Consider the following 250,109-nt stretch of genomic DNA (forward strand, 5'->3'; position numbering starts at 1 on the left):
TTCTCTCTGGATGCTGAGCCTCCTGGCTGGCGGATCCCTCTGCCTCAGACACTTCCGCACTCACTGTGTTCCCTCCATCCCTGCTCAGACTTCACTGTCAGCTCGGAAGTCCAAAGTCGCCAGATGCCTGGTCTGACCCCACCCTTCCAAGTCGCTGCGGCCACAACACTGAGTACTTTCCCCACCACACCATTTACCAACGCCCCTTCAGCCACCAAATGTAAGCCTTACTAGAGCAAGGTTTGTGCGTTCTGGCCCCACGGCGCCCTGCTCACAGCGGGGAGTTAATAGACGTTTGAGTGGGAGAGAGGGCAAGCGACTTTTCCAAAGCCACAAAGTCTAAGAGAGTGACAAATCCAGAATTGGAATCTGCACCAAGTTATCCGACCCCACCCCAAGTTGGAAACAATTAGCTACTCCTCTCCGTATTACCCTCTTATCCCGCCCATTATTTAATCCTTAAAGTCACGGGCCACAGAAGTGACATTTTATAAAGCAACATCTTCCATTTGAAAGATGGGCACGCATAGCAGTTGGGGAGGACATCCCTCCGTCCCCCGCCGTCCCTGTCCCCAAGGACAAGGGAAATTCCGCCTGGCCTCCTCCCCCGGGGGCATCTGGATCTGGTGAGTCTTTCTCCGGGTCCCTACCCGACTCAGACCAGTATCCGGGCCTCGGCCAGCCTAGGCAAAGCTTCCCGCCCAGACCTCGCCGGCGTCCCCAGCAAAGCCCAGCCCCCACAGGGCCACACGCGCTGCGCGCGCAGGCCCGCACTGCACCCCGCTCTCCTCCGGGGACGCCACCTCGGTCGCGTACCTCCTACCCCCGTCCGGGCGCGCCCCGCCTCCCTGGCTCCGTCCGCCTCGCTTCCCTCCCCTCCTCCCCGCCTGCGTCGGCCCCGCCCCCGGGTCCCGCCCCTCCCGCTCGCGCCCCCAGGGCTGAGCGCTCTCCCGCCGGCCCGCCACGCCCCGCCCCGCGCCGGGTGTCCGCCGTCGCCACCGCCGGGGCAGGGGAGCGCTTCCCCAACTTGGAAAGCGGGGCCGCAGCGCCCGCCGCCGGCGGGGCAGCCATGGAGGCAGCGGCGCGGAGGCGGCAGCATCCGGGAGCGGCGGGCGGCGCGGGCGCGCAGCCGGGCGCGTCCTTCCTGCAGGCCAGGTGGGCGCGTGCTGGCGCGGGGAGCCGGGACCCGGGGGCGGGGTCCCCGCTGGAGGAGCCCGGGGCGGCCCGGGGGCTGCCCTCGCTGCGCCCTGGCGCCTGGGCCCCGTCTCCACTTCCCTTTCTCTTCCTGGGGGTGCCCCGGGCCCGGGCCGGCTGGAGGACAGTCGCTGCTCTGGGGAGACCTCTCCAGGGGTCCAAGAGACTCGAGGTGGGGGGCGGCGGGCAACAAGACACCTCCGCTCACCTTGCCCCCAGCTCAGCTGCCCGCCCCGGGCTCCATTTCCAAGTTCTCGGGGTCCCTAGAAGCTGAATAGGACTTGGATCCTGGTATTAATCGGGAAGCTCACTCCTTATCCCAAGACTGTGAGAATGGAAATGCCAGGGACAGGGAAGTGTGGAAGCTTTCCTCCATGAGGGAGGGCTTTTCTCACTCTTGTGCTGCTCCCTTCTCTCTCCAAAGGGAAGAAGTTCTTGGTTTATGTAGTTGAGACCAGGAGTGGCCGAGGAAGAGGCACGGAAACCACCATTTAGTCTTTCCCTCCATTCTGCCTTCACCCTGTCGTATAGGCCAGAAACATTCCTTGCGGTGAGCAGGCCTTTATTAAGCGCCTCTGCTGTGCCCAGTGCTGTGGCAGGCACTGGAGGGGTGGGTAGGGTGAAGCCGGGAGGGGCTCACAGTGCGGAAGGGACTGAGAGGTCATCGCGGAGAGCAGCGTGGAGGAAGTGGCACGGGAAAGCTTGAGGAAAGTCAGGTGGGCAGGGGTGCTGGAGCTTTCTGGTGTAGAGTGGCAAGAGATGTGGACTGATTGGGAAGGGCCTTTCCTGGCAGCTGGGCTGGGGTGAAAGCCTAGACTTACCAATTTAAGGAAATTTAAGGCGATGTTCACTCTGTGGCAACTCTGTGCCTACTTAAATGTTGGGCCTGTGTGCCTCACTTGCCTCACCCTAGTTCCTGCCCTAAATGGCAGGTTAAGAATGCAGCCTTTATTCTGTAAGCACAGGGGAGCCATGGAAAGTTTTTGAGCACTAGTATGCTCAGAGTCAATTTTAGGAAGTTTATGGTATGATTAGGGATGAGGGAAGAAATCTGAGGGACTTGGCTGAGGGCAGCCCTTTCTCCTGCTACTGAGGGACATCTCTGTTCTGGATCTCCTTCCATGTTGGGGGTCTTTGACTGCCCTGAACTGTGGAAGTCCAATCAGAACAATGTGTGGGTATCAGATATGATCACCACTTTATCTTATGTGCGGGGCTTCCATATGCAGTATCTTTCTCAGTGGCAAGACCCAGGGTCTACACCTAAGGCTTCTGCTCCTACTATTCCACTTTGGCTGCTGAGGGGTAATGTTCCTCTTCATTCCTGATGAGCTCACTACCAGCAGGGTGTTCCCTGAGGATGGCATGAGGGCTGACTCACTTCCAGGGTATCTCTGCCACCATCTTTGGGTACCTCTAGGACCATTTTCAGTATCATTGTTGTTTAAGACAGTAGGTACCACCATCCTGTCCAATTCCTAAGATGCTTGGATTTCCTCTGCTGCATCCATGCTTTGCTTGCATACCTCTAATGACACGGTGCTCACTACCTTTCAAGGTAGCCCATTCCAGCTTCCACCTGTTCTGTTGACAATTTTTGTATTGCAATCAACATAATAATGCCTATCATTAAATAGCACTGGAGGACTTAGAGTAAAAAATCAATGGTTCTGTGTTCCACCTTTCCTTTGCACCAGAGACAACCTTCTTTTAGCTCTTTGTACTAGAGTTAAATTCATATTTTTAAATGATATTAACAAATACTATGTAACACTTTCCACAGACCAGGTCCTGCTCTAAAGTTTTGCACATAATAATTCCACCACAACTCTCAAGATAGGATCTACTATTTTTTACAGGTGAGAACATTGAGGCCCAAGAGAGATTAAGTAACTTGCTCAAAATCTGTTTAATGGCAAAGCTGGGATATGAACCTAGGTGTTCTCTAAAGTCTATATTCTTTTTTTGTTTAATGTTCTATTTATTTTTGAGAGAGAGAGAGAGTGTGTGTGTGTGTGTGTGTAAGTGGGTGGGGGGAGGGGTGGTGCAGAGAGAGAAGACAAGCACTGAATTCCGAAGCAGGCTCCAGGCTCTGCATTGTCAGCACAGAGACCGATGCAGGGCTCCAACTCATGAACTGTGAGATCATTATCTGAGCCGAAGTCGGATGCTTAACCGACTGAGCCACCCAGTCTAAAGTCTATATTCTTTTTTTTTTTTTAATTTTTTTTTTTTAACGTTTATTTCTTTTTGAGACAGAGAGAGACAGAGCATGAACAGGGGAGGGGCAGAGAGAGAGGGAGGGAGACACAGAATCAGAAGCAGGCTCCAGGCTCTGAGCCATCAGCCCAGAGCCCGACGCAGGGCTTGAACTCACGGACCGTGAGATCGTGACCTGAGCTGAAGTCGGACACTTAACCGACTGAGCCACCCAGGCGCCCCTAAAGTCTATATTCTTAAAAGCTATGCTCAACTGCCATTTCTTGGTTTATCAATTGTAGCTTCTAAGATAATGTTTCCCGATTTCCTGTTATGATTTGGCTCACTTACACCTCCCCCATATTCACAACATGGTTCTTTTTATCTATTCTTAGTTTTTAAACTATTTTTAGTTTTTCTCTTTGTTACCCTTGTTAGCCTCAGGGAACATGCATACATGTTCAAGAATTAGCTTTTCTTACCCTTTCCCCAGCTCCTTTCCTCTATAGATTTACTTTCATGTTCTTGAGGTTAATGGTATTTACCTGCTGTTTTTCAGCCATAATTGTGTTCATGTTTTGTGTGTGGATGGATTCTAAATTCTGAAAAAATCAGTATACGATATTTTTATTAGTTAAGCCATGTGAACATTATTCCCTACAAAGCCAAGGAATATTTAACAGTACCATATGCTTTCTTATATTGCTTTGTTTTTCCTGGGGTTTCTAATTGCCTTTCTTTTTTCCCCTCTTATACTTGCCTTCATTTTCTCATTTTTCATTTGAACTTTCCATCATGTCAGGTACTTTACCATTCTTTATGGTAAAGCAGTCCCTCTATAGTTCCCATTTATGGGTCCCTGGCTGAGTCCTTCCTTTTCTGCCAGGGAGTCCTACAGATGCTGACTGCTTTTAATATTTCAGCTGTATGTGATGTGTTTCCCAACTGTCATGGTATCAGTTCCCCCATATGGTAGACTTACAAAGCTGTGGAGGAGAGAAAAGGCCATCCTCGTCTTGGGTTACCTGCCATTGTGCTTTTACTAGTGTTCTCAGCAGCAGCTTCTGATGACTGAGATGTAGAGCTGGCACAGGCCAGGGGCTCAGTTTGTGAAGTCTGTGGAGTCGAGAACTTGGGACAGGCCTGAGGTTGCTCATCCCCAGGACAAGGACTGGGGAAGAGGATGGCCTTCATTCTCCATGATCTTCCTCCTGTGGTCAGAGTCCCAACAGAAAAAAACCATCAGATGCTGACCAATCTTGATTCCCAAGTTGAGTGCCCTATGTCTGCTCTTTTTTTTCCTGCCCCACTAAGCCAGCTGGACTAATGACAGGGATTCCCATTAACTGAGGTGCCCCCTTAGGTAGAGGAGGAAATAATTACTGAGCCCCTAGTATCTGTTAGGTATCCACAGCTTACAGAGACCCATACCCAAGTGCTTCCCCAGGCTTTCAAAATACCTTTCTTCTCTGTACCAAACATCTTACTCTGCCCAGTTTGGAAGTTTCCAGAATAAAACACTGAGGGCTGTTATCCTCTTTCTTCCAGCAAGTTCTTCAGACCTGGAGTTTCCCATCATCTGCTTTTTCAGGCCTTGACTGATAGTCACTAAGGGGAAGGGCAGGTGGGGACCTCTAAGCCAGTCTCTCATCTCAGACCCATCTCAGATGAATCCTCACAGTTTCTGAGTATCTGCTCAGTCTAAAGCCCCTCCAGTCCCTCCCTTCTCTTCCTCTTCACCAATAAGCCAGGCATTCAACTCCATGCAGTGCCTTTCTCACTTCCACCTCCAGGCCTTTGATCTCGCCCTCCTATTGCTTTTCTGCCTACTTAAATCCACCCATCCATGCTTCCTGGCTCTCTTCCTTCATGCCAGCTTTGCATACTGCTCCAGGCCTTACTGAGCCTTCTCTGTCTTGACCTCCTCATATGTCACATAGTTTATTATAATAGAAACAGGATAGCAAACTATTTAGAGCACAGATCTTGAATTCATATAGACACAGATTTGAATTTATGCTGTTCAGGACTCATGGGTTACAAGTGACATAAAGCCAGGGTGAATGGCAGCACCCTTAGCAAAAAGGAATGTATTGGCTCATGTGGCCAAACCTTTAGCTTGGGGTTGCCTAGAACTCTCAGGGCTTTTCCTCTTCTTTTTCCCCTGGTCCTCTCTGCAGGGTTGCTTCATTCTCACCTGGCTGTTCTTTAAGGCTCGCCCCTTAGTCACACATAGCCCTGGATTTGCATCCTTAGCATCCCAGTGCCAGAAAGGGAGGGACTCTTTCCACCAGCTCTAATTAGAAACATCCCACCGGGCTGGCTTAGGTCACTGGCCCTCCCCGTGACTAAGGAAACCTCATGTCTTACTAGAAGCAGCTTGGAGTGGGAAATAGGCCAACAAAAGGAATAGTTGCTGTAGCTCCATACCACACGGGTGATCTTCGGTAAGCACTTAAGCCCTGTAACACACGAGGGGAACAACTTCCTGGTATTGCTGTGAGGATTCAGTGAGATGGTGTAGGTGAAGCTCCTAACACAGCACACACTCAGCACTCAATAAGTGGTGGGGCACTCAGTAGAAGAGAGGGGAAGGCTTAGTTGACCCAAGAAAGGCCCACCCCACCTCTTACCTGCCACCAGAGGATGATGAGATCTCCCAGAGCTTGGCCCTCTGCCTCTGGGTTACTCTACCAGCCCACTGTGGACCATTGTTAGAATTGCCCGAAAGGGATCTCAGAAAGTTATGGACGCCATAGTAGCACTGAGAAGAGGAAAAAACCTTCACGATGCCTCTAAGCTAATGTTTGCCAGTAAAAACAATGAGTAACTGGTAATCAAGATTGTTTAAAATCAACCAGTGATCACTAAGCATCAACCAGGAACTGAGCCAAGAACGCTGGGTAACATGGACCATTCACACAGCTTCTGTTCTCAGCACAAATAGAGCAATAAAACTCACACTTCACTCATCGAAGAAGCAGGCTGTTTGTCACTGGAGGTGTGCAAGTAGTCTCAGGGAGGATTTGGACGCTGATAGGGTGGTGGGTGAGTTGAAGAGAATCTTAAAAGCCATCCATCTTCTTAAGGGTGTACATAAGAACAAAGCTCCAGACCCATGAGGTCATGGCTAGACAGGGAGTTAGTGATGAAGCACTCCCTGTACTGGAGTTGGTGGGGCTTTGGGAAAAGACTTATTAAGGAAGCCTTCCTGGAGGAAGTGGCATAGGCACTGGCCCTTGAACTTCAGCTCATCTGTGAAAAACAGATGGCTAACGACTTGGCAGGAGGGACGGGCATCGAAAGATATGTTGTCAGATGGTGTTCCACTTCTTGCCATGTCTCTTGCATCAGCTTGTCTCCACTGGCTGCTCTTGCTGTGGATTAGTGAGACGGGGTACACCAGCAGCCCTAGCCTCACCTCCTCCAGGTTCAGGTAGGAGGGAAAGAGACTGTTGATCTGAATCTATGGTCTAGGAGGCTGATCTCCCTGAAGGGCAGTGATTGGTCCAGCTCAGGTCACATGCCCATCTGGTGGCCCAATCATTGTGAACATGATGATGGCATAGAGGTTAAAAATACAAGCTCTGGAGCCTAGTCATTTAGGCTCCAATATTTGGCTGTGTAACTTTGGGCAAGTTACTTAACATCTTACACCTCAGTTTTTCCACTTGTAAAATGGGGATAATATTCCAACCTCAAAGGGTTTCTGTGAGGAGTAAAAGCGTTGAATGAGATAATGCATGCAAACAGCCATGATGTGCCTGGAATATAGTAAGTGTTCAGTAAAGGTTCGCTATTGTCATCCATCATCATGATTCACATTTTCCAGCTACATTTGCATCTTTGCCCCATTAGATGTCCCCATCATGCTATAGGTGAGAATGCCCAATGGTTATTATACCTGTTTGGCAGTTTCCTTACTGAATCACAGAGAAGCTAAGCTTCCAGGACAGCTGGAATCCATTCCCAGGACATGTCCCCCTTGGCCTCGGAGCCAGTATTTCCAGCAAAACTCATTTTCTAGAAATTAATCCTCTTGCCCTCAAATCCCCATACCTTTCTGTGGCTCATCTCAGGGGGAAGATTCCCATGGGAGGAGAGAAGAGCTGACCCCTCTTGTCTGGTTCCTTCCCAGGCACAGCTCCGTCAAGGCTGATGAAGCTGCCGGCACAGCTCCCTTCCACTTTGACCTCTGGTTCTACTTCACCCTGCAGAACTGGGTTCTGGATTTTGGCCGCCCCATTGCCATGGTGAGTGCGAACTATGGACAGAGCCCCTACCAGCAGCGAGAACACAGTGTGACATGAATTAGCTGAGTGACCTTAGACAAGGCACTTCCCCTACCAGTAAACTGCAAGAATACGCCTGGATGCTTTCATGTGCTTTAGCTCATGACTGTGCCAACAAGTGGGGATCTGGGGCCTGAATAGTCATATTGTCCCCTGACTCTCATAGGGGAACTGGTGGCCCTAAACAGTGATACCGTGCCCCTCTTCCATCCCACCATCCTATACCCAGGTTTAACCAAATCACCAAGCCATACAACAGGGTATGGGAAAGAAAACAGAGCATCCCCACAGCCTTGGTATATTATTTTTCTGGAGGTAAAGAGTATAGGTTGATTTTGCATGGCTCTGAGCCTCAGGTAATTTTTAGTGCTATCTTGTGAAACCATCCCCTTCCCTCCAAGGCTAGTTCATGCATCAGTGTACAAGGGTGGTCTGTACAGAGATCAATACTGGAAGAGTATTGAAACTCCTGGCTTGTCATAAGTAGGTAGGTAGATAGATAGATAACAGAATGTGAAAAATTGAGTGATGTACCACCTTGCATCAAATTGTTCATTTTTGCGTGTGGGTGGTAACAATAACAACATCCGATGCTGAAACTGACACCTTGCACATGCTAGTGATAATGCAAATTAGCAAAGCCCTTTTGAGTTTTTATTTATTTATTTTTTTAGTAATATCTACACCTACCATGGGGCTCAAACCCACAACCGGGGGATCAAGAGTCACACACTCCTCCAACTGAGTCAGCCAGGCGCCCCATAGCAAAGCCCTTTTGGAAAGCAGTTTGTCAAGATGATAACTAGGCACCTAAAGAATAGTGCCTAGTTGGGGCGCCTGGGTGGCTCAGTCGGTTAAGCGTCCGCCTTCGGCTCAGGTCACGATCTCACGGTCCGTGAGTTCGAGCCCCGCGTCGGGCTCTGTGCTGACAGCTCAGAGCCTGGAGCCTGCTTCGGATTCTGTGTCTCCCTTTCTCTCTCTGTTCCTCCCCTGTTCATGCTCTGTCTCTCTCTGTCTCAAAAACAAATATACATTTTAAGGAAGGAAGGGAGGGAGGGAGGGAGGGAGGGAGGGAGGAAGGAAGGAAGGAAGGAAGGAAGGAAGGAAGGAAGGAAGGAAGGAAGAAAGCGTGCCTAGCATATGCACTTTTATTGAATTAATAATAATAACAACATTAAGGTAGAAATAATGGTTAACATACATTGAGTGCTTACTCTGTTCTAAACCTGTTAAGTGTTTAAACTCATTTGATCCTCACCTCAACACTCTTATTAATCTTGATTTCATAGATGGGAAGACTCAAGGGTAGAGAGGGCCACCCACGTAGCAAGTAGAAGAGCCAGCATCTGCGTGCCGGCACTCTGGCCCCAGAGCCTACCCCCTTCCTGTCTTGTGTATATCCAGGACCCTAATGTGTCCTTCCCTCCTGACCCAGTAAGACCCCTTCCAAGAATCTGCCCTGAAGACATAATCAGCAGGAAGACAAGAGCCTCTATACCCAATGGTGTTCCCTGTGGTGTTGCTTACCTTGAACGTGACTTCAGTGTCCAGCATAGGGACTGGGTAAATCAACTTTTTGTATCCAGTACAGAGAACATTATCTGGCCTTTAAACAGGAATCATAGATACTATAGAGCAACCTGGGACGTTGAAGGAACATAAAGGTATAGAAGTGATAGGCATCCTGCCTGACTGCAAGTCAGTGACAGTCTTAACATCTTGTACACATGGGATCAGAGGCTTGAAGGGGATTAAGAAAAGCTGTTCTGGCAGCACTGTTGGAGCGGATTTATGGTGGATGCTGTTTCTCCTTTGGGCAGACTCTCCATAGGGTGTACGTGTTGTTTTGAAGTGTGGGAGAAAGAAAAGAGACTGAGTCGGGGTTCGCGATCAGGTTTGTAGGTGACCTTAGGCAAGTCATTGTCTACTGGGCTTTGGTTCTCTCATTCATAAGAATGCTGGTTGGCCTGGCTGCTCTGATCCCCCTTCTGGAAAGAAGGCCCCATATATTGGGGACCAAAGGAACTGCCATGGGGGAGGGGGAAATGAGGCCAGGAGCAGGCTCGTGGCTCCCTCACTCATTAGGACTCAGCCACAACAGGCCGTGGGGGTCTCCTGCAGGGCAAATCACTTCCCCAGCCTGCCCAGCAACCTAAGTGGGCTTGTTAGGAGAGTAGACATTTGAAAAGCTCGTATATACACTGGAGCTTCTGAAATGTAGGCATAGCAGTCCCAAATTTGTAATCGCAAAAAACAAAGTCTTAACAAGTTATAAAAGTAGTACGTAACAAGTCAACTAATACCCAGGCATATGAAGAAGTGTTGGAGTCTCCCTTTCTAGTCCCACCCCTGGAGGTTTGAGACACAGCAACCCCACTCCTTTCTCTGCTCATGCAAACGTATATACACTCTTTTCCCCTTTCTAACCCAAATGGGATTTTCCTTTACACCTTATTCTACAGCTTGCTTGCTTTACTTTAGAACATATCATGGCTGTCTTTCCATGTCAGTATGTATAAGGTATCATTTCTGATAGTGGCTCCTTCACCATGGTATATATCTTTTCTTAAGAAACCAAAGTATAGGGGTGCCTGAGTAACCCAGTTGGTTAAGCGTCTGACTTCTGCTCAGGTCAGGTCATGATCTCGCGGTTCACGAGTTCAAGCCCCACATTGGGCTCTTCGCTCTTAGCGCAGAGCCGGCTTCGAGTCCTCTGTCTCCTCTCTCTCTCTCTGCCCCTCCCCCCTTCTCTCTCTCAAATATAAAATATTAAAAAAAAAGAAACTGAAGTACAGTTGACATACAAGTTTATGTTAGTGTCAAGTGCATGACATAGTGATTCGACAATTCTATATGTTATGCCGTGCTCACCACACTGAGTGTAGTCACCATACCACATTATTACAATATCAGTGACTATATTCCTTTGGCTGTACTTTTCATCCCCATGACTTATTCATTTTATAACTGGAAGTTTGTGCCTCCTAATCCCCTCCACCTATTTTGCTCATCCCCCGACATCCTCCCCTCTGACAGTCACCCATTTGTTCTCTGTATTTATGATCCGTTTTCTGTTTGTTGGTTGGTTGGTTTTTTAGATTCCACATATAAGTGAAAGCACATGGCATTTATCTTTCTCTGACTTATTTCACTTAGCATAGTACCCTCTAGGTCCATCCATGTTGCAAATGGGAAGATTCTTTTTATGGCTGAGTAATGTGTTGGTGGTGAAAACCTAACCCTCCTACAGTGTTGGTGGGAATGCAAATTGGTGCAGCCACTGTGGAAAACAGTATGGAAGTCCCTCAGAAAATTAAAAATAGAAATACCAAATGGCCCAGTAATCCCATTACTGGGTATTTACCCAAAGAAAACGAAAACACCAGTTCAAAAAGATACATGCACCCCTGTGTGCATGGCAGCATTATTTCCAATAGCCAAATTATGGAAGCAGCCCAAGTGTCCATCAGTAAATGAATAAAGAAATAAGTGGATAAGGAAGATGGGGTACATATATCCAACATCTATATCTTGATATAGATTAAGATCTAGAGATACACACTGAATAAGAGAGAAAGAGAGGAAAAGAGAGACCTGTATCCTGGGGGTTTTTTATATGTGCAGGTTAGTTTTCACCAACATGGCATTTCTGAATTAAAAGAGATAAACGTTTAAATTTTTGACTGAAATGTGTGGTCATTGCCTGTATTCTCAATCAACAGACACTGGAAGTACAGTTTGGGGGGTCGTCACATGTTTTGACCTCGCCCAGGGATTTTCACATGGACCCTGACAAGGCCAGTAGGACAGAGGGCATGGCAGGCCGAGAAACTGGTCCTGGCCTGCCTCCTGTCTCAGGAAACAGAGGGAAGAAAGAACTGAAGTTTCTTTTTCGTGGTAGAACTCACATATTTTCTCCTTTGTTTCCTAATTATACTTCTGACCCAATCTGGAAGCAGTGTCTGCAGTCCATCTGCTCAGGGCCCAGAACATGGGGCCTAGTGGTCAGGAGATCTTTTCGTCAGCATAGCACCTAGAGTGCCAGACCCCTAAGGGCCCAAGTGGACCACCTGGGTCACATCTCTCGTGTTGCAGGTGGGGAAACCAAGGCCCAGAGAGCAGAAGGACTTGCCTGGGGTCACCCAGAAAGTGTGTGGCACCACTTAAGTCCCAAGGTAGCCTCCAACTCCCAGACCAGCCCCCAGGGACATTTATTTAGTACCCACCGGGAGAGGGGCCCAGAGTCAGGCCCTGGATTTGCATCTGCTTGTGCATCCAGGAACAAATCCATTTACCTTCTCTGGGAGTCAGTTTCTCTGTCTGGGTCCCCCAGGGCTGCCAAGAGGATCCCCAGAGATCACAGAAAGAGTTGGATGTGTGTGGAGGAGGTGAGGGTTGACTCCCTGAGGGCTCATGGGACTCTGCCTGGGTGAACACCATCCCTCCCCTTGCTCCCCAGCTGGTGTTCCCTCTCGAATGGTTTCCGCTCAACAAGCCCAGCGTGGGGGACTACTTCCACATGGCCTACAACATCATCACGCCCTTCCTTCTGCTCAAGGTACAGTCCTCGGTTCCCTGCCCTCCCTTCCCACCCTCATTTCTTCCTCCCCTAGCAGGAAGCTGGTACCACGCCCTAGGAGTCATGGAAGCGGGAGGAAGCAGGCCTACCCTGCCTGAGTCGGGGGGATGAAGGCTGGGATGGAGGGATGGAGAAGGCCTCCCCGGGGAGGGGTGTTGGATTTGGGCTTCCGTCTTGTGCGTCAGGGGATGACGTGGGAGCAGTGGTCAGGCAAAAGGACCTGAAGACAGGGCCATGCTTGGGAAACCAAATACATTTGGGGAGACTGAGGCAGGAGTGACTGAGGTGGTTGCCTGGGGAGAAGTCAAGGACAGTTGAGCAGGCAGGTAGGGTCCAGGTGGCAGGAACGGCCGCAGTGAAGGTGACCTATACTCTAGCCTGGAGATCCCTGACTTTGAGAAGTCACTGGGAGCACAGAGCTAGCTTTGCACATCCAAATAAGGGGTCTTAAAACAATTATTGCTGTCTACTGTGCCCATCATTGTGTTTCTAGAAAGACATTTCTAATCTCCAAAAGTATGAAGGGTATAATCTCAGAATTCAGAGGAGTCTAAAAGGTAAATAATTTAGTTTCAAAGTATCCCCCCCCCCCCAAAAAAAAAACCCCTGATATTTTCTTTGTGTTTACTATGGACCAGTGGCTCAGAAATCAGAGAGTCATGCCATTGAACCAGCCCAGCCACCCAGGGGCACACCTGGGACCTGGCAGAGGGCCAGGTCTGGGGCCTGGATGCCTGTGTTGAAGGCCTAGCTGTTGCCTCTAGCACACGGTTGCTGTGTGACCTTGGGCACTGAGCTAGCCCCTCTGAGTCTGTTTCCTCTCTGGGAGAAGGGGGTGTTGTTTCCCAGGTCATGCTGGGTCCACAGGGATCATATGAGACTCTGGAGGCCTGGTTGGCCTGCTAAAGTCAATTTCTGAGTGACTCTTCAACCGGCGGCATCTATCCCGCCCCAGGCGTGAGGGAGGGACTAGAGGGGCGTTTCCTATTGTGATAGAGGCTGAATCAGGCCTCCGTCTGACTTCAGCTCATTGAGCGGTCCCCCCGCACCCTGCCACGCTCCATGATCTACGTCAGCATCATCACCTTCGTCATGGGTGCCAGCATCCACCTGGTGGGCGACTCCGTGAACCACCGCTTGCTCTTCAGTGGCTACCAGCACCACCTGTCTGTCCGTGAGAATCCCATCATCAAGAACCTCAAGCCGGAGACACTGGTGAGGCCGCCTCCCCCAGTACTCGTAAAGCCCTGTGGGCACAGTCTGTCCTGGAGGCCAAAGAGATCGCCCCACCCATCACTGTGCCTGGCCTGCTAAAGGCATTCTGCTGGGTGAGGGCGCTGGACCCACCAAGCTAGGATGCTGGTGACACTTCAGGAAGTGGCACATTGACTGGCTCCCACCTGGGCCCCCTGGAGTAGAGGGCTGCTGGGGGGAGGCCTGAGGAAGGGTGGGCTGCATGGGCCCAGCACCTTTCCTGAAGCACCTGCCGTGCCCTGCCGCCCTCAGATCGACTCCTTTGAGCTGCTCTACTACTACGACGAGTACCTGGGCCACTCCATGTGGTAAGTGATGGGGCTGTCTCAGCCAGGAGGACAGCAACAGCCCCACTGTCTCCCCAGGGACCCTGGGCCCAGCCCCCTCTCCCCCCCCCCCCCCCCCCCCCCGCCCTGCTCTGCCGGGGGCCTCGGGGACACTGGACGAGCCTCTGGATGTGAGGCGGAGCCACTGGAAAGGCCTACCCTTCCCGCGCTGGCGCGGGGCTCTGGGCCCTGCCCGCCCCAGTGCGGCAGTGCCCGCGGCGGCCACTAGAGGGCAGCGAGCGGCTGTCCCTCCAGGGCCCTGCCGGGGCCCGGGGGGAGGGGCGCGGCGCGGACCGAGTCTCGCCCCCTCGTCACGCTTGGGTGCGGGGGGGGGGGGGGGGGGCACCGAGGGGGACCCCTACCGTGTCAGGACGTGATCTTTGGGAATGGAGGTCGCAACGAAGCCGAGGAGGGCCGGCTGGACCTGATGGGGGACGGGCTGCCAGTACCCTGCTCCTCGAACTCCCGGGAGGGCCCCCTTCACCCCAAAGGCGGCGGAAACCTCCCATATGTGCGCGGCTTCGGGAGAGTCAGGTTCCCCCACCCCCCGTCCCCCCCTCGGAGTCAGCCGTCAGTTCTCCCTTGCCTTACATGAGGAGCCGGGCCAGGGGAGGGGTTCGATGGGGAGTTGGGGGTGGGGGGCGGCCAGCAAGCCTGGGACCCGGTGGCCTCCCTCCTGAGTGCGGTGGCTGGCTCCTGTCACACCGGGCCTACACTCGTGTTTCCAGGGCCCGTTTAGAACAGGCTGGACTCAACAGCCAAGAGAACCAAGTTGTCCTCTTCTAAAACGGGCACCCGCCTCCCTGTTGCAGGTACATCCCTTTTTTCCTCATCCTCTTCATATACTTCAGTGGTTGTTTCACTCCCACCAAAGCCGAGAGTTCAGCGCCAGGGGTGGCCCTGCTCCTGGTGATGCCCAGTGGCCTGTACTATTGGTGAGTGGACCTGGGGAAGGGGCGGGGGCGCTCAGTGAGCCAAGTAGTAAAAATGTGCTCTTGACCACGGTCCTGCTCCGTGACTTCCTTGGGTTCCTGCTTCCTCCCCTGTGTAGTGGGGACTGTGACTGTGCTTTGTGGTCCCCTCTCTGTTACCAGGAAGCCAGGCCCAAGTGTGGTCTCTCTGGCCTCATGCCCCTCTGCCCTACCTCCCAGAACTCCAGTGCCACCGTGGTCCCAATACACTCCACCTCGAACACCAAGCCCATAGAGCCCTGTGGGCCTCAGTTTCCTCCTCTATGAAATGGGGACAATACCTGCCTGTCTCCCTCTCACAGGATGGTGAGGATCTAGAAGGGGGGAAAGGGACTTCACAAACTATAAAGCACTATAAAGGGGACAAGGACAGATAAAGGGGGGAAGTCCATGGCCTCCGGAGCTTCTTGTCTGGTTTCTTTGTACCTTCCAGCGCTCTCATCCCATTTCAGAGAGTAGACTCAGGCCTCAGCCAGGCTCTTCCCCCTCCTGTCAATTCTGCCCCGAGGATAGGCTCCACCCGAGGATCATGGGTGTCTTAGGAAGGACTGGACCCTTCTCTGATGGGAAGCTTGCCTCAGAATGAAAAAAGCCGCTTTTCCCTAGGGCCAGCTCCAAGCCACTTGCAGGGTCTGTCCCCGCCTCACCGAGAGGGTGCCCCCTAAGGACAGGCTTAAAAAGAAATGGGTGGCAACCACAGCAAGAGGGAGAGCGGTTCGGCTCGGGGAGGATTTCCTGCCCAGTCCTGACCCACTGCTGTGTTAGTGCAGAGACGGCCGCATAGGAGCAGCAGCATGCTTTCTCAAGTAAGAGGTGTGCACAGCTCTTGTCAGGTCTCTTACCTCTCAGGAGACGGGGCCATTTATGTCCCCGTTCCAGGTAAGAAAACAGAAGCCCCAGGATATCATGTAAATCCCCCCAAGGCCACACAGCCACAAAGTTGCAGAGCTGTGTAATTCCTTGAGCCGAATGGGTCAGCATTGTGGTTCTTTCTCGAGGCAGGGGAGCAGAGGCGACAGCCTCTCAGATGCCCCGGCCGTGTGCTAGGCACTGCCTTAGGAGCTGCAGAGAACCCCGGGAGGTCTGAGACTGTCCCAGCCCCCGAGGAGACAGTGAGGACAACGCCTGTAAATTACAACTGCATTCCCAAACTCAAATGCCTCTAGGAACCAAGCTGGTGACAGAAATGCATCAAGCAGGCATCAAGTGAGGCAATAGTGAGTGGCAAACTGTGGCAAACTGCAGAACCGTGCACTCTCCAAAGGGCACAGCTGCTTTATCCTCTGATTGGTTGTTGTCATGCGGGAATATAGGCCCAATGTGACCAAAGAAACCAGAAACCCGCATTTGCAGCTAATCTGTTATTTAAACGTTGGTAACGAACTCAACATTTAAAACAAATATGCTGCCCGTGGGCTGGGCTCAGGGTAGCGTGGTTCCCTGGGCCTCTCGTGAGATGAGCCACCCTGACTGAGCGGGAGGGCAGCCTGGTATGAGGGTCCAGGGAGGGCTGCCAGGCAGGACAGAGCTGTCATGCCGCCTGCCTCCCCTCGGCCCCTTCAGGTACCTGGTCACCGAGGGCCAGATCTTCATCCTCTTCATCTTCACCTTCTTCGCCATGCTGGCCCTTGTCCTGCACCAGAAGCGGAAGCGCCTCTTCCTGGACAGCAACGGCCTCTTCCTCTTCTACTCCTTTGCGCTCACCCTCCTGCTTGTGGCACTGTGGGTCGCCTGGCTGTGGAATGACCCTGTACTCAGGAAGAAGTACCCGGGTGTCATCTACGTCCCTGAGCCCTGGGCCTTCTACACCCTCCATGTCAGCAGCCGACACTGAGTCCCTGGCACCAGCCGCTGGTGCTCTGCCTGGCGGGAGACGGGCCACAGAGAGTGTCTGAGTGTGGTGGGCGGGTGCTTGCGTGCGTGCACACACGTGTGTGTCCATCCGTGTGTGCAATCGTGACAACGCTGGTGGGGGTAGGCGTCTTGCACACGGGCGGGTGTGTGTGTGTGTGTGTGTGTGCGCGTGCACAGTGCATCATCGTAATACTCGACCGTTTGGATCAGGTTTCTCTGTGGCTTCGATCTTTTCAGGATGGGATGTCGTCTTAGGCAGTGTGTCCAGGCCAAGGTCTGGGCCCTGCCTTCTTGTGCACCTGACTGGACTCTTCCTGGGATGTCTTCTGGTCGCCATCCCGGAGACGCCTGGTGGGTGGGGCAGCAGCAAGGAGGGGACTGGGCACGTCACCCACCACCTGGCTCACCCCTCAGACCTGCCCTGACCCCGAAGGCCAGATCACAAAGGTTCCGATAACTTTCCGGGTGTTGTTGAGGAAGCACATCCATTCTCTAGGCGTTGCGTGCGCTAGCTGGGAGCATGGGCCCAAAGTGTGTCAGTGGGCCGGCTGCAGGCCCCTCTTGGGGCAGCCTTGGGATGGTTGAGTCGTCCCCTTCTGTTGCTGCCCTAGGAAGGGTACGCGTGCGACAGACCTCACCCAACCTCAGGTCACAGGGAGTGTTGAGCGCCCTGCCCCCTGCCCCTGGAGAGCCAGAGGCCAGCCCTCTCCCCTAACCACAGCCTGATCTTGGGGTCTCTCCAGCCATTTCCCTCTGCCGGAAGCTGTATCCCTGCCCCCTAGCAGAACTATAGCACCCTTCCCGTCCGCCTGACCCGGGCATTTGAACTGCAGCTGAAGGCTGAGTTCTTAAACACTTGCAGTATTCCCTGAGCCCCATTATAGGGGCAGGGGCCTTTGGGAGATGTTGGGGGGAGCTGGAGACTCTCTCCTGGAGGCTTTGTCTGAGCCTGAATCTCTTGCCTTCTGCTGGCGGGCCTGCTCCCAGAAAAGGGAGGCTTCGTTCCCAGCAGGATCCCCCTGGGCCCACCTTCCCCCAGGCATCGGGGCCAGGTCTGCCCACACAGCTGCTGGCCCCCCAGCCCCATTTTCCAGCCAGCGCTGGCTCTGTGAGCTTGTGAGTCTCTCCCTGGACCCTGCCTCCATTCCGGTGTTCTCAGGGAGCCCCGTGCCTCCGATTTTCCTTTCATGTTGGGGTCCCTCTGCAGCCCCCTTAGAGGTCCCCCGGTCCCTGGTCAGATGGGTGGAGAGAGGTATCAATAAAGACCAGTGTGGAGCCAAGCCTGGCTGTGGCTGCTTCTTGCTGAATTGGGGAGGCAGGAGGGAGTCCCCTGGAGCAGGGGAGGCAGTGACTGGTCTGAGGCCTGTGTGGCTCAGGGCGGGTGCTGCCTCTGCCCATTGGCCTTCCATGCCACTCAGTGGGACCCAGTCAGTCCTAGCTCTCTTCACAGGAGTTTGGGGGCTGTGGGGGGGTGGGGAGCCAGGGTAGGGCATCTCTAGGCCTGCCTCTCAGAGATGGCACATTGAGCCTCCCAGCCATACTGCCAGCCCGTCCCAGAGGCTGAAACAGAGAGGGTGCCCTCTGAGGGGTGGGGAAGCTGGTGTGTTGGAGGTTGGCACTGAGCCTTGGGCAAGTCACTTACTCCCTCCGGGTCTCACACCACACAGCCACCAGGGACTGGCTGGGGCTACTGTTACCAGAGAACACAGGAAGGGCCACGCCGGACAGGAGATGCTTGCACCATCACAGGCCCTGCCTCCACTTACCCAGCAACCACATTTGATTCCTTCCTCGCCTCGAGGACACCGCTCCTTCCAGCCCTGCCTCTGGCCTGTTCTCCACGGCACAGCTTTGCTGGAGGTCTCGTGAGCAGGCACGGGCCTGGTTGTGTGGGGGCTGAAGCTTATACAACTTGGGGAGCCCTTGATTAAAAACAAAAAGCAAGAATAAGTGAATAAAAAATTAGGTACAAAAGTGAATGTTTAGAATGGAAAAGAAATCACAGCAAATTATTAGAGTCTTGGAAATTTGGTGTCTCTCTTGACAGAGATCTCTTTGGGTAGTTTCCTGGAAATGTTTCCCTAGAAATACTTCTTTTTTCTTTTAAGTTTTTATTTATTTATTTTGAGAGAGAGAGAGAGCAGGAGAGGGGCAGAGGGAGAGGGAGAGAGAGAATCCCAAGCAGGCTCTGCACTGTCAGCGCAGCCCTATGCAGGGCTCGATCTCATGAATTGTGAGGTCACAACCTGAGCTGATATCAAGAGTCAGATGCTTAACCAGCTGAACCACCCAGACGCCCCAGAAATACTTCTTAATTACAACCTGGCTTCACTCCCTCTAGCTACCTGTAGGCCAGTGGTTCTCGAAGTGTGGCCCTGACGGGCACACGAGCATGGCAGAGGAAAATACAAACTGGCCCCTTCTGTCTGCTGAATCAGAACCTCTGGTGATGGGGCCCTTCTGGTGAACAAAGTCTCAGCCCTCAGTTGGTATTGGACGGGGTTTCTGTTTTTCATGGTGAGTATACAGCTTCATGGATGGAAAATGTCTTGTCTCCCGCATGAGCGCCTTCCCAAACACAGGGTGATTCCGAGCGAGTGCTTTGGCCTCGCCCCTGCAGGCCTCCCCACCAGCCTCAGCTCTGTGCCCCCACCCCTGGCCTCCAAGGCCCCACCTGACTTTGCCCCACCTCTTCTCCCCACAAGGCTATTAGCAGGAGCCCTCTCCTCTCCTGCCTCCTGCCTGCCTTTCCTCTTCTCAGCCCCAACAGAGAGTAGTCAAATCCTCCAGCCGAAATTCTCTGGGCCTAGAAACAGGTGTGAAGAAGTGATTCCATCTGGGGGAAGCGAACCTTCCAGGTGGAGGTGGTCAGGCGAGGAGGGAAGGAGGCCGGACCAAGGGCAGGTCCCCTGTCCACGTGCCTTGTATACATTAGCAAGAGCTCCCCTGCCTTCCTCCAGGCACGTGCAGCCCCTCACCAGGCCCCACTCATCCCCTGAGCTGGGGGCCCTTGTGCAGAGCACAGCCTGTGGGGCCACCCATGCCAAACCTAACAAAGCGGGCCCCACAGACAGGGAGCCAGCAGCTGCGGAGGACCCTGGGGAAACACTCCCCTTCTGGGGGTGGGGGGAGTGCAGCACAAACCAGTGAGAGGACGCAGGAATGTCAGCAGCTTCTGCCAGAGGGGTGGGAGTTCTAGGTGGCAGAGGAGGGAAATGAAGAGCAGCCTTCCTGACTGGGGAAAGTCACCTAAGAGGCCTCCCCCTGAACCCCCTGGGTAGCTCGCTGTGGGCTCTGAGACCCCAGTGCAGGCATCACCCCACCCCTGTTCTCAGGGTCCCCAGAAGGAGGGAAGGGAACCAACCGATTGTGCACTAGTCATTTATTCTCTGAACAGTCCTGTGATGATGCCCGGTGCAGAAACTGAGGCACAGAGCAGTGAGATGATGCTCCGGGGTCACTCAGCAAATGAACCCAAGGGAAGGATTTGAATCCAACCCAAGCGCAGGAAGCCCGTGTCCCTTCCTCACTCTGTACCACGAGGCCTGGGCAGCGGGGAGCCCACTGCCTGGCTGCACCACCATGGTAGGGCTCCCTGCTGCCTCCAGGATGGTGTGTGATGGGCCTTAAGTAAGACGGGGTGCAAAGTGCCAGGCACCAAGGAGGAATTGTCAGCCCCCAGCTTAGTCCCAGGGGAGGGAAAAGACCACCCCCCACTCCCTCCCCAGGCAGGGACCCCCTTCTGTGTACTCACCGACACTTTCCCGGTGTCCACGGAGGGCTCCCAGGAAGGAACCAGGGCGCGTGTCCATTTGCTACAGAGCATCAGCGTCCTGATGCAGGACGAGTCCTGGGGGAGCCCTTTCCGCAGCCTCATTTTCTTGAAGTGAAACCTGTCGCCCTGGCCGGGCGGTGGCGGGGCATCAGCTGTGCTCGGGGAAGCTGGAATCTGACCCGGGCACTGGGCCTGGTCTCCATGGCAGCCGCGGATTTATTACTGGGGCCTCCACCCAGCTTGGCGGACTTTCGACTTGGAGCCGGGAGGAGAGGGACAGAACAGGCGGTTGTGGGAGCCGGGAGCCCACAGGCGACAGCCTGAGGCCCCGCGATGGTGAGTTGGGGGCTGTGTCTTCCAGCTAGGCTGCCCCCCCCCCCCCCCGCACTGGGGGGCGGGAGGCGCTTTCCTGGAGTCCCCTCCCTGACTGTTCTCCTCTCTCTGCTACAGGCCAAGTTTCTTTCCCAGGACCAAATTAATGGTAGGTTGGCTTTGCTCTTTAATTAGCAACTCACAGCAAAATATGGGTCTCATTAGGCAATTTGCTCTGCCCGTTTTTTTTTTGTTTTGTTTTGTTTTGTTTTGTTTTGTTTATCGGTGGGGAGGAAAGCGGCTGGTGGGAGAGCCGGGCCCACCCACAGGCAAGGGGCCGCCTGCTGCCGGGGACACCACAGCCGAGAAGGTGGGGGTAGGGCTCAGAGGTGGAAGTGTTGCTATGACATTTGTCGGTGTGACTTACAAGTTAGGGAGATAGGAGTGGGCGCCCTGGAGGTTTTTGTCCGGGGATCTGATAGCTAGATTTGGGACGAGGGATAGGAGGTGGAGAGTGCGGTCATTAACTGCTTATGGCTGAGAGTCAAACAAAAGGAGCTGAGAGGCAAAAGAGCCCTGGTCTGCACTCTTGGGCAGGCACTTCTGCTCTCTGGGCCTCAGTCTCCCCATCTGTGAAACGGGGATCGGCTAAGGTGGCCTCTGAGGTCACCTGTGCCCTGACAGCCAGCCTAGTTTTGGAGCATTTACTCCCCAAGTCCCCTAGCCCGCCTGCCACCCAGCCGGCCTCAGTGTTGGCACAGCACAGCACAGCGTGGTGTGTCCACAAGGCCAGGAGGGGAGATCTGGCTTACATAGAACTCAGGGGCCCGGACCTGAGCCAGGGGGTGGGCAGCAGAGCCCAGCTAGCAACTGCAGGAGCCGGAGGTGTGCTTAGGGTTCCTTGGGCAGGGATTCCAGAGTTCTAGGTCCCCAGAGCTTGGTCTAGAGTGCATGGGTGGGTTGCAGGCTCCAGGAGTGCACCTGGTCTTAGATCGCTCGACATGCTCACCCCAAGAGGAGGGCCAGAGCAGGGACCTCTCTTGCCCAAGTCTGAAGGGCAGACTGAATGTTGATTCAAGGCTGGAGTCCAGCTGTCAGTCTCGTGAACCCCCCTCCACCAACCCACGCCTGGTTCCGAGGCTCAGTGACCTGTGGAGCTCCCAGAAGGGAAGAAGGAAATCCTCCCTTTGCATCCCAGTACCCGACACCGAGAAAGTGGCCACTAATGCTTAATAAATGAGAGATTGGGCAGATGTGGCCCGCTGGAGTGGAAAGGCCAGGGGTTTTGGAGGCAGTGACCTGGGGTCCAGTCACTCCTGAGCCTCAGTGTTCTCATCTGTGAGGTAGGGAGAATGACGCTGACTCACCAGGCTGCTGTGAGCAAGGGACAGAGAGGAGGCCGTCATACACACGACCCTGGGCCTGCCTCGGGCCGGTGTCACCCAGACTTGCTCTAACTAGCATGAGCCAGGTGGTATAATTTTAGGAGTACTCTGAGCTGGTTGTTGAAATGAGCCATTACTGAGTAATGTAGCATCAAACAGTGTTCCAATCTCTGCATCTATACAGCAAATGTTTTAAAATAGCCCTATTGCAATCAGTAGTGCTGAAGATTTGAAAGAGGGTTCAGTTTCATGAATGTAATCTGTCCAAGGGTGAGAAATAGTGTAACAGTAGCTCACTTATCAGATTTAGCGACATTACATTTATTGGGAAATAAATGTAACAGTCTTGCTGTTTTGTTCCAGCACGGGAGATCCAGTTCAGATCTGGCCTTCCAGATCTTTCGATGGTATATTTGTCAAGGTGGGAAGAAAGAACGTATTTTATGAAACAGTCTATTAGGCGATGGGACTCCGTTTGCCCCTAGCCCTGCTGATGTCAGGGGCACTGTCCCAGTTACTGATCCAAGTGGGAGAGAAAGTTTGCCCATCTGTAGAATCTGTCTGATTCCAGGCCCCATGACCTGTGATGACTGCCTTGCAGCACTGGTCTGAAAAGCTGTCATAGGATGAGGTCTCAGAGGGCAAACTGACAGAAGACAAGGTGGGGTGGCCGTGAGAGGTCCCCAGGAAGGGCACTGTGGTAGTTTTAAGGCCTACATGCAGGGCAGCCCCCGCTCTATCCCTCCATATAAGGTGATGGCACTGGGCCCTCTTGGAGGGAGTTAGGTTTTGCAGGAACCAAAGGCGGGATCTTAGGCCAGGCTCTGGTGCTGCTTCCCTGGGACACTTCAGTTTCTGCTCCCTGGTCACATATGTGTTCTGGCCCTCTCCGAGCCCAGGCTCTGGAAAGTTCTGAAAGGGCTAGGCCTTCCCCTTCAACCTCTCCGCAGGCACAAAGGCAACTAATTGTCTCTAAACCCCAGCGGGGAGGCTGCCTTTTATTAGCAGCTCTGCTGAAATCCTAGGCTGCAAGGAGAGGCCTTAATCGGGGAACTGAAGGGGCTGAACTGGGGACCTTCCGTCCCTCTCCCATCATCCCCTTCTGCCCTCTGGTGGCCTCTGCCTGGGAATCTGGGATCCAGAGTGGCCTCGAGGGTGGAGCTGAACTTCAGGAGCCAGGCCCTCAGCCGCCCAGCCTTCAGTGGCCCCCTCTACACAATGGGAAGGGTAGAGGTACCACGTGGTGCATCACAGGGTCATTGCAGGATGAACCGGGCCCAGGTGAAGTGCTCAGTACTGTAAGCCGCCATTTTTTTTGCTATTATTATTACAAGTAGGGAGCCTAGGGCCCAGCCTCTGAGGCACCAGCCAGGTGGTATGAGGAACAGAGGAGCTGGATGCTGAGAGGCCCCGATGGGGGTGCACCACCCTGTGGGCCTCAGGGATTGGAGAGCCCCCCCGGGCAGCTTTTGACCAATTCTGATGGCAGCCCCACCCAGCCTGAATGGGAATCTCACTGGTGGGGCCCAGGATCTTCCCCAGCTCCCTGCTGGCCTCACTGTGCCCTCAGGGCTGAGAGCTGGGCTCCCCTGGGCCTTGAGACTGGGTCTAGAGAAGCCTCAGCTCTGGCAGCCATTGTGTCTCCCCCAGGGAGGAAGGGTTGAGGACAGCAGCAAGCCAGATTTAGTCAGAGCCTGGGACAACGTCCCGGCAGCACCCCTTGAAGTCTTTGAGAACAGGACCAGGGCTTGTGTCAGAGGACAGCTTGAGGGTTCGGCAGCCTGGAGGCGGCGGGCTGGAGAGTGGACACAGCAGTGCCCACAGTTGTGACAATAACTGTCGCCACATAGGAGAGCCATTCTCTGCCAGGCCTTCCCAGAAGGGATTTCTGCTCCTCTCAGTAACCCGGAGGCATTATTTCCCTGGTTTCCCACATAAGCTGTCTTTGCCAAGGTGCCCTGGAGCCTGGACGCCCTGCTGTAGATTCCTGGTCTCCATGGGCTGGCCCTGGAGGGTAGGATTGCTTTCCTCTGGTTTTATTCAGTTAGGAAGGGGGGAGAAAAGAGAAGAGAAAAGAGAAGGAAGGGAAGAGGGAGAGGCAGGAAGGGAGAGCGAGGGAGGAGACAGAAGGGAAGTCAGGAGAAGGAGGGTGATAGGGTTGCCAGATAAAATACCGGACACCCAGTTAAATCTGGATTTCAGATAAACAGCAAAAACCTTTTAGTATAAGTATATCCCATGCAAAATGCGGGACATACTTATACTAAAAACGTATTCACTGTTTATCTGAAGTTCAGTTTAACTTGGCAGCCCTGTAATTTTTTTTCCTTAAAAAATTCTTATTACTCTATTTTTGAATAGGCAGGATACACAGTTAAAAAATAAGTAAAAAATATATCCAGTGTAAAGTTTCTCTCCCATTCCTATTCCTCAGTCTTCCATTTTCCTTCAGGCAATTTTTCCAATTATTTATATCATTAAGTGGTATTTCTCTCCCTTTCCCCCGTTATTTATTTTAACACAAATGGCAGCATATTAGATGGACTATTATGTCCTTTGCCTTAGTCCTACTTAGCTCTGTTCTTGGAGATTGTTTTGATTTGTGTATATGATTCTGCTTCATTTTTTTTAAACAGCTGCAAAACAGTCCATGCTATGACTATAATGTAATATATTTAGCCAATCTTCCATTGATATATAGTTAGGTTGTTTCCAATCTTCTACTATAACAAGCAATGCTACGACAAATATTGTCACAGAATAGCACAGACAACACATGACGCACTGAAAGCAGAAAGCCCCTGGTGCATGTCTAGCAGGATGTACATGGTCACCCTAGATTCTTTGCAACACGTGGTGTGTTGGATAGATGTTAGTGCGGCCCTCAGGATCCCCATCTCCTAGTAATCATGTTCCAGTATGATCCCCTACCCCTGAGTGTCGGTGGAAACCGTAACTTGCTTCTAGTCAATAGGATATGGCAGCCCTGTATTTTCATTTGCTGTATCTGGCAACTCTAAGAAGGGAGGAGGAGAGGGAGTCAGCAAAAGGAAGGGGGAGGGAAGGGAAAGGGAGGACAGAGAGGGCATGGGGGTGGAGAGCAAGTATGTGCGGCTGACTCTCTCTTCTGGGCTGTGCACAGAGTACAAGGAATGCTTCTCCCTGTATGACAAGCAGCAGCGGGGGAAGATAAAAGCCACTGACCTCATGGTGGTGATGAGGTGCCTGGGGGCCAGCCCGACACCTGGAGAGGTGCAGCGGCACCTGCAGACTCATGGGATCGGTGAGTGGGCGCTTGCCAGAGGGGAATACACTATCTGGGCTGGTGGGTGGGCCCTGAGCCTGGCAGCTCTGGTCCTGGGGAGGGGCCCAGCAGGGGGTGCCCAGCGGGTGGGGGTGTGAACAGCTCAGCCGGTGGAGGGGCAGGTGGGAGTCAGAACTCACCAGCGCTAGCTGTGGAGACATCTGGCCAGGGGTACAGTGTATCCCTCAGGCTTCCTTGAATCCTCATAGCAACCAGTGACCCCCCCCACCCCCACCCCATCTCGCACAGGGGACCACGGGATCTAGACGTTCCAACTAGGTCATCACAAACCTGCCGTACAGATAGGGCTAACAGCGATCCCCCGTGTCTCCCTTCACTGAGTACTTGTGACGTGCTTAGCTCGAACAACTGTGAAGTAGGCATCATCCTGTTTCGTAGGTAAAAACCAAGGGTCAGAACCATTAGGTAACTTGCCCAAGTTCTTAAGCCAATGGTGGAATCAGGGTTGGGACCTGATTTCTTCTTCCAAAGACTGACCTCCTAAAAACGATGCAACACTCTGAGAAAAAGGGTAGAAGGAAACCCACCCAAGATGCTACCAAATTGTTCTCTCTGGAGATGGGATTAGGGATGATTTGTATACCCTTTATTGTTGTTTCTTGTTTGTTTGACAGTGGGAACATATAGGACTTTGATAACTAGAAACAAGTTTTGTTGTTTTTTTTTTAATTTATTTTTGGGGGGAAGGGCACCTGGATGGCTCAGTCAGTTGAGCATCTGACTCTCGATTTTGTCTTGGGTCATGATCCCAGGGTCGTGGGACTGAGCCTGCCATCAGGCTCTTCACTGAGTGTGGAGTCTGCTTAAGATTCTCTCTTTCTCCCTCTGCCCCTCTCCCCCACTTGCGCATGCTCTCTCTAATTAAATTTAAAAAATAATTTAAAAAATTTATTTTTTAGGGGTGCCTGGGTGGCTCAGTCAGTTAAGCGTCCGACTTCAGCTCAGGTCCTGATCTCACAGTTCATGAGTTCAAGCCTCATGTTGGGCTCTGTGCTGACAGCTCAGAGCCTGGATCCTGCTTCGGATTCTGTATCTCCCTCTCTCTTTGCCTCTGTCCCACGCATGCTCTATCTCTCTCTCTCAAAAATAAACAAAAAAATTTTTTTTAATTTGTTTTTTAAAGAAACAAAAATAAGAAAACCCAAAAAGAGAGGTGTCAGAGGCCAGGATGGATGTTGCACTGGTAGCTGGACACACAGGAAGGAAAGACTGGCCCAGAGGAAGGAGGTAGACCGGAAAGAGCACTTGACCTGGAGCCCAAAGGCCTCGGTGTCTGCATCTCGTTGCTCGTCTTGCAGATGGGTTCGCACCACCTGCTAGGGTTACCCTGGGGTCCCAGCAGAGCATACCTGTGGCAGCGCTAGGAGCCCATCCTGGAGGCAGGCCTCTGAAGATCTGGAGCCTGGTGATGGGGTGCTTCGTGACTGAGATCCCCTGTTTCCAGCTCTGAAGGGGTGGTGGTTTCCTTTGGCTTCTGTCTCCTCCAAACAGGAACTTGTGGTGAGGGGAAGTTCTGACTTCCTGCACTTGTAGCCGGCCAGGGCCTGGGCTGAGGGGCCCAGGCGCGCCTGGAGGAGGGGCCTGGGCTGGGGAGCCTAGGCCAGAGGCTGCAGTGAGGAGAAAGGCAGGTGAGCGGGTGGGACTGGGGCCTGAGGTTCCAGGTGGGTCACCTGTGCGTCCTTGTGGATGTACTGCAGTGGCTGCAAGCATAGACGCGTGGGGTACCTCCCTCCAGTTCAGGGCAGGAGGGAAGCACCCGGAAGAGGGGCAGAGGAAGTGTGCTCCATCCTGGTCCTGCCACTGCTCTGTGAGATGACCCCACGCTCTGGGTGGGCAAAATGGGCAATGGTAGCCATGGTCACTGAGGATTACTGGGAGGATTGAACGAGGCAGATCCATGGTGGGATCTCAGCCGCATCCTCACTATAACGCCAGCACCATCACGGCACTCCCTGAAGTAGGTGGCCCTTGAACTGGCCATAAAGACTTGGGCAGGGGGCCAGTTAGCTCTTCCCTCCCTGCTCAGTCTGCTGTGTTTGTGGGTTTCCCAGACAGAAACGGAGAGCTGGATTTCTCCACGTTCCTGACCATTATGCACACGCAAATAAAACAAGAGGACCCAAAGAAAGAAATCCTCTTGGCCATGTTGATGACAGACAAGGAGAAGAAAGGCTACATCATGGCGTCCGAGCTGCGGTCAAAACTCATGACACTGGGGGAGAAGCTCACCCACAAGGAAGGTAAAGGCCTGGGTCCCTCCTTCCTAACAGCAGGGGAGGATTAGGGAGTTGGGGGAAGGACACCATGCCGGCAGGACTGTGCACACACCGCATTTGATGCATGCCCCAGACGGCTGCTCAGTGAACTCTGGAGCCCAGGGGAAGAACGAGGGGGCCCAAGAGTGACAGAGGAAGTCTGCCAGGGTGAAGGGAAGACCCGGGGAAACCCAGCCCAGATCTACTTGGGCCTTACTATGGGCCTTCATTTAGCGCTCACGACAGTCCTGGGGGCATTAGTGGCCCCCTTACACTGCTAAATGGTGACACGAGTAACTGGCGGGTAACAGCTAGTTGTTGAATGCAGGTCAGTTGGACACACGCACGTCCCCCGAGCCTCTTTCCCCTTGCCAGGGCTGTCTTCTGAAGTTGTCACTAATGCCAAGAGCTTCCAAACTGAGATGCTACTCTGCTCCCTCTTCTCACGACTCAGCCAGCTTTAAGAGCTCATCCATAAGGAGCGTCCGTGGTGGCCTTCGCCTGGCACCTTCTAGCAGCTCAGTGTGCCTTCCTACCTCAGAGCAGGACAAGGGGCCATGGTCTTCTGGGAAAGCCCTTTGGACGCTCTATGGGATGACCCCAATGTTGGGCCATCCGCTGGCAATCTTCCAGCCTAGCCCCTGGGCCCTGCCACACCAGCCATCCCAGGCTGACCACCAGAGGCTGGCATTTCCAGTTAGGCCGCTGGGCCTGCCTGTGGTGGGGCCGGGAGGGCTGGGCTAGGACACAAGCAGGCCGGAGGAAAAGGCTTCAGTAACCGTGGACCTTTTAGCCTTTGGTTAAATCATAAGGGACCAGCGGAGGGGTTGCAAGGTTGTGGTTTGAATTAGATTGGACTCCTGGTCCCCCCCCCCCCCCCCCCCCCGCCTCATTTGCGGGACCTCAGATGAGTTTCTTAACCTCTCTCACTCTCCTCGGTTTTCCCTTTGGGAAACAATGTTACAATAGACAGTCCCTCAGATCCTCCCAAGAGCTAACATTCTGTAAAGCAGTCTACTTAAGATTTTATCCGCAGTCACTAAGGCACAGCACATTTAAAAATAGCGCTACAGACGGCAGATTCAGCTTTCCCCCGCTTTTTCAGGCTGCCAGCTATCACGATCCCATCTCTCACTGTAGCTGTGTTAATGTGAACCGGGGAAAAACATGGGCTCGCCTTCGCTCTCAGGCCCTGAGGACACCGCTCGGCCTTTTATGTTCCAGGCGGCGTGTTGGCAGAGGGGGCCGGCTGGGACCTTAATTCTTATGGTTAATGATCTCAGTCTAAAGCAACACCATGGCCCCCAAACTCACACGCATCTTGTTTGTTTAACCAGTGAAGTGACATTTCAAACAAACTGGTAATGTGTTCCAGACAAGCGGGAAGCCCGATTTCCCTTCCTCTCGTTGTGGGAGAGAGGAAAGATGATACTAGAAGTAGGAATCTTTTACCCTGGATGACTGAAAGAAAACCTTCAATTTTATTAAGAAGCATCCTCCAAACAGCTGGAGAAGGCTGCCAGGGAGGCCTCCATTCAAAGGCCTGGGACAGGCTTAGAATTTCAGCACCCTGGTTCTTTATGGGGTCAGAGGGACCCACCGCTCTACCCAGAAGGCATCATCAGCACTTGGCCGTGAAGTGCGGCCCCTTCTCTGGACAGGAGAAGGCTGCAGTGCTTGATGTCGCAGGCTGGTGTTGGGCCTGTCCACTGGGAAGGTCTGAACCAAATGGATGATGGGTAGAAGCTTCTTCAGGAAACAAGATAAATTACAGTCTCCGCAACATTCTAAACATACTCAGAATTACCATCAGCTTAGGCACACAGCAGAGTAATTATATTTTAGGGGAGGATGGACGGTTGAGCAGAGAATCACGGGCTATTTCCCAACTGCCCAGAATTATGTGTCGGGGACATCTAGTGCCAGGGAAGTTGACACAGGGCAGTGAAACGGTTTTTGCAAGAGGATGAGGATGGCCCAAAGAGCCAAAGGTAGGCTGGCCCCATGAGGCCAGTGTGGAGAAACGTAAGCCAAAATGGCCTTTCTTGCCAACATCTGGGACAAGCTAGTATTTTGTCTGAGGAATCCAGAACCAGAAGAAACAAGTAAATGATTTTTTTTTAGCAATGTCAGAGAACAATGGCAGTTTTGTATACTATGAGCTTTAGACACAGTTGAATTTATTTTCTCTCATACTACCCCCATCCCTAAACACACACGTCTTAAAAGAGAGGTGATGGTGGCCGACACCACTTGTCACCAAGTCCCTTCTTAGGGTGGGGCATGCCAATTTGGAAGGGAGAGCTGGCAGGCCAAAGCCAGGGACAGGGTGGCCCAGGATGGGGCTGCTGAGGCTGTCTGTTCTGCTGGGAGGCTGAGAGGGTGGGCTATAGGAGGTAAAATCCACATCAAACGTTTCTGGAAATACAGGCACAGGGGTCAGATATTTTTCTTAAAAAAAGATGAAGAGAAAAACAACAAGCACAAAGTGGCCTCAGTGGCTTAATCCTCACTTAGTACACCTCCTTACCCTCTATCCTGGCCCCTGCAGAAAGCCTGATTAGCTCAAAAGTGAATCAGTGGCCTTCAGGGACAGGGGATGGGTTGTCCTGTTCTGTTCACTAGTTTATTACTTAGTCTACAGGAACGGTCCATTGGACACAAGGGAAGACCCCTGGGGAGTCTCAGCCCCCCAGTAATTGACTCGATGTCCTATCATGTAACACTATGGCCAACCTGAAAAATTAATGTGATTTTTTGCAGTGGACGATCTTTTCAGGGAAGCAGAGATTGAACCAAATGGCAAAGTGAAGTATGATGAATTTATCGACAAGATCACCATCCCTGTGCAGGACTACTGAGCGAAGAGGATGTGAGGGAGCCTCCCCCTGGCCCTGGAGATGCAGAGATGAGGAGCTTCTGAAAAGAAAAGTGTTCCGTTCCCTCTGGGGAAATGGTGAACACGGCAGCGGGGTGACATGACCCGACAGTACCAGAGGGTAGCTTGGCTCTGAGACTAAAGGATCTCAGCCGTGGCATCAGCAGGCCTTTAATAAAAAGATTTATACTGATTTTAATAACTACCATTAGTCCAGCCCTTTATAGCATCGAAAGAGCCCAAGGTTTGGAGTTGGGCCTGGGTTCCAGTTCTGACTCTGCCATTTGCCAAGCTATGTGACTCTGGACTCTGGGTAAGTCATTTCACCCCCTCAAAGCCTCAGCTGGATTCCTAAAGTTAGATTCCTACTTCTTACCTCACAGAGCCCCCTGAGGATGGTCTGAAATAGTGGCTTGAAACCGCCATTGCCAATCGCAGAGCACTGTGCGGTCCTGAGTTACCATGCGGGTGGGTCCCCTAAAAAGGACAGTCTACCAAAAGACACTATTCTGTATTTGGGTGCTGGAACCATCTTCCACGTTTCCAAGGCAAAGCCAGTGCTAGCTGAGAACCAGCATCAAGCAAAGAGCTAAAACAAATGAACGAAAGATCATGGTTAACATTTCTTGTGGCACCACGGGGCCGCTTACAAATTCTTATTCCCAGCTCAGCACATAGTGACACAGTTCGGGATATTCATTCATAAACACAGACCATAGAGTGAAAACCGTCGTGTTAAAACGGGGCGGCATCGGCTAAACAGCAGGAAGAGTGATCCGGCTTTACAGCCCACACCACAGGACGTCAGATGTGACACGTTGCATTCATCAGGACCCCGCAGAGCTTGAGAGGAGCTCCCGTCTGAATTTCGAGCTCTACTGTTATCGGAGAGGGTCACGGCACTAGGAGGGGTCGGCTCAAGTGGGCCAAATTGATCATGGCTTCAAGCCATTTCCCCCCAAGACTAATGGCAAGTAATGAGGGGAGCAACCGGCCATGGCTGGGACACAGCGAGAGCCCTGCTGGGACCTCTTCCAGCTGGAGATTTTTAAGTGACTCATGTACCCAGGAGGTGCCAGGCTGGTGCTGCCCGTGTGCTCAACAAATTTGTGGATCCACTGGCAGTGTCAGCACAGCCCTAAAAAGGGCTGGAGTCACACACTAGCACGTTTAAGCCGGGGCAGGGCAGAGCTCTAAGCACAGGGATTTTCATCCTTCTATGTATCAAAATTGGGCTCTGTGGGCTTGTGGCTTTTTAATGGCACCTTAGTGGCCAAAGCAAAAGAAAACTAAATTCAGAGGGAGGTGTGTCTTTTGGGAGGTTACACAAAACACAAATCTAAGGGCTAGGCACAAGGGAAACTGCAAGGGACAGATCGGTCCCCGTGCTACTGCAACCATCTCCCGATGCTGTGGCTTCAGACCTCACCAAGGTCATTTTCCGAGCACTCTTGGGGGCAGGCAGTAAATGGCCCCGACACCAAGTAGGTGAACTTGTGACTAGATACCTGGCTGGGGAGCCCAGGTTCACATGGTGCAGGGGCACATCCAGGATTTGTGGGGCCTGAGGCTTATACAATTCGATGGCCTTCTTTTAAGAATACATGAAGAGAGGGGCGCCTGGGTGGCTCTGGTGGCGATCTCGCGGTTCACCAGTTCCAGCCCCGCATCAGGCTGTGCTGACAGCTCAGAGCCTGGAGCCTGTTTTGGATTCTGTGTCTCCCCCCACCTCTCTCTGCCCCTCCCCGACACACACTCTGTCTTTCTCTCTCTCAAAAGTAAATAAACATTAAAAAAAAAAAAAAACAGAAATAAATATACAGAATTGCTAGGGCTGTTCCCAGGGCCCTTTTAGAGGCCAAAGCAAGTTGGGGGGGGGGGGGTTGTGTGTATGCTGGTGCTTAGATTTCGTTACCTGAAGGCTTCTCTGCGGCACCCCATGACCGCTACATTTCACTCTCAGCCAAGGCTTAGGGGTCCTGGCCCCACATCTCTTTTTGACTCGCACGGACATGAGGAAGCAAGTCCTGCACAGCCAATCTGGAATGCCACGGATGATACAGCAGATACCTAGGAGTTAGATAGGACAGGAAAGGAAGTTCTGGGCTAAAATAATAAACAAGGGTACTTCCCCTCCAAGCTTTTTAAATGTTTGTCACTGAATGGTCCCAGGATGGTTTTAAAGCAAAGTTTTAACAATCTCATCTTCCTACCAGGAAGTATCGCTTGCCCAAAGCACCTGAGTGGCTTGGTCGTTAGAGCCTGGGCTCATCTGCACCGACTCCGTGTTCCTAACTCCGGGTGTTCAGTGGCTAGGACTCCAAGACCCTGTGACTCGTTCTCACTGAAACCTCTACCCCAGGAAAGGCCTTCTCTTACTACCCCAAGGCCGTTTCTTGTTCATTCCTGAAATCCCAGTTGGTTTACCTAGCACCTAGCGTTGTTTACAAAAACAGGCCACACCTCTCTTAGCACTCAAACTGCAGATTATCAAATAGATTTAAAACTAAACAGATGCTGTGGTTTCAGCACAAAGCTTGCCATATTTCAGTAAGAAAGGGGGCATGATGGTTGTATATGCATTACTTACCTCAAAGCATGTTGCAAGGGAATTAACTGCCATGCTTTGAAATCTCTGGATGAATGGTGCTCTGAAACACCAAGCATTATCAGTTTTCTTACGGGGATGGTCCCTTGCATACCCACAGTATATTTTACAGAAGACAAATTAACTGAAGGCTTTTCTTTTATTACATCTAAAGAGCTCTACATAAACAGGTAACATTCAATAGGTAAACAATTTTTTTCCAATGCATGTAATAAATATTTTCACTTGGTACTTTTATACAAACTGACATTGGTCTACTATACATTTTTAAAAGCCATTTTACTGGTTTGGCATGCGGTATGGAAATTCTAAGAGAGAAAGTTTTAAGGCAATGAATCACAGATTTAAGTTCATGGAATTTATGGTAACTTTTATATCTGCTTATATACATTTCCCCTTTGTTAATTAAACAATTAACAGCAGCACACTCTGGGACCACCAGCTCTTCTCCCTCCCTCTTTCTGAAATCTAAGCTTTGTGTTTTTGTTTTTTTTTTTTTAACTAAAAAACAGAATTCAACATGTATTGATAAAACAAAATTCTTACTAAAATAATTTTAAATGTGCTTTAAAGTTCTGAAGATCTTGAAGTGTCTTACGGATTTAAACTTGGAATTGTTTAAAAATGTTCTTTCCACAATTAGCTAGTTTAAAATTGGGATATATGTTCATTGTTTCAGACATGTGACTCAAAGGAAAATCTGCCAAGAAATCACATTTAACAGAAGCTTAAGTGCAATCTTTCCTAAGTCAGTAACGATACAGAATTGTGGTAATGTCTAAATTAACAGAAGAAAAACTTTAATGCTCAAAATAAATTAGTCAACCAAGTGTGGCACGATTAAGGTCAGATTGTTTTTAAAAAGACGTGTCCAATAATGCCCACAAGATAATTAAAAGCCACTTCAACCCTGCTAAGTCAAATAGCTATTTTATCAAAAAACACAGAGTACTGTACAGAAACAGAAACATATGTGCACCTACTGGGAAAGCCCACGGCAAGGGGATGGTGGCAGCTTGCCTAAAGATTCTGGGAATCGCTCTTCGTCCACAGACAGCATGTCAGTGTTGGCGTGGGGTGAGGGTGGGTTAAGGAAAAAACCGATGAAATGCCTGTGCACTTTTTTTTTTTTTTTTTTTTTTTAACTTAGAAGATAACGGTGCAGGGCATGACTCTACCAATAACGACTACCGATCAAAACAGTCTGATGGACCAGTGTTGACCAAGAGACCGACAGAGGGATAGCTACTGCTACTGCGACACTCTGGCAAGCCAACAACTGAAAGAAACAAACTCCTTAGAGTGGAATGAACTAAAATCGAAAGACAATCGAATGGTTCGTTTCTCCTGTGGAGACATGACCAAAGCCACTAGACAGACATTTCTTTCTCCCTATTTATTACCTGTTCTTCCTTTAGTCTGGTATAATGCAGGACACTGAGGGAAACTCACCATCCCCAAATCTCAGCTGAAGGAAGGACAGGGATGGGTTTTCAACTGGATCATTCAGAGTTTGGGATTCAGCACTACACACAAAGTTATTGATCAGAATTTTGAGACCACTAACAACAATGACAGAAAAACAAAGAAAAGAGGATACAGAAAACTATTCATTTTAGGTAGCTGAATTAATAGAAATGATGTTTCCTATTACAGTGTGAAATAAGAAGCAACACCCCACAACTTGAGTGATTTCTATCTCAGTCTGAATTTAGACACAAATTATGGTACTCTTAAATCTTAGCCTAAGTTAATATGGCAACGAGCGTTCTTAAAGAGTTTACTCACCATAAGAGCAGATTTATTAAAACACTAATGCCTGTTTTCACCGACAATGAATCTTTTGTTTTTATTGCAAATTGTTTAGTGACTATAACTCAGCCATGTGTGTGTGGATACACATGCGTAGGGGAAGACTATTAACTCACGTGTCACTCACACACACTTGTCTATAAATACATATATACACACACACATATACATATCAACACCAACTTGTTTTTCAAAATTCAAGTCAACAATTTAGTGGCAGAGAGATGCTGTAAAAACAGGTATTATTTTTAGATGCCACACAGTCATGTGAACCGTTTTTATCATACAACTGAAGATACAGCCATCTTGAATTCTACCCGGATAAAGCAGGTCATTTTGTTACCACTGCAAGGTTGAAGCGACACTTTTATACACAAAGGTGGTCCTTCACCAACTCTGAGAACATAAACAGTCGTGATATAAAAATCCAGGCTGGGAAACTGGTAAGCGTTATGCTCCTTCCTCCATCTTTTCTGTTAAACTGGCTAAACCCCTCCACACCTTCAGGTGCTCCCCTTAGGACAAGATACCTTCTCTGATGAGGATTCTGGAACACAAGTAGAACCACCTTCCTTCCCTCCAACCCACACTCATCTCCTGAAAAACAGTTCTCACTATATTTACATGTTCCATTATTAATAAGATTAGATTGATCCATGAATTCTAAAAAAAAGAGAGAGAAAGAAAAAAGAAAAAAGGAAACAATATTGACTTTCCTATGTCATGCGTGTCTTTAAAAGGTGAAGAAAAAATAAAACAAACAAGACAGCAAGGCTAAGAAAAGAAGTTCACTCAGAACCAGGGAGTAAATTGACTAAGACTCAAGCCTATTTTGCATTTTAACTGTTTATCAGATAGTGGATTTCTAGACGGACGTGTGTGGTGCACTGTATTTTCCAAAGAGAATTTACTTTTAGGGTAATCGACTGTCTTGCTTTCTTTTTCGAAGCGATGTAACCTTACCTCTGTCAGCTGCACAAGACACCCAACAGGGCTTTTGAAGCTATTTTTACTTCCTACTTTGGCATGAAGATCTTCGTGAAAACTTGTTACCCCGTGGCCAAAAAGGCAGGTGTTCACAGACTTGGTTTAAATACATAATACTGGCAATCCAAATTTAGAAGAAAGAACTAGACTAAAGTGTATTATTCACAGGTCTGCCAAGCCTCCTCCTTTATCCAGACAGCTTTACTCCAAATCTCTAGAACATATTCTCAGGGGGTATCTAGCAAATAAGAGAGAATATGTGATGGGGAACATGCAACTGGGACAGCAATAAAGATGCTCATACGGGAGTTCAAGACCTTCAAAGCACTTTGAGAGAAGCAGGCAACTGATTTATCAACTGAATGCAGAAAACTCGGGAGGAGAAGGAACAGTAACGACAGAAAAATATACACAGACACACACACTGAACACACACACCCACGAGCTATGTCCTGAAAATACACAGGGAATGCAGTGGGACAGATGAGATTTATAATTTAAGGCTGAATAAAATATGCACACGCACAAACAGAATCCAAGTCTGTCCGTTTTAGAAAATGGAAATTAAAACGATCTCCCCCCAGCCCCCTCCCCACAACAAAGAAAAGCCCACAATTTAAAACTTCATACATGCAATTCCTTTTCTGTTATTGCAAATAAAATAATGCCATTGAAGTAAAATGAAACCAAAACCATAGGACAAGTGATGAAAAAAAAAATCTTCAGAATCCAGAAAAAAATGAACTGAAGGTGGTTTGTGGGTACTTTTTTTTTCTTTTTTTCTTTTCTTTCCTTTTTTTTTGTTTTTTACAAGTGTTTTATCAGACAGGCAGTCTTAGATTTATATACAAAAGTAAAACTGAAAATATAGTTTTGTTCTCTGTACATTTCTTTTAATTTTTTCCCTAAAAAAAGGAAAAAAAAAAACACGCTTGTGTACTTTTCTAAACAGAATAAGGTAAAACATAGCACAAAGTTCTCTTCTTTCTGCCAAGTTCATTTAATCTGGGGTAGGGGTGGGAGCAGCAGGGGCGAGGGAATCAGTCCAACGAGATGATGTCTGGGATGATGCCGAAGATGGACGCCGTGTCCGCGCTGCTCCTGTTGGCAACGGTGTGGCTGTGGCTCTCCCGCAGGCTGTTGGAGGACACGAGGCTGCTGTTACTGCCACTACTGCTTCCATTGGTGGTTGGCAGAGAAGTACTGCCTCCTGCACTTAACTGATCGAGAAACATCTGTGAGGAGGTATACGGAAAAAACCGAGACGAGTGTAAGAGGTCTTGATCATCGGAAACCGCTGCTGCGGCGGCAGCAAGGAGGGAGGTGTTATAATGCTGGGGAGGGAAGACAGAAGACAAAACACCCATCAATTCTAAATTCATAGACCTTCTCAGCAGAACAAAGTCCTCAACTTAATACATACTGCATATCTGGTATGCCTGAAATATCTACTGCAACATTTCACAGTCAAATGGCCGTATGTAATGATCACGTTCTTGATCTTGAGAACATTTTTATATTTGAAACCGGGGGTGGGGGGGGAGGAGAACCAAAGTAAAACTTGTGCTGTGTTTTGCTTTAATTTGTAATGCGAACAATTCTCAAAACTCTATTTCCAAAGAGGCATATGCTCATTAGCAGCAGGAAAGAAGACAGTCCACCCTCTTTCTCTAATGGAGATATCTGGCCAAGGATTTATCAACTGACTTACTGCCCTGTTTCTTTTTTATATAAGAGTACTGGAAACCAACAAATAGATACTATTCTGACTATACACTCAGGCACAGCTGAAACAAGGGGATTTTTATTTAAATGCTTAAAACCTTAACAATAATGAGGACTACTCTGAATTTTCTAAGAAATTTATCTTCTCTCACAGCTACATAATATACTCACAAATACTTTAATGTTCAATTAAGACAACAGCAATATGTTTCATATAACATACCTGATTGTCTCCTGATAAGAAAGGAAAGAAATCTAATCCTGTGAGAAAAAAAATTATTTTAGTTTTGAAAAATAAAACAAAACAAAAAACCCTCCCTAATGCCCCAATACTCTAGAAACCAATACAAATCTTAAATGCTAATTCTAAATTCATTTAGAATTTAAAAAGAAGAGCGGAAGCCCACTGTTGGTCTCTCCCCTCTCTAGATTACCAAGGCTGAAGTTCAAGCTTTAGCCATATTTGCCCTCCTTGCAACTCCATTTGTGGGATTTGGGTCACTGCCACCCTGCTGGATCGAACATGATCCCTTACACGGACAGAGTACTTTTCACCAATTTTTCTTGACTTCTCTTACCTAACATTTCAAACTACTCTAATGAACTCCTCACAAGCACCTGTGAGGTATGTCGTTATGTCTGGCCTCATTTTGTGGGTGAGAACGTTTTACGTAGGAGGAAGTTAAGCAAGCTGTAGCACAGATTTTCTTTTTCTTTCTCAAATTTGTTCACTCGCCACTATCTGTACCAGATTCCAACTCAGAGATCCTCCAGTGGCATGAGGGCGGGGAGAGATGGGAGGGGTGTGACTGCTGGGGTGCTGTGTCACAGAAGGACTGTCTGGTCCTTGGCTGCCATGGAGTCCATGCAAGCTGCTCCTTCTAATTCCCACTCTCGTCCGCATCGCTCAATGTATGATATGGAGAACAAGAAACCCATGTGAATAAAAGGCCTCATTCTGATATCTAAGCTTGGGGGAACGGATAACAAGCAGATGTAGATAAAAATATGACGACACAAATCCTCTGAGGATCCATCCACTGTCTACACTGGAACAGGTTACAACACGAGGATCTGCAAAATGTACAGTCCCTGTGGTTCCTGATGTGGACATCTGGCAGTAGCCTCAGTGAGAAATAGGGCTGCCTTGTCTCAGAGTAGCCACTAACCACATGATGTGGGTACCCAAATTCACGAAGATTAAGTCAAATGAAGAACTGAGTTCTTCAGTCACAACCGCCATGTTTCAAACGCTCCATAACCAGATGTGGCTAGTGGCCACTGTAAATTACATTTCCCTCCTCGCAGAAAGTTCTACTGGACAGAGCTCAAACAGGGTTTTCATAACAATCATTAAGAATCTACTCAACTATTTCAGCTTCCAAGAATCTTTGCCAGTGGCCCCGGATTTTTCCGTAGGGGAGGGGATGGAGGGAATCTTTCACTTTATATTTTTGTATTAAATTCTCTACAGTACGCACACACAGCTTTTTGGGATAAAAAAGAAAAATGTTCTTACATGTACAAATTCTTAAATTACAAAGACACAGAACTAATAATTTTTTGATAACGTAAGTGATTATTATCAACCCCAAATACATTGTGCAGCGAGTATACTGACATTTCAAACTACTTTTAAAAAGAAGAATCAGGTTTGCTGGAACAAAAATTAAAACTTCCCAATGTCTTAATTCAGCATTATTTAAAACATAATACAACACAGTTACCCACAATGCCAGTTGCATTATTAACTGGATTCAGGAAAAAAAAAATAGTTTTCATAAATATCAAATTGCAAAGCAACATATTGAAAGTCATCCAAAAACAACTTGTACATCACTGAAGGTCACAAAACCTTGAGATCCTTGTACTAGTCTCACCGCTGGTAGTAAAACATTGGCTACTAATGAAGGTACAAACAAGGAACTGGGTCTGTATTTATTTACGACCACCGTGTTAATTTCTCTCAGTTCACCAGGCCCAAGCCCCTGTTTTTTCAATCTTTCCATTCTTCCCTAGACTCACCCGGAGGAAGTCTATGTAGATCAAAGGCATTCATAATGCTATGTGACAATAGAGAAGAACCAGTGACTCACCTTGTAGGTCATAAGGCATGGGTGTCATGTGGAAAGGATGCCTGTAGTCCTGGATGAGGGATGTATTAATGTAGCTTGTGTCTACAGCAGGGAGGCTTGGGGTGCGGGACACTGGAGATGCTTGATGTGGAAGACTTAATATGCTAGAAGGAAAGGTTCGCATAATTTTCATGAGTCAGTTGAACTTTTAATTCTAACAAGGGGACCGCATCTTGCAAAATGAGTCCTAGCTTTTGTGCTGAAAATAAAAAGACAAGCAAAGCAATACATAATTTAAACTATCATAATTATTCGGAAATAATCTGTATATAGAGTAGCACTTTGCAGGGGCTATAGGGAGAAATGGATGGGTAAATGATATATCCAACATTCATAAGCCACATGCTGTCTCATCTACACTTTTGGAATGCAGGGGGAAGGCATGGCTGAGCCACTTCAGCGAGATATGAGTGAAAGATATCTATAGCAGCCAAAATTTGGAAACCTTTTAAAAATAAGCACTGGAATGCTGTCTAATCAAAAGTATAGGTATGTCCCCACAAAGAAAACACACAGACAAGCCTGAGAAATGGCAGCAATCTGAGCAGTGGCGCTAACAGCTGGCCCCCACACTTGTAATCTTTACGAGAACAGAAACACGGTACTGTTTATCCTGGTATTCCCAATGCCCCGCACACTTGTCGGCACACTGTTTGCATACAAAGCCTGCTGAACGAACGGAGGCAGCAAGACAAGAAGATGTGCTCCAAAGTGAACAGGTGGTGGATAGGTTTTAAAGAGAGAATAGTATAATGGCGGGGGGGGGGGGGGGGGGAAGAACGGGACAAAAAAAAAGGGATTCTGGAAGAAAAAAGTGAAATGTTTAAGTAGCTGAGAAATTAAATCTTTTTTTCCTTACAAAAAATTAATTAAAAAAGCAAAATGGAGGGGAAAAGATGAAAAAGACAAGAAAGAACTGAAATGATCTTAAAAAGAAAAAGAATTCTAATAGTTCTGAGTGCAAACATGAAGCTCATGTGCTATCCCAATCATCCAAGAGGCTAACAGGCATATGAGTCATAGAAAATAAAGAACAAAGAAGGTATAAAGAGGCTATTTTTTTGCTTTTAAAACTTCATATAAAGTACTTGGGTGTGGAGATTCAATTTCGATGGTGCAATGCAAGTTCAGAGTATTTCAAAAGATGCCAAGGTTGGATTTCCAGGAATAGAGTTCTAGTTATGACCCTCCGCCACATTTTCATGAATGGGATATGAAACATAAAATATACTCTCTTCTGCCTCATAAAAAATGTTTTGTCTAATGGAAACTTAATTAAACCTCTTACATCTATAAAAAGTACCATTTTCCATTAGCTGTCTCCTCTGACAATGCCTAAGGGATTATAAGACAGAAGAAAGCAGTTGAAATGCTAGCCTTTGAAAATATCTTGGTATACCAAACAGCAAAGGAAATTTCTGGATGAATACTAAACACTCACTGGCTGAAGACAGCAAAATGTTTTACATTTACTGATGTTTGCCTCTAATTCCTGGCTGGCTCCTTTTCTTTCAATTTTGTGATATTATTCTGAAGATGCATTTCCACCTTTACACTGCACAATAACAAATACAATATGCCTAGGGTTGAGGTTTTTATTTATTGGCTAGTCATTATCGTAAAATGGCCACGAATGCTGAATATGGCATTATTCTTCTAAAAATGCCATAAACTTGCAGGTTGCTTGTTTTTATCCGTAAACAGAGAAAGGTCTGGCATTGGTAAATACTTTATCTGGGTTTAATTGGTCACTGGTAAGCTCAGGAAGCAGTTAATGCACCTAATGTAATTTTCCAAACATAATAAACACAACTAGTTTTGGAAAAACAGCAAAGCAAATGTCCAAAGAATTGAAATACCAGATTTCTAAACACTCCAAAAAGTTTCCTTTAAGGAAAAATGTACAGTCAGAGAGCAAAATTATTGCACAGTTTACGTATATATGTGACTACTATAAATATTCTACAGAGTAGAAGCAACTTACATATATAATGGTGCATTTAATCCATTAGGTATACACCCAGAGATTTATGAAATACCTTTTAACGTTACAATTATGGTATTTAAAGAAATAATATGGTAATATGTACTTGGTCATAGTAAAATTTGATATTAAATATAAAATATCTTGGGATCAAGATTCTACAGATATTTGTTCTAACTATACCGGCTTCTGGCAATTTGACATTTTTTCCCCTCCCACTCAGATTTATAAAATAAGTTGGTGTAAAAACAAGGTCAGGTTTGTTGGGTAACAGGCATCCGGGTAGGCTTTCATCAGACGTAAATCTTCATAAGGTAGGATTTAAAGTAGAATTAATGTTTAGATATTCATGTTTTATTTTTTACATAGAATAATGATACTGCTATTAATGTCTTTATTTCTGTCTGACGTGTGCTGATAAGCTACTCTGGAGTGAAAATACTAACCTGTGTAACAGGTTTGATTGTATTATGAAGATTCCTGAAATAGTCAGTTTCTAACAGGCAAGTTACCTTTATCATAATTATGTTCTTTTTACTGCTGCAACTTCTACCTTTCAAGTAACTACAACTATTACCAAATAGAAGATCTTTTATCTCATCAAACAGTATCAAACCTGACAGTGATTGGACTCCATGCATGGGAATGCCTGCCCTTGGTCTGGTGTTAACTTTCCCTCTGGAACCCTGAAATTTTGCAACAATGCCTTCTCTCACTTAACATTCTTTCTTCAGGCACTACTGTTCGCTGGAAGGAGATTATTTGACTAGCTCCTACTCAGTTACAACAGGCCACATCATTCTCCCGATATATACCTAAAAGGGGGCACGCCTATTTCTAGACTTCTCTTTGGGGTGCTACAACTGTGCCTCAGCAAAACATGAAGTCTTCTTGTTGAGAATCTCCGACGTGTCTCATGAGGCAGTCCATTTAAAGAGCACAGCTCCTTGTCTTACCATCCTCTACAAAATGTGAAACTCTTTAAAGTTAGGACTGTGCTTACCCATTTTATTATCACCCAGGTTAGGCACAGGGTGTTTTACATAAAGCAGATAACAGTATTTGCTAAAGAGAACTGAAGCATAACCAAGGTACTGATAGGGGACTAATGGGAACTATGGGAAATGAGTCTGCAAAACAGAAAGCATTGGCACTGCAACTTTAGTCTCTGGCTTCCTTCACTGCCCGCCTTACACACTCTGAGGCAGCTTTAATGCATTCCTCTGGTCCTCCTCTGCTTTCTACTTGAAATACTCAACCTAGGATTAATCTTAAAGCACACGTTGCGTAAATGTTCTAAATCCTACGAGCAGCATTAAGATCACCTAAGAACAGATGAGAGATGTGAGTTTTCTCAGTCCCAACTCCTGAATCAGATGTGTGGGAATAGGGGAGCAATGTGTGTTTTAATGAGCGCTCTGGGTGATTCTGCCAGACACCAAAGTTTAAGAACCAATGTTCGAGAATCATCTTCTGGTATGATAAATACTGCATCCAAGGGACTCCTTTAACGCATTGTCCCAGCCCCTCAAATATATCACACACCTGGGGAAACTCCAACCTATTCTTTGATTACTAAGTTTCACAATCATGCATAATCATTTCATTTGGCTGATCTTTTATTTCATTATTATTTTTTAATGTTTATTTTGGAGAGAGAGAAAGAGAGTGAGCGAGTGTGAGCGGGGAGGGACAGAGAGAGAGGGGAACAGAAGATCTGAAGCAGGCTCTGAGCTGACAGCAGCAAACCTGATGTGAGGCTCGAACCCACAAACCGTGAGATCGTGACCTGAGCCGAAGTCGGACACTCGACCAACTAAGCCACCCAGGAGCCCCTACTGGCAGAATTTTTTTTAACTGTATTTGCAAAATTAACTTTCCCAATGACTTGTTAAGGTCTCAGTTACTTACCCTTTATTATTTAGTGGTGATGTGGGAGACAGGGAAGGACAGGTCCTCTTGGCAGAAGGCTCTTCCTCCTCTTCATCAGATGAACTGTCTATGGTTAAATCAATCACCTCCACTTTCTTATTTTTATTTGAGGACGGGTGGTGAGAAGCCACCTGATGCTCCAATGTGGAGCTCAAGCATCCTGTGTAGGAATGAGTAAAACACAAGGTAAAAAAGACCCATGACGACACGTCTCTTTTTTCTTCAGTATGTCTATGGGTTAGTTTATCAGTTACAGTTTAGACTTACAATGTTGTTAGGGGCAGAGAGTAGAAAACCAACAGTGGCTCTGTTCCCCTAAGCTTAAAACTACTATTGATTATTGGTTGTTAGAAGTTTTTTGTTTTTAATTTTTTTTATTATTTTTTGAGAGAGAGAGAGAGAGACACACACACACACACACACACACACACACACACACACACACACACACAGAGTACAGGAGGGGGAGGGGCAGAGAGAAAGGCAGACACAGAACTCGAAGCAGGCTCTAGGCTCCGAGCTGTCAGCACAGAGCTGGGTGCAGGGCCCGAACCCACAAACCATGAGATCATGACCTGAAGATCATGACCTGATCTTGAGCTGAAGTCCATGCTCAACCAACTGAGCCACCCAGGTGCCCACCCACCTTTTTTTAAAAGCAAAAAAAACAAAACAACAATTCTGAATTAGGGCAAACAATCAAAATGTATGTCTACTTCAACATAAAAGCAGTTTGAGGGTAAAGACCATATATTACATATGTACCTAGGATACTTAGGAAATGTATGGTAACACTTTTTAAATGTCATAGCATCCTTCCAGCAAAAACATACTAAAAACAAGAAAAATAACATAAATGGAAAAGAAACATTCACTAATCTTTACCAAACCTCTTAAAAATTTTAAATGATACCATTTCAAAAGTATGACCTTACAAATGACTTATTTGTTTGTTACTTTGAAATCTTACACCAGAAAAACTTTAAAGCTAGCAAAGTGAATTTAAAAGGAGTTTTACTACTTCTGAACATTTAATCAATAATTTAATAGAGTTATTGAGCTACCCATAAACTGCTGAGTTTTTCGGAAATGTGTACTTTTTTTAAAAAACTTATTTTTTTCCAGTAATCCCTACATCCAACACAAGGTTCAAGCTCACAACCCCAAAATCAAGAGTCGCATGCTCTACCCACTGAGCCAGCCAGGCACCCCCAGAAATATATGCATTTTAATAGTAAAAATCAAGGCTACACAATAACAGGGAGACTGCCCCACCCTTCTGGAAAACCAGCACTCACCATCAACTCCATTGTAAGAGGCAGAAACTTCCTGTACTTCCTTTTTGGATCTCATAGGTGCCCAAGAGCCATCCTCCTTAAACTGTATTTCATCACAGTCTGTACAGTACTTTAGGATTTCCATAAACAAGCTATAAAAAGCAATTGGTCCTTTGAATATCACATTTTAAATGAAAACAGACTAGAAGTATTGCTGTTCAAAAAACATTCAGACCTCCTATATTTTGTACAAGTATAAATGAGAAAGAAGAAAGCAGAACAGATAAGTTGTATTTGTTCTCAAATTCTAGGGCTAAATAGGAATATAGTTACTTAAATTATGGTACCTTATATGAGCAAATATTCTGTAACTATGAAAAATGAAGTTTTCAAACATTTTTAATAATAGGGGAAAATACACACAGAAAGTGGGAAGAGGCCAAGAAAATAAAATTCTTCATTTTAAAAATAAAATTCTGTGTGTGAGTGGTATATAAACAGCAGTTATTTCTGACTGGTGACATTATGACTAGTTCTATTTCTCCTTTATATTCTTGTGCATAGTCCAAAGTATCTACAATAAGCATATCTTATTTGATAAACTGAAGCAATACATACAAAAAATATGTACTGAATGTTAAGTCTCCTTGAAAAATAACATGCAGATATTAAGAAATGGGATTTGCAAGACAGTGGATAAAATTGTCAAATTCTGAAATGAAACCAAAGGCTAAAAAATATTAATACTGTACAATCACAATTATGTGAAAACAAAAATTAGAAAATACACCACAAAACCCTTTCATTTTCCTATGTTTTTCAGTTTTTCTTAAATGTGTGTATAGATATGTGCACATGAGTATATGGTTTTTAAAATAAAGAAAAATCCCAATTGATGGGGGGAGGGGATCTAGAGCTATATAATATACAGAGTTGGTAAAATATCATTCAATTTAGATTTATCAGTGATCACTGTCATTTCTAAAAAACATAAAACATTTAAGTTACATGTTTACTCTTTTCCCACGTTTGGCCTGACATCTTTCAAACTCTAGGTTACACTGTATTGCTAAATGTATTCCGCTCCTTATGTTACATCTTCAGGCTCCTATGTTTTCTCAAATGCTGTAGATAAGCTGCCTTAAGTGTTTTGCTAGAGTACAGGAAATATCAAGAAGATCCTTCTTTTCACAATTTATCCTTGTTCAGCGGCAAAAAGGACAAGAAAGGAGTCTAGAAAATAGGGGTGCATTTAGAGAAACACTCCAAGATGTCTGGAAGGACAGAGAAAACACAGGAGTGTTAAAAAAAAAAAAAAAAAAAGATAACTGACTATCGTGATGCCGTAGGCGGACAAGAAAGACAAAGACAAGTACTTCAGAGGAAACAGAAACAAAGAAAGCTGCTATTCGGCATGTTGATCAGTTATGAAGCCCTTACCGCCCTTACAGTGGGCAACAGGTATGATGAACCAGGACTGAAGGAGAAAAATCTGCAAAAATAGGTTAGCTTCTACTAAAAAAGCCTAATGGGGGTGTGCTGAAATTAGCCAGAGTGTCACAGTCCTGCCATTCATTCTTTCTCTAATATGGCCTACATGGCTGGGACAGATGGGACTCATGTTAGGAAAAGGTGTAAGCATACCCTGCTTACAGCCAGTGCTACTTTAAATGGTAAAAGTCGGGAGAGACAGACGGTAAAGCATACACTTCCCAAACAGAGGCCATCAAGTTAAAAGGGAAAAATGCTCACAATATTAATTACTTACTTTGAAAAGTATTAATTTCTAGAATCATGAAAATTCTAAAAATGTACTACTTAGAAAACACTACCTGCAGAATTTTCATCCTAAACCTGATAGATCACAAATTCAGATAATAGACGGTCATTCCAAGGTATAAGGAAACACTTTAAATCAACATACCCATCAATAATAAGGTGTTCATACGGAGCCTTCTTATCACAGACAGGACAAACCCAGGTTGGTTTTTTCTCATTCATCTGAATGTAAAGAGTTGCATCAAAACACTGTAGGTGAGAACATGTTAGGGCCCGACATGGAATTGTCAGCCGCATTTTACCAAGCTTGAAAAGAGAGAGACAAAAGCAAATATTAGACAATGGTCATTCAATTTAAGTTTTGATAAAAATCTCCTGAAACGCAATGTGTATGTATTCTGACTTAAAGCGTATTGTATTTACTTTTCATCAATATGAAAGAACATTAAATACATTTCCTATGGACCCTACATATTAAAAAATTATAGCATTTCTTTAGATATTAAACACAGTGACTCTGGAAAGTCTACAGGGGCACCTGGGTGGCTCAGCTGGTTAAGTGTCCGACTTTGGCTCAAGTTGAGGTCTCACGGTTCATGGGTTTGAGCCCCGTGTCAGGCTCTATGCTGACAGTTCAGAGCCTGGAGCCTGCTTCAGATTCTGTGTCTCCCTCTCTCTCTGCCCCTCCACAACTCACAGTCTGTGTCTCTCTCTCTCTCTCTCTCTCAAAAATAAATAAACATTAAAAAAATAAAATAAAATAAAATAAAATAAAATAAAATAAAATAAAATAAAATAAAATAAAATAAAATAAAATAAGAAAGTCTACATCAAGGGTTATTCCACCTCACATCCATAGCTCACAGATTAGCTTTTGGGGGAAAGAACCATGAAGCCCTTAAAATTATATGCCAAATTCTGTAAGGGTGTACATTTTTCCAAAAAGAGCGCTGTCACCAAATTCCCAGAGTAGTCCCTCATCTAAAAAAGTTATAAACCACTTTACAAAGGATTTGAGGAAATGAAAAAAGAATGTCACATTAAATACTGCAAGATAACAGATATGAAGACGTTCAACCTGATCTCTGAATGAGATCCCTAGGATGTCTGGCATAGTTGCCAAATGGCAGCTCTGAGAAGGAGGTCGAGTGTGTGCACTCTGTACTTCTCCCCTCCCTGGGCATTATCACACACTATTCGGCAAACATCCCTAGACCTAGCTCTCCACCATGTTATGAGACTTCCTCTTCTCGCCTTAAGCTGAGGCTCAATAGTCTGCCCTATGAAAAATGAAACCTACTTCATCCGGTCCCTGAGATGGTAGCTTGCGCCCCGGGCACGGAAGCCACACTGCAAGCTGCTGTATCACAACTCCTTTCCTGGGGGCCACCTCACACGGTGCAGCTGGGTTGCCACCGTTCCCTGCCCCCCTGCCCAAAGGCTACAATGGCTATACAGTATGAAAGTTATCTACTTTCAATAACCACACTGTTTGCGAACCAGGAAAAGATTCTGGACATAATCTGCAAGCTTGAAAAATATAAAGGCTTGAAAAGGGTAGGAGTTAAATGCGGAAAAAAAGAGGAAAAGAGTTTTGGCTCAGAAGAATTTCAGGAAAATGTGCAATTTCCTAGTCTACCAAGGAAATTAGCTGTCATTTGTGGTCCTAAATTATTGTTCTGGTACCAATGATTTACTGTGCCTCTAGGAAAGGCACTTAACCTTTCTGGGCCTCTTTTTCTATCTCCAAAGTAACACTGCTTCCTCCTCACTTCAACAGGATGTAGTGATCGAGAACAAAACAGGACCCAGAATGTGCCATAAACTGGTGAGAAGGGAGTAGCGCCAGCTCCGTGTCAGAAGCATGGACAGGGGAGACACAGAGAAAACGGACAGCTCCTTTCTCTGGGTGCCCACCCCACCCTGTGCGTGATAATGTACTATCTGTTTATGTATCTGTCGCCTTCTACCAGAAACACACCCGACTCAGTTCCTCATCCCTGGCACCTGGAAACGTATGTGCTATATACAGCAGGAAGACGGTCCTGTGTGTGGACACTTAAGGCTTTGTGCTCGCTGAGCAGCTCTGGGAGGGAGCACTCATGGAGAGTGTGAGGCCCTACACAGCACTTTATGAGCCTGTCCCGAGTACGAATTCTGGAGTTAGACTGCCTAGGTTTGAATCCTGGCCACGCCTAGGTAGTGTGTGAATCCTGAATGTCATTTAGTCTCCCTGAGCCTCAGCTTTGTAAAATGGGGATAAAAATACCATCTACATCTTAAGACTGTGGGATTTAAACTGTATTTACTGTATGCTGCCGGACACATGGTAAGTGCTCAGTATATGTTCCCCCATTCCAATAAAACTACAGAGCCACTATTTGCTTCCAATTACTTTGTCAGCTAGCGGGAGACACACCCCCATTTCAGCTCAGTACTTCTTCCATTCTGTGCTCACATAAGATTAGGCAACTCATTACTCCTTTCTACTCTTCTATTCAATTTTTATGATTTGATTTACACAAGCACCTGATAAAATGGCCAAAAAGGACAAACTAGTTCTTATAACAGAAGAATACCTATTTGCTGTTAGCTAAGACATGCTGCATTAGTCTAGAAACATTTTCCAAAGAACAATCTGGATGGTGATGCTAAATTAATTTTTTATATCTTAAAGCACACCTTAACTTACCTGTGAAATAAAATTCCTACCGCTTAAATACTAAGTAGAGAAATCACAGACTTGAAAATCCTAGACAAATAAAGTAATTGTGGATAAAGTCCATGTAGTACAGAACTAGTGAGCCACTTCTGATAGTTTATGAAGACAATGGATCCGAAGGAAGAAGACTATTTTCAGAATGCAAGCCACACAGCCACAGAACTTATACTCTGAAAAGCAGTTAACTCTCTAAACCATCGTCTCACATGCCTCCCTCCCCCCTCATAATCCTCACTTGGTCAGCTCACCTTTTTGGTGAGAGAGTAACTCTCAAGCCCTTATGATCAGCCACACTGACAAATCTGTTTACAGAATTTTTAAGGAACACTGCTAAGTGAATGCTGCAGGAAACACATTTATAAATGGGGACAGAAAAAGAAAAGTTCCCTTGCAAATGCACTGTTGATTAGCTGTCACAAAACGCTTTGCTTCAAAGAATCACGAAGTAACTGTTATGTGGTAATACTCCCCATACTTCTGATTTTAAAAACAATCTCTAAATCCTAAATATTTATCTACAAATGGACACTGACTTCTCTAACATGGTATTAGGAGAAGAGCAGGGCTTTAAACATCTTCATCTCATAATTACAAATTCCCCTTTTTCCTTCATAGGACATTGGATATTTGCATCATTTGCAAATAAACACTCTGTACGCAACCCCCAAACAAGTTTTCCAATGCCACTAGCCCTACTATAATATATAATTGTACTACTTAGTAACTGATGGCGCTGTAAGAGAAAATACCCTATACCCTAGAGATGTTCAAGCTAGCTTATGTCCAAAGGACCTTAGAGAGCCAATAATATGTATTTTTAAATCTGGTAAAAAGAAAGGAATAGTGATATCAAGAATAATTTCACTTTTTCTTCATCGTCATCATTTCATAAATAAATTCCCAAGGAGTTTATTTTTTTCTTTTATCAACTCCAAGTCATTTGTATTGAAGTTCATAGGTCTGGGGAATATCTTACAAAGTAGGTTCTCAAACATTCTTCCAGCTGTATTTTTAATAAATCAGAACTAAAATATTCCCAAAGAACAAAAACATTTCTAATTATTTTCATTGCCTTTAGCTAAATGTTCACAAACAACAGAAACTCATTTATTTTGAGCTGTGTATATCACAACAAGGGCAATTCAAATGCACAGTCAGACATCATATTTACATATTTCAAAGGGAACAAATCTTTTTTATTATTCTATAAATTTGATATATAGATGAGTTGTCATTACTAAGTTTTACTTTTTAGAATAAAAACATACCTAAAATATACTGCCTTAATGTTCCAGAATAATTGTAAAGGGATTTTCCCTTTAGCCAAATAGAAATCCATAAAAGTATTATAATTATGGATTATATATACATAGTTTTTTTCTATATCCTGAATTTTAAAAGCAGATGTCAATTTAAAATGAACTGCTAAAACTGTTGAAACTAAAAAGGGAAGAAACAGTGGTGATATGGAAAGAAAAATTAAAAGCTGGTGCACTAAATTAAGAGGTGCAAGTGGCAAAACGTGATTAACATTTTCTAATAATATAGAGATCACCTGAACTATAAAATTTAGAACTAGTTCTATAAGTAAAAACATCAAGATTTATATTACAGTGCTCATTTATGTGAATAAATGCTTCATCTAATGATATAAACATCATATATATTAGAACAACTGTAAACGCTGTTAAAAGGAGACTGCAGAAAAACAAGACTTCTTCCAGTGATTTAAATGGGAAATGAAGCTTCTGCACTTTTCTAAATTTCTCATAGTCTCTAACCTGGTATTCTGTAATGAAATGGGATGACAAGAAAACACATGGAAGGGGAAAATAGATAAATTGGGGCTTGGGGGAAGGAGGGGAGGATAAGCAGGTATCTTTTTTTGTTTGTTTTTAATCTTTGTCTTCTTCCTACCTTCCACTCACTTGGTTTGTGAGCCATTTTCCTAAATGTTAAAAAATGCCAGCTTCCTTTACACCATAGTCTATTATAACATTTACCTAGTTATTTAAGAATCCACCCCATGACTCTGCGGCCTATATTTTTTTACTGTGGTAAAGCATGTAACATGAAATTTAACACTATAACCGTTTCTAAGCATGCAATTCAGTAGTGTTAAGTATATTCCCATTGTTGTGCAAGAGATGTCTAGAACTTTTTCATCTTGCAACACTGAAATTCTATAACCACTGATTCCTCCTCCCCTCAGCCCTTGGCAATCACCTATTTCCTGTTTCTATGATTTTGACTGCTTTAGATACTTCATATGAGTGGAATCATAGAGTATTCCTTTTTTTGTGACTGGCTTATTTGCTTATCAGAATGATTTAGAGTTTCATCCACGTTGTAGCATATGACATGGTTTTCTTCTTTTTAAATGCCACATAATATTCCGTTGTATGTATATACCATATTTTCTTTGTCCATTCATCTCTCAATATACATTTGGATTATAATAACCTCTTGGCTATTACGAATCATGTTGTAATGAACATGGGTGTGCAAATTACCTCTTCGAGATCCTGCTTTAAGTTCTTTTGGATATATACCCAGAAAAGGAATTGCTGGACCATGGGGTAATCTTATTTTTAATTTTTCCTGAGAAACTTCCATACTGTTTTCCATAAGGGCTGCAGCATTTTACATTCCCACCAACAGTGCGCATGAGTTCCAGTGCCTCTGCATCCTCACCAACACCTGCTATCTTCTTTTAATAGTGGCCATCCTGATGGGTATGAAGAGATAACTCATGCAGTTTTGATTTGCAATTCCTTAGTGATTAGCAACGTAGAACATCTTTCTATGTGTTTATTGGCCATTTGTAAATCTTCTTTAGAGAACTCTCTATTCAAGTCCTTTGACCATTTTTAAATCAGGTTGTTTTGTTATTGTTCTTGTTGAGGTATATAAGTGTCTTATATATTCCAGATGTTAACCCCTTATCAGATATATGATTTGCAATGATCTTCCATTCCACAGGTTGTCTTTTCACTCAGTTGTTTTGTTTGTTTTGTTGACATGCAGAAGTTTCTAAAGTTTGGGACAGTCCGTTTGTCTATTTTTGCTTTTGTTGCCTGTGCTTTTGGTGTTATATCCAAGAAATCATTGTGAAATTCAATGAAGCTTTTCCCTACATTTTCTTCTAGGAGTTTAAAAGTTCAAGGTCTTAGGTTTTAGGTCTTTAATTCATTTTGAGTTATCTTTTGCATATGGTGTAAAGTAAGGGTCCAATTCCTTATTTTTCATATGAATACCCAGTTTTCTCAACACCATTTGTTAAAGAGACTGTCATTTCCTGGCACTCTTGTTGAAAAGGAACTTGGCCCATAAATACAAGAGTTTGTTTCTGAGTTCTCTATTCTGTCCCATTAGTCTACATTATCTATCTTATGTCCAAGCCACACCATCTTAATTACTGTTGCTTTGTAGTATGTTTTGAGATCAGGGAATGTGAGGGTTCAAACTCTGTTTTCATTAAGATATTGCTTTGGCTCCCTGGGGTCCTTTGAGATTCCACAGGAATTTTAAGATTTTCTTTCCATTTTCTGCAAAAAATGCCATTGAGATTTTTTTTTTTTTTAATGTTTATTTTTGAGAGAGAGAGAGAGCGTGAGTACGAGCAGGGGAGGGTTACAGAGACAGAGGGAGACAGAATCCTGATACAGGGCTTGCACTCATGAACCATGAGATCACAACCTGAGTCGAAATCAAGAGTCAGACGCTCAACCTAGACACCGCTCTATTGGGATTTTGATAGGATTGCACTGAATCTGTAAATCACTTCGGGTAGAATATTTTAACAATATTCAGCCTCTAATCCATGGACCTGGGATGTCGAAATTTCCATTTACTTATGTCTTCTTTAGTTTCTTTCAGCAATGTTTCATAGTTCTCAGTGTACAAGTCTTTTGTTTCCATGGTTAAGGTTCTTCCTGAGAATATTATTCTTTTTGATGTAATCATAAATGGGACTGTTTTCTTAATTTCCATTTTGGATTGCTGACTGCTAGTATTTAGAAACACAACTAAGATTTTGTATCCTGCTGAATTTGCTTATTAGTTCTAACAGTTTTTTGTGGAATCTTTAGGGTTTTCTATACAATAGATCATGTCATCTATGAACAGAGATGATTTTACTTCCTTTCCAATTTATATGTTTTATTTCTTTTTCTTGTGTAATTGCTCTGGCTAGAATTTCCAGTACTGTGTTGAACAGCAGCGATGAGGGTGAGCATTCTTGTTCCTGATCTTAGGGGAAGAACTTTCAGTCATTCTGTGCTGAGTACCATGTTCACTGTGGGCTTTTCAGGTACAGCTTTTATTATGTTGCAAAGGCTTCCTCCTATTCCTGGGTGGCTGAGTGGTTTTAGGACAAAAGGGTACTGAAATGCTTTTCTGCATTAAGATAATCATGTGGTTTTTGTCCTTCATTTTGGTAATGTGGTATATCACATTGATTCATTTTTGTATGCTGACCCATCTTTACATTCCAGCTACAGATCCTACTTGGTCATGGTGTGTGATTTTTTTTAATGTGTCTGGTTTTGGGATGAGGGTAATGTTGACTTCAGAGAATGAGTTTGGGAGTATTCTCTCCTCTTCGATTCTTTGGAAAAGTTTAAAAAGGATTGGTGTTATCTCTAAACGTTTGGTAGGATTCTCTGGTGAGGGCACTGGGGTGCTGGACTTTTTTCTCTGTTGGGAGATTTTTGATTGGTGCTTCAATTGCTTCACTAGGTATAGGTTCAGGTTTCTTATGTCTTCATGATTCAGTCTTGGTAGGTTGTATGTTTCTAGGATTTATCTATTTAAGTTATCCAGTCTGTTGGAATATAACTGTTCATAGTAGTTTGTTACAATCCTTTTTATTTCTGTCATATTAGATCATCAGTTGTAGTATCTTCTCTTTCATTTCTCATTTTAGCTACTGGAGTCTCCCCTCTTTTTGCTTGGTCTAACTAAGGGTTTGACAATTTTGTTGATTGTTTTGAAAAACCAACTCTCAGTCTCATTGGTTTTTTGGGGTTTTTTTTTCCTATTGTTTTTCTATTCTCTGTTTCATTTATCTCTCTGCAAATCTTGGTTATTTCCTTCCTTCTGCTGACTTTGGGTTTAGTTGCTTTTTTTTTTTTTTTTTTTTTCTTTTTCTAGTATCTTGAGGCATAATGTTAGGCTGTTGTTTGAGATCTTTCCTTTTTTAACGTAAGTATTAACTACTATAAACTTCCCTCTTCCTGCTGCGTTTGCTGCATCCCATAAGTTTTGGTATATTTTGCTTTCATTCTCATCTGTCTCCTGATTATTTGTGACTTCTTCTTTGACACGTTGGTTGTTTAAGAGTGTGTTGTTTAATTTCCATCTGTTTGTGGATTTTCATGTTTTCCTTCTGCTACTGATTTCTAGTTTCATCCCATTGTTGTCAGAGAAGATACTTTGTATGACTTAAACTTGTTAAGGCTTGTTTTGTGCCCTAACACGTGATCTACCTTGAAGAATGTTCCAACTGCACTTAAGAAGATTATGTAATCTACTGTTGTTGGACCTACTTTGTAAGGTCCAATTGGTCTATAATGTTTAAGTCCTCTGCCTCCTTAGTGACTTTCTGGCTGGTTATTTTACTTATAACTGAAAGTGGGGTATCAAGTTTTCTGCTATTATTGTGTTGCTTTCTAGTTCTCCCTTTAGCTCTGTCAGCAATTACATCATGTATTTGGGAAATCATTTTAATAATAATATAAAAAGGCTGGAGTCAAAACAATTTGCCTATGAAAGACTAGATATAATAAGGAATAAAAAGGTAGAAGGATATATGCCAAATGATAGGATTTGGTGGGTTTTATTAACTCCACTGTATTTCTGTAATTTTACAAAAGCTTAATAATGAAGACGGGTTCCCTTAGCAATAATTACAAGGCAAAAAAGTTTTTTAAGAGCTACATCAAATATAGTATTTTAAATGAATTCAAGAGCTAATGACTTTTTCATATTGTGTTTGAGATTTTATAAATTATAAAAGACTAAGATGTAGGACAAATAACATTTAATTTGTTTCAATTCTTTGTTTATTTAAGAATACAATAACTTCATCTTTGTCTTAGATTAGTCGGATTTCAATATTCAAAGCTTTCAATACCAAGTCTGCCTGAACAATCCAGGCAAATCAGGAAACAGCTGTGTCCTCTTAGTCTTCACACTTTCTCCCTAATTTAGGTATGATTAATTTGATTAATTATAAAAAGGTAATTAAAATGTCAAAGTAATTCACTCCTAGTTTTTCACATATTTTTGTATGAAAACCACATTCAATTACCACTCCTACAACTGGTGGGCCTAACATCAAACTAGTTAAGCAATAAAGCTTTTTGAAAAAATGTTCGCTTATTTATTTTGAGAAAGAGAGTGCACAAGTGGAGGAAGATCAGAGAGAGAGAGGGAGGGAGGGAGGAAGGGAGAGAGAGAGTAAGAGAAAGAGAGAATCCCAGGCAGGCTCCATGCTATCAGTGCAGAGCCCAACATGGGTCTCAATCTCATCAATCATGAGATCATGACCTGAGCCGAAATCAAGAGTTGGACATTTAACCGACTGAACCACCCAGGTGCCCCCAAGAAATAAATCTTATCACATCTTTGGGGGAAACTTTTTCACTACAAGTTTAATCATCCTGGTATGCTTTGGGCCTTATTTATATTCATTTTGTACAAATGATTTTGACCTCATTTTCTGGTTTAAAAATATTTCTGTTTTTTCATGCATAATCAATTCAGTTATTCAGGCTAAATAGAACGGTTTTTAATCGGTGGATTCTTACAACGTAGACACTGTTGGCAAAATGGTTAAACTTAATGTGTGAGTAAGTCATGGTTAGATTTCTATTCGAAAGGATATTATTTTTAAAAATGTAATTTTAGGAATGCCTGGATGGTTCAGTCAGTTAAGCATCTGACTCGATTTCGGCTCTGGTCATGATCTCACTGTGAGTTCGGAGCCCCACGTCAGGCTCCTTGCTAACAGTGCAGTCTGCTTGGGATTCTCTCTCTCCCTCTCTCTCTGCTTCTTATCTGCTTGTTCACTCACTCTCTCAAAATAAATTAAAACAAACATTAAAAAATGCAATTTTAATAAATACACCAAGATAATACATATTCCTTATTTGAACACTTTACACTTGAGTCTGAGAGACAATCATGAGTCACAAGCAATATTTAAATATATCTTACTAAGAGTAGAAAATTTTTATGGACTTAATAATTTGGTTAGATTCCAAACCCTATGACTAAATAATAATGTCTTTCTACTTTTCAGAAACTGTGACAAAGGTGGGCACATTTCAAAAGTAAAACATAATACTGCAAATACCAGGAATACTTCATGAAAGGAGAAAAATGTATGTTGACTCTTCTGAAAGGCAAATATTAGTTAACACTTACTGGACACAGTAGAGAAACCCTTAGGCTGGTTGTAGCTATTTCACTGTCTGGATCCGCAGTCAATTTCTCTTTAACTGACATTCATTGAAGAGAAGACAAACAAACAGAACATGTTGATTAAAGATACATCAGTGATGCAACATTAGAAAAAGAATAAGGAACTTAAAATGAGGAAGCTTAAAAAAAATGAACTCAAAAATAGTCCGTTCAATTATTTCCAATTAATTGAATGGAAAGATAAAAACAATTACATGGTTTATAACTTCTTCTCATCCATTGAACAAAAACTGCATTGCATTAACATAAAGGAAATCTGTATAGTAAACTGACATATTCACCTGACGGCAGAATCCTTTCCTTTTATAATTCTAAGAAACCGGATAAAGTTGTTCTTTCTTTTGAATTATGACCAATATTATAAGAAATTAATCAACAGTGTAGATAATAGAATTATCAGCATTTATAAATTTTTCCAAAGCTCAGATTACAAAATAATTAATACATCTTATACACTATATTAATTATTCTATTTTTCATTATTAAATTTTTCTATTTTTCTATTAATTCTACTTTCAAATTATAAAAAAGCTCAATTTCTTTTCTCCCACATAATTATTTCAGTGTTATACTTATTTATCCATAAACTAATTATGCTAATATTTTAGTCAAGTCAATTCTCCTCTCCTTATTTGCTTCTAGCAAATAAGAACTCACACACTAGATAATCTCTGGGTCTCTTCAGTTCAAACTTCCTGAGGTTCTTAAGAGATAGGGTACTAGTAATAATGGCTATTCTGCTACTTTCTGTCAGTCTTAAAGGAGTGTAAAGGACCTTTATATTTCTCGCCTGGAATCCTGAGACACATATTTACTTCTGAAAACTTCAATTTGGAACTTTAATTAAATTTCAACACTGAGTTGAGACTGGAAATGCCTAAATGGTAGTACTCCAATAATTTTAGACATTGTTCCACAATGACTCTGAAGTCTGTATGTGTAAGGGGAGGCCCAAGTGGGAGTGGTTGTGTACATAGTCAATTCCAGAAGTTCAGAGCTGTGGCACAACTAAGTGTGACTAGAAAGTTAATATATAGTAGAATTAAGAAAATGGGGAGCAGAAAAGTACTCAGATAAGGAAGAATGATTTCAGAGTAGATGTCTATTGTGCTGATAACCATTTATGAGAATGAAGAGTCCCGCCTTTATTAAACATGGTGATCTTTACAATCTGGATTTTTTTTTTTTTGAGATGGTCTACATTTTAGATAGTCTATCTATCTCCATAAATTAGTGAATCTCAACTATGATGCACATTAGAACTACCTATAGAGTTCTGTAACTTATAATTGCTCACTGAGTCAGAATGGGGAAGAGGGACACCAACTGGTTGTTTTTTAAAAGCTCCAGATGTGATTCTGATGCCCAGCTTAAAGGTCATTTCATTTAGTCTGGAAATTCCAAGTGTCTGAAATATATATAACTCATAGTCTGCATCCCACACCTGAAAAGGCATAAAATCCCCGGGTTTTAGTTTGGGAAATATAGTTATCATATCACTTATGCTATATATCATATGTCAATTATGGAAACTATACCTGTACCGTTATAGACCCAATCTTAGTCAATCCTTTCTTATAAAGATACATTTAACAAACAGTATCTTTTTAAAAGTAACATAAACATGTAAATAGAATTGTAATGTGATTACTGACCATTCCGCATACCTGCAGCACCCTATCACCACCCTACAAACAGCAATGAGAACAATATGGACTTGATCTATTTAAACTTTCACTGAAATGAAGCAGTAACACAGACCATAATATCAACCTTATGCAAAACAGAGTTCAGTGTTTAGTACTTCCCAAAGAAATTGAAACAGGCGAGGCAACCTGAAGTAGTGGTTAAGAATACAGGATCTTAAAAAAAAAAGAAAAGAAAAGAAAAGAAAAGAAAGAATACAGCCTAACTTAGAATTCAGACTTTAGTCCGGTCATTTAACATTTCTGTGCCTCAGTTGCATCAACTTGTAAATGGTAACAACAGCACTTTATAGCAATGTTCCAAGCATTAAATGAGTTAATACACACAAAATGCTTTAAAATAACCTAATATCAATCACCCTCAATAAATATTAGCTACTGCTACTCTTTTTAAAAATGTCATTTGTATTTTCACTTTCTCTAGGAGATGGCAGGGTTTTATGAAATTATTTTAGAATCAGCTTGTCAACTTCTATTTAAAAAAAAGCTTTGCTTTTGCCTTTGCCCTTATAGACTCAATCTTAGTCAATCCTTTCATGTAAAGATACTTTTCAAGATTCTACTAGGATCTTAATTGGACTGAATTTAATGTACAGGTCATTTTGAAGAGAACTGACATCTTTACAATAACAATACTGAATGTTCTGATCCATTAACATGTCATATCTCCCCATTATTCAGGTCTTATTTTAATTTTTCTCAGCATTGTTTCGAAGTTTTCAGAATACAAATATTTTGTGTGACATATTCCTAAGTATTTCATACTTCTGGATGTTACAGTAAACTCTTTGTTTTTTTAATTTCACTTTTCAGTTGTTCAGTGCTAACAGAAATACAACTGATTTACAAATTGTGTATTCTGCAACCTTGCTTAAATTAATATTAGCTCTAGTTGCTTTTTAATAGATTCTTTAAGTTGTTTTCTACACACACAATGAAGTCATCTTCAAATAAAGACAGTAATTATTTATTCATTTCTAATCTGTTGCTTTATTGTGCTTTTTTTTCTTGCTTTACTGTGCTAGCTAGGATCGCAAAGGCAATGCTGAACAAAAATATTAAGAGCTGATACTCTTCCCTTTTTCCCAATCATGGGGGTAAAGCATTCTAATTTCTCACCATTAACTATAATATTAGCTAAAGGCTTTTTGTAAATATCATTTGTTACACTGAGACAGCTCCCTTCTCTTCTATTTTGCTGAGAATTTTATCATGAATAGATACTGAATTTTGACCAATGTTTCTCTTGCATCAATGGAGATGATCATGTAATTTTTTCTTTTTGTTAAGTTTGCTGAGAAGGTGAATTATACTGATTGATTTTCACATATATTGTATGAACCTAATATTCCTGGAATAAACTCTATTTGGTTAATATAGACTGTCTTTTTAATTTTAGTTGAAGTGTAGTTGACATACTGTATCATAATCTTTTTACATATCGACTTACAATTGACTTAGCCAACAATTCTGAAAACAAAGTTGGAAGACTATTTGACTTCAAGACTCACTAATCATGACTGTTGAATTGGCATAGGAACAGACATATAGGTCAAGGAAAAATAACAGAGTCCAGAAACAGATTCTACATCTATGGTCAAATTGGGTTTTTGAAAGGTGATTAAATGCAGAAAAAGACAGCTTTTTTCAAAAATGTTGTTGGAACTGGGTATCTATATGGGGAAAATGAAGCTCTAACCTTACCTTGCATCATATACAAAAATTAATTTAAAAAAAGAATATTTGTGAGCTTAGGTTAGGCAAAGACTTCACAGTATGCAAAAAGCACAACTATTATATAAAAAGAAATGGGGAAAAGATCTGAACAGACATTGCATCAAAGAAGCTATCAGGACAGCAAATAAGCAGAAGGCATCATTAATCATTAGGAAAATGCAAATTACAATCACAATGAGATACAACTACACACTGACCAAAACAGCTGAAACGCAAAGCAACCTGACAATACCAAGTGGTAGTGAAGATGCAGAAAAACTTGAAATCGCATACACTGTTGGTGGGAATGCAAAAATGGCATATGCATTTTATAAGAAACTGCCAGTCATATCATGTGACAGCAAACCGAGTCCTAATTACCCAAGAGAAATAAAAACATATGTCCACAAAAGTGGGATATCCATATGGAAAACGTAAACATTTTAGCAGCTTTATTTATGACAGCGCAAAACTAGAAACAACCTAAACGTCCGTCAACTGATAAGTGGATACACAAATGATGATTCAGGTAAATGGAATACTAAGTAATAAAGAGAAAAAAAACCCTACATGGATGAACCTCAGAAGCCATTATACTAAGTTAAAGAAATCAGACATAAAAAGGTCCATGCTGCAGGCCTTGAGATACCTGACATTTTAGAAAAGACAAAATTACAGAGACAGAAATCACATCAATGGTTATAGGAACTAGGAATAAGGGGCTGAGATGAACTGCAAGGGGCCACAGGGGAACTTTCTGGGATGAAGGACGTTCTATATTTTGATTGTGGCAGTGGTTCATGATTGCGTACACCTATAAAATTCATCAAACTGTACAATTCAAAAGGTGAATTTTTACTTTTGTAAATTATACCTCAATAAAAAAAAAACAAAAGAAAAAAGAGAGACAGGAAAGAAAATCATGTTAAATTTAGTCACAGCAAGTAAGGAAAAATAAAATAAGCAAAGTCCTTATAATGTGAGGGCAAGGAAGTAAAAAATAAATACAGGTTACAATATTTTACCCTGCAACATCAAACAACATGGGGCAAGTCTTCTAGGAATTAAAGTTTTCCTGTGTCACTGTGAGTGCAGTGGTAACAGTATCTTATTATATGACCTATAATGAAGTTATAGCTAGCCACATTAAAATTAATCTTTTTAAAAATCTCTGTTGCCATGACCTATGAGAGTTAGCAACTAGTCGTCACACATGGCTATATTTGAGTTTAAATTAAATATAATTTAAAATTCAGTTCCTGAGTTGCACTGGTCACATTTCAGAACTCAACAGGCACATGTTGCTGGCAGCTAACCCATGGGGCAGGGCAGATGTACATTTCCATCATCACAGATTTTTCTATTTCTGTTGCTCTAGCTTTTTTTTTTTTTTAATAAGTTCTATCATTCCTTAATATCAGACTATTTTATAGTAATCCTTTTAGAACTTTAAGGTTGTAAACAACTGAATATATTAAATTCAATACTTTATTTAGGCAAGGAAACAGGCACAGAGACCAAATTTTTATTCTGGATTTCTTTAAATCAGTTTACCTCAACAAAAATCTGAGTATCTACTATGTGCTAGGAACTGTGCATGAGGAATTCGAAGATAAATAAGATTAAATTCCTGCCCAGAGAAACTCAGAGTCTAGTTGAGAGCTGAGCTGCTCAGTGGGACCATCTCTAATGTGCTCTAAAAGAAATGTGTTCAGGAAGCTAGCTGAAAGTGAACTCATCTACTCCAGAGGTTCTGAGATGCCTCCTGGAAAAAGTGAAACACGAAGTATAACTGAAGTGAGGCAAAGAACAGGGAAGTTCGGAGGCACAGAGAACAATGCTGGCAAAAGTCGTGCAGAAAAGATAAGAATCCAGTATTTTTGGAACATAAAGTATAAGAAGAGCGAATACAGAGGACACTGGGAAGGGTAAGGGTGAATAGAGAGGACACTGGGAAGCGGTAAGTGTAAATAGAGATGAAACTAGGAAGGGTAAGGGTGAACACAGAGAACAGTGGAAAGCGGTAAGCAGGTGCCACGACATGGAAAGTTGCACTTGTCATGCTAACAAAGTTAGAGTTTTTACTCTACCGATGTTACAAAGCCATGGATTGCAAGGGAATGTAAGATTAGGTCTGTACTAATCACTTAGGTCGCTATCAGGAGAGAGATAGGAAGAGGGACCAAGAAAGAAGAGGGATAGATTACTTAAGAATAGATTTTTTTAAATAAAGGCAGAATATGAGAGCTTAAATGATGGCAGTGACAGTAGGGAGAGAGAGAAGACAGATTTGGAAAGTATTTAGGCTGGAAGTTTGATAGGATTCAGGGAGTTCAGTTTTAAATACTTGAATTTGGGGGGGCGCCTGGGTGGCTTAGGTGGTGAAGCATCTGACTTCGGCTCAGGTCATGATCTCGCGGTCCCTGAGTTTAGAGTCTGGAGCCTGCTTCAGATTCTGTGTCTCCCCCTCTCTCTGCCCCTCCCCTGCTCACGCGCTGTCTCTCTCTCTCTCTCTCAAAAATAAACATTAAAAAAATTTTAAATACTTGAATTTGAGGACCCAAAAGAATGTTTCTGTGAAGGTGGTTAGCTAACTATGCATATCTATATATGAAACTCAGGGGAAGGTCCCAGATGAGATATGTGCTAATTTAAACCACAAGATCAGATGTGATTATATCCAGATAAAGTATGCAGAAAAGTGGGCCAAGGATGACACCCCAGGGAAATGCTTCTCTTAAGCAGGATGCTTCTCTTAAGAGAATCTACTGAAGGTAAGTGATTGAGAAGAAACAGAAGAGAATTTCAAGGATAAAGTGGTTGGTATGAAATGTAGCAAAAATATCTAAGATGAAAGCTGAAAAAATAAACTTTAAATGTGGCAATCAGACTGTCACTTGTGACATCTGCAAGAGAAGTTTCAATGGAATGATAGGAGGTTATAGGGCACACTGGGTTGCAGTGAGGAGGGAGACAGATCAAGTGTAGGCTATTCTTTGAAAAAAGTAGGAGGACACAACAGGAAGAAGACAGAACTCTATCTAGATAGAGAATAGCTTGTTTTTTATATTTTTTAAACGATGAAAAAGACCTGACAAAGAAGGTTGACAGGAAGAGCTAATAGAGAGGGGTGAACCAAAGTACAGGACAGAGAACAGATAAATGAGGGAACGAGGTCTCATAATACTGCTTCTGGGCATCTGCACCCAGATGTCTCGCAGACATCTCAAATACCAGTGTAAGCACGCACTCTGATCCCTCCAGTCTTCTCCACATTGTTTCCCATTTCAGTAAAGGGCACTACCATGTAATCAGTTTAAGAAGCCTAGAATTCCTCCTTGACTTCTTTTTATTCCCTCCCCACATGTAATCCGTCACCATTGCTACCCTTCAACACTTCTCAAACCATCAATTTCTTTTTTTTGTTAATTTTTTTAATGCTTATTATTTGAGAAAGAGAGAGAGACAGAGAGACAGACAGACAGCAATCAGGGGAAGGGCAGAGAGAGAGAGAGAGAGAGGGAGACACAGAATTGGAAGCAGGCTGCAGGCTCTGAACTGCCAGCAAAGAGCCTGACGCGGGGCTTGAACCCACAGACCACAAGATCATGACCTGAGCTGAAGTCGGCCGCTTAACCGACTGAACCACCCAGGCGCCCCTCAAACTGTCAATTTCTATGCCCATCGTCAATACCTATGCTCAAGACACCATCACCTCTTACCTGGACAACAGGTTCCTAACTGGCCTCACCACATCAGTCCAGCCCCTCCTCAGCTCAGTCTTCAGAACAATCTTTTTTTTTTTTTTTTTTAAATGTTTAGTTATTTTTGAGAGAGAGAGCGAGAGAGAGAGAATGTGTGTGTGTATGTGTATGTGTATGTGAGAGACAGAGAGAATGGGGGGGACAGGTGGGGACAGAGGATCCAAAGCATGCTCTGCACTGACAGCAGCGAGCCTGATACGGGGCTCGAACTCACGAACCGTGAGGATCATGACCTGAGCCAAAGTCAGACGCTCAAAACCAACTGAGCCACTCAGGTGCCCCCAAGAGCAATCTTTTTATTGCCCAAATCTGATCATGTCACTCTGCTTAAAAATCTTTTAAGGGTTTTCTATCCTCGACACCTTTATGTCATCTGTATGAACTCACCCCATGGCTATCTCTCTGGCCACTGTCCTCCTTGGTTCTCTCTTCTCCAGCTCCACTGGCCTTGTCTCTTAGCATATTCCCCTCTCTTCTTGGGCTTAACTCTGCCTCATCCTTATAATCTTGTCTTTAAACATCACAGCACCAGAGAGGGCTATGTTCTGTTGTTACCTCCAGAGCTCCCTGTCTTTCTTCTTTAAGGCACATGTCACAACTGTAATTCATTAATGACTTGTTCAATCATTTAATTCTGTCTTTCCCACCAGACTACAAACTTCTAAGGGATGCAGAGACAGTGTGTGTCTTGTTTAATGCTATATTCTCCTGTGCCTGGAACACTGTAGACTCTTAATATAATTTCTTGAATGAGAAGAATAAATGAATGTAAGATTACCTTTGAGCAGAAAAAGGGACATTTACTCCTGAGACTGAAGAGAATAAGTAAGGGTAGTTACAAATGTAGATAAGCTGAAGAGCAGTTATGGTGGCACTAGATTAAGGGGACAACTTAATTGTGATTGAGGGGACAACTCTACACAAAGGTGGAAACCACAAGGCAAAAATCTACTAAATCTAATGAACCAGAGTAGATTTCTCCGTGAAAAGTCTCAATATTGTGGAGTTTATTCTTTCAAGAACATAATAGTGCCTGATTTGATGAATACAACTTTGCCAGCAGAATTTACTGATAAGATTAAGAATGACTTACAGTGAATATATTTTTAGGTAATTTGATTCTTCAAAAATATCTGAGAAATCTGTCAACATTTTCTTCTGTCAAATTGTTTTATACAATCTTTTAATTACACAATTAATTTGTTGGGAAAGTTACTTCTTTATAGATAGCGTAAAGGCAAACAATCTGTTCCTTAGACAATTACAACGAATGCCTTACTGGTAGGATCCAAATTAATGTTTTATTGGTTCTCCAGGCCAGTAAGTAAGATAAGAAAAAACTGCCACAAAAACCCTACCCCATCTGCAACTACTCTCCACTCCTGGCATTGTATCAGAGATGGAATAAATAGCCTCTGACATAGGAAGTTCTGATTATTTAACAGTGGCTAATAGTGGTTCCTTCCAGAAAATAAAGTAATTCTAGGCTCACCTTCCCACTCCCCCCGCAGACGGTGCTACAAATACAAGTGGAGAAGAGCTAACAGCCGGAACAAAAAACAGCTTGCCTTACTGCTGCTATGACCACCACCACCACCACCACTATTATTCAATAGAACAGCCTCATCTGCCTTATTTGTTGGTATTACTTTTTCCACACAAGCTCACATAATTCCACAGCACTGACTACATGAGATTCTAGCACTATGCGGCAGACACGGAGAGTCTCAGTAGAATGACCAGAAATGGACTTCAACAAATGTGAAAAAGAGAAGTTCTTCTCCTGCAAAGCAGATGTCTGTCCCTTTTTTCTCTGTCTCTGCCAACCGGTGCTTCCTCTCCCGTAGACCCCGAACCACTGCTGTCATTCTAGCTCTCTACTGTCTTTTGAGGCATGTCTACAGAGGCGTTAGCCAAAATCATGCTCCTCTTGACTCAGGATTACACTTGCATTTAAAAAAAAGGATCCTTTTAATGCAGAAAAATCCTTCAATGAACTATTATTGAGGGTATAATGCTATTCAGAGGTAGTGGGATCTTTTACTCTGGCACAGAAACAGGTTAGAAATAAAGATAAAAGCTATGCCACAAAGGAAAGTGAGGGGAAAGCCAGCCTTACTACCTTATTAGTTCTTTCCACCAGCGTGTGTGTGCCTAACTACAAATCTGAGAGTGGGTTTCATTAACCAACTCACATCAAGAATCCTTCAAGAATAGCTATCTAACCCCTGCCTATAAAGTTTTGTTCCCTAAGTGTCCAGCCCCATCCCTGAATCCATCCATGAAGAATCTTTCTCTCACAAAGAAAAGCATAAAAGAACTAAGCTCACCTCTTGGGAAAGGCTGCCAACCTCTGGCCTTAACCCTCAAAAACCGAGGCCAGAACAGTCAATCTGCAGACCTTACGACATCTCAAATTCAACACGACAAAATGAACCATCTAGTTATTTGTAACTATAAACCCAGACTTTGAAGGAGCTTTAGAAATCATGTGGCAACAACCTCTTGTTACAGATGAGGAACATGAGACTCAGACTAGAGTGACTTGTCCAAGGTCACATAATTGACTAATGGAACCTATTTCATTATTGTTTTTACCATCCCACAGACTCTCTTTTTACTTTATTAATGCAAGGGTACAGTCCTCACATATCCCTGCACATTTTTCCTGGATAAGCCTTAAATATAAAATAATTCTCATGAAATACACACCAAAATTTCCTTCCCGTCTCCTAGAATCCCTTAAACATTTATTTATTTTATGCAATTTTAGTAAAATAATCTTCCGTATTCATTTACTGGCTTTCCAAAGTTCATTTTAAGATCAGTAAAATGCAGATTATAAAATATAGGTCATAATAAAGATATTAAAAGATATTACAGATAAAATATAGGTCATAATAAAGATATTAAAACTATTTTTAAGTCTTGATTTACTTTGCTCAGAAAACAAGTTTTCAGTGTTTTGAATCTTCTATGACAATCTCTAGTGAAAAAGAAATTTCTTTTGTTGAAAATTTATTGAGTAGAAAGCACACTACTCTAACCTTTACCAAAATAGTTCAGCTACATAAATGAAATAAGTTTATTATACGTACTTAAAGCTCTAGAATGATCCGGATTCCTTATTCCCTTTGCTCGTAACCTCTGAAGAAGAACTGTTGAGGACAACTGTTTTACAAGATATACTGCCATGGAATAGTTCTGGAAAAAAAAAAAAAAAAAGATGTAGAAAACAAACAACATATGTAAGTAAATAGTACATCTATTTTAATCTCACAACGATAGGGAAAGAAAACTAACACTTCTTAAAACACCTACTGTGTGGCCAGACACTATCTTAGGTGTTTTTATGAACAGTAATTAATTTAGTCCTAACCAAAAAGCCGCTGAGGTGGTCATAAACCTATTTATATGGACGAGGAAGTGAAGTGTAGAAAAGTAAAAGAATTTTGCAACTTTCAAGCAACAAAGCCAAGTCTGTCATGCTTCCATATTACCTGACTACCTATGCTTGAAGCTAATCGATTTGTGGCACCTATATTAAAAACAAAAAACAAAAAACACTATTAAAATTAAATCTAAACCAAGGCCAATAAGATGTCAAAGTCACTATAAACCACATTTGGTAGGTAACAGATATATTTAAATAATAGTACCTATTAAAAAATTACAAATTAGCTTGGCTTCCTAATCTATACCACTGCATCTCTCTTTATGTCTCTAACTAGTTGTGAAAAGACCCTATGTGAGCCATTATCACAAACAGAGGGAATATTAAAGATTCTCAAAGAGAAGCTGCTGGTTGGGCAGATGAATAGATGAATATCCATTACCAGCAGAGGACCGGTAGAGGAGATGGTAGCAGGAGAAGGTAACCAAGAAAATAGTTCATCATAAGCCAAGGCAGAGTGACGGTACATGACTGGATAAGAGGAAGAAAAGAGAGCTGAGGCTTATTAAGGGTAGGAGAGAGATCTAAATGAGAAGGCCCACTTTCCATTTTGTGTCGGGATCAAGAGGAAGATCAAGAGGTTTGGAGAGAAGCAAAAGGAAAAATACTTACTGCCGCCTTCTAGCTTACAGCTACATACAGTTTCTGAAGCACTCTTAATATATACTATCTACTTCATTTAAACCTCACAGAAGGCCTATATAAAAGACAAGAATAAGTATTTTTCTAAGTAAAGGATTCATGGAATGGAGGCACAAAAAGATTATGTCATCTGCTCATGATCATGCATCTGTTTGGTGACAGAGCTGGCACTAGAAACCAGGAAGAAAGAGTTGGGATATCAGGACAATGGACTTAATGGCCAAGGCCAGTGTAGTTCTCTACCATTCCTGCTTTTGGGCACCTTGTTTCCTTTGACTCTCCTAACCTAGCCCAACGTATATTCCAACTTTCAGACTTTTATAAATGCATTCCTCTCTTTTAACAAGAGAAAATATCCCATGTATCCTCTGGCAGGCCAAATTTTCATTTGGCGTTCAGAAACCTATCACATGTTACATATTTTCTGGGGGGGGGGGGGGTGAAGGGTCGAAGAAGCTAATTTACAAGTAATCTTAAAACCTGCCTAATTTTTAGAGCATACGTATCAATCTAATGTAAAACTGAAAGGCTTCTTCTGGAGGGAAAAAACCCTTATTCACCTTTATCATTTATTTGATTAATATGACAGAAACTAGAGAAATGCTAATTAACGTTGTGAAATTATGTACTGACAGCTTGAGTCTTCAGTACTAGAAATTACCCTCAGGCTTTATATAATTTTTTAAGGGGAGATCAAGTAGAAACCACAACTACAAGTTTAGTGAAAAGGTATGTTCATTCTAGCTGAAACATGTAACAAATTAAAAAAAGGAGAAGGAAAAAGAATGTGAGGCATTTATTAACAAATGCCACTTGTACTGATAATACAGAATTTAATTCTATAGCACTTGAAAGAGATTCAGCAGCAAAAAATCCCCCAAACTTTACAGTGGTATAATATCTCCTTCAGGTAAATGATAATACATTGTTTCTGCTAACCCTTCAATTACTACTTACCTCCCAACTACTCATATATATTGCATTACACTGATGTTTTTGTCAAGTGTCTTCTCAAAAGTCTTCGAAATTGTGTATCAAGTTCACAGGACATTTTCTCCATAATTAAGATATAATCTACTCATTAAGTGCCCTTTATACCAGTATCTAAGTGACTTTTCTCTAAACAAAGAGAGTTTAATTAATGCTAAATACAGTGATTACCCTGACAGGATAAAAAGTTATAATACAGTTCACTTATTTCCTTCCAGCACTGTGCTAGCTCTTCTGTTTCAAAAAATACTGTCTTTTTAAAATTGAGATATAGGGGTGCCTGGGTGGCTCAGTCAGTTAAGTGTCCAACTCTTGATTTTGGCTCAGGTCACGATCTCACAGTTTCTGAGTTCGAGCCCCGCATCAGGCTCTATGCTGACAGTGTGGAGCCTGCTTGGGATTCTCTCTCTCCCTCTCTCTCTGCCCCTCCCCTGCTCTCTCAAAAAATAAAATAAAATAAAATTTAAAAATTAAAAAAATTTTTTAATAAAATTGAGATATAACTGACATAAAACACTATGTGAGTTTAAGGTACACAACAGGTTGATTTGATACACTTCTATAAAGAGATCCTACACTAATCAGAGCATCTTTACAAGTTGAATTAAAACTAGTGATGGAAATACAATCTAATAAGTTATCTTCTGGGCTTTGGTAAAGTATAATTTTCTTTCAAAAAAAAAAAAAGAACAACTGTCTTTCAATGTTTTACTTCAAAAAGGTCTCCAACTTGTAGACTGGGGTCTACATGAAGATCTTGCCTCCTAGGTAAGACTAGACAACCATCAAATCACTGAAGATACTGTCTTCTCTCTGAGGTTGGAAAGGCTTTCCTCTCTCCTCTATCCCATACATATCAGCACATCTCCCTGTGCTCCCACAGTCACAGTTCACTGCAAACACCCCCAACAGGCTATGCTTTTCACACACGGGCAAAAACAAACAAACAAACAAACACAAAACAAAACAAAACAAAAAGCATTTTCAATGCCCTCTTCAAAAAGGGAGACCAAAAGGGGAACCCCAAGGTATACTAGAAGTAAAACATTTAAAAGGATTTCAAAAACCTAATGGTGACATATTAATTAGGCAAAGGAAAAAATATAATCTGGATAGTTGTCAAAAGGGATGCTGATAAAATTCACAATCCACATCTCACAAAGATATCCAGTAAAAGAGCAATATAGGAGCACACTGTTGATGTAAGCAAGCTCTATCAAAAATTAATGAATACTTGGGTCACTAGTAGTATCCTCATTATCGTAAGGAACAAGTCGAGCGTGCCACTGGCACTCTCATTATTTCACATTGTTCTGAAGGTTCTAGTCAGCACACTAGAACAAAAACCAGAAATTATGACATAAGTACTAGGATTATCATTATCTGCATAATGATACATCTCAAACTCCAAACTGCCTACCTGGAAACATCAAGAAACCAATTAAAAAGCTGTTGGAACCAGTATATGAAAATTCAGGTATTAAGTAAATATTCAACAATAACCAGCTTTTAAATAAACCAACAACAAATACATTCTTTAGAAAACATAATAGAAAAAAGATCTACTTACAATAGAAATAATAACAATAAACAACACAGAATTAATTTTAAAAAATGGAAGATTTATAAGAAACCTATTAAATTACCAAGGAACATAAAAGAGGATTTGAATAAATGGAGAAACATACAGTTCTTGGAATGGAAATATTAAATAGTATAAATTAATCCTAACTTAATATACTAATTTAAAGCAATCTCATTCACATTCCCAGAAAGATCTGGGGGGGTGAAGAAGGAAAACATGGCTCCCTCCCCATAATTACTTTTCCAACACCTCCACTCTCCCCAGAGCCTCCCTCACTTTCAGGCTAATACACGCCCTCCTCCACTAACACTTCAGCAACAGCGTGCTCCTAAGAGTGACCTCTCTGCACGATTCTGGATGCCATTCAAACCGTTTACCACTCTGAAGAGTGACCTTCTGTACACAGAAATATTTACTCCTGTAAAATTTTCATTTAAAAAGAGAATAACCTTGGGCGCCTGGGTGGCTCAGACGGTTAAGTGTCCAACTTCGGCTCAGGTCATGATCTCACAGTTCCTGAGGCTGAGTCCTGCTTTGGGCTCCGTGCTGGCGGAGCCTGGAGCCTGGAGCCTGCTTTGGATTCTGTGTCTCCCTATCTCTCTGCCCCTCCCCCACTTGCAGTTCATGTCTGTCTCTCTCTCTCTCTCTCTCTCTCTCTCTCTCTCTTTCTCTCTCAAAAGTAAATAAACATTAGAAAAAAGGGAAAGGAAAGGAAAGGAAAGGAAAGGAAAGGAAAGGAAAGGAAAGGAAAGGAAAGGAAAGGAAAGGAAAGGAAAGGAAAGGAAAGGAAAGGAAAGGAAAGGAAAGAAAAAAGAAAAATCTAAAAAAGCGAATATCCTTAACATTAACAGTACCTCAAAGGCCCTTCATGGCCTGGCCCTTCCTTACCTCTGTAGCCTCATCTTGTACATGGCTCTTCTCCACTCTCTGCAATCTAGCCCCAGAGGCTCCCTCTCAGTCTCCTGGAAAGAACCAGGCTGTCCCCTGCCACTGGCTGTTGTGCAGGTTGTTTCCTCTGAACCTTTCACCCAAATTGCTTCCTGCTACTCTTCTCTTGGCTCAGTCACTGCTTCCTCAGGGAAGCCCCGCCCAACCTCTCTCTAGTTCAAAGTGCCCTTTAATATATTCTAAAATCAATGCATACCTCTCCTTCATAGTCCTTCTAAAAACTGTTCACCTTTATGTGTGTGACCACCTGGCCCCAGATATCAGGCTCTAAAAGAACAAGGATTTTCTTTCCTTGCTATGGTACCCCCAGTTTTCAGTACAGTGCATGGCATACAGGAAGCATTCAATAAATTTCAAATGAATTAATGAATAGATATGCGCTCACATGATAAAACTGAAATAATCAATGACATTCTGAAATTGTCCTGGAAAAAGAATGCAAGACGAAGAAACAATACAGAAAAAGTTCAGGATCACACATAGGATAAATAAAAATCAGATACATAGTGATGTTGGCTTCTGCACCAGCATTTGTTTAGTTAATGGTGTTAGACCAAATGGCTATTTAAAAATGAAAGTACATTTTTATTTCACACCACACATAACTTGCGATGGATTAAATATTTAAAGGTAAAACAAGAAAACTCAAAAATCTGGAAGAAAATAGAAACAAATATTTATGTAAGCTTGGGAAGGGCAGACAGACTTAAGTGTGACGGGACTAAGGGGGAAAAGACTATTAAAAAAAACTAGTTAAAAACTGTCTCTATGATAATTTAAATCTTCTAAACATTAAATAATTACATGAATGAAAATAAAAGGGAAACAAACTAAAAACAAATATTTCCAATATGTGAAAGAGTTTAACTCTTAATATATAAAGAATTCATAAATACTAAGGAAAATAGCAACAGAGAAAAAATACAGATATAATTTTAAAATGTAAATCACACAGACAAATATGTTCAATCTCAGTAATAATAAAAGGAGCACTAATCAAAGCAGCTTGGTGCCATTATTTACCTACTAACATTGGTAGATTTTAAAGAAGACTTTTTTTTTTTTAAAGAAGTATTGATAGGGTATGGGTCAACAGGCACACAAATAAACACTGAAAGTCAGAGAAGAAATTTGCATGTCTTCTGGTAAGGCAATCTGTCAATGTACACAACATTTCTTAAAATTCTGCAGGCTCTTTGACTCAGGAATTCCACTTCTGGGAATTTAAGGAAATTATCATGGATGGAAGCAAAGCTGTAGCGACTAGGATGGTCGTTGAAATAGCAATGAATCAATCAATCAATCAATAAATCAACTAACTGCTCAAGAACAGGGAATAGACTGAATTGTGGCATACTCATATTGGAATACGATCTAGCCATTTAAAATCATGCAGACGAACATGTAATGACATAAAAAACATTCATGATAAATTGCTGAGTGAAACAGGATCAGGTTATAAAACACTGAATAGCGTATGATCCCATGTTTCAAATGGGAACATGTTGAAAATTCACTGTGAGACAAAAATAAATCCTTTTGCAACTCACTTTACAATATAATTTACATATAAGCTCAGGTAGCCAAGGAGATTAACCCTTCCTCATAATACTAAGATCTAGTAGAAATAAAAATTTACTTACTCTTCCAATTTCTGCAGTCCAAGAAACAACAATGGTGTTTGGTACTGTTGTGGACAATCGGACAAGTGAGGTGATATTAATTGGTCGGCTAGGTCGCTTTGGTTCCACACCATTTTTTGTAGGTGGAAGATAACCCTAAGAATAAAATGTAATTTATTTCTACTTATTTCCACAATCATTTCCACTTCTATTCCTAAAACAAGCGAAAAAACCCCACAAACTACATATTAGAAAATATGAATATTTTCATTAAAGAGTAGAGAAGCAAACATTTACAAGAGTTTACATTAACCCTGTCATCTCATTCTATAGTAAGCCAGAGAAAAATACTAGCGATAGAACTTAAAAATGTCTAAAACTTAAGAATCAGGATGAATTCATTAAGAGCTCAGATAAGGGTATAAAGAACGTCTTAAAGGTAACCGAAAACATCCCCCCCACAGCATTCTTCCTCTGTTCTACTGTAGGCTTCCAGATTCACATGAGTGCCGCTGAGGTTTTGTTGCAACAATTTCTTGTCCCCTCAAATCCAGAATAACACTAAAGTTACCACACCCAACTCCACCTCCTCAACTTGGTCTCCACAGCTAATGTCACAGCTGTTAATTGTACACAGTTGGTACAAGTGTTTCACTCAGTCACATGAATATATATCCAAACTAAGGATGTTTTCTTAATGAAAAACTATGATTTAACAACAGCTGTCATGACTTACGCATGCTATGCTGGCAATGCATTTAAAAAATAACTTTTAGGACTTACTGGAAGGCTGCAAGGTTTTGTATTCACTTTCACACAAAGATTGGGTGGGAAGTGATCTTCTTGTGGACAACTGGTTTCTGATAAACAAAACCTAAACAATAAAGGACAAGTTTAACTTCCATTCTTAAAGGATGACCTCAATATTTCTGTTCAATAGCTAATCTAAAAGGCTGTCAAACTTAACAACAATAAAAACTACTTAACGCCAGACATTTCACATATTTAAACAAATTGAAAGTAAATAATTCTGTCAATGTAGAGTTTCAGTGATCACGACTATCAACCTGTAGTTGTCTTCCTAATATGTCCAATCATTTGCTTAAGCATGTTCTAAAGAGGAAAAAAAAAAAAGAAAAAGCTCAGTAGTGGAATAAATTTAAGATATTCTGAATCAAAAAATTAAATTAAGTTTCCTTAATATAGACTTCTCAGAGCTAGGGTAACGTGCACTGTAACTTTCTAGGAGGGAGATACAATACACAGTATTCCCAAATTTATCTGCTTATAAAACTTTTTGTTTTGGTTCTTAGCAGAGCATACTGAAAAGGCTGTAAGTCCATCCCAGGACCAAATTCTATCCACTAAGCCAAGGTACTCCATTATTCCCTGAAAACTAAAGATGTTGAAAAATAGCATTATCATTTAAAATACTATTTTAGATACTCATGAAAACATTTATTTCTAAATTAAATGCATAATCTTTTGGCAAAACTAAAGAGGGCTACATAATTTGTAAATTCTCATTCTGTTCACGTTTATACAGATAAAGAAATAAATTGTTAATCTGCTATTTCAGACATCTTAATAACTTCCTTATTCCCAATATACAACTGAGCCTCATCCCACCTTTACAGAACGTTCACAGCATCTGTGAGTTATATGTCAAGAAGAACCCTATCTGAATTCTGTGACATATTCATCCTGCACAAACATCTTCCCTCAACATCTGTGGTGTAGGGTCTTGACCTGCCGGCTGTAGAATCTGTGTGTAGGAAGATCCACAAATTGGGACAATTTTCTGTGTACATATATATGTTCATCTTTATGAATAAACAATCTGGAGCTTCCATCAGATTCTCAAAGGGATAAGGGATCCATGAAAGGGTTAAATATTACTGATCTACAAAGATTTTCTTGAAATATACATAGCTACAAAGATGAAAATACAGAGATGTCAAAGCTCACATGATCATCTCCAACCCCAAGAAAACCTAAAGAAGGTTCTTTATATTGCAACAGTAAGAGTATGCCACAAAGTTTTTAATAAATTATTCCAATGCAGTGATAAATTTAAAACATGGACCTTGGCTGCCTGAAGCTATAGGAGAAGAAAGATTTATGACAAGTTGACTCCTACTATTCATTTAAGTAAAAGGTGAAAATCTAAGCCACCCTAACAAGCCAAAGGGAAAAGAAGAAAAAAGGGGGAATAGCAGAAAATTTCTGTGAAGTTCATGGGGGTGGGGAGGCAAAACAGACATAAATGAAAACAGACTAGGAATCTAATAGAGAAAACACTGACCCTAAATTATTTTCATGCTTTAGATAAAAATTTATAATTAGGATGGCAGATAGGTATATACTCCCAACTTAAATAATACACTGGGATGGATTATAGATGTAGTAATGGGGGTATGGGACTAAGGATGAAAAATAACCATTTTATCAAAACACAAAGAACCACCTAACAATTACCAAATATAATACAAAATGGTTCCTTTCTTTTTTTCCAAGTTCTGGAGATATATTTGAATTGAAAGTGGCTAAACCATTTTTTTAACCCTCAAGATTCCCTTTGAATCTCTGAAATAGAGTTGATCTATCTTAGAAAGAAAAACCTTCCTTTGGAATGTGAACCACAGCTGCTGCTGCATTAAAGAATGCATGTATACTAATATAAAATACTGAGGACAGGAACTAGATCTCTTGTTCTAGAGCTATGGTTTTCAAACTTTATTTTAGTCTTGGGACTCTTTCTCCAAGTGAAAAACCAACCCACACATCAAACATGCAAAATAGATCAAAGCTCAAAGCAGCACTACTTGGGCTCAGAGTATGTGTGGGGTGGGGGCAGTCACAATATAGACCCCTCAGGGTAGCTCCAAGCTTGTTTAAAGACCACTGTTTTCAACGATAATGTCACATTATCAGTATGAACAAAACAGAAAACTGTTGATGCAGGAAGTAAGCAAGATAAGAGCAATATAGAATTATGATGGTATCATATTTTAGTCCTTTAATTTATTCAGTCATTACCACGTTCTGCTCCTGAGAGAGGATAAAGTACCTTTTACACAGGAACATCTTTGTCAGTGCCTTCTAAAATCAAGACTTCAACCTCCCTTCTGCTTTCTCACTTGTTTTCAGCACCCTATTTTTAAGTCACGATCAGAGGTTTTCATATTGTTCTGTGAAGCACTGAGCAGGTGCTTTAGCCTCTTTTCTGACCTCCTAATGTAGCTATAATTTGTACATACAATTTAGGATCCAGTTATTGAGATGAGGCTATCTGTTTGACTTATCCTTCCCACTTTAGGGAAAACAGCTTATTGAGGAAAACAACTGTCTTGTTATTTCCTCTTTATTCCTATTGCAACAAGAACAGTTTGGGGCAGTTAGTTTCCCACATGGATAGTCATGGAGTAAAAAGAGTACCAGGAGATGGTTTATATAAGACAGAGAGACATTAACATAGAAGAATTCTTAGATAGCCTTAGAAGAAATGAGCTAAGAAAAGAAGCTGAATAAGGGGAAACTGTGAAGCCATGTTGGAAAATTTTCCATTCCTCTTTGCAAAACTATCAAGAGATGTCTAGAATAGACTGCTTTTAAATTAATGATTTAAAATACAGGATGAAGCAAATTAGACTGTTTTGGTTTTTGTTAGTCCATAACTATACACTTAACCTAAGTACTAGTTTTTTTTTTTTTAATTTAATGTTTTCTTTTACTTTTGAGAGAGAGAGAGAGAGAGAGAGAGAGAGAGGCAGAGAGAGAGACACAGAATCTGAAGCAGGGTCCAGGCTCCAAGCTGTCAGCACAGAGCCTGATGCGGGGCTCGAACTCACAAACCATGAGATCATGACCTGAGCCAAAGTTGGATGCTTAACCACCTGAGCCGCCCAGGCACCCCATTACTAGTTCTCTATTTAGAGTAGTTTGTCATCCATATAGGTAAGGCCTTTGTACTTTCATAAAAGTGTAGTTCTAAAGAGCTGACCCTATCGTCATTTAAAGGTATCATTAGCTGGAGCTTCTCAACCAACTGAAGGCACACAAAATGGAGAAATGTGATTAGAGGTATGGCACATGACTTGCTATATTAAAATTTAAACTGGATAAAAATTAGGATATTTCATAACAGGAGAAGGTCTTACCTCATCCAAACATTTAAACCCAATACTTTCAATATACTTATTGAAAATGACACAATATTTTAAACAACCTTTAAGGAATATTAACTTTTAATACTATACTATAGTCAATACTGTACCTTAACTGGACCTGCACTGTGAAGTCACATTTGGTCCCAGAAATATCCCTATAAAAGACAGGGTAAGAACTACAATTATTTTTAAAATATGCACATGAAAGCTGATTCAAAGATACTGTGTTACTCCAGAAGTTTTTCAAATTATCAGAGCTCTAAGTGTTCTTAGGATAACTAACACTATTATAGTATTTTCAATACTAATATTTGCATGACACTAATTCTCACCCAATACACTGTTTTTAAAAATCACTTATTATAGCCATTACTGGTTGCAAAGGCCAAACTGCAAGTTATACTTGAAGAGAACTTACATGGAACTACTGATTTGCTGCACTTGTTGTGGTGTCAATGCAAATGCAAAACAGGTTTCTCGAAAGCGCTGACTGTTGTCTGATGCTAAAGAAGAAAAGAATCATACTTTTAATCATCTTCAAATTCTTCAAAAGAGAGCACAACAGCCAGAAAAAAACAGAAACAACCTCAATCACTCATATGACTTTAATTAATTGGAATGTATTCTAGAGTCTGGATAACGACGCAATTAAACCACTGAAAAATCAGAAATATGCCAGTTGTAACATAACAGAAATGAGCCCCAAAATGGCTAATTCCAAAAGCCATATCAGGATTCAAATTCAGAAAATACATAATCAAAGAAACGCTAAGAGAAAAGTACCTAATCATATAAATGTTTCCATCTAAAAAGCACACTTGTGTAAAAACACATCGGTATTAGTTTTATTTAAAATAGAAAAGTATAAAGCCATTTAAAGATACATGGTTTCTAAGCTAAGTAATAAATATACATACCTGTACAGGTGAGGTGACATTTGGTCTTTAAGGCAAAATCAGAATTTTATCATCTCCTGTCTAATTATACCATGCAAGTGTTATACAGTAAATACCACAAGTAGTTTCTCCTAAGCTTAGATGCTCTAACTTCAAAATTTGGCTGTGGTCACTATCTCAAAGAAGGAAAGAGCTACAAAAAGAGGGGAAGGAAGGGAAGGAAGAGAAGGGAGGGAGGGGAAGGGAAGTAGGGAGAGAAAAGAGCAGGAGAGCAAGCAAGCAAGGACAGTCTGTGTGAGAGCAGGGACTCCTACAGTACCTGCTGTGAGCAGCAAGGGTCCTCCTGGCTTAGACCAGTTTTAGATAGATTTTAAAAATCAGCACTAATGTCTCCTCAGTGCTTGGCACAAAGAAGCAACCACTGACTGCCGAATGAATAAAAGAATATGAAAATTTTTAAATGTCAGATTAAACTATTTAAACTATACTTTGAAGGGTAATCTTCTAGGACAAAAGGCTCACTTAAAGCTATTACCAAGGAAATCCTGGCCTGTGGGCCACTTAAACCCATGCAGAAAAAGGAGCTGAACTGGCCATCTCTTGTTTAAACTGGGTTTGATTCAACTTGCAAGCAACACTTCTTCTACAATTGCCACCAAACTGCAGTGTGTCATGCTGAAAAATCTGTACAAATGCATCACGATGAGAAAAAAATGGAAAAGATCACTGCTGATCTACAATTTCATCTCAATATAGAACTATCTTTTAAAGGCCAGATTTGCATTTCTGCTTTCTGTGATCTGGGAAGGTTTTTTCTTAAATCATCTATCCCCAAGAAAGAGTTATTAACCAGAAAGTTCTCTTGATTGTGAGGCACCAACCTGGCAAATGGCTGATAACCAAGGACGAGAATGCAGAAAAGCACAGTTTCCTCTGTCAAACAATGCAAGTAACTCCTTTGCTTCTTAAAGAATGTATCTCTATGCAGATTTTAGTCCAGTGGGCTTAGCCTAATATAGATTTCTGGCTCCATTCTAAAATAGCCCTAAAATAATTTCCCAAGTACAAAAATTCGTATTTCTCTTTAGGCAAAATTTCAGATTCATTTTAGAATAAATGAGTACAGTAAGTTTTGGACACACACATGCAGATTTAGATAGAGAAGACATGACTGAAATAAAGAGGCAGTTTCCTGTGCCTCACATGGAAATGAGATTTATTGCTTAGTGATAACTCCCATTTACAAACTCTTTTTAGACTGTAATATTCATGAGGCTATTAGTATTTATCTGGAAAAGCATCATTCATCTATGTAGTTTTCAGGCTTAATTTCTATAAAGAATGCCAGTGAAGAATTTATAGTTTTGGTCTCAGGTAACAGATTACCTCAAAAACTTTTCTGAAAGTCAATTAAGCTTTATTATCACCTTTATAAAAGCTCAGGCTACACAGAATCACAGAACCTTCATCCTGGAAAAGGAGTCTAACATATCTTCCAAAGCAATGACTGCCAATGTTGGGGATACACATCTCAAAAGGTACACAAGACAATCCACAAGGATACAAGAAAAGTATCTACCTAACTATAAAACGTAAGTTTTAAAAAGTTGAGATTTTACAAGAAATCTCAAATCTAATTTACACAATACCTAAAATTGTATGTAAAATCTTACCTTTTTTTACTTCTATTTTTGTTTTATAACAAATACAATATTAATATGATAGTTTAAAAGATGTAACATATGTATATACTAAATTATTCTACTGGGGGGGGGATGCATATGATCACATAAGTTTGCAGACTACCCATCTAGAGTTCAACCTTCCTTTCAACCCTTCCTCACACTCTGAATCATTTTAGAGGGGGAGGAAGAGTGTCCATTACCTTGTCAGGCAGAAGATAGCCGGTATTAATAGTTTAACTGTAAGAAAGTGTGCAGCCCTATAGAGAGTAGCAAAACTTAGTGGAAAAAGAGGAGATCACACAGATTTGGATTCCAAACTGGTTTTGCCACTTACTTGCCATATAACCTTCGGTTCTTTTTTTTTTTTTAATTTTTTTTTTTCAACGTTTATTTATTTTTGGGACAGAGAGAGACAGAGCATGAACAGGCAAGGGGCAGAGAAAGAGGGAGACACAGAATCGGAAACAGGCTCCAGGCTCTGAGCCATCAGCCCAGGGCCTGACGCGGGGCTCGAACTCACGGACTGCGAGATCGTGACCTGGCTGAAGTCGGACGCTTAACCGACTGCGCCACCCAGGCGCCCCTAACCTTCCGTTCTTATCCGATACTCTCCGATATTTAAACATAAACATGCACATACACACAGAACCTCATAGGGTTATTATGAAGAATATAAATGAGGTAAGGTATTTAAAACAATCAACAATGTTCTTTTCTATCCGCTTTCCTCCTTATGCCCTGATACAGAGTCAAAATACATAATGTTTTAATTTCTACTCATCGCTGTCATACACCATATTCAGGGACGGCCAATCTTCAAATATTTTAGATGGCATTAATAAGCCCCTCTTTCTCCACTCTCCCCACTGTATTTCAGGGGAGATTACAAAATTAGTCACCATCCTGATCCTCTGGCCATACTCCAGGTTGTCACACCCTTAAAGCAACAGCAAGAACTGGACATACTCTGTCATAATATATACTATTTATTCAAAATATCTTCTGTTACTCTGTACTGGCCCATCCCATGGGAGGATTATTCCAGCACCACTGACATTAGCCTTGGCCAATGAAATGTGAGTGGAAGTGTACCACTTCTGGGCAGACTTTTATAGGTTATCCTTTGGTTTCATCATCTTTCCTTCCAGGTCACCCTGACTGTAGAGTGAGAAGAACATAAAGGAGAGCCACAGCCAATCTGCAGCTAATAAGTAACATAGGCAGATATGAACCTTACTCATTTGCCACTGAGATTTATGGTTGTTTGTAAGCTGAATGATACATTATTCCAAATGTGATGTGACTAGAAGAGCATTTTTATCAACAACTACCATCTACTATTATTAATCTACACAATAATCATGAAGAAAAGGTATCCACTCCTTTGTCAGATTTAGAAAGTGAGGTTCAAAGTAGTTATGTCAAGGCCTCATACCAGGTAAGAAGCAGCAGGATTGGAACTCAAATCTAAACATCTCCAAAGCCTTCTCATAATACAGGTCCATTAGCTCCCCTGATCTGGGTGGTATAATTCTCTTAATGCAACCTAGCGTTATATGGGTCACAGAAAATAGGAAAAGAATGACCCACTATCCCTTCATCATAACTGCTTATCATTTTTACATATTTCCTTCTAGTCATTTTTATATTGAATTGTATACACAATTTGAAAGCTCACTTTTAAAAAATTACCCTTATCACATTTTTCAATTATAATCTCTATTGCCATATTTTAATTATTGCATTGTATTCTATGGGGTATAATGAAAATTTTAATTACTCCCTTGATTAGCTATTTACGTTGTTTCTAATCTTTCACTGTTTGAAACAACTCTGTGAACATCTTTGGGCTCATACCTTTGTTGTTTGAAAGGTGGGGTAGCTATTTCTTTGGATCAATTCCTAGATGTGGCATTTCTGGGTCAAAAAGTATAAAGATGTTTATAAATCTTGACATACTGTGAAAGTGGTTTTCAAATGGTTATAACATTATATATAAGACCACCAGCAATTTATGCATCTACTAATCACACTCTACCCTGGCCTGCACGGGAGTTGTGCTAACTCAATTGGGGGGGGGGGGGGTACCATAGTAACTCCTTAGTAGTTTAATGTGCATTAAAGAGTTTTTCCCTCTTTGTTTTTGCTTATTTTCCGATTTAGTTTATTGTCCAATCTTGTCCTTCACCCATTTTTATATCTGCATAGGGGTTTCATACATAGGAACATTAATCTTTGGAAATTTGCTGCAAAAATTTTCCCCAGTCTGCTATATTTTTTTCATTTGGCTACATTTTTGGAGGATATAAAAGTTGAACTTTTATGTAGTCTAATCTGTCAACCATATCCTTTGCAAATTCTAATTATTCCCCTTCTAAGTTTCAATCAACATACAATTCAATTCTTTGGCTTTTTGTTTCTACGTAATTATTAATCCATCTGGAACTTATTTTAGTATGTGGTATTTTTAAAAATCTAAATTTCTGTTACTCCAACAGTTATACTAACACCATGTGTTAAATAATCCTTCCCTTCCCTGTGGATATGTGTGCTTCCTTTCTCATATATTAAATCCTTATATCCAATATGTTCCATTTCTGGGCTATTTTCCCATTGGTCTTTTTTATCCTGGTGCTATTTTTTAAGTATTATAGATTCATTGGGTTTTGGTATCTTACAGTTAGATTTCTCTAACTGTAGGAAACAGTTCTACATAGATTGTTTCAAAATCAAACATTTAAAAAGGAATACAAGCTCTAAAAAATTCTCCCCACCAAAAAAAAAATTAAAAAGAAGGGAGTACATCTCAAATCATTCTATGAGGTCAGTATTACTACAGTACCAAAACAAGCCAAAAATACTATAAGATAATTACCAATACCTCACATAAGCATAAACACAAACATTCTCAGCATAACTTTAGCATATCAAATCCAACTATATGTTAAAAAAGGATAGTACACTGCAACCAAGTAAGATTTCTCCTAGGAATGCAGGAACCAATGTTCAACATTCAAGTCACTACATTAACTAAGAAATACCATATTGTCATTTTAATAGACATAGGAAATATATTTGACAAAAATTCAACATCCATTCTGGATTCAAAAAACAAACTCTGGGCAAACCAGGCATAGAAGTGAACTTCCTCAACCCGATAAAGGATTCTTATGAAAAACTTATAGCTAACATTATACCTAAAGGTGAAAAACTAAATACTATCCCTAAAAAATTAGAAACAAGGTAATGATAACCACTCATCACTTCTATTCAACAATGTACTAGAGGTTCTTGCTAGGGCAACAGGGCAAGAAAAAGAAATTTTAAAAAATCAAGATTGGAAAGTAAGTAAAACGATCTATCACAGACAATACATGATGACCTATGTACATAGGTCTATAAAAAGCTATTAGAAAAGTGAATTTAGTGGGTAAAGATGATACACCAAAAAATCTGTTGTATTCTATGTACTAGGAATTGAAATCTTAAAAACATATTTATAATAGCATCCCTTCAAAATGAAATACTTAAGGACAAATATCACAAAGAGGTACAAGGCCTTTAAAAATGCCTAACACTGCTCAGAGAAATTAAGTACCCAAATAAATGAAGAGATATAGTGTTTGTGGATCAGAAGATTCAGTGCTATTAAGCTATCAGTTGTTACCAAACTGATCAGTAGATTCAATATAATGCAATTAAAATCCTAGCTAGATTGGGGGCGGAGAGGGGACAGTAACTGACAAGGTGCTTGCTTCTAAAACTCACTTGGAAATGCAAAGGACCTAGAAGAACCAAACCACTTTGAAGAAGGAGGCTGAAAGGCTAACAACAGTTGATTTCAAAACATTATAAAGCTACAGCAATTAAGACAATATGATGTTGGTGTCCAGCCAGTATGAAAATAGATCTATGGAACAGAACAGAGTCTCAAAGTACACCCACATACATAGAGAGAATTAATTTTTGACAAAGGTACAAAGGTAATTTAGTTGAAAAAGAAGTCTTATCGATGAATGATGCTGGAACAACTGGACACCATGTATGCAGGAGAAAAGGGGGCTTCAAATAATATAGTACACCATATATAAAAATTAATTCAAAATAGGTCTTAAGTGACATCATGGAGGAACATCCAGGGGTTAGTCCCTCCTCTAATATAACCATTAAGCTGGGGGAAAAAAAATCTATCAGAACCAATGATTTCAGAAATCTGGAACCTGATGAGACACTTACAGCAACCACGGGAGCGTTTGATAAAACAAGATTGCTGAAATTTGCTAAGAGAGCGGTGTGAGTGATCTAGCAACTATCTCCCCACCATCTCTGGGACTCACTGGGCTGTGGGAACCATGGCCTGAGTTCTTGGAGAGGCTGGCTGGGCTCATACGAACGGTAAGACCCTAGCCCTCCAAAAATGTGGGGTTGTGCATCTTGTGTGGTCTGGTGGTTCTCTGAGGGACCAGAGTAGATATTTCTCTTTGTTTCAAGACCTGCTCTAGGTTCAGCAGCTTCCCCACCAGCATCTAACAGAAGATTTAAAGAGATGTACACACTTTGGTTTTTTTTAGATCCAGACATCTGGAGAAATCTCTGTCAGATCACAAGCTGACTAAAGACACAATGGAACAGAAAATTCACCAACCATACACAACAAGGAATAGAGACTTTACAGAAATAGTGTAGAAAAGTCACTGTACGAAACAGACAGCTGCACCCCCCCGTCAACAAGTAACAAAAGTAATCACTGAAGAGAGGGAGAATCTGATTTCTAGTTAGCATATTAAAATACTCAAAACAGCTAGTTCTCCACAAAAAATTGTAAGGATTGACATAGAGAATAACTGAATACAATTGAGAGCCCAGAAACAAACCCTCACATCTATGGCCAACTGATTGAATGGGGAAAGAAGAGTCTCTTCAAAAATGATAGGAAAACTGGTTATACACAAGAAGAATGATGTTAGACCCCTACCTTACATCATATACAAAATTTAACTCAGATTGGATCAAAGACAAATATATTTATTAGGTAACAAGTACATATTTTGTTTGTTCTATATTAATATAGAATAATTATATTTAATTAATCATATTTACTGTGTAAATATGTTTAACAAATATTTATTATCTATTATATTTAAAGAGCTAAAATATAAAAATTTTAGAAGGAAACAATCTTCATGACGTTGGATTTTGCAATGGTTTCTTTCAACACGACAACAAAAGTACAGGCAAAAGAATAAATAAACTGAACACCATTAAAATGAAAAATGCGCATCAAAAGACATAAAAAGAGTTAAAAGACGACACACAGAATGGAAGAAAATATGAGCAATCATATATCTGATAAAGGTTTAATATCTAGAATATATGAAGAATTGCTAAACAACAAAAATAACCCAACTTAAAAAATGGGCAAAGAATTTGAATAGATACCTCTCTAAAGAATATACACAAAAGGCCAAAGGCACATGAAAAGATGCTCAACATCTTTAGTCTAGGAAGTGCAAATTGAAACCACAATGAGATATACACCTAGTGGAATGTCTAAAATTTTTAAAATGACAACACAAAGTGTTGACAAAGATATAGAGCGAATGGAAAGCTCATACCCTGCCGGCGGGAATGTAAAATGGCCCAACACTTTCAAAAACAGCTTAGGAGCTGCTTAAAAAGTTAAACCTGCATCTACCATATGACCAATTTATTCCATTCTTAAACAATTTATCCAAGAAAAATATAAGCACATACCCATACAAAAGTTTGAGCCTCAATTGTCATAGCAGCTTTGTTTTCAACAACCAAAAACTGGAGAAACAACCCAAATGCCTATTAATGGGTGAATAAAATGGCTCTTCCATATAATGAAATACTACTCAACAATAAAAAGGAATAAACTACTGACACACACAACAACACAGATAAGTCTTAGAATATAATCGTGAGTAAAAGAAGACCAACTTCTCCCCACCAAGTATATAATCCATGATTCCATGACATAAAATTTTAGGAAATGCAAACTGATCTATAGATGTGACATTCATAATATGACAGAAAGCACATCCAATCTAGGGGCAGGGTGAGAACTGAAGGGGTACCAGGGAAGAATTACTAATGGGATGAGATAAACGTATTAAACTGTACATTTTAAATATGTACAGCTTATGATATGACAAGGATATTTCAATAAAGTTGTTTAAAAAAGTGACTAAAGCAAAATGGGGAGGGGGGAGGCAGAGGGGGATGGAGATGAACAAAAGAACCCTGAAGAACTACCAACATTAAAGCCTCAAGTCAAGGAAGAAGTAGCCAAGAATTCAGAAAGAAAAGCTGGGGGGAATGGTGTCCCTGATACTAAGGAAGGAATTTCAAAGGAAGAGTGGATAGTGTTAAATACTCAGAGGTCAGGTAAGATGAGAGTTCAGAAATGGACTTAACAACTATCAAGTCATAAGTGATCTTGGCTGGATGTGTTTCAGGGGAATGGGAGGAGCAAAAGTCAAGAGTGCAATGGGTTCAGGTGTGAATGGTTTGTTAAATCACTGATTTTAACACTTAAATATGAGATCTTCAATTGTTTTCCTATCTGCAATAGGAAATTATATTAATGTCTCAGGGTTTTGCATTAACTACTATACTATTTTGAGTCACAGTAATTAATCTTGAAGGTCTCCAAAGTTCTAGAATGTACAGTAATTTGAAATTTTTGAAATTTTGCTAAGACTGGAATTTGAATGTTGGCGATACAGGATTAGTGTTTGAGGGAGCACCTCAGCCTCTCAATGTGACATGAATTATAGTATACTTGTAGTCATTGAAGGTAAAAGAGAAGTCATTCGGATTTTCACTTACTCTATGCTCCAATTTAGAAAAAAGATGAAATGTTCTAGTGGTGCTCATAATTAAGAATACTTACAAAGGTTATGGGGGAATATCTCTTATGAATATTAAGAGCTTAAGGTATTCATGGGAGATTTTCAACAACCTTCCCCCTGTATTAATTACCAAATTTTCATCTGTAAGAAAGAAAAGCATTGCCCACAATAACCAGGATGTAATTATAATTCAAAATACACAAAATGTGCAGGAAGTTAGGCTTTAAAATTTCATCTTTTTTTTTTTTACATATTGTTCCACAGAGAGATGAACTATACTAAAAAGAGAAAGAAGAATCATGTTGCAATTTACATAAACTGAAAACACTGGAAGGTAAAACCTAGATACATAAAATAAACAAGGTTATTGAGATTCTGATGATAGAAACACTGAGCTAGTCTAAGTGGCTGTACTTTCAACTGCTCTAAAAATATTCACTATTCCACCTCACCAGCAGAAAGAAAAGCTAAAAATAGTCATCTTTCTGTTATAGAATATTTCTTGCTGTCTTGGGGAAAGTGAAACTAAAGTACCTATCTACAAATGTCAGCCTTAAAATCTTTAATAAGATCTCTAGTTTATGCAAACAAACAAACAAAAACCTGGACCACTATGTAATTTTTGTTTGTTTTTTTTTAAATTTTTTTTTTCAACGTTTATTTATTTTTGGGACAGAGAGAGACAGAGCATGAACGGATGAACGGGGGGGGGGGGGGGGGGGGGGCGGGGCAGAGAGAGAGGGAGACACAGAATCGGAAACAGGCTCCAGGCTCCGAGCCATCAGCCCAGAGCCTGACGCGGGGCTCGAACTCACGGACCGCGAGATCGTGACCTGGCTGAAGTCGGATGCTCAACTGACTGCGCCACCCAGGCGCCCCCCAGTATGTAATTTTTGAAAATGGAGCTGAAATGATGTATTTTCAGCATTAGGCTGCTAAGTCAGAAGGTTGCAGAAAATTTATTTCCTCCAATAAAGGCAGATACACTTAATCATCAACAAACACTGCTTTGACTAACTACTTTATCTTTAAAATGGGAGGTTTTTTAAGTAAACAATATTTAATGACATGACAACATAGTCATAAAATATTAAGAGAAAAGACATGTAAAAGAAATATATAGCATAAGCAATATATATATATATATATTTATATACACACACACACATAATTTTTTAAATGTTTACTTATTCATTGCAGCGGGGGGGGGGGGGGGGCAGGGAGAGGAGGAGAGAAAGAACTCCAAGCAGGCTCCACACTATCAGCGCAGAGCCTGACCCAGGGCTCGAACTCATGAACCCATGAACCGCAAGATCATGACCCGAGGGGAAACCAAGAGTCAGATGCTTAATCGACTGAGCCACCTAGGTGCCCCAATATATTCACTATTGAAAGACCAAATGAGGCACCAAGAGTTGATTTCTTTGTAACTTTACCTTTAGAATTCTTCAGACTACACTATGTATTGCTCTTGTAATAATTTGTTTTACATATTTTGTACAAAAACCAATGTAATATCACACATACATTAAATCTACTGCTAGATTTTAAGAATCTTCATGATGACAAATATTTCACGATAAACTCTGGCTTAAAGTTCTTTGGGGTACAACAAATGTTATACATGAATTTGTCCACCCATACGAACAAAAATTACCAATACTAAGAAACAGGAAAAAATTGTAACATGCAATACTATTAGACTTCAGCTCTATAAAACCCTTTAATTTCATTTTATCATACCCTAACTGGAGGTTCCTAATAAACTCATTTTCAGTATACTTGCCTATGCTTTTCATGATCTTTCTCCTCGGGAGTTCAACTCCTATTTAGTCTTTCTATTATTTTTTGATAGCTTACTGAGAGTTAGTAGCTGGTTTCCTGATAGACTTAATCAAAAGAGCCTATAGACTCCTGGGCAACTTTAAAGCTAAAAGTATGGTAAATATTTTATCTGGCCCATCTATTCTCTCACAGCTGGCAGGCCATCAGGCTATTTTAAAGTCCAGTGGGTTAAGAAACAGGACTAGGTCAAATCAAGCCAGCCAGCTATGAATGATGTCTGATGATCAATGTTTAAATGCAAAAATAGAAAAGGGAAAGACTATAATTAAGAAGTTAGTTTTCTCTTTTTTCACAAAAATTTCATTTTCTTTCTTTTTTTTGCTATTGGTAATACAACCAACGATTCCAAGTTAGGAAAAAGATCCAAAAGTCTGCTACTTGATGATAGCAGATAAAAAATATTTTCGGGGGTGCCGGGGTGGCTCAGTCAGTTAAGCATCCGACTTCGGCTCAGGTCACGATCTTGTGGTTCACAAGTTCGAGCCCAAAAAGCCTGGAGCCTGCTTCAGTTTCTGTGTCCTCCCTCTCTCTCTGCCCCTCCCCTGCTCTCTCTCAAAAATAAATAAAAACATTTTTAAAAATTAAAAAAAAAACATTTTCGTATATACTCTTCCAGGCATCTTCCCATATATATACACATACGTACATTTGTACACCAATGAGTGTAAGATGCAGTTTCCCATAGAAATTGCAATGAATACATTTCTCACTTAAAAACATTCAACAAAAATCTTTCCATGTTAATAAACATATCTTTGGCATCATTTTAAATGGCTACATGGTATTCTATTATACAGATGTGCCATAATTTAACCAATCTCTTACTGCTGGACATTTATATAGTTTTTAATTTTTTCCTTCCACAATCAATGCCTTTCCTTCCTCCCTGGGTGTACGTCCATGTGTGTATCTGTATGATCTTTATTTCCTTAGGACATCCTCTTAGAAAAGGAATGGGTGGGTCAAAAGACAGACACATTTTTAAAGCTTTTGTACAAGGTGCAAATTTGCTTCCAAAAATGTTCACTTGCATAAGTGGTATGTGAAAGTGCTAGATTCACTTGCCAACACTGGACAGTAGGTGAAAAACATCTTATTGTCTTAAATTTGCCTTTCTTTGGCTACTCTGTAAGTTGATTGCTTTTCATATCCTTCATTGGCTTTCTTTGTATTGTGAATGACACTATTCTGCTGTGTTAGTCATCTTTTAATTTTTTTCTCTTGATGCTTCAAAACTGAGAAATGACCACTGCTTTTAAGTGACATTATAGTCACTGATGACCTTGATAACAACAGTTTCTTTGGCATGGGGTAGATAAAAACCTACTTGGAAACGGTTCATGAAACAAAGGGAAAAAAGAAATAGGAGACAGTAAATTGAGACCCCTGGCAAGGAATTCTGTGATGAAGGAAAAGAAAATGGGGGTATAGCCGCAGGGAAATCAGAAGAAAAGTAGTTTGTTTTAAGATGGGAAAGTTAGCATAAAGTTGTATATTAACGGGAATGATCTAGTAAAGAGGCAAAAAATTGATGATGCACAAAGTATTAAGGATTGGCCTTAGCCCAAAGACTTCATCCAAGGTCACAGAAAAAACATATATATGTAAAGAACAAATAGGCAGAGAGACAGGTAGGTACATCTAAGCTACTTATGATAGTTATAAAAGTTAACTTCTGATTGTCCTATCAACTCAGTGAAGGAGAAATAAAAATGAAAGGCATCAGCAAACAGTGGAAGAACAGTTGTTTGTGAAAGAATAAGAACAGAACAGTCATCTAGCAAAGTGGGAGAGCACATGGACTACAGTAATGCTGTCGTGATGGCTGAGTATGATTAAGCACTACTATCCACACACAAACTATTTCCAATAGCCTTTCACATATTCAAGATACAGGATATGGTCAGATATTGTCAATAGTTTCCCTTGGTGTGTGCCATTTAATGTGATAAAGTGTTTTTGGAGTTTGAGTCTTCACTAGGAAATCTTGTTTTCTTTCTTTAGGGAAAATTCTTTCCTTACTCCCATGTTATGTAAGTATTATTTATGTACTTTAATGCATTTATTTGTTTTTTAAATGTTTTTTTATTTATTTTGGAGAGAGAAAGAGAGCACAAGTAGGGGTGGGGGGGGAGAGAGACGGGGACAGAAGATCTGAAGCGGGCTCTGTTCTGACAGCAGTGAGCCCACTGCGAGGCTAGAACTCATGAACTGTGAGATCATGACCTGAGCCAAAGTCGGATGCTCAGCCAACTAAGCCATCCAGGCACCCCTAATGCATTTATTTAAATGCAACCTATATTTCCCTCTGACATTGTTTTAGTTTCATTTCTAAGCATTTCAATCTTTAAACTATCTTGACATTACTCTGGTAAGTTGCAAGGTAGGAGTCTTACTTTTTAATGGTTAATTAAGAACTCCTGAACAATTTAATATCTAATTCATGCAACTAATTAGAAATTTCACTTTCATGTTATTTTTAAATTGTATTCCTACTTCATTAACTGCTTATTCAAGCACCAGCTCCACACACAGTTTCAATTACTATATACCTTTGCCACATATAAGGATAGTGTATTTTATATGTGGCATGGCACACACCCCTTTGTCAGAATCCTTCGTCTATTCTTATTTTTTCTTCTCAATTATACTGGACATTTTAGTCATGGTACCCATACCACATCCAACTTCCCCTTCTAGCTGAATCTTCCCAGCTCACGTCTCCTACCAGGGAAACAGCTCTCGGCTGTTTTCTATATTGAACATCAATAGGACCAGGGAGCATAATTTTCCCAGGGGTGGGCTATCCACTGACTTCTGGGCAACCCACAAAATGACTAGGCTTGAAGGAATCCATCCATTATCAACATATTAACTAAAATCAATTCAAACTAGCTTTGCCCAGGATTTGGAGGGTGGAACATGCAGGGTCTCCGAGACTCTTTGTAGTCAGTGAAAGACAAAATAGATGCTTAAAGAGATACAGAGATGCCACAGAGGAAAAGAAGGCATGTAACCATACAGAGAAAGTACATAATCATAACTTTCTGATTCTGGTTTTAATTCATATATATCCTTACATTAAACTTTTTTTAGGTGACCTGAGGTATTACCTTCCTTGTAATCAAAAAAGCCTACAACAAAGGAAGTTTAGAGTCATTTGATAAAGCTATCTTCCTCTTCTCTTCACCCCCTCCCTATTAAGCTGGATTTTTAATTACAACTACACTAAATTACTGAGAATAAACATCTTTCAAAAAACTGTCTTTCTATATATTAACGTCTTTAGGGGTCTGTAAACATTTTTTTGTCTTCAAATAAGTCCTGAATATTTGAGGAGTATTCTTTTGTATTTTAATTGTCACATGAGCGTTTTCTTCAATTTTGTAACTAGTTCTTAGCAAGTATATCAAAATTTCTCATAGTATGGTCCACAAGAATATGCCTTGAGATTTTCTAAAAGGGCACTGAAAAGGAAAAGATGTTCTATAAAGGGAAAGGGTTACATGTTCAAAGAATTTTGGGAAGTTGTTGCATAAAATATCTCCCACTTAGAGATTCCTACAGCACATGATCATATTTAAAGCCCTGAGAAATTCTGTTGTAACGAAATGTATTTAAATTTAAATTTCCAAACTTAATGGGACATGGTCAAAGAATGGCTAATGGCATCCCATGGAACCAGTATCCAAGGATCACATTTTGTGAAACAGTGGCATTCCTTGTATACTTATTTAGCAGCTTCTGTTTCCCCAACAGACATTTTTGTTTGTGGCTTTACTTCCCGTCTCAGAATGGAGCATATGACCAAAGTCTAGGCCAAAAAGTACATTACATTCCCCTGCCAGGGTTGATTGATCAAGGGCTAGACGAGGCATTTAAAATAGTTCAATCATAATGAACCTCAGGACTTCCCTTGGGAATGTTGAGACAAAGACTTTTCCTCTCTTCAGGTAGATGTGAATCTGAAAGGAACTCCTGGGAACCACATAAATGCCTCAAAAATTGGGAGGAACCTCAAGGAAGCAGAACCACGAAATGAAGAACATGAATCTGATTGTTACACAAACATTCATTCAAAAAATATTTACTGACCACCTAATATGTTTTAAGATACCATTCTAGGTGCTTGATATAATCAACGAACAAGAGATCAAAACCTCTGCTCTTATGACATTTACATTCTAATGGGCAAAGAAAGATAAAATAAATAATATCATAATAAAGTGTATTAGAAGGTGATAAACATTATACAAAAAGTTGGGCAAAGAATTGGGGATTGGAAGGAATGAGGTGCAATTTTAAAACAGGGAGTCTGGGTAAGTCTCATTAAATATAGTGATACCTTGGGGCACCTGGGTGGCTCAGTCAGCTAAGCATCCGACTCTTGATATCAGCTCAGGTCATGAGATCAAGTTCCGCATCATCACCAGGCTCTGTGCTAAGTGTGAAGCCTGCTTGGGGATTCTCTCTCTCCCTCTCTTTCTGCCCCTCCCCTGCTCACACTCGTGCTTTCTCTCTCAAAATAAATACATAAACATTAAAAAAATATATAGTAATACCTTGACTTGAAAGAGGTGAAAGAGAGAGCCATGTGAATATCTGTGGGAACAGCATTCCAGGTAAAGAAAACACCCATGCCAAGGCTCTAAGACAAGAACACACAGTATATTTGAGCAACGGCAAGAAAGCCAGCATAGTTAGAGCCAAGTTAACAAAGAGAATAAATACTAGCAGATGATGGTATCAGATGAATAACAAAGAGAAGGCTAGATCATAAGGATTCTGGATTTTACTGAGTCACATGGGAGGCCAAAGAAGAGTTTTAAACAGAGAAGTAACATGATTAGCTTACATTTAGAAGTATGACTCTGGCTGCTAAGTTGAGAACACTGATGCAGGGATTAATGTAATCATCCAGGTAAGAGATCATGGTGGCTCACATCAGGGTAGTAGCAGCCAAGGTTATGAGAAATGGTAGAAAATCTGGATATGTTTTAAAGGTGGAGCCAGCAGGACTTCCCAACTAATTAGACTGGAACACAATAGAAGACAAAACTCCAGGAGGACTCTACACATTTCAGCCTGAGCAACCAGAAGGATGAAGATTCCCTTAACCAAGATGGAGAAGACTCTGGGTACCATCCGTTTGAGACAAAAGAACAAAAAATTACTTCTGGACATAATAAGTTTTGAGACAGACATCTGAATTGTGATTTTCTTTAATTTTTTTTTAATGTTTATTTATTTTTGAGACAGAGAGAGATAGAGCATGAACGGGGGAGGGTCAGAGAGAGAGGGAGACACAGAATCTGAAACAGGCTCCAGGCTCTGAGCTGTCCGCACAGAGCCCGACGCGGGGCTCGAACCCACGAACTGTGAGATCGTGACCTGAGCTGAAGTCGGATGCTTAGCCGACTGAGCCACCCAGGCGCCCCTGAATTGTGATTTTCTATATAGACAGTAGATGATGAGACTCTATAACCCATGAAATAGGTCTTGGCTAAAGATACAAATTTAGGGTCACCCATGTTTAATTACTATTTAAAGGCTTGAGACTAGATTAAATCACCAAGGAAGTGTAAACAGAAAAGAGACTGGGAGAAGGAAAGAAACAAGCAAGGAAGTATAAAAAGAAATGACCAGTGAGATAAAAGGAAAATCGAGAGAGAGGGCAGGATCCTGGAAGCCAAGTGGCAAAGTGCTGCAAGCAGCAGAACCTGATTAACTGTGTCGAATGCTGCTGAGTCTGATCAAATAAGGGGAGTCTGAGAAGGGACCCTGGGCTTTGACATCACAGATTTTCTTGACAAGGGAGCTTTCAGTGGAGTGACTAGAGCAACAGCTTGACTGGAATGGACTTACAGGTGAATGGAAGGTGAGGAACTGGAGACATACTAGAGAGGACTTGTTCATGGAACTGTGCCATAGTGAGGAGCAAAGCTGGCAGAGGAAGCGGAAGGTCAAGAAAAGGATCTTGGTGTTCGCTGAACTCAGCATCAAGCCCCTTATTCTTTGGTTCTATGAACTAATAGATTAGCTTTTATGTTAATGCCAGATTTAGGTAGATTTTCTATCATTTGCGATAAAAAGAATACTGATTTTTTTTCACATTAACTTTTAATTAGCTCTCATGCTGAACTTTTAATTAGTTCTAACACATTCTTACTGTTGATTTTCTAGTAGTTTTCTTGTACATGAGTTCTTGTATAAAAGTATCTAGAAGTTTCTGGCGACACTGTAACTCTTAAAATTATTTTAAGTAATGTTTCACTATCTACATGGTATAAACTGAAACTAAATGGCTGTGCTTAAGTTTTTTTCTTAGATGTGTATTGTCTTTAGCTAAGCATGAGCATTAAGTATTTACTGTCAAATTTTTTCCTGTTTATAAATGTTGGTCATTTTGGGCTCCTGGTTGACTCAGTCGGCTAAGCATCCAGCTCTTGATTTCAGCTCAGGTCAAGATCTCACAGTTCAAGAAATCGAGTCCAGCATCACACTTTACGCTGACAGTATGGAGCCTGCCTGGGATTCTCTCTCTCTTTCTCTGTCCCTTCCCCACACATACTTTCTCTCTCCCAAAATAAATAAACATTTTAAATAAATAAATAAATAGATAGATAGATAAATAAATAAATAAATGATGTTGGCCACTTTATTTTTCATCATACATTACTATTCATTGTATAATGGCATTTACATACAGTTTAATAGTCATTTTCAAATCCATTCTACCCTATCCTTTCTTTCTTAAAAAACAATAAGGGTAAAATATTAAAATGTGAGTAGTGGCCTAAATTCATGAACCCAGAAAAGGTTCCAAAGACTAGAATTATCTAGTGTAAACATAAGGCATTTAATAACATTTACCCATAACTAATTTTATATTTACAAAAGACAAGCTAGAAATTCTAGGCATTTGGGTAAATACTGATTTATGCCCCTAAAATACATTCCTTAAGAGAACCCAATCTTACAAACTACTATGTTTACTTTCCTCTACGAAGAAATGACTTTCCTTCTGATAAGGATTAAGAGAACTCATGACATGATGGTGGTGGCGGTGAACCCAAACTGAAGCATACTTGCTATGAACAGTGATCAGAGGAAAAATAGCTCGAAGTTAGTGGAGGATCCCTGATAAACACCTAAGTTACTTAATGGAAGATTCCTGACAAACACCTAAATTACAAATAAGCAAACATTTACAAATAGCTACTACTGTCCTGGACTCCCATCCCTGAGTAGAGAGTCTATAGGTTCAAAAGTAGAAATATTATGAATAGCAAGATTATCTTAATGAAGCTGAGCCAGAAGAATGCTCAAGCAAGTGTAGGTTTCTTAGATTTACCTCCTTGCTCAAAACCATCTTTCCCCTATGGTCCCAAATAATCATAAATAATGCCAGACATTCTGTTTAACCACAGTTTCCCAGTGAGCAGAAAAGTGTAGTTACCTCAGTCAGTCCGTTTCTCTATACCTTCTTCCTAAGGAGAGTATATCATGATGCTGAATACGTTAGTCTTTTAAAGATCCAGTAATGATTTTCACACAATGTGTCCCTAAACATAAGCCAACTTCATCTGTGTTCAACTAAAGAAACAGCAATCGGACCCAATGCTGGATGAAAGCTTACAGTATTTAGATATAACACACTACTGCAACTGATGAACAACAGCAGGAATTTTCAGCAGTCCGGCTCTAACACTGACTGTCAGAATAACTCGCTTCACTCTATACATCAGATCGATTTCTTATACTTTACAGATAATATTACAAGCAAAATGGAAGGATTCTGTGGGGTTTAAAAAGAGGTACATATGCAGGCCTTGGAAAAATGCCACAGGGAGGAACTAGAGACACCAGACACCTAAGAAGGGGGCAGAAAGAGGTGGGGGGAGCACAAAGCAACAAATACGAAGATGTCAAAGACAACTTTCCATTGAAATTTGGCCTGAGCCAGTTTTGTAACAGATAAGAGAATACTTTCTTCTCGCTCCTAGAGTTCACCTCCCTGTACCACAAATCCTCCACCACTTGTAATACAGAAAGGTCCAAAAGCAAAAGTTACTTTCCTCGTGGGCACAGAGATAGATGTTTAACCATCACTTTTAGCTCTGATGGTAGAGGAAAGGGAGTACAAAGAGTTTAATATCTCCAATATGCACATTCTCGTTTGTTTTCCTTTCCCTAACTCTAGGTGCGAAGGAATGCACTCTGTCTCTTAAACACAGCCATTGCAATGCATTGCAAATGCATGTATTGACAGACCAGAGTTACAAAAAATCAACTGGAAAAAGAAATTACCACCTTTAATTGAATCGGTATCTGAACTGCAGTTCGCCATACAGCAAAAGTAGGCCATGCAATGACCCTCAGCTAAAGAACTGAATTAGACTGGTGATGATCATTTTCTCAAAATAGTAAAACGTTTAACTTATGTGAGGTGATTCCTTAGGTATCAAAAAAAAAAAAAATTAGTGTCTATCCTTTAAGAAAATCTATCTATGTAAAGCAATGAGGGCGACAACAAGTCACTATCATTAAAAACTGTAATTTCATTTTAGATGGAAGTTAAAACACATTCCAGAGGTTAAGTTAAAAGCACAACAGGGGTAAAACTAGAGGTGATATATTAGGTCAGGGAGCAAAGTAAAAGGAATCTGCGGATTTAGAAAGGCTAACATAGACTATTCATGAGGTAGCAAAAGCTCCAGTATTTTAATTCTAGTCACACTAAGTAAAGTATTGTTCTTCTCCAAATATTCTGATTTAGCAAATCTACATCTTATGGCAGGAAGGTGAGAATTAATATGAAAAACCACCACATACATAAATATAATCTTGTCTTGAAATTGACTTCAAAAGTACTCCCTGATCTATACAAGCGTAAGCAAATGACACACAAAAACACAAATGATAAATACAGACATATGGCCTGACTGACTTTACCTAAAAGTAAGCATGAGATGAATTTTGGAGAAGCTTCAACCTAAGATAAAAATACAGGAAACAGTATCAATGCTGTCTGTTAAGCAATAATGTATTATTTATACTAAATAGAGAGTTAACGATTCACATCCTGAGTGAATGTGAAAATCTGAATTTCCTAATCTGCTAGATGGATACAGTTGCAATTTGACATGTTAAATATTATCAGAGCTCCACTCTCTTGGTTGAACTTTAACTCAATCTCTCAATGTATCCATCGGACTTTCTTATCCCCTCCCCACCTACCCTGAGTTGAATGACTACTTCATAGCTTTGGACTCTGCAGAGTCCTCTAAAAATAATCTGAAGGAAAGCACTAAAGATGAATGTATATTTTTCCATTTGGCAGCAATTCTTTCATGACCATAATTATTCAGTCTATTTAAAGATTTAGATCCTTTTGCAATGAAGGAAAATGCTTTTTCTGTCAATACCTCCTAATGTAAGCTTTAATTGTTAATAGAAAACCTGAGGAATAAGCCACTAACACATTTCTAGTAAAACAAACCAATGAGTAAATTAATGAAGGGGGAAAGAGAAACAAGACACACCGATGACACTGAAATTTTACTGATGTACGTAGGAAAATTTAAGTTTAAACTCTGGTATTGACTTGGTGTTTGGTAAATTTCAAACGGTAACTACTTGTAAAACAGAAATAGCATGGAGAATTGATAAAACACTAGAAAATGGAAGGGAAGCAAAGAGAGCATACATAATTCATCTCACAGAGGTCAAGAAAGAAAAATAAATGACCAAAGAAAACAAAGACGGCAGAACAAAGAACAAATGTACACAGTGATAGCATAAAAATGAGAATAAGTTACATTTTTAGATTGAGTTGTTAAAAAGCCAGCCATAGGCTTGCTATGCATAAGAGAGAAACTGGCCACAATCAGATACCGCTTCATACCCACTAGATTGGCTATAATAACAGACATACAATAACAAGTTTTGACAAGGATGTGGAGAACCAGGAACCCTCACACATTATTGGTGAGAATGTAGAATGTTGCCACTTTGGAAACATCTGGCAGTACATCAAATGTTAAATACAGAGTTACCATATGACCCAGTAATTCCACTCCTAGGTATATAATGAAGAGAATTAAAAATGTACATCCATACAAAAATCTTGTACATGAAATATTCATGGCAGCAATATTCATAATTTCTAAAAAGCAGAAACAATCCAAATGTCCATCAACTGATGAATGGATTAAAATGTGGTATATCCATACAATGTTATTTTGCCATAAAAAAGGAATAAAGTACTGACACGAGCTACAACATGAATGAACCTTGAAAACATGTTAAGAGAAGCCAGTCACAAAAGGTCACATACTATATGATACCACTTATATAACCTGTCCAGAACAAGCAAATCCATAGAGACAGAAATGACATCAGTAGTTCCAGGGGGGCAGGGGGAGGTGAGAATGAGGAGTGACTGATAATGGGTCTCTTTTTGGGGTGATGAAAATATTCTAAAATTGATAGTGGTGATGGGTGCACAACTCTATGACTATGCTAAAACCAATGAATTGTGTACCCTTTAAAAAGGTGAATTTTATAATATGTGAATTATATCTTAAGGAAACTGTTATTTAAAAACATAAAGCACCCTAAAACAAAATGCCACAAAAGGGTGAAAAAACAAAGAATAAAATTTCTATTAGGCAGATGTTAAAAAACTTAAGCAAGAATAATGACAAAAAACAAGGCAGACTTCAAGGGACAAAGTCCAAAAATAGAAGAAAAACAAAACAATTTATCTTGAGGCTTTCCCCCTAAGATTGAACACTAAGAAAGGATTTTCAGTCTCATCAGTATTAATCCTGTATTGGAATCCCAAACAGTACCATAAGGCAAACTAAGCGAATAATAGGTATATAGATGGCAAAAGAAGAAAAGTCCCTGTTTTTGTAGATGACACAGTAGTCTATCTAGAAAATCCCCAAAATTTTACAAAACACTTCCTAAAACTAAGAGTGACCTTATAGCAAGGTCACAAGATAGAAAATCAACAACAGCAACAAAAATCAACTATACATCTATATACTAGCAATGAACACATGAAAACAACAAAAAAAAAATTTAATACAATAACATCTATAATCACTCCAAAAAGTAGAACTCTAAGGTACACCTCTAACAAACAAGTGCAGGACTTCTATACTGAAAACTACAAACTGCTGATCAACAAAATCAAAGATCTAAATAAATGAAGAGACATACCCTGTTCACATATTAGAAGAATCAACACAGAAAAACAATTAACTCTCACTAAATTGACATTCAGGCTTAATGCAATTCTTATCGAACTCCCAGTAAGATTTTTTTTATAGAGATACAGAACTCAAAAACCTGTAGGTAAAGGCCAAAAAACCAGAATAGCTAAAAGAATTTTTCTTACAAAACAGAGCTAATTTTTTTTTAATGTTTATTTTTGAGAGAGAGCGCACAAGTGCACACATAAGCGTGTCCAAGCAGGGGAGGAACAAAAGGCGGGAGAGAGAAGATCGGAAGCGGGCTCTGTGCTGACAGCAGAGAGCCCAACATGGGGCTCGAGCTTACAAACCGTGAGAATCATGACCCGAGCCAAAGTCGGAGCTGAACTGACTTAGCCACCCAGGCGCCCCACTAAAAGAATTTATAAACAAAATGAAGTTAGAGAAATCACTCTACCTGATTTTTATGACTTCTTAGATAGCTACAGTAATCAAGAACATGTGGTATAGATGGGAAACAGACAGAGACATCAGTGGAACAAAACAAAGGACCCAGAAACAGACTCATACAAGTGCAGACAACTATTTTCTGAAAAGGTACGTATGTTACAGAAAGGATATCATTTTCAGCAAATGGTACTGGAGCAATGAGCCAGCCACAAAAGAACCCCAACCTAAACCTCACTTTATATAAAATGTAACAACCTATGAGTCACAAATTCAACTGTAAAACATATAAATATAAAGCTTTTAGGAAAAAGCATAAGAGAAAATCTTTCAGATCTAGGGTTAGGCAAAGAGTACGTGGACTTGACATCAAAAGCACAATCTACGAAAGAAAAAGATTTTTTTACCTTTGTTTTGCACAAGACCTTATTAAGAAGATTAAAAAACAAGTAGAAGAAAATAACTGCAAACCACATACTCAACAAAGGAATAGTATCTAGAATATATTAAGAATTCTGAAAACTCATTAGTTAAAAAAAAAAAACCCAAAGACTCCAATTATAAAATGGACAAAAGATGAAGAAAAATTTCACTGAAGAGTATATTCACATGGCAAATAAGCAAATAAAAAGATGTTTAACATCATTAGCCATTAAGGTAATGAAAATTAAACCCCAATGAGGTATCACTATACACATCTATCAGAATGGCTAAAATAGCAAATAATGATAGCACCAAATGCTGGCAAGGATGCAGAGAAACTGGATCACTTAGACCTGGCTGGTACTAACGTAAAATGGTATAGTGACTGTGGACAATAATTTTGCAGTTCCTTTTATTTTTTAAAGTTTACTTATTTTGAGAGAGTGTGCATGAGTATGAGGAGGAGAGGAGCAGAGAGAGGGAGAAACAGAATCTCAAGCAGGCTCCCGCGCCGTCAGTGCAGAGCTCAATGCGGGGCTCAATCTCACAAACTTGAGATCATGACTTGAGCTGAAATCAAAGAGACGCTTAAACCAACTGAGCCCCTAGGTGCCCCTACAGTGCCTTTTAAAACTAAAAATGAACTTACCATATGGCCCAGCAAATGAACTACCGGGCATTTATCACAGAGAATTGAAAACCTATCTCCACACAGAAACTTGTATGTAAATGGTCATAGCAACTTTATTCATGATAGCCAAATACTGAAAACTATTTAAAAGTCCTTCAGTGGGTAAGATGGTGAAGCAAATGGTAGTATACCACATGATGAGGTAATTCCTAGCAATAAAAAACAACTGCTGATGGACACCGCAACTTGGACGAACCTGAAGGAAATTATGCTGAATGAAAAAAGCCAATCTTCAAAGAATACATAAGGATTCCTTTTATAAAACATTGGTGGAACAACATAACTTACAGACAGAGAACAGATGAGTGGCTGCCAGGGACTAAGGATGGGGGAAGGGGGTGAGTGAGGCTATAAAACAAGAAGGCAGCAAGAAGGAGTCTTACGGTGTCTCGATTGTGGTGGTAGTTACGTGAAACTATACATGTGATAAAACTGCACAGACTTACACACACACACAAATGAGTGCATGAATATCTAGTAAAATTTGTATAAGCTCTGTGAATGTCAATTTCCTGGTTTTGAGACTACTCTATAGTTAGGAAAAGTGCTAACAATAGGGGAGGCTGAGTGAAGGGTACAGAGGACATTCCTTCTTGTACACTTCTTCACAACTTCCTATAAACCTATAATTATTCAAAATCAAAAGTTCAGAAAAAAGAAACACAAGTTACAGACTGGAAAAAAGTATTTGCAAACCACATACCTAAGAACTAGAATCTAGAATACATAAAGCAACTTCGACTACCTACCTACATTTAATCACCTAAAATTAAAAAGTGACAAAAACAAATATGCTGGCAAGGATGCAGAAAAACTAGATCTCAGACATTGCCACTGAAGTGTAAAACGGTACCAACTCTGGAAAATGGTTTGGTGTTTTACTTAAAAAACTAAACATACACTTACACATATGACCCAGCAATCTCACTCCTGAGCATTTGGCCAAAAGAGGCAAAACATATGTCCATACAAAAACCTGTTCATGAATACTTGTAATACCATTATTTGTGACAGACAAAAATCGGAAACCAAAATGCAAAACGGTGAACAGGTAGAGAAACAGTGATATATCCATACCATGAAATACTACTTAAACAACTAAAAGGAATGGGTGGCAAATTTCCAACACCAATCATAAATAAAGGCAAAAGGTATCACACTAGAGCAAAAAATGGTTGCAATTTATCAAAGTGCTAAATTCCTTAATTCTATAAGTCAGAGAAGAATGTCCAACAAGCCAATTTTTAAATGGGAAAAGTTCATGAACAATTCAAACAAAAAGCAATATAATATACATATATTAAAAAACTCTTCACTCTCACTCTAAAGAGAAATGAAAGTTAAAACTATATATAATGAGTTAAGAGGTGCCTGGGTGGCTCAGTCAGTTGAGCATCCGACTTCAGCTCAGGTTATGATCTCACAGTTCATGGGTTCAAGCCCTCATGTTGGGCTCTGTGCTGACAGCTCAGAGCCTGGAGCCTGCCTCAGATTCTGTGTCTCCCTCTCGCTTTCTCTACCCCTTCCCTGCTCTCTCTCTCTCTCAAAAATAAACTTAAAAAAAAAAAAAACTATAAATAATGAGTTACAAATATTCACCTATTATTTTAAAATGATCAAAAAGTTTAAAAACACATGGTGTTATTAAAGGCACAGGAGAAAAAACTCTCTGCACAGCCTAGGAGGATTAGGAAATAGCACAAACCTTCTACAGAGGGAAATTTGGCAATAACTATCAAAATTCTAAATACACATTCTACTTCTAGGAATTGATCTTAAAAAACTATTTTATACATTTAGACATGTGCACAGTGATATATGTTACAAAACATTCTCTGTAGTGCTATTTTTTAAAAGCAGGAAACTACCTAAATGTTAATCAGTAGGAGAATATTTAATAAAGCATAGTCCAATCAATCACACAGTAAGTAGATATTAAAAAAAGAATGTGGCAAATGTTTGCATATGCAGAGAACTCTCTGGAAAGACAAAAAAGGAACTGAAAGCAACACCTGTGGTTGAGATAAAGGTAGGAGAGGAACTTCTTTTTCATTATAAAGCCTTTTATAACTTTTGGTTTTTATATCCAGTGAATATATTACCAATTTGAAAGTTTTGAAACAATCAAAAATATTAAACACAGTAATTCCATGTTGGTGGAGAAATATACAAACAAATCAGTAGAACAGAAAAAAGTCCAAAAAAATATTCATTCAAAAGAAGTCTTGGGAGAAAATAAGAGCTTTACTCTCAATAAGTAAAAAAATCTCTAGAGTTCATCTAAAAAAAAACAAATATTTCACTGTCAGAAATGGCAAATGCAAGGCACTTTTAATTTACTTATCTTAGAGATAGGATGGGTCTTCAGAAATCAGACAAAATCCAAAAGCCACTGTTTAACATATGAAAAGTAATCATAGACCATATTAATAGACTAAAAGACATGGACCACAGGATCACCCCTAATAAATGGATAAAAGGCATGTAAACAAATTCCAACACATTTTCATGATTAAAAAACAAATTCAACAAAAAAGGCATTTATGAAAAAAATTCACAGCTAACATACTCACTGGTGAAAGACTAGATACTTTCCCTCTAAAGAGAAAGATGAGAATGTCCACTCTTCAAATTCAACAGCATATGAAAAGAATTATACACCAAAAGCAAGTGGGGTTTATTCATGGAATGAAAGGATGGTTCAAAATATGAAAATTAATCAATGTGATATACCACATTAACAGAATGAAAGAAAAAAACACATGATCATTCCAACTAACGGAAAGCATCTGACAAAATTCAACACCTTTCATGATAAAAAAAACACTGAACAAACTAGGAGTATAAGGAGACTATTTCAACATCATAAAGGCCGTATGTGAAAAATCCACACCTAACATCATACTCAATGGTAAAAGACTAAAAGCTTTTCTTCTAAGTTCAAGAACAAGGCCAACTCTCTTTTCAACATCATACCAGAAGTCCATTATGTAAATAAGCAAAGAAATAAAAGACATCCTAATTTGAAAGGTAGTAAAATCATCTCTGTTCATACACGATATGACTTACATGTAGAAAACCCTAAAGAGTCCACAAAACAACTATTAGAATAAACAAATTCATGAAGCTGTAGGATACAAAAATCAACACTCAAAAATCAGTTGTGTTTCTACACTAACAATGATCAATCTGAAAAGGAAATTAAAAAAACAATCCCATTTTCTATAGCATCAAAATGGATGAAATCCTTAGGAATAAACCTAACCAAAGAGGTGAAAGACTTGTATGGAGAAAATCACAAAGTAGGGTAGATGGAAATGCATCCAATGCTCGTGGGTTAGAAGACTTAATATTGTTAAAATGTCCATATTATACAGTGATCTACAGATTCAATGCAAGCCCTATCAAAATCCCAATGGCATTTTCTATAGAAACAAACAAAAAATTCATCTTAAAATTCATATGAAATCTCAAGGGATTCTAGGTAGCCAAAACAATCTTAAAAAGAACAAAGTCAGAGGCTTCATATTTCCTGATGCCAAAACACGTAAAAAAGCTACAGTAATCAAAACAGTGTGGTACTGGCATAAAGACAGACACAGAGACCAACGGAACAGGAATAAGCCCAGAAATAAACTCTTACACATTAGGTCAAATGATCTTCAACAAAGGTGCCAGGAGCACACAATGGGGAAAGAACAGTATCTTCAACAAATGGTGCTGGGGAAACTAAATATCCAGGTGCAACATAATGAAGCTGGGCCCCTACCTTACAACATATACAAAAATTAACTAAAAATGGATTAAAGACCTGAAACTATAAAACTTCTAGAAGAAAACACAGGGGAGACACTTCATGATAATACATTTGGCAATGATTTTTTGGATATGACACCAAAAGCACAGACAACAGACAGTTGGGACTACACCAAACTTAAAATCTACTCATCAAAGGAATGAAAGGCAACCTACAGAATGGCAGAAAATATCTGGAAATCATGTATCTGGTCATGGGTTCAAAATAAAGAACTCAAATAAAGAACCCAAAATAAAGAACCCCAACAACTCCACAAGAAAAACCCAATTAAAAAATAGGCAGAGGGGGGCGCCTGGGTGGCTCAGTCGGTTAGGCGTCCGACTTCGGCTCACGTCATGATCTCATGGTTTGTGAGTTCAAGCCCCATGTCAGGCTGTGTGCTGACAGCTCAGAGTCTAGGGCCTGCTTTGGATTCTCTGTCTCCGTCTCTCTCTGCCCCTCCCCTACTTGTGCTCGCTCGCTCGCTCTCTCTCTCTCTCTCAAAAATAAATAAATGTAAAAAAAAAATTTTTTTTAAATACACAGAGGCCTTGAATAGACCATTTTCCAAATAAGATACACAAATGGCCACACGCACATGAATAAGTGTTCACCCTTATGAATCACTGGAGAAATGCAAATCAAAACCACAATGAGAAACCACTTCACACCCATTAGGATGGCTACTAAAAAAAAAGAAAAGAAGTGTTACTGAGGATACAGGGAAACTGGAACCCTGTGCACTGTTAGTAGGGACATAAAATGGTGCAGCCACTATGGAAAACAGTATGGTGGCCACTGAAAAAAACTGAATTACCATACGATCCAGCACTGTCACTTTTTGGATATATACCCCAAAGAACTGAAAGCAGAACCTCAAAGAGATACCTGCACACCCATGTTCATAGCAGCATTATTCACAAGAGCCAACAGGTGGAAGCAACCTAAATGTCCAGCTACAGATGACTGGTTTAGCCAATGTAGACTATGCATACAATGGAATATTTATTGGCCTTAAAAAGGAAGGAATCCTGTCACATGCTACAATATGGATGAATCTTGAGGGCGCTGTGTTAAGTGAAATAAGCCAGTCACAAAGACAAATACTGAGTGACTCCACTTACATGAGGTATCTAAACTAGTCCAATTCTTAGAAACAAAAAATACAATAGTGGTTACCAAAGGGCTGAGGGTAGGAGAAAATAGGAATTGTTTAATGGGTATAGTTTCAGTTTTGCAAGATAAAAAGTTCTAGCAGTCTTCTGCACAATAATATGAATATCCTTAACATCGCTGAATTGTACACTTAAAAATGTACGAGGGTGAATATGTTACCACAATTTTTAAAATTTAAAAAGGAACTTAGACACATCTCACTAAAAATTATACACCCTATGGGGCGCCTGAGTGGCTCCGTCAAGCATCTGACTCTTGATTTTGGCTCAAGTTGTGATCTCATGGTTTGTGAGATCAAGACCCATGTCGGGCTCTGTGCTGCTGGCATGGAGCCTGCTTAGGATTCACTCTCCCTCTCTCTCTGCACCTCCCCCACTCAGTCTCTCTTTCAAAATAAACTTTATTTAAAAAACTGTAAGAATGCAATACTACTGATGCATGCTGTAACATTGATGAACCCTAAAATCATCATGCTAAATCAAAGAAGCCAGTCCCAAAAGGCCATCTATTATATGACTCCATTTGTATGAAACATGCAGAACAGGCAAATCCATAGAGATGGAAAGATGATTAGTGGTTTGCAGGGATTGAGAAGAGAGGGGAATGACTGCTAATCAGTACAGTGTTTCTTTTCAGAGTGATGAAATTTTTTTAAATTAAACTGTGGTGATGGATGCATAACTCCATGAATATACTAGAGAACGACTGAAATGTACACTTTAACAGGGTGAAATTTAAAGTATGTGAACTATATCTCAATGAAGCTATTATTTTAAAAATCCAAACACCATAAGAGTAACAACTCACAGATTTGACAACTTAATTGTTTTCAACTTCTGTGTGATGAAAGATTTTATGAATTACGTAAGGTAAGTGACAGACCGAGATAAAATATTTACAACATATAATAGAGAATTGACTAGTATGCATTACTCACAAAATACAAACCAATAAGAAAAAAAAAACATACTAAGCAAATGAGCAAGAATATGAACAAGCAATTCAGGAACTACAAATGGTTAATGATCATAAAAACGTTCAACCTTAGCAGTAAGCAAAGGCATGCAAATTAAAACAAAATATTATTTTCATTTTGTCAGTTCATAAAATTTCTTAAATAACTGATAAAACTGTGGGTAATAGGCACTCACAAGAATGTTCACAGGAGTATAACTCTTTATTTTAGGGTCAGGGAAGCACTGACAGTAGCAAATTACAAGTATGCATATCCTTTCACCTAGTAAAACTACTAAAGATTTAAAGAAATACATACATACAAAAATACATATTCTTATATATAAGGATTATAGACACACACACACACACACACACACACACACACACACACACACACACACAAGGATGTTCACTGGTATAAACAGCAAAAAAAAAAAAAAAAAAGGAAATAACCTGTATGTTCACGGAAAGGAGAAAGCTCAGGTTTATGATCATACTATGATACATTCTAGAGGAGTGCAAAGAAATGAAGTGACATTTATAGAAATGCACGTATATACCCTGACCCTTGACCAGCAAAGGGGTTTGGGGCACTGACCCTCACGCAGTTGAACATCTGTATGTAACCTGACTCCTCCAAAACTTTACTAATAGCCTATTCTTGACCAGAAGCCTTACCAATAACATAAACAGCACATATTTTGTATGTTATAGGTATTATGTACTGTATTCTAACCATAAAGGGAAAAGAAAATGTTAAGAAAAAGAAAATGTTAAGGAAAAGAAAATACATTTACAGTATATTTGTAAAAACAACAACAAAAAACTGCACGTAAATGGACCCACCCAGTTTAAACTATGTTGTTCAAGGGTCAACTGTACTGTGATAATAAATACAATTCAGAAGACTCGGGCTATGGAAAATTTCTGTATTTAACAGAAATCAGTAATTCTGATTCCACTATTACACAGAACAAAAATGATAAATTCATGATCCCTGGTGAATAAAATCCCTTTAATTTTTATCCCTGGGTTATGCCTTTTAGTTTACTTGGTCTTGTATTTCTAAATGAACTAATGTATTTTTGATTCCTCCACCGTATCATGAACTCTTTGAAGAACCATGTGTTATTCTTTCTCAGCAACTAGAATGGTGCTTGGCATAAAGGCACCTAAAAAATATTAGTTGAATGAATAAATTTTTAAAATAAAAATAAGTTATTTTTATATTTATGTTTTTTAAAAAGTCACAGATTTCTTGGCAAGAAGGGATGGAGAAGATTCTACTTCCATAACCAGAGGTATTCACATAAGAATGAAAATATGCTTTATTAAGATCTTTGCTCTTTTAGAATGTTTTAAAGTGGCTTGATCCATAGAAAAGGATAAAAATCAGCAAACAACAACAAAAAAAAACCCAAATAACCAAAATAAGTGAGTCTTCTATAACTCCATTTCATTTCTCTTTTATTCAAGTAATTTTAGAAGAACTTAAAAAAATTCCTTTTTTCTACTGTTTTTGATGAGCCTTATAATCTTCATCTTATTGTTAAGGTCTCTCTCTCCACACCTTAGAAAATAGTGTAAGTTATTTTCTTTAAGGCAAAAGAAGATTTGCTCCTCCAAAATATTAAAAATCATCAGAAATATTTTGAACTATATATATATATATATATATACACACACACGTATATGTGTGTGTGTGTCATTTTAAGAGAATAAATGTTAGCACAAAAACTAAAATCTAGACAGCACTGAAAAAAAGTTGAGTTCTCTTTGAAATATTTAGGTACTGAGTTATGAAGGATCTATAATTTTAACACTTTTTTTTCTTAATCTAGGGACTAACATCTAGAGGTGATAAATCAGAATTCCTCGTATGTGCTGTGAATTTCATACAGGTCCAAAATGATTTGTTGAAATAAAACTCCATTTCATTTACAATGTATACTGGTAAAGATTATCATGTAAAATTAAAATCTCAAACCCTCTTTCAATGTATGTATATGGAATACAAAAACACCTTCAGTAGCACTCTAAAAGTAAATTTCAAAACAGTGCTTCCATTTTGTAGATCCAATAAATTCTACTAAAAAAAAAAATTCAAGATTTTTCTAAATAAAACTGAGAGAAAAAGATGTTATAAAACTGACAAATTACTTCAAGGAGCAATTTAAAAAATCCTTCTTTTTTTAAAAAATATTTGTTAATGTTTAATTTTATTTTTGAGAGAGAGAGAGACACGCAATGTGAGCAGTGGAGGAGCAGAAAGTGGGGGGGGACCCAGAATGCGAAGGAGGCTCCAGGCTCTGAGCTGTCAGCACAGAGCCCAACGCAGGAATTTGAACCCATGAACCATGAGATCATGACCTGAGCTGAAGTTGGATGTTTAACTGACTGAGCCACCCAGGCACCCCGTAAAAAATCTTTTTATTTTTAATATCTTCTGTTATATAACAGGAAAAACATTGGCTTTGGAAGCAAACTTGTATTCAAATCCTGGCCCCATCACTTCCATTTTGTGAATTACCTTCTGCAGATCTCAGCTACTTCTTTTGTAATATTTAGGCTATTGGTCTAAGCTTCCAAAGTTGTTTGGAAGCTTAAATGAGATAACCGATATAAACTCCTAGTTTAATGCTTGTCAGAGTAAGTGCCCAACGATTTTTATTTATGTATCCCATTTCTCTCCCCACCTCCTATATTCAAGACTTCATGATAATCATTTTTAACTCTGCCTTAAAATATTCTACATAGTAGATACATCACAGGTTAAGTATTTTCTATTACTGGATATTTAGATTATTTCTAATTTTTATATTAGAAATAATGTCACATTGAATATTCTTAGGCTTTGGATTCCCAAAGGTGGAATTAACGGATCAAAATGTACTTTTAAGCTCTTGCTACATATCGGCAAACTCTACTCTCAAAGAGCTGTACTCCAAATTATTACCAGCAGTGAACATACGTTTTAACAAATCTCATCAATAATGGATAGAAATATATATATATTTTTAAATCTAGTACTACAAACAAGATTAAAACCTCACTGACTTATTTTGAATTTTCTTTAAGAACTAGTAACAGTGAGGGGCGTCTTGGTGGCGCAGTTGGTTAAGGGTCCAACTCTTGACCTCCGCTTAGGTCATGATCTCATGGTTGGTGAGTTCCACCCCCATGCTGGGATCTGCACTGATGGTGTGGGAGCCTGCTTGGGATTCTGTTCTGTCCCTCCTTCTCCTGCCCCTCCCCCACATGTGGTTGCACACGCTCGCTCGCTCTCTCAAAATAAATAAAACTTAAAAAAAAAAAAAAAAGAACCAGTAACTGAGTATAGTTTCATGTTTCCTAGTTGTATTTCCCCTTGTATAACTTAACTATTCATATATTTTGCCTAACAGAGTCTTAGCAGTTTTGATATTCATTTGTGAGTTCCTTCCTTTAGTCTTATGTTTGATTGAGATATTTTGTTTAGTATTTATTTTTATACTTTTTTAAAAAACCATGATGCACAGAGGTTTAACATTTGTAATTTTTTTTAATGTTTTATTTACTTTTAAGACAGAGAAAGAGCATAAGTGGGGATGGGGCAGAGAGAGAGGGGGACAGAATATAAAGCAGGCTCCAGGCTCTAAGCTGTGAGCACAGAGCCCAACGTGGGGCTTGAACTCAGGAACTGTGAGATCATGACCTGAGCAGAAGCTGGACGCTTAACCAACTGAGCCACCCAGGCGCCCCTTAACATTTTTATGTAACCAACTTAATCCAAAATTTTCTTTGTGAAAGTTGTATGTAAACATAAATTGCTTACTTTACATTTAAAGTTTATGTGGGGAGGTGGTAAAAAGCATAAAATGTTATGAATATATTATACACAAATGATTTCCCTTCTGATCCATCTTATGTACTAAAATCATTACTTTTAAAATTAAAACAAGGGGCACCTCGGTTGAGCGTCTGACTTCAGCTCAGGTCATGATCTCGCAGGTGGTGGGTTCAGGCCCCGCACTGGTCTCTGTGCTGACAGATCAGAGCCTGGAGCCTGCTTTGGATTCTGTGTCTCCCTCGCTCTCTGCCCCTCCCTTTCTCATGCTCTGTCTCTCTCTGTCTCTCAAAAAATGAATAAACATTAAAAAAAATGTTTAATAAAAACAAAATTTAAGAACAGAAATAAAATATTCAAAAATATAGCTCTAAAATAAACTGTGAAACAAAATTTTAGGAACTACAGAGAACAGGTAGAAATAATTCAGCCTTTATATTTTTACCTACCTTAAAGTGATTTAATTCTAATACTACATTCAACATCCAGCTTCTTTTGAACTGCAATATCCTCATATTTGGCACATCTAAAGCTTATTTACATTTTAGTTTTAATAAATTTAGCAGCAGTAGCGCCAAAGAATTAGAACTAATCTCTGCTCACAACTACTCAGTTCATCTATCTGCAAGTACTACCAGCACTAAAGTAGTATAGCTCAAGAAAGGGAATGGCTTAAAACTATCTTCCAGTCACCCAGATATCTATCAACAAAATTCCTTTTAATAAAAGGAAAGAGAGGTTCCTGAGTGGCTCAGTCGGTAGGCGTCCGACTTCGGCTCAGGTCATGATCTCACAGTCTGTGAGCTCGAGACCCACGTCAGGCTCTGTGCTGACAGCTCGGGGCCCGGAGCCTGCTTCGGATTCTGTGTCTCCCTCTCTCTCTGCCCCTCCCCTGCTTGCACTCTGTTTCTCTTTCTCAAAAATAAATAAACGTCAAAAAATTTTTTAATAATATAATAAAAAAAGGAAAGAAATTGATTTTGCCAAAATTGGGTTCTCCCTTTGTTGCACCATCCTACCTGTCCCATGATCACCAGATGCAGTTCCTCCAGCTGGCTGGTGCAACTCACATGGAACTCGATTTGTGCCGGGGAGACTGGGCCAAAGTGGTGTACAACCCACTGGGAAATCTGAAAGGCTGCACTTCAAACACTGTACACACTACATGTTTGATCTTTAAATTTCATCCTAGCAAAATCTCATATGTTGGGTTTCTTTGTTAAACTGTATTTACTTGCTTCTGCACCAAAATGTCTGGCTTGTTAATGTCACAATTTAAGATTTTTAATTTCATATTTACAGTTACACAGAAGGGTTCTTTACTGACTCTGATTTACTGATTCTTATTGTCAAGATTCCTTTCCAACCCAAAAAAGTCTATCATTCTTAGTTCCCAAGATAGCCCTTGAGAACACAGATACCCATTTATTAAAAACACATTAGATGCCTTTGGGGTTCTGAGCCACTATAAAAACAATAATCAAAATATTAAATTATCTACAAAGGAATATAGCGTTAGAAGGTAAATCTTAGATTTTACTTTGAAATCAGAAACCAGTGCTTCCAAATTAAGAAAAAAAAAAACCCACCTACAGAAAAAATTAGTGCCTTGATTTCCCAAAATTCAAGTACAGAAGAGCACAGCTTGTATTGAATTGTTAGAAGGCAAATTTTCTAAAAGCAGAGAAGAGTGAATCACAAAACCTCTGAATGCCCTTTCCAATACTTATCAGAGCCTGCGTCCTTGAATTTGTATCACCTGATCTCTAGGCAGTGGCTATTAGGCATGTGGAGGAAGGCAAACTCAATTATAAAAAAATGAGAAGAGAAGGAAACTGTGAAATCTAATCCAATGCTAGAGGAGCCCTTGGCGGAAAACACTGGTACCCAACGTTATTAAGATATAGCAGAAACCTTACCCATGTTGCACAAAACAAGATGGATCATTTTAACTATTTAGAAGTGCTGAAGCATATGCTGCCTTTCAAAGGCAAAACCCAAATTTATACACACACACACACTATATATATATAAAATTCAAACCTTTTCTATAAATTATTCATACATCTTCCCAAGCCTAAAATAATTATAATTTTCTATATAGGAAGTGTTCTGTTTTAAAAAGGAAAGAGATCAACCTAGCTTTCTAAAATACTGAGACTATAAACCCAGTACACCTCAGTTGTCAGTTTTCCCTAGGAAGCATCGGTATATTGTCCCACATCAAGCTAGAACTCGGTGTGACAAAGCTCAGGAAAATCCAAATAAATAGAACCCAGATAATATACATTCATGATGTTTAATGGAAAAGATTGTTTAACAAACATTAAAACTTAAATAGAAGCTACCTTCCAAGATTTAAAAGAGAAAGATAAGGGCGCCAGCCTGGCTCAGTCAGTAGAATATGTGACTCTTGGTGTCAGGGTAGTAAGTTTGAGCCCACACTGGGTGCAGATACTACTTAAAAACTAAATCTTAAAAAAAAGAAAAAGAAAAAGAAAACATAAACAAGTGACTTGTTTAACCCCAAACTGAAGAATGACACAATGTCTTAGTGTTCCAGATACTTCACTTTGTAGCATCCAAATGCTTTCCAAAAAATGTTACAACACTCTAAGAACTGAGGAGGACCAAGAGAAGACCATCTTCACAGACAATTTCCAGTTTTTTACAAGAATCAGATTTAAAAGAAAATGCCTGTGAAATGGTTTCATTTTGTCTTTGTTCTTTATGGTCACTGCCCTCAATTAGAAAAGAATTAGAGTATAATGAATTCTAAAGATAGACTACAAACATAAAACTGTATGGTAAAAAACAACGTTCACTTACTACCTCCCTATTTCTCCTAAGCTTCCTCCCATCTAAACCTCCCAAAGAGGTGACAGGGAGATAAAAGTAGGTTTCTTTAAAAACAAACGACAACAAAACACCTCAACCGTAACATTTATGATCCACGTTGTTCCTCCAAAGAAGCCACTTAAGTTATTCGCAGGCTAGAGAATAAATAAACTTCTAAGTTCATGGTCTTTGGAGAGTTAAATATTTTCAGAATGGTTGCATAAGAAAATCCACAGACACCCTCTTAACTGACCAGCTATTAACTGCTCTTCCCCAATGCCTCTCCACTTCCTGACTGGTGCTCCGGCAAGCTGACTGCCTGCACCAACAGACTACTCTCCAGTGCAGAAGCACTGCAGAGTCAGAGGTGTTTTTTCTCAAACCTGTTTATATGCCAGTAGCACCTGCAATTACAAACTTAAATACTATAAAACTAATGAAATTTAAATGCAGAAAGAGTTGCTGTTTTTATGAAAACTTAAGTCAAATGCTCTGCAAAGCCCCAACAAAAGCAAGTTGCTTAAAAAAAAATGCAATGAGTGGGGCACCTAGGTGGCTCAGTCAGTTGAGCGTGTGACTTCAGCTCAGGTCATGATCTCACAGTTGGTGAGTTCAAGCCCCATGTCAGGCTCTGTGCTGACCGCTCAGAGCCTGGAGCCTGCTTTGGACTCTGTACCTCCTTCTCTCTCTGCCCCTCCCCTGCTCATACTCTATCTCTCAAAAATAAGCATTGAAAAAATTAAATATCTATTTTTAAAAAATGCAATCAGGGCGCTTGAGTGGCTCAATCAGTTGAGGGTCTAACTCTTGATTTTGGCTCCTATCATGATTTCACAGTTCCTCAGTTCGAGCCCCACACCGGACTCTGCACTAGCAGTGCAGAGCCTGCTTGGGATTCTCTCCCTCTCTCTCTCTGCACCTTCCCCACCGCGAACATGGGAACACTCTCTCTCAAAAAATAAATAAATTTAAAATAAATAAAATAAAACTAAAACTAGGAAATCTGCAGTCTCAAAGGAAAGGCCTTTTAAACTACACCAAAAGACTGGCAAATGAATATACATTAATATGTTTTACATCAAAGTAAAATGTTTAAGTCATTATGTGTCATTTTTATCAGTTGGTTCGAATTTGGATAAGAGGAAACATTGTATCCTTTGCTGATCAACTAGAAGAACACTGATTTAGAACATTAGAAATAACATTCAATGACAATTATTATTCCTCATTCCAATCTATGAGAAATCGCTAATCCATAGACACATGATGTAAACTTATCCAGGTGTACTGCCTAAGACCTTGAAAAACCTCAAAAGAGGGGGCACCTGGATGGCTCAGTCTATTAAGCATCCGACTCTTGATTTCAGCACAGGTCATGATCTCACGGTTCATGGGTTCCAGCCCCACCTCAGGTTCTGCACTTACAGTGCAGAGCCTACTTGGGATTCTCTCTCTCTCCCTCTCACTCTCTGCCCTTCCCCCCCCACTCTCTCTCTCTCTCAAAATAAATAAACTGAATAAAAAAATAATGTAAAAAAAAATAATAAAACTCAAAAGAGAGATGCCAGGCTGGCTCAGTCAATAGAGTATGCAACTCTTAATCCTGGGATTGAGTTTAAGCCACATGTTGTGTGTATAGAGATTACTTAAAAAGAAAATCTTGGGGTGCCTGGGTGGCTCAGTCGGTTAGGCGTCCGACTTCAGCTCAGGTCACGATCTCACGGTCCGTGAGCTCGAGCCCCGCGTCGGGCTCTGGGCTGACAGCTTGGGGCCTGGAGCCTGCTCCCGGTTCTGTGTCTCCCTCTCTCTCTGCCCCTCCCCCGTTCATGCTCTGTCTCTCTCTGTCTCAAAAATAAATAAACGTTAAAAATAAAAAATTAAAAAATAAATAAATAAAATAAAATCTTAAAAAAATACAAAAATAAAATAAAATAAAATAAAATAAAAAACAAAAACTTGAAAAGGAAGACATCTCTTGAGAAGATACAATTTGGCTCAGCAAAACTTGAGATGACTCAACAAACTTTTACATGAGTACTCCAAATGAATGCAAAGCTGTTTGTTCTCTATGTTTGCCTTTGAAATAATTAAAACTACTAAAAACATGTAAAGGCATCATTTTAAAAAAATCTAGTTTCTCTTTGAAAATTTACCTGAGTCAAGGAAAAGAGAAATAACTAAATTACTAACAAACATAAACCTAAGTATTAATGGCTGTTTATTCTTATCTGAATCAAACCAAATATTCTTTCAATCACTATGAAAATACTTTGTGTTTTTACCACTATGCTCTAACACAGGCAAATGTAAACAATATAAACAATAACATTCTAAACAATGATATTATTCTAAAAATAATATTAAAGAATTGAGGGAAAATATCTTGCTTCTGAATGGACATAACATTTTAATCCAAAACGATTTGTCCTTCTGATTTTTATAATTGTGTAAATTCCATAGCTGAGCGACACAATAGGGGCACTCTATACAAATAAGAGATTTCAAAGTACTGTATACTTCTAACACATGTTGCTCAATATACTACAAAGATTAAAATTTTCTGTGCCCCATTATTTATATGGATCAATAATGTAAGTGGCTAAGAACATGCTGGGTTACATCAGCTAGTATTTGAGATTCTCCTCTTCATTAAAACAAAATCAGAAATTAGCACAAACAAGGGGTGCCTGTCTGGCTCAGTTGTAAGAGCGTGTGACTCTCGATCTTGGGGTCATGAGTTTGAGACCCATGTTGGGCATAAAGATTACTTAAATAAATAAAACTTTAAAAAGGGGGGGTCGGGGCACCTGGGTGGCTTACTTGGTTAAGCGTCCAACTCTTGATTTTGGCTCAGATCATGACCTCACGGTTCAGTGAGTAAGTTCGAGCCCCGCATCAAGCTCTGCACTGACTGTGTGGAGCCTGCTTGGGATCCTCTCTCTCACTCTCTCTCTGCCCCTCCCCAGCTTGCAATCTTTCCATCTCTCTCTCAAAAAATAAATAAACCTTAAAAAAAAAAAAAAGAAAGAAAGAAAAGAAACACAAACACACACAAGACAATGACTGACCAGAACACAATAGAAGTATTTTTAAATTTCTCTCTAAAGTAAGTGTTCTCTATGGATTCTATATAAAACATGTTATATCTTTTATAATTGGGGGGCGGGAGGGTGTATAGAGTATATTAAATATCCAAATCATCAATTAACTATAGAGTTCAGAGTGGGAGTAGAAATAATAAAAGGAAGGACACCTCTTTTCTCCCTAACTCTATTTCCCATCCTTATCATAAGCCACTGTTTATGATAATGTGGTATGCCTCAGTTGTATTCAGATGGTAAAATGATTAAAATTCACTGAATCAGAGTGAAGTAAAAGACTCTATTGTATTTAAATAAATTGGAGAGCTAATAAATGTTTACTGAACAACTGCCATGTAACAAAGTCATAGATAGCCATTACAGGAATATATACAAGATGAATACAGCAGAACCCTTACCATTTTGAGGCACTAACAACAAAATGTTATAAGAACATGAAAAAAAAGTGAAATCAATTCTGGATGGGGGAAGGAATAAATAGATATAGGGAGAAATCTTAGATTAATGAAAAAGGTTTTAAAAAGCATGTAAAATGATACTACACATGGAAAATCCGATAGACTCCACCAAAAGTCTACTAGAACTGATACATGAATTCAGCAAAGTTGCAGGATACAAAATCAATGTACAGAAATCAGTTGCATTCTTATACACTAACAATGAAGCAACAGAAAGACAAATAAAGAAATTGATCCCATTCACAATTGCACCAAGAAGCATAAAATACCTAGGAATAAATCTAACCAAAGATGTAAAAGATCTGTATGCTGAAAACTATAGAAGGCTTACGAAGGTAATTGAAGAAGATATAAAGAAATGGAAAAACATTCCCTGCTCATGGATTGGAAGAATAAATATTGTCAAAATGTCAATACTACCCAGAGCTATCTACACATTCAATGCAATCCCAATCAAAATTGCACCAGCATTCTTCTCGAAACTAGAACAAGCAATCCTAAAATTCATATGGAACCACAAAAGGCCCCGAATAGCCAAAGTAATTTCGAAGAAGACCAAAGCAGGAGGCATCACAATCACAGACTTTAGCCTTTACTACAAAGCTGTAATCATCAAGACAGCAGGGTATTGGCACAAAAACAGACACATAGATCACTGGAACAGAAGAGAAACCCCAGAACTAGACCCACAAACGTATGGCCAACTAATCTTTGACAAAGCAGGAAAGAACATCCAAAGGAAAAAAGACAGTCTCTTTAACAAATGGTGCTGGAAGAACTGGACAGCAACATGCAGAAGGTTGAAACTAGACCACTTTCTCACACCATTCACAAAAATAAACTCAAAATGGATAAAGGACCTGAATGTGAGACAGGAAACCAGCAAAACCCTAGAGGAGAAAGCAGGAAAAGACCTCTCTGACCTCAGCCGTAGCAATCTCTTACTCGACACATCCCCAAAGGCAAGGGAATTAAAAGCAAAAATGAATTACTGGGACCTTATGAAGATAAAAAGCTTCTGCACAGCAAAGGAAACAACCAACAAAACTAAAAGGCAACCAACAGAATAGGAAAAGATATTTGCAAATGACATATCAGACAAAGGGCTAGTATCCAAAATCTATAAAGAGCTCACCAAACTCCATACCCGAAAAACAAATAACCCAGTGAAGAAATGGGCAGAAAACATGAATAGACACTTCTCTAAAGAAGACATCCGGATGGCCAACAGGCACATGAAAAGATGCTCAACGTCGCTCCTCATCAGGGAAATACAAATCAAAACCACACTCAGATATCACCTCACGCCAGTCAGAGTGGCCAAAATGAACAAATCACGAGACTATAGATGCTGGAGAGGATGTGGAGAAACGGGAACCCTCTTGCACTGTTGGTGGGAATGCAAATTGGTGCAGCCACTCTGGAAAACAGAGTGGAGGTTCCTCAGAAAATTAAAAATAGGCCTACCCTATGACCCAGCAATAGCACTGCTAGGAATTTACCCAAGGGATACAGGAGTACTGATGCATAGGGGCACTTGTACCTCAATGTTTATAGCAGCACTCTCAACAATAGCCAAATTATGGAAAGAGCCTACATGTCCATCAACTGATGAATGGATAAAGAAATTGTGGTTTATATACACAATGGAGTACTACATGGTAATGAGAAAGAACGAAATATGGCCCTTTGTAGCAACGTGGATGGAACTGGAGAGTGTGATGCTAAGTGAAATAAGCCATACAGAGAAAGACAGATACTATATGTTTTCACTCTTATGTGGATCCTGAGAAACTTAACAGGAACCCATGGGGGAGGGGAAGGAAAAAAAAAAAAAAGAGGTTAGAGTGGGAGAGAGCCAAAGCATAAGACTCTTAAAAACTGAGAACAAACTGAGGTTTGATGGGGGGTGGGAGGGAGGGGAGGGTGGGTGATGGGTATTGAGGAGGGCACCTTTTGGGATGAGCACTGGGTGTTGTATGGAAACCAATTTGACAATAAATTTCATATATTGAAAAAAAAAAAGCATGTAAAATAGGCCTCTTACAAACAAGATTTTAATATGATAGGCAAAAAAAATAAATCAACCCCTTCATCTCCCAATTCTTCTAGTTAACTACGGACAATGAAAAGAATTCTCTTTAATGTGTGGTTCCAAAATGAATGAAGACCTTAAAATTACTCATTGTTAAAGAAATAATAACAAAATGAGTTTAAGAGTGGATAACAATTACCTAATAAAATTGGGGATACCAAAACTATTGTTGTGATTTTAGCTAGAAACATAAATCATGCAGAAAACCATTCAAGTTATATTCAGAACATCTTAGAATCTGTTTAAATCTAAGGGCTAAGGCCAAAAGGAGGGGAGGAAATGAAAAATTAAATTTACTTGTCACATTGTGATTGTCTTAAGTGATAATTGTTATAAACTAGCTGGCTACAGGTCAAAACTAAACTCTAATGAGCCTATAATGATTTTAAATGTATATGTTTAGAAACAAAGAGAATACCAGAGACATTTAACTTTTCGGAAATGACCTAGTGGCAAAAAAGCCCTTTATAAAACTGAATTCTGTGGGGCACCTGGGTGGCTCAGTGGGTTAAGCATCTGATTGTTGATCTCAGGGTCATATGAGTTCAAGACCCATGTTGGGCTCCTTGCCAGGCTGGTGTGTACTCCAAAAAAAAGAAAGAAAGAAAGAAAGAGAGAGAGAGAGAGAGAGAGAAAGAGAGAAAGAGAGGGGTTTTAAATTTTTTTTGAAGTTTTTTTCCTAAGTTTTGTTTGTTTTTTTATGTATTTATTTGAGACAGAGAGAATGCAGGAGGGAAAGGAGCAGAGAGAGAGAATCCCAAGCAATCTCTGCACCACCAGCGCAGAGCCCAATGGCAAGGCTCAAACTCACAAACTGCGAGATCATGAGCTGAGTCAAAGTTGGACGCTTAACCGAATGAGCCACCCAGGCACCCCATATTTACTTATTTTAAGAGAGAGAGAGAGAGAGAGAGAGAGAGAGAGCGAGCGAGCACAAGCTGGGGAGGGGCAGAGAGACAGAATTCCAAGCAGGCTCTACATTGTCAGCCCAGAGCCCAACACAGGGCTCAATCCCACAAACTATGGGTTCATGACCTGAGCTGCAATCAAGAGTTGGAAGCTCAACTGCCTGAACCACCCAGGCGCCCCCCTTCTATTCCGCTTTTTACAAAATAGAGCTTTAAAATACATTCACCTTAAACTCTGCAAATTACTCAAAACCTTTTTTCAATAAATCTTTTTCAGATTCACTGAGCATTCCCTCCCTTGAATATTTACTGAATCAATAAACCTCCACAAATTATTTTCTGGTGAGACTGCTTTATGCATAACCAAAATAATGGCTTTTATTTTAATTCTATGATAGCAATGAGAAATTAGAAATCTATTTATACACCACCAAGCAATTCTATAACACCTATTCATTTTGTATGTATACCATAAACAATGGAATTTATTCAATAAAAACTAGTATTCAAATTAAATTATACTTTAAATACATAATCAATTTTTGTTACTTGTGGTAATTGTTCTACAAGTCACCACAAACAATGAATTAGTGAATACTGAACCAGTATTCAGGTTTAGGGAATACATAGGACTAAGTTCCTACAAGCCTCTGATTCCATCTTCATCCACCGATCACTATGTAACCTTGTTTTAGGCTGTTTCTGTTTAAGGACACCTTACTTAATATATATTGGTGATTCATTAACATCGACCTCACCGCCAACAGCACTACCTAATGCCTGAACAAAACTGAATGCATATATTTTTTTCTCCATGAGGCATATCACAGCCTTTTGCATTTAGGAACACTAGACAGAGCTTCAGCACTATAGTTGGGGGCTATTTAAAACTGAAATCACCAATAAAAAGCACAAAAATGCAAAAACCACGGCACTAAATAGAGCATAGAAGAGGACACTTACAGTACGAAAGCTGAAAACAAGAAGGCCTCGAGAGTCACCTTGTTCAACCACAGGTGTGAAAATGTGAGTCAGAAGACTCAACTTTTTTTTACCACTCTGCACGTGTCTAAAATGACCATGCAATTATTATGTGATTTTGGAATTACAAATAAATTTGAGATAGTAGACATTCACAAAGATAGACTATGCAAATAATGAGAACTGACAATACAAAGAATGCCCAATTAAGTAAGTCTCATGGTAAATCCTTCAGTATTTCAATCTAGTCAATTTTGTAAATGCAAGGGTTTACTTACTGGTTATCAAGATGGGAAAATTTTTATGGAATTGTTTTTAAATTATCACACAAACACACCCATTGAAGCAGTCTACAAATTTTCACATAAAGAGTAAAGATGGAAAAATTATTTAAAACTTACTGCCTATTCTTTAAAAACAGCCACTGGGGGGAAAGCATTATAGAAAGAGATCGAAAACTGCAGCTTTTAAGAACATAATTTCTTATGAAGTATCTGTTTTTAGTATCTTTTTAGAGGAAAATGAGGTACATTGAAAAGTTCATAAGGATAAAAGTATCCTGAAGTATTAAAGCAATACGATACAAAATGTAAATTACTATATATTAGGTTAAGCTAAAAAGGCATGAAAAGACCATCAGTGTAGACAATTAGAAATTAATACTTAACAAATATATTCAAGCAAAGTACTTCAGTAAAATAAAAATAATTAATTCTCTCAATTCTAATTTAATTTATTTAATTGATTTAAACTATTATCCAATATAAGTATAATGTGTGTCCAGTTTGCATTCCTACTGTTTATAACAAAATTAAGATACATGTGTAAATATAATCTATTCACACTGGTACTTGAAATGTATATTACTGAAAATGAAAACAGCAAGATACAGTAATTAAGACCAGAAGAGAATTTGAGAACTGGGAATCAAATCAAATCAAAGCCACCAACAGTTTTTCCTTTTAAATTTCAGATGATGTTCACTGCAGCACAGTTTTTGGCAGCAAAAAACTAGAAAAACTTGTCTTTTACTAGAGAACTCATTTAAATCACAGAATAGTATACAGTTTTTTAATAAGAAATGAGCTAGAATGTGTGCGTGCGTGTGTGTGTGTGTGTGTGGTGTGTGTCTATATGTGTATGGACTTCAATTATTAACACAGACAAGGAGAAATGTCTATAGTAAGGGGAAAAAGGCAAGTCACAGAATACGATGTATAATAGGATTCCTTCTTGAAAAACAAAAAACATAATTTGTTTATATATGCATACACAAACTACTAATGAGGAAGGGACTCTGGCACTTTCATTTTTTATAATGAGCATGTGTACGTTTTATAAGCATACAGGTTTTTGACAAGTGTTAGGTTGCCCTGCAATAGCTATTTTTAAAAAATAATGTGATACAAAATTCATGTTGTTTGAAAATGACTCCTATAAACTGAATTTATTCAGGTAAATTCTGCTAAATATAATTAAAGACAAACATTTCCCAATTCAATGAATTCGAGTATGTTCTCAAAATTCAACACTAACCAATCCCCCTAACTGAAATGTTTAATGATTTGTAACAGGGGTCAGCAAACTTTTTCTGTAAAGGTCAGACAATAAATAGTTTAGGTTTTGCAGACAAACATGGTCTCTGTTGCATATTATTCTTTGCTTTTTTTTTTTTTTTTTTACAAGCCTTTGAGAATGAACACACACACACACACACACACACACACACACAAAACACTGTTAGCTTATTAGGTCCACAAAAAACAAGCCACAGGATTTGTCTTGCCGGCCACAGCTTGTCTACCACTAATTTATAACAATAAACCAGCACCTGCACATCTGATATTTTAAATATATTACAACAAAGGTATTAGAGATCACAAAAGAGTCAGTTTTATTCTGCATTAAATGAACTATGGTAGTATTGGAGCAATAAAGTGACTAATACACACTGAATCCTATTAAAATGCTATCCATTAATCAAATAATGATAAAAACACAGTAAATAAAATTTCAAGTATTCATATTATAAAAGCATGATCATGTGCACACCTGCAAAGCACACACATCCACTTGAAAAAGTCAGCTGAAATTAAAATACTACACATCAAAGCTGAATTTTCCTTTTATAATAATTAAAACCATTTACTCATTTAAATAATCAAAACTAGTCAATCATTTGTTTTAGATGTCATCAACCCTGAAAATTAAAAACTGAATTTAGAGGCTGGTAGAAATTATTAGGTTTTAATTTTTTAATTTGTAAGGATTATTGCAAAATATTAATCAACAATCTAAAATATTACACATAAAAAAATTGTTTAACATTTATTTATTATTGAGAGACAGAGAGTGTGAGCAGGGGAGGGGCAGAGAGAGAGGGAGACACAGAATCTGAAGCAGGCTCCAGGCTCTGAGCTGCCAGCACAGAGCCCAACATGGGGCTCGAACCCACAGACCGCAAGATCATGACCTGAACTGAAGTCGGCCGCCTAACTGACTGAGCTACCCAGGTGCCCCTAAAATACTACACTTTAAAAGTTTATATTCTTGGAAACTTGACTATACTTTTTTTCGTTGCCTGAAAGATAACTTTTATGTATCTGATTCTGTCTAAAACTGAAAGATCCTTATTGTAATCTGAATGCTACTACCAAAGGAAAATTTCATGATGAATAATAAACTGAGTCAAATTAATACTCTAAAATGAAAATGCGTCTCCCCACCTCTGTCCCAAGTAACCAAATAACCATCATAGAATAATCTTACCTAGACTGGTGGGTTTTATCAGTTCATCCAGTAAATCATAAAATGGTAATTTTTGAAGTTTTATATCCGGATGTACTGGGTGAAGGGCTGATGTAAGATGTGGGAGTTCCAGTTCATGTTTAGGTCCCAGAAGAGAAACAGGGAGTAACGGCGATGATGCAGGGTGACCATCATAAGTGAGTTGTGGAATGGTAGATGGAGACAAAGTTGCTGGCATAGGACTTGAATGGACACTGGGGATGGACAAGTCCGCGGGCGTCATGATTTTCTGGGGGAACCTCCGCCTATAGAGTTCTTTAATTTTCATTTGTACAGCAGGACTGCAGCCAGCCTTTAGCAAATGCAGGGCTTTTGTGAGAAGTTCGTGTTTGCGTCCGTGCTTGTTTCTCCCAGCGTAGCCCAACAGTACTTGGAGTTCAGAAACTCTAAGGCTCATAACCATTTGCTTCGAGACAAAACAAAATGTGAAATGTTAGTATTCCAATAGTATAACTTACAATATTAAACAATACTTTATTATAACCCTTTCTCCTTATGGCTTGCTTACAGGCCAGCTCATTTATAGTCAATTCTAGCTATTTCAAACTTAAAATAAGTAATCAAAGAAATTTTAAATTAATACTCATAAATTCAACAACTTCTACCCAGGGTTATGAAAGATGTAAGATGAAGTATTCACCAGGTAGAACCACACCTAACTTCAGTCCACTGTGTTGATTCAACTGTCAGCTATTCACCAAGCACTTAACTGAGTCTCCAGGAGAGTGCTGGGTGCTATGTGGATGGCAAAATATAATGATGAGCCCTCAAGAACATTTATTTTCTTGGGGAGAAATTACATAACTATATACGAAACACATACACAGCCCACTTCAAACACCAGATGCACGCAGCAGGGTATAAATAACATACTATCAGGTATTACCTTCTATGCGGACCTTGGAATTTGTAGGACTTAAAAACTATATACCCTTTCTGACCCATTATTGACCAGATATATTCGATATTTTCATATTGAATTTTCGTATCAATATTTTCATATCATATCGTTGTCACTAAATCTTTATTATCTCCACAGGGTGTTGTCCCGCTCCTTCTTTACACATGAAGAAACTATGTAGTTAAGAAAGGTTAAATAACTTACCTAAGGCCACATAGCTACTAAGTAGCAGTCAGGATTCAAACACAGTTATGTATGATTCTAACCCCTATTCTTTCCACTACACCATTAGGAAAGGACAGAGCTGGAAACATAGTATTGACTCACTCCACTGGCAAGCCCAGGCTAAAATGTCTAGGAATTCAATCCACATGCCATAATGTGTAAGGCTCTTGGTTTCCAAAATTGTTTGGTCAATATTTCTTCTTTTCCACCAATTACTAAGAGACTACGAACAGGAAATGCCCATCTATACCACTCCTCTCATTTTAAAGTGGAAAAAAAAAAAAAAGGAATCCAAAGAGAAGAAATGGCTTACCCAAGATCATATAGTATTAACAGCAGAATCCTGACTTTACCACCACTGACAGGGAGGTGTTAGGGTGGAAGACACAAGTAAGCTTATCACCAGCTATTTTCCCCAACTGTTTTATCCCCTCACCCCATACCAATTACCAATTCACAAAAGATAACCTGCCTTTCCTAATTCACCGCCACTCCCTGAGAGGACATTCTACCCCAGCCAATCCTCTTGAAGCTGTTTAGAGAGTGCAAAATAATTAAATAAAAAATCCAAATAGTGAGAAAACAGTATAAAGAGCTTTAGATCCAATATAGTTGGTAATTAAACATATGTGAGTCCTTCCTCTACTTCTCTGGCCTGAAAAATACTGTTTCTTCAAATTCTAGCTTTTGTCAGCCTTAGTCCATTGGGCCTGGCAATATTATTAGTGATTCTTTTCTCACTACTTTTATTGGCCACTTTTCATATCTTTACTAGCACTTGTCTTGCTTTATTACAATTTTCTATTTGTACAAGTGACTCCATGACCACTTTGAGGTCCTCCAGGGCACAAGCCAATGTTACCTGAGCCTGACAACAGTAGAAACTCATCAAATGCCTGGACAATGAATAAATGAATGAATGAAAGAACAAAATAAATAAGAAAATCACACCAAGAGAAAGAACAGGGGTGGAACCTACAACAATAAGTTATACATGTAACTATAACATAAATGCAAATGAACTCCCAAACTTTTATGTTCTATACAAGGCATGCAAAGAAATACTACAAGCCTTAAAAACAAATTCTACCCCAAATCCTCTAAATGTTCCTCTTTTTTAGATACGAACAGAAGTTAAATACTTACTATAATGTCACCAAGATACCGATTTCTTTCTACTATCCAAATTGTCCTAAGAGTACAAAATAGTTTTAAAGATTCTTATGACTTATTTTAAAAGGAACTGGGACTTCAACTGAAAAGCACTGCGTTAATAAGTAAGCTTCTGCTTTTGGACAAATAACAGAAATTATACTTCAAAGATTATCAGTTAAAAATAAATTTAGGTTGGCATTAGTCAAATGTACACTTCATTTTACAGAGACAGTAGTAAAAATTTTAGAAAGAGAATAATGTCTTTCTACTTCAATTCCATTCTCCTAGGTCAAATACAAACAAACCTGAAATTCAGTGATTATCACAAACTTTTCCCTGATGACAGTTTTTGTCCTTACTCTTTGGGTATAAGGATTTAAATGCACCACAGATATATTATCATTTTATTTATATGGAAGGACATGTTGACAATTCACATGAAATAAAATCTCTTGCTTGATGGTCAAAAGAAAAAGGCTGATGACAGAAGTGTAATTTTTTTGTTCTTACAGGATGTGTAATTAATCATCACAATTAATGAGGTACTGTCCTTATTTTACAAATGAAACAACTGGGGGCATCTGGGTGGCTCAGTTGGTTAAGCTTCTGACTCTTGATGTCAGTTCAGGTCATGATCTCATGGTTCATGGGTTCAAACATGGCACTGCGATCTGTGCTGACAGTGCAGAGCCTGCTTGGGATTTTCTCTCCCTCTCTCTCTCAAAATAAATAATAAACATAAAAAAAAAAAAGTAAAACTGAGACCTAGGCAGGTTAAGAAAGTTGTTGAATACTATACAACTACTCCAAATGTTGTGCTCTTATACTATACCATCTTTTAGAGGAAACAAACCACAAGCTTTTCAATTAGGAAAGAGAAAAACCTTTCAAAAGACTAATTGACTTAACATCTAATCTCCATTTCAAGCATCAATATTTGGCTTAAAAGAATTGGTGGTTCGGATAAGAAAAGAATGCATCTGGATTCAAATGAACCATTGCACCTTAAAATCAGGTTTAGTGAAAGATAGGGTGCTATCCATTGCTGTTATTGGAGCAGCTTCTGCACGCTCTTAAGGACTGTAGTAAGCATACAGAATTTTTAAAAAATATTTATTTATTCTTGACAGAGACAGAGAGAGCACAAGTCGGGGAGGGGAAGGGGCAGAGAGAGACAGGGGTGGGGGGAGGGAGGAAGACACAAAATCGGAAGCAGACTCCAGGCTCTTAGCTGTCAGCACAGAGCCGACATGGGGCTCAAACTCACGAACCACGAGACCATAACCTGAGCCGAAGTCAGACGCTTAACTGACTGAGTCACCCAGGTGCCCCAGCGTGCAGTATTTTTAAAAACTAAATAAAAGGGGGGCCGAAAACACAAACATCTGAAGCATCACTCAACAAAAAGCTTCACAGAAGCATGGAGCAGTCAATTCACAATGTAAAGTGTTGACAACACAGAGGAAAACTAAACACTTACATCTGAGATGTTGAAATGCAATATATTTTAATCTGTCATGTGTTTAAAAATCTCCATTTGTTAGCACTACAACAAAATGAATATTTATAACTGAGGATAACATCAACCACTGCTACTACTAGAAATCATTACCTCCTCAAATAGCATGCTGCTGACTCTACATCCCCAAATGATAAAGCTGTCAGAACCCTAGAGAATTCAGAATGCCTGAGAAATGTACATACTCTGAACACAGAGCATTCTGTGAGGGGCATCTTTTTAAAATTAATTTTTGGGGTGCCTGTGTGGCTCAGTCAGTTAAGCGTCCTTCTTCGGCTCAGGTCATTATCTCACGGTCCGTGAGTTTGAGCCCTGTGTCAGGCGACAGCTCAGAGCCTGGAGCCTGCTTCAGATTCTGTGTCTCCCTCTCTCTCTGCCCCTCCCCTGCTTACCCTCTGTCTCTCTCAAAAATAAACTTTTAAAAAAATTTCTTTAAATAAAAAAATTAATTTTTTTAATTAAACAGGCATATGCACACAGTTTAAAAAGTCAAATAGTGCAAAGAGAGAGAAAACAGATGTCCCCTGCCCGGCTCCTATTTTTCACATCCCTGGGGCAACGTCTTTCAAGGCTTTTTGGCAATTTCTTCTGGCATTTTTCACTATATTCTATATAACAGGTTTATGTGTTCTTAAAATTTTTCCTTCGAGAAAAAAATGACTTATTATAAACAATAATGGTTTAGCGCTATGACATCTCTATCCCCAAGTTCCCATCATAATTTTTGGTTGAATCAACTGTTGTTTACATTATACTATGGTTGTAAATGATATTCACAGTTGAGCAAAGTACATCAGGACTGCTCTTCCTTTTTTGTATGACCTGGCTTTCCTTAGTTAATAACTGCACCATTTTTGCATTTGCTTAGTTTTCTAGGTAATTACTGCTAATTCATCTGTAAACTGCTAAAAGTATAACTTTCCTACTAACGTATTCAAATACATCAGGTAAACCTGTTTTAATTTCTTTCTTAAATATATACCTTCTGTAGCCCTCCACCAGGTTCCAATTTGGACTGCTTACTCTCTAGACCTGGGACACAACTGTGGTCACAGAATTTCCCTTCAACATATCTTGGGGATTTCCCTTGTCTCTCTTCCATATTGGATCCCATTTCCTTGATCTCACTTTTTTCTCTTGGTTTTCTTTTTTGAGTAGAGTATTTCCTCCACTAGATTCCAGAGAAGGAACTAGAAGCTACAGTTTTTTATTCTTTGCATTGTCCAAAAATATCTTCATTTATCCATAATTAATAAGTGAGTTTGGCTTAGTATAGAATTCTAGACAGGAAAACAGGTTCTGTCAAAATTTTAACAGCCTTTCCTCAAAGTGTTCTGGCTTTGAGTGTTGCTGTTAAGAAGCCTGGCATCATCCTGATCTCCAATCCTTCATAGTCACCTGTATATCCCCCTCAGGAAGCTTATAGAAGCTTCTTTCTACATGCTCTGCAATTTTACAGTGTTGGGTCTTAGTGTTGGGTTGGGTTTTTTGGTAGGGCTTTTGTTTTTGCGCTAATTGTATGAACTGGTAATTGCTGAGTATTTTAAATTTAGAGAGGCATGTCCTTCCATTCTGGGAGGTTTTCTTACTTTGTCTTTTTTCTAGTCCTTTTCTTGTATGCCTATTATTTAGGTACCGGTCTTCCTAGACCAATTCTCTAACTTGTCTTTATTTTCTTTTTTCTCTTGCATTTTACATCTCTTCCATTTAGCGCTATTTCCTGAGAGATTTCCTCAACTTGATCTTCTAACACTCCTATTAAAATTTTCATTCCCATGAGCTCTGCTCTGTTGCATGCCTTTTTTCTTTTCTTTTCCCCCTACGTCTTGTTCTTAGTTTTCATGAATGTAGTATCTTGTTTTCTCTCTGACGATATAAATAAATTGGATATATGACGTTGTTTTCTTCTGCTGTCTGTGTGGTCTCTGTAACCTCTGGGTTCTTTTCTGCTATCTGCTTTGGTACCTGCCTTTCATGCCTGATATTTTCCTCAAATGACAGAGGATCACTGGTTTACATTTGTATCTGAAAGTAAGATACTAAAAACATGATCAGATGATCTGAGTGAGCAGACTGGGGTACTTCATTCTAGGATGATCAGGCAGGAACTTGGCTATTTTGAGGATTCCTTTTTTCCTTTGGTCTGATCACTTTTGACAGAGAGGAATCCTCTAGTGTTCTGCTTTGGCAGTATAAGATTGGCTTCCAGTGCTCTCAGGACAGTGGGGAGAGGGGAGGGGGAGGTCTTCACCTTTCAAAAAGAAGACATTTCAACTGAATCTCCTTTCAGATATGTAAAATTTTATACACACACACACACACACACACAGACACGTGTGTGTGTGTGTGTGTGTGTGTGTGTGTGAGAGAGAGAGAGAGAGAGAGAGAGAGGGAGAGAGAGAGAACACTATGCCAACTATAAAGGCAGGGACCAAATACAAAATAATATTCAAGCAATATCAACAAGTACTGCTTTTTGCTATTAAATAAAAAGTGCCAGGATTATTGTCTCATTAGTCATGACCTTATATTATTAAATAAAGGTCACCCCTAAATTGTGAATAAGAATTAGGTACCTCCCGTTGAACAACGTAATTACTTTCATTCACACATCCCACTGCAAGTAGTCTACAGGATTAATCATAATAAAGCAGACTATATTATGAATCTTTATCTGGTATCAAATAACAACCAATAGTAAACCAAACTGAATTCTGAACACAGACAAATTAGGCATTTAACAGTGTCATAATATTTCATTTATGCCTTTGCTTTCTTCCCCCGCTCCATACTTTTGCTTTCTCTCCACAACAGCAATCATCAATAATTCTAAAACTGTATACATTAAAAAGTTTGTACAGTACAACACAATTATTTTATTCATTATTTTTAAAGTCAGATGCTTCATCTACTGAAAATGATTTCTACATCATTTCTAATCCTCTCCATCTGAAATGGTTAATAAGCAGTAGTAATTGGCCAGCAATGCCCAGTTCAACCAGAAAACCTAGTTAGACAGTTTCTACTAAGGCAACAAATCAGGCTAATTATCTCCATAATCTTGTTCCACCCAATTTCTCACACTGTATTTATTTCTCAATATAAGATAACTAAAAAGTGACCTCTAGGGCCTACTCCTCCAGTTGATCTTCCTCTTCTTCTGGTCTTTATTCCATCATACAGGCTGCAGTTAGTCCCACATAATGACAAAATATGGAGATCCCATTCTCCTTTAAGCATAAACCTAGCACTGTTCAATTGGTGTACCATGGCTTTGGATTTTTGATAGATAATTTGAAAATCATCCTCATTTATGTTCTATCACATTTCATGAAACATAAGGACGTGTCCTTCAAAAGGCTCCTTCCAGATGAGAACTTGGATACTAAAAATAACAAACCTAACTCAGAACATTTTAAAACTTGGATGAAATATTTTTTCTAATAAAAAACAAAGTTTAGAGTGTGAAATTCTAACACATTGCCAAACTTCTTATGCAGAGGTAGGAAAACATGACTTTTATTTAAGTAAAAGGCTGTTCTGCCCACAGATGTTCAATAAATGCTTTTTGGATCAACGCACAGCCCCTAAATGAGTATGAAGAAAACGGGAATACAGGAACAACGAATACACAGAGATAAGCTAGTCTTCAGAAACAGAAACACATAATCATCATATTAATTCGATTCTCAAAAGTTACTACATACCTACTATGTGCTAGGTACATGTATAATATAATATGGTACTAGTATACACAGAGCTTGGATTCCAGTATCAACTTGACCACTAATTTACTGAATCGCAATCTTTCACAGGGTCTGTTTTCTCACTTCAAAACATGAGAGATTAACTAGAGGTTCTCAAACATTCCTTAAAATATCAAAATTCTATAACTGTATAACTCTATTAAAGGAAATCTTTCTTCTCATTCTTCCATTGTTAAGGAAATATAAACAATCTGTATAGTTAGTGAATCTAGGTTAGTAAGGTTTTCAATCAAATTTTTTAAGTGTCATTTACATGGGCCGGCAGAATAAAAATGATGAACCTAGTATGTGTTAAAAGCTTACAATATCCCAATCACGTACTAATTATAGTAAATGTGATTAACTTACATAACCCTCATATGAACCCAAGAGACAGACCATTATCATTCGTATTGCATGGATAAGAAAACTGAGGCTAATCTTGAATTCCAACAGTAAATAAGTGACGGAGACAGAGCTCAAACCCAACCTGACTCCAGAGCCTAAGCTCATAACGACTAACCAATACAAGCATCTTACCACAATCTCAGCCAGGGCACATTGTGTGTTACACTGAGACAGGGGGCACTATATGACATAAGGAATTTAGACTACACAGAGTAAACAATCATATTTGGGGGCAACAAAATGTGATAAAAATAATGTTTAAGGCTATCCAAGTAGCCACCTATAGGACAGATGAGACAAAAAAGACTAACAAGATTTCCAGCTAAAATATATGGCAACAAGAATTATTTATCTATATATAAGGTAAGAAGAAAATGTGACAGTCAACACAGAAGATAGGACCAAGAAATAATGCAAAGAAAAACTGCAGGTCACATGCAATATTCTAACTACATCTTTTAACAATTAGAACTTTACATAATCATGAGAACAATCATCATTCACTTTTATTGTGGGGTTTTTTTTTTGTAAGATTTTAAGTAATCTCTGCATCCAACATGGGTCTCGAAGTCACAACCCCGAGATCAAGAGTCACATGCTCTTCCAACTGAGCCAGCCAGGTGCCCCCATCGTTCACTTTTCAATAAAATCTAGAATTTAAAAATAATAAGCAGGACTTGAAGAAATTTTAATTCTATCATATTATAAAAGATTGGGGATTTTTTTCCAAACTCTCCTAACCAAAAACAAGCAAAACACTGCATTTGCAATTGGAAGATACCATATCTCATCTAATTTAAGTTTTCAAACAAGGTAAGAAGCCATGAAAGAAATAATATACTCTGAGAGAATGTTGAGAAACCTAAAAGGAGGAAAAGACAAGTATGAACAAAACAAAATGTGAGGGGAAAAACATATTCTGTAACTAAACAAAAAGTATTTAAATCATAGCCTTCTGAGTCCCAGAAAAGACATTTAGGTGAAGCCCTAGAGGGAAATTATCAAGAGAACTATTTCAGAGTAACAGGTGTAACCTACTCAAGGTTACAGAGCTAGCAAGTAATGGAACCCAACTCAAAAGTCAGATGCCAAAGTCCACGCGATGTTGCAGAGTACTGATAATGACACACACTATCTGATAATTTGAAAATGATGTTCTTGGAAATAGGAGAATCCTAAGAGTATAACATCACATAAAATTTTAGGAATCTTCTTGTCCAACTCTCCATTATATGAAGTTTTACTGTACCCCCTTAAATGATGGTCTCCCAGCCTCTGCTCAAACTCTTCTAAGACTTTACAATCTAATCTTAAAGCGATCTTCCTTACACAAAAGCTCTATGAATCAAAACTTTCCTTTAACTCCACCCAATCGTTCTGAAATTGTGTCCCATTGGTGTTCCACAGAGTCTATTCTTTAAATGTGTTGAGAGGGTTCTCTTCCCTCAACTGGCTTGGTTTCTAGACCCCATCCTACCCTGATCACTGTTCTCTGGAGCCCTTAAGCAGTCCACTGTTTCTGTGTACACTCTGAAGTCATTGAAACTTTCCAGATAATGGCCTAATCTTGAATACAGCAGTGTTACTACCTCTTATTTTGAACACAGTATTTCTACCAATGTAACCTAATAAGGCATTTGCTTTGTAAGCTGACTGGTTTGTTTTATCTGGGCAAGGGGAAGGATGTGGTGTTATGTTTTTGTTTCAGCAGTGAGGGGAACTTGCATCTACATCAAATTGTTGTTTTGTACTAAGCTTGAAGTTAAGCGAAACGTTTATTCAATTTTTTTCATAGGAACTGCTTTTAGGCTAAACCTTCTTAATGTTTTAAAACAAAAATTTTAAATTTAAAATTATAACTTTATATCAGGTGCTATTAAACTTCATTTTTTTCCCCAGTTCATCATTCTAGCCTTTCAAAACCCCTCTGAGGAAATGCACTCTTCACCCTCTATTGCAGTACATACATGGTGTTAAAAATTGTTGATTTTCTGGTCTCTGTCCTTCCCTAGACTTTGAGCTTTTCAAGGACAAGCACTTATCTCCATATCACCTAGGCTAAGTATAGTACATGACACTTGGTTAAGTGCCCAGGAGATGATGATGAACTAACTCCCTTTGATTCTGTCATCTAACGTATTCTTCCCAATGCCACCTACAAAATCAGAATTTTGCCTTTTAAATATTCAAAGATCATCTTTAAAACTTGGGATATAACAGGATCAAGTACAAAGCCCTGTGGCACATCCTAAGAGAGTCCCCTTCAGATAACAATAAGGTTACAAACAACATTGCTCAACTACTTAGGATGCAGGTGACTATTTTTCCCCAGGATACCCCAATCTTAAGGTTATTATTCAAAACACCTTGTCCTTAATTATTTAACTACTTAATTAAGGTTATCTTTCAGTCTTGATTTACAGACTTGCTTTTCAGAGAAAAATAAGCTTAGAAAAAGATGTACACAAATGTTCTAAAAGCCTGGGAATGAGGCGCCTGGCTGGCTCAGTCAGAAGAGGTTCTTGATCTTGGGGTCATGAGTTAAAGCCCCACATTGGGTGTAGAGATTACTTAAATAAATAAATAAACTTTAAAAAACAATAAAAAATAAAAGCCCTAGTAATGATTTCTCAAAAACTACAGAAAAATATTAAAAAGAAAAAATATAGGGGCGCCTGGGTGGCTCAGTTGGTTGAACGTCCAACTTCGGCTCAGGTCACAATCTCAAGGTTCAGGAGTTCAAGCCCCACATCAGACTTGCTGCTGTCAGCGCAGAGGTGGCTTCCAGATCCTCTGACCCCTCTCTCTACCCCTCCCCACTTGTACTCTCTCAAAAATAAATTTAAAAAAATTTAAAAAAATATGTTGCAGAAAAATGTTGTTCAGGTCTTACAATCACAGCCTGCCTAAGTGTTTTTAAAAATCCCATCAGGGGTGCCTGGCTGGCTCACTCAGTGGAGTGTGTGACTCTTGATCTCTGGGTTGTAAATTCAAGCCCCACATTGGCTATAGAGATTAACTTAAAATCTTTTTTAGAAAATCCCATCAGAAACCTATAACAACCCTTCCTTTTCCACACAAAACACTTTCACCTGATTATTTCTTTGGTTATAGATAAGAGAAACAACTTCACAATAATAGAGTTAACAATAAAATTGCTACTTATTGCAAAACTTACACAGATCATTCTTCAGAACAGATTATGATTAATATTTATATGCGGAAGTTTTGTAGTAGTGAAATCAAGTTTAAGAAACTGCTCATATTCTCTTTCAAGAAATTCCATTAGTGTACATAAAAATACATTTCAAGGTGAGGACCATGGGAAAACACTACACACTTCCTGAAATTTACTAAAGAGAAGAAAGATGAACTACTCCTAAATCTCTGACGTCAAAAACTCTTAACAGTACCCGTTTTAACATATCCAGAATACAACAACGACAACAACAACAAAATGTTCAAGTTACTGCCAAGGAAGGAGTAATTTTTTTAAGTACAAAAATAGGAGGAAAAAGGGGCACCCGGGTGGCTCAGTCGGTTGAGCGTCCAACTTCGGCTCAGGTCATGATCTCACAGTCCGTGAGTTCGAGCCCCGCATCGGGCTCTGTGCTGACAGCTCAGAGCCTGGAGCCTGCTTCAGATTCTGTGTCTCCCTCTCTCTCTGCCCCTCCCCAACTCATGCTCTGTCTGTCTGTCTGTCTCTCTCTCTCTCTCTCTCTCAAATAAATAAACATTAAAAAAAAAAAAAAAAGAACTTTAAGGGGTGCCTGTGTAGCTCAGTCAAGCATCCAACTCTTGACTTTGGCTTGGGTCATGATCTCACAGTCCTGAGATCGAACCCCATGGGGGGCTCCAAGGCTGGGTATGGACACTGCTTAATATCCTCTCTCTCCCTCTCCCTCTGCCCCTCCCCTGCTCATGCGCTCTCTCAAAAAATCAATAAATCAATAAATCAATAAATCAATAAATTTTTAAGTCAAGCTTCAATTTAAATAACAGGATACTCTAAATCAGCATTTTCTAAACTAGGCTCATAGTATTAATAGATATTCAGAGAAATAGGGTTCTATGGCAAAACAAGTTCAAGAAATTCAAGATTCTGTAATTCTCCATCATGCCCTCCTTTCTCAAGTCATATTTGAACACATAAAAGGTCCCAAGAAGGCCAGCAGAAATGTTAACGTTGCATCTAACATTCTGCAAATTTACTTATCCACAAAGCCTTCTTTATTATTATATATTAATCTATTATCATCTCATTTCTTAGCACTTCACAAAAGAAGATTCTAGAATAAATTATAAGACCTTCAAATTTTCCAGGAGTTCCCTTTTATGCCTGTTGCTCTCACAAAATTATTAAAAGCATCCCCTTCCACCCTTAAAAGTGCCCCAGTATGGATGATAAATTATATGGTCATGGTAGTATTAATACTCTAAAACTAAACATGAGTTATAAAACATGTGAACTACCTTTACCAAATGTCAAATCAATATGGTCATGTTACTGCATGCAGTTAAAATGTTATGTAGATGATGACTGATCTCTAATCCTTTTCCCAAACTTCTTAAGGAATTCTGTGCTAGCAATCTTACATATACTTTCAAAATACTCTGGACTAATGAACTCTTGCTAACTGAACTCACAAACCAAACAGATTTAGACAGCAAACAATATCTCAATTGCACAGTTTTAAAGAGTCCATTATATCAAATTCTAAGGAAAAAAATTCTTTTTTCTTAACTATTTTTTTAAGTTATTTGTTTTGAGAGAGAGAGAGAGAGAGAGATCAAGCAGGGAAGGGGCAGAGAGAGGGGGGGAGAGAGAATCCCACACAGTCTCCATGCTGTCAGCACAGAGCCCAATGCGGGGCTCAATCCCACAAACCATAAGATCATGACTTGAGCCAAGATCAAAGAGTCAGACGCTTAAGCGACTGAACCACCCAAACATCACAGAAAAGAAAAATTTCTAAAAATATTAATGCAGTCCATAAAAGAGGTTTAAAGTTTTAAAAGATATTTGTAAAAACTATTCCAGGTCTTAACTCTGAGAATTCCTCTGTATTCTTGACTCTCTTTTCACTCAGACCAGTCTTCCTCGGTGACCTCATCCATCTCATGACTTTAAAATGCCATCTCTAATTCAGTAATTCCCAAATCCACTTCTGCTGAACACCTTTATGACCCACAAGTACTCAACTCAACATGTCAAACCTAATACATCAAATTTCTGTCAAACTTTCCATCCACCTAACCAGCTGTACAAGCCAGAAACTTCCTCAACACATTCTCCTTCACTCATGTCTATTTACCAAGTCATTTCAAATCCTACCACCTTAAAATGTCTAAGTCCTTATTATCAATTTAATTCAGACTACCATGATCTCTTCCTAGATGTCTACAAAAGACTCAGCTGTTCTGTCTCCAATATTATACCCTCCAAATCATTCTCCACACTAGTGATCTTTCTAAAACATGTCTATCAGGTCATTCTCAAGCTTAAAACTTGCAATGATTACCCACTGCACTCAAGATAGGGGCCAAACTTCCTAGCATGGCCTAAATATACTTGATGATCCAGTCTCAGCCACTGCCACTAACCCCCTTAAACCAGCTCTCCATCATTCAGGATTTGTATATACATGCTATTCTTTCAGCAAGTAATTCTTCCCCCTCTCCAACCTTTTCCTAGCTAACTTCAACTCCTTCAGGTGTCAAATTAGACATTATTACCTTTGGGATACTTTCTTCAGGCAACCCTCAACATTAGTAAATTTACCTTCCCATATGCTCCAGTTTAACCCAACAGCCCTTATACTATATGCAGAAAAATCCTGTTTACTTATCTATTCTCTATCAAACTATATGCTGTCTATACAGACTGTGTCTTGTTCCTTGTCAGTAAATATATGAGTAATGATAGTGTGGCATCTGTCTTAAGTATTATGAACCATTTTGGTAATGCAAACTTATTAGAAATTATACACATTACCTCCCTAAAATAAAGACATTATATAAATCTGCCCAATGCCTAGTCAACATGTTACTGGTATCCAAACAATAAATTACTTAGTTTGGATGGTTAAAGAATGTTGGCCTTAGTCCTACAAAGAATGAGGAGATATACAAACTGTTCAAATTGTCGGGGCACCTGGGTGGCTCAGTTGGTTAAGCATCAGACTTAGGCTAAGGTCATGATCTCACAGTTCTTGAGTTTGACCCCCCCATCGGGCTCTCTGCTGTCAGTGCAGAGCCTGCTTCGGATCCTCTGTCTTCCTCTGTCTCTCTGCCCTTCCCCTGCTCGCTCATGGTCTCTCTCTCTCAAAAATAAACATTAAAAAAAATGTTCAAATTGCAGGAATTAGAGGGGGTGGGGAAGAGACGGCATATAATCAAAAAGTCAATCTGACTGAAGAGTAAGTGAATTCAAAAGGGAAATTAAGATATGAGACCAATTTAGAGGTTGTTGATAAACACCAATATGATACTATGAAAGCGAAATAATAAGGGTGGTAGTTGGGAAGGAAAGAAAGGCATAACATTAAGAAAGATGTGACAGGACCTGGATGTGGGGAATTTTGTAGTTCAGAGGTTAGAAACAGGGAAGCCTTCCTTGAGCACCCAAACTATGTCAGGTCTTCTTGTTAACATGTACATACAGAATTCTGTCCTTTTCCTTTACAGAACTTAGTACAGTTTCAAACTCATAATTCCAACGTGGTAAGTTCTGATAGCAATCTGACCCCCAACTTCCCAGAATTTGCATTACTCTCTTACATTTGTCTCCACACATGAATCTACTGCATGTTCCATAAAACATACCTCAGTGTTTTCTCTCATTACCTTTGTTCATGCTGTTCCCTCTGCTTGAAATAACCCCCCCTGTGATCACCAACTATCAAAAGTCTTCTAAGGCCCAGTTTGAAATAAGCTTAGGCACAAGTGACCTCTTCCTCTTATGAATCCATTGTTAACTACTCATACAGTTACTCTTTTATATTGCTTTCCATTACAGTTTTTCTAGACATTTCTCTCCCCCACATGAACGAGGCAAACTCCATGAGGTCAGGTATGGGGGGAAGGGAGCAGAGGTAGATGTGGAGAACAAAAGGAAATTCTAAGCATAAAAACAGTAGAAGTGTACCAATGAAAATCAGAGGACCAATGAAAATAAGTCTTAAGAAACATCCACTCGAGGGCACCTGAGTGGCTCAGTCAGTTAAGCGTCTAAGTCTTGATTTCAGCTCAGGTCATAATCTCATGGTTTGTGAGACTGAGCCCCGCTCTGGGCTCTATGCTGACAGCATGGAGCCTGCTTGGGATTTTCTCTCTCCCTCTCTCTCTGCCCCTCTCTTGATCTCTCTCTCTCTCTCTCTCTCTCTCAAAATAAATAAATAAATAAGAAAGAAAGATCAATCCACTCCCTCTCCCAAAGGATTCTTTTTTTTTTTAATGTTTATTTTTGAAGAAAAGAGAGACAGAGTTTGAGCAGGTGAGGGGCAGAGAGAGAGGGAGACACAGAATCCAAAACAGGCTCCAGGCTCTGAGCTGTCAGCACAGAGCCCAACTTGGGGCTCGAACTCACAAACCGTGAGATCATGACCTGAGCTGAAGTCAGACACTTAATCTGAGCCACCCAGGCACGCCTCCCGAAGGATATCTTATACTGGGTTCTACAGACTCCTACTTCCCTTCTAATCCTCATACTACTTATTGGTGATAATACTTCCAGAAAATCACTACCCAAAAGAAATATAATATAAGCTCCAAATTCAAGCTACACATTAATTTTAAATTTTCTGCAAACTATAGTTTTAAAAAGTAAAAGAAACAGGTAATATTAATATTTTACTTAATCCAAAATACCCAAAATATTATCATTCCAACATATAATCAACTTAAAAAATATTACTGACCTTTTTTCCATCCCCCTTTTCACACTATGTCTTCAAAATCCATTGTATATTTGCACCTCCAGCACATCTCGATTTGGACCAGCCACATTTCAAATGCTCAATAGCCACATATGACTAGTGGCAACAGTTATGGACAGTGCAGCTCTAGAACAATATCCCTGTCATTCACTGAAGGTTTTAGCACCTGCTTCAACTATCCAGACTCCAACCCAATACCCTCAGCTGTGTTTCTTAACTTTCTATCATTACTCTCCACCCTCAGCCACTCACTCCGGTGGCCACACCTTGGACCTTTCTACCAGAACTGTTTCCCCCTTCTTATTAGTCAAAACTATTCCTGGGATTACAATTTAAATTTAGGAGTGAAAAATAATGGCAATCCTAAAATTCATATTACTGTCCCTGAATTGAATAATTAGTATTCAATTACACAAAGAATGGCACACTTTAAAAAAAAAAAACTTTCACCTTTAAGATGTCACCTGATTTTGAAATCACAGATTGGAATAACTTTTGTACAAAAGTCTTCATTTTCCAGGGGTGCCTGGGTGACTCAGTCAGTTGAGCATCTGACTTCCGCTCAGGTCATGATCTCGTGGTTCGTGAGTTCAAGCCCCATGATGGGCTTTGTGCTGACAGCTCGGAGCCTGGAGCCTGCTTCGAAATCTGTGTCGTGCTCGCTCGCTCTCTCTCTCTCTCTCTCTCTCTCCCTGCCCCTCCCCCGTTCGCGGTCTGCCTCCCTCTCTCTCTCAGAAATAAATAAACATTAAAAAAAAAATTTTTTTTAATCTTCATTTTCCAGTCTTACCTTGACACCCTGGGGAAAGACACTTGAGGAATACAGAGGCTGAAGCTTTTCAAATACAACTCTAAAGAAGGTAGAAAGAAACTAGAAAAGCATTCTGAGTTTTATAATCTCTAGGTTCCACTTCAATCCCACAAGAGGGAAAGGAAGAAAATGAAATAGGTCGAATGCAAACCAATCATCTTAGATACCTGGTAAGAGCTAAGAAGATCTGCCAAAGAGGAAATTATTGGCTAAAATAGGTTAGGAGACATCTGTATGGATTTTTCATTTATCCAAGACATTTCTATCCTCTACAACAGAAAAAAGCCAATCAAGGGTTGAGACATAACCTTGAGAAAATAAAAAGTTACACAATTCCCTCGTTATTACTGACTTAAAACACTTGAGAGCAGAGTCATTCAATGCATTAGTATTTTTACTACAGAAATGCAAGATACAATTCAACAGTTTCTGCTTGCAAACTTGCCTTGTAAATGGGATCACTACTATCTATAAACAAGCTATTTTTTCTTTTAAATAATAAAAAAAAATACCACGGGTGAGAAGGTGAAAGGGCTAGTCTCATTTTAAGCTACAGACTCTTGCACTGTGACTCTTATACAAACAGTGTTCAGGTTCTCCAAGATTTTGCTCTCTGGACTCCTTTACAGTCTAGAAAATGGAGGACGCCCAAAATCTTTGTTGATTAAATCTATTCATATTTACTGTATTAGAAATTAAAACAAATTTTTAAAAGATTTATAATTTTAAAATAATAAATTCACAGGGCGCCTGGGTGGCTCAGTCCATTAAGTGTCCAACTGATCTCGCAATCCGTGAGTTTGAGCCCCGCGTCGGGCTCTGTGCTAACAGCTCAGAGCCTGGAGCCTGCTTCAGATTCTGGGTCTCCCTCTCTTTCTGCTCCTCCCCCATTCATGCTCTATCTCTCAAAAATAAAAAAAAAAAAATAAATTCACTATTTATTAACATAAATCACATGTAAATTTTAAGAACTATATTCCAAGACAAAAATATATTAACAAGAAAACTGTCATTGTTTTACATTTTTACACACCTCTTTAATACAAACCTCTGGCTTAATAAAGACAGCCTGATTCTCGTATCCACTTTTGCATTTAATCTGCTGCATGAGGTTGTTTTGACTAAAGTACATGAAGAAAATTCAGCCTCACACAGGTATGTAGTTGGAAAAAGATATTTCAATAGCCTTTTCAAGTAACTATGTTATGCTCTTTGATCCTTCACCAAAACTCAGCAAGTGGCAGTTTCTTAAAGGCTGTTGGAATATGGAATCTGAAACCGGATCACTGAATACTTCCTACTCCGATTTACTGAAATCCATTGGTCTATCTTCCATTTCCAATGGATCTTTTTACCCATGCATGATTTTGTAATCCCATGCATTATTTAGAAATCATTGCTTCATTGAGTTACGCAGCTCTTCCAAATGTCAACACTTCCACTACACAACTTCAATGTATCACATTCATTAGTACCACCAGTGATCTTATCAAAAAGTACTGGGAACCTACCAAACACAGTAGCAAATACAAGTCTCCCAAAATTCTATTTTCCCTGGAAAGCTTGAATTTTATCATCAGCAACAAATATTGTCAATTGTTCTCTTGCACAGAAACTGTTCAATATCCAAGTCTGTATAACCACACTTTGTCAGCCATTTTTTCAAGTAAAAACGGTATTCCATTAAAAAAGCAGCTAGGTTCAGCCTGTTAACTCAACTGAACAACACCTTTTCTTTCAGTTAACCATAGGGTTTGGTACTCAGTAAAAGTGCTTTTACAGGCACTTACCATTTCATCACACAACGTGTATCTTAAAATGTACTCAAGGACTGAGACATAATCAATCAATACATTTGGGGGGGAGGATTTATTTAGAACACTAAGTGTAACTGGCATTTATTTTTTAATTCCAAATGCATGGTCATGTGCTAAACTAGGACAGTTTAGTGCCACTGCCTTAATTCACGCTAAGCCACCAGCAGTTTTACCCACCACTGATTTTGCAAACACCTTACTACTGGTTAGAAAAATCATTTTGACCTGCAGGACCCCCGAAAGAGCCTGGTGAACCACTAGAGGTCTGGAAAATGGACTCTGAGAACCAATGTAATAGCTAATATATTACGTACATGACTTTAAAGAAGATTAATTTTTAAATAAATATTGTTATAACAAGAATGTTTAAAAATACACATACATGCATAGAGATATACTCAAATCACTGATAGCCTGCTACCTCACAGTGGGAACCCAAACATAATGAATGACAGAATGTGGTAGATACTTCTTGAATAAATAACAAATGATTGCCAAGTACCTACCATAAGCGAGGCTGTAAGCTAGGTGCCTCTATATTCCCATTCTTGGGTAACTTACAGAACCCTAGAGACTAGAATGATGATTTTAATGTATGAGAAAAATGTTTATCCTGAAATCTTTCAGATCTTTTTTTAAGATTAGACCTACATGCCTGCAAGAAAAAGTCTTAAAATTCACCATAAAGCACAAGATAGCATGTTAAATTCTATTTTAAGCACTATGCCATGAAGCTAAAAACAGGCTTGCTCACATTCAGAAACCCAAATACAAAATGAACTGCTTTGGCTGTGCACTGCCAGAATCCCATAAAGAGCTTACATTCCATTTCCCCTCAGGCCAAACAACCCTTACCTGTTTTAGTTTTTATTCCTATTTTTCAGTAAAACTCCAAAGTTAATACCATACATGTTACATTTATTATGGCAACTATTTAAAAAGCAACAATATAACAAAACCATCAAAACAAGTTAAGAACTTTAAAAAAAAATTTTTTTTAATGTTTTTATTTATTTTTGAGACAGAGAGAGACAGAGCATGAACGGGGGAGGGTCAGAGAGAGGGAGACACAGAAGTGGAAACAGGCTGCAGGCTCTGAGCTGTCAGCACAGAGCCCGACGCGGGGCTCGAACTCACGGACCGTGAGATCATGACCTGAGCCGAAGTCGGCCGCTTAACCGACTGAGCCACCCAGGCGCCCCAAGTTAAGAACTTTTAGACATACACATTGATAAATTCAAGAGGTAAACCTCTATAAACATACATACAAAATATGTGCGCTGTTAAAAAGAATGAGACCATCTCATTCTGGGATACGGCATGGAAAGATCTTCAATAAGTATTATTAAGAAAGAAAAAAAAAGGCAAGTCAAAGTATAGTAGGTATAGTATGATCCCATTTATGTTTTTAGAAAATATATTCATGTACATGTACATTCATTTAGTAATACTTCTTAAGTTCCTTCTCTGTGCCTATTCTGTTCTGAATCCAGACATATAAACATACAAAAAATTACAAATATTATACAAGCACACACACATGCCCAAAGAAAAATGAATAAGTCAGACACAGAAGACTATATATGATTTCATTTATATGAAATGTCCAAAATACTAATCTGCTTTCTGTCTCTGTAGATTTGCCTATTTTGGACATTTCATATAAATTTACAAAGACATAAAATCTACAGAGACAAAAAGCAGATTAGCAGCTGCCTCAGGGTGAAATGAGTTGTGGGCAATGGGGGAAATAGCTGAAAGGTGTAGGATTTCTCTGGGGATAAGAAAAATATTCTAAAATGGACTATGGTGATGGTTGCACCACTTTGTGTATGTATTAAAAACTATTTAACTGTGTATCTTAAATAAATGAACTGTATGGTATGTGAATTATATCTCAATAAAGCTGTTATACTCCTCACTCCCAAAAAAGAATAGACACCAAAGTGATTGCCTCTGGTGGGAGAGGGGGGTTTGAAGACAATTAAGTCCCTTAAAATTGTACTCTACTTACTTCTATACCATTACAATAAGAAATGTATTCACTTATTACATACGTAAGTTAAAGAAATATAAAAGATAAACCTGAACAGTCCTTCAAAGATATCTATATTTTTATTATCTATATATTATCTATATAGATATCAAAGATACCTATATTATTCTGGAAATGTTATTCAAGTTCATCTACAAAGCAGCCATGAAAAAAAAAATGTGAGGTTGTGAATATTTACAATTTAGACCATCATACAGACATGTACATCAGCCCCTTTACTAATAGAAACAAATGTTGAACATAATTTGTTCATTTCACAAATATATCTTAAGCACCTACTGTGTCCACAGGGTAGGGATTGGGGAAAATGAAGTGGTATACAAAGTACAACACTAATCAACAAAAAGAAACAAACTACCAGCTCTGGCTTTAAGTTAAGGACTTTTGCCATAGAGTGGAGGAGACAAAACACACACAAAGTGGACGGGGATCAAACTATGTAGAAAATCCTGAATACGTGAGAGCTAAAACTTTATCCTGTTTTCAATGGAAAGCCATTGGAGTGACAGGATGAAAAGAATGTTTTGAGAAAATTAACCTGGCAACCAAAGGGGGGAAACTGAGCAGGAAAGGTTAAGAAGGAGATGAAGTTTTAAAAAACAGGAACATTGGGGCGCCTGGGTGGCGCAGTCAGTTGAGCATCCGACTTCAGCCAGGTCACGATCTCACGGTCCGTGAGTTCGAGCCCCGCGTCAGGCTCTGGGCTGATGGCTCGGAGCCTGGAGCCTGTTTCCGATTCTGTGTCTCCCTCTCTCTCTGCCCCTCCCCCGTTCATGCTCTGTCTCTCTCTGTCCCAAAAATAAATAAACATTAAAAAAAAAAAAAAAAAAACCAGGAACATTTGCTGGGGCACCTAGGTGGCTCAGTAAGTTGAGCAACCTACTTGGGCTCAGGTCACGGTCTCATGGCATGAGTTTGAGCCCTGCATGGGGCCCACTGCTGTGGGCGCAGAGCCCCTGCTTGGAATGCTCTGTCCCCCTCTATCAGTGCTCCTCCCCCGCTTACACTCTCTCTGTCAAAAATAAACATTGAAAAAAAAATGGAACATTTGCAACAATCCCATGAGACATACTGATATTTCAGTTACCAGGTGGTATTCAAAGGGTTTAAATGTATTTTGTTTGCTTGATCTAAGGTGAAACAGAAAAGGAAAAAAAAGATAGTTTCTTCATTTTGCTGAGTTTTGGATATTCATTACAAAGAATGAAGTTTTACCAGAAATTCTGAAGGGAGGAAGGGTTGGGGGCGGGGTGGGGGGGGCTATCATTTCATGTGATATCACTTAAACCAAAAGTAAAGGGAATCAAAAGAAATGGAAGTCCCACAATTTTTAACATGGAAAGGGAAGTATAATCATATTTTGTAGTAAGAGTAGTAAAAAGTGCATGACAATTATGAAATTGATAATAAACTGTATAATAAATACAACTAAGTACTTAAAATTTCTTTGTCACCTATTTTTTAAAATCCTCATGGTAAAACTTGTTACATAAATTCAAGTCTAGGTGATCAACTTTTGAGTTTGATCAATTTCACACCCTTAACTGTTCCTTCTACACTGCAATAGTTTTCAGATGTTGCACCATATATATATATACATATATATATATACATATATATATATATATATATATATAAACGTTTATTTTTGGAGAGACAGACAAAGCTTGAGTGGGGGAGGGACAGAGACAGAGGAAGACACAGAATCCCAAGCAGGCGCCAGGGAACCTGACATGGGGCTGGAACATAAGAGTTGTGAGATCATGCATGACCTGAGCTGAAGTCGCATGCTTAACCAACTGAGCCACCCAGGCACCCCGCATAAATTATATTCTTAACTCAACTGATATGTGCATTTATTGATTTAACCCATAAAAGTTTCTTAAAATAGAAAAATATTTCATTGACTATGTAATCTCTTTTCTATAACAGCCTCCTCAAAACAATGTTACCTACCAATATAATACTAAGGCAACACTTAAGTTTTGAGATTAAAAATGAGTAAGGCAAATTCACATTTCCACTTTATCTATATTAATGCTCAACACTGCTTTTCCTAAAATGTCAGTTAAAAACACATGCACATCTACACAAGGCACATAAACTTCCGATATTTGATTACTGTGATACAATTTCAAAAATCAAGCACACTTGAAATAAATTATAAATGCTGTTTGATACTCTATTTCATACTTTATCAAAAGTTCTGATTGAGAAGCAATGTTTACTTATATTTTATAGAATATATCTCTGCCATCATTTAATAATCTTAACTGATACGTTTACAGAAATAGAAACAAAAGTACAATGAACAAATCAAGAATTACTTATTTCACTCACAACACTTCCATCTAATCAAAATACCATTTGCTGTGCTGCCTACAGCACAGAAAAAGTTCTGTCATATCAATGTATTTTGTTATTAAAAAAAACATTTGCCAACTTTTAGATCAGGCTGTTTGTTGACACTGTTTAAAATAGCAAAAAGTTGGAAATAATCTAATTGTTCAATGATAAGGTACTAGCTGAATAAAATACAATGTTACCTTTCAAATGATCACATAGACCTATATTTACTAACCTAGAAAGATAGCCATGAAAATAGCAGATTACAAATAAAGAGAAGTGTGATCTCTTTTTGTGATGAATATACATACACATATGCTCACATTGAGTCTAAACGGATAGATACCCAGATGTTAACCATGATATTTCTAAGTGCTGGGATTACAGGTGTTTATTTTTTCTGCTTACTTTTCAGCATTCTCTGAAATATTCAAAGTAAAATGACATTTGCAAGAATTAAAACATCTATGATTCCAACTAACAAACTCCAAAATCTTCCTTGCAAAAAGCCCAAGGAATATCCAAAAATACCCTGGCATAGAGCAAGAGGGAAAGTATTAGCAACAACATAACTAAAATTCTTTGTGAGCAAGGCACCCTAGACGTCTCCAGGACTGACATGGCACCTTTACAACAGCCTATAGAGTACAGGGCTTGAAATCACAAGACCTAGGTTCAAGTCCCTGCCACTTTTATTTGTATGACCTTGGGCTAGTTGCTTACTCTTTCTGGTCTCACTTTATCAATAAAAGAGAGCTATTACCTGCCTTCCTACCTCAAAGAACGGTTAGAAAGATCAGATGAGATAATGTGATACATTATTAACTGGAAAGTACCATATAAAAATAATTCATCCAAATATTAAAAAAAAAAAAAAATGATGCATAACACCAGAGCAAATTATTTCAAAAAACAGCACAATCAATTCTGTAATGAACCAGGGGTCTTGTTTTAAAAGGCTACAATCATCATAAACAGCCAATTTTTCAGAAACCCTAACACTTCTTCCCAGTTCCCACTACAACCATGAGCCATTTAATTTCCTTATCCCTAGTTACCACCTAGAAAGGGTACAAATTACACTGAACTCAAAAAGCTTCAGCAAGAACCCTGGAGCAACATGTTGATGGAGTTCACCAGGAGAAACCCAAGGTTAATCAGCTATGGACTCACCACTAAGCACTATTACAATTCACAGTGGTTACAAGAGACTCTTTGAAAAGAAAGACAATACAATGACCCAGGAGAAAACTGTGGATGAAAAAGCAGTATTTCAAAACAATTATATGAAATCCTTAAAAACTAAAGTGTTTTATAAATTGTTTTTAAATACTGTTCATAAAAATCGTGACTTAAAACAAAAGTCATCTAAATGTGGCACGTGACACAAAAAACCAAGTTAGGGAGATTCAAATCACATCCATGAATAAATTGTCAGATTTATGTGCTTCTATCTGAAAGAGAGGCAGACAATTCACACCACAAAGATCAAAATCAAGTGGCCATTTCTTGAAAATAAAGAGGCAGACTTTGACAACAGAATTTACTGACAGGCTTATAGATACTTTAAAAACAACGTTTTAAAAAGATGGCTTCAGGGCGCTTGGGTGGCTCAATCTGCCAACTCTTGACTTTGGCTCAGGTCACGATCCCAGGGCTGTGGGATCGAGCTCCGCGACAGGCACTATGCTGAGCATGGGGCCTGCTTGGGATTCTCTCCCCACCCCCTCCACCGCCCCTCTCCCCTCTCTCTAAAAGAAAATAAAATATTAAAATAAATAATAAAAGAATGGCTTCTCTTCCCATTGAATTCCATTATTTTACTCCACTAAAATGAACTTCTTCCTTCCCACTGTTCCTCCTGTGAGTTCAAATGGCAATGTAAATTGATTTGAGTTTTAGCGCAAAAAAATTGTAATTAAGAAGTACTCTAAGAGAAACTACATGAAGCTGTCAGATTATTAACTTCCAAGATCATCTGGCCATCACACCCTCCTTCTTTTTAAGTTCCCAAAGATAATAAAATGCTCACTCTACATTCTTACAAATGTCATTTACGGGTATTCCCCTAATGAAAAATTAAACTTTTCATAAACAAATGTGCACAGAGAATTCTTTTTGATATGTATGACGCATCTGATCTTTGTAGATTTGTTATAGATTTAAAAGGACTCACTAAAATGGGCCATGAGGAAAATAATCTTGAATACAATCCACAGCAAAATGAAATGTGGGTTGTGAATTAAGATAACAAAAAAGTCACGGTATTTACTCAAAGCCTCATAGTTGGAAATCCATTGTAAGTATTGTATTTTCACCTAAAACTTTGAGAAAAAATCTGGCTTTTTCTTAAATCTTATTCTGACTTTTCCTATCTTATTAGGAATAAATGCTATTTACATCCAAAACAAAAAACAAAAACCCATCAGAAAATATAATTTCCAAGAGGAGTATCTTCCAAAGCTTACTGCACAGAAAATTATATACACACATTCTCAAATAACTATGGTAGGCATTCCTAAGATCACCTACCTAAAAAAAAAAAAAAAAAAAAAAAAAAAAGAACAGCAAATCCAACCACAATCAAGTACTAAAATTTTTAACACAGCTATCACCAGCTAAGCAATTTATCACAGCTTCTCAAAGTATTGGGCACACACAGTGACAAACCAGTATGTCAAAACAGTTATTATAATTTGAAAAAAAAACTGTTACTACAGGAACACAAGACGAGTTTTTCCTCTGGAAAAAAATTCAAGTAGATTTTTGAAAGAGCAAAAAGGGAGACCAATTTTAGAAAAATAATGTTTCCCCCCAGTGTTTAGCATTTATCTGATACAGCCTCATTTTTGCAAAGAGAAACTTTACCTAACAAGACTCACACCAGGGATCTGATCTATCCCCAAAGGCACTTTCTTAAAATGAGAAAGAACAAAGGAGGAAATCTCCCAGCATGTGCTTTCCATACCAGTTTCTTTGGACAGCATCAAGAGTGACAATATAGCCAGCCCAAGCTTTTCAGCTTTATTCTGTGGCCCGTGTACAACAGAACTGATTAGCTATCACTCAAAAGGATTCCAAACAAAATAAATATTAGAAGGTAAAGATCATAGCAACATAGTGACTACATAGCAAGAGTAAAACTACAGAAGACATGTATCTTATTAAACTTGTGTACTTTTCATTTCAAGAGTTAATGACCTCAGAATATTCAAATTCCTGAGGCTTTTTCATTTCAGTCAATAGTTTGAAACTGGATTAAAAAAAAAAAAAAAACGAAACCAACCACTCCAAATCTGCTCTCCCTTAAATTAATTTGTAATTAGAAGTCAATTTAAAAAGAGTGACATTCAAAGCCAGTGCCTTACTTAATACACAAATTTTGGAATGTTAACATTGCAAAATTACTGGGGAAACCGATCTTTCAGCGAAGCTTTCCAGAGAAAAACTCTCCAGAAACAAACCTGGCGCTTGGCTGTTCTAGAAGCTGTCGTTTCAGTATAACAGAGAAAATAAATTTTAAATAATTTTTATTAATTATGGAAAGAGGACCCCCCCGCCCCCCCCCCCCCCCCCCGCCAAAGATTTACAAGTGTGTATCCCCATCTCCACTCTGACAGAGATGTCAGTTCTCTGGGTCAAGATAAAACCAGCTGCTTGGCTCACACACAGGAAGCCACAGACAGGGGAATATCGCGTTCAGAGCCTCGAAATAATACGCGTTAGTTAAAACTGCCTGCTACTAAACCAAAATTATTCAAGCGGAGCCCCATTTGTCACAATCCAATCATAAGGGTTCCACCCGCCCTCCCCCAACGGCTTGTGTAGTGGTGGGTATATCTGCTTCGGTAAAGAAGCCATCATCAGGTAAAGAAGACTGGGGTGGGAGAAAAAGCGGGGAACAGGGGGCACCCTTTCATCCAATTTCGCGAGGCGTGAGTAATTGGTACAGTTGAGAGGAACGGAGGAACGTTCTATTTATCGGGGGTTGAAGTAGGGTGAGGGGAGAATTTCGTTCAAATCAACATGGCCAGCAAGATGTCCCTACAAACAAAAGGCAACGGGGGGATATAAACACGAACCATTCACCTCCATCAGCTATAGCATCGCCATCATGGTGTGTGCAGAGACCCCCAAAGGCTCCTCTCACCCTCCGCACCAGCCAGAGGAAGAGAAGGAAAAGAAGGGAGAGGTAGCTGCTTCCCACCACCCACCACTGCTTCCAAATACACACCCTTCGGTGGGGGGGCTCCCCCCCCCCCGCGGTTGCCCAGAATCAGAGAGAAAGTAACGTCCCGCCCAGGCAGACTCCCCCGCCACCCCTCGGCCGAACCCCAACGCCGGCCCGGGGCTCACTAAACTTTACCGGAGCTTCTCCCCACATCCCCGCCCCAATGCCCCAAGATCGCGCTGCCCACAAGCTGGGCACCCCCGGCGCCTCCTGACAGGCGGGCAGCCGGGGAGAGCCGACTCCGGGGTGGGGGCGGCAGGGAGCCACTGAGGGGCGGGGCGGCCGGAGCCAAGTTCCCGGGGGTCTAAGGAGAGCTCCTGACAGCAGCCCGGGACTGCGAAGGAGGAAGAGGAAGCGGCGGCGGGGAGCTTTCCCAATCCCCCCTACACGAGCACCCTGCCCCAGCCCCCGTTCCCCATGGGGGGGCGGGGAGGCTGGCTGGAAGGTGAGGAAGCCGAGCCCAGGGGGCAGCCGAGGCCCCCACCTCCCGACTCCCGATCTCTTCCCCCGCCACCCCCGCCAGAGGCGCCCACAACAATAACACGCCGGGGACGACCCGTCAGCGCCCCCGAGGCACCCGGGGCCCGCGGCCCGCCGCTGCCGGGCCCCCTCAGCTGGGGCCGGGCGCGCCGCTCCTCCCTACAACTCCAGGCCCGGGTGGAGTCAGGCCCGAGCGGCCCCCCAGGGTCAGACCCATCCCCCCCGGCAGCAGCGGCGCCGTCTCCGCGGCCGAATATTAGAAGTGAATTCGAGCTGCGCTTTACCTTTAGTTCCGCACTGTCCGCCATCTTGCGTCTGTCAGCGCAAGCGCACTGAACCTCGCCGGGGGCCGCCGCTAGACCCGCCCCTCTAGCCAGCCTGGCCCCGCCCCGGCCCGTCCCCTCTTGCCCCTCCACCTCCCCGTCCCGCCCCCGGCCTCCGCCCCTCTTCGGGCGCTCGGAGCCCCGCCCCGGGCACGTACAGCAGGGAGACGGGCACGTACCATTTAAATAATGGCGCCAAGCGGGGAGGTTTGACAGTTACTCCCCCCTCGGCCTCCCCGCCCCCCATCCTCTCCTGGCTAGCTCCTCCGGAGAAAGGCCGGAGCGAGTGGGCTGCCGGCCTGAGCCCCGCCCCTCCGCGGCCTGCAGAACCTTGCTGCAAAGCTTCGATGCCTACAGTCACAGAAACTATAATGGCCCCCTCCCCCAATCAGCGAGTCCTTTTCAGCACCTGCTACCTTCGAGGCTACAATCCGTTACATTTGAAGATCACTTGATGAAGCATTTCCAGATTTATTAGCTCAGATCCTGCTCATGACAGTGCGGTGAAGTGGGCAGAGGAGAGATTACAATTCACGTGGTATATATGTGTGTGTATATATATACATATATATATATATATATACACACAGTGTGTACACACACACACACACACACACACACACACATATGTATATAGTCAGAAATGAAAGCTCAGGCAGGGAGAGTGACTTGCCCAAACACTTGACAGGGGGGTGACCTAAGACAAAATTCTGAAGACGTTCGTTCATTAACTCTTTGTTTCAACAATTATTTAGTGATTATGTTCCAGTCCTGTTTCTTTATATATACATCGGAAAATTAAATACAACTAAGTCCCTGCTCTCCTGTAGTTCTCTAATGGACGTACAGACAAGTGATAAAGATACAATTACAAATGGTGATGAGTACTAGAAAAGAACAAAGGGTCCAGTGAGAGAATAGCGATTGGAAGGAGATGGACTTAATGCAAGGAGGGCTTTCTCTCCAATAAACTGACATTTTAAGTAGATGTGATGAAAGAATTATTTCACACCTTTTCCTCCCTATTGGAAGCCTCCTATACCTCCTCTCCAACCCCCACTTTTTGCTAGCAATTTTGCTTCATACCTCATGGAAAAACTTAAAAGATAACAGACATGAACTCCCTTCTCCCCATCCAAACTATTCTTACAGGCAGTTACATTTGGGTTACTATGAATGAAGTGTCCCTGTGCCTATGAAGGCCAGTCCCTCTACCAGTGACCTGGATTCCTTTCCCTCCCACATTCCTAAGAATTTTACTCCTACAATCACCTCGCCCTTCCAACATCATTACTTTTTCCCCTATTAGATTACTCCTATCAGCATATAAACATACTGAAATTCCTCCCATCTAAAACAAACCTCCATTGGCTCCAAAATCTCCCAAACTGCCCTATTTCTCTCTCTTCACTGCATAAATTCTCCGAGAGGTTTTTCAAGATCTCTCTACAGCGCTTGTTCCCACTTCCTCATGTCACATTCCCTTCTCAGCCCCTCTGATCCAGCTTTGACTTCTCTCAAGATCCCTTATCAAGATTATTAACAACCTCCGTGTTTCCAAAACCAATTGTCAATTCTCTATTCTTATCTAAAATGACCCTCTCAGCAGAATTGCAAACAGTTGACAAGACTCCTTTCTCCTGAAACACTTTTCCCCCTGAACTTCCTTCGACATCTCACTGTCCTGATTTTCCTGTTCCTTCACTGAGCCTCCTTTTCAAACTCTTCTGCTGATTTCTCTTCTTTGGCTCAATCTTTAAATGTTGTAGTGCTCCAGGGCTCAGTCCTTACCTGTCACCTCCATTTAACTCTCCCCAGGTGAACTCATCCAACTCTTTGACATTCAAATTTCTGTCCAGCCCAGACCTCCCCACCCAAATCCAGGTTCATAAATCCAACTGGCTACTTAATATCTCTACTTCATGACTCCTTGTCATCCTGAGCTTACCGTGTCAAATAGAGCTTGGATTTTATCCCCCGATCCTGTTCCTTTCCCAGTACTCTCAGTGGATGGCACCATCATCCACCCAGATGTCCAAACCAAAAATCTGGAAATCATCCTTGCTTCCTCTCTTTCAGTCACCTCTCACATCCAATCCATCAGCCGGTCCAGCTGACTCTCCCTCTAAACCATATCCCAAGCCCACTGGCTGCCCACTACCATCACCCTATTCCAAGATGCCATAATTTTACAACTGGATTGCTAAGAAGGCTATTCAACTGACAGAACTACATTATGACTTTCGTGCCCCTACGCACTTTTGCCTTCTGGGGGCTGTGGTATAATAAAAATACCACTTGACTTTGTCCCTGGTTCCTGTCACAGAGTTCCTAAAACCTCAGAAATTTCCTGAGAGATAGGATTGTGTTTTGTTATTCAAAATGAGCCCCTTTCCACCGCACCCGCACCCAAGTTTATACTAATGAGATGAGAGGGCGTGGCTCCCGGGGAGCTTCAGGTTGGGAGCTGGTCACTACAAAGACTCAACACATGATTAGAGGGATGTTAGTAAATACAAGGAAGTACTAGGAAGTGGGTGGCCAGAGAGGGCAGGGAATTTCTGCATCCCCTCCCTTCATGCATTGCCCTATGCATTTCTTTCATTTGGCTGTTCCTGAGTTCTTTCCTTTATAATAAACTGGTAAATGTAAGTAAAGTGTTTCCTTGAGTTTTATGAGTCCATTCTAATGAATTATCAAACCTGAGGAGGAATTCTAGGAATCCTCAAATTTGTTCAGACAGAACTACAAGTGGCCCATAGGACTGGCAACTAGCATCTGAAGTAGGGACAGGCTTGTGGGACTCAGCCCTAAAGCTGTGGGGTCAGAGCTTACCCCTGGAGTTGATATCAAAACTGAATTGTTGGGGGCACCTGGGTGGCTCAGTCCGTGAGCCTCCAACTTCGGCTCAGGTCATGATCTCACAGTTCATGAGGCTTAGATCATGATCTCACAGTTTGTGAGTTCAAGCCCCGCGTCAGGCTCTGTGCTGACAGCTCGGAGCCTGGAGCCTGCTTCACATTCTGTGTCTCCCTCTCTCTCTGCTCCTCCCTGTTCACATGCTATCTCCGTCTCAAAAATAAATAAAGATTAAAAAAAATTTTTTTTTCAAACTGAATTGTTGGATGCTTAGTTGGTGTTGGAGAATTAGTGTGGAAAGATATCACATATTTGGTGTCAGAAAGAACCTCAGAGGCCCTTTCTTCCATTATACACACACACACACACACACACACACACACACACACACACACACATACACCCCTGGAGTTACATGAAAAAAATTACATTTAAAATTACATTTTAAAAAATGTATATTATAAAATTACATTTAAAAATTAAATTTAAAAAAACTACATCTTACGTTTGTATTGGTATAAAGACTAATGCAATCCAAGCAGAGTATACTTATTTTTTCTTCCAATAATAAAGATTTAAAACATTTTGTGGGCCCTAAAATTATCGTGGTCCCACAGAACACATAAAAATTAACTCAAAATTATTCGTAGACCTAAATATGACTTAAAACTATAAAACTCTTAAGAGTAAATCTCTATAACCTTGAGTGAGATAAAGCTTTCTTAGATGTGGACCACATATACATTTTTGGTAGGAATAGTACAGCCATTTTGGAAAATAGTTTGGCAGTTCTTTGAAAACTGGAAATGTACTCACCATACAACTCAACAATTCTTGGACATTTATCCCAGAGAAACAAAGACTTCTTTTCATGTAGAAAGTTGTACGAGAATGTTCATAGCAGATTGATTGATTGATTGATTGATTGATTTAAAGTTACCTATTTATTTTGAGAGAGAGAGAGAATGTGTGCATAAGTGGGAAAGGAGCAGAGGGCGAGAGATTGAGAATCCCAGTCTCCACTGAGAGCATGGGGTCCAATCTCACCAACTGTGAGATCATAACCTGAGCTGAAATCAAGAGTCAGACACTTAACTGTCCACTAAACTACCCAGGCCCCAATAGAAGCTTTATTTTTAAGAGCCCCAAACTAGAAACTATCCAAATCTCCTTTAATGGGTAAACGACTAAACCAACTGTGATACCATGAAATACTGTACTCAGCAGTCTAAAAACAAAACCAAAAAAACTATTGATACACACAACAAGTTGGATAAACCTCATGAAAATTATACTGACTGAAAAAAAAAAAACTAATCCCAAAAGGATTCTTATTGTCTGATTCTATTTCTGTAACATGAATGAAATAACATAATTACAGAGGTGGAGAATAGACTAGTGGTTGCCAGGGAGTTAGGGATGGGGCAGGGGCAGAGGAAGGATGGTTCTTACCAATGTCAATTTCTTGATTTTGATATTATACTATAGTTCCATAAAATAGTAACTTTGTGGAGACTGGGGCGGGGGGGGGGGGGGGGGGGGAGGATGCATGAGACTTCCCTGTACATTTCTTTGCAATCTCCTACGAATCTACAATTACTTCAAAATAAGAGTACACATTTTTTCCAGATGTATATGAACATGTATATCTGAGAAGTATACATATGTGTATATAAACATTGAAGATACACTGTATCTTCAATGAAGATTGTTGTATCTTCAATGAAGATTGTTGTATCTTCAATGAGGATACAGTGTATCCTCAATGTGGGGAGAAGGACATGATCAAAGTGGCAGAGTAGGCAGTTACAAACTCCCATACCTCCATATAAACTTAACAAAAAAAAAAAAACAAATAAACAGCAACTTGGGGCACCTGGGTGGCTCAGTCGGTTAAGCAATTGACTTTGGCTCAGATCATGATCTCACCCTCAGTGAGTTGGAGCCCCGTGTCAGACTCTGTGCTGACAGCTCAGAGCCTGGAACCTGCTTCAGATTCTGTGTCTCCCTCTCTCTCTGTCCCCTCCCTACTTGTGCTCTGTCTCTTACAAAAATAAACATTTTTTTAGATTTATTTTTAAAAAAACCCAGCAACTGTCAGACTAACTTGGTCAGACCTCTGGAAAACAGTCAAAGGTTTACAGCATTCAAGCAAATGCTTAGTCCAAAAAGGAAACTTTAAATTTTATGATACTTTCACTTACATCTGCCCTGCTCCCTCCCTGACTTGGTAGCAGTCTTCCACAACACCCCACCTTCCGGGGATGGAGCCCTGGTCCCTGGAAATCATTCGTCTGTTCTAATCTTCCTGGGGGCTAGCTAAAGGACTAATGCAAGGCCTGTTCTCTGTTGTGTTTAACGTGGAATCCGCCACAGAAAAGCAGCAGGTGTTGCTTGAAAACACTGTAATGCAAACAAACAACCTGAAACTGCCCGGGGCCAAAGATTACAGTTGGTACCTAAATAGACCACCTAAAGCCTGGGAGTAGAAACTGGGGAGAGAAATTTACTGGGAAATTAGGTCATTCAAATTAGAAAGTGCTCAAGAACACAGGGGCATTCAGAAAGCCACACGAAAATGCCTGAGACAAGATGCATCTCAGGAGAGACCTAAGAAAGCCCTCAGATTCCACCATTGGCTGACATACATGCTCAGTGTAACCAGAAAGGGAGATTGAGGAAGGATTTCAAATGCTCTAGGTACGTGTTAAAGAAATAAGACCCAATCCACAAAGACAGGGAAAGGTGTTACGTTTGTTTGTTTGTTTGCTTGTTTGTTTAGGTTCCCAGTATTGAAGGGAATCTCAGTAAAAACACTGGCTGAACACAAGCTGAGGCTCCAACAATCAAGAACAGCAAATCCTGGGGAAGGGAGAGCATTTGATTCCCAGAGATAACACAATATAATAGACAAATGCTCAGTTTATTATGACGACAACAAAGAAACACAAAACATAATAAGTAACAGGAAAATATTGCCCAGTCTAGTGAAAAAAAAAAAATTTGACAAAAACTGTTCTTGAGGAAGCTCAGACATTAGACTTACACAAAGACTTGAAAGCCACTGTCTTAAGGGGTGCCTGGGTGGCTCAGTCGGTTAAGTGTCATGATCTCATGGGTTCTTGTGAGTTCGAGCCCCGCCTGGGGTTCTGTGCTGACAGCTCAGAGCCTGGAGCCTACTTCAGATTCTGGGTTTCTTTCTCTCTCTCTCTCTCTCTCTCTCTGCCCCTCCCCGACTCACACTCTGTCTCTTTCTCTCACATTTTTTTTTTTAATTTAAAGCCACTGTCTTAAATATTCTCAAATTGCTAAAGGAAACTAGGTAAACAATGTATGAACAAAAAAGAGATAAAGAGATAGAAATTACTAAAAGGAATAAAGTAGAACTTCTGAAGCTGAAAAGTACAATAAAATGAAAAATTCGCTAGAGGTGTTTAAGAACATATTTAAGCAGTCAGAGGAAAGCAGGGGACATCTTGAAAGCAGGAAGAATAAAATAATTTATCACATACAAGTATTCTCAATCAGACTAAAAGCCAATTTCTCATCAGAAACAAAAGACTCTAGAGAGCAATGGGATGCCATATTTAAAGTGCTGAAAGGAAGAAACCCCGTAAATAGGAATTGTACCCAGCAAATCTATCCTTCAAGAATGAAGGGGAATATAAGACATTCCAAGATAAATGAAAGCTAAGAGAGTTTATTACTAATAAACCTGCCATAGAAATAATGCTAAGGGTATCTTTTAGGTTAAAAGGAAAGAACAGTGAACAGTAACTCAAAGCCATGTGAGGAAATAAAGAACACTGGTAAAGGTAACTACATAGGTAAATGAAAGTCAGTAGCATTGTACTTTTTATTTATTTACATATTTTTATCAAGTAAGCTCTATGCCCAACGCGGGCTTGAACTCACAACCCCGAAATCAACAGCCATATGCCCCATGGACCAAACCAGCCAGTTGCTCAAGATTATTGTACTTTTGGTCTGTAATGCTTTCTTTTCTTTCTTTCTTTCTTTCTTTTTTTTTTTTTTGTTCTATATGACTTAAAATATAAGTGCACAAAATAATAACTATAAGTCTATGTTAATGGGCACATAATGTAAAAGGTGAAATCTGTGACCATAAAAGGGGAGGAACAGAAATGTATGAGAGCAGAGTGCTTGGATATTTTCGAAATTTAGTTGGTACTATTCAAAATCACTAAGACATGTACGGAAAAGTTAAAAACAGAATCAGAACACTACAAAAAAAAAATCAACCAGATTAAAAAAAAAAGACAGTAAAGGAGGATTGAGGAATAAAAAGTATATAAATCTTAGGGTCCCTGGGTGGCTCAGTTGGTTAAACATCCGACTTGATTTCGGCTCAGGTCTTGATCTCAGGGTCATGAGTTTGAGCCCCACACTGGGCTCCATGCTGGGTGTGGAGCCTACTTAAAAAAAAAAAAAAGAAGAAGAAGAAAAGAAAAAGAAATAGTTAAATGGCAGAAAGAAGTCCTTTCTTATAAGTAATCACTTTAAGTGAAAATAGATTAAACCCTCAAATTAAGAGAGATATTGTCAGAACAGGTTAAAAATATGATCCATTTGTATGCTACAAGAGACACCTTTTAGATACAAAAGCACAAATAGACTGAAAGTAAAAAGATGAGGAAAATATATTCCATGCAAATAGTAACTAAAAGAAAGTGGTTATCTTATTATCAGACAAAATAGATTTTATTGTTTTTAGACAAAATAGATTTTAAATTACAAATGGATATAAGAGACATAGAAGGACAAAAACAAAACAAAAAACAAAAAGACATAGGACATTATATATCGATAAAAGTTTTTCAAATTCATACTGACAATCTGTCTTTTAATTGGAGAGTCTAATCCATTTACATTTATATTAACAAAGATTTAATACATAAAGAAGATATAACACATTAAACATATATGTACATATTCACAGAGCCCCAAAATATATGAAGCAAGTGCACATGAAACATTCTCCAGGATAGATTATATGTTAGGCCACAAAACAAGTCTTAATAAATTCAAAAACATTGAAATCATACAAAATATCTTTTCCAACCACAATGGAATGAAACTAGAAATTAATAACTGAAGGAAACTGGAAAAGACACAAATATATAGATAGTAAACAATATAATCGTAAATAGCCACTGGATCAAGATAAATGAAAAAATACATTGTGACAAATGTAGACAAAGCACAATTTCTAGGGTGCAATGAGAGTAATGCTCAGAGGGAAATTTATAGCTGTAAAGGCCTACATTAAAAAAAGGTGAGGGGCGCTGGAGTGGCTCAGTCAGTTAAGCGTGCGACTTCGGCTCAAGTCATGATCTCACGGTTCATGAGTTTGAGCCCCACGTCGGGCTCTGTGCTGACAGCTCAGAGCCTGGAGCCTGCTTCAGATTCTTTGTCTCCCTCTCTCTCTCTGCCCCTCCTCTGCTCATACTCTGTCTCTCTCTCTCAAAAATAAATACACATTTAAAAACATTTTTAAAAAGAAGATCTCAAATCAATAATATAATTGTATACCTTAAGGAACTAGAAAAAGAATACCAAATGAAACACAAAGATAGATGAAAGAAGGAAATAAAAGATTAGAGTGAAGGTAAATTAAATAGAGTAGAAAAAGAATAGAGAAAATCAACAAAACCCAAACTTGGCTCTTTGAGAAGATCAACATGATTGACCAATCTTTAGCTAAATTCACTAAGGGAAAAAGGAGAAAAGATTCAAATCAGAAATGAAAGAGTAGGCATTACTATCAACTTCATGGAAATTAAAAGAACTGCAAGAGAATACTGTAAAAAATGTACTCCAACAAATTGGATAACCTAGATAAAATGGACAAATTCCTAGAAATACACAATCTATCAAAATGACTCATGGAGAAATAGAAAATCTGAATAGACTTATAACAAGTAAGGAGATTGAATATATAATTTAAAAAAATCCTCCCAACAAAGAAATCCCAGGACCAGATGGCTTCACTGGTGATTTCTACCAAACATTTACAGATGAATTAACTATTCCCCCAAAATGAAGAGAACATACTACTTACTAATTTATTCTGTAAAACCTGCATTAGCCTGATACTCAAATCAGACAAGATATTACAAGGAAAGAAAACTATAGACTAATATCCCTTTCAAATCCTTTGGTTAAACTTACTCCTTGGAATTTTATTCTTTTTGATACTATTATAAGTGAAGTTATTTTCTTAATTTCCTTTTCAAAATGTTCATTGCTAGTATATAGAAATACAACTGATTTTTGTGTGTTGGCTTTATATTTGACACCTTTGCTGAATTTGTTTAATTTGCCACTTGCAAGTGGCAAATTTTGTTTTGTATCATTTACTATAATTTTTTTTTTAATTTTTCAAGTTTATTTATTTATTTTGAGAGAGAGTGCACAAATGGGGGAGGGCCAGAGAGAGAGAGACATAGAGGATTAGAAGCGGGATCTGCACTGACAACAGAGAGCCCAATGCAGGGCTTGAACTCACTAACTGTGAGATCATGACCTGAGCGGAGGTCAGACGCTTAACCAACTAAGCCACCCAGGTGCCCTTACCACAAGTTTTAAAATAGTGTAACAAACAAACTTAGAGAGAAATTTGTAGTCAAATACGCCTATATTAGAAAATGTTTTCGGTTGAAAATCAGTTATGTAAGTTTCCATCTCAGAAAGATATTAGGAGAACAGCAAATCAAATTCAGACTAGCAGTGAGGAAATAATAAAAATGACAGCAGAAATAAAATTTATAACAAATACAAAATACAAAAGGTCAACAAAGCTGAAAGTTGGCAATTTAACATTTTTAAAAAATGCTTTTAATGTTTATTTATTTTTGAGAGAGAGAGATAGAGCATCAGTGAGGGAGGGGTAGAGAGAGAGAGGGACACACAGAATTCAAAGCAGGCTCCAGGCTCTGAGCGGTCAGCACATAGTCCCACATGGGTCTTGAACCCATGAACTGCGCGATCATGACCTGAGCTGAAGTTGGACACTTAACCCACTGAACCACACAGGCACCCCAGCTATTTAACGTTTTTAATAAAATTGGTTACCCTTAATAAGACTGATCAGGAAGCAAAAAAGCGAGGGACATCTGGGTGGCTCAGTCGGTTAAGTGTCCAACTCTTGATTTCGGCTAAGGTCATGATCTCATGGTTTGTAGGTTTGAGCCCCACATCAGGCTCTGTGCTGACAGCTCAGAGCCTGCTTGGGATTCTCTGTCTTCCTCTCTCTCTGCCCCTCCCCCACTCATGTTGCTCTCTCTCTCTCTCTCTCTCTCAACAATAAGTAAACTTTAAAAAAAAAGAAGAAAAAGAGAAATTATCACTACCACGTATGAACAAATGATCACTAAAGATACTGTAGATACTAAAAAAGATTATAAGAGAATACTATGAACAGCCTGCTGCAATACAGCTGATGATTTAAATAAAATAAACAAATTCTATAAAACATATAACTCAGAAAACTGACTCAAGAAGAAATAGAAAATAAGAATAGTCCTACATCTATCAAAGATATTGAATCCATTATTTAAAACCTTCTTACAAAGAAAACTCCAGACACAGATGATTTCACCAGTGAATTTTCCAGACAATTAAGGAAGAAACAATAATCAATCTTACACAAAATCTACCCAAGGATAGGAAAAGATAGACTCAACTCTTTGGGTCCAGGACCTTGAAAACAAAACCTGACAGGGATACTGTGAGAAAGAAAAAATATAGACAATTCTCTCTCATTCCCATAGGAGCAAGACTCTTAAGCAAAATATTAGCCAATTGAATCCAGCAATATATAAAAGCAAAATAGAATATAACCAAGAAGCACTTGTTCTAGGAACACAAAATGTTGTTTACCATTTAAAAACCAGCCATTTTAATTGCCTTCTTAGCGCAGTGGACAATGTATCAGTCTCATAAAAACCAGCCATTTTAATCGACCACATTAATAGACACAAAAAGTGAAAGTGCATACGATCATGTCGATAGACGGAGAAAAAGCATTAAAAAAAAAATTTAACACCCATTCATCATATCAGCTGTAATGAACTAGTCATAGAAGAGAGCTCCATTATATGATTACAAGTATCTACCAAAAATGTACAGAAAACATAGTTAATGGTAAAATATTGAAAATATCCCTTTTGATAATGGGAATGATAAAGGTGATAAGGTAAGTGGATGAAAATATCAGGATTAGAAAGAAGTAATTAAATTGTCATGTACAGGGAAAATGATTGTGCCTGAAGAACATCTAAAAGATTCTAAGAAAAACTATTAGATATTAGAATTAGTAAGTGAATTTGTCAACTCACTTGATACAAGGTGAATTAAAAAAAATCAATTCTATTTCTAAATATCAGCAGTAAACAAATATATAATACAATTCTTGAAAAGATACCAATTGTAATAACACTCTTATTTTTATTTTTTTTTCAAGTAAGCTACATACTTAATGTGGGGCTTAAAATCATGCCCCAAGATCAAGAGTTGCATGCTTTACCGACTGAGCCAGCTAGGCATCCCTATAATAATATTTTTAGAATAACAAAAGATATCTTGGAACACGCCTTCAAAAAAAGGCCTCTACAGGGTGCCTAGCTTGCTCAGTCAGTGGAGCACGTGACTCTTGATCTCAGACTTGCAAATTCAAGCCTCACAATGGGTGTGGAGCCCACTTAAAATAAAATTAAAAAAATAAATAAAAATAAAAAGGCCTCTATACTGAAAACTACTAAAATGCCACTGAAATCAAAGACCCAAATAACTAGAAGGATTATATTCTTTTCATAGATTTGACTACTCAACATTGTAAAGATGTCAGTTTGCTCCCAGTTGATACATATTTCATTGGAATATATTCAGCGTAATTGCAATTAGAACCCTAGCATATTTGTTGTAAATACTAATAAACTGATTTCAATACAACAGGAATGCAATGATTCAGAAATAGCAAACACAATCTCAAAGGAAACAACCTAAGTGGATGTCTCATAGTACCAGAAATTAAAACATGCTATCAACCTAAAGTGAATCATGAGTATTAGCACGAGGATAGATAAGTAGAGCAAAGAACAGATGCTATAGTTCACAGACACTTGGGGAAAGCATGATCTTTTCAATAAAAGATGCAGGTCAATTGGAAATCACTTAGCAAAAAATGAATCTTGACCCCTATTTCCAATCACACATAGAAAGCAATTCCAGATAGATTATAAATCTAAATATGAAAAGTAAAAACACAAATAAATCTTTTATAAGTTAACACATATATCTTTATGACCTTAAGGTAGGCAGAAATCTCTTAAATAGGATACAAAAAGTGCTAACCACAAAGGAAAACATTAATAAATTAGAGCATGTTCATATTTAAAACTTTCTCTTCATCATAAGACACTATTAAGAGAGAGAAAAAGTGAGCCAGTAGTGGGAGAATATATTTGAAATACATGTATCCAACAAAAGAGATCACCAGGGATATTATACTAGAAGTTTATAAAACTTCACAGCAATTTAACAAAATACAAAGCATGCAGTCCAATAAAGCAAATAGACAAGAGACTTGAATTGGCACTTCACTCAAGAGCATATTCCAAATGGCCAATAGATACGTGAAAAGATGTTCAACTTCATCAGTCACCAGGGAAACACTCATTAAAACCATGGTGTGACAAATTTGGGAAGAAGAAAGGAACAGGCTTGGCTCAGCTTAAATGTTACTTTCTCTGGGATGCCTTCTTATCTAAAGAAGGTAGGTGGTAGATTTTATTTCAACCAGAGTCGCCATTTGCCCTATTTCTGGCTGACCTACATCTAAGTCACCTCCACTAGAATAGACCTCACAGAGGAAATTCCCCACTGTGGGAGTTTGGTGGGAGGAGAGTGCGGAGAGCCAGCCACCCAGCCTGGAGGCCAGAAGCTGAGAGAGAACAGCTTCATGGTTCAGCTAAGGGACAGGTGTGTGAGCCAAGCCTCAATGCAGGAGCCCTGATTCTCTGTGGAGACACAGGGACACCAGGGCAGAGATGCAGCAAACAGCTTATAACATGACCTTCTCAGGGTTCCTGCTGCCTGGCCCCCAATCTCTCAGGGTTCTAGTTTACTTTCCAAGTCTACCCGTTTAGGCTCCCTTTGATCCTAAAAGTTCCCAATTTTCTTCCTTTTTTTTCCTTTGCTTTTTTTTTTTTTAATTTAGTAATCTCTATGCCCCACATGGGGCTCAAACTCACCACTTGAGGGTCAAGAGTCACATGTTCTACCAACTGAGCCAGCCAGGCCCCCTCTTTTTTCTTTTCTTTTTTTTTCTTTTTTCTTTTCTTTTCTTTTCTTTTCTTTTCTTTTCTTTTTTTTTTTTTTTTTTACCTTCAATGGATTTCCCTGTTTGTAATCAAGAATCCTGACTGATGCATCATTTTCTTGTTCACTTTTTCATTGCATTTATCACAGTGTATAATTATTTAATTCATTTGTTTGTCTCCTTGGTGCTGACCCATACCTAAGAGTAAGTTCCAGAAGGTCAGAATTCCTACCTGTGTTGTTTTCCACGGTACCTCCTGCACTCAGAATAAGGCCTGACCCAAGGACTCAATGAATGCTGGTTGAAAGGATGTCTCTTTTTTTTTTTTTTTTTTTTTTTTACTACCTTGCATCCTTGTGTGCTTATTCACAGAAAGGGGTTTTCAGCAGCCATCTTTACCAAAATGTTTAACTTGACATATTTTCTGTCAGGGCATTTTCAGCCAATGGTTTGAGAGCCACTATTCAGTAAGACTAGCTTCAAGACAGGCCTGGGATCTAATTTCAGGATGAAAGATTAGAAAGCTGCCTCATGTTGCTACTGAAGTTCTCAAATATGCCTAGATATTTATATTAGTTGCTAAACAACGGCTCTATTTTCTTTCTCACTAACATTCTTCCATTCAGCAAAGTAGATGATCATAACCTTAAGAATATCCATCATCTTAGAACCAAGGCATTTTAAAAATTTTGACTAAAAACAAAAACAAAACCTTCATTTTGAATAAAAACAAGCATTTGTAATTTTTCTGCATTGACCCTCTTGCAAAAAAAAATTATTATTTTTTGGTTTTCAGTCTCTGACAGAATTGCAGAGTGGAATTATCAGGTAAGGAAGGGAGGACAGAATAAGGAAATATCTGAATTATAACTTATGTTGAGTGAGTGTGACTTAAGTGGCTGTGGAAGGAATTCAGATTTTTTTTTTTTTTTTTTTTTTTTTAGAGAGAGAGTGAGCTGGGGAGAGGGGCAGGGGGGGTGGGGGAGGGGAGAGAGATAGAGAATCCCAAGCAGCTGCATGCTTAGCACGGAACCCAATGAGTGGCTTGATCCCACAACCATGAGATCATGACCTGAGCTGAAATCAAGACTTGGATGCTCAACCAACTGAGCCACCCTGGTGCCCCATGAAAGAACTGTCTTAAGGATCAGGTATTTTTATTCAGGTTTAAAGCAAAATTAAATTGTACTTGAAGGTAGACTTGGAATATGATGGCCTACCATCACAACCACAAAAATAGAGTAGCAGAGTTACAAAACTAGACCCAGGTATATGGAAAATGAAAGGCTGTTATTGTTACCTACAGTTTATTTCACTGCAATAAACTCTCAACACAAAATCCCTGTGATAGCCATTAAGATTGTTCACAAACCCACAGGTTCTGTTTTCCGTGAACCTGAGAAGATGGACACTTTTCTGAACCTTTTGAAGATAGGCATACTTGTGTGATTTGCTTTGAATAAGGCAGTATTAGGAGAAGGAAGATGTGTCATTTCTAGGCAGCACCGTGGATCTGTGACATGTCCCCCTTTCTCCCTTTTGAGATGATTGTGGAAGCATACGATGAAGTGGGGCTCCCATCAGCTAAGGCTTCTGAGTGGCCACCATGAGCAGATGTCCCTGCTGATCCATGCTGGATATGTACCTAGGCAAGAAATAAACTTGTACCATTTTCAGTGATTGAGATTTTGGAGTTTGTTACTACACCACAGCCTATCTTATCATGATTGATCCCTAATATGAGATGCAGTCAGAACAAAAACCTGAAAAAGTGTTGCAGCGATAAGGATGGTGAGCCATATTACACAATAGTGAAACATTTGATAAAGGTATTGCCCGAAGTTACTTTGAAGGTAGGTTATGTACCTAATGAACCTGTAGCTCTAGAAGAAACAATTAGAAAACATAGTATACTAATACTGAGCCAGTACCAGCCGGGGCTCAGTCGGTAGAGCATGGGACTCTCAATATCAGAGTTGTGAGTTCGAGCCCCACGTTGTGTGTAGAGATTACTTAAAAATAAAAAAAGAAAACATGGTATTAATGGTGTGCCTTGGCTGTATTTGACAAGATATCACAGAGAGATAGAAATAGAAAGATAGAGGGAAAGAGAAAGAGATGGGGGGAGGGGAGGAAGAGGAACTGGCTTGTTTGCAAGCAGAAATGAAAAGCAAAAGAAAGAGTCCACAAATTCAGAGATTTGCAGAGTTGGAAGACAGACTGCTTCTCATTACAAATTAGCTACAAGATAAAACAGTGAGGGGCGCCTGGGGGGCTTAGTCAGTTAAGCGTCTGATTTAGGTTCAGGTCATGATCTCATGGCTCGTGGGTTTGAGCCCTGTGTTGGGCTCTGTGCTGACAGCTCAGAGCCTGGAGCCTGCTTCAGATTCTCTGTCTCTCTCTCTCTCTTTCCCTCCCCTTTCTTGCCCGCCCCCCCCCCTCAAGAATACATTAATAAAAAAATGTTTAAAAAAACAGAAAACAGTGAAAACTCAGCATTGCAACAAGGATTTAATAAAAAGTATTGCCCTTACATCCATGTTTGAAATTTGAGAGTGGCACCTGCCTGGCTCAGTTGGTAGAGCGTGTGACCCTTGATCTCAGGGTTGTGAGTTCAAGCCCCACATTGGGCATGGAGCCTATTTTTAAAATAAATAAATGAATGAATGAATAATTAAACTTCTGACTGGATTAAGTGTCAGACTAAAGGTTCAACTAGAATGAGACTTTGAGGTTAAGTACCTCATAAAGGGTGAGTGAGGGTATTTGGTTTGTGGGGAAGGCATTTGGTGGTCAGAAATGTGGATTATAGATGGTTTCTGACTTAATGGTTGGACTTAATGATTTTCTGACTTTATTATGGTGCAAAAGCATTCAATAGAAACTGTACTTCCAGTTATGAATTTCATTTTTTTTAAAAGTTTACTTATTTATTTTGAGAGGGAGTATGTGTATGAGCAGGGGAGGGGCAGAAAGAGAGGGAGAGAGAGAATCCTAAACTGGGGAGCCCTACCTGGGGCTCAAACTCATGAACTCTGAAATTGTGACCTGAGCAGAATTCAAGAGTCAGACGCTTAACCACCTGAGCCCAGCTGCCCCTCAATTATGAATTTGGATCTTTTCCCGGGCTAGCGATGTGTGGTGCGATCCTTTCTGGTGACACCAGGCAGGGGCAGGGGCCCGCAGCTCCCAGGCAGCCACGCCATCATGAGGGTAAACGACCAGTGCATTTACAACCATCCCATACTCGGACATCCATTCTACACCTTTCACTTTCAGGACAGGATTCAACAAGTTACATGAGGTACTCAGCACTATCTTGTAAAATAGGCTTTGTGTTAGAGGATGCCACTTAGATAGGCTAATCTAAGTGTTCTGAGCAAGTGAAAGGTAGGCTAGGCTGAGCTATGATGTCTAGTAGGTTAGGGTTGGTATATGCATTTTTGATTTATGATGTTTTAAACTTAGGATGGGTTTATCAGGAGGTAACCTCATCACAAGGTGAGGAAAATCTGTATACTAGTCCTTAATGTCACCTGAAACTGGGTTTGCCTCTTGGTAGGTGTCGAACAAAAGACCCAATCAAGCCAAAGAATAGGAAAAGGAAGGAGAACAACAAGTAAAGGAGAACACCGGGGAAATTTCCCGAACAGCAAAATTGGGGGGAGTTTCAAGCTGAGAGTGCATACATATTCATGAAGGGGCTTGCACAATGAGGAATACAGCACAGAATTGAAGCACAAGTCACCTTTAGGTGACTAAGTCCAGGTTAAAGTCACAAGGCTGGCAGGGGTCAGCATCAACAGTTCTTGGGCTCCAGCTGGTCGGGTATCTGAATGCTCAAGGGGGTTTAGATCCTGCAAAGATAAGTCAAGAATGTGTGTCAGGTCAATCTTTACTTTTGAATCAGCACTGGGAATTTTACCACTGATTTATTGTCCCTGATATGATTAGGCTACCGCCTGGCCTGATAGTGGCTGTTTGTTCGTACATTCTTTCAGAAGATAGCCAGGGTCCTAAAATGATTTTTCTTATGTCGAGAAAGCTGTGCCTGTCTTTCTTTTTCCAGGGAACCCTAACTCTTTCTGTTTACATGGTGGCTGTTCACAGATATTTTGATTCTCTTCTCCTACCCAATGGTAGGACTGTACTTCCCCAATCCTTTTGAAGTTAATTCTGACCATGTGACTAAATTTTTTCAATAAAATGTGAAAGGAAATCATGTATATCATTTTTGGGGTAGAAACTTTTTTATTTAATTTTGTTTTTAATGTTTATTTATTTTTGAGAGAGAGACAATGACAGAGAATGAGAGGGGAAGGGGCAGGCAGAGAGAGGAAGACAGAATCCAAAGCAGGCCCCAGGCTCTGAGCCATCCGCACAGACCCTGACGTGGGGCTCGAACTCATGAACCGCGAGATCATGACCTGAGCCAAAGTCTGATGCTTAACCGACTGAGTGACCCAGGTGCCCCTGGGGCAGAAACTTTAAGAGCTAGTGCTTACCAATCATTTCTTGGGCTGGAGCCTCCCCTTTATCAGCCTGGGTCCCTGAGTGACTGTAACCAGTAGAGAGCTTTCTTCTAACCTACCATGCAGTGTGAGCAAGAAATACTTGATTTGAGTTGCTCCACTGAAATTTTAGAGTGTTTTTCTTTCTTCCCACAGCATCCTTAACCTATCCTGACCAATCTAGTGACCAAATGTGCTTATCTTTGTAGGAGGAAACCATTATGAAGCAAGAAAGGAAATCCACAAGCCAGAAAGAGAAAGAAAGTTACATCAGACAATATTCTAATTTTAACTTTCACATGGTCAAAGACACTATAAAGAAAGTATATGCTGGGAAAAACATTTGCCATACATACACAAAGGGTTAACATGAGCTACATTCAAAGGCCATCCATAAACTGATAACAAAACAAGCCAATGGAAACAATAGGGCAAAGGATATGAGGAAGTTGTGGACATTTGCTGTTTCCTTCTCCAGCTGTGTCTTTCTCCTGCCAAAAGCACCTAGATTTTCTTTGGGGGAACTGCCCCTCTCCCGTTCTCAGGCATGTGATTTGAGGAGCTTGACCACACCCACAGTTGCAGGGGTCCAGAGTGCCAAGACTGGCAAACCTGAGTCACATGCCAAACCCTGAGCCAATCATTGAGCTTCGGAATGATTGGGTCGATTTTGGCATTTCCATGAGATATTACTGAGCAGTATGTATGTACGCATCTATGTATGTATGCATTCATTCATTCATTTTACTGAGCCGTTTTTAAAAATGAGGCTACTATGCTTGCATGAAAAGACATGCATCATATATATTGTTGAATGAAACAGGCAAGTTTCTGGGTAATGTGTATAACAGGACCACATTTTTTTTTTCTAAATAGGAAAGAGGGGAAGAGCCTCTAATAAATGTGACTGCATCTTTGCATGAGCGTAGAGAAAAGTGCATAATGCTACGCACCGAATTGTTAACACCGTGTGTTTGTGATTGGGCTCTTGTCTCAGGTCCAAACCAATGCTTTAATTCTCTTTCGTGAGGCTAGGGCTGAGACTCCACAAACTACACTTCAGCGTTGGGTGCTCTGCTTCACTCTGGTGACAGAACGGTAATAAGGGGCTCCAAAAGGCTGGAGGAGGAACTTCCTGTTTGCTTCCTAAGAGCTTCCTATTCCTCTTTTTTTTTCCCTAAAATTTATTCATTTATTTTGAGAGAGAGGGGAGTGGAGAGCAAGCGTGAGTGGGGGAGGGGCAGAGAGAGAGGGAGAGAGAGAATTCCAAGCAGGCTCCGTGTTTGTAAGATCATGACCTGAGCTGAAATCAAGAGTTGGATGCTTAACTGACTGAGCCACCCAGGCGCCCCCTTCCAGTTCCTATCAGAGTATCCCCACTAATTTTTCACCCTGGCAGCAACACCTGGTTCCAGTTTCCAGTACTTTCCACATGCCCAGAATGAGCTTAGGAGTGCCCACTCCTCAGAGGTCTTGGGTACCAGCTCCACAAGCCCCTTCTCCAAGTTTCTGGGTTCAAATAACTCAGCCAGTTCCCTTTGTTCCCCAGACGTAGAGGTGGGAACCACCTCCTGTAGCTACTCTCTTACCTCAGTGGCCCCTTTATCCCTCAGTCCTCCACTACCTGTTCAGTCAATTATCAAGTTGGTTATTGCTGCTGTAACAGATCATTACAAACATAGGGGTTTAAAACAACATAAATGTATTATCTTACACACTTCTGGACGTCAGAGTCCAAAGTGGGTCTCATCGGGTTAAAATCAAAGGGTCAACAAAGCTTTATTCCTTCTGGAAGCCCTGGAGAAATCTACTTCTTTGTCTTTTCCACTCAAGAAACTGCCTGCATTCTTTGGTTCATGGCCCCTTCCTCCACCTTCGAAGCCAGCCATGTAGCACCTTCAAATCTTTCTCTGACTTTCTTGCCTCCTCTATCCCTTATAAGGACCCTGTGATTACATTGGACTCACACAGATGATCTACGATAATCTCCCATTCTCAAGACCATTAATGTAATCACATCGGCAAAGTCCCTTTCACCATGTCAAGTAACATGGTGACCAAGTTCTGGAGACTAGGAGATGGACATCTTTAGGGACTATTATTCTGTCTACTCTCCCAAACCCCTAGATCAGAATTTCGTAAACTTTTACTGTAAAAGACTAGACAGTAAATATTCTAAGCTATGCAGACCATATGGTGTCTGTCACAGCTATTCACCTCTGCTATCATAGAATGAAAGCAGCCATAGATGGGGCAGCAAGGGATGAACTTGGCTGTGTTCCAGTAAGACTTTATTTACAAATATGAGCTGGGAAGGATTTGGCCTGTGGGCCTCAATGTGCCCAGTCCGTCCTAGATAAAACTTTTGTCTGTTAAAATACTGATGTATTTTCTGTTTTTCTGACTGATTCGCTTTCATTACCTCAAGAGGGTGAAATTGAAGAGGGTGGGTAGTGAGGAGACTATTACATTTTCTGTATATATCTCTATACTGTTTGGCTTGTCACGATTACAATATATTACTTTTATGACTAAAATACCAAATATCTGGGGCGCCTGGGTGGCTCAGTTGGTTAAGCGTCTGACTTCAGCTCAGGTCATGATCTCACAGTTCGAGTTCGAGCCCCACGTCGGTCTCTGTGCTGGCAGCTGGAGGCCTGGAGCCCGCTTTGGATTCTGTGTCTCCCTCTCTCTCTGCCCCACCCCCGCTCACACTTTGTCTCTGTCCCTCTCAAAAATAAATAAACATTAAAAATAATAATAATAATTAAATAAAATACCAAATATCCAATAAACAAAAATGTATGGACTGTATGATCTTATCTATATATAAAAATGTTCTTTACAATACCAAAATATTGGAAATCAACTAAATGTCTAACCAACACCTGCAGTGGTTGGATGAATGACATATTTACACACTGGCCAGTGCAGTGGTTCCCCATTTCACTCACACTAAAAATAAAAATCCTTACAATAGCCTATAAGGCCCTACGTTTATCTATTACCTCTTTTTTTAAATGTCTATCTCCTCCTGCTAAAATGTAAGTCACACGAGGATGAGGATTTTTCTCATTTTTGTGAACTGATGTATCCTAAGAGCTCAGGACAATACCTCTCATGTAGTAGTGCTCAATCATTATTTACTGAGTAAGTGAATAATGGAATACTTTGCAACGATTAAAAATGATTTTATAGAATTAACTTTCCACGTTTAATCATGTGGAAAAATGTTCAAGATATATTAAGTGAAAAGAATCCCACGATAAGGTAATATATACCCTACAATTTAATTTTCAAAAGTTGTGTTTATACATGGAAAAAATATGGACAGATATACTCTGATATACATATATATTTTTGGGGGGTATACTTGGGTATATTAAACAGTGGTTATCTCAGAGTATGAGATTTTGAGTAAGTTTTTATTTTAAAATTTAATTTTCTTTTATTTTTAAAGATAAAAATTAGAATATCTATCTTTGTGGGGCGCCTGGGTGGCTCAGTCAGTTAAGTGTCCGACTTCGGCTCAGGTCACGATCTTGCGGTTCACGAGTTTGAGCCCCGCATCGAGGTCTGTGCTGACGGCTCAGAGCCTGGAGCCTGCTTCCGATTCTGTGTCTCCCTCTCTCTCTGACCCTCCCCCATTCATGCTCTGTCTCTCTCTGTCTCAAAGATAAATAAACGTTAAAAAAAAATTTAGAATATCTATCTTTGAGATATTCTTGAGGGGTTCCACTGCTTTTTCTCATGTGACTCTTCAGCTACAGAGAAATGATACAATTCCTAAGTTACTACATTCCTTCATTCCAACAAACAAAATAGTTCTCAGAAGAACCAACCAGCAGTCCTGATCTTAGTAAGAATTTCCCAAGAGCAAGCTAGCTATTCTTTAAGGTCTAAATGGCAGACAGCAGGGGTGCCTGGGTGGCCAGTCAGTTACACATCTGACTCTTGATTTCGGCTCCGGTGACATTGAGCCCTGGGATCCAGCCAGCAATCCAGCCCCGCACAGGGCTCAGCACAGAACACGGAGCGTGTTTGGGATTCTCTCTCTGTCTCACTCAAAATAAATAAACTAAAGAAAAAAAAAAAAAGGAAAATAGCAAACCTTCTGTCAGTCTTCTGTCACTTCAAGCGAATGGCCTGTTGCCTCCTCTGAAAGCACTAGGCACTTTAGAGGCACTCATTATGAAAGAATTGTGCCCACCTACAACAGAAGCACCTCCTGGACAGGAGTCCCATTTTAGGTTGAGAATTAGTCTAGGTTAGTAATAAGAGTAGTAGTTAGGAGTCATTAAGACCTACATGATCTTGGGCAAGTTTCTTGCCCCCTTGGACTCTCAGTATTCTCATCTGCAATTTGGGATAATAAGGTCCATGTGACATGACTGTAGAGGTGTGGTCATGAAGAACAAGGGCCTTGGGGGATGCGCCTGGGTGGCTCAGTTGGTTAAGCTTCCGATTTTGGCTCAGGTCCTGATTTCACAGTTCTCGAGTTCAAGCCCCACGTGGGGCTCACTACATGGATCTCTCTCCTCCTTCCTTTCCCTTTATATCTCTTACAGCACTTAGGACAGGTGCCTCACATGTACAAGCACTCTGCTCTCTCACCTCCATGCCCTTCCCTGTCATAAGGAGCACTGTTCACAGTGGCAAGCCAAATACTGGGTCTCTGATGCTTAGCCCTCTCCACCCCCGACAACATTCAGCTCTGTGACTCTGGGTCTCTGTGACTAGGGGGAGAGTATGAACGTGATTAAGGTGATGCTAATGGCCTCACCTTACCAGATCTGGCTGAACTGCTATGGGCTGTTCTGTGAAGGACTCCAGCTCTGCTGTCAACCTTTGAAAGGCTATTCAAATGCAAAAGACTCAGAAGGTAAGGATGCTTGGCCCTAAAATAAAATTGTTATAAAGCCTCCAAGGGTTGGAAAAAACCTGGCTGTGTAATCACCATAGCTGGGCTTTGTTTAAATAAGAGTGTTTGAGGAATGTGTTCAGGATTATTTAAACTCAGACCATGTAAACTCTAAAGAATTCAAAAAGTAAGGGTAAACACTTAAATGACTTTAAAGATTTGCAAGATAAGAGGTTATATAAGTTGTATAGTCATATATAATTTATGTAACCTCCTTCCTTCATCCTGAGAATCAAGTCATTCTATACAGCATGTCTGGGGGGAACAAATGTGGGGAGGGGAGATGGAATCCATGTGTAGGTATATAATGAGATCATACATCCTGGGTTTTCTAGGGTCAGGTTCAATATAAAATATTATTTTGGGGGCACCTGGGTGGCTCAGTAGGTTAAGTGACCGACTCTTGATCTCAGCTCAGGTCATAATTTCAGTTTGTAGGATTGAGCCCCACATTGGGCTCTGTGCTGACCGTATGGAGACTCCTTGGGATTTTTCTCTCTCCCTTTCCCCTGCTCACACACACACACACACTCTCTCTCTCTCACACACAAAATAAATAAACATTTTTTATTATTAAAAAATCCTTTAAAAAATAGTCTGGCTTGGCAGACAGTGTGTTTTGGGGTTTTGTTTCTGAAAATATGGCCACCATTTTACTTCACTGGGATCATCTATTCCCATACCCTTATTTTGCAAAGGAGAAGGTGAGACCCAGAGAGGGACTTACCAGTGCTAAGTACAATTCCTGGCATATAGGTACTAGCTAAATATTTGCCAACTGATGCAATTTGGGCCGATGGCTTGCTTAAAATTAGCGAGTTGTGGGGTTGGAACTCTTCCTCTGGCCTTCTCAGCTGGAGACCATCCAGCCTCCTGTGTGCGGGAACCAGGCCAATACTGACCATGGAAGAGAGAGTGTTAGCAGCCACAGATCCTTCAAGCAAGTGGGTTTGGGATTAAGTGAGCCCCTTCAACTTTGTTGGGACCTCTGGACACCAGTTACACACTTCCCCAACACCTGTCTTACTGGCCGTACATGACGCCATTTTTATAGGCCCTTCTGGGAAAGTTGTCTTGGTCTAAGTCAGGCCTCCAACCTACCCCCCAACTGATTAGATGGAGGATCAGGTCCAACTCAATTGTGGCCATCTTTATAAACTGGAAAGAACACTGGCAGACAGGCAGTGGACCCACCAGAACTACCCTTAGGGGACAGATAGAAGATGTAGGGGATGCTGTGATGGGCCACCACACTCCCCTTCGGTACTGAGGCACTCATTTCTTCTGCTGCTGGCTTTATTGGCTGTTGGCAACCCACTGCTGAGTCCCTCTTCTAGAACTGCCCTCAGCCAAGTGGTACTCCTTTCCCAAGAGCGGCCAGCATCCAATACGTAGTGAGAATACAAAGGCCTGACCCCACCATCTCAATTTGGAGAAACTCTGAAAGGCCACCCCAGCTCCAGAATTCCCCAAGGGGTTGGCTGAGGCCTTTGTATTGACTACATCAAAGTCCAACTTCTCCCTCAGCCCTCACTCCTCACAGATGTTGATCCTGAGAGTTCTCCCCAATTAACTTCCTGCCTACCAATATCCACCTCAAGAGCCTTTTTGCTGCAGAATCCATCCTAAGACAGAGCAAGAAGTGTGCCTACAGACCAGGAGAGAAGACTGTGAACAAAAGCCATGAGGTAGCAGACACCACAGCCTTACAGAAACTTTTCGTAAGTCAGGTGCCATAATTAAAAAGAGAGAAGGAAAGTAGAGAGAGATCAAATCACTTTCTCAATGCATCCTTAAAATCAGCTGAAGTAACTTAAGTTGTCTCCCTTCCAACCAAAAAAGAATCTCTCAGGACCATACTCAGCTGAGCATCTGCCTTGCGTCCTTCTTGTCTTTCCACTTCCTGCCATGATCCTGGGACCACATGACTGGAACAGGCTGCCCACATTTGTCAGCCTCTCCCTTTGAGGAACTGGCCAGTGTTCTCTAACCCCCAACTTGTGGCTGCAGTCTCGTTCCGAATCAACTGATGACCCAGAACAAAGGTGCTACCGCCCGTCTGATTCTGAGTACGGCATGTCCCTCTGGATGCTGCCTTGGACCGCTGCCGGCTCCCCTGGGGGCTAGTCTGACGGCAGGATCATTTTCTCTAGCTCTATCCCCTCTGGCTCTGGCTCTTCTTCTCCCTCCATTAACCCATGATGTTGAGGGTACAGCCAAGTACATTCATGTTCTAATGATCTCCATTACTTTTTGGCTTTAGTTTCCCCTCTAAGAAAGTGCAGACAGGGCTCCTTGCAATTTTAGGCTTTTTCCCCTCGTTTCTTGTTCTCTTGGTTTGCACGTTTCACTCTTCAGCAAGAGACGTCTTTAAGCTTTAAGAATTCATTAGGTCAGGGGCCCCTGGGTGGCTCAGTCGGTTAACTGTCTGACTTCAGCTCAGGTCATAGTCTCTTGGTTTGTGGGTTCGGGCCCCGAGTCAGGTTCTGTGCTTACAGCTCAGAGCCTGGAGCCCGCTTCGGATTCTGTGTCTCCATTTCTCTCTGCCCTCCCCTGCTCATGATCTGTCTTTCTCTCTTTCTCTCTCAAATATAAATAAGCATTAAAAAAATTTTTTTTAAAGAATTCATTAGGTCAGAACTAAGGTTTGTGGAGAACATCTAACTAGTAGAATGAAGTTTTCACATTGAGGCTGAAATATGAGTTCAACTATTTCTTGTAATAATATACAAGGTGATGGGTCATAAAAAGTTACTTTTCAAATGGGTTCATGTACTTATTTTCAGAAAAATGTTAGTATGTAAACTTTTAAACATACACAAAGAAATCATATGATGAACCCTCACATACCCATTATCCAGTCTAATCTATATAATTTTTTTTAACGTTTATTCATTTTTGAGAGACAGAGACAGAGCGTGAGCAGGGAAGGGGCAGAGAGAGAGGAAGACACAGAATCTGAAGCAGGCCCCAGGCTCTGAGCTATCAGCACAGAGCCTGACGAGGGGCTTGAACCCACCAACTGTGAGATCATGACCTGAGCTGAAGTCGGACACTTAACCGACCGAGCCACACAGACGCCCCCAGCCTAAGTGATCTAAAATGTACATATTTATTTCTACTGTGCTCAGCTGAAATGAGTGCAATCCATAGATAATGAATCAACAAATTTACCTGCAGGTAACTGAAGGTCACCTTAAAATGACAACTACTGATCACATTGTTTGATTGACCTGAGTCATTGTGCTCCTTCAGACATGCATTCCCATGACTCCTACAGTGAATTGGCAGGCAAAAATGAATGGTTTTTTCTATAGATCTGTTTTTTAAAAATTTTTAAATGTTTGTTTATTTTTGAGAGAGAGAGTGAACAGAGAGTGAGTGGGGGAAGGAGGGAGGGGCAGAGAGAGAGGGAGACACAGACTCCGAAGCAGGTTCTAGGCTCTGAGCTGTCAGCACAGGGCCTAATGTGGGAGTTGAATTCACAAACTGTGAGATCATGACCTGAGCCGAAGTCAGCTGCTTAACCGACTAAACCACCCAGGCAGCCCTATAAACCTCTGGAATCGTTCCTTTCTACCTCCATCCTACTTTTTAAAAAATATTTCTTTTTTTAATGTTTATTTATCTTTGAGAGAGAGAGAGAGCAGGGGAGGGGCAGAGAGAGAGAGGGAGAGACAGAGAATCCCAAGCATGCTCCTCACTGTCAGTAAAGAGCCCGATGGGGGCTCGAGCTCAGGAACCTTGAGATCATGACCTGAGCTGAAACCAAGAGTAGGACGCTCAACCGACTGACCCACCCAGGCGCCCCTATCCTACTTTTATGGTTTTGGATCCTCACTAGTCTCTTGTCTGTGTAACTAGATTTTACATTTTCAGATTTTAATCTGTCGTCTGCCCCACACCCCACCCCGTATTTGCTTCTCTCCATCCCTCCCATTCAAGCAGACGGTGAACTCTGAACGATGAGACCTTGAGAAGGTCTGAAGCAGAACAGGAGGCAGAAGCAGGCAAAACTCTCTGGCTTTTGTTTTCCCCAAACCCAAGGAGCTTGAGGGAAAATTAGAGGGTTTGCAAAGGAGAGAAGGGAAGAAGGCTATTTGCAGGTGTAGATAGTGTTTGGAGGCAAAAATAGAATTTCTTGGTGGGGGGAGTCCCTGTCAAGGGGGAGCCTGGTTCTGCTTCCTGCGAGGCAGCAAGTTCCCACAGAGGCATGGCTACTGGCTACATCTAGGTTGGGTGACCATAAACAGACTCGCAAGAGATGCCCCGATCCCCAATGTGGCACAAAGGTTACGGAGAGCGGCTGGGCCCGGAGGGAGGAGAGCCAGTGGTTTTCTCAGTGGTACCAAACGTCTGATGAAGAGCACATTGCTGTCCACCCCCATCTTGACACTGGGTGAGACTCTGGGGCTGTGTGGCACCACCCCTGCCGGTGAGGTGGGGAAGATCTCAGGTCAAGTCTCCGGGGGATTGTCTTGGAGTCACTTTCGTAACTTGTCTAAGTTCATACACCTGCTAACCCGTGGCACAACTGGTGACAGCTCGGAGCCTGGAGCCCGCTTCGGATTCCGTGTCTCCTCTCTCTGCCCCTCCCCTGCTCGCACTCTGTCTCTCTGTCTCTCTGTCTCTCTCAAAAATAAAAAACAAAGAAAGAAAGAAAAGGAAAAAGAAAGAAAAGGAAAAAGAAAGAAAGAAATTGGAGATGAAATAAACTGTACTATACGGGGGGCACCCGGGTGGCTGAGTCAGTTAAGCATCTGACTTCGGCTTGGGTCATGATCTCAGGGTTGGTGAGTTCAAGCCCCACATCGGGCTCAGCACTGTCAGTGCAGAGCCCGCTTGAGATGCTCTGTCTCCCCCTATCTCTGCCCCTCCCTGGCTCCCTTCCAGCTCCCCTTCTCTCTCCCTCTCTCTGCCTCTTTCTCTCTCTCTCAAAAATAAATAAATAAACATTAAAAAAAAACCTGTACTATACAAACGTCGGGTTTAGGGATAATATTGGGAAGAACACTAACAAAGGGCACTTTCATATGTAATAATCCAGCCCTGAGGCCCTACTGGGACTTCAAGGACAGTTCTGCTCCTGAAGGCTGAGCTCGCTGGTGTCTCAGCCTGGGCACAGCCTGTTCCCCTCTCCTGAAACATATTGCCCAACTCTTCCCCCCACCTCCCCACCTTCCATTTGCAAACTCCTATCGATCTTCTGGTCTCAAAGTAAGATGTCACCTCCTCTGGAGACTCTTTCTGGAACACACCTCACCCAAACATTTGGGTGACACATTCCTTCTCTGGGCAATCTCAATAAGCATGCTCTGGCCCTTTAGTGCTAAAATGCAACACCCCCCCCATTCACCAACCCATCAGCCTACTCCTCCTTCCCTACAGCCCCTACCTCTAACTAAGCTAGCAAGCTCCTGGAGAGTAGGGGCTGTGTCTTGCTTATCATTGTATTTCTAAGGTCTAGAACAGGGCCTCACACACAATAGATACTCAGTATTTGAATATCTGTTAAATAAAGCGAGGTACAAATATGCCCTCTGAGTCATCAAAGACAGATTCATTTACGGCCCCGAGAATTTCAGTGCCAAGCATGTCTTATTATAATTGAATTTCTTGAAAATTGGCAATCCAAATACAGCTCGAATATAACATAGCTGGTCACCACCCACCCACAAGCAGATCGTCATTCCTCCTTGAAGGGCTCGATAATTCTTTGGCTTGTCTCATTGCCCCTAAGTAAATTCTTGAAAAACATTAGCTGAGTAATTGGTAAACATAATACATCTCTCCCTGACTACTGTGGGGACAGAATTAACTGCATAAATTCCTATTGTTTACCATGACTCAGAGCTGAGGGGTATTCTATGTTTCATAAATTATAGGAGCTGGAACAGGTCTTTTCCTCCTAAAAACATACCAGAACCCAGTATATACGTGAGGCTGGATGCAGCAACTGCAAGACGGCTGTGAGCGTCTAGAGCCTGGATTCTAGACAGCCCTGCCTTCAGTTGTTTGCAGTCTAATACTAGAAGATGATGAGCAGCACACCATTCCCAAACTTAACCGGGGCTTCTGCTCAAGTTCACAGGTTTGTATTCTGCTCTCCCTGTACCTCAAGCTGGTTAATGAGAAGTTAATGAACTCAGGCGTGAGCCAAGCCCTAAACGAACAACTGTCCTAAACATTGACTAGACTGATCAGCCACAGACGTTTCACAATGAATGATGGGGGGAAAATCAGTCTTACTCACAGCAAACCGTGCTAGATTAAACTGTCTCCCACAATACCATGACAAGCAGTTGGGCCATTAAAATTACAAATGGCCACTTAAGCTAATGTATTTTGTTTGCCTGATGCCCTCTGGAGCTGTACATCTCTCTGCCAGAGATGACACAGATATGTGATTATCTCGGTGTTTATCTTAGACTGGAGTAAGAACAATGAGGTCTCCTATAAAGTTTTGGATGGCTGGTCTTAGGACACAGCTGTCATTTTTCACAGCACCCAGTGGACTCTGGGTACAAATGATGTATTTCCTCATAAGGAGGTGTAGACTTTTTTTTTTTCCTGTCTGGCTTTCATATCTCCCTCAGCCTTATTTTATAGAAGATGAGACTTTGACTGATGGGTGCAGACCTGGAGATTGGAGCACGCTGAGCCAATAAGTTTCTTCCCTGGGAATCTACAATCCAGGCTAAGAGATTCCATTTTCAGTGTGACTGGTTTACAGACAGCACGTATAAATGCAGAACTGGGAGGGGTGATTTCTGCCACATTTATTTGGTCTGTGGAACAAATAAAGCCAGAATGCAGTTAGAAAAAATTACCAGTTTGAAAGAGGACTTCAGCTGCCTCCATTTAGACCGCGAACATCCTACTTGGGTTCTTCTTTCCAGCTTGTCTCTGGGCTCAGGTGAAAGACCCTGAGAGTGTAAAGATCCCCTGATGGGAACAGAAACTACCCCCTCCACCGACAAGGGCTGCGCTGAGCCAACAAAACCCCACCCATGACTGACTCCAAGACAATGATGGATTTGACCACGTTTTCCTTACATCAACCTGGAAATATTTTTGGCGCTTTGGGGATAGTCTTTGAGACGCTAGTCCACTAGTCCGCCGTCTTCTCAGTGTTGGCCTCACTGAAATAAATATATTTCTTGTTTCCAACATCTCCACTCATTTCTCTGCCTTTGGATTTTGTCAGCGGCCAGGGGCCGGACCCGGTCTGTTTGGGACCCCTGGAGTGAGGTTCTCCTGCACCCCTGTGTGCTAGCTACGAATTTTTTCTACTACCAATCTGCTTTAATCTAGTAGTCAAAAGATGCATAACTAATACAGTGGCTGCGTTGTGGCAAATATAAACTGCAATAGGAATTTGGAAAGAGGAGGCATTATTAACACCACTGGTCAGGACTAGAACCCAGGTACAGCGGGGCCTACAGTTGTGTCGTTCAACGATTCTCCCACCTCACTGCTACATTTAACCCTTACACTTCTTTGATTTTGTCCAGAGGATACCACGGTCTAGGATGTTGTCAAGAAATACTTGTGGGATGAATTAAGATAGGTGATATGCTGGTACATGTTTAACTCTTGGCCTTGGTGGGGGGGTCGAGGCACAGGGAGGTGAGCCCTGATTTGCAGCCTTTGCCAATTTCCAAGGTGTAGATACTCTATCCATGGCCAATTTCAAGCTATCACTGTGAAGTCGACAAATGCATAGTTAGAAAAAGACGCACAGTTTGGGGCGCCTGGGTGGCTCAGTCGGTTGAGTGTCCGACTTCGGCTCAGGTCACAATCTCGCGGTCCGTGAGTTCGAGCCCCGCGTCGGGCTCTGTGCTGGCAGCTCAGAGCCTGGAGCCTGCTTCCGATTCTGTGTCTCCCTCTCTCTCTGCCCCTCCCCCATTCATGCTCTGTCTCTCTCTGTCTCAAAAATAAATAAACATTAAAAAAAAATTTTTTTTTTTTTTAAAAAAAGAAAAAGACTCACAGTAACACAACATCCTACAGTATATCTACCATATACACACGACAGGTGTAAATCACCTCCAGAGCATGGATAATAGTAGCATGCAGTCAAAGTATTAGGAAATGGTGAGTACTGAATGTTTATTAGTCTTGTTTTCATGTAATTTATTTAAGATATTCAAATGCTAATGTTAATAATGGCCGTGTTTAATAACTGGCAAAGCTCCTGTAAATGTGGTTATCTACTTTTGCAAACTGGCACCAGTTGGTTTCAGCGCACTACTAATTGGGATGAATGTTTGTTGGTCAAATTCAAAAACAGGTTTATTATCTGATTAATACGATAGCTAATACAGAGTAACCTCACCTAAACCCCCAATGCTAGGGCCTGGCACGTGCATTCTTGTGTTGTTGTTCTTCCTAACTCAGAACCTTCTCATTTCCCGTGGAAGCTGTTCTAAATCTTTACCCACCCTTCTTCCGGAGGAAGTAATGCCCCACCCTCTCCAAGGCTCCCCACCCCCACCCCACGCTCCTGCTCTCCCACACCTCCTCTGGGACATCAGGCCATTAATTGCAGTCAGCACATCCCAAACCAAACTCATTAGTTTCTGCCTGAACTTGCTGTTCCTCCCCCTTCTCCACCTATTTTACACCCTAACCACAAAGAACTATTTGTCCCTATCTCATTTAACGCCACCCCAATTCATTCTGCCTACCAAGCTGCAAATCAGTATGGTGGTTCTCCACCTTGGCCGTATTCTAAGATACCTGTGCCCAGGCACTAGAGCCACAGTTCTAGACTTTGTTAGTCTGAGGTGTGGCCTGAGCACCGGGGGAGGAGGGGGGCTTACAAGATCCCCACATGATTCTGATGTGCAGCCAAGTGCAAACCACGGCACTGTAGTCCCATCCTTACCCGATCTCTCAGCATGTATTTATTTATTTATTTTGACTGGCTGCCAAAGACCAGTCAATTCTGCCTCCAAAATGTTTCCTAAACCTATTGCACATCTCCACTTCTACTGTCCTTGCTCCATCACCACCTCACATGGATTACCACCGTGGCATCTTGACCTCTCCTCCCACAATCTCTGTTTTAGTACATCCTCTTGCAATCACCCGAGTGATTTTTCCAAACTGCAGGTCTGGTCGTGTCTCAACACCCACTGAAAAGCCATTAGAGTGACAAGCATTTGCACCACAATATCTGGATGCCAGAGATGTAGCATCTCATTCTCTTTCTGAATCAAATTAAAGTCACTCTGAGCATCCATTTTCCAGGGGAGCGGCTTATTAGTGAGAGTTTTCTTTCCTAGAATTGGACAAGACTCCCAGGAGTCTTAAAGGGCCAGGGAGTGTGGGGAAAACCCTTCTAGCTCCATTTTTGTCACTGCTGGGACGTCCTTTGTCCATCTTGTGAGGTACAGTTCCATTCCTTTCCATTCAAGCAGGTCATAAAGGTCTTTCCTCTAGACTTCCACGCCATAAGGTCTGGGGTCTGGCTTCCCTGGACATAGCAAACAGCCATTCGCAATCTGGGGCACTGAGTGCCCCTGGGTGCCTAGGGGTTGAACCACCCATGGGCCTCCTACCTCTGAACACTTAGTCCCTTCCCTGTCTTGGGGAAACGGACTACCTCCTCAACCCTGGAAGTCTTCCTTTTCCCAAAGGAACCTGTTTCAGAGTTCAACACAAAATCCTGCCTGCTGCAGGGCACCTGGCTCGACAGCCTGGAGCATTTCATCTGGCATAGAGGAGAATCCTGGCTCTGGCCTGGTCTGAGCAGGTCACCTCCCTGGGCTGGGTCTCCCTTTTCCTCAGTGCCTGCAGGTAGCTATGACTCTCCCTGTTCTAGCCTTTTGTTATAGACTTGGTCCTGTCTACACGTTCCTCCTTTCCTTAACCCCGTGGAGTTACACAGCATAGAAGGAAGGAGTGGTGTGGTCAATGATTAAACAACCTTATTGTTAGGTGGCCAGGTGCTTGCAGAATGCAGCATCAAGGCAAAAAGAACTCCTAGGAGCTGAGTTTGGGACTGGTCCCTCAGCATCCTTCTTGGCCTCTTCTAGCTGTGTCTCCGGGTATGCAGGGAACATAATGAGCTGCCTGTAGTTCCCCAGCCATAACCCTTCTGTGGCCTCCATAACCTTGCTCATGCTGATCTCTCTGGCTTTAACACCTCCCCCCCGTTAACGTTCACTTACATGTCACCTCTCTAAAAACAACTTCCCAAATCATCTCTCAAACATTTGATCCACGCCTTCATTTTAGACCTTATCATGTTACTATTTTTAATATTCTACATGGTATTAAAAATTTTTTTGATGTTTATTTATTTTTGGGAGAGAGAGAGAGCCAGAGAGTGAGCAGGGAGGGGCAGAGAGAGAGAGAGAGAGAGAGACAGAATCCGAAGCAGGCTCCAGGCTCAGCTGGCAGCACAGAGCCTGGTGCAGGGCTTGAACTCACGAACTGGGAGATCATGACCTGAGCTGAGATTGGATGCTTAACCCACTGAGCCACGCAGGCCCCCCTATGTGGTATTTTTTTAAAAATGTTTATTTATTTTTGAGAGAGAGAGAGAGCATGAGAGGGAGAAGGGCAGAAAGAAAGAGGGACAGAGGCTTCAAACAGGCTCTGCACTGACAGCAGTGAGCCCAATGAGGAGCTCAAACACACGAACCGTGAGTCCGATGGTCAACTGACTGAGCCACCCAGGCACCCCTGTACGTGGCATTTTACACACACCCTCAGCTGCATACTCACATGCGCACATTATACTGGTGAATTTCTTACAGATAGGAATTGGACAGTTTTGAGGGGCTGGTTTCGGGCTTTGTTTTTGTTTTTAAGTAGGCTCTATGCTCAACCTGGAGCTTAAACTCACGACCCTGAGATCAAGTCACATGCTCTCGTCACTGAGCCAGCCAGCGCCTCTAGAGTTTTTCTTTTTAATCTTTGTGTCTTCATCACCTTTCACCAGTCAGGCACATGTTGGCTGGATTTCTAGAAAGTTAGAGCCAAAAGGGACAATTGAGATCATCTCATCCAGCGGTTTTCCAACTCTGCTTTAGTCATACGATCCCTTTATTTCAAACAAAATCTTACACAGAAGACCCAATATTTAAATAGGTGAGAGCAGAGAGGCTGTAGTTAAAGCAGAGGAGACGCGGTGCCGAGAGAGGTCCATAGACCCGCCTGCACAAGTCAAAATCAAAAACCACAGATTTTGCCCAATGCCTTCATTTTGCCGATGAGGCAACCATGGCCAGATTTCTATTTTGCATAAATCTACTCCATCCCACATCTTTGGAACGTTGTTGCTTTATTCTAGTCTAGAATCATCACCATCATCTTCTAGAATCATCACAGGCTCACAAGAGGCATCAATGACCCATTTTTAAAGCCTTTCTGGAATAAACGATTTCCTTTGCCATGTATTATATATCCTATTAACCAATTCTTCAAGGAAGGTGTTTACAGGCAAGTTATTACTGTGTCAGGATTGCAGAAACATGTATTCCAATTATACTGTGGTTCATTTTATTGCTTAAAAATTTTTTTGCCCTATAATATTGTGTGGGTGTTTGTGAAATTAAACTGCTTGTGTCGGTGCCGCAGAGCTCTGCCAACGGGCCTCAAGACTCTTCCATGCTGAAGATCCTCAGGAAGTATCTGTAGTCTCTTGTTATAAGGTCCAATTTGGCTTTTGTTGTTTTTAAACAATCCAGGAAGCTGACCAAAGCACTCCCTTCCTTTAAAAGCCACAGTACATTGAGATGCAACTCTCTTTGAGGTTGGAGGTATTTGCTTATACTTACCAGGTCTTGGGTTGTTTTTTTTTTACATATTTTTAAAGTTTTATTTATTTAAGTAATCTTTACACCCAATGTGGAACTTGAACTCACGACCTTGAGATCAAGGGTCAGAGGCCCTTCTGACGAGCCAGCCAGGTGCCCCAGGCCTTGGGTACTTTTAAATGAGAAGGCAAGCCATTGGAAATTCTCAAGGTCAGCTCGCTCCATGCATATTGTGAATTCCCGCAGAGAGGGCGTTGTCAATTCTATCACACTCATTGCCCTTCTAGTCTGACCCCTCTTCTCCTTTTCCACCATCACCATTGTGAGTCAGGCCTCACCATTTCTAGAGGTTGCTTCCTGACAAATTTCACTGCCTTCAGTTTCAATTCCCCTGACCCACCTTTCCAGCTGCAGTTAGAGAGGGCCTTTGCAAATGCATCTGTGTTCCATGGAAGGGGTGGTGACCAAAAGGGACTTCTGGGATGCCAATCTTGTTCTGTTTCTTGATTTAGGTTCTTGGTTACATGGATGTGCTCACTTTGTGAAAATTCATCAAGATAGGTATTTATGATTTGTGTGTTTTTCTGTCTTTGTGCATCACTCTACCATAGCTGGTTTAATTGTCCTGTTAGAAAATAATAATAATAATAATTGTCCTGTTAGATTGTGACCTAGGGACAGGATTCCTTCATTATCTTTGTATTCCAGTATCTATTTTTTTTAATGTTTATTTATTTTGAGAGAGAGAGAGAGAGAGAGAGAGCGCGCGCGCATGTATGAGCAGGGGTAGGGCAGTGAGAGAGACAGGGAGAGATAGAATCCCAAGCAGGCTCCACACTACCAGCACAGAGCAGGACTCGGAGCTTGAGCCTATGAACCATGAGATCATGACCTGAGCCAAAATCAAGAGTCTGATGCTTAACCGACTAAGCCACCTAGGTGCCCCTGTATTCCCGAATCTAGAACACAGTGGCCATTCTAAAACTTCTGGTTGAAATGTTTATAGGAATAAATGATTAAATAAATGAATGAACAGAATTGAAGTCTCAGGTTACAGGGAATGAGGGATCTTTGGGCTGAATGATTAGATATAGAAGAATGGAATTATTAAATTTTGCCGGGGCATGGGGGTGGACAGTGGAGTAGGGAGCACACCCTTGTTCTGGAGGGAGGAAGGTTGTTTAGAAGCACTGGATTCCAGGGGCACCTGGAAGGCTCAGTCAGTTAAGTGTCTGACTTCGGCTCAGGTCATAATCTCACGGTACATGGGTTTGAGCCCTGCGATGGGCTCTGTGCTGACAGCTGGGATCCTGGAGCCTGCTTCGGATTCTGGGTCTCCCTCTCTCTCTGCCCCTCCCCCACTCGCCCTCTGTCTGTCTGTCTCTCTCTCTCTCTCTCAAAAATAAACATTAAAAGAAAGAAGAAGAAGAAGAAGCATTGAGTTCTGACGGGAGGAAGGCCTGAAAGAAGCCAGGGGCTCTGGGAGCACCTGCCAGCACAAGGCACACTGGAGTCACCATACCTGCCCCACGTCCAGTCCGGCCCCTCTTCTTGACTTTCTCTTTTGCCTCCTGGGACTCACATCCTCCCACTCACAAAAGCACCCACACTCCTCCTTTTCTCTCTCTCTCTCTCTCTCCTTTTTTTTTTTTTTGCCCCCTCCACATTCCATTGGCCACCAAAGTAAATGCTTCTCAAATCAATTCTTCTTCCATTCCCCTTACTGGTCTCTTTCTTAAGACTCCCGTGGTTTCTTAGTCTGATAGCTCCCAGCTGCTCTCCCAATTAAGACTCTTTGTGAAATGGAGCCAATAATGGATATGGACTGATTTTTTTCATTTTAATTTTTTAATTTTTTTTTAATGTTTACTTTTGAGAGAGAGAGAGAGAGAGAGAGAGCGTGCGCGCACACGAGCATGCACACACAAGCAGGGGAGGGGCAGAGAGAAGGGGACAGAGCATCTGAAGCAGGCTCTGTGCTTACAGCAGTGAGCCCTGATGTGGGGCTTGAACTCATGAACCGTGAGATCATGATCTGAGCTGAACTCGGACACTCAACCGACTGAGCCACCCAGGCGCCCCTGTTTAATTTTTATTTTTAAGTAATCTGTACACCCAACACGGGGCTCAAACTCACAACCCCAAGATCAAGAGTGGCACTCTCTACCGACTGAGCCCTCCAGGCACCCCTAGGACTCTCTTGGTCCTCAGACGTGGCCTGCCAGCATCACTAGCTACTTCTGTATTCAGTGTGTTATGATATGTTGTTTTGGTCAAAGTACATGTAGAAAACCCAGCCTCACACAGATATATGGTTGGACAAAAGAATTTTTTGTTTTTTGTTTTTTGTTTTTTGTTTTTTGTTTTCAGTACGTAAACTCTGTGTCCAACGTGGGGCTTGACATCGTGACTCCGAGATCAAGAATCGATGGCCACCAATGGGGCCACGGCCAGGTGTCCCAGGAGGGGTATTTTAATAGCCTTTTCAGATAATTGTGAATGTTCCTCTTGCTACCGCTGTAAAACACATTAGTGATAGTTTCTTAAAGGTGAGTTGCAAATTTGACTATGGAACCACATTGGTGAACTTTTCCCACTCTGTTACGTTAAAATCCATGTGCTTTGAACGGATTGTTTTACTCATGTATGGTTATTGTAACATTATGCTTTGGTCCTTTGGAAAATAGTGGCTCATGGAGTTATACACATCTTCCAGATGTGGACATCATTCGTTACAGAATATCAAAAACTCACATTTATTAATATCGCTGTAGCCTGGGCGCAGGGGTCCCAAACAGACCAGGTCTGGCTGCTAGACAAAATCCAGAGGCCAAGAGATGTGTGGTGGCCGAACAGGAAAGGAATTTACTTCAGCGAGGCCAACACCCAGAAGACAGGGGGCTAGCCCCTCAAGACTGTTTCCAAAGTTCCGAAAACACTTCCAGGTTTATAGGAGGAAAATGTGGGGCTAAGGTGGGTGTGTACTCGCAGGAGAGCAGTGAAGGTCAAATCCATAGTCGTCTTGGAGTCCATTGTGGGCGGGCTCTTGCTGGCTCAGGGTGGTCTTTGTTTTTCGAGGTGGGAGTTTCTGTTTCCATCAGGGGATGCTTTGCCTGTGAGGGCTTCAGCCTGAGCCCAGAGACAATCCGTAAAGAAGAACCCAACCAAAAAGTCTGAGGTCAAAATGGAGGCAGCAAAGTCCTTTTTCTTCACCACCAAACTCATCAGAAAGTCTTTAAGTATGGGAAAGCTGCCAAGTTCCCAATGGCAAATAGAAGTTTTCCAAAGTCCTGGTTTTCAATTAAACATTTGAATTTTATCATTGGCAAAAATTACTATCAGTTGTGTTCCTTAAAGCGAACGGCTCACTTTGTTTATATTTAAGAGAATATCTGCCAAATATTCAAGTCTGAATCACCAGGCTTTGTGAGTCTTCAGTTCTTTCAAGTAAAAACGGCATTTCAGGAAACGGGGATTTCACTTTGCAACGCAAAACAATTTCAGAAAAGCTTCCCAAGATAACCATCGCTATTCCTCAGCATTCAGTAGAAGTGCATTACTTAGAGTTTCCATTTCATCCTACAGGATAGTTTAAAAAGACGTGTACTGAAGAGTCAAAATCTAATAAATGGATACTTTTATGGCTTCATTAGGGACATTCTTTTTTTTTTTTTTTTAATTTTTTAACGTTTATTTATTTTTGAGAGAGAGAGAGAGTGCAAGCAGGGGAGAGACAGAGAGAGAGGGAGACATAGAATCTGAAGCAGGCTCCAGGCTCGGAGCTGTCAGCACAGAGCCCAACTCGGGCCTTGAACCCACAAACCTGAGCTGAAGTCGGAGACTTAACTGGCTGAGCCACCCAGGCGCCCCTCATTAGGGACATTCTTATGGGAATCTGGCTTTTTTTCTGCGAGTACATAATGGTACCACACTTTGGAACAGCTGGACCAGAGGAAAGAGATTGAGAAAAAAATAAGAGACGTCATAACTCAAAGAGTTATGGCCTAGAGGGAGAATTTAGGGAGCCACAAAGGAGGCATGAGGACAGAGGAGGAAGAGACTACAGAAGACCCCCTAGGGTTGGCTGATTTCAAAACTAAGGATTTGATACATCTTTGATGTACCCGGCGTATTTGACTCTGGAGGTGATCCTTTAGTTTTTTTAGCAAGCTATTAATTTCTTTTTTTTTTTTTTTTTGGAAAGGTTTACGTGTCTTTTTTTTAATGTTTATTTATTTTTGAGACAGAGACAGAGACAGAGAGCAGGGGAGGGGCAGAGAGAGAGGAAGACACAGAATTGGAGGCACAGAAGTCGGACGCTTCACAGATTGAGCCACTCAGGTGCCCCGGTAAGCTTTTAATTTCAAAACTGTTTTAGGTGCACAGAAATTGAGAGTTCCCATATGCTCCAAATCCAGTTTAACATTTGACATTACTATAGTATACTTGTTACAAATAATGAACCAATATTGATACATTATTATTAAAGTCTCTTCTTTACTCGGATTTCCTTAGTTCTTACCTACCATCTTGTTGCTGTTCTTGTTCCAAGATCCCATCCAGGGGACCACTTTAGATTTAGTTGTCACCTCTCCTTAGGCTCCTCTGGGCTGTGACCCTTCTGATCATTTTTTAAAGATTTTTTTTAAGTATATTTATTTATTTTGAGAGAGACAGGGATCAAGCAGGGTAGGAGCAGAGAGAGAGGGAGACAGGATCTGAAGCTGTCAGCACAGAGCCTGACGGGAGGCTCACACTCACCAACCATGAGATCACGACCTGAGCCAAAGTCAAGACACTTAACTGACTGAGCCACCCAGGCACCCTTGATCATTTTAACACTCTCCTCCTCTATATGACAAAAATCTTTTCAGTAATAGTAATCAAGTAAAGCAAACAATATCAGTGGCCAGGAAAAAAAGCAGTCAGTAAAAGCTTTCCTTTATTGAATTTCATACGGACACTCATATAGGGAAAAATAAATAAATATCACAATACAAAAAAGGAAAAAAACTAACAAGCAATGCTTCTTTTTTAAAAAATATTTTATTTTTTTTATTTTTTAGAGAGACAGAATGTGAGTGGGGGAGGGGCAGACAGAGAGGGAGACAACAGAATCCAAAGCAGGCTCCAGGCTCTGAGCTGTCAGCACAGAGCCTGATGCGGGGCTCGAACCCTTGAACCGTGAGATCATGACCTGAGCCAAAGTCGGACGCTTAACCGACTGAGCCACCCAGGTACCCCAAGCAATGCTTCTTAATTACATTAATGTGTCATTTAAAAAAATTTGTTTAAAATGTTTATTTATTTTTGAGAGAAAGAGACAGACAGACAGACAGAGTGTGAGCAGGTAAGGGGTAGAGAGAGAGGGAGATCCAGAATCCAAAGCAGGCTCCAGGCTCTGAGCTGTCAGCACAGAGCCCAATGCCGGGCTTGACCCCACGAATCATGAGATTGTGACCTGAGCCGAAGTCGCACGTTTAACTGACTGAGCCGCCCGGGTGCCCCAAGAATCTCTGATTTTCAAGAGAATCCCTAAATTCCGGGTTTTATGGATATTTTATGATATTTAAACATTGGCAATTTCAACATCACATAGGACAAATTGGAAGGGTCTAAGGTTGGCTTTGGCCAGCAGGCAGCCAGTGTGCAGCCTCTGCTTTCATGTGACCATGGAAGTAATGGCCCTTGGCCTTGAGAAAAAGGCCCTCACACTGGGCTTCTAGGACTACCCTTTCTGCTGGAGCTTCTTCAGGCTACAGACTCAAGGAAGGGGAAGAAAGGCAACATTTAGAGATGCATCCTGAAACACACACCCACTATCTCCTTCAAGTCCTACAGCAGCCTTGTGAGGTAGATGCTATCATCATCCCCATCTTGACAGAAACAGAAGCTCCGAGGGTATTACACAACTCGCTAAAATTCCTCTTTGCTACTAAGTTACAGAACTAGGACTTGAACTGAGGGCTACCTGATTAGCCTGTTAATTCATAAAGAGAAGGAAGAAACAGTGCCTTATTCCTCTCTGGATCCTTCCAAACACAGGCCTGGGCATGCAGTCAGGGCTCAGTAAATACTGTCGATTGATGATACATTGACTGACTTGAGTAAAGACATGCTTATGGCTGTATCTTTTCAACACTTAAACATGAATTTGAAATTCAGTTGGTCTATGCCAGAGAGACAAAGTCTTCCACCAAATAAGAAAAACACACACATGTTCAAATAAATTGACGATCGGCATTGAGTCATTATCTGAATGGGCATCTAAGAGAGAGTAAATATACAAATGAAGAGAGTTGTGATTACCTACCAGCTTTTCATAAGCTCTTCCCATTCTCTCTGCTTCTCATCCCCCCAGAAAAGAACATTTTCATGGTTTAAAAAAAAAAGTCTCTAATTGTTCTTCCACGAGCACATCCTGAACAGGTTTCCATACACTATAAACCTTCCGTTAACGTGAGTGGCTGGTGCTGATGACAATTATATCTCAACTATGCACAATGATTCATATCTCTGTGTCAGTATTTCACAATCTGGAGCTCAAGTTACACGCTTAATCCAATGAAAAACCATGAGAGGCATTTATAGCCAAAGTATTCGTTGAAAGATTCCCCACCTATAGAAACATACAGAATAGCTCCAGGGAAGAGTATCATCATTTTCCTAGAATTTTGGCAAGAAACTGTTAAGGAGTCCCAATAAAGCAAGAACATTTCCTCCTCTTGATGGCACCCAGCCAGCTTCTGACAGCCTGGTGCCAGCTTCCCAGAGCTACAAATGGCTTGGGGTGATTTTATCTGGACTCGATTATCTTAACTCACAACCTATAGAAGTAGGAAAAGAAGAAACACAACGGTGAGATGTGAAGCAATAGCAATGAGCCATGACCAATTTAGAGATGAAGTTCAAAGTAGAAAACTGAGCCACAGGCTTCATCTAAATTCAAACTGTAGGGATGCGGGTGGGGACATGGAGAAGCGGGAACCCTCTTGTGCTGCTGGTGGGAATACAAACTGGTACAGCCTCTCTGGAAAACAGGGTGGAGTTTCCTCAAAAAATTAAAAATAGATCTACCCTATGACCCAGCAATAGCACTGCTAGGAATTTACCCAAGGGACACAGGAGTGCTGATGCATGGGGGCACTTGTACCCCCATGTTTATAGCAGCACTCTCAACAATAGCCAAATTATGGAAAGAGCCTACATGTCCATCAACTGATGAATGGATAAAGAAGTTGTGGTTTATATACACAATGGAATACTACTTGGCAATGAGGAAGAATGAAATCGTGCCGTTTGCAGCAACGTGGATGGAACTGGAAGGTATTATGTTGAGTGAAATAAGTCAGTCAGAGGACAGATATATGTTTTCACTCATATATGGATCTTGAGAAACTTAACAAGATCATGGGGGAAGGGAAGGGGAAAAAGTAGTTACAATCAGAGAGGGAGGGAGGCAAACCATAAGAGACTCTTAAATACAGAGAACAAACTGAGGGGGGATTGGAGGTGGGGGAGAGGGGAAAATGGGTGATAGGCACTGAGGAGGACACTTGTTGGGATGAGCACTGGGTGCTGTATGTAAGCCAATTTGACAATGAATCATATTCATAAAAAGAAAAAGAAGTTTTGCTTTCAAAGAGTGAGAAGAAAGGGAAGAAACAATTCCCATTTTTTCCTGGCTCACAGTATCTAGTGTTAAAGTCAAATTTTAATCTTGTAGATAATGAAAAAAATTACAGTATCAGTTTTTCCCTCATATCTTAAGAAAATATGTTGTAAAAACTAAAAAAAAATGTGAAACTGTAGGTACGAAGGTAGACAAGCCTCAAAGAAAGTAGTGGTTTTAGAGAAATACAAGGAAAAAAACCTAAAATATTTCTTTGACTCCAAGTGGGGCCAGAGAGGCAGAGATTATTTTTCCTCCCTCTTGAGAGGGCTTGAAATGGAAGTCATGGACAATAAAAATGATTTCTATAGAATTCGTTGTACTAAAATATCATTTGTAGTAATATCACACAAATATTAAAATACAGGAGAGTGACCATAACTTATTCATGCATTCATTTACAAAGTATGTTTAGACACCCACGGTCCCATATTTCTGCCCTCAAATCACTCACAGACCAGGGAGGGGCTCAGTCACAAAGACAAATAGTTACAAGACAAACTGATAAGTTACAGAACAAGAGGATGGGGAGCACTGGCGAAGGAGCAGCCTGACTCCTCCTTTAGGGTTGGAAAGCTGGGTGAGGACCTGAGAATCCGGGGCTGGGGCAGGAAGTTTCCTGTCATAGGTATAGTTGGGCCACCAGACCGACCATCATACACAGTTTGAGCCAAGGCCAGGATCCACGCACAAAGCCAAAGTCCAGAGCCAGAAAGTCATAGGGTGGACAAGACAAAAATAGGCTGGACAGGACAAAGGGCTCAGAGGCAACTCTCACTGTTGGAGCACAGAGCCCCAGGTCTGGGAAGCCAGAGATGGCCCGCCAGGAGCCCCCAGAATGGAGCTGCACACTCAGTCTGCTTCTGTTTTTTTTTTTAAGTTTACTTATTTATTTTGAGAGGGGAGGTGGGAAAGGAGCAGAGAGAGAGGGAGAATCCCAAGCAGGTGCCACACTGTCAGTGTGGAGCCCGTTGCGGGACTTGAACTCGTGAACTGTGAAATCATGACCTGAGGTGAGGTTGGACACTTAACCAATTGAGCCACCCAGGCGCTCCAGCCTCCTTCTGTTTTGATTTTTATGTACTTGTTGGGGGCATTGATGTGTGGATGGATCAGTCAAGTTTGAAGGTTAAGGGTGTGATAAAAGGAGTACATTACTCTTTTGGGGGGCGTGGGGGAGGGAAGTTTTCTTAGAGACATGGATAAATAGAAAGGTGTTGAGCTGGTGGAGACAGGGAGTGAGGGAGACATGTGGGCAAAGGCAGGAAGCGTGTTTTGGGCTGGGCAATGGGATAGAGGGTCATGGCTGCCGTGACCATGAGCCTGGGCCATTAGGGGAAGCCTTGGGTGCAGGCTCCAGGGCTTTAACTTTATCCCATAAGCAAAGAGGAGACCTTCTCTTCAAATGAGGAGGGGTGGTGCCGAACCTTCAGGTTCCCAGGTAGGCCTGAATGGTGACGGTCACTACGCTCTTGTCTACGTCCCAGAGATTAAGCTACTGGAGAACAGACGTCACCACCTTGGGCCAAGTAGGGCTGCAGGTGTTCCAGTCACAGGAAAGCTTTGCGTGCCAAAGGGGTGCAGACGTCAGCAGCATCCGGGGACCACATCAAGGGTGCCTGGGGAGGGTAAGCCGTCCCTTTGCCCCAATCCTGGGATGCAGCCATTTATCTGGGCCTTGACCTTTGACCTCTCAGGCACTCGAGGGCAGCAGAGCCTATAACTGCCCTCGTGGGTATTCTCCCAGGACCCTGTGCCACAGGCAAACACTACATCCTCATAGAGAAAGAATGTTATCTTATTAGGGACACAGCTCATTTGTCCCTGGTCTGTCCCTGGGGGAAAGAGCTGGATTATATCCAAAGTGTAAACATCAACTGAGAATCTAACAGATCTTCTTTTCTTCCCATCCATGTATAAATTCACCTGTTACACCATTTTATGTTGCTCAAAGTTTCAAGGACTCAAAGACGATTCCCCCCAAGGGCACCTGGGTGGCTGGGTCAGTTGAGCGTCTGACTTCGGCTCAGGTCATGACCTCATAATTCATGGGTTCAAGCTCCGTGTCAGGCTCTGTGCTGACAGCTCAGAGCCTGGAGCCTGTTTCACGTTCTGTGTCTCCTTCTCCCTCTGCCCCTGCCCTGTTTGCTCTCTTTCTCCCTTTCTCTCAAAACAAACATTAAAAAAAAAAAAGATGATCCCCACCCTCCCAGCCTCACAGCATTCCAGTGTCAGTCATCATCACCTCCTCCTACAGGTGAGGAAACTGAGGCTCAAGGAGGGTAAGTCCTACCAGTCATGAAGCTGAGATTCAAGCCCAGACTTGCCAGAAGCCCCATGCCATGCACTTCTCACTGGCCCACATTCTCTCTCTCCAAGGGAAGAGAGGCAAGACCAGTGCAAGGGCGGCTATCTCCAGGGACCTGGAGTTTCTGCAGATGCTCGCTTGTGAGGCCAGGGGCATTTAATAATCTTATTTTTTTTAACTTTATTTATTTTGAGAGAAAGCGTGTGCAAGCAGGGGGAGGGCAGAGAGAACGGGAGAGGATCCCAAGCAGTTTCTGCTTTGTCACGTGGAGCCTGACATGGGGCTCGAACCCACAAACGGTGAGGTCATGACCTGAGCTGAAATTAAGAGTCTGATGCTCAATCGACTGAGACACCCAGGCGCCCCCAGTTTAATAATCTTATAATTCAACTCATTCTTACTGGGCCTTAAAAACATCTCGTGAAGCTGAAAAGTGTGTGGGGAGGAAGGGTGCATGATAATATTTTGCATTTATAGGACTCTCTGTTTTCCCAAGCCTTTTACAGTTTCCGCCACACTGAGTCACACGGGCCTCCAGTGAGGGAGGAAAATGCCTAAACATTCATTACCACCTGCTCCTTCCAAGGTTTGGGCAGAGACCAGGCAGGTGCTTGAACTTCAGCAGCTTCTCTCTTTGGGGGTTACAGTCTTTCACTGTGTACTAGAGAGGAGAGGGTTTCTGTGGCAGAGCCTTCCAGCACCACCCATTCCTTCCCGACAGCTCACTGGGGCTTCCTGGAAGCTTCCTCATGGCCCCCTTGACAGCAAGATGCTTCCTCCAAACAGGAGGAGCAGGCCTTCTCTCTTTCTCCCACCATCGTCCTATGAGGCTAAACCAGGGAGGCAGGTAGGCTGAGTGGGGGGAATCTCCATGAAGCAATGGAAACATTTTTAAGCATGCATACTAAATACGGGTTTTTTTCCCCCCATAGACTGAGAGAGAGCGCCGAGAAGTTAAGCCCTTCATCCCAGGCATGTCTGTGGGAACCACAAGCCCTCAAGATTGCTGCATTGAGCAGCTCAGCCCTACCTGGGCCCTGACCAGTTCCTAACCCCGCACCCCCCCCCCCCAACCCCTGCTTTTCCGAGAAAGTTTCCTTCTTTTTACTTCTATTTTGCAGATCTGACTTGCAAATCTTTCCACCCTGCCTTACAAATCTGCTCCCGCTTTTTAGGAAATCCCAACCCCAACACTCAGGGTTCAACCTCACCCCCATGCCCTCCCCCAGCAGTGCAATTCCTTAAGTCCCAGTTCTTTAGTTTGATCTGGAACGATATCTACATGGTCCTTAGGACAGACCACAGAGAGTCGTGGCGCACAGTTCCACAAAATAGAGAGATTGGGGGCACTTCACCGGTCATCTCTAGAACACCACCCCGCACCACCCCCCCCAACCCTGCTTCTCTATTTTTCCGATTGACCAGTGGTTAACTGTTAGGTCAGATGCACACACATCTCCAGAGAACAGTTTTCAATCTAAAGCCCTAAAGCTAAGTGAAACCCACAAACATCTTCTAATGTGGTCAGTGCTGTGTTTTCAAAAATGTTTGCGAATTTGAACTCCTTTGGCTAGGGTATGTGTGGCTTCTCAATTAGTTACAGTCCCCACTGTTCCCCACTGTCCTACACACCAGGCTGATTCGCTCACTCATGTTGTGTGTGGCCCCATGGGCCTGTGTGCCCACAACTGTTCTCCCAAGCCCACAAGGAAGAAGAGGAACATTTTCCTGACTGTCCCCTAATTTGCAAACCCGCGTCTCTCTCAGTGGAGTCGGCGCTGCACATCATCACTGGCATCATCCTTGACCTTTTCCTGAAACCCCCCCTTCCTCCTTCCTAACAGGCTTCCTCGGCTCTGTTGGAATGCAAAAATCCCATTACTGAGTGGCTTGTCTCTTAAGCGTTGCTCTTCTGATTACACAAACACAGTCAAAGCTTTGGAGCTGTCTCTGGGGTTGGCACAAGATGGTGGGGAAGGGCGGGCAATACCACCATATCTCAGCTGTGAAGCCGAGCAGGAGAGAAGTCCTCACTTGGTCCTGGGACTGGCCTTCGGACTGCGCCGCTCTTTTCAGTGTGAGCAGACTGGAGTTGCCCTGAGTCAACTCATCACTTCGCTAAGCCTTGGAGACAACCCCAGCTGCAGTGGACGCCCCTGGTCAGGTTCAGTGCAGTCCCCTGATGCTGCAAGGTGAGCCCTTGACTGTCCCACATGCTCCTCCTTCTCCCCCTCTCCTGCCTGGCAGACATGACTAAATAATCACAGCACTCTTCCTCACCAAGCCAGGCTACTCCCACACAGGCCTGCTCAGTCCACCTCTCTGGGCAGCCGCCACAGCTCGAGCAGAACAATTGTGATGAAACCTATTTCCTATCCTTGGTGTGATGGCAAGTGTGTTGGACAGCTAGTCCAAGGACCTGGGTTCTGGTTTCAACCCTGCCCTTGATTCACCGGAAGATCTGGGGCTTGGGCAAGGCCGTTCACCCCCATAGACCTGTTTCTTCATCTGTTAAATGAAGTGGTTGGACAGGTGATTAATTGGTTTCCAACTTCCAGTCAAGGCTGAATGGAGGGATGGTTTGGGCGGGGAGGGCTGGAACAGTAGGAAAAAGGAAGGGGACCCCTGAGAGGGTCCCGAAGTTAGCAGGATTCATGCCAAAGCTGATGGCCAGGCTGAGATATGCAGGAGGGTGTTCCAAGCAGGCCTAATCAGTAAAGGCAAGGAGGGGAGAATGGACTGAACGGGGCGGGGGTGGGGGTGTAGGACCCATGAATGAATAATAGTCTCATCGCTTCTGTGCTGGATGCACGTGTTCACTCTCTCAATAAACACTCCCTGCATCTGCCCGGGCATCGTTGTAGGTGCTGAGATCCTGCTGTGAATAGAAGACGCAGGCAGAGCTGTAGGGCTGTAAGCTGGCCGTCTCCCCAAACCGAAGCAGAGAGAGGACTGGAGGCGGCTTGCCCCGTGGCCCCTCGGAGGGCTGAGGACACGCATTTTGATGAGTCAGTGAGTGCAGCCAAGTCACCTGACCGCTCGCAGCATTTGTGGAGAAGGTAAGCGAGGCACTTCACGCAAAAGGCATTTTGTAAGCTGTAAAATCCTCCGTAGATGTTGTCTATCGATCACGATTGTAACGACAAGAGCAACAGGATGGGTGGAATTGCAGGCGACAGTCTGCAAGTGGCAGAAAGTACTGAAAGCCTCTGGAAACCGGCTCATGAGAGGAAAGCCAACACTGACCCTTGCTCCCTGACCTTCCCACCTTCAATGTTTCGACCCAGTTTAGGCTTCTCTTTTAAAAGCTCATAGATACATTTCCTCACTGTAATTATAGGCAAGGAGCAGGCTCTGTGTCGTAAGAAGAGCTGGTAGAAAAGGGACAATTAACCAAGGCACATAATTGAAGGGTAGATAAATATATCCGGTGGCAGATGAAACCCCTTCCTATTGGATACTATTCCCAGTACCCAAGAGCAAAGATAGGAACGTGCTTCATTTAGACCAGAGATGTCGAGCACTTTGTTATTAAAGGCTCCTGTCAAGAAGAGAGGTGCATATGAACGTGGGCAATGAGGACTTCCGGTGCCTCCTGCATGGACCGAGTCACCATGCTCCCGTCCCTACCCGGAGGCTTTCCATGCTGCCAGCGGTGGCTTCATTTAAACAGTCTGCTAATCATGAGATTGGAGGGAACATTTGGAGCAGAGACAGTGTGACTCCTGTCACTGAGCGGGACAATGAAAAGTTCAAAAATAGTAGTATCCACTGGTGGAAAAACCAATAAACATATAATTTCCAGGTAATTACTATCATATAATTAGCTTTCTGCTTTTATATGCCCCAGCGGAAACTGGGTCGCAGAGCAACTGAAATGCAGTTTAATAATCACAGTACGTTCCACAGCAAAATGAAGACTTTGTTCCCAAGAAAAATTGAGGGCCAGAGAGCACTGAGACTGGCTGTGTCTAGGGCCAATTCATACTGACCGGTGAGCCAGGTTCTTGGGCGATGTAACATAGACCCCGGACTATGCATCAGAAGAACTGGTTTTCATTCCAGTTGGGCCTGATCCCATCATGTGACCTCCTCTAGACGTCCTTCCAATCTGCACAATGATGGCGTCAGTCTAACTCATGCATTCTCATGACATCTAGAAGGGTGGAGACTGGTTTGAGGAGAGGTAAAGAAATCTAGATACGACAAGGGTTTGGGCACCCGCCCCCCCAAAAGCGCAGTCCTATCAGGCAAAATCTCATCCCTTAGCGTTCAATTGATTTATCTCATCGGATTTTCTTTGGTATCAAATGAGCGGCACTGACATTAAGTTCAGGGAAGATGCACAAAATGCATGCAAGATCGGTGCGGCAAAAGTACGGCGAACAGATGGCTGTGATTGGGGGGCTTTCTGTCTGTCACCTGCCCCATCAGAAAGTGCTGTCATAAGAGATGGTCTGTGTGTGCTTACCGGCTGCCATTAGCTGCCTTGTGGGTATTGATTGTGCTCATTTCAGAGCTTTTGTGTATGACTTAGGCTTTGAGATTTAAATAAAAATAGTTTATTTTTTACTGTTTCATTCTACCAAGTTATTCAGCCCATCAATAATCATGTCAGGTGCTGAAAAGAAAAAAATGTCAACAATATCAGAAAGAATCTTTAGCCCGGTGCACGCGCGCGCGCGCGCGCACACACACACACACACACACACACACACTGCATAAATGGATATACAATATATCTGTGGTATTAAAATTCCATGGGGGCAGTCATTAGCAAAAAAAAAAAAGTCTGAAAAGACTTTTGGAAGGGTAATAACACGTTGGAAATACTGCACTAGATGATCCTAAGAGTCTTTGCAGCTATGAGATTGTGCGAGGCCATGATGGAGAATTGTCCTGTGAGTTGGTATTCACCAAGCATAGTGATGGCATTTATGTCTTGTGAATTTAGGAAGCCTCCTTAACCACTCTGAGCCCTAAGTTTCTCATCTGGAGGGAAGGAATGCACACATGTGTGAATAAATAGAGACATCTTCCTTCCAGGGGAGAAGAAGTGAGCCAGTTTAACCAGTGTCTTAATTTGTATTCTCCCAAAAGCAGAGCCTGAGATAAGGAGCTGAGTGGAGGTAGTTTTGGGGGGAGATGATTCCAGGAAGCAGGAGTAAGGGAATGAGCAGAGCGAGACAGGGAAGGGGGGAAAGCCATTAAAGGGTGGTAGTCAGTTACTGCGGTGAGCTTCGATCCTGCTAGCAAATGTCTGAGAAATCATATAGGATGCAGTTCAGAATTGCTCCTTCGAAGGATGGGAGGCTGGGGGCATTTAAGCCCCGATTTTCATCCTTTGTGGCAAAGGATTACCCCTCACGATGTTGACTCCTATGCACTTTGAGACTGCCCTGCAATTAGGTTGAATGAGTTTCTGCAGCTTTGGAGGAAGAGTTTTGGCAGAAAGAGCGGTGAGACGTCTGAGCATTGTAGATGTGCATGGAAATATTCATTGTGGCTGCAGTGGTGGCACAGGATACCCAGAGCTGCGGCCACAAGCATGACAGAGTATGTATGAAAGAGTAGTCTTTCCCGTAACACCCACCCGTGCATCTGTGCATGCATCCATGCACCCATTTATTTCTCCATCCACCCATTCATGTGATCCTATTATAAAAAAGGATTCGAGGTGAGTCACCAACACGTGCTAAGACCCTGGGCAAGTCATTCCCTCTTGCTAGCAAATGCCTTCTTCTCTGGAAAAAAAAAGGCAGGGGAGAAAGAACGGGGAATGGCTGGCCTTATAGACCCCTGCCAGCCTTGGGTTCCGAACTCTAATAAGAGCAAGGGTTGAAAGGGCAGGTGGAGTTTTCGCTGTCAGCAGCCCACCACGGCTGCAGGACTGAACTAAAGATGAGCTCTCGTGAGGCTGGCTGGTTGTCCAGAGATGCAAGGCCCGAGGGCAGGTCCAGAATCTGGACCTCGGCACCAGAGCTTTGGACACCTGGCTATTGAATCTGGGTGTGACTGGGCCCTGGAAATAGAGAGGAAGGTGTTTGGGGAGACATGGAAGGGGCCCTGAAGCAGAATCCCCAAGTGCATCAGATACACCAGAGGCTAATTTGTTCATTTACAACGAGCTGTCATTGTCCTCTTCATGGGCTGAGCAGCACGTTCTCTCTGTACAGGTAGGCTCTATGGGAAGTCAAATGCTAAACACAGGGCTGTTTGGGGAGTCTGGATACAGAGCCCTGGGAGGGAGCCGGTGGCCTTCTTGGCAGGGGTCACGGAGCCATGAGAGTCGGATGTATCCATCCCCTTTGGGGGGCAGGCTCACAGGGAGATTTAGGGTGAGCCTACTTTCTCTCCTGACCAGTATTGAGACACATGGCCAAATTCTGTTCTCTGAGTTTTCTCACCCCTGGCTGTCCATACCCCAAGCGGGAGTTCTTACAACTCCAAGATTGAGTAGGATGCAATCAATTTTCAATTAAGTCCCTTAACTGAAATCGCATTCCAGCTCTGCTCCCTGGGAATGACATAAAGGCACTGTGGCTGGAGTCCTGGGGACACTCAACCCTTTCCATCACCTACCAAGGCTTGCCTGAGAGTGACCGATGGCATCCATCATGTGTAGGGTTTTCTAGTTTGGCTCTGAGGGAGCGTGTTGGCTTGCTACCCCCTGATCCCTGACAACTGCACATACCCCACCCCCATCTATTCTCTGCCCTGCTCCATGCCCTAAAGCCTTCCTCTGTGGATATACCTCCCAGCCTCTTTTGCCAGTTCGCTTCTGGTTGGCAGGACACTGGGGACAGGAAGAGATATGGGTCAGAACTTTTTCTTTCCCTGGATTTCCCTGAAGTGATGGCCTGTCTTTGGCAGTGGCTGTTTCCCTCCATGGCTCCTTTTGGGCAGTCCCTTCTTTCAGGTTGAGCCAATGCTGGGCTTCAGTGACACCACTTACTTCTCTTGTCCCTCCAGGCCTAAAGGTCGTAACAGCTTCCCTCCCTCCTCGGATGCTAGCCTCTGAGTGCCTCAGTATCCCTTGTTGTTCCCTAAACTCTGCTGGTCTTTCTGTGAGTATCTCCTTCTGTCTAGTGTCTTCATTGGAATTCTCTGGGGGTGAGTTCTACTTCCTGCTATGACCCTGGCCATTCCACAGGCTACCTTATTCTCAAAGTCTTGGCAGGCACCCCTAATCACTTCCTTCACCTTCACGAGAAGGGCTACATGTTTTCATGTGACAACATGCGTTAGTGTAAAAGCAAAAGCAACTGACATTGACAGGCCTAGAAACCCCAGACAAGTACAAAGTGTTTCAGGAAGTGTCTCAGTTGGACAATAGCACATTAAAGAGGAGAGAATTACGACCATAGTGACTTTCTCAATGACAAGCCGAGGGTGTGCCTGTCCTGCAAGTAATCCCATCACATTTCACTTCAGGAGAAAATAAAGGTATCAGGTTTAGAAATTAAATAGCTTATCAAATTTTAACTCTCAATCATAGCTATTAAAGTTATTAATTATTAAAATTCTAATCATGCATTAAGGTACTTTAAACATTTAAAAATACACTGAGCTTCTAACAAATTAAATTTTACATAAAGGACATTGGTCGAAATGAACGGAAGCTAATTTTCTCTGGGCCTCCCTTCCCCCTCTGGTTCAGGAGAACAATTTTTCTTATCCTTCTTACCAGTCAGAAAAAGTCTAAGATGCCAGGATCCCATGAAGATTCATTCTACCCATCAAAGTATCAAAGATTCAGCCTTTCTTCAACTTGTTTGACAAGCAACACTGTTGCATAAAACATATTGTGGAACCCACCATTCGGGTCCCTAAAGCCTCCTCTGGCATCCCCTGACCACAAGGATCTCACCCCTCTTTTCCTTGTCAACGCTCAGAATTTAAACCACACAGTTTGGCATCTGACTGCATATATTTTGTTCTCTAAATTGAACGTTGCTGGTAAGGCTGAAGTCCTTTCAGAGCTCCTGAACTCAGTACCCTCTTCACCTCCCGAGGGGAAATTATTATTATCGCTTTGGTGTGTCAGCCTCTCTGATCATACATGTGTGTACGCGTGTGTGTATGAGTATGTGAAGTAATTTATGAAACCTAAGAGAGAAAAGGTATCACATGGGAAATATACTTAAAATGCACAGCCTTGGGGCGCCTGGGTGGTTCAATCGGTTAAGCATCTGACTCTTGATTTCAACTTAGGTCATGATCTCATGGTTTGTGGGATAAAGCCCTGCGTCAGACTCCACACTGACACACTGTGGAGCCTGCCTGGGATTCTCTCTCTCTCTGCCCCTCCCCCATGCTCTCTCTCTCTCTCTCTCAAAATAAATAAATAAACTTTATAAAAACTGCACAGCCTTTAAGCAAATAGAGAGCTCATAGTTCCCAAATAGCTTCCAGCTACTTTCTCTTTTCTAGTTAAGTCTCTGAGTACCAAGGGCTTTCAGGATCTGCCAGGGCAGTTGATGCACTTTGTGCCAGAAGGGTGAATGTGCAAAAAGGAAAGATCCTTGGAGATCACTCCCAACTGCCATTTTACTGATGGGTATATCAAGGCCCAGAGAGGAAGAAATTAAATTCTCTTTTTTTTTTTAATTTTTTGATGTTTATTTATTTATTTTGAGAGAGAAAGAGAGCACAAGTGGGGAAGGGGCAGAGAGAGAGAGAGAGGGAGAGAGAGAATCCCAAGCAGTGTAGAGCCCAATTCGGGGCTTAAACTCACGACCATGAGATCATGACCTAAGCCAAAACCAAGAGTTGAATGCTTAACCAACTGAGCCACCCAGCCCCAGAAATGAACTTCTAATATCACACAACTCAGTAGTGGTAGAGACCCAGGCTTCCGGATTCCCAGTCCAGTGCCCTAGCCACACTCATGCCCAGTTCCTGCTTTCCCTTTAGGAACTTGCCCACAGACGGACCTATGTGCAATCTCTCAGAAGTGATAACTTGAAAGTCCACTCCTGTACACACACTGCCCATTGTGGCTGACATGGGAAACTGTGAAATTGAAGGATTTTCTGTGGATGTGTTCATTCATTCACTTATCCCAATGTTCACAGAGCACCTTCCCTATGCCAAGAGCTGTGATAGGTGACATTGGGGTACAGAGATGTGCCAGAGCTGGTCCTGTCCTTCAGGAGCTCACAGCCTGATCGAGGACATATGACAAGTACAATAATAGCTGAAGTGTCACATCTTAAGTGCCAAGTGCCAAGTGCCACGGGAGAGGTGGAGAATGCAGAGAGAGCTCAGATGCCATTGCATCTGAGAGTGGGGAATCCAAGAAGGCCTCTTGGAGGAGGTGGCATCTGAGTGGGCCTTGAAGGCTGGTTATGTTCAATGAGGGCAATAAGTGAAAGAAACTGTAGGCGTAGCAAAATACTGAGAAAGAAGGACATGGAGGTTTTCTTTTCTCCTTTTTTTTTTAGAAAAAAATTTTAAGTTTATTTATTTATTTTTAGAGAGAGAGAGAAAGAGAGAGCATGAACAGGGGAGGAGAGAGGATCCCAAGCAGGCTCCGTACTGTCAGTGTGGAGCCCGACATGGGACTTGAAGCCCACGAAACGTGAGATCATGACATGGGCGGAAACCAAGAGTCAGACGCTTAACTGACTGAGCCACCCAGGCGTCCCAGCACGGAGGTTTTCAAGGAAAAGGCAGAGCTCAGGGTGCTGGGCAGTGTGAGGATTCTTATAAAGGGTGCTGGGGCTTAAGTTGATCTCCCCTCCCTTGGAATCATGAGGCACATATCTTGTTGCCTTCATGCGAGTAGGTGCCCCCAGAGGAAAGACAGCTGGTCTCCTATCTCTGAATCCTTTTGATGCCCGGCAAAGTCATGCATACATTATATTATGATGGATTATATTATATTACATTAATAATGAGAATATACCCCGTTACATTAAATGTATACATTATATGTATATATATACACATGCCATGTATTATATATACATACATATATAATATATATACATACATATATATAATATACATATATATACATATATATTATACACACACACACACACACACACACACACACTTAGAAGGGAGAGAGGAGGGAGACGTGAGGAGGGAAAGCAGGGAGTAAGCAAACAAACAGGCCAGGAAATTCCCTCCTCCTGTCACCCACTCTTTACCCTTCCCTGGGGACATTGCGTTTCTTCCTTCTAGGAGTCTAAATAAATTGTCTATTCAATCTTGTATGGTAATGTGCTTGTGTCACAAGTGATTTGACTGCGTGCTCTAGTATGGTAATCACTATTTATTACTTCTTAGAAGTTACAAACAGCTTTGCTATTCTCACCCCCAAGAGGAATGTGTGACTGTCACAAATCCCCTCAGGCACCAGGAACAAACACAAAAATCACTATTCATAATGGGGAGAAAACATCCTGTCTAATGCTTAATGACAATTAGAACAATATGAAATATCCCTCTTCTCTCTCAAATTAGCACAACTTTTAAATGAATGAGAATATGCATGAACATGATTGAGTTGTTCCAATTCCTATGAAACAAACGTGCTTTAAGAATCGTGGGGCACCTGGGTGGCTCAGTTGGCTAAGTGTCCGACTTCAGCTTAGGTCATGATCTTGCGGTCTGTGAATTCGAGCCCTGCTTAGGGCTCTGTGCTGACAGCTCAGAGCCTGGAGCCTGCTTCAGATTCTGTGTCTCCCTCTCTCTCTGCCCCTCCCCCGCTCACACCTCTGTCTCTCTCTTTCTCTCAAAAGTAAATAAACATTAAAAAAGATTTTTTTTAAAAGGATCTTAAAATGCTCAGACCCCTGGACAGTGATCAACACTTCTATGGACTTATCCAAAGGAAGAAATCTGTAAAGTAGACAGAGGACTAAATAGAAGGGTGTTTAGTTCAGTATTATTTATCATTGGGGAAAATTAGAACTAATAGAAATGTCTGACTTGAAGTCTATGATAAAGTAAAATACAATGTACCCGGCTGGCAGAGTATCATACAGGCCTTACATCGGATGTCTTCGCGGAAGAGTGGCATAAAAATACATGTATGTGCATAATGAAATACCTGTGTTTTTTTCCCTAAAAACAAAGACTTTTTTCCATAACGATAATCAAAATCAGGAAATTAATAATGATATGATGCCATTACTTAATCCACAGACATAAGTATTTCTCTCTTGTCCCAGTAAAATCCCTTAGAGCAAAAGGGAAGAATGTTTCTTCTGGTCTAGGACGTCGTCCAGGATCACACATGGCATTTGATTGTCCCATCTCTTTAGTCGGCTTCAGCCTGGAACTGTTACCTCACTCTTTTCTTGTCTTTTATGATTCTGGTAACTTCGAACAGTACAGCTCAGTAGAATGTCCCTCAGTGTGGGTTTGTCTGATGTTTCCTCATGATTAGATTCTGGTTATGCATTTTGTCGGCAACATGACAGGGATAATGGTGTGTCCTTATCAAATCAAGAGGTACGTGGTGTCTCTTTTTCCCTTTATAATTAATCAGCATCTTGTGGGGAGGTGCTTTGGGACAATGTAAGTACCCTGTTTCTTGTTAAATTTTTACCCACTGGTTTAGCCTCTGTTGGTGACTCTTGTTTGACAACTATTACTATGGTGGTTGCTGAATGGTGGTTTACTAATTTTTTTAATTTTACTAGTTGTTTGTTTATTTATTTATTTTTCAGAAAGAGAAAGCATGAAGGGGAAGGGCAGAGGGAGAAGAAGGGGGAGTATCTCAAGCAGGCTCCACACTCATTGGAGAGCCGATGAGGGGCTCAGTCTCAACGAATATGAAATCTCGACCTGAGCTGAAATCAAGAGTCAGATGCTTAACTGACTGGGCCACCCAGCTGCCCCAGTGAACAGTGGTTTTCTGATCCCATCAATCCTTCCTTCCCTTCTCCACCTCTTATTTATTTGTTCATTTTTCATATCAGCATCAATTCTTATTTTATTTTTATGAGTTATTATTTGTTATATAATTATTTATTTGCATGCTCAAATTGTCCCAGATTAGGCCAGTGGAAGCCCCTTCAACTGACTCCTATGTCCTTTTGACATAACCCCATTGGGTTTTTTATTTTTTGTTGTTTTGTTTTGTTTTTGGCACTTCCATACTGTTTTGTGCAATAGTATGTTCCAGGCTTATCTTGTACTGTCCATGCTTCAGTCCTGGAGTCAGTCATTTCTCCAAAGCAGTTTTGGTTCCTTTTAGTGGATAATAGTATTCAGAAACCAAGATTTGGGCCATAAGTGTATTCTCTGCTGATAAAGCATCATTGCCTTTAGGCCCTGTTACAGCCAGGAAACACACACACACACACACACACACACACACGCATGCACACACTTATACTCAAAAATATGAAAAAATATTTTTAATACAATATCCAGTGGAAAAACACAGAATTATATGTCTGTGGCAGACTGAGTCCACACCCAATCTTAGAAAAGACAGTGGGACAAGACATGTATGTTCAACAATGAGTAGGGGCTTTCTTTATGGTCCAAAAGCATGAGGAATCTGTGCAAGACTGAAGGCGGACAGGATTGGACTTGAAGGGGGTACAGCAAGAGCCACAGTGGAAGTGAACCTCCCAGAAGAAGGGAGAAATATCAAGACATCCCACGTCCAGAGGTGATGGGAGAGAGCTGTAAACAAGAGGGTGTCTAGGGAAAGTTGATAGGGGTATTATTTGCAGAACTGTAGCAGGAGCAGCCAGGCCCTACCAACTCACATTTCTCCACGTATCCTGTGTGTATGAACTTGGGGGTAAGTATTTGGATTAAGGAGAAAAGACCATGCACTGAGTGGCTGTCAAAGTCTGGAAGGAATGAGAAACATCCAAGCCTAGAAGACCAGCTGCCGAGGTTCCCACCCAGCAGCAGGCCCTGCCCGTCAAAATAGTATAGAGGACAAGTTCCAGCAGCTGTTTTGTCACTCCCTATAAGCAAACTGTTCAACCAGAGGCAGCCATCGGCCTTCTGAGGTGCCACAACTGCAAGAATGTACGCGTAGTCAAGAATCACTAAATGCTTGAGGTGTGCGATATTACAAACAACAGATCGTAGAGGTAATAAGCAGATAAATACACATCTGAAGAAAGAGAGTTAATACGGTAACCAGCATGAGACTGAAAAATAAATGTAATTTGGGGCGTGTGGATGGCTCAGTTGGCAGAGCACATGACTCTTGATCTTGGCATTGTAAGTTCAAGCCCCACATTGAGTGTAGAGATTACATAAATATAAAATCTTAAAAAAATTAGAAAAATGTAATTCTAAATGCTCAGAGGGATAAGGAAGAGTATTTCATTCATGCAACAGGCATGGCTGGTTGTAAAAAAAGAAACAATTAGAGTTCTTGTAATAAAAGAAAGACTTATTGAAACCAAAAGATAGAGGGGCTGATAGCATGATAAACACAGTTAAAGAATGAATCAGGGAACCTGAAGATGAGGTCTAGGAATTCTTTTATAGAATACAGCCCGAAGTAATAGAGGTGGATGGTAAAAAGAAAAGTTAAAAATAACGGGAATAGACTTAGAAGCACCAATATTGCCTAATAAGAGTTCCGGAAGTCGGTGGCAGAGATAATAGGATATAGTATTTAAAGAAATAATAAACAGTGATTTCCCAGAATTAAAAAAAAAAAAAGTATATCTTCATAACAAAAGGGTCCACCAGGTACAATAAGATAATTTTTTAATCCATATCTACTCATTATAGTGAAATTTCAGAATATCAAGGATAAAGAAAAAATTAAATGCTCATAAAAAAAATTACCTACTACAAAAAAATAAAAATGGCTATTGAGATCCAGCTGACAGTCATGGTAAGAGACAGAACGGAGAATCACATGTGAGCCGGTTCTGGAAGTGACTGACACTTATGATTTCTGCTCACATTCGACCGGCCAAAGCTCTGTCATAGGGCCATATCTAATGGCTACAAAGACCAAGAAATGTAGCCTTGTTATGTACCCAGGAGGAAGGCAGAAACTGGTCTGTTTATCAGTCTTTCACACAGAAATTAACAAACTGTGAATTTAATGGATACATGTAGAACTTTGAACCCCGCAGAGAATACATTTTTTTCAGACACGATAGAACATTTACAAAAATTGTCTTAAGTATTAGGCTGCACAGTGAGTCTCCAAAATTTTTAAAAGTTAGTGTAATACAAAACATTTATTGATGACCCAGAAATGAAATTAGATGTATAAAGATGGTAGAAACTTACATACATCTGGAAATTCAAAACAGAGGTCTAAATAAGAATGGATGGAAGAAAAATCACAACAAAGTGAGAATTAAATGAGTACTACTTTGGGAAGCAAAGTGGTTTTCAGGGAAATATATAGACTTACATGTAGTTATTGTTATTATTATTTTTTAAGATTTTAGTTTTATTTATTTTATTTATTTATTTATTTATTTATTTTTTAACGTTCATTTATTTTTGAGACAGAGAGAGACAGCATGAACGGGGGAGGGTCAGGGAGAGAGGGAGACACAGAATCTGAAACAGGCTCCAGGCTCTGAGCCATCAGCACAGAGCCCGACGCGGGGCTTGAAGCCACGAACCGTGAGATCATGACCTGAGCCCAAGTCAGATGCTTAACCTACTGAGCCACCCAGGCGCCCCTAAGATTTTAGTTTTAAATAATCTCTACAATCAACGTGAAGATGGAACTCAAAGTCCCGAGATCCTGAGTTTTATGTTCTACTGACTGAGCCAGCCAGGTGCTGCTCATGTAGTTATTATAAAATAAGAAAGACTAATGATGACTGAACCCAGCTTTTGTAGTAGGGCAGCCATAACAAATTACCTCAAACAGACTGGCTTAAACAGTAATTTATTGTCTCATAGTTCCAGAGGATAGAAGATGGAAATAAAGGTGTTGGCAGGGCTATGGTCTCTCTGAAGGCCCCAGCGGAGAATCCTCCCTTGCCTCTTGCTAACCTTTAGTAATTGCAGGCAATTGTTAACACTCCTTGGCTTGTAGTCACATCACTCCACTCTATGCCTCCATTATCACATGGACTTCTCCCTGTGTGTCTGCCTCTGGGTCCAAGTTTCTTTTTTCTTGTAGGACACCAGTCATATTAGATTTAGGGCCCATCCTAATCCAGTATGACTCATCTTAACTTGATTACAACTGCTAAGATACTTTTTTCTTTTTTGAGAGAGAGTGAGAGAGAGAGAGAGAGAGAGAGAGAGAGAAAGCACAAGCACTCATGAGCATAACCAGGGGAGGGGCCAAGGAAGAGAAAGAATCTTAAGCAGTTTCCATGCCTAGTGCTTGGGGCTCAATCCCACGACTGTGAGATTGCTACCTGAGCTGAAATCAAGGGTCGGGTGCTTAACTGACTGAGCCACCCAGGTGCCCCAGAAATTATTTCTAAATAAGGTCACATTTATAGGCTGGACATCAGTTTTGCAGGGACACTATTGAACCCTGTCCAGCTTCCAAAAAAATAAATAAACTGAGGGGCTCCTGGCTGGCTCAGTGGGAACAGCATGGGCCTCTTGATCGTGGAGTTGTGAGTGCAAGCCCCATATTGGGTGTAGAGATTACTTAGATAAATAAACTTCTGGGGCTCCTGGGTGGCTCAGTTGGTTGGGCTTTGGACTCTTGATCTCAGCTCAGGTCATGATCTCCCGTGTTTGTAGGATCAAGCCCCACCTCGGGCTCTGCACTGATAATGGGGAGCCTGTTTGGGATTCTCTGTCTCCCATTCTCTCTCTGCCCCTCCCTTGCCTGTGCTCAACCATGCACAGGCATGTATGGGTGTGTGCGCTCTTTCTCTCAAATAAATAAACTTTTAAATAAACAAACTTTAAAAAACAAATAAATAGAAAAAAAACCTACAAAATATAAAGAAAGTAGACTAAAGAAGAATGGTAAAGACTGAAGTAAAAAGCAATAAAATAGAAAAAATGTTAATTAACAAATAAAAAAATGATTCCATGAAAACACTTAAAGAAATAGGTAAGCTTTTCCAAAGTATATCAAGTGAAGCACAGGGAGGGAAAATTAACATTATACAGATTGACAAAATGGAAAAACTACAGACTTCTAACTCATAAGAGATTTTACATTTATAAAAAACAACATGATTCAAAAAAAATAATAAAACCCAGATGAAAGAGAAACAGGAAAACATAAATTCTCAACCCTAAAAGAAATGGAAACAATTAGTCAAAAATCTATCTGCTAAGAAGATACGTGGTCCAGGTAGTTCTACGGGAGAGTTTCACCATAAGTGAACTTTTCTAAATAACAGAGGGAATTCCTATCTTCTATAAACTCTTTCAGAGACAAGAAAAATAAGGAAAGCTACTCCTCTTATCTTCTTGGTGAATGTTCTGTGTGGACTTGAGAAAAATGTTATTCTGCTGTTTGTTGGATGAAGTCGTTTACAGATGTCAATTGCACCCAATTGATGGATGGTGTTGTTGAGCGCCGGTGTGTCCTTATTGATTTTCTGCCTGCTGAATCTGTCCATTTCTGACAGAGGAGTGTTGAAATACCTATGACAATGGATTCATCTATTTCTCCTTGCAGTTCTCTCAGTTTCTGCGTCCTGTAACTTGATGCTGTGTTGTTAGACACATACATGTCAGGAACTGTTATGTCTTCTTGGAGAGTTGACCATTTCATCATTACATAACGCCCCTCTTTATCTCTGATAACCTTCTTACTTTGAAGTCAGCTCTGTCTGAAATTTATGTAGATACTCTTGCTTTCTTTTGATAAGTGTTAGCATGGTATATTTTCCCTCTATCCATTGACTTTTTTTTTAATTATTGTTTTAATGTTTATCTATTTTTGAGACAGAGAGAGACAGAGCATGAACAGGGGAGGGGCAGAGAGAGAGGGAGACACAGAATCTGAAACGGGCTCCAGGCTCTGAGCTCTCAGCACAGAGCCCGACGCGGGGCTCGAACTCTCACGGACCGTGAGATCATGACCTGAGCCGAGGTCGGACACTTAACCGACCAAGCCACCCAGGCACCCCTCTATCCATTGACTTTTAAACTGTATGTGTCTTTATGTTTAAAGTGGGTTCCTTGTGACAACATGTAATTGGATTATGTTTTTTTGATCTACTCTGACACTATCTGGCTTCTAATTGGTATATTTCAACCATTGACATTCAAAGTGATTATTGACATAGTTGGGTTAATAACTACCACATTTGTCACTGTTTTCTATTTGTTGTCTGTGTTCTTTATACCTATTTTCATCTTCCACTGTCTCTGCCTTTTGTGGTTTCAGTTGAACACTTTATACGCTTCCATTTTCTCTCCTTTCTTAACATATCAGTTATACTTCTTCTTAGTGGCTTGCCCTAGAGGTTGCAATATAAATTTATAACTAATCCAAATTCACTTTCGAATAACACTCTATTACTTTCTAGGTCGTGTGTGTGCCTTGTAATAACAAAAGAATTCTAATTCCTTCATCTTGTCCCTTGTATCATTTCCGTCATTCATTTCACTTACATGTAAGCATACATAAGAAAATATGCATATGTGGTATATACATACACATACATAATTAAATACATTGTTGCTGTTATTATTTTGAGTAAACTATCATCTGTTTCATTAATTAAGAATAAGGAAGGTAAGTTTTATTTTACCTTCATTTACTCCTTCTTCAACACTCTTATTTTCCTTATGCAGATCTGAGTTTTTGGCCCATATGATTTTCCTTCTCTCTAGAGAACTTCTAAAAACATATTTTGGAAGGCAGGGGCACCCGGCAGTCTCATGAGGTAGAGCATGTGACTCTTGATCTCGGGGTCGAGAGTTCAAGCCCAGTGTTGGGGGTAGAGATTACTTAAAAATAAATAAACAAACAAGTAAACTTAAAAAAATTTTTTTTCTTTCTGCAAGGCTGTTCTACTGGCAACAAATTCCCTCAATTTTTGTTATCTGAGAAAGTCTTTATTTCTCCTTCACTTTTGAAGGATAAGCTTGCAGGGTACAGAATTGTAGGTGGCTAGGGTTTTTCATGTTTTTTTTTTTTTCTCTCTCAACACTTTAAATATTTTACTCCACTCTCTTCTTGATTTCATGGTTTCTGAGAAGTCAGATGTAATTTTTATCTCTGTTCATCTATTGGCGAGGTGTTTTGTCCTTTGGCTTCTTCTGGGATCTCTTAATCTTTGATTTTTTTTTTTTTTAATTTTTTAAAAGTTTATTTTTGAGAGAGAGAGACTTTATTTTTGCACAAATTGGGGAGGGATGGAGAGAGCGGGACAGAGGATCCAAAGAGGGCTCTGTGCTGACAGGAGAGAGCCCAAGGAGGGGCTCATACTCACAAACCATGAGATCATGACCTGTGACAAAGTTGGGAGCTTAACCCGCTGGGCCACCCAGGTGTCCCATGCAGTTTTGGTTTTTTTCCTTTACAATTGAAAGTGATATGCTGAGGTAGTTTTTTGGCATGGTGTTCTTTGAGCTTCCTGAGTCTATGGCCTGGTGCCTGACATTAGTTTAGGGAAATCCTCAGTCACTATCATTTCAAATATCTCCTCTGTTTCTCTCTTTCTTCTCCTTCTGATATTCCCATTATAAGTATGTTATACTTTATGTAATTGGCCCACAGTCCTTAGATACTCTGTTGTTTTTTTTTTCCTTTTTTCTCCTCGCTTTTTATGTTTCAAGGATTCTCCTGATATATCCTCTACCTCAGAGATTCTTTCTTCGGCCATGCCTGGTCTCCTAATGATCCCATTAAAGATATTTTTTATGTCTGTTACAGTGGTTTGTTTGTTTGTTTTTGTTATTTTTTTTTTTTTTTATCTCTAGCATTTCTGTTTGGTTCTTTCTTAGGATTTCCATTTCTCTGCTTACACTGCCCATCTGTTCTTGTAGGCTGTCTCCTTTATCTATTAGAGCCCTTAGCATATTAATCATAGTTGTTTTAAATTCCCAGTCTGATAATTCCAACACCCCTGCCATGTCTGATTCTGAAGCTTGCTTTGTCTCTTCAGAGTGTGTTTTTTGCCTTTTGGTGTGCTTCGTAATGTTTTCTTAACAGCTGGACATGATATACTGGGTGAAAGGCAGGGTTTTATTAGTCCTTAAACAAAATTAGTTTTTAAATTTTAATGTGATATACTCTGTACAAGGAAAAAAAGGTATAGAAAAAAGACTGAAAGGAAATATGTACAATGCTGTTGAACAATGGTTGCTCTGAGTGATGTGTTTATGGGTGATTTTATTTTCAGCTTTTTTTTCATTTTCTGTACTTTACACATTTTCTGGAAATGCCATGTGTTACTTTATAATTAGCCATGAAAAATGGAAAAGAGATATAAAGGTCCTTTTAAAAACCCACTGTCAGATTCAATCTTTAAAGAACAATGTGCCTACTCCCCTCTTGCCTGACGTTTAGAAACAATATAAAACACTCTGAAGCACCATTTAATCCTATTACTTTCCTGGACCTCTCACAAACCAGGGGATGATCCTTTTGGCTCTTTAAAATAAATCTCCCAAGGTCATGGGGCTTGTCTGTAACAGAGGGGGATGAAACTCCCAGGCCAGTGCTCCTCCCCCTACACCATCTGGCACCTCGGAATTTCATTAAAGACTGCACGAGCTAGCCAAAAAGCCAAATGTTCAAATTCATCTTCTTTCTAAGGGAATATTACTCCCTTTTAGAATCACTCCACTAACAAGCTACTGCCCCCTCTCCGGGCCTCAGTTTCCTCCTCTGTGAAAGGAGGGCACTGGGTTGTCCCAGCAGATTCCAGGTTCTTAAGACACCTGTGGTCCCTGTTCTTCTCCCTACCACCTCAAGGGTCTGCTTCTTTCTGTTATGGCCCTAGGGAGGCCAGTGCCCATCCCGGTTCTGCCGTGAACTCATCTGTTGGGTGTCATTAAGCAAGTCAGTGCTGTCTGGGGATCTGTTTTCCCATGTGTACAATGAGGGTTTGGGCCCAGACCACAGATTTTCACATTCTGGGTGATGCGGCCCTAGAGTCCTGGGGAGGGGAGGGTGAGCAGCTCTCCACGTGTCTGTTTTGCATATTGGGGTTCTGGGTAAGATTTCTTCTGAAACAAGGATGTGTTGCTACAAGCCTATTTGAAAACCACTGGACCAGGAGACTCTGCAATTCCTTTTCCAGGACTGACATTCTATTTCTCCAAGAAATAGAGCAGCAGAACCCTGGGTACCAGGGTAAAACAGTGGGGAAGAGTCCCCTGGGCTCTGGCAGCCCTGCTTCCCCAGCAGGGGCTGAGCTACTGGGAGCAGGAGAAGCAAAGATGGATACTTGTAGATGGTGTTAAGATCGAGATGCTCAAATAACTCAGCCTACCCGGCCACTTCTCCACACCCCCTGCCCCCCACCACCAACTTCTCTTTCCGTCACCTAGGCAACCAGGCGGGGCACTGGGCCTGCAGTTCCTCCTTCCCCCTCCCTCTCACCCACTCAATCTGCAGGCCGCATTCCCACCCCACTGTCTCTGCCCACAGATTCTCTGGGTCTGGAGAGGAAAGTTCCACCTCTAGGGCTGCCTTTTGTGAGCATGGAAACCAGATTCCAAGCTGGAGGCCCCTAACTCCTAAAATAATCCTGGTTTGCATGCTGAATTTGACTGCTTTCCTGGCAGGCATCTTGCAGGCAAAGGGTCTGACCTTGCCAAGGCAGCCTGTGCAGAGCTCTGGGAGGTCTGAGACAAGGGCTCATTGGGACAGGGTGAGGGGTGGGGTGGGGTGGGGGGAGACCAGGCCCAGGGAGTGGGGGCGGAACAGAGGGGTTGCCCCTGGTGCTTCTCTGCTCCAGGTGGGAGGTCAGGGACAAAGGGTCCTGGGGTTTAACTTACCCCAAGTTATCTTTGCCTCCAACCTGCCTGAACTGGGGCTGGGTTGGGGTGGGAGTCCAGCCCAGCTCAAGATAATAGTTAAATGGGAGCAAATGGGGTGGGGGGGAAGATTGGGGAGTTGGAAGGGAGAGACAGAGACAGGAGGCTTTGTAGAGGCGTCTTGATGAGATTTGTGCCTGTAAATTACCCAGAAAAGTCCGGGGTTCAATTCTGGGAGTGAGCTGGTGTTCTGAATACTAAAGGGAAAGCACTAAGCTGGACCAAAGCTCAGGTATAAAGGGCAGCAGGACCCTAGCAAATCCCAGCTACTGAGTGTCATCAACAGTTAAATGTGGAGAAAGTGTGTGGACTAGAGCAAAGGTCAAGTATCACTAGGAATTGGAGCTAAAAAATTCAGCAAGTTGCAGGGTACAAGATCAATGCCCCAAAATCAGTTTTATTTCCTTTTTTTTTTTTTTTAATGTTTTTCAATGTTGATTTGTTTTTGAGAGACAGAGACAGAGCATGAGTGGGGGAGGGGCAGAGAGAGAGACACACACAGAATCCGAAGCAGGCTCCAGGCTCTGAGCTGTTGGCACAGAGCCCGACATGGGGCTCGAACCCACGAACCATGAGATCATGACCTGAGCCAAAGTCGGACACTTAACCAACTGAGCCACTCAGGCGCCCCTAAAAATCAGTTTTGTTTCTATACACTAGCAATTAACAACACCGAAAGGAAATTTTAAAAAAACAACCCCAATTCCATTTATAATAGCATCAAAGAAAAAAAATTAGAGAGTATGTTGGAACTCTCTGTACCTTCTGCTCAATTTTTCCATAAAACTAAAACTGCCCCACAAAACAGTTCATTAATTTAAAACTTTTCAGGAATAAATTAAAACCAAGGAGATACAAGGCACACACTGTAAACATTGCTGAAAGAAAATAAAGATCTAAATAAACGGAAAAACATTTCAGCTTCATGAATCTGAAGACTTAATATTGTTAAGATAGCAATACTATGCAAAGCAATCTATGGATCCCACGTCATTCCTATAAAAATCCAAAAGGCTGTTTTGCAGAAATGGACCAGGCTATCCAAAAATTCACATGGAATTGTAAAGGACTGAAAGTAGCCAAAACAATCTTGAAAAAGAACCAGGGGCACCTGGGTGGCTCAGTCAGTTAAGCATTTGACTTTTGATTTTGGCTCAGGTCATGATCTCACGGTTGGTGAGTTTGAGCCCCACATCGAGCTCTGCACTAACAGTGCAGAGCCTGCTTGGGATTCTCTGTCCCTCTGTCTCTCAAAATAAATAAACATTTAAAAACAAAAAGAAAAAGAACTGAATTGGAGGACTCACCCTTCGTGATTTCAAAACTTACATAAAGCTACAGTAATCAAAATAGTGGGACTGGGACACCTGGCTAGCTCAGTTGGTAGAGCATACAATGCTTGATCTCGGGGTCATGAGTTCAAGCCTCACGTTGGGCATAGAGCTTACTTAAGGAAAAAAAAAAAGAAAAGAAAGAAAACTGTGGAACTGACATAAGGGTAGACATATAAATTAGTGGAATAGATTTGTGAGTCCAGGACAAAATGCATACATCTAGGGTCAATTGATTTTTAAAAGATGTGAATTGCATTCATTGGGAAAATTGTGGTGGGAAAACCAAATATCCACATGCAAAAGAATGAAGTTTGAATCCTACCTCACACCATATTAAAGAATTAGCTCAAAATGAATCAAAGACCTAAATGTGAGAGCTAAAACATAAAACTCTTAGGAGAACATATGGGTAAATATCCATGACCTCAGATTCAGGAGTGTTTTTTTTTTTTTTTAAATGACACCAAAGACACAAGGAATAAAAGAAAAAAGTGATAAATTGGATTTTGTGAACATTAAAAACTTACGTGCATCAAAAGATACTATAAAGAGAATGCAACGACAACGCATAGAAGGAGACAAAATATTTGCAAATCATATATCTGAGAAGGGACTCATATCCAGAATATATTAAAAACTCCTACAACTCATCAGCAAAAAGCCAAGCAACCCAATTGAAAAATGGACAAAGGATTTGAATAGACATTTCTCTAAAGAAAATATACAGTGGCCAATAAACATATGAAAAGATACTCAAGATGGTTAGTCATTTGGGAATGCAAATCAAAACCACAGTAAGATACCACTTTATACCCTATAGGGTAGCTCTAATTTTTTAAAAATAAAAAATAAGTATTGACAAGGATGTGGAAAAATTGGAACCCTCTGTCCATTGCTGGTGGGCAGGAAAATGGCACAGCCACTATAGAAAAAACACTTTGGCAGTTTCTCAATAACTTGTGACTCAACCATTCCTCTGTTGGGTGTTTACTCAAAAGAATTGAAAAGAGGTGTTCAAACAGAAACTTTGTACACAATTGCCCACAGAGGTATTATTCACAATAGCAGAAAGGTTCAAATAGCTCAAATAGCCATCCACTGATAAATGGATAAACAAATTGTGGCATATCCACACATGAAATATTATTCTTCCATAAAAAGGAATGAAGCACTGATATTATGCTACCTCAAGACTGAACCTTGAAAACATTATGCTAAGTGAAAGAAGCCAGCCACAAAAGACAATGTATTGTATGATTTCATTTTTAGGAAATATCCAGAATATGCAAATCCACTGACACAGAAAGGAGATTGGTGGTTGCCAAGGGCTTGGGAAATAGGGTAATAAGTGATTGTTTAGTGGACATGAAGTCTCCTGTTGGGGTGATGAGAACATTCTGGCACTATTTGGTGGTGAGTATTGCACAACATTGTGAATGTACTCAACGTCACTAATGGTAAATTTTATGCTGTATGTATTTTACCATAATAATAAACCGTTCAATGAATTAGTTTCCAAAAGAAAACCAACTCCCTAAAATTTTTGCTCACCTCTCCGAAAACCAACAATTTGTTTTAATAGCAAGCTATTTTGTTCAAGTATGAGCTTATGCAGAAACTCCACATCTAAAACAGACAAAAGTGGAGGCCTGGGGCGGAGGGAAGCCTGTGCCCCTTTTATCTCATATGAAAGTCCCTCAGCAAAAGGACAGTTTCGGAGATGCCTTCCAGCCTCGATCTTCTCAGCTGGAGGGACTTGGTAAATGTGTATTGAAAGAACACTCTGCTGAAGCCACCAGGATTAAAGGCTCCTGGATTGGTGACCATGCCGGGGTCTCAGCTCTGGTCTAAGTCCACTGTGGGGTTCTGGCCAGAGCCTGCTGAACTCAGCACTGGATGGCATGCTTTGAAAAGATGGCAAAATGAACTGGTAGTGAAATCCCAGAGAAGGTCTGGGTAGGGAGTAGGTAGGTGTGATGCTTTAAGAGTCAGGGGCTCTGGAACCAATGGGCTTTGATTCCTCCATCAACACTTATCAGCCATTTCCAGGAGGTTAAGTTCCCAAACTGTCCATCAGAAATAAATAATACTACGAACGGCATGATGGTGGTATGAAAATTAAGTACGTTAATTGGAGTAAAGTGCTTAGAACAATGTCCAGCACATAGAAAGCTCTCAGTAATTAATCTTATTTTCATTTTAGAACTGTAGTGGTCCGTTTCACCATCTGACTCAACACAGTCAAGCCAATGGTGACTGAGAATGTCTCACTCAGAAGGGCCTGAGAGATGGCCTTGGACCACAACTCGCCCTCCGTCCGGGTTTCTCCTATAGTACACGTGGCTGAGGCAAACTGACGGATTCTCTCCAAAGTGTCTGCATAATTCCATTGTTTTGATTGTGTTTCAAACTGCTGGTCTTAACTCACTGGTCTTGAAATTAACGGAGAGTGTTGTGAGCAGTTACAAACATTTCAAAAACCGAAGAAAGGAAAGAATAGAACGGAAAACAATCTAAGTGCACCATGGATAATTAGGGTTAAGTATTAAGTATTGTTTGTTGAAGTTTGCTGCTGTGTGCGTGTGTGCACGTGCTAGTGAGCACTTGTGTACTAGGTTGCAATGTGTATTTCTTACTAAGGGTTGCAGTTTAAAAAGTTTGAAGGCTGTGGTCTAATAACCCCCAAGGACTTTCTGAAAGCCCCTGAGCTGAGCCAAGGGCCTCCTATTCTTCTTGGGGCAGTAGATCTGACTCGGTGGACAGAACCAGGCAATCTGCCCATCCCCCAGCGAAGCTGGAACTGTGACCTGCGCTGCTGACTGCAGTCAGGAAAGAGGGAAGATTCTTTAACTGAAAGGTGGGGAGATTCCAAGGGCAAGAAAGGTGGCCTGATACTTGAATTAAGTCATCAGAACTTGGGAAGACTCCCACACTGCTCACTCCCACCCCCCAAACACACACTGGGATCATTTAAGCACAGACCAAGGTGTTCACCTGTCTCTTTTCTTTTTTTTTTTTTTTCTTTTATTTTGAGCAAGAGAGACAGAGAGCATGAGCAGGGGAGGGGCAGGGAGAGGGAGAGAGAATCCCAAGCAAGCTCCGCCCTGTCAGCACTGAGCCTGATGTGGGGCTCAGATTCATGAACCATGAGATCATGACCTGATCTGAAATCAAAAGTCAGACACTTAACCCACGGAACCACCCAGGTGCCCCTAGCTGTCTCTTTCATAACATTTTGTATTTTCCAGGCTACTGTATTCCCCAGAACTGTTTTGTGGCCACAGAAGTACCCCCCACCTCCCACTTTTTAAATGACCCATGCAGACTCACTCCAGAACCACTGGCTTTCCTGCTCTCCTTACTCCCTCCCCTCCCACGTATGAACTGCTCCACTGGCTCCAGTTCCTCCTGGCAGCTTTGACCCCTCTGCAGCCTCCCCTCCCCCACACCTCCTACCCCCCACTCCAGCATGGACGACTAGCACCGCCTCTCTACATACTAACTTAGGAGAGGGGGTTTAGACTCTTCAGAGGCCTGGAGTCATCGCCATAGTCCTGGCCAAGAGCTGCCAGCTTTGTGGAAGGGGGCTTCTGGAGACTTCACAGCTGGGGATGTATCCTGAGAAAGGGGTGGAGGAAGAGTTGGAAGTGTTGTTGAAAATGTGGGCACATGATACACCTAGACTCCCATTTAGCATTGGTTAATCCAGGATTAAATGAGCGGGGGTGAAGCTGCCTTCTAGCGCTTGGGGCTGCAAACCTCTGCCCTCACTCCACCCTCACTCGGGTCCCTGGCTGGAGCCCTGCAATTCTACGAAGCCAGGACATCAAAATTCAAAAGGAAGGAGACTTGACATCAGCTGGGGAAGGGTATTATTTGAGACTCAGTTTTTAAAGATCATCCATGTGCCTCATAGAGGGTTCATCAAATCAGAGGCTTTAAATTCTGTCTTTATAACGACATGAGTGTCACCCACGTTGACTGCAACTTTGCTTTCAACTGCCTGTAAGGCATGACTGCAGCCAAAGTCTGTGGACCAGGCACTTTGGGTACTCAAGTTCCATCTTCTTCACCTGCAAAATGGTTCTAATCGTGTCTTTCGCTGGGGATTGCAAGGATAAAATAAACTAACATGTAGAAACACCCTAGTACAGTGACTGAAGCAAAATCAGCATGCCGCATGACCAGCTACCACAAACATCCTTACGATATCACAGTTTATAATTGGGTTGAAATATCGGTGAAAACACGCAAAGTGAAACCACCCATAAACCAACTATGCTTAAAAAGGAAACTACACTAAGACTTACAAGACCCCACTTTCCACTTCCCAGATTAACAGTTTGCTGTGTATTTATTTTTTTCCTTCAAGTTTAAAGGGACCCACCCACTGATCATTCTCTTTCTCCATGCTTTTTAAGAACATTTTGTAAATGCTTATTTATTTTTGAGAGAGAGAAAGAGAGGGAGAAAGACAGAATGAGCAGGGGAGGGTCAGAGAGAGAGGGAGACACAGAATCCGAAGCAGACTCCAGGTTCTGAGCTGTCAGCCCAGAGCCCGACGCAGGGCTTGAACTCATGGACGGCAACATCATAAGCTGACTGAAGTTGGACACTTAACCAACTGAGCCACCTAGGCGCCACTTAATTATTTATCTCCTACTTATTTAAAAATTTTTTTTAATGTTTTTTTTATTATTTTTTGAGAGAGACAGAGCATGAGCAGGGAAGGGGTGGAGAGAGAGGAAGACACAGAATCCGAAGCAGGCTCCAGGCTCTGAGTTGTCAGCACAGAGCCCGACGCGGGGCTCAAACCCACAAACCATGAGATCATGACCTGAGTCGAAGTCAGACACTAAACGAACTGAGCCACCCAGGCACCCTGTCTCCATGGTTTTCTTAGAATACAGAAACTGATTCATGCTATCTATTTGTCTAAATTTTCAACTTGCTTTTTTCACTTAATATGTCATGAACAGTGTTTGGGTGCAGCATTTCCTTACTCTGCACATCTTTTTTGTTTTTTCCCAATCTGGTGGGCAAAAGATATCATGTCATTATTATATGTTGCATTTCTCTGACTAAAAGAAAGGTCAAGCATCATCTTATGTCTTTTGGAGGTTTGTGTTTTCTCCTTTGTGAATTGCCTATTCACACCTTAACCTATTTTTTCTATTGGGCTTTTCATATTTTTCCTTATTCAGTTGTAGAGTGTTCTTTGTATAGGAAGGACATTTACCTTTTGTCTGTCACATGTATTATTTTCCCTACTCTATCATGTGCTCGCTGACTTTACTGATGGTATCTTTTACCACTGCATAATTTTAGATACATATTTTTTAATGTTTATTTATTCTCGAGAGGAAGAAAGGCAGAGTGTGACCGGGGGTGGAGAGTGGGGGAGCAGAGAGAGAGAGACACACACAGAATCCAAAGCAGGCTCCAGGCTCTGAGCTGTCAGCACAGAGCCCGATGTGGGGCTCAAACTCATGGACGGCAAGATCATGACCTGAGCCAAAGTTGGATGCCCAACCGACTGAGCCACCCAGGCGCCCCTCACAATTTAAAATATTTTGTGTAAAGCATAAGAGACTGTTAAAAACTGAGAACAAACTGAGGGTTGATGGGGGGTGGGAGGGAGGGGAGGGTGGGTGATGGGTATTGAGGAGGGCACCTTTTGGGATGAGCACTGGGTGTTGTATGGAAACCAATTTGACAATAAATTTCATATATTGAAAAAAAAATATTTTGTGTAGTTGGATAGATTCATTTTTCCTTTATGGTTTCTGGATTTCTTTGGGAGCTGTTTAGAAAGCCCTCCTTTTTTGGCTTTCCTGGGCCCACAGCTATGTTCTCCATCCATTCCCCAGCGACAGCTGGCAATGACTGCCCTCACTGAGCCCTGTTCCTCCCTCATGCCAGCCCTTTGGGCTCCTTATCTATCAACACGGTGTCATAATGTCTGGTGCCGGGAAGTATTACATCATGCCAGAAGAACAGGGAGAAAGGAAAGAGTGGAGGAGCCAAGACAGGCTGAGAAGGCAGTGAGAGAAGTAGGGAGGGAGATGGTGGAACTGAATGTTTGAGGAGCAGAGATGAGCAGGAATCCCATAACCGTGGCCTGAGCACCTGAGTCATGCTAGCTGATACCCTGAGAAGGAATTTTAAAGCCAACAGCATCCTGGAAAGGAATTTCATTTAACTTTTTTTTTTTTTCCAAAAGCTATTCCATTCTTTACAAGCACCACGGAGTGACTGGTCCCCACACCTGAGAGGCAATATAAAAACCTCCTGCCAGACCCGAAGTGAAAGGAAAAGAAATTGGAAAACAGGACCTCAGTTCAAAAATATGTCTCCTCTTCCATGAATTTTAATGTATATTCCAGGCTCCGTAGATCAAATGCTTGCATTTTATAAAGATCAAGGTCAAGAAAGTCAGGATACTTTGGTGAAGGCGAGCCTGAGTTCCTTACCTCCCCACAGTTCACCTTGCTAAATAAGCAAACAGAAACAGGGTAGGCAGCCACTTACACGAGAGCACTACTGTCTCCCCTTTTTGAAAAAAAAAAATTTTTTTTAACGTTTATTTATTTTTGAGAGAGACAGAGCGTGGATGGGGGAGGGGCAGACAGAGAGGGAGACACAGAATCTGAAACAGGCTCCAGGCTCTGAGCTGTCGGCACAGAGCCTGATGTGGGGCTCAAACCCACGAACCACGAGATCATGACCTGAGCTGCAGTCGGACGCATAACCGACTGATCCACCCAGGCGCCCCCTACTCTCTCTCCTTAAAAAGCCCTGGAGGTAAACGGGGCTTGGTTTAGGGGATCATGCAGCTCTGATGCCTGGAGCCCTGCCAAATGGCCCCTGGCATCTGTTGCTCAGACTCGCGACAAAGCTAATCTCTGCTTCTGCCATTACCATTCCTACAGCCTTGCTCTGTAGCAAGTGGGCTTCTGCCCCCCACCCTCTCTCAGCACCTCTGTAGGCTTCTGCCTCCTCCCCTGCTTCATCCGCAGAAGGAGCCCTCTTGAGACTCACATGCGAATACTCCGAGAGAGAGAGAGAGAGAGAGAGAGAGAGAGAGAGAGAGAGAGAGAGGCTGAAGGGTTCAGTTAGTTACAGGTGTCCTTCTGGGGCTGCTGGTCAACCCACAGCTGGCTGTCCTTGGGTTTGCTACCCGCTTTTCCTCCATAGTGGGGGGCTCAAGTAGCCAGCTTTCCCCAAAAGGAGCCCCACATGGGCATTAAAGCCTCAAGAATAAAAGTAAGCTGCTTCCCCAGACTGACTCCTAGCAGCACGCCCCCGCTGCAAGCCTTGACCTCTGGCCGCCCAGTGTACAGCAGACGAGCAGCAGTTAATAGTGAAGGGAAATGGAAGACGAGAAATCACTCACGATCACTAGCCAAACATAATTTATATTTATCATTGTGTTGGCAGCTCAATTTTATTGCAGGGAAGCTAGGGAGGAACAGAGCCAGTGAGGGTTTCCACACGAACTCCCACCGCTGAGCAGGGCTACTGGGCTTCCCGTTGCTCCGGAAGCCAGGAGAGGACCAGCATCCTGGCCCCTTCGGTCCATCCTGCGGGCTGGGACCCAGGCCTCCACTAAGGTCAAGGTAGGAATGGCCTTTCCTGTTTTCCCCAGCGGCTCCAGCAGCGGCTCCCCTGTGCTCAGAGTCAATTCAGACCTTCTTGTTGGGCAGGTCAGTGTCAAACTGAGCCCCTCCCAGCTTGCTGAGGAAGTGAGTGACCAAATTAGACCAGTCTTCACAGCCACGTCCACCGGAGAACTGGTTCTTCTCGAAAATCCTGATTCTTGAGCTACAGGGTTGTCCCAGGACCACCAATAATTCTGATGGGGGTGGGGCCCACTGGAGTCAACGTCACTAATCAACCAATATTTATTAACATTTTGACACATTTCGGCAACATCGATCACTTGCCACCACTACTCATCAGAAACAAGTCACAAGGCAGAAGGTGGAGGGGGGGGGCGATGCAAATCCATCTCTTAAAGACAACATTACTCAAACATTGGGGGACATATTTTACAACCGCTGTTCATCACAATAACAACATCCAAGATACTGTGGTTATATAATGGAAGAACCTGAGGAGGACTCGACCACCAAACATGGTGAAATCTCCCAAGCATGCTGTGCTCTGTCTGAAGACAGCATGTTAACAGAAGGGGGCTTGTTTCCAAGGCATCTATGAAAAGATAGCTCAGAGGGGTAAATACTGTGCAGAGAATGGTAAAGCCAGTGGACTCAAGTTATCTGATAAAAGGGAGAGACATACTTGGTTGGGGGAAAGGAAACGATCAGGTCTGGATGAAACATCTGTCAGCATTATCTCTTTCCCCTGGGTAGGAAATGCCTTCTGGGAAAGCAGTATCCCAGCTAGTTGTATTTCAGTAAATGTAAAGAATCACTTCCTTTTTTTTTTCCTTCACATTTTTATTTAAATTCTAGTTAGTTAACATACATTATGTTGTAATACTGTTTTCAGGAGAAGAATTTAGTGATTCATTACTTACATATAACACCCAGTGCTCAACATAAGTGCCCTCCTTAATACCCATCACCCATTTGCCTACCCCCCCATCCACCTCCCTCCATCAACCCTCAATTTGTTTTTGTTTTTAAATATTTTTTTAAATTTTTTTTAAACGTTTATTTATTTTTGAGACAGAGAGAGACAGAGCACGAACAGGGGAGGGGCAGAGAGAGAGGGAGACACAGAATCTGAAACGGGCTCCAGGCTCTGAGCTGTCGGCACAGAGCCCGACGCGGGGCTCGAACTCACGGATCGTGAGATCGTGACCTGAGCCGAAGTCGGCCGCTTAACCGACTGAGCCACCCAGGCACCCCTGTTTTTAAATATTTTTAATGTTTATTCATTTTTGAGAGACAGAGACAGAGTGTGAGCAGGGATGGGGCAGAGAAGGGGAGACACAGAATGTGAAGCAGGCTCCAGGCTCTGAGCGGTCAGCACAGAGCCCAATGTGGGGCTAGAACTCACGAACCACGAGATCATGACCTGAGCTGAAGTCAGACAGTCAACTGAGTCACCCAGGTGCCCCAACCCTCAACTTGTTCTCTATCGTAAAGAGCCTCTTATGGTTTGTTTCCCTCTCTTTCTCTTCTATTGCCCCCTCCCATAGGTTTATCTGTTTTGTTTCTTAAATTCCACATATAAGTGAAATCATATTAGTATTTGTCTTTCTCTAACTGACCTATTTCACTTAGCATAATACACTCTAGCTCCATCCACATCATTGCAAATGGCAAGATTTCATTCCTTTTGATGGCTGAGTAATATTCCATTATATATATACCACATCTTCTTTATCAGTTGATGGACATTTGGGCTCTTTCCAAGGTTTGGCTATTGTTGATAATGCTGCTATAAATATCAGGGTATACGTACCCCTTTGAATCTGTATTTCTGTATCCTTTGGGTAAATACCTAGTAGTGCAATTGCTGGATCATAGGGTAATTCTATTTTTAACTTTTTGAGGAACTTCTGTACTGTTCTTCAGGCAGCTGCACCAGTTTGCATTCCCCAAAAGTACAAGAGGGTTCCCCTTTCTCCGCATCCTCACCAACAGTTGTTTCTTGTGTTGTTAATCTTAGCCAGGTGTGAGTGGTATCTCATCATGGTTTTGATTTGTATTTCCCTGATGATGAGTGACGTTAAGCAACGTTTCATGTCTGCTAGCCATCGGGATGTCTTCTTTGGAAAAATGTCTATTCATGTTTTCTGCCTATTTCTTAACTGGATTACTTGTTTTTGGGGTGTTGAGTTTGATAAGTTCTTTACAGGTTTTGGATACTAACCCTTTATTAGATATGTCTTTTGCAAACATCTTCTCCCATTCCACAGGCTGCCTTTTAGTTTTGTTGATTGTCTCCTTCACTGTGCAGAAGTTTTTATCTTGATGAGGTTCCAAGAGTTCATTTTTGGTTTTGTTTCCCTTGCCTCTGGTGATGTGTCTAGTAAGACGTTGCTGTGGCCAAGGTCAAAGAGGTTACTGTGTGTGTTCTCCTCTAGGATTTTGGCAGTTTCCTGTCTCACAGTTAGGTCTTTCATCTGTTTTGAATTTATTTTTGTGTATGGTGTAAGAAAGTGGGCCCGTGTCATTCTTCTGCATGTTGCTGTCCAGTCTCCCCAACACCATTTGTCCAAGAGACTTTCTTCCATCGGATGTTTTTTCCTGCTTTGTCAAAGATTAGTCGACCATATAATTGTGGGTCCAAGAATCGCTTTCATTTAATGTCAATTAATTGCTAATTTTGGATGCCCATCAGTGTCCTCTGAGAGTGGCTAACGTGAGATGGGCCTGGGCATTTCCAGACCTGCAAAACTGAGGACTAAATAGACCCATGAAAGGAGAGATCCATGCTGCAGGGTAATCACCGCCTTGCATGACCCCATATCTCGCCTTGCTTTTGTTCTTGCAGGGACCCTTCTATAAAAATTCATGTCCCTTTTGCTTCCTTGCACCCCTGAAAGCAAGATGATCACCAGTAGCATTACTGGAGCCACGTGTGAAAATTCAGCCGGAGTTCTTGCTTGTGTGGCATCTGCTCAAACCAGCACGATCTGATCTGGAAATACAACCTCAATAGGCACCGCGAGTGTTTCTGTCAGTACACGGAGGGTATAGAATGTCAATTTGGACTAAATGATCTACCTTAGGGAGAAAACAAGATGCAGGACATGTAGACGGGTGTATCAAGTATGTTATTTCTTGTGATTGAAAGAGAATGAAAAAATGTGCATGAATTTACAGAAAACTAGTGAAACAATAAATAAACACGGGTACTTCTTGGTTAAGGGGGAAAGGGTGGATGGGGATGGAATGAAAGTAACACTTTGCAGTGTGTACTTTTTTATATCATTTAGATTTTCAAGCCATACAAATGTACTGTCTACCCAATAAAATAGAATAAACCAAAGCAAAACAAAACTTTAAGGATGAAAAAGGGAAAACAACATCCCTATGAAGAAATATTCAGCATTGAGCATTGAGAATAGATATGTCTCTTTGGGTACTCATTGACTTCCTGCTATTGGATAAGGCAAGATGTATAAATTACTATGTTTCTTTTTTGCCCCAGTTGCCTGATAGAGCAGGGCAAAACTTAGTGCTTTGCTACAGTGTCTTTCTCTTATATAGATTTCTAGTATAAATCCACCCCTGTCTTCTACTCAGTCCAGGGCCACTGCTTGCCTAGCTTTTGTTTAATTTATTCTTCTTTCTGGCTTTCAGTGTAGGCCCACTCTAATCCCTTCTGAGGCAGAAATAGTCAAAAAAGAAGGGAACGTGGGGCCCCTGGCTGGCTCAGTTGGTAGAGCATGTGACTCTTGATCTCTGGGTCACGAGTTCAAGTCCCACGTTGGATGTAAAGATTACTTAAATAAATAACACTTTAAAAAAAAAAGAAGAGAAGGAATAAACATAAGAAGGGAAGGAATAAACATAAAAGAAGACAAGGAATAAAATACTTGAGATTTAAGACAAGAAAGGGGACTTGCATGTTTTTGATAAAAGTTTAAAATTCTTTTCAGAATATAATTTGTTCAGTGTCTACTAATCTTGTACATGTCTTGGATTCAACACATATTCTAGGAACTTGACTTATAAAAATACCTTCAAACATGTGTAAGATATAAGTACAAAAGGAATTCATTGTTCATTATAAATACTGGTGAAAATTTGTAATCAATATAAATGTCCATCAACAGTGCAGTGGGTTAAGTGAATTACAAGAAAACATGCAATTGCTTTTCTTTTTAATGTGTATTTATTTCTGAGACAGAGAGAGAGCATGAGTTGGGGGGGGGGGGTGCAGAGAGAGAGGAGCCACAGAATCCGAAGCAGGCTCCAGGCGCCAAGCTGTCAGCACAGAGCCCAGCGCAGGGCTCAAACTCACGGACCGTGACATCGTGACCTGAGCTGAAGTTGGTCGCTCAACCAACTGAGCCACCCAGGCGCCCCAAACATGCAATTGTTAAAAGGAGGGAGGCAGACCTGTGCTTACTGACGTACAAGAAAGATCAAGGATGGAACAATCTGTACAGCGACAGTTCTCAAACTTTTTGGCCTCCGGGCTTTTTTATATTCTTATAAATTAACGAGGATATCCCAAAGAATTTTTGTTATGTAGCTCTGTCTATTGGTATTTACCATACTAGAAAATTAAAAGTGAGACATTAAAAAAATGTGCTTAATAATTTATTTAAAGTAATAACAATGAGGGGAGCCTGGCTGGCTCAGTGGGGAGAGCATGTGACTCTTGATTTCGGGGTCATGAGCTCCAGTCCCACATTGGGTGTAGAGATTCCTTAAATAAATAAAAACTTAAAAAGAAATAAAGTAACAATAATGAACTCATTACATGTTTACAAGAGTCATATCCTCTTTATGAAAATGAACTATATCGAAACATAATTTAGTGAGAAGGCTGGCATTGTCTCACACTTCTGCACGTGTGTTTAATCTGTGCCTTACAGAAAGAAGACGGCTGTATTCTCAGATCTGCTTCTTCTGCATTTAATCTGTGTGGTGTGTTGTCTTGGTTGAAGTACAAGAAGAAAATCCAGCCTCACATACATGTGTAATTGGAAAAGGGAAGGTTATTTTAATAGCCTTTTCAGATCATCGTGGATATTTTCCTTGGATAATTCACCAAAATATAACAAGGGGTGATTTCTCAATGGTTAGTTGTAATGTGGATTCTGAAACACCATCATTGAGATTCTCCTATTCTGTTGCATTAAAATCCATTGGTTTGAGGGTGCCTGGGTGGCTCAGGGGGTTAAGCACAGGACTCTTGATTTTGGCTCAGGTCATGATCTCATGGTTGTGAGATCAAGTCCAATGTAGGGCTCTGCGCTGGGTGTGGAACCTGCTTAAGATTCTCCTTGCCCTCTCCCTCTGCCCCTTCCCCTCTGTCACATGCACGCTCTCTCTCAAAAAATAAAATAAAATAAAATCCATTGGTCTGTCTTCCACTTTTTTTTTTAATGTTTATTTATTCTTGAGACAGACAGACAGACAGACAGACAGAGAGAGATCAGGGGAGGGGCAGAGAGAGAGGGAGACACAGAATCTGAAGCAGGCTCCAGGCTCTGAGCTGTCAGCACAGAGCCCGACGTGGGGCTCGAACTCATGAACCATGAGATCATGACCTGAGCCAAAGTCGGATGCTCAACCGACTGAGCCACCCAGGCACCCCTATCTTCTACTCTGAATGACTATTTTACCCACACATGATTTTGTAACATTGGTCATTTGGAAAATGTCAGCTCATGGAGTTATGCAGATCTCTCTAATATTGACCATGTTATTAACAATACCAAAAATTACATTTGTTAATATCACCACCCATCTCACCACTCAAGTCTTTAAGTGTCGGAAAGTTGTCCAGGTCATGACATAAGCCATAGTGCACCCTTTGAGAACTGCTGATGTCATGAACAATCCCTTTTATGTGTAATAACAAAAGGCTGCTGCTCAAATTTGCACCGAGCTTTTATTTTTTATTTTAAAAATGTTAATTTATTTATTCTGAAAGAGAGGGAGAGTGTGAGCAGGGAGGGGCAGAGAGAGAGAGAGAGAGAGAGAGAGAGGGAGGGAGAGAACCCCAGCCGACTGAGCCACCCAGTGCCCCTTGTGTAAAAAATTCTAATTTTTGCCTGAAAGCTTGAATGTCATCATTAGTTATAAACACTGCCGGTTTTCCTTGAAGGGACAGGATCTTTTCATTCCGTTTTGAGAAAATGTCTGAAAAATTCCCCAAATCTGAATCACCAAAGATCACCATTTAGTCATCACCTCAAGTAAAAATGGTGTTCCATGAAAAAACCAGTGGAATTCAGTTTTCAAGTCCAACAATTCAGTGCAAACGCCCTTCTCCCCAGACGGCCTGCGGAATGCAGTGAAAGTGCTCCATGGGTGCTTCTCATGGCATTCTACAGGACCTTAAAAAGACAGGTACTCCAAGGTTGAAATTTAATAAAAAGAATCATCTCTACGGCTTTCAAAGACATTCTTAAAGAAACTGGTGTTGCCGTTATTTCGAGTGTGTGGGGGTGACGGGTTACAATGACCTTTAGGAGAGTGTGGGGCTGTCACCTCTTGATCTAACACACGAGCAGTTCTACTCAACTTTTGCTTTTTGTAACATCAATGCCAATGTCAACACTGTGGGGGGAGAAACACACACACACACAAAGCTGGGGCGCCTGGGTGGCTCAGTCGCTTAAGCCTCAGACTTCGCCGATCAGGTCATGATCTCGAGGTTCTTGAGTGTGAGCCCCGCGTCGGGCTCTGGGCTGACAGCTCAGAGCCGGGAGCCTGCTTCGGATTCTGTGTCTCCCTCTCTCTCTGCCCCTCCCCTACTCGTGTTCTGTCTCTCTCTGTCTCAAAAATCAATAAACACTAAAAAAAAAAAAAAGAAAAAATTGTAAAAAAGTAAATAATGCCTTAGTATTATCATTAAACATTGTTTTGGCATTGTGGATCCTGTGTAATGGTCTCAGGGACCTTCAGGAATTCATAAGACCACCCTCTGAGAACGACTGATGGAGTATATAATCCCTCTTCTGTTAAACGAGAAAAAGAAACCAACGAGATATGCACAGAAGTGCTGTGTCTACCTCTAGCAATCGGAAGTGATAAAGTGATGTTTACTTTTTACTTTATATACTTTTCTATTTTTTGAAGCCTTTACGATGAGTATGTATTTCTTAAGTAATGAAAAACACTAAAGAAAAAGAATAAATGAAATTGAAATTATAAACAACCATTACCACACACTCCGAGAACGTAAAATGCCGGTAGAACTATTCTCATATTGAAAATATGAAGCGATTAGATACATAAAGCAGGGGGCTTAAATTATTAAAAAAAACCAAAAAACAAAACAAGACAAAACGGGAAAGCTCGCCCTGAGAAATACCTCATTTCCCACAGGGCTGGAGGAAGGAAGTGCTGCTGTGTATGAATGCTCGAGGCACCCACCAAACCCAGGTAGCCGAAATGAATAACCCTGCTGATGCCTTTAGATGCAGTTTGAAAATAAATCTAAAACACATTCTCTCCAGAAGACAACAGGGTTAGCCTCGAAGAGTGATTTGACACTTTGGAAAGCTCACGGCTTCCTTCCCAGAGGAAGGAGAAAATCAGACACCCGACCCAGGGCTTACATACAAAGCAGCTGCCATGGTTTTCTTCAGGGCCTGACGCCTCCCAGCCCTGTGCCCTCCTCCTTCCAGACGGAGCCCCAGTCACCTTGACTGGAAGGATCCAGTGCCCTTCTGATCTCCCCTCCTCTGCCCCCACTACCTAAGCCTCTTTCTTGGTGTCAGAACACCATGATATCAGTCATCCACGCCCTAGCATAAATGAATCTCCATTACCACCCTCGCTCCCTCGGCGCATTTGCTGGTTAAGCTGATCTGCAAAGCTGCTCCTTTCTGCTGTGTGACATCAAAGAAGCTACTGCCCCTTTCTGGGGTCTGTAACCTGAGTGGATTGGAGTAGCGACCTCCAAGGTGGCCAGTGCTCTGGAGCTCTGTGACTGAGCTCCTTTAACGCAGGGTGGTGTTAACTCAGGAGGCTTTGGGAACCGGCATCTTGTTTTCAGTTCCCGAATTAAAAGAAGATTCAGAGGAAGCTCCACACACACTCCCTGCAGCGTGCCCCCTCCCCCTTCTCTTCCTCATGACCTGTGTCTCCAGGGGGAAGATCAAACAAAGAGGTTGCAGAGGGTGGTGGAATGCTGTGTTTGGTTAAATCCCAGGCTGGTTATGATTACAAAGTTCCTGCGACTGGGGAGACGCAATGGGGAATGTGGTGGGAGGGATTCAGACCTTCGAGAACGCGCTCTGGCACACCCCCCACACCCGTGCACACTCTGCGTGCACTCGAGACCCTCAACACAACCGTGAGTTGCTAAAGCCTGTGTTCCAACGCCCACCGCATGTGTGCCCCCCCACCCCCTTGTTTTTTCCACAAGGGCTGTTGCAACAGTAAGAAACTTCCACAAATTAAAGGGGCAGCTGAGGGACTTTCTGCTCTGGTTGTGTCTCAGTGTCTGTCTTCCTACACCTGTGAATTTGTCGAGGGCAAGCGTCATGGGTGGTTCCTCTCTTTACCCCCAACCCTTCTCATCGCACCGGGCACATACCTGATGCCTCACAAAACGTTCTTCCATGAATAAATGAATGAATGGAGAAATGAATGCTACCACTAAGGTTGAAAGACATGTTTTTAAAGGTAATGGATTATTCCCCATCAGGTGTCATTACGTCATTCAACATGTGATGCTGTCTCTATTTTCTTCACCATAATTTGCAAAGGACAGACCCTGGGGGACTGTTCATGTTAGCTACGGAAGAGCAAAATAAAGAGCTTGTGCTGGCACGTTTAGCTGTGCTATCCTAAGATCACACTAGCCCTCTCTAGACCTCAAATTCAACTCAAAAAGAAGGTTAAAAATACCAGCCTTGGGGCCGGGTGGCTCAGTCGGTTAAGCACCCAACTCTTGATTTCAGCTCAGGTCATGATCTCACGGCCATGAGATCGAGCCCCGCGTTGGGGTCCTTGCTGGGTGTGGAGACTGCTTAGGATTCTCTCTCTCTCTCTGCACCCCCCCCCCACCTGCATGCACTTTCTCTCTCAAAATAAATAAATAAACATTAAAAAAGATTACCAGCCTTGAGTCTATAGGGAAGCTATGAGACTCCCAAAGAATAAATACCATTTATAAACTGAGAAGCTCATTGAAGCCATAATGACTTTCAATTATTATTATTAGATAAGCCACCTAAGGCCCAGAGAGGCCAAGTGATTTGTTCAGGGTCACCCAGTGAGTTAGTGACAGACATCAACACCCAGTTGGTGCCTGACTTCCCCACCCCCTCGAGGACACATAAAAGGAGGAAGTCCTTTCTCATAATCATCCACCAGCCCCTTAGAGCACTTGGGACCATCAACTCAACAGGGCCTTCCGGAAACATTTGTAGGAAGATACCTGGCTAGGGTGAGGCCAGGGTCACAGGCTCAGGCTGTGCCCATCAGATAGCTTTGCTGCCTTCTGGGTACACTGCACCTGCAGACAGCCTGCATTGGTTGTGATGGGGCGGGCATGACCGTCCAGACACTCCTCCAGCAGGCACTGTCACTGTCCTGCCCAGATTCCCATGGCCCACCCTGGAGGTCACCGACAGCTGTGGTAGACCTTTTTCTGCACTCCCAGCCTGCCTCTCTCTACCTGAGGGCTTTCCCTAACAGCAGGAGCATGGGGCAGGCCGAGAGTGTAGAAAATCAATAGCCCCAGGTTTAAACCTCAGTCACTAAGGAACAATTATTGATGGATAACAGATTCTTGGCCCCTCAGAAGGTCCCCAGTAGGACTGAGCCTCAGTTGCCCAGAAGGATAACCTGCTCAGCAAAATATCCCTTAAGAGAATATTCACCTTAAGAGGTGACTTACCTGCCTTCCCTGTCTCGCGTACCCTCTCTCTCACCTTGAATTCCGTGGCTTATCTCCTAAACGAATAATTACCACCAAATCCTGCTTTAGGGAGATCCAGGTGAAGACAACTTCCCTTCACGCTCTCCAAGTGGAGAGATAGCCAGAAGGACAGAATATCTTATTCACACACCCATTCAACAAATCCATTCACTGGGCAACTTCCTCTGTGCATCTTCTCCGCAAAGGCAGACAATGTGAGATGATGAGGATGCCGAGGCGAAGCTGGTGAGGGGCTTCGCTGCCCGCTTGGCCCTTGGTTTGGCCTCAATCCCCAGTCAGAGCAGCTCTTTGAGAGGCAAGGCAAGGTCAAGGCCTTGCCTGAGAGGCAGGAGAACCGTCCCCAGGGTTTGGCTGGTCTGTTCATGCCTTCACCCATGCATTCATCACAAATTTTTGAAAGTCAACCATGTGCAAGGCCTTGTGCTGGGTGCAGATATGCAGCAGTGCGAAGCGGGGTCCCATCAGCTCAGGGCCTGCCGACCATGGGGTCTTGCACAAGCTCCTTTCCCTATCTGGGCTGAACTTGACGGTCGCTAAGGGCCTCTCCGGGCTCGAACATCCGCACCTATAAGGCAGAGCCCCTGCCCTCCAGTAGCAGAAACTCTAGTGGTCCCTCCAGGGCCTGAATATTCTTCAATGGGACTCTCTGCACAGCATAGAGTGGTCGATGTCACAGTGCACAATGGGATTTCTTCCCTTAAAAGAAACATATAATGAAAAGGAAGTTTCATAAAAATATTCAACTTGGCAATAAAGTAACCCACTCCAGAATCTTCATGTAGAAGCTTCCATGATCCCGGATCCCATGTTTAGGGTCAGAGTACTCAGGGCCTAGCTGCAAGGGATGTCTGCCCCAGTGGCCTGAGCACAGTGTTATTAACCCCTGCAGCACAGGACATCCTGGGAAAGCGGAGAGCAAGAGACCACACTCCCACTGCCAAAGGGACCTGGGCAAGGAGCTGTCACTACTGTGGACTCCAACTCAGGAGTCAAGTAAGGGTGTCCTACAGTCCTGGCCCCACGCTGGGTTCCCAGGCCAAAGGTGACAGGGGAGAGAGAGGCAGGGGCACCTGCAGGGTAGACACTGTGGATCAGGATGGAATCATGAGAGTGAGGGGCCAGGCAGTAGGTTTGGCCAAGGCCAGGCTGCCAGGCCCACCCACAGCCCCTTGCCATCAGCTTCTCTGTAATTGGCAATGTTCGGCAGAATGCTTGGTCAGATGTCGTGGGAGGTAGCTGTTACCATTCCTCTTCGTAAAGACACTAGGAACAGAGTCGGTTTTGAGCCCAACTGTGGCTTGATGGTGGTGTGGTGGGCTTCCCTCCCTCTGTACTCCCCGTCCCATTCCTCTTATCTATACAATGAGTAGTACAATAGAATCTCAAATCCATCCCTACTTGTCCTCAAAGCCCATGATCTTAACCACTACCATACAGAGTCATTGGGAGAAATTATCTTCAGGGAGCCTTCTCTCTGTGCCTTTCTCTGGCTCCCCCAGCCCCAGCTGGCCAAGATCCTCTTGGTAGGCAGAGGCCTCCCGTTAGGAAGAAGGCAGCAGAAAATGAACCCATTCATACTGAAGTTTTGTGGATTTAACGTGTTCCCCATTCAGGCCATGAGCTCACTCTAGAAAGGGGAGACTGAACAGGAATGATATTTAAGAAAAATGGCCTAATTAGCTGTGTGACCTTGGGTTACTTACTCAGCCTCAGTAAGCCCCAGTATCTTCATCTATACCACGGGAATAATACTATCTTTGCCTTGTGGCTGTAATGATTAAATGTGGAAAATGCCCAGAATATAATAGGCATCTACATATTTAAAATTAGAATTATAAGCTTCCTGAATTTACTCATGAAAGGAGGGGCTATCTTTCTTTAATGAATGACTTAAAAAAAATTTTTTTAATGTTTATTTTATTTTGAGAGACAAACAGAGTGCGAGCTGGGGAGGGGCAGAGAGAGAGGGATACACAGAATCCGAAGCAGACTCTAGGCTCCGAGATAGTCGGCACAGAGCCCGACGCAGGGTTTGAACTCCGGAACTGTGAGATCATGACCTGAGCTGAAGTCGGACACTTAACCAACCGAGCCGCCCAGGCACCCCACTTTAGTGAGTGATTTTTAACAGGGTTGTCCGTTTTTAACAAGGTAGCCGTACTTAGGGGCTGTGAAGAGGTGTCAGTGATAACAGGACTCTGAGAGGCCCCCCATTTGTAGCCCAAGCCTGAAAGGAATCTGAGGGTCGACAGAGATGGGGACCTGGACCAGAACAGCCTGTGTGGTTTAATCAAGGCTCCCAATACCATTAGCCTGTGTTTCTCTAAATTTCTACCAAGGAACTCTATAGTTGCAGAGAGGAATGTGTACTGCCAGGAGGTTTAGATAGGCATATGGAATTGGCTTTCTGCCAGTAGGAAATTTCTTAGAACACATTTGTGTTCTCATAAAAATTCCTGCAGATTCTTGTATTCTATGCCAAAATATATATATATTTAATTTAAATTTTTTTTTTTTTTTTTTAAAAACCATGTCTCCCCACTCCCATAAAATCTTCAAACTGGTACTTCCAGAAGATACAGCGTGATCAGCCTGCAGCTTCACGCTCTGCCTGTATCTGCCACAGGCCCTCCTTCCGTGGCTGTGCACACCCAGCTTGACAGCATGGCTCAGAAACTGGAGATGACTCTGGCTGACCCCACCGTCTCTCTTGGCGCCTCAGGCCCAATCTGGCCTGCTCAGCTGCTGCCCACACCACATCCACAGCATAAATAAAACACGGGCAGAGTTACCACGACCACACATACACAGAAACCAAGAGGCCCGAACCACTGTTTTGGGAGGAAATGGGGCTTGAGAGACCTGGGAGGCACGGGGGCCATATTAGCCAGGGGTCTTAGGTGGTAAGCAACAGAAATGGACTCTGGGTAATTTACTCAGCAACAGTGATTTACTTCACCAGAAGATGCGAGACAACAGAGATCCGAAGGAAAAGTTGCAGCCCCAGGCTCCCAGAGGAATCAACAGGAGGGCGGTTCTAGGAACCTGGGAAGCAGACCCCAGAGGGAAGTCACCAGGACTAGGATGAATTAGCCCCAAACACTTTCTGTATCTGTATCATTTGCTCAAGATCCAACTTCCTAGGAGGAGGATCTGGTGGCATAACGGAGTGACATGACTCATCTTCCAGCCAGGGGATGGTCAGTCCCACCCAAACTATATGAAATGTAAAAGGGGTCAATTGCTAAAGCAAAATTATGCTATCATCAGAAAAGTGGGCACTGAATGCTGGGCAGCAGCAATTCAAAATTTTTTTTTTTAATGTTTACTTTTGATCAGATGAGAGAGAGAGAGAGAGAGAGAGCAGATGAGGAGCAGAGAGGGAAACAGAATCTGAAGCAGGCTCCAGGCTCTGAGCTGTCAGCACAAAGCCCAACACAGGGCTCAAACCCATGAACCACGAGACTATAACCTGAGCCAAAGTTGGACGCTTAACCAACTGAACCACCCAGGTGCCCCTGAGCGGGAGCAATTCATAGGTATTCACTGCAGATCCTCGTCCAACTTGACTCCAAAGCCAGCCTGGCTGTCCCGCGCCCCCCCCCCTCCCCCCACCAGGACTCATAGGTCATCTCTAGGGAGAGTGTGCCATCACCAGGTCACCACTGTCACCTGCTGAAGCTGACTCTTCCTTCCTCAGGACACAGAGCCTATCACCTTGGGCAAGAAGTTCCAGCATAAGGCACAAAGGCCATGGGGGATAGAAAGCCCATCTGGAAAGATCTTTGTCCTCAGCAGGATGACCCACAATCAGAAGCAGAAACATTCAAAGGAACAGGTTGCAGTGTGAGAGGGGAGGGGGACATGGCCACAAAAGGAGAACCCAGGAAGAGAGGCCTCACGGTTTGGCCAAAAGCAGGTGTTGCCCTAGAAGTCTTTACTAGAGAATTCTTTTTTTTTTTTTTAGAAAAGTATTTTGTTTTATTTTTATTATTTTTTTTAATGTTTGTTTTTGAGAGAGAGTGTGAGTGAGGAAGGGGCAGAGGATCCGAAGCAGGCTCTGTGCTGACAGCAGAGAGCCCCATGTGGGGCTCACAAACCCAAGAGATCACGACCTGAGTGGAACACACTCAACCGACTGAGCCACTCAGTTGCCCCTAGAGAAGTCTTGAGCCAGGCCTGGTTTGTCAGGCAGAATCTTCTTCCTGCAATGTCAAGAAAGAAAAGAAAAGAAAAAAGAAAAGAAAAGAAAAGAAAAGAAAAGAAAAGAAAAGAAAAGAAAAGAAAAGAAAAGAAGGAAAAGAGGAAGGAAGGGAAGAAAGAAAGAGAGGAAGGGAAGAAAAAAGGAACAGCAACAGCTAGCATACCAATATTCAAATCACACGTGTTACAAAACATTCAAGGGGCGCCTGGGTGGCTCAGTCGGTTGAGCGTCCGACTTCAGCTCAGGTCACGATCTCACGGTTCGTGAGTTCGAGCCCCGAGTCGGGCTCTGGGCTGATGGCTCAGAGCTTGGAGCCTGCTTCCGATTCTGTGTCTCCCTCTCTCTCTGCCCCTCCCCCATTCATGCTCTGTCTCTGTCTCAAAAATAAATAAACATTAAAAAAAATTTTTTTAAACATTCAAGTAGTGCACAACTACGCAGTGTAAAAAATTAAAGTCTGTAGAATGACTCTTTTTTACTCCCCCCCAGACTCTGCAACTTGTGCCCATTGCATGGGATCTCCAAGTACCTGCTTCCCCCCTTCTCGTGGACAGCAAGAGGGGTCCCTGGAGTGGACGGAACAGAGGAGACAGGGCAGGGAAATTCCCACTGCTGTTCCAGACCTGAAGCCAGGGCTGAGCCGAGAGCTGGGGCTGTCTCAGACGCAGTCCTGTACACAGTAGCTGTCCCCTGGGCACACCCGGCAAAAAAGGAAGTGGTGGAAAGAGAGGGTGGGGGCAGGGCGCAGGAAGCAGGAAGGAAACGCAAGGAAATTAAAGTTCCCCCTTCCTTCCCCATTCCACTTGTCTTACTCCCCCCAGAGGTAACAACTGTTACCAGCCCTTCCTTACTCAGTTACTTATATAAGGCAGGTAATCAGGTGAGAAATTAACTGAGTGTTATTTTCCCGTAGGCTCTTTATGAAATGATGAGAGAGTATTTTGCTTCTCCTCTCAAGAAGGCCAGTCTGCTCGGTGCCCTGGAGAGACCAGGGCTCCCCCGTTGTCCTCTTCCATAGAAAGGAAGCCCTCCAGGGCAGGGGTTTTGTCCTGTTTCTCCAGCACTTAGAGCAGAGCTTGGGGAATGGTAATCACACGGTACATATTTTTGAATGAATGACGTCTTCTCTCTTATTTAACAACACCCCCTCCTTCAGATCAGATCAAGTTTGAGTAGGTTACCTTTCTTTACAATCAACAACCTCCAGCTGGAGCCCTTGGTCTTGCTCGTGCACTCTGAGATAAGGGAGCATGTTATAGACCTGGAAAAAAACAAGGCTAACCTTAGGTTTGGAGTCAGTGGACCCACCTTTGTGTTCCCGCCCAGCCACTAGCGGTGGGGGACCCAGAGAAGCGTAGCAGACGCCTTGATGTGGCACACAGAGCCCCCTTCAGGGCTGAAGAGGTGTTCCCCCTCCCAGCCCCCAGCAGCTGGAAGTGTTAAAGCCTGATGGCTCTCAGCTGAGTCCCATGAAGTCCAAAAAGGACCACTTCTCAGAAGGTGACCTCCTTTTCCTGGGGCAGCCCAAAGCCTGCTCCACACTGGAGTATAAAAGCTCGGTCCCCTCTCATCAGCAAGGACAACTCTGAAGAGCCACCCCAGCTCCAGAGCAACCTGTGGGATTGTCTGACACCTTTTTAGTCCAAACTCCTTCTGTGTCCAGTCCTGCCTTCTTCACTGCCCTGGGGTGCTGCTCCTGAGACCACTTCCCAGGGAACTTCCTGCATGCCAACTTGTCTCAGAGCCTGCTTCCCTGGGAACCCAAAACGCAGCAAGAGGCCACCTGATCTCTCTGTTCCCAGGCTCCTTAGCTATACAGTGCATTAAAGAATGTGGGCTTTGAAGTCAGAGTTAGATTTTAATCCCAGATCCACCACTTGCCAGCTGTGTGTTGGGGGGAAATTTATTTTACCTGAGACTTATCTGCCTCATCTGTAAAATGGGAGACAGCAGACATCTTGGGTGCCCTGTGTCTCATCCCTTCAACTTGCCTGTGACATCAGCTGCAGCTGTGGGGGACAGTTTCATGCAAGCTCAGACTCACTTGTGCTGGCAAGGTGCCCACCAGTTGTCCTTTACATTCCTTGCTTTGGACAGTCTGTCCCTAGACCACTGAACCTCTATATGCTTCACTGACATTTCTTTCTTTCTTTTTTTAATGTTTATTTATTTTTGAGAGAGAGAGACAGTGCAAATGGGGGAGGGACAGAGAGAGAGAGGGAGACAGGATCCGAAGTGGGCTCCAGGCTCTGAGCTGCCAGCAGAGAGCCTGACGTAGGGCTTAAACTCACAAACTGCATGACCGGAGCTGAAGTCGGACGCTTAACCAACTGAGCCACCCAGGAGCCCCTTGACTGATGTTTCTTGGCCCCACATCTGGGTAGGATTTATTTCCCACCCTCGAAAGTGAATGCATCATATGTATTGCTTCTTGCCCATTCGGTCTCATTAACATGGCGTCATTGATATGGTACACTAATGTGATATTCTGCAGAATTGTCCAGATGGTCTAAGTCCCTTCAGACTACATTATGATAGAAGGCAGAGAATTAACATAGCCCTGATGCAAGACGCAAGCGGATCCTGTTCTCTGCTCCATGTGAATGTGAACTGCTTTTGATTCTTCTTTCTTCTAGAGATAGAAAGAAGGCAATAAACAGATCACAATCATGCACCATGTTCTGGAGGTTGTGTTGATCAGCTCCAGCAAAGATACCATACTTAGCACAATAGCAACAATTGGGGCTAGTACTTGGTTAAGTTTGTGGTAGTTTACCCCCCTCAGCCATTTTATACAGTTTTTGCAGGGGCTAGGCTGGTAAATTAAAAGGGAATATGACAGAGACCACCATCTCTGCTTCCTTTCTTCTTTGAGCGTGGCACCGATTCCTCCCATCTGCCCTGGGACATAGTCATGTATTTGATTTAGTATCCGGGCTGGGGGCGGGGGTGCAGTTTTACAGACTTCCAACTGGACTTCCTTACTATATACTAGCTCTTATTCCATAGGTCAAAAAACCAATATCGGGGTTCTACTAACTACCAAGTATGTCCATTCCAGTTATACACTCGGCCACAGGGAAATAAGCACAGGGCACCCAGGGACCCCACTGAATTCACTGAGACCTAGACCTAAGCCAGGGCTCCGTTACTACCTGGCTCCCATTCCGCTTGCTCTAATGGAGCAGGAGGTGGTGCATAACGGCACTTGGGTCACCAAATATCAGTGCAGTGATAGTGCAGACCCTGTGGCCAACAATTCTTCAAATTCCTTGCCAGTTCCCCTTTCTCATGCTCAGTTACACAAGTAATAGCCATGGATTCTTTCTGAAAAGGACTGGGCATGGGGAAATACTACCAAATACATTCGCCATAATGTTGCAGACCTTCGGTCCATGGCTCAGGTCTAGAAACAGGGTAGAGAATCGTGACCTTTTACTGGGGGCAGCTGCCTTGGCTCCCTGATCATTCATCCTTGATTTTTTTGATTGTCTAAAGTAGACAATACACTGTGGGCCACTCATCTATCTTGCCTCTGGGAACACTGTATTCTATTATGGTCTCCATAGCCTCTGTGGGTCAGGCCCTTCTGACTGCTACTCTGATTTTGCTGCTCATTGCAATAATCATGCCCACCCGGGTTCTAAAGTTTCGGCACCACCACCCGACCTCTATTATTTTGGGATCCCATAATCCCTGTGGGTATCGGGGAGCCCAGTTCTGCAACAGCGTCTCCTACTGTCCCCGAAAGGTGGTGCTCCCCTCACCAGCCCATTCCTTATTGCTTCGATAAGTAGACTGTTCTCCAGAACAACTGGCCGGTGGACTTTCTGAACTTGTGTGCTACAAACACTCAAGCTTGCCCACTTCTCTGACTTCTGTCTTCTCCCTCCACTGTCTGCCTCCACTGTCTGCCATGACTTCTCCCTCCACTGTCTGCCATGCCCATTCTTTTTTTTTTGTTTATGTTCAGTTATTTATTTTGAGAGAGAGAGCATGTGTGAGTTGGGGAGGGGCAGAGAAAGAGGGAGAGAGAGAGAGTCCCAAGCAGGCTCCTTGCTGTCAGGACAGAGACCAATGCAGAGCTGGATCCCATGGACTGTGAGATCATGACGTGAGCCAAAACCAAGAGTCAGACGCTCAACCAACTGAGCCACCCAGGCACCCCTGCCATGGCTATTCTAACATTTCTACTTCACATGAAACCCTGCTTTTCCTAAGCTTCTAAAATCCATCTAAAAAGTATATTAGCACTGTCTCCTGGGTTTCTTGCCAGGAGTTAACTCCTGCATCATAGGAGGGTACTTTCATATCAACACCTGCTCTTGTCCAGCTTTATTTTCCTCTTCTATTTTTTTACTTAAAAAAATTTTTTAATTCATTTTTGAGAAAGAGAGAGACAGAATGTGAGTGGATGAGGGGCAGACAGAGAGGAAGGCACAGAGTCTGAAGCAGACTCCAGGCTCTGAGCCATCAGCACAGAGACTGATGCGGGGCTCAAACTCACGGATGTGAGATCATGACCTGAGCTGAAGTTGGAGGCTTAACCTATTGAGCCGCCCAGGCATCCCTATTTTCTTCTTCTCTGGATCTGGTCCTTCAGGATTCAGTTCTGTGTATACATACCGCCCAGAAGTATCAGCCAGATCTGGTGGCTCCTTCAGTGAAGTGCCCCTCTCCTCCCTTAGCAGGCCCAACACAGTTGAGATCTGACTCTTGGTGTCCATCGGATAGTCAGAAAGGAGGTGAAGGCAGGTTCTGAGGGAGGTGAGCATTATCCTGTAGGGTACTGCCTCATTTTAAACTGCATTTAAATCTCCCATAAAGAGGGACCACTCGTTGTCAACAGGAAGTGGGCCCTTTCTGCGGGCCCAGTGGATTCAGAAAATCTGAGTTCAAGATTCTCGACTGCATCTACTCCTATATCCCCAACCCGAGTATTAGGATCCCACCTCTTTCCTAACAGGCTCTGATCTTGGCATACGAGACCTATCAGAACTGAGAAGTCCATCTTCCCTGGAGCTCTGCTACTTTTAGCACAAAGTCCTAAGCCTGGTCCTCCTTCTGCAGGAGGGATTTCCTTCCATGCTACCCCAGGGGCTGCCCTCTGGCTTTTGCTTTTGGCCTTGGTGATTTTTCCCTTTGACGCTATCATTATCCCTCTCTAGCAAACCAGCGGGCTCTGCCACACTCATTCATTTCCGTGGTCCTTATACTCACTACTTCCCTCAATGTTCAGAGACGTTGCACCAGCCACCATGACTCCTTCCACCCGCATCTCATCCCAAGTCACGGGCAGGGAGGCCTGATAATCACGAAGTTACAGTGTGCAGGGGACCAGTCTTCCTTTCTAAACCGGCGATGCGGTCTTCACTGATGGCCAGATGGCAAATGACCCCTCTCCCAATTCCCACATCCGCTTCCTCGGACCACTTCTGGCACCAGCTGTCTTGGGTTAGGTTCCCTGAAAGCAGGCTCTGAGGTGGAGGACTGTCTGAAAAAGGTTAAGCAGGCAGTGCTCTTGGGAGACACACCGTAAGCGAGAGGACCGGCCTGGGAAGAAGAAAGCTGACCCCCAGTGGGGGTGCAGCTGGGTCCTCAGCTGATCCTACAGGGGGCTCTGAGCTGGGATGGCCCTTCAGCGGGTCCCAAAGTGAGGCGAGGAGGCCCAGCCTTTACACGCCCGCGTCAGCCAGTCACGGGCTGCCCTCTGAGGCCGGGCCTCACCTTGGTGCAGGCAGCAGCTTGTGGCCGAGGACAATTCCCAGTGAGGGAAGGAGCTGTGGCCAGTATTTCCAGCAGCTGGGAATGGACGTGGGGCCCTGATGGGGGCCCTGGGAGGAACGCAGCTATAATCACCACAGTACCCATTTCACAGAGTTCTTGTGAGAACGAAATCAGATAAAACATGCTAAGAGTTTAGCAATATTCCAGGCACTTAAGAAAAAGCACCTATTATTGTAGTTACTTATTAATAATTTAAATTATGATGCGTATAATACTGTTAGGCTGAACCATATACATTGTCAACATCTAACCTCCATTTGACCTGTAAATATGGAATTTCATATGGTTCATCCTCAGAATGAATAAGACCAGCTAATCTCATGCTTGTTCTACATACCTTACAGGATTATTTGAGGATCAACTAGAGATGGCACATGTAAAAATGCTTTGTAAAGTGAAAAGTTCCATTAAAATGTTGACGCACTGGATTATTCGTATTATCTGTTTTCCTACTACAACATCTAATAGAATGGCTGTGTTCAAGCTTCCCCAGCCAAGGATAATAAACTGTCTTACTCCATGAAATACTCAAATTACAATTCCTTTGAACCCTGCTGGCCCACATGGGAGCTCAGCCCCTGCAGAGTGTCCTGAGCTATTTTGGAGAGCTCCTCAGTGGTGGGCGACACCAGCCCCGGAGCTTGCCCTCCAGCCTCCTCAGCAGATCCCACACCCTCTATGACTCCCACCCTGGGGTACATGGCCGCCCTCTATGGGTAGCCACCAGCCCTGAGCCCACACTCTGGCCTCGTCTTAGCCACTCAACTCCAAGCATGGTTAGGCCCCTTTTCTCCATGTATCATACTTAACCAGAAACCAGGTCCAGCTTCTAGCAGGAGCTGACAAGACTTGGGGACCACAGAAGATGTGTAAAACAGAGCAATGCTCATAACCTTGATTCGTGTGGTTTTTCTCAGAGCTCACAGATCCCATGCTTGTGTCCAGGTAATCTCATAGGGTCACCTACCTATCCAGGCCCAGCTTGCTTCACATGGCAGGGCCCAGCTCAGCTCCACTTCTAGAGCTGCATGGAGCATGTCTTCACTCGTAGGGCAGACTAAAATCAGGAGAGAGAGAGAGGGAGAGAACTTCTCTGTCATCCCAAAGGCCCACATCCTGAGTCCTCAGTTTCTGCCCCAGGATAATCTTTCTTCCAGGATGACTGGCAATGGGAACTTTCCTTTGGTGGAATTTACCAAGGCCATGGTCTTGCTGTGTGTGGACGGCAGGACAACTACAGAAATACAGAATGGCCCAAGATCAGTCCAGTTCAGGATATTGCGTATACACGATGCGTGTCCAGCCCAGTCTGGTCCAGGCCCTTTTCATGGTTTCTCTTCTGGGAGACAATCACGTCTGAATGTGCTTTCTGCAGTCCTCTAGATGGAGTCCCCCAAATCTTCCAAAACCTCCGTTCAAATCACTCATGGTTCCCTAAAGAACAAGCAACAGTTTATTACCCAGTGCGCTCTTGACTAAGACAGAACTGAGAAGCCTTTCTCTACCCTCCACACATGCAAAGGAGCACAGTGTTAGCTGAGTGCCAGCCACATGCACCATGTACACAAGACCCCTGCTGCCGTGAGCTTCCCGACCAGTGGGAGTGAAAGACTACCTCGTCAACCCATCAGCAGAGTCCCGGTTAAAGGGACAAGGGCTCATCCATATGATGGGAGGTTGGGACATACAGAACATGCTTTTTATTAGAGACCGCTGGAGAATTGTGGCGGGCAGCTTTTGTAATAGATCCCAGTGATCCCCGCCTCCTGGCATTTACACCCTTGTGCAATCCCTCCTCGTGTGTGTGAATGTGTGCGTGTGTGCGTGGTGGCTGGGCTGAGGGTGAGGGGCAGCGAGACTTAATGCCTTCTCCTAACAACTAAATTATGCAAGATTCGGCTCTGAAAGCCCGGGACTTCTCACTTGCACACTGCCATGCTGGAGGGCCCACGTGGCCAGGACCTCAGAGGAAGGAAGCCACTGGGTCCAACAGCTCCCAAGGAACTGAATCTTGCCAACAATCTCACAAGTGAGCTTGGCGTCTGATGCCAGTGGAGCCTTGAGATGACTGTGAACCACACCGACCCCTTGATGACAACCTGTGAGGGGCCCTGAGCAGATGATCCAGGTTAACAGCACCCAGGTTCCTGACCCACTGAAACAGAGATAGGAGTGTGGCTGTGGGAAGCCACTAAGTTTGGGGGTAATTTGTTATATAATTAAGTCAGAGACAATTTTCAAGATACATATTTTTTTTCAGAGACAGAGAGAGCAAACAGGGCAGTGGCAGAGAGAGAAGGAGACATAGAATCTGAAGCAGGCTCAGGCTCCGAGCTGTCAGCACAGAGCCCGACGTGGGGCTGGAACTCATGGAACCGCGAGATCGTGACCTGAGCCGAAGTCGGACGCTTAACCAACTGAGCCACCTAGGTGCCCCTTCATTTTTATTTTTATTTTTAAATTTTTTTAATGTTTATTTATATTTGAGAGAGAGAGAGAGAGCGTGCGCAAACAGGGGAGGGGCAGAGAGAGAGGAAGACACAGAATCCAAAGCAGGCTCCAGGCTCTGAGCTGTCAGCACACAGCCTGACATGGGGCTCGAACTCACAAGTGGCAAGATCATGACCTGAGCCCAAGTTGGATGTTCAACCAACTGAGCTACCCAGGTGCCCCTATTTTTATTTTTATTTTTATTTTTATTTTTATTTTTATTTTTATTTTTGAGAGAGTGAGTGGTGGAGGGGCCGAGAGAGAGGGAGAGAGAGAATGCCAAGCAGGCTCCTGGCTGTCAGCACAGAGCCCAATGCAGGGCTCCATCCCACAACCCTGGGATCATGAGCCAAAACCAAGAGTCATATGCTTAACCTACTGAGCCACCCAGGAGCCCCAAGATATATCCTTAAGTAGAAAAATCAGGGTGAAGAAAAATGTGTATAATACATCATTATTCGTGTAAAAAGGCAGAAATATATCTACCTTTCTGTGTGTGTATGTCATCCATATATATGTGTATCCCTATATATTTATTTCCTTCTACATGCATAAAATACCCCTGGAATGATAATGTTACATTCAAAATTTGGGTTTCTTCCAGAGAGGGGACCTGGTGGTTGGCAGAGGGAGGATGCCCACTGTATACCTTTTATATCTTCACTTTAGATCATGTGAAAGGGTTGACTATTCAAAAATAAGCACAATATATTAAAAGAAGAAAAAAAGGGGCGACTGGGTGGCTCAGTCGGTTGAGTGTCTGACTTTGACTCAGGTCCTGGTCTCATGGTTTGTGGGTTCGAGCCCCTCATCCGTCTCTGTGCTGACA

General features: G+C 41.7%; 3 protein-coding genes and 1 long non-coding RNA gene across 10 annotated transcripts; 2 read left to right on the forward strand and 2 right to left on the reverse strand.

Annotated features, from left to right (window-relative positions):
* Positions 1 to 945: 945 nt before the first annotated feature.
* On the forward strand, positions 946 to 25,424 carry CLN6 (CLN6 transmembrane ER protein). 3 transcript variants are annotated; one of them, XR_008299090.1, is made up of 12 exons: positions 946 to 1,155; positions 7,532 to 7,646; positions 12,145 to 12,243; positions 13,291 to 13,479; positions 13,771 to 13,826; positions 14,657 to 14,779; positions 16,379 to 17,020; positions 19,011 to 19,186; positions 20,541 to 20,780; positions 20,895 to 20,925; positions 24,095 to 24,155; positions 25,284 to 25,424. XR_008299090.1 is itself a non-coding variant. In XM_027067622.2 (7 exons), the coding sequence occupies exons 1-7, from the start codon at positions 1,070 to 1,072 to the stop codon at positions 16,647 to 16,649; spliced, it is 939 nt and encodes a 312-aa protein (XP_026923423.1). In that variant the 5' UTR covers positions 946 to 1,069; the 3' UTR covers positions 16,650 to 17,949. The 3 variants fall into 3 exon arrangements, 1 of the variants encoding a protein (XP_026923423.1); XR_008299091.1 differs by having other exon boundaries at positions 20,653 to 20,780; XM_027067622.2 differs by lacking the exons at positions 19,011 to 19,186; positions 20,541 to 20,780; positions 20,895 to 20,925; positions 24,095 to 24,155; positions 25,284 to 25,424 and having other exon boundaries at positions 16,379 to 17,949.
* On the forward strand, positions 20,646 to 30,801 carry CALML4 (calmodulin like 4). The gene is given in 5 exon segments (XM_027067623.2): positions 20,646 to 20,780; positions 20,895 to 20,925; positions 25,284 to 25,424; positions 27,518 to 27,706; positions 30,485 to 30,801. Coding segments are annotated over 5 exon segments (594 nt in total). The 3' UTR covers positions 30,583 to 30,801.
* Positions 30,802 to 33,332: 2,531 nt separating this feature from the next.
* Positions 33,333 to 152,945, reverse strand: PIAS1 (protein inhibitor of activated STAT 1). 5 transcript variants are annotated; one of them, XM_015078456.3, is made up of 14 exons: positions 152,813 to 152,945; positions 124,640 to 125,084; positions 78,063 to 78,147; positions 77,752 to 77,799; positions 74,259 to 74,349; positions 73,497 to 73,631; positions 67,333 to 67,438; positions 56,992 to 57,065; positions 46,984 to 47,144; positions 45,081 to 45,211; positions 43,762 to 43,942; positions 39,828 to 39,970; positions 37,955 to 37,992; positions 33,333 to 37,340 (listed from the first exon to the last, which is right to left on the reverse strand). In XM_015078456.3, exons 1-14 carry the CDS (start codon positions 152,813 to 152,815, stop codon positions 37,047 to 37,049), a joined length of 1,935 nt encoding a protein of 644 aa, XP_014933942.2. In that variant the 5' UTR covers positions 152,816 to 152,945; the 3' UTR covers positions 33,333 to 37,046. The 5 variants fall into 5 exon arrangements, with proteins under 5 accessions (XP_014933942.2, XP_053079797.1, XP_026923418.1 ...); XM_053223822.1 differs by lacking the exon at positions 152,813 to 152,945 and adding an exon at positions 152,595 to 152,685 and having other exon boundaries at positions 33,333 to 37,241; XM_027067617.2 differs by lacking the exon at positions 152,813 to 152,945 and adding an exon at positions 152,595 to 152,685.
* Positions 152,946 to 232,958: 80,013 nt separating this feature from the next.
* Positions 232,959 to 248,372, reverse strand: LOC128315913 (uncharacterized). The gene is made up of 3 exons (XR_008299094.1): positions 247,758 to 248,372; positions 242,185 to 242,264; positions 232,959 to 237,495 (listed from the first exon to the last, which is right to left on the reverse strand). It is a non-coding gene; the product is annotated as an uncharacterized LOC128315913 (long non-coding RNA).
* Between the last annotated feature and the right edge of the window lie 1,737 nt (positions 248,373 to 250,109).

This window comes from Acinonyx jubatus, chromosome B3 (genome assembly GCF_027475565.1).
Source record: "Acinonyx jubatus isolate Ajub_Pintada_27869175 chromosome B3, VMU_Ajub_asm_v1.0, whole genome shotgun sequence".
In the NCBI taxonomy this organism is placed as follows: Eukaryota; Metazoa; Chordata; class Mammalia; order Carnivora; family Felidae; genus Acinonyx; species Acinonyx jubatus.

Excerpts from the sequence above, each read along its gene's own strand:
- CLN6 (XM_027067622.2), top strand. The coding sequence starts at position 1,070 with ATGGAGGCAGCGGCGCGGAGGCGGCAGCATCCGGGAGCGGCGGGCGGC. Across the intron at positions 1,156-7,531 it reads GCGTCCTTCCTGCAGGCCAG|GCACAGCTCCGTCAAGGCTG; the intron begins GTGGGCGCGTGC and ends GTTCCTTCCCAG. Across the intron at positions 7,647-12,144 it reads TTGGCCGCCCCATTGCCATG|CTGGTGTTCCCTCTCGAATG; the intron begins GTGAGTGCGAAC and ends CTTGCTCCCCAG.
- PIAS1 (XM_053223823.1), bottom strand. The coding sequence starts at position 129,592 with ATGGGATCCAATATGGAAGAGAGACAAGGGAAATCCCCAAGATATGTT. Across the intron at positions 74,350-77,751 it reads ACAGTGCAGGTCCAGTTAAG|GTTTTGTTTATCAGAAACCA; the intron begins GTACAGTATTGA and ends TTTATTGTTTAG. Across the intron at positions 37,993-39,827 it reads CATGCCTTATGACCTACAAG|GATTAGATTTCTTTCCTTTC; the intron begins GTGAGTCACTGG and ends TTTTTCTCACAG.